At 42.9% G+C, this 258960-nt stretch overlaps 1 protein-coding gene across 1 annotated transcript; it reads left to right on the top strand.

Moving 5' to 3' along the window:
* Window positions 1-26865: 26865 nt before the first annotated feature.
* Window positions 26866-167220, top strand: LOC121009265 (protocadherin-10-like). The gene is made up of 4 exons (XM_040442300.1): window positions 26866-29370; window positions 121698-121756; window positions 124373-124458; window positions 166964-167220. The coding sequence occupies exons 1-4, from the start codon at window positions 26866-26868 to the stop codon at window positions 167218-167220; spliced, it is 2907 nt and encodes a 968-aa protein (XP_040298234.1).
* The last annotated feature ends 91740 nt before the right edge of the window (window positions 167221-258960 follow it).

The following is a 258960-nucleotide window of genomic DNA, read 5'->3' as shown; positions in this document are numbered from 1 at the left end:
TAATATCACATAGGTGGTTTTCCAATAGCAGCCATGGATGTCATGTCCCTATAGAGGCCAATTTGGCCAATTTAGAGAAATCATCACAGAGACAGACGAGGAGAGTGAAGGAGACCAGTGGCAGGGGTCAGGAATGAAAATTTCAGAAGGCAAATTTATTTCAAAGTTGTTTATAGGGACTCTAATTATGATGACCATTTTTAAGTGGTTGCCCAGGCTAACAATATTGATGACCTATTCTCAGAATGGGTCATCAATATCAGATCGTTGGAGGTCTGACACCCGACACCACCATCGATCAGCAGGGCCGTATTTACAGCAAGACACATGAGGGCACAGGCCTAGAGCATCAGGGGGGATGGAGCGACACTTCACAGAGAAAACTTAGGATTAATGTTAATTCTATCACCTTAGTCCTGCTTCTCATGTCTCCTTTTCACTAACTTTTGTTTATTGTAGCTAAAAGTCAGGAGATTTAACCCTCACACTGCTTTCCAGTAATAGTAATCTCTTCAAGAAGGCAGTGTAAAAGTTAAATCTCCTGACTTGGTGCAGTTAACAAAAGTAAATGATAAGGAGGCATCAGATCAGTCAGATGAGGAGAAAGGTGAAGCCAGTATATGACCCATATGTGCATTGCCAACTAGCAGAGAAGATTTCTCTACCTGTCACAGAGCAGTCCATTCCTTAATCCACTGTCATGGTCTCTCCCGTGACAGGGGTCAGAAGATCTAAGAGACTGGCTGCACGTGATGTGATCTGACAGCCTCTTTGGTTTCACTTGTTTCTGTGTGTAGCTTAAGTGGTCATTCTAACTCCTCTATTTAGTCTGGTCTCACCCATCATGCTATGCAGTTGATAGCTCCCTTCTGGTTGTGGAAGTGCTGGTGTTTGGTTCTCCACTGAGTTCCTGCTCGTCCGCGTACTTTGGAGTTAAGTGTCTTTTTCCTATTTCTAGTTTGTTGTATTCCCCTATCTTTTGGTATGTGGTCTGAAGGAGTCTCCTGTTCCTTTAGCTGGGAAGGAACAGGTCAATTTTTGTCCTGACACTATTTACAGGGAATAACTGAGACATGGCTGGATGATAGCTATGACTGGGCAGTTAATGTACAAGGTTACAGTCTGTTTAGAAAGGATCGTCAAAACCGGAGAGGGGGAGGGGTCTGCCTTTATATAAAGTCCTGTCTAAAGCCCACAGTCCGAGAAGATATAAGTGAGGGACATGAACACGTGGAGTCACTGTGGGTAGAGATACATGGAGCTAAAAACAACAATAAATTACTAATAGGAGTTTACTATAAACCACCAAATATACCAGAGTCCACAGAAAATCTACTACTAAACGAGATAGACGAGACGGCAAATCATAATGAGGTGGTTATTATGGGGGACTTCAACTACCCAGATATAGACTGGGAAACTGAAACTTGTATATCTCATAAAGGAAACAGGTTCGTGGCAATAACCAAAGACAATTACCTCTCCCAACTGGTTCAGGACCCGACTAGAGGGACGGCCATACTGGACTTAGTATTAACCAATAGACCTGACAGAACAACAGACGTGCAGGTTGGGGGACACCTGGGAAATAGTGACCATAAAGTAATAACCTTCCAATTATCATTCAAAAGAGCGTTTCTACAGGGAGGAACAAAAATACCAAACTTCAAAAAAGCTAAATTTAGCCAACTAAGAGAGGCCATAGGCCAAACTAACTGGGACAAAGTCCTCACAAATACAGACACAAAATGGGATATCTTTAAAAACATCCTAAAAACTCATTGTGAGAGGTACATACCGTATGGTAATAAAAGGTTAAGGAACAAAAAGAAACCAATGTGGATAAATAGAACTGTAAAGAAAGCAATAAATGACAAAAAAGAAAGCATATAAAACACTAAAACAGGAGGGTTGCACGGAAGCACTGAAAAACTATAAGGAAAAAAATAGAACATGTAAAAAACAAATAAAAGCGGCCAAACTAGAGACCGAGAGATTAATTGCCAAAGAGAGTAAAACTAACCCTAAAATGTTCTTCAATTATATAAATGTTAAAAAGTATAAATCTGAAGGTGTTGGCCCTTTAAAGAGTAATGAGGGGGGAGTCGCAGAGAGCGACGAGGAGAAAGCAAAGCTGTTAAATATTTTTTTCTCCAATGTATTCACTGAGGAAAATAAACTGTCAGATGACATGCAGAATGCAAAAATAAATTCCCCATTAAAAGTGTCCTGTCTGACCCAGGAAGAAGTACATCAGCGACTTAAAAAGATTAAAATAGACAAATCGCCAGGACCGGATGACATACACCCCCGTATCCTAAAGGAATTAAGTAATGTCATAGCCAGACCCTTATTTCTGATATTTGCAGACTCTATACTGACAGGGAATGTCCCACAGGATTGGCGCGTGGCATATGTGGTGCCAATATTCAAAAAGGGGCCAAAAACAGAGCCTGGAAACCAGGGCCGGTACAAGGCAGGGGCCGAAGGAGCGGGTGCCCTGGGCGCTACCATTTGCGGACAGGAGGGGGGCGCAGGTGAAGTGCCAGCAGTGTACAGCTTCACTGTACCACATTAGCCAAGCGCCACTTGCTGTGCTTGCTGTGCTGAGTGCGCTCCTGCACCCGCCTACACCGTCCACACCAGCCATGTCAGCGCTGCTCCTTCTCTCCCCCTATGAATTTTGTGCCGACTGCGCTCCTGGCTCGGGCTCCCTTTCCTCCTTTCTTCCCCGGGGGGGGGGGGGGGGGGGGATTGGACTGAGATGATCATAATTTTTTTAATAAAAAAAAGCAGTTTAAAGAAATGATTTTGTGTTATTTTAAGCTTGCCTTTTCTGTAAAAAAAAAAAAAACATTAATTGCAGCTTCACTGTGCCATCACATGCAGCCACTCTGTGCCCACCAACCGTAGCCACTGTGCCATCAATTGTCGCCACTATGCCCATCATGCAGCCACTGTGCCACCTAACGCAGCCACTGTGCCATCACATGCAGCCACTGTGCCAACACACTCAGCCACTGTGCCATCAATTGTCGCCACTGTGCCATCACATGCAGCCCCTGTGCCATCACATGCAGCCCCTGTGCCATCACACGCAGCCACTGTGCCATCACACACAGCCACTGTGCCAACACACGCAGCCACTGTGCCACTCGTCAATTTTCGCCACTTTGCCCATCAAACGCAGCCACTGTGCCGATCAAACGCAGCCACTCTGCTCATCAAACGCAGCCACTGTACCCATCAAACGCAGCCACTGTACCCATTAAACGCAGCCACTGTACCCATTAAACGCAGCCACTCTGCCCCTCAAACACAGCCACTGTGCCCATCAAACACAGCCACTGTGCCCATCAATTGTTGCCAGTTTGCCCCACTGTGCCCATCAATTGCCGCCAGCGTGCTGCCAGTTTGCCTGATCAATTGCCACCAGTATGCCGGGGGATGGGGGCCGGGCGCAGTTTGCCATCTTCGCCCTGGGCACCAAATGGCCTTGTCCCAGCCCTGCTGGAAACTATAGGCCGGTAAGTTTAACATCTGTTGTGGGTAAACTGTTTGAAGGTTTTCTGAGAGATGCTATATTAGAGCATCTCAACGGAAATAAGCAAATAACGCCATATCAGCATGGCTTCGTGAGGGATCGGTCATGTCAGACTAATTTAATCAGTTTCTATGAGGAGGTAAGTTCTAGACTTGACAGCGGCGAATCAATGGATGTCGTATATCTGGACTTCTCCAAAGCATTCGACACTGTACCACATAAAAGGTTAGTATATAAAATGAGAATGCTCGGACTGGGAGAAAACATCTGTATGTGGGTAAGTAACTGGCTGAGTGATAGAAAACAGAGGGTGGTTATTAACGGTGCACACTCAGATTGGGTCACTGTCACTAGTGGAGTACCTCAGGGGTCAGTATTGGGCCCTATTCTCTTCAATATATTTATTAATGATCTTGTAGAAGGCTTGCATAGTAAAGTATCAATTTTCGCAGATGACACTAAACTGTGTAAAGTAATTTACACTGATGAGGACAGTATACTACTACAGAGGGATCTGGATAGATTGGAGGCTTGGGCAGATAAGTGGCAGATGAGGTTTAACACTGACAAATGTAAAGTTATGCACATGGGAAGGAAAAATGCAAGTCACCCGTACATACTAAATGGTAAAACACTTGGTAACACTGACATGGAAAAGGATCTAGGAATTTTAATAAACAGCAAACTAAGCAGCAAAAACCAGTGTCAGGCAGCTGCTGCCAAGGCCAACAAGATAATGGGTTGCATCAGAAGGGGCATAGATTCCCGTGATAAGAACATAGTCCTACCACTTTACAAATCGCTAGTCAGACCACACATGGAGTACTGTGTATAGTTCTGGGCTCCTGTAAACAAGGCAGACATAGCAGAGCTAGAGAGGGTTCAGAGGAGGGCAACTAAAGTAATAACTGGAATGGGGCAACTACAGTACCCTGAAAGATTATCAAAATTAGGGTTATTCACTTTAGAAAAAAGACGACTGAGGGGAGATCTAATTAATATGTATAAATATATCAGGGGTCAGTACAGAGATCTATCCCATCAACTATTTATCCCCAGGACTGTGACTGTGACGAGGGGACATCCTCTGCGTCTGGAGGAAAGAAGGTTTGTACACAAACATAGAAGAGGATTCTTTACGGTAAGAGCATTGAGACTATGGAACTCTCTGCCTGAGGAGGTGGTGATGGTGAGTACAATAAAGGAATTCAAGAGGGGCCTGGACGTATTTCTGGAGCTTAATAATATTACAGGCTATAGCTACTAGAGATGGGTCGTTGATCCAGGGAGTTATTCTGATTGCCTGATTGGAGTCGGGAAGGAATTTTTTATTCCCCTAAAGTGGAGAAAATTGGCTTCTACCTCACAGGGTTTTTTGCCTTCCTCTGGATCAACTTGCAGGATAACAGGCCGAACTGGATGGACAAATGTCTTTTTTCGGCCTTATGTACTATGTTACTATGTTACTTTATGGTCAGATAGGGCTCTATGTTCTGGCATATGAACATTCCTACCATCGAGGTCTGTTCATACTGCTAGTAGTCAGGGCTCGGTTTAGGGATTTACTAGGTGGTGACCTTTCCCCTTTGCCTAGTACCTTTTCCCTTCCCTCCTGTGTTCGGTGTGGAGTTTTCTACCCACACCGCACCGTGACATCCACACACTGACAGCAAAGTAGTAAAGTTCTTCAGTATAACTAAAAAAAAAAAAAAAAGTAGGGTCCACAGAATAAAGGTAGCCATACACCTCGTATGAGTTACGGCTCATTTAGATAAGTCATGTTAAGGAGAATCTGTCACCAGTGTGCTCCCTATCCAGCTGTTTGCATAGACACGTAGCTGTGGTTCACGTGTTTTCACACTCTTTTTCTTTTGTTGATCTGAGGCTCTGTTCCTGAGTTATAATACATTTTCTTAATATGCAACAAGGGCGTCACTATTGCTCTTGCATCACCAAAGCTCCCCTCCTTTCTTTGACCAGACACTGTTTTGTCGCTGCCTGGCCCTGTCAATCAGAGCCAGGAAGGGACTGGCCACAGAAAGGAGTTAAGCTTGGGTGCAACAAGAGCAATTGTGATGCCCTCGTTGCACCAAAGGCCCAATTGGCTTATTAAGAAAATGCATCATAATTTGGGAACAGAACCTTGCATCAACAAAAAACTGTGTTTTAATCAGGTTAACTACAGCTATGTATTTATGCAAACAGTTGGACAGGGAGGTCACTGGTGACAGATTCCTTTTACCGTAAATTTGTTGTGTTAAAGCCTGTGAACAGGGACGACCACTCACAGATTATGTCCACGTCTGTTTTTCACTTCAGGGAAAGTATTTTAAGGGAAAATCATTTTATGTAGCTATTGTATATCCTTAAGTCAACAGGTAACTTTAGCTGAACTAATAGGGGGGGTGAGCATTAAATGTGCCTTGGGGAGATCAAATTCTAAATACAGTGCTGCCAATCAGCTGTTTGAAGTGGTCGCGGTGCTTGTGCGAGTGCTGCGTCCTCTTCAATGTTTAACTGCCATACCATAAAAAATGGTGCAAAAATACCACTAATCAAAATGTAAGGGTGCGAGTGAAATGTGCCCCAATTCTGGCTTCATTTTTTAAACTGTCACACATTCTCTGCATCATATTTATTATTTGTTTTAGACATGGTAAGTGGCTTGCTTGACAAAGGGGCGTGGTTTAATGTGAAAGGGGAGTGGCTTAACAGGAAAGGGACGTAGCTAAAGATGCCAAACGTTCAGGTAAGTTATGCTAACCAGTAAGTGGTGTGCACCAAATTTACCATCCAGCATCAACTGTCTAGGCAAAGTTTACAGTGTCTAAATATTAGCCAGGATTAGTAAATCTGTGCCAATGTGTGTAGTGCGGTTGAAACGGCACAATTGACTTTGAAGTAACATTATTCAAAATTGTGTTTGGAACCAGTGTAATAAGAACAATCTAATTTCCAACCTTTAGAGCAATATACATGTTTGTGTTCCCGTGTTTCTTGTGATTTTCCTCTGCTATGTATAGACTAAATATGATATTTCAATATGGAAAATCATCTTGTATGACGGCACATATCCTACCCTCCTTTCCCTTGCATTGTCCATTATTTTCTCAGATGAAAACACGTCACAGTTAATTTACTTTATTACAGTCACAGTAATTTTTTTTTGTGTGCATTGTATATCATCTGACTGGCCACTAGGGGGCTCTTGAAGCTCATGATATTCCTCAGCTGCTTTCCACATTCCTTCATCTTAGTTTCATATTGGTTTTACTCAATGAAACTTAATTGACCATTTAAAGTGAGAGCTGATGATAATTAAAAATTAAAACTTGAATTCAGCATTTTTTATGCAGAGCTAAAATGATTGAATGATAAAAAAATGAATTATGATTTATAATTGCACCAAAACTCTATAACATATTATTAAAACATTATTACTTTTTTTGGCTCTAGAAAAATCATTATGGCCATATCCTTACAGTCATAATAACTGTGATAGCATAATATTTTTGCACATAGCAGTTATACACCACTTCTTGTAATACAGTGGCTACTGAGGAGCAGTGTCGGACTGGGGTGCTTAGGGCCCGCCAGTAAAATTTATTTTGGGGGCCCACAGTACGAATTCATTCAAATATAATAAATAATCTAACAAGTTTTTTATATGAACATAGGCTGGTTCAGGTGCTGTACAATGAATATATGTATGTAGTCCAGTAAGTCTACTGTGTTATTTGCCAATTGTGCAGGGGGTGGATGACTAGAGGCCCACCTTGCTCAGAGGCCCACCGGGGGGATTCACCTATACCCCTGTGAGCCAGTCCAGGCCTGCTGAGGAGCCTATTACAACTACCCCCTTTGTAGGGTGATAGGAAATGAAGTGTGCACCCCAGAAGTTCCAAATGTATGACAGATATTGTGAATTCAGATTGTAGGGGTGATGGGGAGGAGAGCTCAGGTTAGACTGCTTACTCTGTCCCTCAGGCAAATGTACACTTCCATGCGCTTTATAATGTTAGTATCAGTTACGCAAGGAGGAACAGACCAAATGTAGAGGTAAGTGAAGGAGATGCGAATAGCAACTAATCCAGTTCCAACTTATTTTTTTCTCTAGAGGACTGCCTAAAAAGAAAGCAGCAATCAAACTAATGAAAATAAAGCTTAAATGGGTTTTCTGGGAATAAAATGTGGATAACCTATCCTCGGGATAGGTACTTAATATCTGCTTGCTGAGGGTCCGTCTCTTGGCAGCTGTCATCTGAGCACTGTGGCCTCCCCACAGCATACTCTATATAGCGGCTGTTTGGTATTGCAGGCCCATTCACTTGAATGGGACTGAGCTGTACATAGGCAATGGGACCAATGAATGCAACATCACTGGCATAGGAAGAGTCATCAACTTTCAAGGGATAGTTAGAGGTGTTGGGATTCGGACCCCTACCAAAACAGGGGTAAGGTGTATTCAACTCATAGAGGACTGCTTAAACTAAGGGTCCAATGTAGCCATATGTGCCGTATCTGCAACCGAATCCTATTATCTAATTACAACCGCATTGTTTCTTCAGTCTTCAGGGGTAATGGCCAAAGGGTTTTGTGGCAGTTACCAGTGAAGACAGAAGAAGGAATGCTGTTTTGAGGGTTACCACGAGGTTGTAATTAGTTAATAGAATGCATCTGCGGCTTGTATGGCCGCACGGTACTTGGCCGCAGCGGCTGCATCCCAAGCACAGTACAACTTCTGGTCACCCTTTCTCAAACATATTAGCTGTGTCCGCAGAACTATTTAAAGGGCCTATGAACCACATTTATTTCCTATCTACAGGACAGCTGATAAATGTATGAGCGCTGGGGTACTGACTGTTGGGACCCCCACCAATCATGAGAATATTGGTCTCCATGTTCCCTGTGTAAATATCTGCCTGACTGCATGACTTACAGGTACATGACCATATATGAGAACATAGCAGAAGCTGAATGGTCGGGTTCACACAGAAGATGAATAGAAGTATCATTCTGCATGTCTGTCTGAGGTTTATGACAGAGAATTCTGTTAATGCTATGGATCCTGATATATGCATGGTCTATCTGACTCAGAGCTGCAATTCATTTCTCTCTGCATGTCCATTGCTGATGTAGAAAAGCAGTGGCTTCTTGTATTAGTAACTCCTTGATGCCTCTGGGACCTCTCTAGTCATATATTTTCATATTCTTTTAATGTGGCTCGAGAATCTGACAGCATATTAAAGCAACTTGATGCAGAATCTGCCACGGATGCGAGTATAAACTCTTAAATGTATTCTGGATGTTACTGGTGTTTTTGTGGATTAAGGATTTAGGCAAGTCAGAATATGATCCATTACTAATATAAAAGTGAAGCAGTCTCTGTGTAAAGATGAATTATTGTTATTGAAGGGCATCTGTCAGCAGATGTGTCCCTATGAAACTGTCTGACCTGTTACATGTGAGCTTGGCAGCTGAAGGCATCTGTGTTGGTCCCATATGTGCCCACATTGCTGAGAAAAATCAAGTTATAATATATGCAAACGAGCCTCTTGGAGCAATGGTGGCATTACTGTTACACCTGGAGCCTTCAGGTTCTCTGTAACTGGTGCACCCTCTCCACCTTGATTGGCAGGGCCAGGCGTTATGACCTTTTCACTGCCTGGCCCTGTTAATCAAAAAGCACAGTAACTGCAGAGAGTAGAACCTCTAAGAGTAAAGGCAACGGCTCCTTTGCTCCTAGAGGCTTCTTTGCATATACTATTGGGGTTATTTATCAAACTGGTGTAAAGTAGAACTGGCCTAGTTGCCCATAGCAACCAATCATATTCCACCTTTCATTTTTGACAGATCCTCTGGAAAATGAAAAGTTGAATTTGATTGGTTGCTACGGGCAACTAAGCCAGTTCTACTTTACACCAGTTTGATAAATGACATATATATTTAAAATATACAAAGAAGGAGCATATATTAAAACATAATTTTTCTCACCAATGCAGGCACATATGAACATGGGACCAACACAGATTTCTTCAGCTGCCAAGTGATCATACAACAGGTCAGCCAATTTCATAGGTAAAAAAATCTGCTGACAGATGCCCTTGAAGGGTCCTTTTACCCTGGATCATTTTAATCATCCTCACCTAGCAGGTTCATGTTATATGGAGGTGTTACCCAAAGCCAATCTACCTATCTCCATTTTGATAGAGAGAATGCAATCTGCTTCCATCTATAAAAACATTTAAGAACTGCTTCTTCTACTGACCTTAAATTTGGGACTAGGAAGCTTTGTCATTCAGTTTTACACTTTGATGAACTTTCGTGACCCTCTCCAGAGGTAATGGTTCAGATAACTCCTTTTTAGTGTCATTGGTGCCATGTGGGCAGGGTTTGTTTGCCTCTCCTTGCACACAAATATGGTGCATGGAAATCTTGCAGCTAGATGAGTCCTCCTAAATCTTCTTAATATTTAGTGGTCTATGATGAAACACACATTGGGGAGATTTATGAATAATAGGTATATTGGAGAAGTTACCCATAGCAAGCAAGCACATGGAATGTACAGACTGCAATTGGCAACTACTCCTCTTTAACATTACAATACATTTCATACATTTCAAAATACTTTATATACAGTACAGACCAAAAGTTTGGACACACCTTCTCATTCAAAGAGTTTTCTTTATTTTCATGACTATGAAGGCATCAAAACTATGAATTAACACATGTGGAATTATATACATAACAAACAAGTGTGAAACAACTGAAAATATGTCATATTCTAGGTTCTTCAAAGTAGCCACCTTTTGCTTTGATTACTGCTTTGCACACTCTTGGCATTCTCTTGATGAGCTTCAAGAGGTAGTCCCCTGAAATGGTATTCCAACAGTCTTGAAGGAGTTCCCAGAGATGCTTAGCACTTGTTGGCCCTTTTGCCTTCACTCTGCGGTCCAGCTCACCCCAAACCATCTCGATTGGGTTCAGGTCCGGTGACTGTGGAGGCCAGGTCATCTGGCGCAGCACCCCATCACTCTCCTTCATGGTCAAATAGCCCTTACTTTCAACGTTTTCCCAATTTTTCGGCTGACTGACTGACCTTCATTTCTTAAAGTAACGATGGCCACTCGTATTTCTTTACTGAGCTGCTTTTTTCTTGCCATAATACAAATTCTAACAGTCTATTCAGTAGGACTATCAGCTGTGTATCCACCTGACTTCTCCTCAACGCAACTGATGGTCCCAACCCCATTTATAAGGCAAGAAATCCCACTTATTAAACCTGACAGGGCACACCTGTGAAGTGAAAACTATTTCAGGGGACTACCTCTTGAAGCTCATCAAGAGAATGCCAAGAGTGTGCAAAGCAGTAATCAAAGCAAAAGGTGGCTACTTTGAAAAACCTAGAATATGACATATTTTCAGTTGTTTCACACTTGTTTGTTATGTATATAATTCCACATGTGTTAATTCATAGATTTGATGCCTTCAGTGTGAATCTACAATTTTCATAGTCATGAAAATAAAGAAAACTCTTTGAATGAGAAGGTGTGTCCAAACTTTTGGTCTGTACTGTACATAGTTGTGAACACATCCAGGGACATTTAAGAACCCAGGTCCTCCAAGCCCCACCCTGAACTGCACAGTCCCATTCCCATCACAAACTGCCCACTTTGTGATAAATATGGTCAAACCCTATTTTTACTCTGCTCCATTCCTTCCCTATGTATATCTAGAAACTAAACAAAAAGTTAAAAATTAATCCTTTATGAAAATGAACAATGATAGTTGACCCTCCTCTTCCATTGAGTTCTGCATGATGATTGTATGTTCATCCAATCAGCATGCAGCTCTCACCATAGTGTTAGATTTTGACAAAGTTATGGACATATTATCAGGGATGGAGAAGTTGCACGTGGACCTCAGAGCCTCAGGTATGCCAAAGACACCAGTATTGCAGATGGTAGGGAAGCCCTGTTACAGATTTTGCATTGGGGTCCAGAAAGCTCATGTAACACTTCAGCTTAATGTCAACCTGCCCAGGTTAGGATGATGAAGATGACTTAGTAAGTGTCCCTTACCAACCATGTGGGCCAGTAAGAAGTTTAGAAACATTTCCCTTTAAACCAACCTCTAAAACATAAAATCCAAACTCCACAAACTTTCATAATCAAAGCACACAAAGAATGACAAATTTTATCTTGAAATGACGGGTGTTTTATGGTTCCACCTGCTTTCTGCTTGAAATCTGAAGATGTCAATAAATCCTCCATAACTCCCCCAGTCCTGTGAAGGCAACACAGGATGCATCTGTATTCAAAACAACTAGGCCGCAAATCACTTTTTATCGTACATTACACCACATGCAGATGAACTGGGTTTAATCTATTTTCCCTTGACTTCTTAAAGTACTGCTAAGCAGTGGTTCTCAGCTGAGGAAAGATGATGAAGGATTTTGGTTCTTGGATAGTTATTTCATTTTTCCCCCATACTTTTAACAAGTTATCTTCATTCGAATCATAGTGTCAGCACTTTACGCCTTCATGTGCAGATTAGCAACATCTGGACAAGACCCTCTGGTGCTTTCCCTATAAGCAGGCAAAGTTGACTGGAACATATGTCTGCTCTTCTGAGTAAGATGCCAAAGGATGAATTCCTTCCCCGGAGCTATATCAGAACAGCCTTTCATTTCTTCATCCCACCATTTTTCTTATTATAGGATGATTGCTATACACACAGGTAGTCAGGGGAACAAGACAGTATGTATTAAATTAGCTAATCCCTAGCACATACTGTCAAGAAGGGCCTCCATAAAAAATGTATTTCTCTAGCAATTGAAGCTCTAACTGAACACAAATGAAAACGCAGCATGCTAATAAGATATATTAAATGCCCACCTTCAGACTTAGCAACCAGGGAGGGAGAGAGGACATGGCACTCAGACTGATGCAAATGATTAGAGGCCTGTATCACTTATTATTGCATCTGTCAGCTACTATTTTAACACAATAAGACCCTTAGGATATCAATTAGGGTACATCAAACAGTAACCATGATTGATGGTGGTGGGGACAGCATATGTTCAATTTGTCAATTGTTGTGTCACATCAAGCTATTTTTTTTAATTCTCCATTTGTATCTCCTGTGCAAACAGGGCTCGTTTCCCATCAATTATGATAAAAATTGATACAGTGCCTATTAGAATTTGGTATATAGTCACTTCCTGATTTACACTGCATGTGTGCATGATATTATCAGCAGGAAAAAAAAATAGCAGCAAATTAAAATCCAAGCCAATAAAAGCCATTGTCAAAGGTCTTGGCTAGAAAGGCAACATATGCAGCATTCTGATAAGTTTGTGAAAATGAATGAAATTTGTATATAGTACCACATTTATATGTCAGGAGCCTGTAGGCACAGGTTGTCTGTTGCTTTTGACTTTGCCTATGAGGGCATCCTTCCCACAGACCACCAGACATAGACTCCCTGTGCCTATAGGTAAATCTGGCCCTAACTATATATGCATGGATTTAGGTACAAAATTATATGCCAAATATACAGTTACAGGGGTTTCTCGGATTTGTGTAAATGTAACGATGATATATGAAAGTGATCACAATATTAGAGAATGGATAAGTTTATTGGGGAAAACTGCCTTTTTCTGTTAGAGTGCAGACTGATTATTTGTTTGTTATTTTTACCGGATTTCCCCTTTGAAACGCTTTACAAAATATGTCGTATATGTCAGCTTGCACCATCTAGTATGTTTCACAAGGTCAAAATGAGTCGGAGCAAATAGATTTTTTCATCCAAATATCTTGTACGTTTTTGTAATAAGTCTATATCTGTCACTGATCTAGCAGGATTTATCAAATTTAGCCTGACAGTCCTGGGAAATTAGATAAGTTGGACTTTTGTATCATTACTGTAATGGCATATCCTTCAGTAGTAGCAAAGCTGGAAGTATATACACAGCGAGTCTGCAGGGGAAGTGCTGTGAGGAGGAGGGGATTGGTAGTAGATATGCTCCCTGGTGCCATGTAGTGACTGGATGGCATGGCACACCCTCGGGATAGGTCAATAGTATCTGATTGATCGGGATCTGAGAATCGGGACCCCCGCTGATCAATTGTTTGAGAAGGCAGCAGCACTCTGCTTTTCCTAGGCCAAGTGACGACACGCTCATTGGTCATGTGGACTAGGAGCAGATCAGCCTCATAGAAGTGATTGGGGCTGAGCTATGATACCAAGCACAGCCGCTATACAATGTACAGCGCTGTTCATGGTAAGCACAGGAGCACCGATGCCTTCTCAAAGAGCTGATTAGCGGGGTCCGGGGTGTCTGACCCCCAACGATTAGATACTAATGACCTATCCAGAGGATAGGTCATCAGTATTTAAGTCTCAGAAAACCTATTTAATGCTCTGTTTTACTTAATAACCATACCATAAGTTAGCTGTCACACTACGTTTTTCAGTTTGTGCTTTTTGGTAAAAAATAAAATAAAACATCAAAAACATCAGCCTTATGCCGCATTTGTTTTATTGTGGCTAATGTAACATAGAGAATGTTTTAGCACATTTTTTTTGCAAGCCATGCATTTTTGGCAAAAAAAAGTATGTAGCACCTCTGAAGTCACTTCCTCTCTAGATTAGTATTAAAAAAGCCATTATAGAAAAAACACAATGTAAAAACACCATAACAACCAACCACGCACAGATAAACACTATTAACTATAAAAATGAAAAGCAAGTGAAGAAAAGGGACACTTAAAAAAATGCATACTGCATTTACGGGTACTTTCACACTTGCGGCAGAGGATCCTGGCAGGCAGTTCCGTCGCTGGATCCGTCAAAACGCATGCAAACTGATGGCATTTGTCAGACGGATCAGGATCCTGATCTATATGACAAATGCATTGAAATGCCGGATCCGTCTCTCCGGTGTTATCCGGAAAAACTGATCTGGCATTTATTTTTTTCACATTTTTTGCGGTCTGAGCCTGCGCAGACCTCAATGACGGATCTGTTTTGCCGGAACACTCGGGGCCCGATCCAGCATTAATGCATTTCAATGGGAAAAAATGCCGGATCCGGCATTCCAGCAAGTGTTCTGGAATTTTGGACGGAGATAAAACCACAGCATGCTGCGGAATTATCTCCGTCCTGAAAAGGCAAAAAGACTGAACTGAAGACATCTTGATGCATCCTGAACGGATTGCTCTCCATTCAGAATGCATTAGGATAAAACTGATCAGTTCTTTTCCGGTATTGAGCCCTTAGGACGGAACTCAATGCCGGAAAAGAATAAGGCTAGTGTGAAAGTACCCTAATTCCTATAAACTGAAAACCAACATCTGGAGGCGTTTTTTTTTATACTGGCCAAAATACTGACATGTAAAAATGTTCAATGTTCCATTGATTTGAACTGAAAATCCGCTGCCATTTTGCAGCATGTGAATTCATCCTAACCTCCCTAGAATACCCTCAACTGATAAGTGATAACAGGCACCTTGTCACTACACCCCTACTAAGGTACAGTTACATGTTCAGGTGATCTGATGCCATTTTGGAAGCCAGGAGTGAAATAAAAAAGGAGAAGTTGTATTTGTCCTTTCTCTCCATTTATGATCCACTCCTGATTTTGGCTTCCAAAACTTCAAGGAACCTGAACGTGTTGCCATACCCTTATGTTTTACAACTGTGAATGACCAGGCTTTGGCCAATTTCCACAACCTACATAAATGTATGTAAGTTGTTTATAGTTGTTACGATGAAACTGATGTGTAGCCAGAGATGAGAGATGAAGATCAAGAGCTCAGCCCGCAGCACCAGGTAACAGACAAAAGACAAAGTCTCATACGTAGCCAAGATGCAGGATCAAAAGTCATAAGCTGAGATGCTTTGACTAGGGTCGAAAATGTAGGACAATAAACCAGAAATGGAGCAAAGTTAAGAGTCCGGACTGGAAGGAATAAGGGCTAGAGACATCCCAAAGCTGATCATATAATGACTTTATTTCCCATTGGTCATCTAACGTGAACATACTCTGCAAAGGGGTTGCCATCACATTAGTCCTTATCTCAAATGGGACTCACCATCTCATTTCCTCTATCTCAGCCCTACACACTAGTATTGGGAGAGGAGACATGAGTACCTTGAGTACCACACAAACATGGGGCACATACAAACTCTATGCAGATGTTGTCCTTGAATTCAAATCCAGAATCCCAGTGCTACAAGGCTAACAGTGCTAACTACAGAGCCACCATATTACCAATAATGATCCCCAAGCAAAGTGGTGATAGATATCTGTTCCATTCTTCAGGTAATTGGATTCAACATGCTTGAAATTCACCCATGTCTGTTGTTTTCGTCAGCCTTGCATTTGCCATTTCCGATAAATGCAATGTAAAGATTTTTTTTAATGATTTTCCATGAGGGACCATTTCCCCCATAGTAAATTGTTATTGCATGTATGTCCTTTCATAGTAACTGCTCCAATATCCAAAAATACTAGAATGCTCATATGATCTGACATAAAAGCAATGTGTTTTTGGCCAGCTTTATAAATACCCTGATTATAGGAACTAGTAGACGATCATCAGCAGGCGGGCAGACAGTGCCTATGGTGTGGACTATTTAGTTGCCTATAATTAGTCCCTTGTGGCTTTTTACAATGCACTAAAACAGGTGTGAGCGTAACTGGAGAATACATTCCTTTGTACTGTATGTATTACAGACCCATCAGGAAATCAAGGCTTGAAGTATTAACCTTGATTGAGAACATTAACCTTTACATAGACCTTGCCAAATCACACATCAAAGTTTCACTACTGAAGCTGGGGGATTATAGAAATTCTGCCACGGGTGGTTTGTTTCCCTAGCTTATTGTTTTAGTCCAAATAGCAGGGATTGGTGACACAGTCAACCAATAAACTGTGATGCTTATATAGTTACACATCCTGAATGTAAGTACTGTTGGGGGGGAGTAGGGAGAATATAAAGGGAGCTCTCAGCTTTATCAGTATTGCTATGGAATTAACGTTTATCCGGCTGCCTGGATTGTAATCCTGGGATATAATTAAAAAATCAGTATTAACAAGGAAAACGGTGTGCATCAAAATGTAATCAATTCTGCAGAAGCTTAACCATCTGCTAAAGGTTAAGTCTATGCATGGATACTGATGTCAGACTATTTATGTGCAGGATTTGGCTCTTGGTGAGTGCTTGGCCCCTTTAATCTACTGCGCTGATGAAGCGAACATCTGTGGACAGATATGCCTGACATGGGGCTCAGCTGTTACAGGGGGCAGCAGGTTTATCTTGGTTAGTAGAATAAAGTTCTAGCGTATCACCAGGCAATTTACTTCCATCTACGCTAATACCTAATTCGGCACTATTGCAAGATTAGATTGTGTTGTTTACGTAAAGAGCTGTTTTTCTAGGGGCTAAGCATCGGGAAGGGGTTGTGCCACAAAAAGTATTCGGCATTTTTCAAACCAGCACCTCTGAATACTTTTCCAATTGCATGTCATTAAAAATTTTGCATAGCCACTGAGCTATTCAATAAAAGTACGGTACCAAAGTACGGTAACTACATGTATGTACAGTACAGACCAAAAGTTTGGACACACCTTCTCATTCAAAGAGTTTTCTTTATTTTCATGACTATGAAGGCATCAAAATTATGAATTAACACATGTGGAATTATATACATAACAAACAAGTGTGAAACAACAGAAAATATGTCATATTCTAGGTTCTTCAAAGTAGCCACCTTTTGCTTTGATTACTGCTTTGCACACTCTTGGCATTCTCTTGATGAGCTTCAAGAGGTAGTCCCCTGAAATGGTCTTCCAACAGTCTTGAAGGAGTTCCCAGAGATGCTTAGCATTTGTTGGCCCTTTTGCCTTCACTCTGCTGTCCAGCTCACCCCAAACCATCTCGATTGGGTTCAGGTCCGGTGACTGTGGAGGCCAGGTCATCTGGCGCAGCACCCCATCACTCTCCTTCATGGTCAAATAGCCCTTACTTTCAAAGTTTTCCCAATTTTTCGGGTGACTGACTGACCTTCATTTCTTAAAGTAATGATGGACACTCGTTTTTCTTTACTTAGCTTCTTTTTTCTTGCCATAATACAAATTCTAACAGTCTATTCAGTAGGACTATCAGCTGTGTATCCACCTGACTTCTCCTCAACGCAACTGATGGTCCCAACCCCATTTATAAGGCAAGAAATCCCACTTATTAAACCTGACAGGGCACACCTGTGAAGTGAAAACCATTTCAGGGGACTACCTCTTGAAGCTCATCAAGAGAATGCCAAGAGTGTGCAAAGCAGTACTCAAAGCAAAAGGTGGCTACTTTGAAGAACCTAGAATATGACATATTTTCAGTTGTTTCACACTTGTTTGTTATGAATATAATTCCACATGTGTTAGTTCATAGTTTTGATGCCTTCAGTGTGAATCTACAATTTTCATAGTCATGAAAATAAAGAAAACTCTTTGAATGAGAAGGTGTGTCCAAACTTTTGGTCTGTACTGTATGTGTCAGCATAACATTAAAACCATCTGCCTAATATTATATAGGTCCCCTTGTGCTGCCAAAACAGCTTTGACCCTTCAAAGACTTTTAATGGTGTCATCTGGCACCAAAATGCTAGCAGCAGATCCATGAAGTCCTGCAAGTTACGAGGTGGGGACTTTATGGATTGGATTTGTTTTTCCGCCACATATCACAGGTGCTTGATCTGATTGAGATCTGTGAAATCTGGAGGCCAAGTCAAGACCTTAAACTATATGTAATGTTCCTCACTGTTTGCAGTGTGGCAAGGTGCATTGCCATCAGGGAATACTGTTGTTATGAAGGGGTGCACTCGGCGTGGAACAATGTTTAGGTAATTGGCATGTGTCAAACTAACATCCACATGAATGCCAGGTGCCAAGGTTTCACATCAGAACCTCTACTTGCCTTCAGTTCTAATTCTCATGTGCCCATTCCAGGCAATTGCAGCAGTGGATAGGGGGCAACATGCACATTCTTACTGGTCTGCACTCCAGTTATGTAGCCAGCTGTGATGTACTTGTGCTTTTACACATTTCTGTGATAGCCAGCATAAACTTTAAGCTTTGCGTCAGTTTGAATACATCAGAATACTTGAAGAGGTCATGCTGCCTTATGCTGAAGAGGAAATGCCCTTGAAATTGGTGTTCCAACAAGACAACGACCCCAAATACACCAGTAAACGTGCAACATCTTGGTTCCAGACCAATAAGATTGACATTATGGAGTGGGCAGCCCAATCCCCGGATCTTAATCCAATAGAAAACCTGTGGGGTGACATCAACAATGCAGTTTCTGAGGCAAAACCAAGAAATAGAGAAGAACTGTGGAATGTAGTCCAATCATCCTGGGCTGGAATACCTGCTCACAGGTGCCAGAAGTTGGTTGACTCCATGCAACACAGATGTACAGCAGTTCTCAGAAACAGAGGTTATACAACTAAATATTAGTTCAGTGATTCAAAGGAAAGCAAAATCAGTTTATATAGTGAATGTTTGAGTTTGTAATTAAGAAGAATACAAACACTGCTATTTTTTTGAACAGTCTAATATTCACTTTTCTTCAATTTCTTTAGAGGAATAACACGAATTTTATATATTTTTTCTTCATGGTTTGATTTGAAATAGAATGTGTAGTGTTCCCAATGCATTTGTGTGTATGGAAATAAAAGCTATTAGAAGGATTTTGAGCTTTATTCACTTTTTTCAACACACTGCTATTATTTTGAACACAACTGTAAGTAACACCTTTCAGAAAAAAATAACTTAAGAAGTTTTAAATGGGCTGTACACTAATTTCTAGACCTCTTAGACTAGAAGGACCCACATTGGTGATCATACTTATCTGATCCCTGGCACCGGTTCCTGGCTTGTTTGTTCCCTGGCCTCTGCTGCTTATATCGGGTCCCTCCATATAAACTTTTGGTTTGACGCTGCTGTAGCCAATCACTAGTCGCAGTGTTGATCTGTCTCCTTTGGGTCAGATGACCATTTGATTTGAAACAAGGGGGGCAGCAACCAGAGATCGGCTGCAGCGGTGTCAAACAGGAAGTTTAGGCCTCCTGCACACGACAGTATTTTTTCACGGTCCGCAAAACGGGGTTCTGTTGGTCCGTGATCCGTGACCGTTTTTTTGTCCGTGGGTCTTTCTTGATTTTTGGAGGATCCATGGACATGAAAAAAAAGTCGTTTTGGTGTCCGCCTAGCCGTGCGGAGCCAAACGGATCTGTCCTGACTTACAATGCAAGTCAATGGGGATGGATCCGTTTGACGTTGACACAATATGGTGCAATTGCAAACGGCTCCGTCCCCCATTGACTTTCAATGTAAAGTCTGGAGTCCCTTTTATACCATCGGATCGGAGTTTTCTCCAATCCGATGGTATATTTTAACTTGAAGCGTCCCCATCACCATGGGAACGCCTCTATGTTAGAATATACCATCGGATTTGAGTTAGATCGTGAAACTCATATCCGACAGTATATTCTAACACAGAGGCGTTCCCATGGTGATGGGGACGCTTCAAGTTAGAATATCCTACGAACTGTGTACATGACTGCCCCCTGCTGCCTGGCAGCAGCCGATCTCTTACAGGGGGCTGTGATCAGCACAATTAACCCCTCAGGTGCCGCACCTGAAGGGGTTAATTGTGCTTATCATAGCCCCCTGTAAGAGATCAGGGGCTGCCAGGCAGCAGGGGGCAGACCCCCCTCCCTCCCCAGTTTGAATATCATTGGTGGCCAGTGTGCGGCCCTCCCTCCCTCTATTGTATTATCATTGGTGGCCAGTGTGCGCCACCCCCCCCGGCCCCCCTCCCTCCATTGTATTATCATTGGTGGCCAGTGTGCGCCCCCCCCCGGCCCCCCTCTATTGTTTTAGAGTCAATACATTTTTATTGAGTTTTTCAGAATATATAAGTCACAAACAATTAGACAGTGGACGCAGCCACTATTAAACAATATGATATGTTAGATGAGTCATATATGGACAAGACTAAAATAAAAGCAGATTAAAGTCTCAGAGTGTCGGGGTATCCGCTCGGATACTGCCAACCCAACACCGTTGCGTGTAACATATCAAACTAATGGTGAGTTCCCCACTACTGATGGTTCGGGGGATACTACACCGTACCTCATAGTACAGAATGTAGTGCAAAACAATCAAACAAATAAGTGAACAAAACAAAATCAGATCTACTATGCTTTTAAGGTGGTTAGGGGAGATAAACCTACGAGCAGTGTGGGTGGTTATGGAAGATAAGAGGAATGGCGAAGCCAAGGAGCCCAAAGAGCATCCCGTTTTTTAGGTGTGACCATGGAAAAAGGGAGGCGATGCTCATATCTGCAGGTGGTATTAATAGAATGGACTACTTCTTGCATTAAAGGGGGTGTCGCAGATTTCCAGTGGCGTGTGATGACAATTTTGGCACTCAAAAGAATATGACCTACGAGGCCTCTGCATGACTGATCAATGCCATCCATTCCTAAGAACAAAAGAGCGAGCTCAGGGGCGGGAGGGATGGTATATTGAACAATTTGTGAAATCAAATCAAACACTCGGGACCAAAATGTAGTTAATTTCGTGCAACTCCACAATATATGGTATAGGGACCCGGTGCCACCACATTCCCTCCAGCAACAGGCCGGGGCATTAGGGTACATGCGATTTAACCTTTCAGGAGTAAAATACCAGCATAAAAGTGTTTTCACTCCCGCCTCGTAATGCGTAACGCATCTGAATGTGGATGTCAAAAAGGTGAGTGCTTGTGACCACTTTCCCTCTGGGTAGGAGTGTTTCAGAGCTGTCTCCCAGTACGTGATCGGGGCTGATTTAATAAAACTGGCCTTATCACGAATGAAATCATATATCATTCTGGTGAGGCGTTTTTAATATCTCAATGGGTTATCAAGAATTGTGATAAGATTATTATGGATTAGAACTGGGGCACGCAATCTCATCTCATAGCAATGTCTCACCCTTAGGTATTTATAAAAATCACTATTAGGTATGGGGTACCTTCCCCTCAGTTGTTCAAATGAAAGCAATGTACCCTCTGAGAAAAGTTGACTCAAATTTGAGATTCCAGCCTCCCGCCAGGAGGAAAGGTTGAGCCCTTCCGTATATTTTTCCAGCAAATGGGTGGATACATGAGTGAGCGAGATTGGGTTTTCACTCCCATTTTCCGTATGAAACTTACGCCATAGGGTACATACAGATTTGATTGTGAGTAATGTGTCAGGTGAGGCACCAGGGCTCCAAAGCGATTTGAGAAGGAGCTCCTTCAATGAGTGTGTCCCAGCAAACACCGTTTCAATTTTAGACCAAGATTTTGAAGGTGTGTCTAACCACCATTCGGTCGTGAATGATAGACATATCGCTGTATGGTAATCTTTAATAGCGGGGAGTCCTAAGCCTCCTCCCTCTATTGTTTTAATATCATTGGTGGCCAGTGTGCGCCTTCCCCCGGCCCCCCCTCTATTGTTTTAATATCATTGGTGGCCAGTGTGCGCCCCCCGACCCCCCCTCTATTGTTTTAATATTATTGGTGGCCAGTGTGCAGCCTCCCCCCCCCCCCCCCGATCATTGGTGGCAGCGGAGAGTTCCGATCAGAGTCCCAGTTTAATCGCTGGGGCTCCGATCGGTAACCATGGCAACCAGGACACTACTGTAGTCCTGGTTGCCATGGTTACTTAGCAATATTAGAAGCATCATACTTACCTGCTGCACTGTCTGTGACCGGCCGGGAGCTCCTCCTACTGGTAAGTGACAGGTCTGTGCGGCGCATTGCTTAATGGAGAGAGGAGGCCACACACTGGCCACCAATGATATTAAAACAATAGAGGGGGGGCCGGGGGGGCACACACTGGCCACCAATGATATTAAAACAATAGAGGGGGCACTGGCCACCAATGATAATACAATAGAGGGAGGGGGGCCGGGGGGGCCGCACACTGGCCACCAATGAAATTAATACAATAGAGGGAGGGGGGGCCGCACTGGCCACCAATGAAATTAAAACTGGGGAGGGAGGGGGGTCTGCCCCCTCCTGCCTGGCAGCCCCTGATCTCTTATAGGGGGCTATGATATGCACAATTAACCCCTCAGGTGCAGCACCTGAGGGGTTAATTGTGCGGATCACAGCCCCCTGTAAGAGATCGGCTGCTGCCAGGCAGCAGGGGGCAGTCATGTACACAGTTCGTAGTATATTCTAACTAGAAGCATCCCCATCACTATGGGAACGCCTCTGTGTTAGAATATACTGTCGGTTCTGAGTTTTCACGAAGTGAAAACTCAGCTCTGAAAAAGCTTTTATGCAGACGGATCTTTGGATCCATCTGTATGAAAGTAACCTACGGCCACGGATCACGGATGCGGATGCCAATCTTGTGTGCATCCGTGTTCTTTCATGGACCCATTGACTTGAATGGGTCCGTGAACCGCTGTCCGTCAAAAAAATAGGACAGGTCATATTTTTTTGACGGACAGGAAACACGGATCATGGATGCGGCTGCAAAACGGTGCATTTTCCAATTTTTCCACGGACCCATTGAAAGTCAATGGGTCCGCGAAAAAAAAACGGAAAACGGCACAACGGCCACGGGTGCACACAGCGGTCGTGTGCAGGAGGCCTTACATGGAGAGACCTGAGACAAACAATGGAGGCCGGGGAAAGAACTAGCTGGGACCCAGTACCGGGGTTCAGGTAAGTATGATCACCAACACGGGTCCCACAAGTCTGAGAGGTCTGGAAACTAGTGCACAACTTCTTTTAAGCTTCCCATGTACAGTAGGATTCCTAGCTTTTATCTGATACATTTATGTTATGGCTCTACAGATAGCTAGGCGCTACCAAACGATTTGTAAGATGCTAAAAAGGGGTAGTTTGGCCAATTACATTTTATTAAAACAAGGCTCCGAATGGTGTAAAATAATAAGTCATACTGACCTTACCGATTGCCTGCTGCTGTTCAGACACTTCCAGGGTCCCCTGCCAGTCTCTATTTCCTGACCCTTCTTGACATAGGAAATGTGGGTTCTCGGTCACTCACTGGCTGAAGCGGGGCACTGCTGCACCCAGTCATTGGCTAAGCGGTCACATTTCCTATGTCAAGTTGGACCAGGAACTAAAGACTGGCAGGGGACCTGGAAGTGTCTGAAGTGGGAATCGGTAGGGTGAGTATAACTTATTTTATTATCTTACACAATTGAGCCTTATTTTTTCATGGGAATTTTAATCAGCAGACATATTAAATACAATGTACTTATAATATTTCTTGTGGTCTGATGATGCAGAGTGCTGGGCATTGTTTCTTGAAATACCCTTGCCTAGGAATATAGTATATTTACACAGAACCCCACACAATCGCTCATTTATATATGATATCACGAGACTGAGTTTAAAGTTCATTTTGAGCCCCTGTTTACTGCTCACGCTTCCAAGGCGATGAGCTGATCATATGCTCTCCTATTGCTAAAAATTAAGCATTTCACAGCTGCCCCTGAAATCAATGACGCTTCCATGTAATGTATGGATGCGAGTACTTCGATGCAAAATAATGTATTTTTTTTTTTTAACAGTGAAGGCCATTGTGGCTAATGGGGCAAACAAAAAGGGGTTGTCTAAAACAGACAGCCCCATTAGTTACAATCATTCATCTACCCATAAGTCCCACATTTTCTATACATTGGAAGCATTATAGGATTGATTTTCCATCATCAAAGGCTACCCTGTTAATCTTGCTATTCGGATTATGGCACCATATCTATTGCTAATCTTCTAACTGATGAACTTAGCATCTAGGATGGGTTATGTGACCACTAAACCAGACCCTGGCCATATACATGAGCTATTCCATCTATATGTGTTATGAATGGGGAGAGGGGAGTAACCACTGCCTGACTTCTCTAGCAGCGGCGTATCTCCCTGAGAACAAAGGATCTAGCATGTTCACATGCAACTGCCCAATCCTTATAAAAATCTGTGGGTTTGGCCAATACATAGTACATCTAATGTATATGGCCAGCTTAAGGTTTAATATACTCTAGTCCGGCGATGGCCAACCTGAGGCTCTCCAGCTGTTGCAAAACTACAACTCCCAGCATGCAAAGACTGCCTATAGCTATCAGCCTGCAGCAGGGCATGGTGGGAATTGTAGTTTTACAACAGCTGAAGAGCCGCAGGTTGGCCATCCCTTCTCTAGTCAGTTCATGGTGTGTGGCTTCAAAATATCCAATAATGCAAAAATGGCATAAACATAGATCTAACACATTATTTTCATATTTGTAAAAGCTACACTATATATAGTATATAACAATTCTGCAATGTAAATTGGATGTGATCTTCCTTCAAGCAGAAGCAATGTGGAATTAATCAACAAAAAAATCACAGAAGAAACAAAGATAAATAAATATGCGGATGTCCCTGGCCACATTCACAAAACAAATCACTAGTAAAGTAGATGCAAGCATTATACATGGACCAAGCCCTGATTTAATAAAATCTGAGACTCTTAGCCAATATATTTTGATCAAAACACATTTGTGCCTATCTACCCGGCGCCAAGGTGGTCTCAGGTCAGGTGGGTCCTACGCTAAACCTACCTAAGCCATTGGGCTTCTATGTTCAGGAGCGCAGACGCCGCACATATGGTGTGCTGCTCCTAGTCACCTCCATGTGTATCAAGCAACCAATGGGAGGAGGAGCAAGCACACCCATATGTACCACCTAATCAAGGCGCTCTATTGGATAGGAAGGGCAAAAGTGCAGAGGAATGCTACTCCAATGTGGAATTAATAGCCTCAGTGGCTTTCCTACCATGGACAGTCAGTATGTACTTTGGTAGCATATGTAATGTCTTACAGATCAGCTTCTGTAAGATTCTGATAATTATATCAATTCCCTACTATGTTAGTACTAATTCATAGGCTACTTCATAAAGGGAGTGTCCCATCTGAATACCCCCTAAATACCTCCCCCCAGTGATTAGCTGATCTTCTCTGCAGTTATACACTGTCACGAAGGATGAGCATGTCACCACAGCTAAGACCACTTTGGCAAAGCCCCCCCCCCCCCCCCACCTAATGAAGTCCATATGTCCATAAACGGTATGCAGTGCAGCAATAGTAAGCCCTTGTGGCACCTTGCAATGACCAGCTGAAACATTTTGAATCATTAGTAAGATTTATTGGACACTTGTACATTTTGTTATTGATCAACTCATGTAAATGTGATGTATTTAGCCCTGAACAGTAATTACAGTGAGCTGTTTATGGATTTTAGTGCATGGTGAAGTATGGACAGGACACACCTATTTGCACGGTGAAGATACATCATTTCATTTGTGGGCTGTTTGGTCTCTTGCACTGATAGAAAATATAATTTATCATTGGTTTTAGCAAACATCATGCCAATAACGAAGTTGGCTTTACTATGTGTATTATGCTCCAGCCAACAATGAGTTAAAAGGAGTAAAGTCTAGACTCAGACACAATTACTATAATCATCCCGTTTATTAACACCTACATATACCATGGCAGTAAACACACAAACACTCTGCAGCATCGCCTATAGGTGTGCTCACAAAACCTGCTCCTCACAAGGAACTTGGACATATCTGGTCTTCTGCAGCCGTGATCAGCAAGAGGTGACTACTAATGTGCAGTTTGTGCACAGCCTGGTTGGAGACAGTGCTGCTATGGATGATAGGTGCTACACTACCCTTTGGTGTTCTGTAACCCATCAGCTGCCAAAGAGCATCACCAGTTCTATGAGAGCTCTCCTGCTGCCAGAGACAAGGGTTCCTAATGCAATTCTCATCCACAGCTTAAGTCAGCTATCCCACTAGGTGCAAAGGGTTAAGCCCAACAGCTGTAAACTGCATCTCTCACTTCACCATGTCTCTGTCCACCAATACAGAAGCTGTAATGTGAATTTGGATCCCTCCCTTCCCTCAGCCCTCTTCTAAAATGAAAATAGTTGGGGAGGGGTGGGTGGCTGACTAGGGAGCTGGGGAGGGAGGGGGGATTACTGAAAGTATATTGAAGAAACACAAGTCTATGTAGCAAGATCCTCACATGTAGCAAAGAGCTTCCGATTTTCTGCTATCAGATTGGATTAAAAGATCTTGGCTGGAGCCAGGTTCCCCAGTGACAGAGGATAGAGCTGAAGGAGGATTTTTTTGCCTGAGGATTTGTTGAGTTGCATTAGGTCTGACCGGTGCTCGGAGAACGTCCTCAGCCGCTGTAGTGGAGGAGATGTGGTGGTGGGATCTGAGGAGAGGACCATGGTCTGCACCGGTTCTCCTGCCTTTACTACTCACTTGTTGCCTGGTCCCTGCTTCCAGCCAGATCCGGTACACTGTCCCAGAGGAGCTGGACCATGGGGCTTTTGTTGGGAACATCGCAGAGGACCTGGGTTTGGATATCTCCAAGCTGTCATCTAGGCGCTTCAGGATCGTGTCTGGAAGCAGCAAACAGCACCTGGAGGTGAACCTGGAAAATGGCATTTTATTTGTGAATGAGAAGATAGACAGGGAAGAAGTTTGCGAGTTCCAGCCGGTATGTTCGTTGCACCTGCAGGTGGTGATGGAGAACCCCCTGGAGCTCTATAGGGTCGAGGTGGATATTTTGGATATCAATGACAACGCACCCAGCTTTCCATGGCAGGATTATGTGCTGGAGGTGACGGAGTCAGCCACTCCTGGTGCCCGCTTCCCCCTGGAGAGTGCCCAGGACCCAGATGTGGGCACTAACTCCCTGCGCACCTACAAGCTGAGTCCTAACGGGTTCTTCTCCTTGGAGGTGCAGAGCAGGAGCGACGGAAGCAAATTTGCTGAGCTGGTTTTGGAGAGACCCTTGGACAGGGAACAACAGAAGACACATCGAGTCCTGCTCACGGCCATGGATGGAGGGGTGCCGGAGCGATCTGGCACCGCTTTGATTATAGTGAGTGTTCTGGATGCCAATGACAATATTCCCACCTTTGACCAGACGTTTTACCGGGTCAGTCTACAGGAAAACGTGCCCCGGGGAACCCTTGTAATTAAGCTGAATGCCACCGATCTAGACGAGGGCACCAATGGGGAAATAGAATACTCCTTCAGCGGGCATGCACCCCAGAAGGTGAGGGACCTTTTTATGGTGGAGTCTCGCAGCGGCAATGTGAGGGTTAAAGGGATTTTAGACTATGAAAAGTCCAATCTGTATGAACTGTACGTCCAAGCCAAGGACAGGGGTCCCTCGGCTGTGGCCGTGCACTGCCGGGTGCTGGTCAACCTACTGGATGTGAATGACAATGCTCCAGAAGTCATCCTCACTTCGGTGTCTACACCAGTCATGGAGGATGCCCCTCCAGGGACAGTCATAGCCGTCATCAGCGTCATGGATCGGGACTCTGGAGACAACGGGGATGTCAACTGTGATATACCCCAAAATGTCCCCTTCCAACTGCACTCGTCCTACAAGAACTACTACACCCTGGTGACCACCGAGGTCCTGGACCGGGAGGCTGTGTCGGAGTACAACATCACCATCAGCGCCAGGGACTTCGGTTCTCCTCCGCTGATGACCAAGAAAGTCATCAACGTGCAAGTGACGGACATCAATGATAACGTGCCCACCTTCGTGCAGCCTTCCTACACTGTGTATGTGATCGAGAATAACCCCCCGGGGGCTTCTATCTGCTCAGTGACTGCCCTGGACCCGGACTCCAACCAGAATGCCTACCTCTCCTACTCCATCATGGAGGGGCAGATCCAGGGCATGCCGGTGTCCACCTATGTGTCCATCAACTCGGACAGTGGGAATATCTATGCCCTGCGCTCCTTTGACTATGAGCAGATCCGGAACTTCCAGATCAGGGTCCAAGCTCAAGATGCTGGCTTCCCTCCACTAAGCAGCAATGTCACCGTCAACGTCTTCATTCTGGACCAGAATGACAATGTCCCTGTGATCGTGTCCCCTTTACCTAAGAATGGCACTGTGGCCACCGAGATTCTGCCAAGGTATGCGGACCCCGGCTACCTGGTGGGCAAAGTCTCAGCCATGGATGCTGACTCTGGCCAGAACTCTCGCCTTTCCTACCAGATTCTCCAAGCTACTGATGCCACCTTATTCAGCATTGCCTTATATACTGGGGAGCTGAGGACTATACGAGCCTTGGGGGACAAGGATGCTACAAGGCACAGGCTCTTGATCCAAGTCAGAGACAATGGTCAACCTGCGCTGTCCACCTCTGTCTCCATAGTGTTGACTGTGGTGGACAGCATCCCTGAGACCCCATCAGAACTGAATGACCCCCCCCTAAATTCAGATCCCTCCACCACTTCCTCTCTAACTCTTTATTTAATAGTGTCCCTTGGCTCTGTGTCCTTTACATTCCTAGTGGCTATCATTGTCCTCACCATCATTAAATGTCACAAAGACAGACTGTCCCTGCAGGATTACAAGTGCTCCTCCATGCCTACCTGTTGCTGCTGCATGAGATCTGCATCCTCAGAAGATGTATTCAAGAATTCCAATATCAATCTGCAAATCTCATCTGGGAATAAAGTGCAAACCAACTGTATGGAGTCTTCAGGGAGTGGTTCCCAAAACTACTGTTATAAAGTGTGCCTGACCCCAGAGTCAGCCAAGAGTGACTTCATGTTCCTAAAACCCTATCATTCAACAACCACCCAAAACAATGAGAAAATCCCAGAAAAACCAGTCCCAGGAAAAGGTGGACACAACCCCCCAGCTGTAAACAATGCAGTCAATGAGGTAAATCACAGGTTAAACTGGAAATATACTCTGTTTTCCCTAGGCTCCAGGTTCAGTAATCCACTGTAGCTTCTAGCAGACTTGAACTCCTATCAGCTAGGGAGCCTTCAGCTCTTAAAGGGACAGTAAACCTAAAATCTTCATTTTCTGTGCAGCCTATTGTGTATAACATTCATTTAGGTTCAATGGGAGTATTGTCAGGAAGTCCACTAATATGTCTGCTCACATCAGCCCTGGTTAACCGGGTATCCCTCCAGAGCTGAACTCGTTCTATACATATGTGTGGATGATATTAGCTGATCTCCTAGTAAGCTACACTATGGCAAGAGGCAGACTTTAGGTTTAGTGTCCTTTTACGGATGCAGTAAACAAAGGGTTACTAGTGGGCTAGACGCACCAGCCATGTATCTAACATGCTGGTGAATTAATCGCCTGCCTGGAAAGAGAATCTCCAGTGGATGTTTTTTTTTTTTTTTTACTTAATGTAACTGCTGGAAATAATGATTTCATTAGGCAGCGTGTGCTTAATACAGCCTCCTGCCCATGTATTCCTCATCTGCATCCAAGGGCATTCATGGAACATCTTGTGTGTGTCCCCAGCTCCATCCTGAGTGTGTCATTTATGGCTCCCAATTATTCTCTTCTAACTCCAAGGGCGTCCTTCAGGGTGGACCGAATGGATCTGTTGTCATTGCTTTACGTGTGACACATGAAATCAGTGTCTGAGAGCTGTGAATCACTGATCAGTGAGCCCATAAATCCTGCCCGCTCCAACAATGCAGTGCTGTCTGCTAGGCTGGCGAGACTGGAGCACCAAGGCTGGGGGTACATATGTCTTCTATTATACAGACCCTCTCAAGATTAACAAAGCGCCAGTACCTGCTGCTCCTGCTGCTGGGAAGACATGCATTGTAATGTGGATTAGGAGAGGAGAAGCTCACAGGAGCTATTGTGCTCCAAGGTTACCGTGCCAAGTACACCGCGCTGACTGGCACATACCAATGTCTGGCTATCTATCTCATATCTATCTTATTATCTATCTATCTATCTATCTATCTATCTATCTATCTATCTATCTATCTATCTATTATCTATATATCTCATATCTATCTATCTATCTATATATATATATATAAAGAACAACGTATATATGTATGTGAGTATGTGTATGTATGTGTGTGTATGTAATGTATGTATATATGTATGTATGATCTGCAATCACTCAAAAACGCAACCATCGATTTCAACGAAACTTGGTATACACATCCCTTACTACCTGGAAAGAAATCTTGTGGGGGTCTCAGCTCTCTAGGACGTACCGTTCCTGAGATATTCCCAAAAAATAACCTGCATTAGCCAATAAAGGCCTGCAGGTCTTTCTCTTCCTATCCCAACTGCCATACACATGATCACATGTTTCTTATCAGCCAATAGAAGCTCACACGTCCTTAGTCTGCACATACACACAGTTTTACTCCAGGTTTCCATAACAACTCAGCCATTTTTCTTCACTGCTGTAGGTCAGCTTTAGGCTAGGGCTACACGACGACAATAAGTCGCACGACACATAGGGCCCAACTACACTGCTACATGTGTCGCACGACATTGATGTCCCACCAATGTCGCGCAACAGTTTTTATAATGATAGTCTATGGTGTTGCACTGCGACATGTGACATTCTGCGACTGCGACATGACAGTCTCAGAAAAATCCATCTTGGATGGATTTTTGCGACTGTCGTGTCGCAGTCGCAGCATGTCACATGTCGCAGAGCGACACCAAATCCTATCGTTATAAAAATTGTTGCGACAAATTGTTGCGCAACACATGTCGTCGTGTAGCCCTAGCATTAAAGGGGCAGGGCGCTGTGGAGGTCACTGTTAATGGGGCGGGCACTGTGAAGGTCACTGTTAAAGAGGCGTTCACTGTGGAGGTCACTGTTAAGGGGGCAGGCCCTGTGGAGGCCACTGTTAAAGGGGTGGACACTGTGGAGGTCACTGTTAAGGGGGCAGGGGCCACTATTGAAGGGGCAACTGCTGTGGAGGTCACTGTTCAGGCAGCAGGGTACTGTGAAGTCACTGTTCAGGCAGCAGGGTACTGTGGAGGTCACTGTTCAGGCAGCAGGGTACTGTGGAGGTCACTGTTCAGGCAGCAGGGCACTGTGGAGGTCACTGTTCAGGCAGCAGGGTACTGTGGAGGTCACTGTTCAGGCAGCAGGGTACTGTGAAGTCACTGTTCAGGCAGCAGGGTACTGTGAAGTCACTGTTCAGGCAGCAGGGTACTGTGAGGTCACTGTTCAGGCAGCAGGGTACTGTGAAGTCACTGTTCAGGCAGCAGGGTACTGTGAAGTCACTGTTCAGGCAGCAGGGTACTGTAAGGTCACTGTTCAGGCAGCAGGGTACTGTGGAGGTCACTGTTCAGGCAGCAGGATACTGTGGAGGTCACTGTTCAGGCAGCAGGGTACTGTGAAGTCACTGTTCAGGCAGCAGGGTACTGTGAAGTCAATGTTCAGGCAGCAGGGTACTGTGAGGTCACTGTTCAGGCAGCAGGGTACTGTGAAGTCACTGTTCAGGCAGCAGGGTACTGTGAAGTCACTGTTCAGGCAGCAGGGTACTGTAAGGTCACTGTTCAGGCAGCAGGGTACTGTGAGCTCACTGTTCAGGCAGCAGGGTACTGTGGAGGTCACTGTTCAGGCAGCAGGGTACTGTGAGCTCACTGTTCAGGCAGCAGGGTACTGTGGAGGTCACTGTTCAGGCAGCAGGGTACTGTGAAGTCACTGTTCAGGCAGCAGGGTACTGTGAAGTCACTGTTCAGGCAGCAGGGTACTGTGGAGGATGGAGGTCACTGTTAAGGGGGCGGGCCCCTGAGGAGGTCAATGTCAAGGGAGTGGGGTGCTGTGAAACTCACTGTTAAAGAGGGCGGGCTGCTGTGAAGGTCAAAGTTAAGGGAATGGGCTGCTGTGGAGGTCCCATTTTAAAGTGGCGGGGCACTGTGGGGGGTCAGTGTTAAGGGGTGAGGGGCTGTGGAGTTAACTGTTAAGGGGCGGGGTGCTGTAGAGGTCACTGTTATGGGGGATACTGTCGATATATTTTAACGACACACACAAACATTAAATGAAATAGATGAAATATACCCGTGCTAAGCCGGCTCCTTCTGCTAGTATATATATATATATCTCATATCTATGTTATTATCTATCTATTATTTATCTATCCGTCTATTACCTATCTATTATCTATCTATCTATCTATCTATCTATCTATCTATCTATCTATCTATCTATCTATTATCTATCTATCTATCCATCTCATATCTATCTATTATCTATCTATCTATCTATCCGCCTATTATCTATCTATCTATCTATCTATCTATCTATCTATCTATCTATCTATCATCTATTATCTATCTATCTATCTATCTATCTATCCATCTATCTCATATCTATCTATCTATCTATCTATCTATCTATCTATCTATCTATCTATCATCTATCTATCTATCTATCTTATTATCTATCTATTATTTATCTATCTATCTATCTATCTATCCGCCTATTATCTATCTATCTATCTATCTATCTATCTATCTATCTATCTATTATCTATCTATCTATCTATCTATCTATCTATCTATCTATCTATCTATTATCTATCTATCTCATATCTATCTATCCATTGATCTATTTATCTATCTATCTATCTATCTATCTATCTATCTATCTATCTATCTATCTATCATCTATCTATTAATCAATCTCATATCTATTTATCTATATCTATCTATCCACACCTCTCTCTCTCTCTCTGTATACTCACACATCTCCCATAACGTTATAGAATACACGCATCTATATCTATCTATCTATCTATCTATCTATCTATCTATCTGTCTGTCTGTCTGTCTGTCTGTCTATCTATCTATCTATCTATCTATCTATCTAATCTTATCTATCTGTCTATCTATCTATCTATCTATCTATCTATCTATCTATCTATCTATCTATCTATCTATCTATCTATCTATCTCACACTATTGTATAATATATCATAATTAGAGAGGCTAGAATCAATTCACCAGGCTCAAGATTTGCAGTGATTCACATATTGGAGAATAACACATCATTCTTTACCTATTTGCCCAAGCCGTGTTAGATGAGAGAATCAATCCACCAGGTCTGAGATTCACAGGCTGATGGAGAATCAATGGAAAAGAGAATTTTTAAAGATTCGCTGATCTCTAATCCCAATTGCTGAGCAGGAGAAGGATGTGCTGTCTCCTCTTATCTGTCACCTAGAAGTCCAGTGACACCCAACCTGTGGCTGAGGAGAGTCACACTACTCCCCGGGGCTCCCATTAGCACTAGAATAGATCTTTAAACCATGCGGTTGACAGTTCTGACAACAATGAATCCAAGCAGAAAATAACATTTAGTGTCTGTATGGAGCACACATATGGATGCTGGGCAGCCGCCATGGCCAGGCTGTGTAATCCTGGATACCACGGCCCCTGATCTCCAGCTATTATCTTATTTTCTCTGATCTACCTGCTCTCTGTGAATTTCATGCTGAATAAAAGCACAAAGGAAGGCATGATCTGAGGATAATGCAGTTCGCTAAGTCAGTCACCAGATGGCAACATGTCATAAGGAAACACCCAGATGCCAGGCAATGCATGTCTTAACAAGCTGGAAAGAGGAAAGATAGCATACTTTATTCACACAAATCGCTTTAACGCCCCCCCTCCCCCTGCAAACGTCCCTTCATTCACGTTAGAAATTTCTGACTTCACAAATTTTCTGCTTAATATGAAAGGGTTAAATGCTAAAGCTTAAAGTTGGTATCAGGTGACACTGTCAGGTTAGCGCGTTACCCAACTGAGCTTGGCTCTTGCCAGATCTGTACGTTAAAAATGCCTAATTAGACAGACTGTACACACGATTTATTATCTTTGACAATTAATTAAATCTAATTTTGATGTATTATTATAATGTACCTTTCCCGACAATGTCGCTTAAAATAAACTAATTAGCTGTCAGTACTGGATGAGGCTGGAACTTCTTTCCTCATACCGCCTGGCTGTAAATAGGGTCTGTGTCCGTGGCCTGCTCTCCCATGTGGCATTAGTTGTTTTTTTAATGATCTGAAAATGAATAGACAGCAATGTTAAATGGACTTTTAACCCTTTCTTTTTTAGCGGGCTTTCTCTGGCATTCCCCATGTTAAGGGGTTAAAAGGTTCCGTATTAATTGGGGCTAAAGAACAGTCAATGTCATGTTTGCACCGTCAAGGTCAGTCCCTGAGGACTCATCTCAGGAGCTATCTCTATGGATGAATGTCAAGCTTGGTGGGGCTCATCCACATGACTGTATGTATTTCAGTGGTCCGCAAAATCTGGATACCGGCCGTTTGCATACTGCAATTTTCTGCTGGCCTCATTGTTAAAATGCCTAATCTTGTCTGTAAAATGGTCTACTTTCTTTGCGGACCTATGGATGCAGACAGCACACATTTTTTGTGGCCTCATTAAAATGAAAGGGTCTGCTTCCATTCAGAAGATTCAGAAAATAAATATGGTGGTGTGCATGGGGTCTAAGGAGAATAACTGCCACATCTGCAGCTGAAAATGTCCCTGGGACTGAACACAGGACATTATAGGACATGCATGTGACGTGTTCTGATGCTTGAGCCTAATATGACGCCATTACTAACAAGTTGCTGGTAGCCTCGCCGGGATCTCAAGTTGCCCTAGTGGAGTTATTGACTGATACGTCACCCTCATCACTGTGAAGGTCCCATAGATGGCCTAATATTTGTGTCTGATCCACCAATTAGCCAGTGCACTAGGATATCTGGGTTGTTTTTTGTCACGAGAAATTTTCCAGATTGTAAAAAGATTTAACAACTGTTAACGGACTGGACCCCCACCAAGCTGATGGTGCTGATGGCACAGCGGGGGTCTGGAGAACCGGCAGATGTCTCACTGTCATAGTCAGCTTATCTAAAGCATTAACAATCTATTTCTAGCTGATTATAAAAAAAATCAAATATTTAAGAGGATGTTTTATTTATGGGGGATTTTTACAGATTGTAACGGATACATTTTCATACAATTTAGTGAATGGATTATAAGAGGATGCAAATAGTGTCAGTTTCAGGAGTTCAGTCAACATATGGGAAAAGGTCACATAGAAATTAGCACCTGGGACAGCTCCATTCCTGCTATCTGTACACAGTAGGTTAATGTCAGGATCCGCTACCAATCTGATGTTGGGGGAAACAAGGACTGGGCATGTTGGATTTCATCCTGTCTGATCCTTTGTTGTCCGAAGAGATACGCCATTTTTCAAGTGTCTGGCAGTAACTTGTTTGCTTATCCCCATTAAGAGGTATTCTGGTTATGTGAACTTATTTCCTATCGACAGGATAGGGGATAATTATTAGAAGGGTGGAGGTCCCAGCGGTAGGAACCCCCATGATCTGATAGGGGATAGGGGATAACTTCACATAACAGGAATACCCCTTTAGGTCAAGCATATTGGTAGGATGGAGGTTGGGGATGTCTGCCCAACAACCATCTTATCAGTGTGGGTGACTAAAGCATTGGGGTTGTGTCTTGTGTGTTCTTCTGCCTTGCCTCCAAATTACTTTACTTTGAAGGGTTAAGCCGCATGTCTGGTTTGGAGATATTTTTTATAAAATATTAGGGTAATGATTTGCATAACTAGCCATTACTAGTTATAATGAAGCAGGACATTTGGAGAGTTCCCGATCCCCCCTTGTTGCCTAAGCTGTAGACTGCAGTTATTGTATTACTGTGCTGACCGGTTTATAGGAGAGACGCATAGAATGCGAATTCTTCTGGGATCCCTGCACTATATTCTTATATCTCCACCTGCTAACAATCCATATTGGCTGTAAATTATACTATAAGCATCTGTTGGCGAGGCAGCTATGTACCATATAAAAGTGGTCTTGCCCCTATTAAGTCTCATTAGCATTATCCTTAAAAGAAGTGTTCTAATATGAATGTATCCCGGCCAACACATATCACTGTTATATCACTTTCCTAAAATACCACCATTTATCAAAACTGCCTTATCCTAAAATTATTAGCCTGCCATTGTGCCAGGTGGTGAATCTGTATCAATAGTCACTTGTAGGTTACGTCCTGCATTGGAGCCTTGTAATACAGGACGCACAAGCGTCATTGGTAAGAAAAGGGGCGTGGTTAGTGTCACATGATCTGCTGATGTCAGGACACATTTCACTGCCTTAAGGCATGATGGGACAGCAGACACATGACAAACCAGAAAGTAGGATTCAAGCATGGGGGATAAGAGAAAACTGAAAATAAGGTAAATCGGAGAGAAAAAACAATCCAAAGAGGAATGGGAGCTAGAGTCAAAATATGAAATTGTAACAGTGGCTACTGTGCACTGCTGTTCTGCTTACCGCCGCAGTCCCGGGCGCCGTGTTCTGCGGTGATCTGCTGCCAGTGTTTCTTTTCAGCCCTAGCCACAGCATGCTTGCTGCTTGTTTCCTGCAGCATTTCCTTAAGGGCCAGCGCGTGTCACTTCCTGTGCTTTATGGGTTGGATCATGTGACCTTGGTGACCAATCATAGCCATCCTGCACATATATAAGTGGCTCAGACCCCTTCCCAGATGCCTCAGTGTCAAGGTCCTTGTGTCCTGCTAAGGTTTCTGATATCTGCTTATGTTCCTGTGTTTCTGACTCGTACTTGTATTCCTGGACTCTGCTACCTGTTTGACCCCTGCCTGCTTGCCTTGACTCTCCTGTTGCTGACCCGGATTGCCTGACCTGTACCTGTGCCGCCTGCCCTGACTTATTGCCTGTTTTACTTTGCCTCTGCCTCATCCTTCGGTCCTGCACCATTGCTCCTGGTTATGACTCAGCCTGCTGACAACACCCGTACCTCTGGTATCTTGCTCAGGTACCTCCTGGTCCACCTGGACCATCTGCCTCATGTGCCAATCCTCAAGAGGTAGCGACCAGGTGTTCCTCTTGGGAAAGTCTATCCCCACCATCAGGGGTACTGCGAAGATCAAGGGTTTCACTTAGAGGTAGGACACGTGGCACAGTGGGTTCACAACCGCTGGTTCATGACAGAAATAAACTTTAGAATGAAATGCAGCTTATGATACAATCCCTTTAAATGTCTTTAAACTGCTAAAAAGAATTGAAGTTGTCACTTATAGGTTAGCAGACAGTAGCTTAGTTTGTAATTAAAGGGATTGCCTCACTTCAGCAAATGACATTTATCATGTAGACAGAGTAAAAGGCTAGGTACACCTTTGGGTGCAGTTTTTTTTTATATTATTGCATTGTACTCATTTTGAGCTAAAAATATTTTTTTTTCAATTGGTCTTTATTAAAAATATGGAGTCCTTTTTTTCTGTACATAGCTGAGATGCTCTAGTAGCAGGATCTGAATTTTCTCTCTGCTCCATCAGCTAGCTCACCTGATGGGCTCCTTATCTCTGCTCTCTGACCTTACAGACACTCATTAAAGCTCAATCCTTATCTTACTGATAACAATGTGGCTATTACACCAACAGATTATCTGCCAGATTTTCTGACCAATCATTGGTCAGATGGCCTATGGGACCACACCTAGGTTGGTCCTTTTTCCAATAGTGTGCAAGCACGACCACCAATCTGGAATGCAGGGTGGTCATTACCATGGAAACAAGCAGTGTATAATGCGATGAAAAATGTAATGATGCCAGCAAAGGAAGCAATATCGATAATAACACATAATACATTAGTAAATGCCTTATATTAACTTTCTCTACATGAAAATGCTATTTGCTGAAGTGAGACAACCTCTTTAATGATGTCAAAGGGTAAACATTTTAGCAACACCCTTTTTGGGCATCTCTTCAGATTTTTGAAAAACATAGACATGTTATAGCATTTCATAGAGCAATTCCAACCTAGAGCCACCTCAAAATGGAAGCAAATACATTGCTCCTGTTTTCATTCCTTCACCTTTATTGCTTAATAGGGTTGTGTCACTTTAGCAAATGGCATTTATTATGTAGGGAAAGGCACTTACTAATGTATTGTGATTCTCCACATTGCCTTCTTTGCTGGCTTGCTTCATTTTTCCATCACATTATACACTGCTTGTATCCAGGGGTTACAGCCATGCTGTGCACTCCCATGATCCTGGTCTCCATCAGAGGTGGCAAGCACGGCCACCTCTGATGGATTGCAGGGTGGTCGTAACACCTGGATATGAACAGTGTATAATGTGATGGAAAAATGAATCCAGTCAACAAAGGAGGCAATATGGATGATAACAATACATTAATAAGTGGCTTGTATTAATGTCATGGATGGTGTACAGGAAACAAGATAATACCATATAAACAATGTCTCTCTGGATCCACAACTAAGGAACAAAGGGAGACCCCTGCAATAGACCTGCCGCTCTCCCTCACTGCTCAGCCTATGCGAACACCCCAAAGGTGGATGGCCGCATATCCACGTTCCTCGGCTATCTATTACCTGAAGACCCTACAATAGTGAAGGGACACGACCACCGGCTCCCTACACTGACACGGAGGGAGTCAGGGTCACCTGGATCCAGAAAAGACAAAATCATAAATACATAAACAGCACTTATCTTGCAGACGAATGACGACTGACGACTGGGAACAAGGAACTGGGAACTGGGAACTGGGAACAGCATGCACACACACTCCAGGAAGTTGTATCAGCCACACACTACTGCATTATGGGGAGGAACTTAAAGGGTAGCGATCAGTCTAACTGCATGACAGCTGAGATAGACTAACGAGATGAGAAACTAAACCAAAACAAAGAAATTCAAGGAGGAGGATCTGAGAAGCTCCTGTGAGCGCTTCTCAGCTGTCTGGCTGTGACAGTACCCCTCCCTCTAGGAGTGGACTCCGGACACTCAGGGCCCACCTTCTCAGGATGGGACCTATGGAAAGCCCTGATGAGACGAGAGGCCTTAATGTCCGTCACTGGGACCCACATCCTCTCCTCAGGACCATAACCCTCCCAATGAACGAGGTACTGGAGGGAACCGCGGACAAGACGAGAATCCACAATCCTAGAGACCTGAAATTCAAGATTTCCATCAACCATAATCGGAGGAGGAGGCAAAGGCGAGGGTACAATAGGTTGAACATAAGGTTTCAATAAGGACTTATGAAAAACATTATGGATCTTCCAAGTCTGAGGAAGATCAAGACGGTAGGCAACAGGATTGATGACAGACAGGATCTTGTAAGGCCCAATAAACCTAGGACCCAACTTCCAGGAGGGAACCTTCAATTTGATATTCTTGATAGACAACCACACCAGATCACCAACATTCAGGTCGGGACCAGGCACACGTCTCTTATCCGCCACACGCTTATATCTCTCACTCATGCTCTTTAGATTATCCTGAATCTTTTGCCAAATAGATGACAAAGACGAGGAGAATCTGTCCTCATCAGGCAAACCAGAAGAGCCCTCTCCCGAGAAAGTCCCAAACTGCGGATGGAACCCATATGCACCAAAAAATGGTGACTTATCAGAGGACTCCTGACGACGGTTATTTAAAGCAAACTCAGCAAGGGACAAAAAAGAACACCAATCCTCCTGATTCTCCGCCACAAAACAGCGCAGATATGTCTCCAGATTCTGATTGACGCGCTCTGTCTGGCCATTCGACTGCGGATGGAAAGCAGAAGAGAATGACAACCGAACCCCCAAGCGAGAACAGAAAGCCTTCCAGAATCTGGAAACAAACTGCGTGCCCCTATTAGAGACTATGTCTGAAGGAATCCCATGCAATTTGACAATGTGGTCAATAAATGCCTGCGCCAGCATCTTAGCATTGGGCAAACCAGGAAAAGGGATAAAATGCACCATTTTGCTAAAATGGTCCACCACCACCAGAATCACAGACTTCCCCGAGGAACGAGGCAAGTCCATTATGAAGTCCATGGACAGATGTGTCCAAGGACGGGAAGGAATGGGCAAAGGAAGGAGAGGACCTGATGGCCGTGAATGAGGGACCTTGGCACGAGCGCAAGTCTCGCAAGCTGCCACAAAACCCTCAACCGACTTACGAAGCGCAGGCCACCAGAATCTCCGAGCGATGAGATCCAGTGTGGCTCTTGCCCCCGGGTGCCCAGCAAGGACCGTGTCGTGGTGTTCTTTAAAAATCTTGTGTCTCAAAGCGAGAGGCACAAACAACCTCCCAGGAGGACAAAGATCAGGAGCTTCTGACTGGGTTGCCTGCACCTCTGCCTCCAATTCAGGAAAAAGAGCAGAGACCACCACACCTTCAGCCAAAATGGGACCCGGGTCTTCAAAATTCCCACCTCCCGGAAAACAATGTGACAGGGCATCTGCCTTCACATTCTTAACCCCAGGGCGGAACGTAACAACAAAATTAAACCTTGAAAAGAACAAAGACCATCTGGCCTGTCTCGGGTTCAGACGCTTGGCTGACTCCAAGTAGGCCAGATTTTTATGGTCAGTAAACACGGTAATAGGGTGTCTGGCTCCCCTTAGCCAATGGCGCCATTCCTCAAAAGCCAACTTGATGGCCAACAATTCCCTATCTCCCACATCATAATTTCTCTCTGCGGAGGAGAGTTTCTTTGAGAAAAAGGCACACGGTTGCCATTTGCCAGGAGAGGAACCCTGAGACAAGACCGCACCCACCCCTACCTCAGAAGCATCAACCTCAACTATGAAGGGTAACGAAATATCAGGTTGTACTAGGATGGGAGCGGAAGCAAAACTCTCCTTGATATTAGAAAAGGCCTTACGCGCCTCTACCGACCAGGAAGAAAAATCTACCCCCTTTCTGGTCATATCAGTGAGTGGTTTAACAAAAGAGGAATAATTCAAAATAAATTTCCTGTAATAATTGGCAAAGCCCAAAAAACGCATCAGCGCCTTCTGATTCTCAGGAAGCTCCCACTCAAGCACAGCGCGGACCTTCTCGGGGTCCATGCGAAAACCAGAAGCGGAGACAAGAAACCCCAGAAATTGGATTTCTGGAACCGCAAACACACATTTTTCCAGTTTCGCGTATAATTTATTCTCCCGCAGGATGAGCAAGACCTGACGTAAGTGTTCCTTATGAGTCTTGAAATCAGGAGAAAAAATCTAAATGTCATCCAAATACACTAATACAAATTTTCCCATTAAATGATAAAAAATGCTGTTGACGAAATGCTGAAAAACGGCTGGGGCATTCATCAAACCAAAAGGCATAACCAAATTCTCAAAATGGCGCTCAGGGGTATTGAAAGCCGTCTTCCATTCGTCTCCTTCTCTGACCCTAACCAGGTTGTATGCCCCTCTTAGGTCTAATTTGGAAAAGACTTTAGCCCCAACAACCTGGTTAAACAGGTCCGGGATCAGAGGAAGCGGATAAGGATCACGAATAGTGATACTGTTCAGCTCCCTGAAATCCAGACAAGGTCTTAAAGAACCATCTTTTTTCTTAACAAAGAAAAAACCACCGGCAACAGGTGACTTCGAGGGTCGTATGTGTCCTTTTCTCAGACTCTCAGAGATATAAGCCCGCATAGCGACCCCCTCAGGTTGGGAGAGATTGTATAAACGAGATTTAGGCAGCTTGGCGCCTGGGATGAGATTAATAGGGCAATCATACTCCCTGTGCGGAGGTAAACCCTGAACTCCACTCTCAGAGAAGACATCCAAAAATTCAGAGAGGAAAGGTGGTACAGTCTTAGTAGAAACCTCAGAAACAGATGTTATGAGGCAATTCTCTCTGCAAAAGTTACTCCAACCATTTATTTGCCTCGCTTGCCAATCAATGGTGGGGTTATGTTTAGTGAGCCAGGGTAGCCCCAACACTAGAGGAGTAGGCAAACCGCTAAGGACGAAACATGAAACATCCTCAACATGAGCATCACTCACAATTAAACGGATATTGTGAACTATGCCCTTTAATGATTTCTGAGAAAGTAGAGCTGAATCAATAGCAAAAACAGGAATATCCTTTCCCAAAGTGCATACCTGGAAACCATGAGTTATTGCAAATTGATTATCAATGAGGTTGACAGCTGCTCCACTATCCACAAAAATCTCACAAAAAATGCTCTTGCTCTCTAGCGCCACCCTAGCAGGCAGGACAAAACGGGAACTACGAGCAAACGGAAAACCTTCAATTTCCGCATCAACCCTGCCAATAGTAACAGACGGAACATTTTTTAAAGATTTTTTCCTTTTTGTCTCTTTATTACTCCCAGAAAACTGCCTGAATCTCCTAGAGGGACAAACATTTGCCAGATGATTTATACCTCCACAACAAAAACAAACCCTCCCCTGCGGGCTGAATCTTCTATTGTCAGAGGCAATCAACCCCAGCTGCATGGACTCCTGCTCAGAAGGGGCTGACAGCGACTGAGACCCCTGTGCACAGAATGAGACCGCTGCACTGTCCCGGGACTGAGTATGACAGGAAGGAGAGATCTCTCCTCTCTCTCTAAGACGCCTGTCAATACGAACAGCCTGAGACATAGCAGAATCCAAGGAGGTAGGTCTTTCATGAAAGGCAAATGCATCTTTCAATCCCTCTGAAAGACCATAGCAAAATTGACTTCGGAGTGCAGCATCATTCCAACCCGTATCTGCTGCCCATCTCCGAAATTCTGAACAGTATATCTCTGCGGATTGTTTACCCTGGCATAACAGACGTAGTCTAGACTCAGCCAGAGCAATACGATCCGGATCATCATATATCTGACCCAGGGCTAAAAAGAATTCATCCACTGAACGAAGGGGCCGTGCCCCCTCCGGCAGCGAAAAGGCCCAGGACTGAGCGTTACCCCTGAGCAGCGATATAATGATCCCCACCCTCCGTTCTTCATCACCAGAAGAATGGGGAAGAAGGCGAAAATGGAGTTTGCAAGCCTCTCTAAAACGCACAAAATTCTCACTACCCCCAGAGAACGTATCCGGGAGCGAGATCTTAGGCTCAGCACAAACTCCATGAACGCAAGCTGAACCGGTCACTTGAAACTGAGAAAAAGTCTTACGGAGATCAGCTACCTCCAAAGAAAGACCCTGAAAGCATTCAGCCAAAAGTGAAACCGGTTCCATGCTTGAGACGGTTTTGGCGGCTGATAATGTCACGGATGGTGTACAGGAAACAAGACAATACCATATAAACAATGTCTCTCTGGATCCACAACTAAGGAACAAAGGGAGACCCCTGCAATAGACCTGCCGCTCTCCCTCACTGCTCAGCCTATGCGAACACCCCAAAGGTGGATGGCCGCATATCCACGTTCCTCGGCTATCTATTACCTGAAGACCCTACAATAGTGAAGGGACACGACCACCGGCTCCCTACACTGACACGGAGGGAGTCAGGGTCACCTGGATCCAGAAAAGACAAAATCATAAATACATAAACAGCACTTATCTTGCAGATGAATGACGACTGACGACTGGGAGCAGGGAACTGGGAACTGGGAACTGGGAACAGCATGCACACACACTCCAGGAAGTTGTATCAGCCGCACACTACTGCATTATGGGGAGGAACTTAAAGGGTAGCGATCAGTCTAACTGCATGACAGCTGAGATAGACTAACGAGATGAGAAACTAAACCAAAACAAAGAAATTCAAGGAGGAGGATCTGAGAAGCTCCTGTGAGCGCTTCTCAGCTGTCTGGCTGTGACAATTAACTTCTTTGTCTACATGACAATGCGACTTGCTGAAGTGAGACAACCCTTTAAGATCAAAGCAAACACACTTAAGGCCCCCATGGACTATAACAGAGTCTATTGGATTTCCGTCTTGGCGTCCGTCATTTTACTGGACAAAATATTGCTGCATGCTGCTAAAATCTGCAACACAGGCTACTCCAAGACAGACATGAAAAGAGCCTCAACCGGTTCTTCACTCAGGATAGGGATTGACAACCACTCAGACACTATAAAATTAAGAAGTTGTCATTTTTGAAGCATATACGACTGGAACCTGAAGTGGATAAACTCACAGTATAGATCATGTGGTGTAAATTCTACTGGAGGCTTGGGTTGATATTAAAGCTTAACATGTTGCCTGCAGTGAGGTCCCCTCTTTCATACCTCATATGATACTGAATCAGGTAGATGCCTTCTGCATGGGAGACCTTTGCCGAGGCGTATGAGTCACCCAATGACACTCACGGATCTTGGACATTCATTGATGCCATTTAACTTATACCCTCTAGTGATCGGCTCTCAGAACAATCAGACTCATCATTGATATCACTGTCTCTCAGTAGACGTCTTGTCAAACCACATAGAGATTTATTGAAGTGGGCAGGATGGCAGTAGTAAATGCCATGACCTACATAGATCTATTAGACATGACCTATATAAATCTAGTTTAAGTATGAATTGTCACAGAAAAGAAAAAATATTATCTGTATCCGCGTCCATTTTAAACCCAAGTTGGTGGATAATAGGCTGTAATATTGTCACTTCCCGTAGACATATATTAGGATTAATGGAGTGATTCTCATAGCTGATCTGTAATGTGCATATTGTCAATGGCATTGGAACACAAATAATGTGTACTAATGAACTTCCCCTGATTATTTAATCAGTGAAATCATTAGCATTTATATCTCCACTATTATACTCATTTTCTTCGGCGATGTTTATTTTTTGTTCCATGCCATCTCTATTTTTGGCATTTATTCTAGTTGTAAATGCACAGTTTTCTGTTCCTTGGAGAATTCAGCAATGTCTTGAGTTTCAATCAGTATGAGCCCTACTGATGTGATTTTTGCTGCCTTTCAACTTCACTGTTAGAAGGGCAGACAAGCTGCAAACTGGAGTTCAAATGTACCATTTAATATGGTCACAGTTAAGCTGGCAGACGGATTTTCCCATGTGGCCAATTCCAAAGACACAAGCAATTTGATGGGAAAATGCCACTTTCTAACTGTACTCTAGACTTTCTTCTAGTTTTTACTTATTTTTGGTCTTAATGAAAATGAGAAACTTTGGGCAACAGAATAAAAAGTTTCAGCACATTTAATAATGAAAATGTTTCAGGAACTTGCCGAAGCTGAATATATATAGGAAAGGCTACTGGGGAATGCAAGTCTCCTAATTGTTGCTGATACAATTTTCAATATACTTTATGTATCAATTCCTCACAGTTTATACAATCTCAGCTTACCTCTAATTGTTTAAAGGGGTACTCACATCTCAGACAATGTCTGATAGGTGCGGGTCCCACCTCTCAGACCCATACCTATACTTAGAACAGAGACCGCAAAGTGCTGGAGTGCACACCGCGCTTGCACGGACGCCCTCCGTTCATTTCTATGGGAGCACTGTAAATAGCTGTGCAGCGCGCTTGGCTATTTTCGGAAGCTCCATTGAAATTAATGGGAAGCACACTGCACAAGCGCGCCACCTTTCCATTCACTTCTATGGGACTTATGGAAATAGCCATGCCAGCACTCCGCTATTTTCGGTGCTCCCATAGAGATGAATGGAGAGGGGCCACTCAAGCGCGGTGTGCACTCCAGCACTTTGCGGGCTCCATTCTAAGTATAGGTATAGTGATATGCCACCAATGTCCAAGGTGGGAAATACCCCTTTGACCCCTTGAGGACCGGGCTCACTTTTTTACCTTAAGGACCAGGCCATTTTTTGCAAATCTGACATATGTCACTTTATGTGGTGATAACTTTAAAACGCTTTTTCTTATCCAGGCCATTCTGAGACTGTTTTCTCGTCACGTATTGTACTTCATAACAGTGGTAAAATAAATTTTTATTTATAAAAATATTCCAAATTTAACAAAAATTTGGAAAAATTTGCTAATTTTCAAATTTCAATTTCTAAACTTTTATAATAGATAGTAATACCTCCAAAAATTGTTATTACTTTACATTCCCCATATGTCTACTTAATGTTTGGATCATTTTTTGAATGTCATTTTATTTTTTGGGGACGTTAGAAGGCTTAGAAGTTTAGAAGCAAATCTTGAAATTTTTCTGAAAATTTCTAAAACCCACTTTTTTAGGACCAGTTCAGGTCAGAAGTCACTTTGTGAGGCTTACGTAATAGAAACCACCCAAAAATGACCCCAGTTTAGAAACTACACCCCTCAAGGTATTCAAAACTGATTTTACAAATGTTGTTAACCCTGTAGGTGTGTTCCACAAGAATTCATGGCAGATTTTTCATTTGAATAAATTTTTTCCAGTTACAAAGCAAGGGTTAACAGCCAAACAAAACTCAATATTTATGGCCCTGATTCTGTAGTTTACAGAAACACCCCATATGTGGTCGTAAACTGCTGTACGGGCACACGGCAGGGTGCAGAAGGAAAGGAATGCCATAAGGTTTTTGGAAGGCAGATTTTGCTGGACTGGTTTTTTGACACCATGTCCCATTTGAAGCCCCCCCCTGATGCACCCCTAGAGTAGAAACTCCAAAAAAGTGACCCCATTTTATAAACTACGGGATAGGGTGGCAGTTTTGTTGGTACTATTTTAGGGTACATATGATTTTTGGTTGCTCTATATTACACTTTTTGTGAGGCAAGGTAACAAGAAATAGCTGTTTTGGCACCGTTTTTATTTTTTGTTATTTACAACATTCATCTGACAGGTTAGATCATGTGGTATTTTTATAGAGCAGGTTGTCACGGACGCGACAATACTAAATATGACAACTTTTTTAAGTTGTTTGTTTCAGTTTTACATAACAAAGCATTTTAAAAAAAAAATTATTCTTTAGTGTCTCCACATTTTGAAAGCCATAGTTTTATTTATTTTTTGGGCGACTGTCTTGTGTAGGGGCTCATTTTTTTCGGGATGAGATGACGGTTTAAATGGCACTATTTTGGGGTGTGTATGACTTTTTGATCGCTTGCTATTACTTTTTTTGTGATGTAAGGTGACATTTTTTACGGTGTTCACCTGAGGGGTTAGGTCATGTGATATTTTTATAGAGCAGGTTCTTGCGGACACGGCGAAACCTAATATGTATACTTTTTTTTATTTAAAACAAAAAAAAATATGTTTTAGTGTCTCCATATTCTGAGCCAGAGTTTTTTTTATGTTTTGGGCGATTGTCTTAGGTAGGGGCTCATTTTTTGTAAGGTGACAAAAAAATTGTTTATTTAGCACAGTTTTTTTTTTTTTATGGTGTTCATCTGAGGGGTTAGGTCATGTGATATGTTTATAGAGCTGGTCGATACGGACGCGGAAATACCTAATATGTCTAATTTTCTTTTTTTCCCTATTTTTTACCATTTTTTTTTACTTTATTTGGGGAAAATGACATTTATTAATTTTTTTTACTTGAAACTTTTAATTTTTTGGGGGGGAAACTTTATTTTTTTCAACTTTTTTTTCACTTTATTTTTTGTCCCACTTTGGGACTTCAATTTTTGGGGGTCTGATCCCCTTTACAATGCATTCCTTTACTTCTGTATTGGAATGCATTGGCTGTATGAGTAATACAGTGTGTATTACTCATACAGCTTCCTGCCTGTGAGATCCAGGGGGCTGGATCTCACAAGTTCTTCACCGGAAGGTAACCCCGATGCCTAAGGAAGGCATCGCGCTGCCTTCCATGCCATCGGGTCCCCATTACAGCAGCACGGGGACCCGATGGCACTGCCGATCCCCGCCGGAATGACCAGTAAACACTGCAAACTGCAGGTCTGATTTGACCTGCGGTTTGCAGCGATCGCCTTGGCATTGTCGCAGAGTGCCTGCTGAATGATTTCAGCAGGCACTCTGTTCCGATCACTGTCCGCAGCGCAGCAGTGATCGGAAATACACAGGGTGTACCTGTATGCCCTGTGTCCTTAAGTACTGGGACATCAGGGCGTTCAGGTACACCCTGTGTCCCCAAGAGGTTAAAGCGGACCTGTTACCTCTTCTGATATGTCTAATAACTACGTGCAATCCCCATGTAATGACTATTAAGGAGCATCTCTTATGCGCCATTCTTTTACTATTCCTACTAGAAGTTAATGGATTGCCAGCAGTCTGCAATAAAGATCCATCTTAGTGTTACCAGTTTGCGGTGTGTCCCTGCACAGTCTGAAACTGGCACCACTGATTGGATAGTGTCACACTGTAATTCTATTCGATATGGGGATCATTCTTTTAAAAATGCAGGTTGAAGGGTTGGAATCATCACGACAATTCAACCCCTGTGCATATGTCCTTTAGAGGACCAGCTCAGAGAGTACACCTGATTACTGATCCTTCCCATTAATGAATTACATGATCAACCAATATTCTTGGAAAATTTTGGGGCAGTTAAGCCTGCCCCAGGAATGGCCAACCATGATGGGACTGCTCACTTATAGGTGAGGCTTACATTTGCTCTACCTATTTTTGGCCCGAAGCAGCCTGAATTTGCCGAAATGAAAAATAGGGACAGTCACTGCAAGTTCAGAACTGTTGGCAACCCTGCAGGTGTCAGCTGGGAGCACTGCATTTCATACTGTATTTTCTATGGTTGTTCTTTTCTTAAGGCCTTTTTCACCCAAGCATGTGCAGTATGGAAATCACGCTCCATATGTGAGCGTGATCCTCCATTCTGGACTTGCAGGAGCCCAAGGCATTATCATGATTTATAAAGCTATGTGCCTCAGCTGTCTTACTTCTACAGGATCATACTGACATAAAGCTGTCACCATGATTCTGTAGCAATAAGGTCAAGCAGAGGTACATAGCATTATAAATCAGTATAATGCCTTGTGCTCCTGCAAGTCCAGAACGGAGGATCGCGGTCACACACGGAGCATGATTCCCGCAATGAACAAGTTCATGTGAAACAGCCCTTATGCCTCTATCTTATTGTCTACAGTAAACTCCTGAACTCCCTCTAGTGGTAGCTGCAGGTAACCAAAATATTACAACAAAACACTACACTTTTGTGGTGTAAAAAAGTCATAGCTACCATAGATTTTCGTTTAGGTACAGGGGCTGCTGGAGGATGTGCCTAATATATGAAAAATCCTGCGCCTCGTCATAAATTAGGCACATCCTCCAGCAGCGCATGGGAGGTCATAGACTGGTGTAAAAAGCCAATCTTTGATAAATTCCCCCTTTGCCTATACTGGAGATTTGGAGCTCTGTATCAGAAAAATATGTATGTATTAAAAAATTATTCCACAGAAGATGTGGATCTAAAACAAGCATGTAACTGGTCATTCTATAGATGGATGCTATTTTATATATGCTTATATATGCATAAAAACCCACCATTATCGGCCCTCCTAGAAAGCCATTCTTCGTTGATATATAGCAGACCCCTTAGGTATTTTACTATTATAGTTGTTGATGTTACTTTATTAGTGGAAACCTTCTACTTTCAAGTGAATGTTAAAATGCCATGTTCTGTAATAATTGTAGTATGGATAATGACTGGATTTAGATAGGTGGGATGTTTTTCTTGCTGCGGCTGAGATCATTAATGTGAGTTATAAGCTTTACTGTTGAATGCGATTGATGTCCATATCTTGTATAGAGAGTCCATTATTATCCCTTCTCTGTCTTCTTATTGCCGTCTGTTGAGAAGGCTCCATTGTGAAAGCGTCACTGTTTGTCATCTCACTGGGGTTATATTTCTCTTTCCTCTTGATTGGTAGAAAAGACTGAACTTGATAAAGTCGCAGTACAGCACTATGTAACATGCCGTATAATGGAACACTAATGTTTTCTAAAGGCATAGCTGTTGTATGTGGCCATTCATTTATTCTTTGTGAAGGAGACGTAGGTGATGAAATCTGTACTGTATGCACCGTGCAGAAGTTATTAACTTGCTTTTTAATGCTTTTTGATCTATACTATGTGCAGGTGTACTGTATATTGTATGGTATTGAGACGGCAAAGTTAAAAATTAAAAAGATTGACATGGAAATAGCTCCTAATGAGCATGCTGGGAACATCGGAGCATGCGGCTTAAAGGGAGCCCTGTTTACCTCCTACTGGGCTTGGGTGTTAAAAGAATACGACTCCTATGGGAACCATTTTGTGGTCCCATTATGGGACGAATCCCCTAAAATGAAGTCTAGATGTAGAGCTCCTAGCCAAGGGCACAGACTGGCAAGCTGACAGGAGTTTGCATTTTTCACGAGAACATCTAGACCCTCAGCACTTGGTTTGAAGCACCTGTGAATAGGTGAGTTGGCTTCTTTTATTCTTTTAAATGCATTCGAGGTCTTAAAGGGGTTGTCCAGGCTACAGATATTGATGAGCTATCATCAGGAAAGGTCATTAATATCAGATGGGCGGTGGTCCGACTCCCGGCTCCTCCACCAATCAGTTATTTGATGGGGCCGTGGTGCTCAGGCAAACGCTATGTCCTCTTCAATGTTTTCCTGCACACTATCTCCATTGTAACGGCCATGCAGTGTAATTACAGCTACTTGTGAATGGGAGAGGACATTGTAATTATACAGCACCGCCACTATAAGGGAGAGGGCATGCAAGCAGACATTGAAAAGGATGTAATACACAATTGCCATAGCCCGTTAAAACAGATGATCGGTAGCGGTGCTAAAAATTGGACCTCTGCCGATCTGTTATTGATGATCCATTTTGAGGATTGGCCATCAATATATGTAGCTCAGACAACATCTTTAATTAATTTTAGTTTTGGGATTGGACCACCCCTTTTGGAAGGTTAGTGAAACCCAAAATAGAAAGTAAAATAGGGAGGCAGAAGCAGCATCTAAGTGTAGCAATAAAAAGCAACGTAAGCAGTATTAGAAGTAGTGCCTGCTGTCAGGTGTTGCTCTCACCAAAGTTAGTTATGTGGCATGTGGGCACAACTCCACTGATAGCTCTATGGTCAGCAGCCGGTATCCAGATCCTCAGCTTCAAGCTGTGCCATTGACCGGGAAGACTTTGGTCTTGGAATGGAAAATGCGTTTTGATCTTGCAGCAAGGTCTTTGTCAGGAATGTTCCAAGGTTGAAACGCATTGTACGTCTTGTTTAGTAATAGGCACATGCTGTAGTAGATACTGTCACCTGTGTTTTCATCCAGAGTATCCTAAGCAACGCGGTGGCAGGCTGTCAATCTTTGATCTTCTGACCTTTTCTTTTCTTAAAATGGGTTGTCTCATGAATAGAATCACTTATTGAAATTAAACCAGCCCAGTGATGAATGATGCAAGTCTGGCTTCTGAATCCTCTGACATGCATGCCCCATCATTTAAAGTGAACCTTTTACTACGAAAATGCGAATTAGTCCACAGGCAGCATGTTATAGAGCAGGAGGAGCTGAGCAGATGCATATATAGTTTTGTGTGGAAAGATTCAGTAAAAAATGTGTATTTTACCCATAGAAATTCTTGCTCATTCTGGGCTTTGAAGTCAAGGAGGCGGTCCTATCAGTGACGGACAGTCATTCCTTTATTACTGTACATACAGAGATAGCTGTCAATCACTGATCACCCCCTTGACTTCAAAGCCCAGAATGAGCAAGAATTTATATGGGTAAATTTATATGGGTAAAAAACATATTTTTTACTGAATCTTTCCACACAAAACTATTTATGAATCTGCTCAGACACCATGTTCAACATGACAGGTTCCCTTTAATTGCATACAACTACTGCTGCCATTTCCGGGGGAAGTTATGGCCAGTCCTACATGCTTACTGGCCACATTTATCTCCAGCGGAGAGATTTCTGAGCATGCTCCGTATGGAATTCATTCTGAGCGCGACCGCACCTGTTTGCTCTTGAGATTAGTTGGGGTCGCAGCTGCCAGACCCCAACAATTTGACATAAGTCATGAAGTAAATTGCATGAAAGCGCTTTTAAGCCACTGAGCAATTAGTCTAATTATCCTGGCTAATGAATACCCTCATTCTAGGAGACAAATACATTTCTGTGTGCCAGGCAATTTATTGTTGTAAATGTTATTCACTGTAGACGAAGACCGAAATGAAAGGCTTAAATACTGAACCGGGATTCCTATTTTTGCATATGAACTATTGTAATGGGTTCAGTGTCATTGTGTTACCCACTAGACTAATGCATGGTCGACAGGGTATATTAAGCAGGCAGGAGGAAGCGCACGTGACTGATCAACTTTTGAGGCTCTAGTTGTTGATTAAGTTTAACCTCTTTCCATCACATTTAGGTTAAGACGTAGATAATGCAATTTCATCCAGACAGTATCATTTATGTTACTTGTTTGTCTTCGGATTCCACTTTGATTGCAATCACTTGAGGGCTTTTTTTGCATGTTTTGCTGCTTTAAACGCAACATTATGATTTTAGAACAATTTCTGTTATCAGGATTTGGCATTGTGAATTTGTAAAAAAGATCTTATGCACGTAATCACTCCATCTTCCTCCCTGATACAATTAATTGCTCATGTATTGCTTTGGAGATACACAGGCTTTTCTCAGCCGTCTGCATAGGCTTGCTAGGGTCATTTAGAAAGTAGATGCACATATTTATGTGCCTGATTTATGCACATTTGCACAAATGATTGCATTAATATTGTTGTTTTATTGGTTTGTATATGGCTATAGTTAACTCTTGTGCTACCTTATTTATTTAATGCACTTATATAGCGCTACTATATTCCGCAGCGCTTTCCAGACATTAGCATCCAACTGTCCCCAATGGGGCTCACAATCTAAGGTCCCTATCAGTGTGTCTTTGGAGTGTGGGAGGAAACCCGAGCACCCGGAGAAAAGCCACGCAAACACAGGGAGAACATACAAACTCCATGCAGATGTTGCCCTTGGTCGGATTCAAACCTAGGACCCCAGCGCTGCCTAACCACTCAGCCACCGTGCTGCCCCTTCAAACCAGTATTGAATACTTTACACAGGGTAAAAGCCTGGAGCACACAAGGTCCTTACAACCTATTGGCACTTTGTCTGCCTATGTCTATACGAAGTGCCTGTGCATGAATTCAAAGCCACACGGGTACAGTATTGGTTGGTGTCCATAAGCGTACCGTAGATTGGGGTAAAACAGTGGGGGGAGGGCAGAAGTTGCCATTGCGTAATGACCTAGGTTCTTCAGCCTCATATCAAGGTGATATGTGAGGTGTCTTGTTATAAATTTTTCTTTTGGAGCAAAGGAGCTTAAAGGGAATGTGTCACCAGAAAATGACATATTGTTTAAATCATGTTTTTATGTTTAACATGTTCTTAATTTTTTTTTGGTGATGTTATTTTCCTTGTCACTATCAGTATTGAAACAAAAACCATAAAATCCAGCAGTTTTCGCACTGGACACTAAGCCTAATAATATGCACCACTTCTTGGTCTGTATAGATCACTTTACTGTTGTTATCTGCTTATCTGCCATTGTAACCCTGCCTGTAATGATATCACCTCTGTGCATAGATAAAACAGTATCCACCATTCGCCATAGGTGATTGTCAAATCTTATCTATTCTAGTCCTTGTACAGTGACTAGTGATGAGCAAATCGAAGTCCACAAAGTGGACTTCGATCCGAATTTCAGGATAAATCTGATTCGCTGCAAAGCCAAATTTCCTCATGCTTCGCGGTAGCGAATCGATTTAACCTCAAATACTGTAAAAAACAAAAAAAATAATACTTACCTGATGCATTTGCTCTCGACAGGCTGTACGCCACCATCTTGATTGAAGATCTCGGCTGAAATCGCGTCCGACCTTCAATCATGTATGAATGCTGCATCTGCGGGGTACAATGACGGTGGCGTCACAATCGCCGCTCCCTGTCATTGCACCCACTACTTACAAAAAAAAGTGCTTCACGACAAAGTAATTTGTAGTAGTGATTTTTGTTGTAATTCAGCAAAGCAGCCGAATCGAATTTTATTAAACTTCGCTCGTCTCTAACAATGACCTCTGGTCAGGTCACAGAGCATGCCTAGAAAACTCTCCCATAGAAGTCAATGAGGTCCCCTCCTGTCCATTGTGTCTATGGACCATGTGGCTGCCATAAAGCAATTTTCTTAATGCTTTCTAAATGCTGTTAAGAACAGCTCAGGGAAGATGGCTGCCCCCATAATAATGTTCAGATTAGTAAAAAAGGATATGTGTAGCTGTCTGGTTTTAATTGGCAGAAAAAATTAATAAATCAGGGACACATTTCTTTTAAAGGCAAAGCTCTACTGTACAGTAGGTTCCTGTCTGGTGAGTCAGGGGACATACATTTGGTGGAACCATACAGTAACTTTGTGGCAATCACTTCATGTATTTGTCCCTCATTTAACATATAAATTGGGAAAAAAAGGATGCGAATGCACTGTACACTACGCTTCTCCATCCTGGAGAGTGCATCATTAGTCAATGTATTGGGATATTTGATGTTTTACTAATTGCTATGTTGTGCCTGATCTTCCTAATTTCTTCCTTTAAATCATCTCATATTTTAAACTACTGGTTCCTATTCCAGCATTCATGGACATTGATTTCTTCAGTATTTCCTCTATACCCAGAGTCTATATCTAAGCATCTAGAAAAGGGTACAGTTCATACAGAATAAAATGAAAATGATGTAAAATAATAATAATAATAATAGTATTGTGTTTCAGTTCTTTACTATTGCTTGTTCTCTGCTTGCTGTCAGTGAATGGAAAAAATTGTGTTTAAGTCAGGAAGCTGCAAACCTTGACTAATCTGGCATATCCTTGCATGTCCTAGGTGAGAGCTGTCAGTCCGCAGTCTAGGTTGTAGCAAACTATAAACTAGTCTGAAGGCCTCCTTCAGACTAGGATGTCCAGTGCAGAAAACAGCATTATTTCCTGCCATGGACACCTTTCGTTTCACAGGATCACACGGCATTATAATGATTTGATGCATTATAATTTTTTTTGCCCTCATTCACATTTCCATGTCCGTTTGACGTCTGTGAAAAAAATCAGTCCAGGTTTTGATCCGTGAAGTATTGTGTTTGGTCCGTGTGTCCATTTTTTGCCCTATGTGTGTCATTAATATTCCATGGACACTGCTCAGCTGTAACTTCAAAAGCATCTCAATTCTCAGTGAAAAACGGAGCAAACACAGACGTAACATGGATGCTATCCATGTTGTGTCCGTGTTTTTTCATGGACCTATAGACTATAAGGCCACCTGCACACATTGCAGAATACGTGCAGTTTTCCAGTACGCATTCCCATGCAGAAAAAACGTAGTGTAGTATAGTGCCAGCAAAGTGTATGAGATTACACAAATCTTATGTACACTGTGGTTGTGGTTGTAGCTGCGGATTTCACCCCTTTCCAAAGAAGGGTGAGATTTGAGGCAAATCTGCACCAAAAACTGCTGTTAGAAATTGCAGATTCTGGTGCAGATATGGTGCAAAAACCACCCACACTCACGTACAGGCAGCCTAAGGTCTCCTTTGCATTTCCGTTTTTCACTGACAGTTGCTGGCCGCATCTTCCACACGCACCACACATACCCATTGATTTGAATGTGTTTGTTCACACATCAGTATTGTTTTTTACTGACTGTAGGTCAGTGAAGAAACCACAGAGACATGCACAACTTTGATCCATGATGTGGACCAAACACGCCCATTATAGTCTATGGGTCTGTGAAAAAATATTGATGGCATCCGTTTTTGGTCAGTTTTTCACTGACCGTTAAAGGGGTTCTGCAGTTTTTTTAAACTGATGATCTATCCTCTGGATAGATCATCAGCATCTGATCGGCGGGGGTCCGACACCCGGGACCCCTGCCCATCAGCTGTTTGAGAAGGCAGCGGTGCTGACAGTAGCGCCGTGGCCTTCTCACTGTTTACCGCTGGCCCAGTGACGTCACGACTAGTATCAATGGCCTGGGCGGGGCTAAGCTCTGTTCACTTGAATAGAGCTTAGCCGTGCCCAGGCCACCGATCAGATGCTGATGATCTATCCAGAAGATAGATCATCAGTTTAAAAAAACTTCAGAACCCCTTTATTAGTAGATTCTTTTAAAATTAATTTTCAGCTAAGCAGTGTCCGTGGAATATGGATGACACAAGTAAGACAAAAAACAGACACGTGGACCAAACACGATCTTTTATGGACATCTTTATGATTGAAACATGGACTCATTTTTTTCATGGACGTCAAACAGACACGGAAATGTGAACAAGGCCTATGGGCCATGTTTCGGCCGCATCACAGATCAAAGTATTGCATGTCTTCGTGATTTTTTCACTGACCCACAGTCAGTAAAAAAATACTATTATGTGAGCAAACACATTAAAATCAATGGGTACATGTGCTGTCCATGGAAAATGCTTACTGCACACAAGGGGTCCTGGGTGTCATACCCCCAACAATCTGATATTGATGATCTATCGTTAGGTCATCAATATCAGAGTCTCGGAAAAACCCCTTTAAGTATGCGGCAACTAAGGGATTCGTTTTTATTATGGTATATTGAAACCGTCATAGAGGTGGAGAACCCCACAATACGGAGGTGTAGGGGAGAGATTTGCAGGTAACAGCCAAGAACTTACTCAAGGAGGGTCTCATTTCAATTTCAAGATGTGGTGGTCCCTCTAATGTGTAGTCCACCTCCAAATCTGCTGATTCCCATAAATATACCATGCAGCTACGGTATATGGAAATCTCATGGCCCACATTAGAGACCTGTATAGTCTATGTAGGCTGCAGTCACTGACCTTTTTTGAGAAAATCTGTACATGAAATACACATAGTAAATACCGAACAGTAAATTTTCCTTGATGCAGAAACTCATCAATCTATAACATTCCCCATATAAAAATAATTAAACACTAGTAAAACAATGACAAAAGAATGAAAGATAATAATGTATTCAAAGGAGGATACAATACAACAGAGGGACCAGGCAGGAAGAGTTTTATGTTAGAAGTGAGCGGCGGTAAGGAACATTTAATTAGAGAATTCCTGAAAAGAAGTGGTCTCCTGCTCACCTATATTATACCGCCTTGCAGTCCCATGTGCATATTTTACAGTAGCCGAATATTACACACATCAATATGTTTTATAAACAAACCGCGGCCTGAACTGTTCTGATAACCCGAAACATAATTACCATGCCTCAAAAATTAATTACTGTGTTTTACGCTCAGTGCCTTGAATCTTGATGCTTTGCAGGAACTATTAGTAATAGATTGCCAGCGCTATGTTGGCAGCCATATATTACTAGATTAGTTTGTTGATGTTTTCTCGTGTTCTGTTGTCTGAGCTGTAAATGTGTTCGGGCTGTAAGAAATGACAAACATAATGTTCCGTTGCACATATAAAAATGATTTTACTAGGGCAAAAAAATGTCACAAGGCCACATAGGGAAGAGAGAGAGAATTAGACTCCAATTACACACTGCTGTGACAAAAATTAAAGACAGACGCACAAAAATCTAGATTAATTAGGTATTAATGCTGGAGAATTAGACTGGGAAGCAGCACATGAAAAAAAATAAACACAGACTAAATTCCATAAAATGAGTCGTACGTCTTCTGTAGTAAAGTCCATTTACAAGGTTATAAAAAGGCAAGAAGAATTTGATGCAGTGTGAGCCGGCGTACATATATAAAACCACTGGGAGACGCGTGCCCTGCTTCAGCTGTCTTAGGCTGTAAGTTTTGTTAGCCTATAAAATGAAGAATCTTAAAGGAGAGCTCTACATAAAGCTGGAAGTGGACTTTTACTTGGAATTTTTACTGGTAGAAATGCTCCAACCATTTTATTTACCTTGGGTCCTGCACTTAAAGGGGATAGTCCTGCTGTCAGCTGAAAAGTGGATACAATTGTGTATACCCTGGAATCCAGACTGATACATTGAAACAAACTATCAGAGAGTGTAGTGTGGCTTCTTGGGTGTGTATGTTTCCTTACTTACAGAGGTATAAGAATTTTTCTATGCAGTTGCAACTGCCACTTTCCAAAAGTGACAATAGAGAGTACAGCCATATTGTTTGTCACTTTTGAACTAGCTTTACAGAAACGGATAGTAAAACGGTCACTTTATTATTTCTATAATAATATAATTACAGTTGACCATAAGTTTCAAAGAAGCCAAACTTAACTCCTTAAGAACCACCCACTGTTTTTTGTCATCACTGTTTTGGGTAGAGCCTCATGGCTGGCCAGTGGAAGTTTTTGGGGATGTATTTTGTACTGCTGGCAGTATGTTGTGATCAACTATGGTTTTTGGCTCTGCTGGGTTGGTAAAATGTGCCACAACATGGTATTGCTGGCCCTGCCTTCTATCAATTTGGACCCATCTACAAAAGCGGGTCCACTTTTATATTTTTTTCCAGGACCACTTTAAGTTCCCAGTCCTCCCCTAGCTCTATGAATGAACTGTAATAGCTTTGGTTCATAGAGCAGCCTTTTGCACTACAGCCAGCATTGGAGGTAGCCCCAGTCTTAGCTGTTAATATTTGACCCTGCAGATAAGATCTTCCCTTCAAAGCAGATAAGATATTACCTTCAACTGACAATTGATTACCTATTGTGGGATTTCGCTCTGGTAGATAGGGTAAGCGGGCGCAGTACAGAGGCAAAATACAAGTTCTTAAATCAAAACATCAGTGTTTATTCACACCTGAGGCAATTGCACAAAACAGCACGTAACTTTGTAGTCTTGGTGTTAATTCACACACAATGGAAAGTTCATATAATACAAGTCACCTTGCTGGCAGTTCTGCCTCCAGTAGTCCACAGCAGGCTTTAGGGGGCCTGTTTCCCCAGAATGCATCTCTCAGCCCTCCAGCACGGCACAAAGCCTCAAAAACAGAGACATCTCTGCTGAGCCCAGCTGCCTATTTAAGGACAGCCAGGTTCTGCCAAAACCCAGACCGGCACTTAAACTCTGGTCCGGTATTTGACCTCACCAAGCTTGAAACCAGCCCAGCCGCACATGCTGGGAAGAAACTAACTGCCTTGCCAGACACAACCCCTCACTGTGTCACACTATCTATATAGGACGTCTTCATTGCTACAGAACAAAAATAGTTGGTGATTATTTTTCAATGCCAAAATGAAAAAGAAAAACTTAAAATAAAATAAAAAAATTATATGAATATTGAGTTTAAAAAAATACCCCTTTCTGATAGAAGTGGCTTTTAAATCAGTTAGATAAACAGTTGCATGAAATGTTTACTTGACCTTTTTAATAACTTTTGGGATGTGATATCAAAGTCAAATTAGAAACTCATGGTTTGCAGCCCTCGTTCTACTGGCAGCGACAATTGTGTGATCATCTGGGTTTCTGATGGGAGCACTGCACAGCGCTGAAATAAAGGTCATTCTCCCGCATGCTAACAGGAGCAGGTCAGGTCCCCCACTGTCACTAAACAGTCGTGTACCCGAGTAGAAGACAGAAGTGGTTTATTGACTTTTGTGCCTTCTCAGACAGGTGCATACTGCTCAATAAGCGCTATACAGTGAAAAGAAGAAGGCTAAGCCACTTCCTCTATGGGACCAAGCGATCACATGATCGCCAGGTGTCTCGGCGGCAGAAAAGAACTACAGGTTGTTAGCAGATCCTAATCAGCTCTGCCTTGTAGAAAGCCTTCACAGGGTGCTGTTTTCCTCTGTAACTAGGGCTCCTTTGGTTACAGTGCAAAATGCAAAGTGTCTCTATATCAAAATATAAGTAAAATAATAAATAATAAAAAAAATAAAAATGCCCACATCAACCAAAGCCATCGCGATTATTGCCACATTCACGTGAAACTATGAATATTACTGTATATACATTTTATATATCAAAATGACTGACACAAAAATTTATAATAATAATTTATTCTGTTGTCAGTTTGCAGATTAAAAGAATAAAAATCTATCGTTTGAAAAAAAAATGACTTTTTAAAAATGTTTTGCACAGAATTCAGGGAAACCCTAACCAGATTCTGTATGATGCTTTTCAGTTAGGATAGATGGGATCTTCCTGTTCCCAAACAGACTCCTACATCTGACTCTCTGATTAGACTGATTGCAATGTATGATTCCTCTAATAAGATACATGAAGATGGATACAGATCTTTCAGATGTCATCCTTGACCATCCCACTATCACTTATCACAAGAGTAGAAGTCATAGCCTTTATACCTTTCCTATTTCTCCTAGTACATGGTTGGATAGGCAACCTCTGTCTATGTACCATTGTGGTGAGAGTAAGGCATTTGGTTTTATCCATACTACCCAAGTGATCACCTCTTTTGTGACAGGCAATGTACACTCACCTAAATAATTATTAGGAACACCTGTTCTATTTCTCATTAATGCAATTATCTAGTCAACCAATCACATGGCAGTTGCTTCAATGCATTTAGGGGTGTGGTCCTGGTCAAGACAATCTCCTGAACTCCAAACTGAATGTCAGAATGGGAAAGAAAGGTGATTTAAGCAATTTTGCACGTGGCATGGTTGTTGGTGCCAGACGGGCAGGTCTGAGTATTTCACAATCTGCTCAGTTACTGGGATTTTCACGCACAACCATTTCTAGGGTTTACAAAGAATGGTGTGAAAAGGGAAAAACATCCAGTATGCGGCAGTCCTGTGGGCAAAAATGCCTTGTGGATGCTAGAGGTCAGAGGAGAATGGGCTGACTGATTCAAGCTGATAGAAGAGCAAAGTTGACTGAAATAACCACTCGTTACAACCGAGGTATGCAGCAAAGCATTTGTGAAGCCACAACACGCACAACCTTGAGGCGGATGGGCTACAACAGCAGAAGACCCCACCGGGTACCACTCATCTGCACTACAAATAGGAAAAAGAGGCTACAATTTGCACGAGCTCACCAAAATTGGACTGTTGAAGACTGGAAAAATGTTGCCTGGTCTGATGAGTCTCGATTTCTGTTAAGACATTCAAATGGTAGAGTCCGAATTTGGCGTAAACAGAATGAGAACATGTATCCATCCTCTGATGGCTACTTCCAGCAGGATAATGCACCATGTCACAAAGCTGGAATCATTTCAAATTGGTTTCTTGAACATGACAATGAGTTCACTGTACTAAAATGGCCCCCACAGTCACCAGATCTCAACCCAATAGAGCATCTTTGGGATGTGGTGGAACGGGAGCTTCGTGCCCTGGATGTGCATCCCTCAAATCTCCATCAACTGCAAGATGCTATCCTATCAATATGGGCCAACATTTCTAAAAATACTCTAGTATCCCATCATGTACATGCTTGTCACAAGGGTAACCTACAAGCGCTTACAGTAAATTCTGTGCTGTTGTGGTCATATGTCTCTTACCTCGTCAGGGGTAAGTGGATTTTACTAAAGGAAACAGAGCAAATTTACATATTTCGAACCCAAACACCTCTTTGTTTAAGGCTATGTTCACATCAGCGTTCAGCCTTTCCGCTCTCCTGCTCCGTTATAGGAGCAGGAGAACGGAAAGGACGGATTCGGCTCATAACTGAGCCGAGCGGAGCCTACGGACCTCATAGACCCCCATGGGGTCCGTTAGGTTTCCGCCCAGAAGATGATTTTGGAGCAGAGAGGACTTTTGTCTCCGCTCCAAAATCATCTCCTGAGCGGAAACCTAACGGACCCCATTATAGTCTATGGGGGTCTATGAGGTCCGTAGGCTCCGCATCCATATAATAAACTTATTTGGATAAATGGATCAAAAGCTCATAATAATAATTTAAAAAAATGAAATAGCAACGTGGAATTTGCAAATACTCCACCCATGATAATGTTGTACATGTAATACATAATAAAAGTGAAATTTAAAAATATATAAATGTGTGTTTATATATATATATATATATATATATATATATATAAAAAATAAAAACCACCTGAAACAATCCATGAATTTAAAGCCCCTAATAAATCATAAGATGTGATTAAAGACAAATATGTGTGAAGTAATAACCAACAATAGTAAAATGTGATGACTTAATACAAAAATGCACAGTGAGTGATTAAAGTGCTTGTGCAGTGCCAGTGACCATGCAAGTGATCCAGTGAAAGACAATGGTGCCCAAAATAAATGCAACACTCATCTAAGTTACTTAGATACTACCATGTCACAACCAAAATAAATTGAGGTACCATATATTAAACTACCCCCCCAGTTTTATCGGTCCGTAGATCAGGTCTAAATAATCATGTCCATTTTCCTATCCCAAGCCATCCCATTTTTTCATCCTGTCCCTTTTTTTCAACGAGGTCTTAATAATCATGTCCATTTTCCTATACCAATCCGTCCATTTTTTTCAACATCCAATTAGATGGAGGAGAATGAGATATATTTATTATCTCCTTCCCAACTAGGGAGTACCAGTCCATATCCATTTTCTTACCACACGATGTAGCCTTCATTTCCCTTTTTATTCATAGTCCCAGATGTCAATTTCCAATCAGTTCATTCTATGGGTAAACATAATATGGGGAAGTCACAGAACAAAATCAACATACAGTTAAAATAACATTATTCCATTAAAAACAACAGTTAAAATCCATAGTATTACCTAATGGCGATGACCCAGGTCAGGGGTGAAAAATCAGAGAGTTATAAGATTGGGGCAAAACTATTGCCTTCATTAAGTCTGCGTGGTGAGACAGTATTGAGGAGGAAAATCCATCTTGTCTCCTTCTGAGAGAGTACTTTTTTCCAATGACCTCCTCTAGATGAGATAATCACATGGTCAATACCTCTAAAACGGAGGAGAGTACCATCCGAATTATGTGGTTCTTTAAAATGTCTTGGGATGGTTTGTAGGTCCTGGGTATTTTCTGTCTCCCTGGTGGCTTCTATTGCCAGTACATGTCCGTCTTTTAAATTGGCGCGATGTCATCCCTACATAAATCAAATTTCATAGGCAAATTGACCAAGAGATTAAATGGTTGTACATGTTATTGTGTATGTTATTTTGTACCGTCTACTATGAGATGAGTCCCAAAAATATTCTGCCCTGTCCATGTTTGTACAAGCGACAAAATCGCGCCAATTTAAAAGGCGGATTAGAGAACATGTACTGGCAATAGAAGCAGCCACGGAGAAAAGGAAAATACCCAGGACCTACGAACTATCCCGAGCCATTTTAAAGAACTACGTAATTCGGATGGTTCTCTCCTCCGCTTTAGAGGTATTGACCATGTGATTATTTCATCTAGGAGGTATTTGGAAAAAAGTACTCTGTCAGGAGACAAGATGGATTTTCCTCCTCAATACTGTCTCACCACGCGGACTTAGGCTCCATTCACACGTCCGCAAAATGGGTCCGCATCCGTTCCGCAATTTTGCGGAACGGGTGCGGACCCATTCATTCTCTATGGGGACGGAATGGATGCGGATAGCACACAGTGTGCTGTCCGCATCCGCATTTGCGGAGCGCGGCCCCGATCTTTGGGTCCGCAGCTCCGCAAAAAGATAGAGCATGTCCTATTCTTGTCCGCAGCTGCGGACAAGAATAGGCATTTCTATAGGGGTGCCGGGCAGGTGTGTTGTGGATTCGCAATTTGCGGGTCCGCAACACAGCACGGACGTGTGAATGCAGCCTTAATGAAGGCAATAGTTTTGCCCCATTCTTATAACGCTCAGATTTTTCTCCCCTGACCTGGGTCATCTCCCCTGACCTGGAATAATGTTATTTTTAACAGTTTGTTGATATTTATCTCTGACCCATATTATGTTTACCCATAGAATGAACTGATTGGATATTGACATCTGGGACTATGAATAAAAAGAGAAATGAAGGCTACATCGTGTGGGGAGAAAATGGATATGGACTGGTACTCCCTACTTGGGAAGTAGATAATAAATATATTTCATTCTCCTCCATCTATTTGGATGTTGAAAAAAATGGACGGATTGGCATTTTTGTATTAAGTTATCACATTTTACCATTGTTTGTTTTTACTTTTCACACATACAGTATTTGTCTTTAATCACATCTAGTGGTTTATTAGGTGCTTCAAATTCATAGATTGTTTCAAGTGGTTTTTATTGTATGTGTGTGTATATATATATATATATATATTTTTTTTTATACATTTATATATTTATATATTTCACTTTTATTATGTATTACATGTACAACATTATCATGGGTGGAATATTTGCAAATTCCACCTTGCAATTTAAATTTGTTATTATTATTATTATTATGAGCTATTGATCCATTTAGCGATTTATCCCAATAAGTTTATTATATGGAGGCTGAAATTTATGATATACTGCAATTCTATAGTAGGGATGTATGGTTTATATACTAATGTGTCTATTTCCATTAAATTGGTCCTTCATATTATGATCAATTTCTAATTGATATAGCCTGTTAGTTTTTAATATATATAATATGGATGGAAGCCATTTTGCCAGATGTGGGCAACTTGCACCTTGCAAAGATGGTGTGGGTGACACGGAGATGGGCTGGTTGCGTCCTAGGCCCCCGCCCCCTGTTTTGGGCGGGGACTGGGTCTTGCAGAGGGTGGATTGACCCAGACATGGCTCGATCTCCAGGTCATGTGATTGGACCACATGATTGGAACTTCTGGCATGATCCCTTAGGCTATCGCGAGATCTCGCCTTCTATCCGAGGGACGTTGTGCGCAGCATGACATGTGGTTTACCGCCAAATCTGCTTACAGGTGAACGAATGATTGAACACTATGGAGAATGAGCTTCAGCTGTTCAGTGGGTATAAATAGTTGGGGTATAGTTCAGAGGGACATGCCCCTTTGAAAATGCAAGGTGAAACATATGTCGGGGTACTCTTGGTCCTCCCTGGTCCTGGGTTAGCAAGTTACTTGGTCTTGCCTTTATGTGTTTTTGATATTTTTGATTTGCTTATACCCTAGAGCAGTGATAGGCAAACTGCGGCTCTCCAGCTGTTGCAAAACTACAACTCCCACCATGCCCTGCTGTAGGCTGAAAGCTGTAGGCAGCCTTTGCATGCTGGGAGTTGTAGTTCTGCAACAGCTGGAGAGCCGCAGTTTGCCTATCACTGCCCTAGAGTAACACTTTGGTTGGTGTTTGAGCCGGATTTCCGGATTATATAGAAGTAATTACTGTACATCCCAACCACTGTTTGCAGTCTATGGGAGTATGCAACCATGCTTAGACCGTTACTTGGTCATCATATCATATGTTATATATAGCATTCGGCAAGATTATGAAACTTAGGGTACACCTCTTTTGATTTCTAGAGAACCTATATGAAGCTGATAGGTGTATAATATATTCAGTACATGCTACCCTAGATCTTGGGGAGATTATACTTCATAGCACTTATCTGCAACATTTTATCATGTCACATAGATGTTATGTATGTTATTTGGATTGATCATAATAAAGACGTTTTTTCATATTACATGTGTGGTTCATATATCTTCGGTTGGTTAGGCATCTTTTTTAATGTTAAACGAGCATTTTCCTAATTGGTGGTAGCAGCCTAGGCATTGATTCCAGTTGTGCCTACTGATTTAAAGGACATATTTTGGGGTATTGTTTCCATAATCCTTCACTGGTCTCCTGAAGAACCCAGATGGTGGAAACACGCTGGGGCAGCATGGGGTTAACTAGGGTACAATAGGGGTAGGTTCCTATTCAGGGTTAATCCATCAATATGGTTCCCTGCAGTAAGGGGTAGTTAGGGTTTAACAGAGTGCTAGTTTCCCTGGCTCTCATCTGCCCAACTACTTCAGAAAACTTCCTCTCTTTTGCATCCTCAACTCTGATTTATTTATATTGTTTTTAGACGTCTTTTCCTAACTCTTTGCGTTGGTGGTCTTCTATTGACCTAAATTTATTTGCAATATTAAAGGTTATATTTTAAATGTTGCATGAATACAGTGATATGGTTAAGAACAAGCATGGTTAAAAGTTTTTTTTTTTAGGCTTAAATTCTGATGACCGATCCTCTGTATCAGCCAAACAGCTGAAAAAGCATTGGCTCTTGAGGTAGCACTGCGGCCTTCTCTCAGCTTTCATAAATGAATGCGGCTGAGCCGTAATACCAAGTAGAGCCTTGCTTCTCAAACAGCTGATCGGCGGGGGTCCTGCTTGTTGTACCCCCACCGATCAGATACTGATGACTTATCCAGATGATTTACACTTCATTTATGATGGTGCTGGGTTAGCATACATCCCAACATTTGGCCGTGATAAATGCTCCTACGCATCTATAATTTAAATTACAATTTTCAAAATGGAGTTAGCATGTGATGAATTTTTAAAATATTAAAATATTTTATATGCTCATGTGAAACCCCCCGCAGAGTAGCACTAATTCTGTATTTTGACCTTTAGTTCAATTTAGAACGATAAATTATTAAAGAGATTTTAATGCAATTCCTTAATACTATAGGCAAAGTACTTCCACACTGGACAATATCACAGGCTGGTGGCAATCTATGCTCTCTTATACACCCCTCTAATTGCAACTCCTCTGACCTGTGCTGAGGTTCAATGACATCGAGGGAGATTGATCAAGACCTGTGCAAAGTAGAACTGGCTTAGTTTCCCATAGCAACCAATCAGCTTAATCCTTTCCTTTTCCAAAGGAGTTCAGAAAAATGAATCGGATTGGTTGCTATGGAAAACTAAACCAGTTTTGATAAATCTCCCTCACTGTGTCTCTAATGTTCTGTTCTCCTTAGATATAGCGTACAGAAATTCCTCTTTTATTAGTGCCTCGGTGCGGCACTATTGTTTCTCTCCCTTTGTTTCCTTCTATCTTCCCATCTCAGGCTGCTTCTTGCTTTGTGCTTGTTTTAGTATCTGCCTTTTCAGCTGTCATTCCTTTACAATCGCTTTCTATCTTATTTGTGCCTCTGTATTAGTAACTATCTGTTTCTTGAAAGTAATGCATCTCTCAGCTGGGGTTTCACATCACCCTGGGGTGCAGAAAATTGAGTAATGGGAAAACAAATGAGAAAAAAAGATTATTACCATAATATCATTGTAATTTGTCTTAACTACCGGTAAACCTTGCGTGTCCTTGAGGCTTTATATGGCATCTGTATGAGGAACAGATCTCTGTGGGGATACAAAATGCCACACGGCAGAAGATCAGTGCTGGCAATTTCAATGTTGTGCTTGTTCTGTTATGCAGAAAATGGCTGTGCTGGAGAGATTTAATGTCCCAGTTGTGTTCCTCTCCATTAAGAAGTATGAGTCACATTGCAGATGAATATCTTACTAGTACAGCTAATCATTACAAAGTTACTGCAGCCAAATGACCCATGCCACAAATACATCCTCCGGCACAGACATGCGCTGTCAGGGGGCATCAGGTGGCATATTAACTGTGGATTCAAACTCGCCATCATATTTATTGCAGAGGCACATAGAAGTTTTCTACTTGGTTTATGACTGTTCTTAAAGGAACAGCTTAAAAAATGTAGCTTGTGAAAATAAGCTGCTAAATCCTTCACATGTATATGGGTACACATTTTTCAGAACTGCAGTGATCATGGAAACGAGGATTTTTCTGGACTTTCCATTAACTCCCATCCTGACATCCTCTGTTGGGTCTTTAAAGATGGCGCCTGCTCCGCAGCAGAGTGAGCACCGTAGATACCGGATGCCTGCTGTTTCACTCAGCAGAGACCAAGGGATAAAATCTGCGATCGGTGGTAATGCCTAACGCAGATATTTAACTTTTTAGATGCCACAGCATTTGAAAGGGCAAAAACCCAGAAGCGAGTGGAATGCCTACCCCTGGCTGAGATTAGAGAAGGAGTTCCATTGAAGTAATAAGCCACAGCCTATATTAGGAATTTGGAATTTTTGCTCCAGCTTTTCACTACATTGTATGCAATATTAAATGATGGTATTAAAAGCACAACTTGTCCTGGAAAAATTAAAAGTTATGGTTCTGGGAAGGCAGGGAGTAAAAAAAGGAAATGTCCAAACAGAAAATCGCCCCGTCAGTAAGGGGTTAAACTTGTATTTATTTGTATAATCATTGTGGTTTATAGCTGGGTGCTAAAGAGCTTTGCAACTTTAGTCTCTGAATAGGAAAGATTGTAGTGCTTAAAAGGGTTGTGCAGGGGTTTTATATTGATGACCTGTCCTCAGGGTAATAACCAAAAAGAAAGCGATGGCAGCATCTCCAATCCAACAAGGTTTATTCACACATGATGCATGAGACAGTACAAACGATCCAGGTACAGCAACGTTTTGGCTACATAGTAGCCTTTTTCAAGCTACTTCTGAAATGTAAGACAGGAGTATATAAAGCACATTTAATCCCTCTTCCCATCCCAATATGCCAATAAAATTCCTAATTACATTCTACTAAAATCTGTGTTAAATGTGTCCACCAGTGAGCTCTAGGCAAATCATGAACATCGTTACCGATACCCAACCAGTAAAAGGATATTAACTTAAAAAGGATGGCTGCAGATGGACGCCCCATTGTGCTTGCAAATATGTCAGCTTGGCGTTCTCTCATTCCCAATGCGCACGTTTAGTATAAACCCCCGCCACTAACACTGGTTACCTGACAAGGTCCGGCCCACGTGTCTTCATACGCTATGACGTATTGCAATCATGTGACTACACACAGACCACATGATCGCACAACTCCGCTCACGTGATCTCACCCGAAACTTACTCAAACTGGAAGAGTCTCCATCCCCATAGAGACCAGACGCTTCACATAGTGTATCAGTTGATCCACACGGGTAATGGATATAATAATTATACTAAATGTCTATACAAAATATTCCCTATAAACAAACCATAAAGTCTATTGGAAACATATTAATTAATCCTTTTTCATATTTACTGGGTACCTGTCGCGCTTGATGGAGAAATCCAGATGCAATCCAACCTTCGCCTATAAAACACAAATATAGAAAAATAGAAAAGACATATTAAAACCAACTTAAAAAAACAAGACCCTTATCATACATTATTAAGACCGATAAAATCTATATTCAATCCATATGGTTGTAATGCCTTCAAGGTAAAGATCCACTTCAATTCCTTCTTCCTAAGTATTGCCTCTCTATAGGCCCCAAAAGAAATATCCCTCCCAGATGTACCTGGGACGATCAAAGGAGACATAAAGGAGGATGACGAGATGCAACCCGAAGAAGGGAGACTCCTAGTGGTCAATATTTCGTCCGTCAAACTAACTAAGGATCAGGTAACGGTTTTGAGCCGTGGATTGACCTTTTGTCCATCAGCTCCCACTAACTGGTTTGACATTGAACTGGACTTACAACATTTTTTAGGAGATTAAGATTAAAAGGTTTTTTTTGCTACTAGGGAAGTAAATAATAAAACAACCATTGATGATAAGGATGTTAATAAATTGCGGTTGAAGGATTTTGACCTTAGGAAGAAAATCTATTTTTCCCCACCGCAAAATAACCATGTTATTAAGTCATACATTGAAATAGTCAATAGACAGATTAATCAATTAATGGAAACTGGAAAGGTGTATTGTCCATACAAAATGTCTAGACAAGAAAAAATGGCCTTAACAGTACTTGAGCAGAATAAGGAAATAACGGTGAAACCTGCTGATAAGCGGGGTGCTGTTGTCTTTATGGACACATGTGAATATGTGGAAGAGATACGCAAGCAGTTGGCCGACAGAAATGTCTATGCGGTGCTTGAACGGGACCCGAAGGGTGACATAGCGAAGTGTATAAGTGACATCATTGTCAAAGCCCTTGAAAGGGGTTGTCATAGATGAGGAATTAGGGGAGTATTTGAGGGTAGAGCACCCCATTACTCACTAATTGTATACACTTCTGAAAATACATAAAAGTCTGAGTGACCCCCCGGGTAGACCAATTGGCTCGAGGAGGGGCTCAATATTCAGCACCATAGCCATCTTTCTTGACCAACTGCTGCAGATCTATGCCACTAATGCACCCTCCTACATCAGGCATACAGGTGATTTTCTCTTACAATTAAGAGATATTGTGTTACCGGAATGTTTTTATTTTGTGAGTTTTGATGTGGTTTCATTCTACACATCTATTGAGCATGATTTGGGTTTAAGAGCTGTCGATGTGGCGCTATCTAGTGCAGGGTTCTCTCCGACTGGTGCACAGTTTGTCCTCCAGCTCCTGGAGGTGGTCCTCAGGAGGAATTATTTCCTCCTTGGGAATACCTTTTACCAGCAGAAACTGGGGACGGCAATGGGGTCGAATGTGGCCCCCACTTATGCTAGCATGTACATGGCCGAGGTGAAGGACTGACTAGTGTACCAGTCATCATTTAAGGAGAGTGTCCTGTGCTAGTGGTGCTACATCGATGATATTTTTTTGATTTGGTTTGGTACTCTTGAAGAACTTGAAAGGTTTCATCACCATCTGAATACAGGGGTACCTGGTTTATAATTTACGAAGGTAGTGTCAGGGGAACAATTAAAATTTTTGGATTTTATGGTCTATATTGAAGATGGCCATATTAGAACTGACTTGTACCAAAACCTACAGACAGAAACAATCTACTTAGGTATGATAGTTGCCACCCACAACGAATGATAGAATCACTTCCATGGAGCCAATTACTTCAGGTTAGGAGCATAGTGTCTGAGAATGGATGAAATGTGCAGTAAGTTTAAAAACAGGGGTTATCCATATAGATTGCTACATACATCCTGAGAGAGGGTAATTAATACAGCGAGGGAAACCACTCTATTGGGGATTCCTAAAATGAGTGATACACAAAAAGATTTATTTTGTGTCCACTTAGTGGCCAAATAGCACGAAGCATAAAAAAAGAATGGCATATTCTGCAGAACGGTTTACCCTTAGTGAAAGAGTTTCAGTTACAACCATTGATGGCATATAAAAGTCAATCTAATCTACGGGATAGATTGGTGAAATCTGATGGGGATGTGCACAGGTGGAAAGACAATGATATCTAGCCCCACGTAAGCTAGGTAATTTTCTGTGTCTGAGTTGCTGCAATTGTGGCAATATAATTAAAGTGAATACCTTTGGGCATCCATATACTGTACAAGTATTTAAGATAAATGGTTACTACACTTGCAGATCAAGGGATGTGATATATATGATCCAGTGCCCATGTAGTTTAATCTATGTTGGGGAGACCACTATGGAGGTCAGGGAAAGAATTAATAAACATAAGAGTACCATCAGGAAGAAGAATATGGATAAACCGGTGGCTAAACATTTTGTGGAGAGTGGACATTGAATTAATCAACTCAGGTTCCAGGTGATTGATTCTGTAGGAATATTGAGGAGGGGTGGAGATAGAGAGGCAATACTTAGGAAGAAGGAATTGAAGTGGATCTTTACCTTGAAGGCGTTACAACCATATGGATTGAATATAGATTTTAAAGTGAGTGGTATTGAATAATGTGTATCGGTCTTAATTATGTATGATAAGGGTCTTGTTTTTTGAAGTTGGTTTTAATATGTCTTTTCTATTTTTCTATATTTGTGTTTTATAGGTGAAGGTTGGATTGCATCTGGATTTCCCCATCAAGCGCGACATGTACCCAGTAAATATAAAAAAGGATTAATTAATATGTTTCCAATAGACTTTATGGTTTGTTTATAGGGAATATTTCGTATAGACATTTAGCATAATTATTATATCCATTACCCGTGTGGATCAACTGATGGTCTCTATGGGGATGGAGACGCTTCCAGTTTGAGTAAGTTCCGGGTGAAATCACGTGAGCGGAGTTGTGCGATCATGTGGTCTGTGTGTAGTCACATGATTGCGATACGTTATAGCGTATGAAGACACGTGGGCTGGACCTTGTGTCAGTGGCGGGTTTTAGGACTACACTGAGAATGAGAGAACACCAAGCTGACATATTTGCAAGCGCGATGGGGCATCCAGCTGCAGCCATCCTTTTTAAGGTAATATGCTTTTACTGATTGGTTATCGGTAACGATGTTTATGATTTGCCTAGAGCTCACTGGTGGACACATTTAACACAGATTTTAGTAAGATGTAATTAGGAATTTTATTGGCATATTGGGATGGGAGGAGAGATTAAATGTGCTTTATATACTCCTGTCTTACACTCCAGAAGTAGCTTGAAAAAGGCTACTATGTAGTCGAAATGTTGCTGTACCTGGACCGTTTGTACTGTCTCATGCACTATGTGTGAATAAACCTTGTTGGATTGGAGATGCTGCCATCACTTTCTTTTTGGTTATTTTCATATATTGACCCCCATGGATCTGGGGCTTTGGATTGGCTGATGCATTCCTGAAATTGAACCTTAAGCTACAGTTGTGCTGCTCTATATAACACAGTATCTGTCCTCAGGGTAAGTCATCAATATCAGATCAGCACCTCAGCCGAATAGCTGTTTGAAGAGGAGGCGGCGCTCCATGCAAGTGCTGCTTCCTGTTTATTACACTGCCCGTAGTTTCGGAAGTGAGTGCAATTGAATGAAGCAAGTACTTATAATTACACTACACCACCACTTCAAGAGAGATGACATACAGTGCATTGAAGAGGAAGCAGCACATGGAGCACCACCTCCTCTTCAAACAACTGATCGGCATGGGTGTCGGGTGTCAGACCCCTGCCGATCTGACATTGATGACCTATCCTGTGGATAGGTTATCAATATAAAACCCCTGCACAACCACTTTAAGGTCTCATTTTCTGAATGTATTCCCCTCTGAAGGACCCGGCATGTCCATGTTTTCATAAGCATTTTCAGTGCTTAATTTTCCATGATTGGCACTTTGCAGAGGCACTTGGTTTCACTAGTTTACCTATTAATAGGGCATCACATTGATTAACTAAAGTAAAGGGAGACTGTATTAGTGATTAACCCCTTCCAGCAAAAGTCAGTTTGGACCAAATGCCGAAGCCCCATTTTTCAAATCTGACGTGTGACTTTATCTGGTAATAACTCTGGAATGCCTTTACTGATCCAAGCAATTTGAGACTGTTTTCTCTTGAAACATTGTACTTCATGTTAGCGGTGAATTTGAGTTGATATGTTTTACCTTTATACATAAAAAAAAAATCAAAAATTTACAGAAAATTTGGAAAAATGTGCAATTTTCTAAATTTGAATTTCTCTGCTTTTAAGACAGAGTGATTCCTCTGAAAATAGTTATTAATTAACATTCACCATATGTCTACTTTATGTTGGCATCATTTTGTAAATGTCATTTTATTTTTTAGGATGTTAGAGGGCTTAGAATTTTGGAAACAATTTTTCTAATTTTCAATAAATTTTTCAATGTGAATACCCCGTTTTAGAAACTACACCCCTCAATTTATTCAAAACTGATTTTACAAACTGTGTTAAACCTTTAGGTATTCCACAGGAAGTTAAGCAAAATAGAGGTAAAATTTTAAAAATGTTTGTGCCTATTTTGATAAAATTTTCCTGTAACACAGCAAGGGTTACCAGCAAAACAAACCTCAATATGTATTACCCTGATTCTGCAGTTTACAGAAACACCCAATATGTGGTTTCAAATAACTTAATGGGCACACGGCAGGGCTCAGAAGGAAAGGAGCGCAATATTGTTTTTGGAGAGCAGATTTTTCTGGAATGGTTTTCAGGTGCCATGTCACATTTGAAGACGTACCTGAGGTACCCCTAGAAAGGAAACCCAAAAAAAGTGATCCCATTTTGGAAACTACATCCCTTAAGGAATTGATCAAGGGGTGAAGTGAATGCTTTGACCAAACAAGCATTTCATAGAATTTAGAAACAATTGGCTGTGAAAATGAAAAACTACATTTTATTTCCAATAAAATGTTCTCTTAGCCCTAATTTTTTCATTTTTACAAGACATAACAGGAGGAAATGCATGCCACAATTTGTTAAGCGTTTCTCCTGAATATGGCAACACCCAATATGTGATTGTAAACTGCTGTTTAGGGGCACGGCAGCATTCTGAAAGGAAGGAGCGGCATGGAATTTGCTGAAATTGTTTTATCGGAGCCATAACATATTTATTTTTTGTTGACTGAGCTGTGGGAGGGCTTGTTTGTTGCAGGACAAGCTGCAGTTTTTTGTACCATTTTTGATCATTTTTTATGTCATTTTTTAGGATGTGAGATGGGAAAAACTTCAATTCTGTCAGTGTTTTATTTTTTATTTTTATGGGGTTCCTCACGTGGTATAATTTTATTCTGTGGGTTTATATAGTTAAAGTGATACCAACTTTATATAGTTTTTTATATTTTACTACTTTTTCAGCATAAAATCACTTTTTTATTAAACAATAAATTATATTTTGCATCACCATATACTAACACCCTTAACATTAAAAAAATTTCACCAATGTAACTATGTGAGGGCTTCTTTTTTTGTAGGATGGCCTGTAGTTTTTATTGGTACCATTTTGGGGTGCATATGTCTTTTTCATCACTTTATTTATGTCATTTTGATCACTTTATAATGTCTTTTTGATCACTTTATTTTTTGGCAGGCAAGGTGGGCAAAAATTGCAATTCTATGTTTTCTTATTTTTATTTTTTATGGGGTTCCTCGTGGTATACATGAGATGATACATTTGTTCTATGGGTTGATATGGTTATGATGATACCTAATTTATATAGTTTTTTTCATGTTTTACTACTTTTTCAGCATAAAATCACTTTTTTAATTAAGAATAAATGATATTTTGCATTGCCATATACTAACATCCATAACATTTTTATTTTTTCACCTGTGTAAACATGTGAGGGCTTCCTTTTTTTGCGTGGCAGCCTGTAGTTTTTATTGGTATCATTTTGGGATACATACAGTATGTCTTTTCGATCACTTTATATACCACTTTCTGTGAGGTGAGATGGGTAAAAAGTTGCAATTCCGTTGCTTTTAATTTTTTTATGGGGTTCCTCATGCAGTATATATGATATGATAACTTTGTTCTATGGGTCAATACGTTTATGGTGATACAAAATTTATATAGTTTTTCGTATTTTCCTACTTTTGCAGTATAAAATAACTTTTGTAAATTAAAAATAAGTTATATTTTGCATTGTCATATACTAAGATCCATAACAATTTTATTTTTCCACCAACGTAGCTGTGTTAGGGCTTGTTTTTTGCAGGACCATGCAGGTTTTTATTGGTACCATTTTGGGATACATACAGATACAACAGAGTTAGCAATTACAGTGATAAAGCTTTAACTCATAAAGTGTAACTGTTAACTCCGCTATATCCGTATGAGTTTTTGATCACTTTTCATTCAATTTTTTCAGAAGGTGAGATGACAAAAACAGCAATTTCGTCATTGTTTTTGAGTTTTATTTACAGAGTTTACCACGCAGGATTAGTAAGGCTACTTTCACACTTGCGGCAGGACGGATCCGACAGGCTGTTCACCATGTCGGATCCGTCCTGCGGCTATTTCGCCGTGCCGCCGGACCGCCGCTCCGTCCCCATTGACTATAATGGGGACGGGGTGGAGCTCCGGCGCAGCACGGCGGTTCACGGCGAAAGCCGCCGGACTAAAAAGCCTGACATGCAGTAATTTTAGTCCGGCGGCCTTGCGCAGTGCACCGCCGTGCTGCGCCGGAGCTCCGCCCCGTCCCCATTATAGTCAATGGGGACGGAGCGGCGGTCGAGCGGCACGGCGAAATAGCCGCAGGACGGATCCGACATGGTGAACAGCCTGTCGGATCCGTCCTGCCGCAAGTGTGAAAGTAGCCTAACATGGAACTTTTATAGATAAGGTCCTTAGGGACGTGGCAATACCAAATATGTGCACTTTATTTTATTTTTTCATTCTTTAATCAATTATACATTAGCAGATATGGGGAAAATCTATTTTTCATAGAAATTTTCATGAAATTTTTTAAAAACGTAAAAAAAAATGTTTTCCCCTTTTTTTTTATCAAGTCCCACTTGGATCTTCAATATTCAATGGGGCTGATTGCTGTACAGTTCGCTACAGTTTTACACTGACACTAAGCTTGACCTCTGGCTGAGCCTGGCAAACGTAGGTACATGGCAAATCTAGATGCTTTTGTAAGGAATCCGGCTGCCATAGCAACCATTGGGATACTGTGATGGTGGTTAAAGCTGTATGCACACATATGTCAACCCTCAGAAAGACATATAAGAAAATGTGGGGATTCGCTCTGGTAGGCAGGTTAGCAGACGCAGTTATAGAGGCAAGGAACCAGGTTGTAAATCAAACTTTAATGTTTTATTCACACTCAGCAAATCATAACAGTCTTGGTGCTTGTTCATACACAGCAAAAATTAGGCTGCTCCCAATAAGAGCCGGCCCGGATCAGCTCTACAGCCATACTAACTAGCAAATAGTGTCAGTCAGCACTAACTGCCGCTGACACTTAAAAATAACGGCTCTTACCTCACCGAGGCCAGGAACCTCAGTGACACATACCTTCCGTCAATGACGGACCCTTGCGCCTTCCTACAAAAATTATTTGCATATATCACACTGGCTTATAACTGCATGTCTGTTACTGTAATCTCTGAATACAAAATCCTTAAATGGGTTGTCCCAAAAAGAATATACTTTTGCATTTGCATTTAATTAAAAATGTTGTATAGCCACTGAGTTATTCAATAAAATGTATCTGTATAGTGCTACCTGCTGTTTGTATTTTTCCTTATTTTTCTGTCCACCTCAATAAGGAGGTTGCACATGCTCAGTTTAATCCTTCAACTTCCATGTTAGATGCTATGACATTTACAGGGAGAGAGCTGCAACAGAAAGGACACCCAGGAACGACACACCCCTGAGAAAGGACATGCCCCCTGACCAGCCAATCTTATGAAAATCTATCAGAGGAATTGGATCAATAAAGGAGTAGATCTCTTAATCTATGTGAGGTACAGGGCTGGTTCTAGGTTGGTTAGACTTTAATGTACTGAATGATATCTGATTTTTATTTTTTACTTTAACCATTAGATAACCCCTTTAAAGATTTCAGGGCTTAACTCACAAAGACCCATACACTGTATGTTATTATAAATCTACGTTAAATAGCCCAGATCTTCAGCCTGAAGGATCACTGTACAATGAGGTATGGACAAATCAGTCCATTAAAACTGAGTTGCTTACTGAGGTATCTCCGTATCAATCATACCTCTCATCATAATAAGGGCCACTTCATAGGTCAATGTGGCAATTGAATCTGGGCAGTATAGATTTTTCCTCCCAGAATCCTCTCTGCTCAGATAACTCACTGGCTTTCCATAGCTCTCTGGAAGACATGTCATGCTCCCTAAAGTGTAACTCTGTATTGATTGCAAGTTCTAAGAAAAATGATGTAGCCGTGTCATCTCAAGGTTCTCTTTTTAAACATGTACTGTTGTATGAGCCATCAAAATAAAGGTCAAGGTTGTTCCTCCCAATCTATCTGTGAACTACCTTTATGAGCTTCATTAACTTGCTTCATTAACTGACTTAGATCTTTCACACAATGTGAAGCCCATTTAGAGCAGCTTTAGCACATACTAATTTATGATGCTGGTAGAATCCAGCAAAGCCGGAGGATGATTTGTGAGAAGTAACCTATCTGTATGGGGACACAGCTATGGTCTATTACCATTTTTTTGATGGAGTTCAGATGTTAATACAAAGCCCCTGGACTTTGCAAAACATAAGGTGCTGGCGGTAACGAAAAGAAAAAATGAAATGCTATGAATACAGATTCTTCTTATCTTCACACCAGCTGCAAATTGCAAAACAAAAGTATGATATGATTTCGCTAAACATTTGGTACAAGGTCTTCATTTATTGAGGGCACATTCTAGTTGTGTTTCCGGGCGCTGAACAGCAAACTGTGCTGTTGACCATTGTCTGTAATGATGTGATGTGATGGGTTTGCAAAATAAAATTCCATAGCTCTTCTGAGTCAGAACCAGTATTGCTTTAACTACTGTATTTCTATTACTAAGTTATAGGAGGGCCAAAAAGGGCCAAAAGGGGCCTATCATGTGGCTTCAACTCCTTAGAACAGGCATCCTCAAACTGCGGCCCTCCAGCTGTTGTACAACTACAACTCCCACAATGCCCTGATGTAGGCTGATACCTGTAGGCTGTTCGGGCATCCTGGGAGTTGTAGTTTTGCAACAGCTGGAGGGCCACAGTTTGAGGATGCCTGCCTTAGAATGACACAGTCTTGGCTAATTGTAAGTCCTTTCTGCATCTGCATTTTATATAAGCACTGTCAGACACTGTTATTTGGAGGACAGATAGCAGTGTGTTTTTGGGTACAATGTAGTTGTGTTATTTGTGAACTAGATGATACCTTTATTTGTTTACTGTATAGCACAGTTTTTTGGGTAATGTATGGTTATGTTATTTTGGAAATCAGCGCCAACTTGATTTGAACGTTATACAGAAGAATTGTTTGGGCACTTTTTGGTGGTATTGGGGCACTGTAAGGCACTTTTATTTGAACAGTATATGAGTGTATATGGAAGTATTATTGGGGCATGACATGAGACTTTTATTGAACACTGTATGGTTGTATTATTTAGGCACTGTTTTGTGCTATTATTGAGGCACTGCAAAACACTTTCGTTGAACACTATAAATTGGTGTTATTAATATAATTTGTCCACTTTGAGAAGGGAAATATTTGTATTATTTGGCTTTATGTAGAACTTGTACTCTCTTGAGATATCTTGTAATATCATACGCTAACTCTCCTGGAATGTTCTGGAGGTTCCCAGAAAAAGGGGAGACCTCCCACACACCAAGAAGAGCTGGTAAATCTGTGCCATATGGAGGGCTTCTTCCTTTTCAAAAGCAGTCTCTCCCTGAACTTTACCTGTATGTGGCACCACAATGCTGCATCACCAGAGTCACCCTGGCACCCAACCATGAGTTAAGGTGGTGTTGCAACACAAAAGGGTTGTGTTGCCACATGAAAGGGGCATGACAAGTGCCAACAGGGGGCATGGTATGGTACAAAAGGCATGTGCCAAAAATGCATCATCCATTAGTAGATGATGTTCATCCAAGTCAGGTGGAGAATAGCTAGGAGGGCGCACGGCCCATTTGCTGGACTACAGCACAACATAATATTAGTTAGTACGCCTGGTACTAATAAGAGCCAGGCTATCCTTAAACATGTAAGCATATTCGGATGCTAATTACATTTTAACCTGAATATATAAATAAAGCTGAAGAGTTCAGTAGTGTGGTGCTGGACTACCGACTTGCACTAAAAAATAAAGATTTTATTTGTGTGGAAATTCTTTTTCTTAATTTCCATAGTTTCTATTTCAGGTTATTTACCATAATAATTCAATTTTTAGTCATACATTCTGGGTATTTATCATTTTATGTTATCTCATCCATTATGTTCCCCATTGACAATTGTGGAACTACTTCTTCCAATAAATCTCTTTTAAACATAAAGCCCTCATTATCACAGAATATTATTCTGTTTAACTTTGTGAGCTGAACCTTAATATATTTGGTCATTTGGACAGTCTTAGGTTTTAATACCTTCAGTAGTCATTCCAATATTGAACTGCTCCTCCACAGTTGATAGCTCAATATTAGGTCTTGCTCTGCAGCATGTAATTATAATAGAGGGCAGTGGGCCTGATTTAGACTCCTTGGACAGAATGGAAAAAAGATTTTTCTTTCCTCAGTCTGTTATTGGAAAATAGAAGTAAGCAATTACATGGTGCATTTATGGGATAAGGCGAGAGTTTCGATTCAATAACTGTTCTATCAGTATGATGAACAGCAGGAAGTTGGAATCAGAGCAAGTGGAGCACTAGATGGGATGGATTCAGGATGTGGTGTGGGATCTAAAGATACATTCATCAAATCTGTCTGAAAAGAACAACTTGACTTGTCCATTGCAACAAAGCAGAATGTAGCATTCGTGTCTTAAAGGGTTTTTGTCTTAATAAAGAGTAGCTATAAGATACAGTATTATATATGTTAAAATATTGTGATTCAGTGGGTGGGATTGCACTTCCATTCATGATGTCATTTAAAACGGTGTCTTCTTTGCTTATTACATCGCTGCCTGGTCTGATTGACCAAAATGTGCCTTGTGAACACCACTTAGTTCTGTTCCCTACAACGGTGATGTGGCCATAACCATGCATTGTCTATTATCCAATCAGGCTAGCAGGCATTGTAATTATTGTAGCCCTATTTGGGGAGGGGCGGTATGAGTAATATCCCTCCCACCACAGACTCAGGCACTGACCTGTGTGTATAATGGGACCTAAAGCATTTGCTGAATGGAAGAGTGGGAACATAGGTAAAGTATATCAGTGCCTCCACCCAGGTTAGAGCCTCTGTATTACAGGGAGGATCTCTTCCTGGGACTTACATATGAAGTATAGTTAGAAGCCTTAACAAAGATTACTGTACTAATCTCACAGTCTGAAGAATACATATAGATATCATATAAGGTTATAACAGTAACTTTATAAGGGTAAGAATAATAATAGTACATACATGCAGTGTACTGAGAACGCAGCAGTATTGCAATAACCAGAGATCCTGCAACAATCTTAAGTTATATACCCAGGTTTATATATATATATATATATAAAGACCTGTGCACGATACCTCCAGACAACAGAAGAGATGGTCTAGGTGCAGGGACCCCTGTGGATGACTGTAGATCCAGGACTCTCAGATGACAGACAGCCAATCAGAAGAAGACGATGAATGATGATGAAAGAATTTCCAGGCAGCAACCAGGGCAGCAGCAACAGTAGTAGATGCAGGCCTGACTACCCTAACACTGAGTCCTTAACCTGCCAACTAATTTACCAGTGCAACTGTGCCTCTAACTATCTAGTTGGCCGTCGGAAGCCTAACCTATCACTACCCTGAACTATATACTGATCCCTAACTACAATTACTAGCTAGATTCTGTGAATATATAAGTAACACAGAGCATAACTAACTAGGGTTGCCACCCATCCGGGATTGACCCGGACAGTCCGGGTTTGTAATCCTGTGCCCGGGTACAAGCCTTTCTTAGACCCGGGCACAGAATTATTCATTCAAACTGCAGTGTGGTCCGACCGAGACTCTGATCGCATATTTAAGCTGTCACTCACTGCGGCGGCCGGGTGATCAGCTGAGCGCAGCGCTCCCGAGCCTCCCCCCTCCTCCCTCCTCCAGTCTACACTACAGTGATGCCAGGCAGCGCAGCGGCTCACTCACTGTTCAGTCTCCGGACTCCTCACTCCTCCCCTGCCTCCCAGTCCCTCCCTCCTTCTCTCTGATAAGGAAGTCAGGTCCACAGGAAGTGACATCAGAGAGGGAGAGAGAGAGGCAGGGAGCTCCGTGGGAGAATTGAAATCATTCTTCTTCTCCTCTCCAGTCCAGCTCCAGCAGTCTGCCCATGTAGTGCCCAGCCCAGTACCCACTGTGCCCTGCCTGCAGACAGTGGTTTTTCAACCTGACCAAGACAGTCCTGACTCTGAGTCCTGACACCTGTCCTAGAGAGTCACTCACTTACTTCTAAAAAGGTATAAATATAAAACATTTGAATTGTGTAATTGTATGTAACAGTGTGGGCTTCTGTCACCCCACTAAACTCTTTTTTTTTTGCTTCTTATAATCCCTATACTGCGATATATATGAATACATAATGTTATTAGTCATTTTGGTTCAGTAGATAATGAATAAAACTGACTTTTATAATATGTAAATTACCTGTCTACCAGCAAGTAGGGCGGTTACTTGCTGGTAGCAGCCGCATCCTCCTATTATAATGACGCCCCCTCCGCATGTTGATTGACAGGGCCAGCGAACGCGATCGTCCTCTAGCTGGCCCTGTCTGCTATCAAGATCTCGCGCCTGCGCCGTAACGGTCTTCAGTCGGCGCAGGCGCACTTATAGGAGGACGCTCGCTCGGCCGCTCCATCCTCAGGGTGCCTGCGCCAGGTGTAGATGTGACGTCATCGACGCAGGAGCACTGAGGAAGGAGCGGCCGAGCGAGCGTCCTCCTATCAGTGCGCCTGCGCCGACTGAAGACCGGTACGGCGCAGGTGCGAGATCTTGATAGCAGACAGGGCCAGCCAGAGGACGATCGCGTTCGCTGGCCCTGTCAATCAACATGTGGAGGGGGCGTCATTATGAAAGGAGGATGCGGCTGCTACCAGCAAGTAACCGCCCTACTTGCTGGTAGACAGGTAATTTACATATTATAAAAGTCTGTTTTATTCATTATCTACTGAACCAAAATGACTAATAACATTATGTATTCATATATCGCAGTATAGGGATTATAAGAAGCCAAAAAAATAAAAAATGAGTTTAGTGGGGTGACAGAACGCCTTTAAACAGGTTTCTGAATCTGTCAATCATCAGAAAAAACTTTATGTTATGTAGCTGACTGACATAAGCGATGGGCTGATGTCAGCAGTACATAACAGTGTGTTTTATAACTCCCTGCCTGCCGCTGCCGCTGCCGCCGTTCTCTTAAAATAAAGACTTATAATATGCTAATGAGCCTCTAGGTGCTATGAGGGCGTTCCTGCAGCACCTAGAGGCTCCGTCTATTCACTCTTTGGCAGTGGCACGCCCATGTCCAGTTGATTGACGTCCGAGTTCTCCTCTTCGTCCCGTAAATCCCGCGCCTGCGCCGAATACTAAACGGGACGGCGCAGGCGTGGGATCAGGGGCGTAACGATCGCGGTGCGACAGCGACCAGGGGTGGAGGCAGGACATGGTTGGAGACGGGACATGGGTGTGGCTGGAGGCGGGGCCTAGAAGGGGGCCCTCCCTCCCTTCTGTTCGGGTTTGGCTTGAAGAAAAGGTGGCAACCCTAGAACTAACGTCTCTGTGTGAGGGAGACAGAAAGAAGCAGGTGGCAATCTATTCTTATATACTCCAGCCTCACTAGCTGATCTTAAGGATGTAGATACTCAAAGCCCTGCTTATCTATTCCTCCTAGTTATAAAGATTATACATGTTACTGGACTTAGACTTCTGGAGACATAAGATGTCTCCTTCCTGCAGCTCTGTCCCTCATGGCTCTGACTCACTGTGTTTACAAAACAAACCTTGTGCTGAATCTCTGTGTGGCTGGAGGCGGGGCCTAGAAGGGGGCCCTCCCTCCCTTCTGTTCGGGTTTGGCTTGAAGAAAAGGTGGCAACCCTAGAACTAACGTCTCTGTGTGAGGGAAACAGAAAGAAGCAGGTGGCAATCTATTCTTATATACTCCAGCCTCACTAGCTGATCTTAAGGATGTAGATACTCAAAGCCCTGCTTATCTATTCCTCCTAGTTATAAAGATTATACATGCTACTGGACTTAGACTTCTGGAGACATAAGATGTCTCCTTCCTGCAGCTCTGTCCCTCATGGCTCTGACTCACTGTGTTTACAAAACAAACCTTGTGCTGAATCTCTGTGTGGCTGGAGGCGGGGCCTAGAAGGGGGCCCTCCCTCCCTTCTGTTCGGGTTTGGCTTGAAGAAAAGGTGGCAACCCTAGAACTAACGTCTCTGTGTGAGGGAAACAGAAATAAGCAGGTGGCAATCTATTCTTATATACTCCAGCCTCACTAGCTGATCTTAAGGATGTAGATACTCAAAGCCCTGCTTATCTATTCCTCCTAGTTATAAAGATTATACATGCTACTGGACATAGACTTCTGGAGACATAAGATGTCTCCTTCCTGCAGCTCTGTCCCTCATGGCTCTGACTTACTGTGTTTACAAAACAAACCTTGTGCTGAATCTCTGGGGTTTCTGAAGCAAAGCAGCAGGGGCAAAGAGGCCAAACACACTACATCTCATCAGTATTAGCAGTTCCCAACACTAGCATATGATGCTTTTCATTGAAAGGTGCTGAATATTATATATTTTACATATATATATATATATATATATATATATATATATGTTGTGTGGCCCACAAAAAAAAGTAACCCAACTCCAAGATCTCCAAATCGAACTGCCTAATAGTAAATCTGTCTTAGTTGTCCATAGAAACCAATCAGAGCTCAGCTTTCATTTTTTCAAAGCCCTGTAGGAACTGAAAGCTGAGCTCTAAGCTCTAATTGGTTGCTATGGGCAACTAAGACTGATTTATTATTCAGTTTGATAAAAGTGGCCTATTGTGTCAGAAAGATGGTTTTCTCCCTGTAACAGTGAATAGTGATTGGGGAAGGCTATGTACGAAGCAGATAGATTAAAGAAACGCAAGAGACCTTTGCCGACAAGTACCCAGCAACAAAACCGCCAGGTAAACATTGTATTCAGAATCTGCTTGGGAAATGGCATCAAACTGGCTCTGTTGCAAACATAAAGAACCGAGGCCTCCATTGAGCAGGACGACTGAAGTTGCGCATGAAGTTCAGCAGCGGATAGCAAGAAGCCCCCAACAATCAAGTCGAAGACTGTCTCAGCAAGTTGGTGTATCACGGACGACATGTCAGCGAGTGCTCAAATCTCTCAACCTGAAACTGTACCGAATAACGTGTGCAGGAACTGAAAGTCTGACAAAGCTCAACGCATAAATTACTGGACTTGGTTGCTTACTATGATTACTGACAGACATTTGGACCCACTGCTGTACTGCATGACGGACGAAGCTTGGTTTCATTTATCAGGTCACGTAAATTCCCAGAATACGAGGTACTGGTCCGCTGAAAATCTCTATTTGACTCATGAAACGCCACTTCACAACCAGAAAATTGGCGTTTGGTGTGCAGTGTCAGGAACAAGAAATCAGCTGTTACCTGGACATCTTTGAACAGTTTTACAATCAACTAACACCAGTAGAAAAAAATGTCCTGCTTTTTCTAAAATAGGGCAACATGCCACATCTCACGGGATTCACTGCCACGGGTTTATGAATTGTTTACGGAGGAGTGAACTGTAAGCAAGGGGTTATGGCCACCATGTTTCCCAGACTCGTCCACATGCGATTTTTATCTATGGGGAAATGTAAAACTGAAATTGTACAATTCACAAACACAGCATCACAATCAGTATTAGCCAACATAATCCGACATGCCCAAATATGCATAGACATGAACGGGGACCACCATCTTGTGTGACTTGTGGGTAATTAACCGCCTCACGTCCGCCCATAGGATATAAACGTCCTATGGGTGGACGTCTATTTCTGACAGCACGTTTTAGAACGTCCTGTCAGAAATAGCAGCTGCACGCTAATCGTGCAGCTGCTGATCGGGTTGCCCGCTGTCAGTGACAGCAGGGCAACCCTTAGAGAAGGCAGGGACAGTGCCCAGGTGTCCCTGCCTTCACGATCGCTGCAGACACAGCGCTCACCGAGCGCTGTGTCTGCAGAGAAGGAAGCGCACAGCGCTTCCTGTTCCGGCCCGGCGGTCATGTGACCGCCGTGACCGGAGAGTGCAGGGGCTGTGTGAGGTCTCTCAGAGACCTCGATCAGCCCTGCTGTGAGGCTGTACAGCGCAGGATTGCTGCTGTACAGCCTCTATAGGGGTGCATTTCTTCTGTAACTGGGGCTACTATGTCAGCCCCAGTTACAGGAGAAATCAACTGTGAAAAAAAAAAGAAAAAGTGAAGCAAATGTCCCCCAGAGGTCTTGTATGACCTTATGGGGGACGAAAAGTGTAAAAAAAAATAAAAAAAATAAAGGGTTGAAAAAATAAAATAAAATAAAGTTTCACATGTAAAAAAAAAAAGTTCCCAAGTAAGGAATAAAAAAAAAAAATTAAAAATAGAAAAAATAAAATAAAATAGACATATTAGGTATCGCCGCGTCCGTAAAAACCAGCTCTAAAAAAGTATCACATGACCTAACCCCTCGGGTGAACACCGTAAAAAAAACAAAAAAAAAAACTGTCAAAACAAGCAATTTTTGTCACCTTGCATCACAAAAGGTGCAACACCAAGTGATCAAAAACGCGTATGTCCCACAAAATAGTACCAATAAAACCGTCACCTCATCCCGCAAAAAATGAGCCCCTACATAAGAAAATCTCTTAAAAAATAAAAAAACTATAGCTCTTAGAACATGGAGACACTAAAACATCATTTTTTTGGTTTCAAAAATGCTATTATTGTGTTAAAGTGAAACAAATAAAAAAAAGTATACATATTAGGTATTGAAGCGTCCGTAAAAACCAGCTCTATAAAAATATCAGATGACCTAACCCCTCGGGTGAACACCGTAAAAATAAAAAAATAAAAACTGTGTCAAAACAAGCAATTTTTGTCACCTTGCATCACAAAAGGTGCAACACCAAGTGATCAAAAATGCGTATGTCCCACAAAATAGTACCAATAAAACCGTCACCTCATCCCGCAAAAAATGAGCCCCTACATAAGAAAATCTCTCAAAAAATAAAAAAACTATAGCTCTCAGAACATGGACACATTAAAACATAATTTTTTTGTTTCAAAAATGCTATTATTGTGTAAAACTTTAATAAATGAGAAAAAGTATACATATTAGGTATCGCCACGTCCGTAACAATCTGCTCTATAAAAATGTCACTTGACTGAACCCCTCAGGTGAACGCTGTAAAAATAAATAAATAGAAACTGTGCTAAAACAACCAATTTTTTGGTCACCTTGCCCCATAAAGTGTTATAATGAATGATCAAAAAATCATATGTACCCAAAAATAGTACTAATAAAACTGGCACCTTATCCCCTAGTTTCCAAAATGGGGTCACTTCTTGGGAGTTTCTACTGTAAGGGTGCATCAGGGGGCTTCAAATGGGACATGGCATCTAAAAACCATGTGGAGTTCCTTTTCTTCTGCGCCCTGCCGTGTGCCCATACAGCAGTTTATGACCACATGTGGGGTGTTTCTGTAAACCGCAGAATCTGGGTAATAAATATTGAGTTTTGTTTGGCTGTTAACCATCGATGTGTTAAAGAAAAAAATTGATTAAAATGGAAAATCTGCCAAAAAAGTGAAATTTTAAAATTTGATCTCCATTTTCCTTTAATTCTTGTGGAACGCCTAAAGGGTTAACAAAGTTTGTAAAATCGGTTTTGAATACCTTGAGGGGTGTAGTTTCTACAATGGGGTCATTTATGGGGGTATCCACTATGTAGGCCCCACAAAGTGACTTCAGACCTGAACTGGTCCTTATAAAGTGGATTTTGGCAATTTTCTTAAAAATTTGAAGAATTCCTTCTAAACTTCTAAGCCTTCTAACGTCCTAAAAAAATAAAATGACATTTCCAAAATGATGCCAACATAAAGTAGACATATGGGGAATGTTAAATAATAAATATTTTATGAGGTATCACTTTCTGTTTTAAAAGCAGAGAAATTGAAATTTAGAAAATTGCGAATTTTTCAAATTTTTGGGTAAATTTGGGATTTTTTCATAAATAAAGGTGAAATATTTTGACTCAAATTTATGACTATCATGAAGTACAATGTGTCACGAGAAAACAATCTCTGAATGACTTGGATAAATAAAGGCGTTCCAAAGTTATTACCACATAAAGTGAGATATGTCAGTTTTGCAAAATTTGGCCTGGTCTGGAAGGGGGCAAAGGGCCCAGATGGGAAGTGGTTAAAAAAGAACAATACACTTGCTCGTTCATTTTGTCATACTATAGCTGGAGGCAGGCCACTTTTTTGTGGGGCACCCTGTAAATTTATATATAATATATGTATACATTAAATTACAGATACCCTTTAAAAAGAGATTGCATATTCATCTTAAAGGGGTTGAGCTCATGCTGCGATGCTCTCCTTTGCCCTGCGCTAAATCGCAAAGGGTAAAGGCATTTTTTGGAGATCCGGTGACATACCGGGGCTCTCCATGGGGCTGCCAGGAAGCCCGGTGATGTCACTGGCACTGATGGGTGGGATTTAGTGCTGCCCTAGCCAGTAAAACGTCTAGGACAGCACTAAAGCCCGCCCATCAGAGCCGGTGATGTAAACTTCCGCCCGGCAGTGTGTTATTGTAAACAAAAGAGCCCGTGCCCTGCGCAGGGAATGGGAGCCCATCGAAGCACGAGATGCTTCGATGCTAGCCTCAGGGGGGCTGCCTGGGTGAAAATAAGCTTATGTCTGGGTTCAGCTCTGAACCCGGACAACCCCTTTAAGGGGGTTGTTAGACAACTCATGCTCATACACCCTTTTAGAGTTTTCTGAGTTAATTTTCTGGGGTATTTTCTCTTTGCCAAAGAGGAGAGTGGTTACAAAGATTATTTCTCTCTGAGTAGGAGTTGTCCTGTCCTGAATTACACAGCCTATTAATATGAAATGATATTGTGTAATTCTTCATTTGTCCTGTGGTGGTGCTGCAGGGTAATTAAACACTTATTGCCAGGGTTCCACACAAATTTCAGGAGTTGGGGCTCCCTGCAAGGGGGCATTTTGTAATCAGTTTATTGTGAAATACCATTCTAAAAGATAGGGATTGTCTCAGTTTTTCCTGGAGAAACTACAGTTGCATTATGATATTCATAATGGACAGACATTTTCTTTTTAGACTGTCTTGATAAATGATGCCCCCTGGATTTATCAAAATTAGTTGTCCATAGCAACCAATCAGGTTGTTGCCTTCATTTTCCAAAGAGAATAATGAGATCTGGAGTCTGATTAGTACTTATTGACAGCTGCTCCACTTAGCCTTTGCTACAGTTTGAATATTTTTTTCTGCCATTAATACCTCTATGTAACTGGATGATAGGAGAAACATGCAAAGAACGATGTATAGTAGCCAAATGTTAGAGAAAAAGAGTTAGCAGAATTATCCGGCTTCGCATGAGTCTATTTCATTTGTTGTTTGTGTTTGTGTTTAAAAGACATCAACAGTGCTCCCATAACAGTGACGGGTACTCCAGTTTCCTCCCACACTCCAAAGACATAGTGATAGGGAGCTAAGATTGTGAGCTCCATTGGGGACAGTGTGATACTAATGTCTGTAAAGCGCTGCAGAATATAAAAGTGCTATATAAGTGAGTATAATAAATAAAATAAAAATAAACAGCGCCCCCATAACAGTGACATCTACAGCGTCCCCATAACTCTGACATCCACAGCGTCCCCATAACTGTGACATCCACAGTGCCCCCTTAAGGCCTCTTTTACACTAACGCGTCTCCCCTGTGGCCATGCTACAAACCGCAAATTGCGGTCTGCAATGCACGGGCTCTGACCGTGGGCCAGCCGCATGCGGATCTCGACCCCATTCACTTGAATGGGTTCCGCGATCCCTTTCTTCCGCAAAAAGATAGAACAAGTTATATCTTTTTGCGAAACGGAAACCCACAGAAGCACTCCATCGTGCTTCCGTTCCGTGGTTCCGTTACGTTCTGCACCGCATCTCCGGATTTGCGTACCCATTTAAGTGAATGGGTCTGTATTCGTGATGCGGAATGCACACGTCCAGTGTCCGTGTATTGCGGTCGTGTGAAAGAGGCCTAACAGTGACATCCACAGCGTCTCCATAACAGTGATGCGGAATGCACACGTCCGGTGTCCGTGTATTGCGGTCGTGTGAAAGAGGCCTAACAGTGACATCCACAGCGTCTCCATAACAGTGATGCGGAATGCACACGTCCTGTGTCCGTGTATTGCGGTCGTGTGAAAGAGGCCTAACAGTGACATCCACAGCGTCTCCATAACAGTGACAACCAACCTATGTAGCAAATTTGGTGCAGATTGGTCCAGTCGTTTGGCTGTGAAAAGACAGACAAGAGAAAATAAAAATTGTCTATACATATACTGTATATACACATATATATGTAGGGTATATATATATATATATATATATATATATATAGTGTATATAGTGTATATATACATATACTATACAAAAAACAATAAAGACTCCAGACATCGTTTGAGCACCTACCAGTATTGGTTGCCATGAACTGACACCAATGTTTTTATCCTCATTTTTCTGTGTGATTCGTAGTGTTCCTCTAGACATCCCATATCTCCAGTTTCCAAAGCAACCTAGTCCTAGCATTGATGTAAGACCAATGAACTTCCCTTTAGCTATGCAACTGATAGCTCCCAATGCTAATAAAGCCAGTTATTTTCTCTCGTGAGATGGTATCAGTCCAGAATGTGTTTTATTAGGAGGCTGACACACCAACTGTTGAGGCACTTTACACAGTTTGATTATTTAGCCCCCAGAAAAAATAACTTGCCATGAAATGATATTTATATAATTGAGCTTGTGTAGAACTGTTTGATTAGCTTAAGCCCCATAGTGAGTTAGTGTGAATCAAATGTTCAGATAAGAGATAATTAAGAACTTCAGTTCTTATCTCTTCTCTCCACTCCATACTTTAATTTATGAGGTTACGAAAGAAGCAGTGGCGTACATAGAGACGCAAGGGCCCCAAAGCAAGGATCAAACCAGGCCCCCCACACAGGACAGAAGGGTATCTGCCTAAACCTTTTTGAATGACCCTTGGGTCATTTTTCCACTACCTCATTTGCTAAAAGTAGTTTAGAGGGTAGAGTCCTGACCAAGTTTTCACCTCCAGTAGAAGAGGTGATAAACCCAACGAAGACTGGGCCCCCTCTTGCCCTGGCCCCCATAGTCTGCTGCTATGGTAGCTATGTCCCTGGAAAGAAGTATGGTAACACAACACCAAGTCTTCCACTAAGGAACAGCCTTTATTTTACCTACTACACCTGAGTCTGGAAGTGCTAGTGGTGCACCTTCTCCTGACTGATGAATCACAATGACAAATCTACACAGTTCTGACATATTGACTTCCCTATATTGAATTCCATATTTGCAATTTTCAAAATTTTAATTTCTCTGCTTTTAAAACAGATAGTGATATCTTCTAAAATAATTATTACTTTACATTTCCCATATGTCTACTTCATGTTTGGATAATTTTGTAAATGACATTTTCTTTTTTTGGAACGTTAGAAGGCTTAGAAGTTTAGAAGCAAATCTTGAAATTTTTCTGAAAATTTCCAAAACCCACTTTTTAAGGACCAGTTCAGGTCTAAAGTCACTTTCTGAGGCTTACATAATAGAAACCACCCATAAATGGCTCCATTTTCGAAACTATACCCCTCAAGGTATTCAAAACTGATTTTGCAAACTTTGGTGTTCCACAAGAATTAAAGGAAAATGTAGATGAAATTTCAGAATTTCACTTTTTTGGCAGATTTTAAATTTAAATCCATTTTTCCCATAACAAAGCATGGGTTAACAGCCAAATAAAACTCAATATTTATTACCCTAATTCTGTAGTTTACAGAAAAACCCCATATGTGGTCATAGACTGCTGTACGGTCACACGGCAGGGCGCAGAAGGAAAGGAACGCCATATGGTTTTTGGAAGGCACATTTCACTGGGATAATTTTAAGTTGCCATATCACATTTGAAGACTCCCTGATGCACCTCTAGAGTAGAAACTTCAAAAAAATTACCCCATTTTGGAAACTCTGGGATAAGGTGGCAGTTTTGTTGGTACTATTTTAGGGTACATATAATTTTTGGTTGCTCTATATTGCACTCGAGATACCTAATATGTCTGCTTTTTTATTGTATTTTTTACATTTAACACAATAAAAGCATTTTTGAAACTAAAATAATCATGTTTTAGTGTCTCCATAGTCTGAGAGCCATAGTTTTTTTTACTTTTTGGGTGATTGTTTTGGTAGGGGCTCATGCTTTTTTGGGATGAGGTGACAGTTAAATTGGTAATATTTTGGAGGGCATACGCCTTTTGATCGCTTGGTGTTGCACTTTTAGTGATGTAAGGTGACAAAAAATTTGTTTTTTAGCACAGTTTGTATTTTATTTGTTTGACGGTTTTCACCTGAGGGGTTAGGTCATGTGATATTTTTATAGAGCCGGTCGATAAGGACGTGGCAATACCTAACATGTCTACTTTTCTATTTTTCCCTATTTTAATTTTTTTTTAAACTTTAAGGCCTCCTGCACACGACCGTTGTGTGCACCCGTGGCCGTTGTGCCGTTTTCCGTTTTTTTTCGCGGACCCATTGACTTTCAATGGGTCCGTGGAAAAATCGGAAAATGCACCGTTTTGCAGCCGCATCCGTGATCCGTGTTTCCTGGCCGTGAAAAAAATATGACCTGTCCTATTTTTTTCACGGCCAACGGTTCACGGACCCATTCAAGTCAATGGGTCCGTGAAAAATCACGGATGCACACAAGATTGTCATCCGTGTCCGTGATCCGTGTCCGTGATCCGTGTCCGTTTTTTCCTATCATTTCAATGGCAAACTTGACTTCGATTTTTTTTTCATTTTTCATGTCTGTGGATCCTCCAAAAATCAAGGAAGACCCACGGACGAAAAAACGGTCACGGATCACGGACCAACGGAACCCCATTTTGCGGACCGTGAAAAAATACTGTCGTGTGCAGGAGGCCTAAGGAAAAAGGACAGTTTTTTTTAACTTTCATTTTTGTCCCACTCTGGGACTTCAACTTTTGGGTGTCTGATCCCATTTACAATGCATTACAATACTTCTGTATTGTAATTCATTGCCTGTAAGTGTATTACACACTGTAATACATTTACAGCCTGCTTCCTGTGAGATCTAGGGGGCTTGATCTCACAGGCTGTCATGGAAGGCAGCCACGATGCCTAAGGAAGACATCGGGCTGCCTTCCCTGCCATCGGGTCCCCGTCACACCAGCACGGGGACCCTATGGCCACCCCGCACCCGGCAGGATACCGCATGTGTCGCAGTCAGTGCAAGGGTTAATGCGCCGACATCAGTGTTTTCACCGATGCCAGCGTATGCAGCAGGGACCCGGCTGTCAGTGACTGTCGGGTCCGTGCCACTGATCAGGCGGGGGCGCAGCTCCTGCACCCACCCGATCACCATGCAGTACATGTATGTCACTTGTCCTTAAGTCACAGCCAGATATGACGTACATGTACGTCATGGGTCCTTAAGGGGTTGATGTTACACACTCAGATTTGGTCACTATCACTAGTGGGGTACCACAGGGGTTGGTATTGGGCCCTATTCTCTTCAATATATTTATTAATGATCTTTCAGAAGGCTTGCACAGTAAAATATACATTTTTTGCAGATGACACTAAACTGTGTAAATTAATAAACACAGAAGAGGACAGTATACTACTACAGATTGATCTGGATAGATTGGAGGCTTGGGCAGAGAAGTGGCAGATGAGGGTTAACACTGACAAATGTGAGGCTATGCACATGGAAAAGGAATTTTAGTGGACAGCAAACTAAACTGTAGGAAAACCCAGTGTCAGGCAGCTGCTGCCAAGGCAAATTTGATTATGTGGTGCATCAAAGGGGGCATAAATGCCCGTGATGAGAATATATTCCTGCCACTTTACAAATCACTAGTCACACATGGAATACTGGGGCACATTTACTATTGTGATCACACCCAGAATTTGTTAAATGTGCTAAAATGTGTGGTGCATGATGTTGCATCAAGTTTTAGACCTATTTATCAAGCAAATGTGCCAAACAGAATTGTGCCTAGCTATCCTCTTTTAGTTTTCTTTCATGGCAAGGGGGGTTTGGCTAGCAAAAAGTGGCATGGCTTATGGTTCAAATTTTGGGGCACAATAAGCCAAACACGGCTGGTGTAAATCTTGAAAAAAATGACTAACCACACACTGTCCCTGATTCACAAAATAGGGCTTTTGCAACTGTTTGCTTTTTTTTTACACCACTCACTCCAGTTTTGTAATATGCAGGGGAAAGTGGTAGTGGTTAGCTATGTTAATTAATTTCACTCCAGATTTATCACTACGACTTTTTTAAAAAGTTGCAAAAAAAGTAGCAATCTCACTCAAGGAGGAGGGTGGAGTAAGAAAACTGGAGTAGCTTCTCTAGACAGAAGTGTTAGGTTTAAGGACAAGCCAAATTTATCAAACAACCTGTGACATTTAATAAATGTGGCAAAAAGTACTCCAACACAGAATCATGCAAAACTGACTTCAAATATTATCCTCATGATAAATTTCCCCCACCAATTTCCCTCCTGCCTAAGTTTCCACTGTGTATATTTTAGACAATTACTGTAGTAAATCTTGTGTACAGTTTTGGGCTTAGGTTCACGAGAAAGTAATGCAACTGAATACCTACCCTTGAACCTCAAGCTCTACAATATCTGCAGCACCCAGAATAATAATCAAAATTGTGGTTATTTAACTTTGAAAATAGATGACGACTCCCATGGTCTACATAATTTATACCCAGGACTGTAACATTAAGAAGCAATCATTCTCTACCTCTAGAGAGAAGGTTTCTACATTGAGATAATGCAGCTGACTGTCGGAGCAAGTTGCTATGGTGAATTCAGTGGCAGAATTTTTGGCTTTATTAACAATATTGCATGTTACGTACAAGAACAACAGTAAAAAAAAATTCAATTTGTACAATAATACTTTACCCTTCTCAATCTCCTCAACCTTAGGGCTCATACACACGAACATATTTTCTTTCTGCTTCTGTTCTGGTTTTTTTGCAGGCCGTATGCGGAACCATTCACTTCAATAGGTCCGCAAAAACAACAGAAGTTACTCCGTGTGCATTCCGTTTCCGTATGTCCGTATTTCCGGTCCGCAAAAAAGTAGTGCATGTCCTAATATTGTCGGCCAATCATGGTCCGAGGCACTATTCAAGTCAATGGGTCCGCAAAAAATACAGAACGCACACGGAACACATCCGTATGTCATCCGTATTTCATCCGTATTTTGCGGATCCATACTGTAGAAATGCTATGCCCAGCCCATATTGCTCAGGTGTTTGGTGATTAATAAGTTACTACGGATCGCATACGGAAACCATACTGATATGTTTTGTGGAATAACTGAACGGAAGAGGACTTAAATTAGAAAAAAAAAAACTCAGATACGGAACAACGGATCCGTAAATAATGGACCGCAAAACAACAACGGTCGTGTACATATGCCCTTGAGCTCAATCTGGAGATGAAAAACAATAGTTTGACCCTATTCTACACTGAACAAAAATATAAACACAACACTTTCGGTTTTGCTCCCATTTTGCATGAGTTGAACTCAAAGATCTAAAACATTTTCTACATACACAAAAGACCCATTACTCTCAAATATTGTTCACAGCTCTGTCTACATCTGTGTTAGTGAGCACTTCTCCTTTGCCGAGATAATCCATCCCACCTCACAGGTGTGGCATATCAAGGTGTTGATTAGACAGCATGAATATTGCACAGATGTGCCTCAAGTGCAACACATCTCCATCGCATAGAGTTGATCAGGTTGTTGATTGTGGCCTGTGGAATGTTGGTCCACTCCTCTTCAATAGCTGTGCGAAGTTGCAGAATATTGGCAGGAACTGGAACACGCTGACGTATACGCCGATCCAGAGCATCCCAAACATGCTCAATGGGTGACATGTCCGGTGAGTATGCTGGCCATGCAAGAACTGGGATGTTTTCAGCTTCCAGGAATTGTGTACAGATCCTTGCAATACGGGGCCGTGCATTATCATGCTGCAACATGAGGTGATGGTCAGGGATGAATGGCACAACAATGGGCCTCAGGATCTCGTCACGGTATCTCTGTGCATTCAAAATGCCATCAATAAAATGCACCTGTGTTCGTTGTCCATACAGTAACATATGCCTGCCCATACAATAACCACGACGGGCCACCATGCGGTCAGGAAACCGCACACCAACACGATGCCACATATTCTGTCTGCCATCTGCCCTGAACAGTGAAAACCGGGACTCATTCGTGAACAGAACGCCTCTCCAAAGTGCCAGCCGCCATCGAATGTGAGCATTTGCCCACTCAAGTTGGTTACGACGACGAACTGTAGTCAGGTCCAGACCCCGATGAGGATGACGAGCATGCAGATGAGCTGGTTTCTGACAGTTTGGGCAGAAATTCTTTGGTTATGCACAGTGGCGTCGCTACAGGGGGGAAAGGGGGGGCAATTGCCCCCCCGGGTGCCCGCCCTGCTGAATCGCTATTTCTAATAGTAATTGTTCGCTGCAGCTGCTGCTGCGCCGGCACTACTGACCTCAGTGTCAGTGATTAAAGTTAAAGTGTACACACACAGATACATACAGACAGTCGTCTACTCTAGAATGAGAGTCACAGATGGGGGCGGCATTCGGACCCAGCGGACTCGCAGGCAGAGCGTGCAGGGCGGGCGCAGCCGCAGAGACGAGTTGATGACTTGACGTCACGGTCGTCAACAAGTAAAGCTGCGCTGCTGCGTGCCTTCCCGGTTCCCGCCCGCGCGAACAGACTTTGCAAACTGCTGTGCTGCCAAGTGCCACTAGTGAGTGAGTAGTGTGAGTGATAGACTAACTGAGTGCCTTCAATGTTCTCTCTGCTCCTGGACCTGTCTTGCGTGCTGCGTCACTCTGCTAGGCTAGCTACTAGTGACTTCTTCTTCTTAGACTGTGTTGTGAGCCAGCGGCTGTCTGAGCCTCAGGCCCTCAGCCTGGCCCTCACCTCACCTGGCTGTCTTCTACAGGTGCCCACTGTCTAGGGCTAGACGGCCTAGCCCCAGCTTGGACTGTCAGGAGAGGAGGAGGACAGCAGGACTGGAGAGTGGAGACAGGAGTGGACTCAGACTCAGTCGACTGTGGCTGCTGTGGCATTGCAACCTCTCAACTCTGCCTGGCCCTATAGAAAAGAAAAAGTAAGAATAAAAAGTAAAAAAAAAAGTATGTACCCTTATACCCCCACTACCTCGCCTTATGGCCTGCCCTGAGCCGTCCCTCCTGCATGGTTTGTGCCCAGCCCCTCCTCAACCTGTCCCTGATACGGTTACCCCTATAACTTAGGGTATCATGGTACATTATACAGGGGTAATATAACTAAGGACCCCTGTATAATGTCCCCACTCCCCTGATAGCACTGAGTCCTCCTCAGTTATATTACCCTTGTATAATGTACCCTGATGATACCCCTTAGTTATAATATTACCCATAATGTCCCCTGACTGATACCCCTCAGTTATATAACTGAGGGTAATCAGGGTACATTATACAGGGGGTAATATAACCAAGGGGTGTCAGGGTACATTATACAGGGGGTAATATAACTTATATTACCACCGTTCCACCGTATAATGCCTGATAGGCCTCCTGAGTTATATTACCCTTGTATAATTATGTACCCGGATACCCCTTCATTATATGATCTCGGCGGGGTCATATAACTAAGGGGTATCAGGGTACATTATTATACATGGGTAATATAACTCAGGAGCCCTATCGGGCATTATACGGTGGTAATATAGCTTACATTACCCCGTATAATGTCCCATGATAGCCCTCCTCAGTTATATTACCCTTGTATAATTATGTACCCGGATACCCCTTCATTATATGATCTCGGCGGGGTCATATAACTAAGGGGTATCAGGGTACATTATTATACAGGGGTAATATAACTCAGGAGGCCTATCAGGCATTATACGGTGGTAATATAGCTTACATTACCCCTGTATAATGTCCCATGATAGCCCTCCTCAGTTATATTACCCTTGTATAATGTACCCTGATACCCCTCAGTTATATTACCCCTGTGTAATGTACCCTGATATCCCTTAGTTATATAATATAATTAAGGGGTATCAGGGTGCATTATACAAGGGTAACATAACTGAGGAGTGCTATCCTATCAGGGACGTAATACAGGGGTAATGTAAGCTATATTACCCCTTTATAATGTCTGATAGCCCTCCTCAGTTATATTACACCCAATGTACCCTGATACCCCTTAATTATAATACCCCGGCGCCAGGGGCGTAGCTGCAGGGGAAGCGGCTGCTTTAGTATTTTTCAGTAGTATGATTAGCTGGTGAAAATTATTAGTGCCACCCCATTTTTGACTGTATCTTCTGTGCCCCCCCTATATATTGATCCTAGAGTCGCCACTGGTTATGCAAACCGATTGTTGCTGCAGCTGTCCGGGTGGCTGGTCTCAGACGATCATGGAGGTGAACATGCTGGATGTGGAGGTCCTGGGCTGGTGTGGTTACACGTGGTCTGCGGTTGTGAGGCAAGTTGGATGTACTGCCAAATTCTCTGAAACTCCTTTGGAGACGGCTTATGGTAGAGAAATGATCATTCATTGCATGGGCAACAGCTCTGGTAGACATTCCTGCAGTCAGCATGCCAATTGCATGCTCCCTCAAACGTTGCGACATCTGTGGCATTGTGCTGTGTGATCAAACTGCACATTTCAGAGTGGCCTTTTATTGTGGGAAGTCTAAGGCACACCTGGGCAATATTCATGCTGTCTAATCAGCACCTTGATATGCCACACCTGTGAGGTGGGATGGATTATCTCGGTAAAGGAGAAATCCTCACTAACACAGATTGAGACAGATTTGTGAACAATATTTGAGAGTAATGGGTCTTTTGTGTATGTAGAAAATGTTTCAGATCTTTGAGTTCAGCTCATGCAAAATGGGAGCAAAACCAAAAGTGTTGTGTTTATATTTTTGTTCAGTGTAGTTCGATCCCACATTTATTTCTGATCCCTTTTCCCAAGGATTGCAGTAGGATTGCTAGCTACATAGTTTATTATGCTTAACAAACTTCAATTATTATTGCAAATCTATTTAGAGATCTCTGGAGCTGCCAGGTTGACTCAGCTTCTGGCATTAAATAGTAACTTTTCACCCCTGGAGGGTTTTTCATTTTTGTGCTTTCATTTTTCATTTCCTGCCTTTCCAGGGAGATAACTTTTTTTATTTTTCTGTTCGAGGGCTTGTTTTCTGAGGGACAAGTTATATTTTCTAATGACACCATTTAATACTGCATATAATGTAGTGGGGAGCTGGAAAAAATTCCAAATGGAAATTCCAAATTATATTGCATATACAGTAATGTAGTGGGGAGCTGGAAAAAAATCCAAATGGGGTGGAATTGGAAAAAAACAAAACTATTCCTCCCCAGTTTTATGGGTTTTATTTTCATGGCATTCCCTATGTAGTAAAAAATTACCTGTTACTTTCATTCTCTGGGACAGTACAATCACGGGGATGCCACATTTGTATAGTTTTGGGTATTACGGTAATACTGAAAAAAATAAAAACTTTGAAAAAAATGAATTTCTACTTTTCATTGCCATATTATGACCCCCATAACTTTTCTGCAGTTATGTGTACGGAACGGTTTGCAAGCAGATTTTTTGTCTGGCAATCTATCCTTTTCATTGATACCATTTTGGAGTGTGTATGACTTTTTGATCACTTTATATTCAATTTTTTTGTTCAAGGTGAAACGAGCAGAAAATGGTGAATCGGGCCGTTTTGACTTTTTTTCTATTTCGCTGTTTGCCGCATGGAATAAATATTTTTATAATTTAATAGTACAGGCATTTTCACATGCAGCAATTCCAATTATGTTTATTTTTTAATGTTTAGCTATTTTTATTTTGTTTTTGGGGAAAAGGGGTGATTTGAATTTCTATATTTAAAATTTTCTTTAAAAAAAACTATTTTTTTTTGCATTTTTTTATAGTTCTAATAATATTAGTGTCTATTAGGGTCCATTCACACGTCCGCAATTCTGTTCCGCATTTTGTGGAACGGAATTGCAGACCCATTCATTTCTATGGGGCCGCATGATGTATTTCTGTTCCCGAAAAAATATAAAACCTGCCCTATTCTTGTCCGCAATTGCGGACAAGAATAGGAATATTCTATTAGTGCCGGCGATGTGCGGTCCGCAAAATGCGGAACGCACATTGCCGGTGTCCGTGTTTTGCGGATCCGTGGAGGTGTGAATGAACCCTAAGACTTAGACCTCTTGCACACTAATGTATTTTCATTCCGTGTCCGTTCTGTTTTTTTGCAGACCATATATGGTATTCATTTCAATGGGTCAGCAAAAAAAACGGAAGGTACTCTGTGTGCATTCTGTTTTTGTATTTCCATATATCTGTTCTGCTAAAAGATAGAACTTGTCCTATTATTATCCGCATAATGGACAAGGATAGTACTGCTCTATTAGGGGCCAGCTGTTCCGTTCCGCAAAATACGTAATGGACACGGACGTCATCCGTATCTTTTGCAGATCAGTTTTTTTTCGGACCACAAAATACATATGGTCGTGTGCAAGAGGCCTTACAATATGTTCCTATGGAGTCCTGCCACCGGTAGCATTTCCATAGGAACCTATGTGTGGCAACTTCAGATCATTCGGGAGGAGTGAGGCTGCTGTGCAGACTATCTGGCTCCCCTGATCCCCGTAGGTGTAGAAGGTGCACGCCCATGGTTCCAGGTTTTTGCACTCCCAGATGCTGTGGTCACATTTGACCATGGCATCTGAGGGGTTAAATGTGTGCAATATACATTATTGTTGATTGTTTATATCAGCCCCAGGCGATTGCTGTTTAAAACAGCAGGCACTCAGTGGCTATGGTGTCCATGCGCCATCTTTAAAGACCCACATGTATGGTGCTGGGGGGGAAGTGGTTAAAATGTCTCTCCCGACTCTCTCTACACTGAGAACACTTTCCAAAATATAGACCTTAAATAACTTAGGTTATGTTTATAAGTGTAGTATACCAATCCTTTTAATTTGGTTGCTCCAAAATGGCTATTATTCCTAACATCTCCACATCCATGTGAAATGTCTGTCCAGCATAGAGCACCTTAAGATTTTATACCTGACCTGATCCTTTTGTATATTTTTTGTACAACAGTAAAATCAACTTATTATGAGTCTTATGACACCTTCATCCAGGATTCCAGTCATCAGGCGCACCAAACCTGATGACTAGATGAAGGAACCATGGTGAGGTAACCTGTATGAAAGTGAAGCTGACCTGGTGATCACCTGATTGGGGTGGGTCTGGTTTCTCCACCCTTACAATTATCAGGGGAACAGGACCCACATTCTGTATAATCATCATGAATGTCTGTAAATATATTGCATGTCTATATGAAACAACCCTGTTAAAGGGATTGTTCCACAAAATGTAAACATTTTTACTCACATTTTGGAGGATTTTCTTTCCTTTCTGAGGGTGGGTAGCAGCTCGTCAAGCACCTACATCTCCCAGGATACACTGCAATTAGTTCTTGTTTACCCCTTTCTTTCTTGCATAAAAAATAATCACCAACATATAGTCCCAGAAGTACATATGCAATGCCCCCACAATTTCCATCTCCACTATCTAGAGAGAGATATAGCTATATTGTTCTATGAATTTACAAGTAGGGAGGAATCTGTCTGGGCTTCATTACGTCCTTCTCTCTGAGATGTCTATGCTGGCGCTCAGAGGAGGAAGGGAGCAGGGAATCTACTGAGCATGTTAGTAACTTCTAAATGCAGGAGAAGGTAGAAAAGGAGGATAAATAGAAGGGGGCACTACCGGAGAGGAAAAGTTATGTACATAAAAAAAAAAAAAAAAATTGTTGGTGACATGTACCGTATATTGCAAAGACACTTCATTTGAAATATCCTATTCATTGCATAGTAATACTTTTCATGGGATAACCCCTTTGAGAATCTTTAATGAAAAGAACACAATGTATAAATGGGAATTTGCTAAATCTATATTTACTAAGATTGCCATCAATTCACCTCTGTTCACCAGTAGAGAGTGAACAGAGGTGAATGTAACTAGTGTACATAGGTTTATGTGAAAGCTGGGTGAAACCTCTATGGACTCCGTAATGTCTACCATTAGTGCTAGAATGCATGAAATGACTGAAAGGGGTCTTAAGAGACTTCATACATGAAGATAACTCAAGAACTTTTTTCTGATATTTTTTGAACTTTAGGTTAAACTTAAAATGCTTTAATGGTTTGTGCATGTACTAGATAGTTGTAGCCTGTAGGGCCAATCACTAGAAGACTATTACACATTTTTAACATTTCATCGGTTCCCATAGCTGATATGAATGAGTCTGACAATAGTTCTTTAAAGGGTTTTCCATGTAATTATAAAGTGACAAGATATAAAAGATCCAAGACAAGCGTGAAAGTAACAGGCAGCTCAACTCCCATATATTATTCATACTGATGTTACTTGCAGTAACGTGGAGAAACCGTGAGATTTCTTCTACCCCTCATATATTAGCCACTCATAGATCTTCAAAGCTAGTTATGTTACATATGTAATAATGAGTATTTATATGTCTTCCATGAATTCCATATAAATGCCACAAAAGAGCCTGATATAGCAAGCAATGGATGTGTACTTGTATATTAGTGGATTCATATATTACACAGAGCAGAGTGGGTATAATATGGGTGACTGGAGAGGTATAGTGAGCTTTTTGTAATGGGGATTAATGCAATCAGAGTGGTTATCATGATCATGAAAAATTTGATATTGGTTTCCATTGCGTTGCCACTGGAATTATTGTTAGATATTGCATTATGGTCATATTTGGTTTGGCATATTGACGGACACATTGTATTTCTATGGGTCGATTATGACTGTGGCTTGAAACTTCTTGACACCATTACAAAATCTGCAACATGTCCCTCTATCACCTGCCATTTATGGTGGTCCGGGACTTACTAATTGAGGTCAAGACAAGTGAATGGGGGCAGTGCTGCAGTAACCATGCATGGCCACCACACAGTGGATGGAGCTATGTATTTTTTAGTGCCTGTATCTAGACCCAAAGTCGGTATGCAGCTCATTGGTAGGGGTGCCAGTAGTTGGACTCCTTTTAATCTGACATTGATGAGCTATCCTGAGGATTAATCATCAGTAATCAATGTCCCAGAAAACCTCTTTAGGAACTCTTAAAATGGTTCTCTGCTTTGAACAATCCCTTTTTTATTGAATGGGTCCCTTGCTAGCTAAGCACAGGTTAGTCCACTTGTCTGCCAGCAAGTATCTACACTACGGTGCAACCCCAGGACAAACAATCTCCTGCAAAATGCCCATTGAGAGAAGCTCTTTGTAGATGTAGTGGCTAATAGACGAGTCCAGATTGAAGGAGTATCCTTCATTAAGCTCAAACCCCAATAGAGTATTAGAAAATATATTTTCTGACTCAATAACACCTTTAAACAACCCTTTTGTAACTTTAATAACTAGTCAATAATACAGCATATATAAGTAAAATTAGTGCAGGGTCTGACCTCTTGGACCTCCTCAGTTATGGTGAATGTGGTGCCTCAAATCCTGGTTCTCAGCCAGAGAACTGGACAAGCATGCTCCATCCTTCTTCTTTAGGAATCCTGGAAATATTTGCTGCATCAAACAAACCCATTTATTGTTTACCGTATATGCCATCAGACAATCTGGAATTCTGACAGACACCATTAAAATCAATGAGATTTGTCAGAAAGTGTCAAAAAGGTGCCCATTTAGAGTGATCATGACCTTGTTATGAAGACCCTGTAATGTGAACAGAGCCTAAAAGTATGACATTGCTATTTTTGTTTGGTTGACTTAAATTATGTCTTGTGGCCAGCTTTACTGATCTTTTCATAGCAGACATTGTAAGGGATTGTTGCAATATTGTTGCCAATTGTAGAGAAGTTGATGCATATAAAAACATTTCCAATTCATGTATTTAACCATTTACCATTTAAGCATGTTCTGAATTACATATCAGCAGGAGATTAAACACACATTACTTTAAAAGTGTGGACGTCTAGATATAGAATATTGGCAGATTCTCAGAGAATCTTGTTTTGTACGTTACAAGCATATGGTCCCCGTACGGGTGACGGCAAATTATCTGCTAACATAATTAGCATGGATATTTTTGAAAGAGATGTGCAGAAGTTGCTAATTGGATTGTGTGGATATAATTAATTTAATTTCATACGATATAACTCCATATAAATTTTGCTGACCTTTTCTGAATTTTACAGAAGCCAGAAACTGCATCCACGTGTCATACACTATATAAATAAAGTAAACTATTGAGACACACTTCTTAATTACTGAATTACGGTATTTCAATCAGCCCCATTGCCACAAGTGTATAAGATCCAGCACCTGGTCATGCAGCCTGTCTTTATAAACATTTGTAAAAGATTTGGTTGTTCTAAAGAGGACATTGAACTCCAGCATGATACTGTAATAGGATGCCTCTGTGGTAACCAGTCAGTTTGTGAAATTTATTCCCTCCTTGATATTTCACCATCAAATGTGAGTGGTATTATTGTAAAATGGATGCGTTTACGAACCACAGCAACTCAGCCGCAAAGTGGCAAGACCAGGTAAAGTTATAGTGGGGTGTCCAAGTGCTGAGGTGTATAGTGCATAAGAGTTACCAATGGTCTGCTTTTGCCCCCAATATGCCCCCAATTATAGGTGTGGGACCTGAATCTACCTCTAGAACAGAGTCTGCAAAGTGAAGAGTGGTCTTTGCATATGTGGCCACCCTTCATTTATTTCTATGGGACTGCCGAAAATAGTATTTGCTCAGCTTTTTCCGTAGAAGAAAATGGAGTGGTGGCCACGCTTATGCAGTGTGCTTCCCATTCATTTCTATAAGACTTCATAAAATAGCTGAGCATGCTGGGATCTGCAACTATCCTAGCAAAATACCCCCAATGTATGAGACGGGCCAACCTCTTTAATAACTGCAGAGTGTCAAACCTCCCCTGGCATTAACATCAGCACAAAAACTGTGCACCAGGAGTTTCATGGCAGGGGGTTCCATGACCAAGCAACTTCATGCAAGCCTTATATCACCAGGCATCGGATGGAGTGGTGTAAAGCATGCTGCCACTGGAGCAGCGGGAACGTGTTCTGCGGAGTGATGAATAATGCTTCTCTGTCTGGCAGTCTGAAGGATAAGTCTGGATTTGGCAAATGCCAGGATAATGTTACTTGCCTAACTACATTTTGCCAACTGTAAAGTTTGGCGGAGGAGGGATAATGCTATGGGGTTGTTTTTCAGAGGCTGGCCTACGCCCCTTAGCTCCAGTGAAGGGAAATCTTTTTACTTCATCATGCTAAGACAATTTTATGATTCCAACTTTGTGGGAACTGTTTGGGGAAGACCCTTTTGTGTTTTAACATGACTGTGCACCAGAACACAAAGCAAGGTCCATAAAGGCATGGTTGGGTGACTTTAATGTGGAAGAACCACATAGAGTCCTGACTTCAACCCCTTCAAAAGTCTGTGAGATGAACTAGAACGGAGATTTGCGATCCAGACCCTCTCATCCAGCATTATCTGACCTGACAAATGATCTTCCAGGTGAATGGGCAGAATTCTAACTCAGATACTCCCCTGTACATGGGCGGACATACTGCCTGTGCAGCTTGTTTAGCTTTCCACTGCCAGCAGAGGTGTTTATTTTTTTATTTTATCATATTTTTCCCTCCCTTCCTCTGCTAACAAGGTAACCTGGGCACCTTGGGGTGGAGGTTGGGAGGAGGCGCAGATTGAGAGGCGGGCATGATTAGCACTTACTGCTGCCCGTTTGTGTCTACACTCCATAGCTGAAGGACCTGGATGACATCATAGTCATGTGATCTTTTCAACACTGGAAGTGATGGTAGGACCTATGATGAGGTCACCATCATGTGACCAGTGCAGAAAAAGGCAGCACTGAGCAGTGGAGAACTGTGATGCCATGGAATGAATGTAAGTGCCAGAGAAATGCTGGGAGATGTGGTTCTCCCCTGTTATACCTCCTCCCTGCTTAGTGGGAAGTGCAGTGCATCTTATAAAGAGAATACTAGTGAGCGCTTCCATTATGGAAGTGCTCACTAGTGTGCAGGAGGAGGGGGAGAAAAGCGCTGTGAGTGCTGCACAGTACTTACCCCTCCTCCTGCTCGCTCTTCGCGGGGCCTGCGCTGCTGTGCCCTGGCCACCTGCAGCGTCAGGACATACACAGCGTACTCTGACCTGACACTGCAGGAGGTCAGGTGACATCAGCGTGGGCCCTGGGAAGAGATGAGAGCTGGGAAGACAGCCTGACCGGAAGAGGAGCGGCAGAGCAGGAGAGGTAAGTTTGCTTATTTATTTTATAGTCTGATCTGAGGTCTGATTGGGGGTCTGAAGGGTCTGATTAGGGTCCTGATTGGGGGTTTGATTAGGGATCTGAAGGGTCTGAACGGTCTGATTTGGGGCCTGAAGGGTCTGATTGGGGGCCTGAAGGGTCTGATTGGGGGCTTGAAGGGTCTGGTTGAGGTCTGAAGGGTCTGACTGGGGGTCTAGAGAGGTCTAATGGGGGTCTGGAGATGTAATGGGGGTCTGATTGGGGGTCTGTAGGTCTAATGGGGGTCCGATTGGGGCTTTAGAGGTCTAATAGTGGTCTGACTGGGGGTATGGAGGTCTAATGGGGGTACGATTGGGCGTCTAGAGGTCTAATCGGGGTCTGATTGGGTGTCTGGAGGTCTAATGGGGGTCTGATTGGGGGTCTGGAGGTCTAATAGGGGTCTTATATGGAGGTCTGGAGGTCTAATGGGGGTCTTATATGGAGGTATGGAGGTTTAACGGGGGTCTTATCTGAGGTCTTATATTGGAGCGGGGTCTGACATGTAGGTCTAATGGAGGTTTGATATGGGGTCTGACAGAGGTCTAAATGAGGTCTGGTCTGAGATGTGGGGGGGTCTCATCTGGGGTTTGATATGGGAGTCTGATCTGAAAGGTAAGGGGGTATTTTTTGTACTGGCACACTATCTATGTGGTGCCAGTATTTTCAGGGGGACTGTTTCTGCCGTATAGTTTTGGGGGGGGGGGGGGGAAGGGGGTCAGGATAGAGTGTTGAGAAGGTGAGGATGATGGAAAAGTAGGAAAGTAAGATGTCTGTTTGTTAAACTCTGCAGAGACAAGACGCGGCTAAAAAAAAATCATCATGGCGGTCTAGTCTGAAAGGAGAAGATGAAGAAAGAGAATATCTACATCAGAGGAGACATCACTGGATGTAAGAGGTACATATGTGGCGCTGTATTACCCTGTATGTTCTGTAGCACTGTATGTAATGTCTTTAAAGGGGTTGTCCGCTATTTTTTCGCTGCCTTCTCTGCTCTGTTTACCTGCTCACCACTGCAATTTTAATGGCGAGCAGGTGAACAGAGCAGAGAAAGCAGCTCTCATATGAGCGTATCCCTCTCTTAAAAAAGCTGATCGGTGGGGGTGCCGGGAGATGCGAAACAGCAGGTCTGGAGGGAATGGGTTAGGTTGAGAATTTGGCATGGGGAGGGGGGGGAATGTTTAAATTTTTGCCTCAGGCAGCAGAAAGGCTAGGTGCACCACTTCCCCTTGTCATAAAGCACTGAGTTAAGGTGGGGAAGAAGTGCCTTATAGATTATAAGATGTGCCCTATAGGGGGTCTTATTAGTACTGAGGGCACTGTAGGGAGCCTTATTACCACTGGAGATACTATTTGGGGATGGCTTTTGCCTTGCAGTGAGCCTGGTGATGTCACTGGCACTAATGGACATGCTTTAGCGCTGCCTTAGCCTGTAAAATGGCTAGTGTAGCGCTAAAGCCACCCATCAGTGCCAGTCTGTGTTGGCCCCATGTTCATATATGCCCATATTATTGAGAAACAAATGAATATTTGAATATATGCAAATGATCGGGAGCTTTACCTTTACACCTAGAGGCTCTGCTGTCTCTGCAACTGCTGCTCCCTGTCTACTTTGACAGGGCCTGGCAGTGAAAATGTCATCACACCTGGCCATGTTAAAGTGCAGAGGGCGCGGCAGTTACAGAGAGAGCGGAGCCTCTAGGAGTAATGGTAACAACCCTGTGGCTCCTAAAGGCTCATTTGCATATTTTAAAACATAAAACATAAACATATTATTTTTATTCATAATTAGCAATGTGGGCATGTATGAACATGGGGCTAACACAGATGTCTTCAGCTGCCACGTGCACACGTAACAGGTCAGCCCTTTAATTGTCCAAGTGTATGATGGAGTCCGAAGGGATAGCTGAAGGCCTAGGGAGCATTTTACCATCAGCTATTTAAGGCTACTTTCAAACTAGTGTTTTTGCTGGGTTCATCAAAAACGCTTACATTACTGATAATACAACCATCTGCATCCGTTATGAATGGATCCAGTTGTATTATCTTTAACAGCAATGACGGATCTGTCATGAACTCCATTGAAAGTCAATGGGGGACGGATCCGTTTTCTATTGTGTCAGATTGTGTCCCCATTGACTTGCATTGTGGGTCATGATGGATCCATCTTGCTCCTCATCCCAGGACGGAAAGCAAACCGCAGCATTCTGCGATTTGCTCTCCGGTATGATAACGGAACGGATGCATTTTGGAGCATTCCGTTCTGTTCAGTTACGTTTTGTCCTCATTGACAATGAATTGGGACAAAACAGAAGCATTTTTTTCTGGTATTGAGACCCTATGATGGATCTCAATACCAGAAAATATTAACGCTAGTGTGAAAGTAGCCTAAAAAGTACGGACTTCATTGGGGGGAGGAAGCTGGCACTAAAGTGTCTAGGGCAGCATAAAATCTAAATAAGGACCTGGCTCCACAGCAGCAGCAGGATGTAGTGAATAAGCTGTGCTCCTCCTCCTACACAGACCAGCAGAACAATGTGTGACACTACATTGTGCTACTGCTGTGGAGTGCCAACGGATGAGGAACGTGAGGAACTAGGTGAGTATATATTTTTTACTTCCTGTGAAGGGGGCACATATCTGGGCATAACTACTGTTAAGGGGGCACATATATGGGCATGACTGCTGTGAGGAGGCACATATCTGGACATAGCTACTATGTAACATAGTAACATAGTATATAAGGCCAAAAAAAGACATTTGTCCATCCAGTTCGGCCTGTTATCCTGCAAGCTGATCCAGAGGAAGGCAAAAAAACCCCTGTGAGGTAGAAGCCAATTTTCCCCACTTAAGGGGGGAAATTTTTTTTCCCGACTCCAATCAGGCAATCAGATAACTCCCTGGTTCAACGACCCCTCTCTAGTAGCTATAGCCTGTAATATTATTACACTCCAGAAATACGTCCAGGCCCCTCTTGAATTCCTTTATTGTACTCACCATCACCACCTCCTCAGGCAGGGAGTTCCATAGTCTCACTGCTCTTACCGTAAAGAATCCTCTTCTATGTTTGTGTACAAACCTTCTTTCCTCCAGATGCAGAGGATGTCCCCTCGTCACAGTTACAGTCCTGGGGATAAATAGATGTACTGGCACAAAGGGGGAATAATTACTATGTAGGGGCTTTAAGGGGACTGAGTGTGTATAGTTATGCTTTGGGTAGAGTTAGAGGCAAGGTCTAGTATGAAAAAAATATATATATACATACCGTAAACTTATTCAGGAGATGTTTTTATTTGCACATATATGTTTATATTTGTATGTGTGGTTTGGGGGTGGGGGGCCCAGCTACATCCTTTGCACAGGGTTCCTCTGCTGTCTGTGTCCGCCCCTGCTCCTGTAGAAAGCCTTCCCAGAAGAGTGGAAGATGTTTTATCTGAAAAGGAGGGACCAACTCCATAATAATGCCTATGGCTTTAAAACGGGATGTCATAAACACTCCTGTACTGTTGGTGTAATGTGTAGGTGTCCTAATACTTTTGTCCATATAGGTATGTCCACTAGATGGCAGCATTGTAATATTTTTAGAAGGAAGTCTTTCATTACCCAGTTTTTAGTTTTTTTGTGCAGAATTAATGGTTGTAACACAGAAAACCATCCATTTTTTCCAGCACCCTGAAATAAATACTTGAATTAATTTACAAATACATTATTTGCCATAAAAGGCAATTTAGAACACCATGTTACTGCTTTGACTCATAATTTAGAGTAGAAAATAAATGCAATTACAGCAAGAGTATTGTGTATACAGTGTGCAGATTTCCAATGTACTTGGTGAACATGGAATGCTTATAATCATGTTAAAAGGGAATATAGTGTTGTGTCATTTTGGCTTTAATTTTCCTTGTCAGTTATTCTTTTCAAGGGAAATGTACCTTAAACCCAATGACATGTCAAACCAATGGAAGCTTACATCAAAGTGATGTGTACAATATATTAGCATATAGAGGGGAATTTATCATTCCTCCCATGCAAGTTTCCTGGCAAGTCACAAACCCAGTGTTTACTATTTATTAAATTCCACTGCAACAAAATGTTGTTGCAAGTGGTGTTTCTAGGCCGCCCTCAACACTTTCCGAAAGGGGACATGACGGGAAAGGAGCTTGGCATGAATGAAGACAGAAATCGATGACAGCTAGGAGGCTAACGTAGATTTCAGTCTAGCACATGGCCTGCTGGAGGTTGCGCCAAATCAATGACAAGGCCTACGTCTCGGCATAAATTAGGAGCGGGGGAAATCAGGACGGGCAAAGAAGATGTGGCCTTGATAAATGTCCCCCATGATTCATATATGGGTGATTGCAAATGGCAAATATAGAAATAGAAGTCTAGTGTAGGAAGTGTGCCAGGGATTTCTATTGTGAAGATGGATTTTAGGTTTATGCCTCCTTTAAATGCTCTAGATTATAAAAATAAATGGCAAAAACAGCTAGCCTAAGAAAGGAAGTAACAAACCCCATTCCATGGCATAGTAATTATTCAGCCTAATTTATTTATCAGTATAACTTGTTATTTTTATTAGCCATTCACTGGTTGCAACTAGGGATGAGCGAACCCGAACTGTATAGTTCGGGTTCGTACCGAATTTTGGGGTGTCCGTGACACGGACCCGAACCCGAACATTTTCGTAAAAGTCCGGGTTCGGGTTCAGTGTTCGGCGCTTTCTTGGCGCTTTTTGAAAGGCTGCAAAGCAGCCAATCAACAAGCGTCATACTACTTGCCCCAAGAGGCCATCACAGCCTTGCCTACTATTGGCATGGCTGTGATTGGCCAGTGCAGCATGTGACCCAGCCTCTATATAAGCTTGGGTCACGTAGCGCTGCACGTCACTCTGCTGATTCAAGCATAGGGAGAGGTTGCAGCTGCAACGTTAGGGCGAGATTAGGCAGATTAACTCCTCCAAAAGACTTCATTCTGTGATCGATCTGCAGCTGTGGATCATTGAAGTGCTATTATTGACTTGCTCACTTTTTTGAGGCTGCCCAGAGCGTTTTTAGATCACTTTTTTTCTGGGGTGATCGGCGGCCATTTTGTGACTTGTGGTGCGCCAGCACGAGCTATCACCAAGTGTATTTAACCATCGATAGTGTGGTTATTTTGTGCTATATCCTACATCAGCTGCAGGCTGAGCCTGTGTCACCGAAGTGCATTTAACCATCAACAGTCTGGTTATTTTTTGGCCATATACTACATCAGCTGCAGGCTGAGCCTGTTTCACCCAAGTGCATTTAACCATCAACAGTCTGATTATTTTTTGGCCATATACTACATCAGCTGCAGGCTGAGCCTGTGTCACCCAAGTGCATTTAACCATCAACAGTGTGGTTATTTTTTGGCCATATATTACATCAGGGGCAAGTTGAGCCTGTCACCCAGCGCCTAAAAAATAGACCTGACATTTCTATTCAACCAAATCTGCACAGTTTTAGCTGGTCAAGTTATTTGTAGTGACCGTCAAAGCAGACTTTTTGTTCTGGGTTGAAAAAGCATTCCCAAATTTGCCATTCTGAAAATAACTAGTTTGTGGTATTTCAGGCCTACTTGAAATCTATCCCAAAAAGAAAATCTTACATTGAAGTTATTGATAGTGTCATTCAGAAAAACCTAAGACACACGCTAGCGTGCTGATAGAAGTGTCATTCTGTGATTAAACCTATAACTGTCACACAGCGCAAAAAAAAAACAGGTCTCACATCTCTATTCAACCAAATCTGCACAGTTTTAGCTGGTCAAGTTATTTGTAGTGACCGTCAAAGCAGACTTTTTGTTCTGGGTTGAAAAAGCATTCCCAAATTTGCCATTCTGAAAATAACTAGTTTGTGGTATTTCAGGCCTACTTGAAATCTATCCCAAAAAGAAAATCTTACATTGAAGTTATTGATAGTGTCATTCAGAAAAACCTAAGACACACGCTAGCGTGCTGATAGAAGTGTCATTCTGTGATTAAACCTATAACTGTCACACAGCGCAAAAAAAACCAGGTCTCACATCTCTATTCAACCAAATCTGCACAGTTTTAGCTGGTCAAGTTATTTGTAGTGACCGTCAAAGCAGACTTTTTGTTCTGGGTTGAAAAAGCATTCCCAAATTTGCCATTCTGAAAATAACTAGTTTGTGGTATTTCAGGCCTACTTGAAATCTATCCCAAAAAGAAAATCTTACATTGAAGTTATTGATAGCGTCATTCAGAAAAACCTAAGACACACGCTAGCGTGCTGATAGAAGTGTCATTCTGTGATTAAACCTATAACTGTCACACAGCGCAAAAAAAAAACAGGTCTCACATCTCTATTCAACCAAATCTGCACAGTTTTAGCTGGTCAAGTTATTTGTAGTGACCGTCAAAGCAGACTTTTTGTTCTGGGTTGAAAAAGCATTCCCAAATTTGCCATTCTGAAAATAACTAGTTTGTGGTATTTCAGGCCTACTTGAAATCTATCCCAAAAAGAAAATCTTACATTGAAGTTATTGATAGTGTCATTCAGAAAAACCTAAGACACACGCTAGCGTGCTGATAGAAGTGTCATTCTGTGATTAAACCTATAACTGTCACACAGCGCAAAAAAAAACAGGTCTCACATCTCTAGTCAACCAAATCTGCAGTGTTTTAGCTGGTCAAGTTATTTGTAGTGACCGTAAAAGCAGACTTTTTGTTCTGGGTTGAAAAAGCATTCCCAAATTTGCCATTCTCAAAATTGTGGTGAACGGGAACAATGAGGAAAACATCTAATAAGGGACGCGGACGTGGACATGGTCGTGGTGGTGTTAGTGGACCCTCTGGTGCTGGGAGAGGACGTGGCCGTTTCCTGATGATGAGGACATGGGAATACCACCTCAGCACGTCTCTGATGATGACGAAACACAGGTGCCAACTGCTGCGTCTTTCTGCTGTGTGCAGACTGAACAGGAGGTCAGGGATCAAGACTGGGTGGAAGACGATGCAGGGGACGATGAGGTCCTAGACCCCACATGGAATGAAGGTCGTGCCACTGACTTTCACAGTTCGGAGGAAGAGGCAGTGGTGAGACCGAGCCAACAGCGTAGCAAAAGAGGGAGCAGTGGGCAAAATCAGAACACCCGCCGCCAAGAGACTCCGCCTGCTACTGACCGCCGCCATCTGGGACCGAGCACCCCAAAGGCAGCTTCAAGGAGTTCCCTGGCATGGCACTTCTTCAAACAATGTGCTGACGACAAGACCCGAGTGGTTTGCACGCTGTGCCATCAGAGCCTGAAGCTTAGCACAACCTGCATGACCAGGCACCTGCATGCAAAGCATGAACTGCAGTGGAGTAAACACCTTAAAAACAAGGAAGTCACTCAGGCTCCCCCTGCTACCTCTTCTGCTGCTGCCGCCTCGGCCTCTTCTGCTGCTGCCGCCGCCTCGGCCTCTTCTGCTGCTGCTGCCGCCGCCTCGGCCTCTTCCTCCGCCTCTGGAGGAACGTTGGCACCTGCCGCCCAGCAAACATGGGATGTACCACCAACACCACCACCTGCGTCACCAAGCATCTCAACCATGTCACACGGCAGCGTTCAGCTCTCCATCTCACAAACATTTGAGAGAAAGCGTAAATTCTCACCTAGCCACCCTCGATCCCTGGCCCTGAATGCCAGCATTTGTAAACTACTGGCCTATGAAATGCTGTAATTTAGGCTGGTGGACACACACAGCTTCAAACAGCTCATGTCACTTGCTGTCCCACAGTATGTTGTTCCCAGCCGCCACTACTTCTCCAAGAGAGCCGTGCCTTCCCTGCACAAACAAGTGTCCGATAAAATCAAGTGTGCACTGCGCAACGCCATCTGTGGCAAGGTCCACCTAACCACAGATACGTGGACCAGTAAGCATGGCCAGGGACGCTATATCTCCCTAACTGCACACTGGGTAAATGTAGTGGCGGCTGGGCCCCAGGTGGAGAGCTATTTGGCGCACGTCCTTCCGCCGCCAAGGATCGCAGGGCAACATTCTTTGCCTCCTGTCTCCTCCTCCTACTCAGCTTCCTCCTCCTCTTCTTCCACCTGCTCATCCAGTCAGCCACACACCTTCACCACCAACTTCAGCACAGCACGGGGTAAACGTCAGCAGGCCATTCTGAAACTCATATGTTTGGGGGACAGGCCCCACACCGCACAGGAGTTGTGGCGGGGTATAGAACAACAGACCGACGAGTGGTTGCTGCCGGTGAGCCTCAAGCCCGGCCTGGTGGTGTGCGATAATGGGCGAAATCTCGTTGCAGCTCTGGGACTAGCCGGTTTGACGCACATCCCTTGCCTGGCGCATGTGCTGAATTTGGTGGTGCAGAAGTTCATTCGCAACTACCCCGACATGTCAGAGCTGCTGCATAAAGTGCGGGCCGTCTGTTCGCGCTTCTGGCGTTCACACCCTGCCGCTGCTCGCCTGTCTGCGCTACAGCGTAACTTCGGCCTTCCCGCTCACCGCCTCATATGCGACGTGCCCACCAAGTGGAACTCCACCTTGCATATGCTGGACAGACTGTGCGAGCAGCAGCAGGCCATAGTGGAGTTTCAGCTGCAGCACGCACGGGTCAGTCGCACTGCGGATCAGACCCACTTCACCACCAATGACTGGGCCTCCATGCGAGACCTGTGTGCCCTGTTGCGCTGTTTCGAGTACTCCACCAACATGGCCAGTGGCGATGACGCCGTTATCAGCGTTACAATACCACTTCTATGTCTCCTTGAGAAAACACTTAGGGCGATGATGGAAGAGGAGGTGGCCCAGGAGGAAGAGGAGGAAGAGGGGTCATTTTTAGCACTTTCAGGCCAGTCGCTTCGAAGTGACTCAGAGGGAGGTTTTTTGCAACACCAGAGGCCAGGTACAAATGTGGCCAGACAGGGCCCACTACCGGAGGACGAGGAGGACGAGGAGGAGGAGGAGGATGAGGATGAAGCATGTTCACAGCGGGGTGGCACCCAAAGCAGCTCGGGCCCATCACTGGTGCGTGGCTGGGGGGAAACACAGGACGATGACGATACGCCTCCCACAGAGGACAGCTTGTCCTTACCTCTGGGCAGCCTGGCACACATGAGCGACTACATGCTGCAGTGCCTGCGCAACGACAGCAGAGTTGCCCACATTTTAACGTGTGCGGACTACTGGGTTGCCACCCTGCTGGATCCCCGGTACAAAGACAATGTGCCCACCTTACTTCCTACACTGGAGCGTGATAGGAAGATGCGCGAGTACAAGCGCACGTTGGTAGACGCGCTACTGAGAGCATTCCCAAATGTCACAGGGGAACCAGTGGAAGCCCAAGGTGAAGGCAGAGGAGGAGCAAGAGGTCGCCAACGCAGCTGTGTCACGCCCAGCTCCTCTGAGGGCAGGGTTAGCATGGCAGAGATGTGGAAAAGTTTTGTCAACACGCCACAGCTAAGTGCACCACCACCTGATACGGAACGTGTTAGCAGGAGGCAACATTTCACTAAGATGGTGGAACAGTACCTGTGCACACCCCTCCACGTACTGACTGATGGTTCGGCCCCATTCAACTTCTGGGTCTCCAAATTGTCCACGTGGCCAGAGCTAGCCTTTTATGCCTTGGAGGTGCTGGCCTGCCCGGCGGCCAGCGTTTTGTCTGAACGTGTATTCAGCACGGCAGGGGGCGTCATTACAGACAAACGCAGCCGCCTGTCTACAGCCAATGTGGACAAGCTGACGTTCATAAAAATGAACCAGGCATGGATCCCACAGGACCTGTCCATCCCTTGTGCAGATTAGATATTAACTACCTCCCCTTAACAATATATTATTCTACTCCAGGGCACTTCCTCATTCAATACTATTTTTAATTTCATTTTACCATTATATTGCGGGGCAACCCAAAGTTGAATGAACCTCTCCTCTGTCTGGGTGCCGGGGCCTAAATGTGTGACAGTGGCCTGTTCCAGTGGTGGGTGACGTGAAGCCTGATTCTCTGCTATGACATGAATACAGATTCTGCGCTGACATAAGGCCAGATTCTCTGTTACGGGACCTCTCTCCTCTGCCTGGGTGCCTGGGCCTAAATGTGTGACAGTGGCCTGTTCCAGTGGTGGGTGACGTGATGCCTGATTCTCTGCTATGACATGAAGACAGATTCTGCGCTGACATAAGGCCAGATTCTCTGTTACGGGACCGCTCTCCTCTGTCTGGGTGCCGGGGCCTAAATGTGTGACAGTGGCCTGTTCCAGTGGTGGGTGACGTGAAGCCTGATTCTCTGCTATGACATGAAGACAGATTCTGTGCTGACATAAGGCCAGATTCTCTGTTACGGGACCGCTCTCCTCTGTCTGGGTGCCGGGGCCTAAATGTGTGACAGTGGCCTGTTCCAGTGGTGGGTGACGTGAAGCCTGATTCTCTGCTATGACATGAAGACTGATTCTGCGCTGACATGAAGCGAGATTCTCTGCTATGGCATGAAGAGACTGATTCTCTGCTGACGTGAAGCCAGATTCTCTGCTATGGGACCTCTGTCCAATTGATATTGGTTCATTTTTATTTTTTTAATTTTTATTTTAATTCATTTCCCTATCCACATTTGTTTGCAGAGGATTTACCTACATGTTGCTGCCTTTTTCAGCCCTCTAGCTCTTTCCTGGGCTGTTTTACAGCCTTTTTAGTGCCCAAAAGTTCGGGTCCCCATTGACTTCAATGGGGTTCGGGTTCGGGACGAAGGTCGGATCGGGTTCGGATCCCGAACATTTCCGGGAAGTTCGGCCGAACTTCTCGAACCCGAACATCCAGGTGTTCGCTCAACTCTAGTTGCAACCAACTCTGTGTCCATACACTGAACGAAGCAGCTGCCTCTCTGTCACACAGCAGGAAATCCCAGTATAATCTGAATCATAAACGGAGTTATATTCTGCCAATCAGCTGTTTCTAAAGCCTATAGGCTTCAAAAAAATTCCACCCACGAGAATACCAGACAAGTGCATTTTGACAGATAGGGGCAAAATTTACAGGGCACACTAACTGAATTTTTGCTTATTCTTTATGTGGTTATGTTATATGTAGGGTTGTCCCGATACCACTTTTTTAGGACCGAGTACAAGTACCGATACTTTTTTTCAAGTAGTCACCGATACCGAATACCGATACTTTTTTTAAATGTCATGTGACCGTTTTGGGGGATCTGTGGATCTGTGGATGACGCACTGTCATGTGGGGGATCTGTGGATGGCACTGTTATGGGGGATCTGTGGATGGCACTGTTATGGGGGATCTGTGGATGGCGCTGTTATGGGGGATCTGTGGATGGCACTGTTATGGGGGATCTGTGGATGGCACTGTTATGGGGGATCTGTGGATGGCACTGTTATGGGGGATCTGTGGATGGCACTGTTATGGGGGATCTGTGGATGGCACTGTTATGGGGGATCTGTGGATGGCACTGTTATGGGGGATCTGTGGATGGCACTGTTATGGGGGATCTGTGGATGGCACTGTTATGGGGATCTGTGGATGGTGCTGTTATGGGGGATCTGTGGATGGCACTGTTATGGGGATCTGTGGATGGTACTGCTATGGGGTGGGATATCTGTGGATGGCATTGTTATGGGGTGGGGGGATCTGAGGATGGCATTGTTATGGGCTGGGGGGATCTGAGGATGGCATTGTTATTTGGTGGGGGATCTGTGGATGGTGCTGTTATAGGGGATCTGTGGATGGAACTGTTATGGGGAGGATCTGTGGATGACACTGCTATATGTCATCCACAGATCCCCCTCATAACAGTGTCCCCCAATACACCGGGCCCCGCCGCTCACCGAAGTATTTATAAACGTGAATCCTTATCCTGTTTACTAACGCTGCCCTCTCCCATGTTCCCATGTCCCCCCTGTATCCCCACAGCACTTACTTAAGCTTCCATAGCAGGCAGAGCGGACGGCACCAGTAACGTCACTCACGCGCGACGTCAGTGGGCGGAGCAGGCGCTCTACGTCAGTGAGTGACGTTACTGGTGCCGTCCGCTCTGCCTGCTATGGAAGCTTAAGTAAGTGCTGTGGGGATACAGGGGGGACATGGGAACATGGGAGAGGGCAGCGTTAGTAAACAGGATAAGGATTCACGTTTATAAATACTTCGGTGAGCGGCGGGGCCCGGTGTAAGAGTACAGTGACTGCACCGGGCCCCGCCCATAGTTACGCCCATAGTATTCTATTTATGTATCGGGGCGGGGTATCGGCGGCTGAGTACCGCCGAGAAAACTCGGAATCGGTCCCGATACCGATACTAGTATCGGTATCGGGACAACCCTAGTTATATGTGCTAACTTCCATATTCAGTAAGTATCTTAAAAATTGTAAAATAAATTATGTTTGCAATGATAGATATTCTTTAAAAACAAATCACTAGGATTTGACAATATGCACAATGCCTATAAATCCAAGTAATGCACCCTTTTAATAGTCCACCCTTGAAGAGTTGAGATGGAAGGAAATTATGCCTTGTAATTTCTTAAATAGATACCTCCTGATTTAAACTTTATGGGGAAAAATACAGTGACTGGGTTTGAGGTGGCCCCAACACTACACTGGATTCTCTGGACACAGTCCATCAAAGAGCAGTTATTTTTTGGGAGCAACTAAAGTAACTAAAGCCCAAAATAACAGATCCGTTTTTTTCTGTTCTTCTGGCGGATCAAAACCAGTAGTGAAGCCTACTCATCAATTTTTGAGATCTGGTGTAATGCAAGGCACCAACAAAACAGACCTGTGAAGAAGAAGTCAAGGGGTTTATTAACAAAATAAACAAAGTCCAGGCAAATCTTCACTGGAGCTAATATCAGGGAAACAAAACAAAGGGAAGCCAGGAGTAGTCCCGATCCGTGCATAAGTCCTTGTGTAACTTGCCAAGTGAATGGATGCGACACAGAAAATCCCGCGTCCTGGGTTCCACTGGAACGGACAAAGTCCAAGCAAACTTCAGGCAGCAGCAAGCAGTACTGACCTGCACCTGGATAAGGGAAGATAACAGTGCGCACTGACCGACCTGGGGGGCCACCTTTTATGTGCCTGCTACCAATTCCCAGGGCGCCAAGTGTCCACTCCCCATAGGTCATGATCCTGCCCTACACCTGTGTACAAGGCTTTGGTCGGTCATTATTCAATTAGAACAATGCCGGCCCCCTAATCTACTTTGACCTTGAGGCCAGGTGCTATTCCCATCTCCGGTCGGCGAAGCGGGTACGCGCGACCGCGTATCCCCTTTTGAACCCGTCTCCGAGCCTACACGCGCACACACGACATGCTCTGCGAGAGTGCGCGAGCGCGTCGACATGGACACCAGAATAGAATCCGCAATAGGCACCGGAGACAAGCTCGGCCGCAGAGTAGTGCCACTAGCCCGGCCAAGCTGTCCCTGAAACCCATGCGGTCTTCCCCTCCGGCGCACTTGCGAACGCATCCCCGCGTCGGTTCGCAAAGGGGTCAGAGCTGGTGTATCAGTGTATCAGTGGAGACACGTGTAACCTGTCCCGCACCTCGACGTGGACCCTTTTTGGTCAGACCGGAGTGCGAGACAGTTTCCAACAGCAGAGACCAGCAGCTAATGACCGTGACCAGCAATAATGCTGATTGCGGTCATTAAAGTCTTTAGATGCCATGATCAAGTGAGATCACGGCATCTAAAGGGTGAAAAACACGGAAGCGCTTCTGACTGGCATCCTCTGTGGCCAATGAGGATGCCGGTAATTGAATTCAATACCCTGCGTCTCTCTGAAGAGGGGCTGACTCAAGAAATTATCAATGCTGTACAAATAATGTTTCGTAGGCTCAAAAAGCAACTGTTAAAAAAATATATATAAAAAAAAAAAAATTAGTTTAAATCACCCCCTTTCCGTAAAATAAAAAAATAAATACATAAATAACAAAAAATATAAACATCATTGGCATCACCGCATCTGAAAATGACGGTACTATTAAAATATAAAAATATAACGGAAAAAATTGTCAAAATGGCCAATTTGCCATTTTTTCATCGCTTCTCTTACCCAATTAAATGTAATAAAATGTGATCAAAAAGTCAAACACTACAGATTTTCCAGCAAAAAAATAAGCCCTCACTCAGCTCAGTCAATATAATTCTAAAAAAGTTATGGGGGCCAGAATATAGTGATATATTTTTCAAAGTTTACATTTATTTTTACACTATTTAGACATAAAAAGCATATATATATATATATATATATATATATATATATATATATATATATATATATATACATGAATGTGGTATCGTTGTAATTGTACTGGCCCAGAGAATGAAGGGCACAGGTCAGTTTTGCCACAAAGGGAATGCTGTGGGAACAAAACCCGTAAAACTGTGTAGGAATTGTTATTTTTTTTCAAATTCCACCCCATTTGGAATTTTTTTCCTGCTTCCCACTACATTGTATGCCATATTAAATGGTGGCATTAGAAAGTACAACTTGTCTCACAAAAAATAATCCCTCATACAGCTTTGTGAACGGAAAAATAAAAAAGTTATGGCTCAAGGAAGGTAGGGAAGAAAAAGGAAAATGTAAAAATGAAAAACCCTCCAGTATTCTAAGGCCCCTTTCACACGAGCGAGTTTTCTGCGCGGGTGCAATGCATGAAGTAAACGCATAGCACCAGCCCTGGCCGCATAGAAGTGAATGGGGCTTCAGTGAAAAACACATTGCATCCGGAAGCAAGTGCGGATGCGATGCGTTTTTCACAGATGGTTGCTAAGAGATGTTGTTTGTAAACCTTCAGTTTTTTTATCACGCGTGTGAAAAACGCATCAAAACGCATTGCACCCGCGCGGAAACAACTGAACAACTGAACGCAATTGCAGACAAAACCGACTGAACTTACTTGCAAAATGGTGCGAGTTTCACTGAACGCATCCGGAGCCAATGCGTCACGCTCATGTAAAAGAGGCCTAAGGGCTAAGCTGACTGCGTATTAACCCTTTCCACCATGCAGTACAAATACAGTGCAAATGAACAGGCCATATTACAATAAACGTAAGTGCACCAAAGCAGTGAGTAGCAATACCAGCAAATGTCCACAAATGTTCCGACACAAAAGTACTCCAAGGCACTACCGGAATTATACCCAGGATTTCGTCTGTACAGTGACAGGTTCCCTTTTAATAGGTTGCTCACCCCAGGAATAGAAGTATTATAGGCTGTTAATAAAACTTGAGATTTCCTGTGTAGAGGACAGAATATTTGCAAACAGATGCTGACTCCTGGTCCTGATATGTGAAGACTGCTTTAAAAAAGAGAACGTCTTTTACATTTTCTTGTTATCCTCCTTCCTGTAACATATCAAATTTTCATTATAACCAAGCCACCTGCAAATCATCTCCATTTAAATGTAATTAAGGATGAGTGTATGCAAATTGGCCTCATGCAGCGATCTGCTAAAAATCTTGCCAGTTGGGGGTGACAATGAGATTGGAGCTGGGAAAACACTCTTCTAAGCAAAAATTCATTGCACATTCTTCAGACATGAACATATGGATGATGTGTATGATTTCATTGTTCCCCGTTTCTTTGTTTTATAGATAAAGCTTCCAAATACTGACTGGTCACCGCAGAAGATACAGAAACCAGGCCTTAAAAGGTACACTCGTCAATTCCATTAAACAATAGGTGATACGTTGTGTGAAGCAATGGAGATTACAGATGGTGACTAAATGATTTTGTAAATAATTGTGTCATTAAATTAATGGACATTATTTAAAGTCATCCTCCGACCCTTGAATGCCAGGGTGTGCCATTGCTTATTTACTATTCAGCTGTGTGGTAGCAATGGTGTATTTTCAATGGAGGCAGACCAGCTGACTGCTATGAGGGCTCAACACTGAACTCCTTCTGCATTTTCATGCCGCCGCCACTAGGTGGAGTTCAGTGCAAAAGAGATGATTACAGCTTTCATTGCAGACAAGGGTAACTGTATAAACTTCTGTGCACTGAGCTCCCCCTAGTGGTAGCTGCAGGCAGACAGCTTTGTATGTGAAGTGAAGAAGGAAAATGATCTATACCAGATGTATACCAGTTGCCTGGTGTAAATACATTGGGAAATGGTGCTCAGAATGAGTGCAATATTTTTTAAAAACCAGTTCGACTTTTTGGAACATAGAAGTCAGATAAAGTGAGTTACTGTACCTAGAAGTTTGAAGCACACTTGCTGGGAAATTGGTGGTGCAGGGGGCCCATACTAAATTTTGCTATGACGCCCTATGAAATCTGTGTAAGCTCCATGCAGTAAAGCAGGGTGACAACGCCTGTGAAATCTGTATGTCCCACCTGTACATGTTATCAGGTATTGCAGCGCTACTCCCTTATAGTGAATGCTGCTGAGCTGCAATACCATGCTCAGCCTGTGGACACATGTGACAACTACTTTAGATGTAACTAATAGAATTATGAGCAGGTTGACAGGGATGACTGGAAGACTTAGATTTACTGCAGGTTTTTTATGTTAAGTAGAAATGCTCTGTAATGTCCCATAAGGGAAAACAATATAAAACTATTTGGAAAAAGGCATAACTAGCTTTAGGTTTCCCAGTAGGATTCTCGCAGTGATAAGTGGCCTACTTACAATTCTAACACTATTTATGCTGTAAGTGAAGCAGTTGTTCCCCAAATCCATTATTTATGTCGCTTCAGTAAATGTTGGTAATATTATATTGCACATTATAAATTGTGAAACGAACGAGCGCTATGTGCATTGGGATGCACGCAACATAATTCTCCAGATTACATATGATTACTTAAAATATAGACCAAAGGACAGCTTTTCGATATAAAAAGCAAAAGTTATGATGCTCCATTTAGGCAAACTTTTACAGGGTTAGGGTTCATGTACACAAACGTATTTTCTTTCCGTGTCCGTTCGTTGTTTTTTTTTTTTGCGGACAGTATGCGGAACGATTCATTTTAATGGGTCCACAAAAAAACGGAAGTTACTCCGTGTGCATTCCGTTTCCATATGTCTGTATTTCTGTTCCGCAAAAAAATAGAACATGTCCTATTATTGTCTGCATTACGGATAAGGATAATACTGTTCCATTAGGGGCCTGCTGTCATCCGCATTTTTGGCGGACCGCAAAATACATACGGTCGTGTGCATGAGCCCTTAAAGGTGTTGATGGAGATTTTTTGTGTTTTTCCCACAAACTGCAGTGTATATGGTATTGTAGGCCAGCCCTATTTACCTGAAACCAGACACAACACGTGAGCATGGGGAAAAAAGAAGACCCGTTATTCTAATTTCAGAATACCCCTTTAATGACACACATGCACTTGTCCAGCTATAAAAGCACCAGTGCTATTACCTGACTGTTGTGATGAGGGTGTAGTTGGAGGGCTCTCATCTTGTCTGAGGGAGGAGATAATTATGTGAATTCATCTCTAGTATGTCCATCGATCAGGGTAAGGGCAATTGACAGATAAGGACTAATATGTGTGATGCTAAGTTCACATTTAATTCCTGCATGCAGCAAAATTTTGTCATGCTGCAAACCATGTGGACCCCATTATAGTGAATGGGATCTGTCGGGCACCTGCGGTGTTCGGTATGTGCTGGATACGGCAATTCTTGTACTTTGTTCCTGTGACGGAACTGAAGACTAGAATTCAAAATGGTGATGTGGACCTAACCTTACCTTCATAAAGCTAAGCCATTGATTGGTCAAATGAACCAAGTTGTAGACATGGCTTCAGCTGTCAGTAAAATGGATGTCTGCTTTGGACAAACCCTTTTTGTTTTTAGAGTCCCCTAGAAAACAAGCTGATCATAAATTGTCCATTTGCTGGGACCCAAGCAATTATCTGTAATCTGGAGAAGAACTTGACAACTGGTGCTCTATTCCCTGCAGTGCCACCACAGGAGAAATGAAGCATTGCACAGTTCCTATTTCATATTGAATGTTCTGGGTCCTCCAGATCTAAAAAATGATCTATCTAGCTTCTGTCTTCTGCAAGGAACTGACAAAGGGCGCAATCTAATAATATTCTATATGGAGTTTTCTAAATCAGACCACCCTTTTGTGAAGATTGAGATGAAATAAAATCTGCTATCATCATGATAGATAATTTAATAAAGACTAGAGATGTATTGGTTTCACTGGGGCCGTCATTGATAAAGCTTTAGTAATTAGATTTCATGAGATAGGACGTGTATATAATAATTAGAACGTAATCATTAATGTTTTTTTTTTATTTTTATTTCCAGCTCGCAGAGTCTTGAAGACCTTGGAACTCGAAAAGGTGTGAAAACAGATCACGACAGACTACGTTCACTAGTTTCCCCAGTGACTGGTCTGTATATACACATTACCACATTCAAGTGGTTTCAGCCCAACTCAAAACACTTTGCTTGTAAGGCCTCGTGCACACGAGCATGTACCGTCCGGGCGCGTGCTGTGGATTGCAAATTATGACCCCACTTGAATGAGGCCCGTGATCCGGGCATTTGCTACTTTTTTGTGGTGCGGAGGCACAGACAGAAAACCCATGGTGCACACTCCATAGGGTTTCCGTGGGCTTCCGTTTCCGTGCCTCTGTATCTTTCAGATTGCGGACCAATTCAAGTGACACGGTGAGCACACGGCCGATGCCCGTATATTGCAGACCTGCTGTTTGCAGGCCACAATACGGGCATGAACCTGCTATAGTCATGTGCATGAGGCTTAATTATAAAGATTTTCTACACTTCAGCTGCCATAACGCTTGTGGATAACACAGCCCAGTCTCTGATACATCTGAATCCTCATGAGAACAAGGGGCCATGTTCACATTGTTAGTATATGATCTTCTTGAAGTGTAGGTCCAGTCTCCTTGAGATTTTTCTGTTTGGCATTTAAAAATTTAGCAAAATGCAATAGCATTGTGGTGCGTACATAGTGTGCCCTAACTTTTTTATGTGCTGTAGACAATCTTTACGCTTCACTCCTCATAGCATTCATTATTGTGCTAAATTTGGTGCAGTTTCTGCTTGTCTGTAGAGATGTCGCGAACATAAAATTTTCCGTTCGCGAACGGCGAACGCGGATTTACGCAAATGTTCGCGAACGGGCGAACCGGGCGAACCGCCATAGACTTCAATAGACAGGCAAATTTTAAAACCCACAGGGACTCTTTCTGGCCACAATAGTGATGGAAAAGTTGTTTCAAGGGGACTAACGCCTGGACTGTGGCATGCCGGAGGGGGATCCATGGCAAAACTCCCATGGAAAATTACGTAGTTGACGCAGAGTGTGGTAAGTTGAATTCGCAATGCGATTAATATAACCTGCATTAATCGCATTGCGAATTCAACTTAGATCTGAGTTCCTAATGGTTGTATTGCTAGAATTGACGAATATAACGAATATAGCACTATATTCTCAATCTTCGTTATATTCTAGCAATACAACCATTAGGTCCCTTTCACATGAGCAAGTTTTCCGCGCGGGTGCAATGCGTGACGTGAACGCATAGCACCCGCACTGAATCCTGACCCATTAATTTCAATGGGTCTGTGTACATGAGCGTTGTTTTTCACGCATCAGTTCTGCGTTGCGTGAAAATCGCAGAATGTTCTATATTCTGCGTTTTTCACGCAGCCCTGGCCCCATAGAAGTGAATGGGGCTGCGTGAATAACGCATTGCATCCTCAAGCAAGTGAGGGTGTGATGCGTTTTTCACTGATGGTTGCTAAGAGATGTTGTTTGTAAACATTCCGTTTTTTATCACGCGCGTGAAAAACGCATCAAAATGCATTGCACCCGCGCGGAAAAAACTGAACAACTAAACGCAACCGCAGACAAAACTGACTGAACTTGCTTGCAAAATAGTGCGAGTTTCACTGAACGCACTCTGAACGCATCCGGCCTTAATCCGCAACGCCCGTGTGAAACCAGCCTTAGGAACCCAGCTCTAAGTTGAATTCGTAATGCGATTAATATAACCTGTATTAGGCTGAGTTCACACGAGCGTGTCCGGATAAGGTCCGGATGCGTTGCGGCAAACCCGCGCGAGTAGGTACCCAATTGCAGTCAGTTTTGACTGCGATTTTGTTCCGTTGTTCAGTTTTTATTGCGCGGGTGCAATGCGTTTTGCACGCGCGTGATAAAAAACTGACTGTGGTACCTAGACCCGAACTTCTTCACAGAAGTTCAGGTTTGGGTTCGGCAATGGACCATGTGATTGGACCATGTGATCTGACGTCACCACAGGTCCTTTAGCCGGCAGCTCATGATTAAAGGAGTAAGAAGAGACCGGCAGCTACGCGATCAAGAGGAGAAGGTGAGTTAATAATTATTATTTTTTTAACCCTCAATTGACCACCTACTAAGCATTCTGTATTAAAGAATGCTATTATTTTCCCTTATAACCATGTTATAAGGGAAAATAATACAGTGAATAGACTGTCATCTTAGCAACCATGCGTGAAAATCGCACCGCATCTGCACTTGATTGTGGATGCTTGCGATTTTCACTCAGCCCCATTCACTTCTATGGGGCCTGCGTTGCGTGATAAATGCACAATATAGAGCATGCTGCGATTTTCACGCAACGCATAAGTGATGCGTGAAAATCACAGCTCATGTGCACAGCCCCATAGAAATGAATGGGTCCAGATTCAGTGCGGGTGCAATGTGTTCACCTCACGCATTGCACCCGCGCGGAAATCTCGCCTGTGTGAACTCAGCCTCAATCGCATTTCGATTACAACTTAGATCTGAGTTCCTAATGGTTGTATTGCTAGAATTGACAAATATAACGAATATAGCACTATATTCTCAATATTCTAGCAATACAACAACCATTAGGAACCCAGCTCTAAGTTGAATTCGCAATGCGATTAATATAACCTGTATTAATCGCATTGCGATTACAACTTAGTCAAATTTGTGACACTGCAGCTTCAGAATGAATCTAAGATGGATGCTGTCCTTGCTTTTTGATAGGAGGTGGGAGGGTCTGGGAGGGAGGGTATGCTGATTGGCTGGAATGTGTCTGCTGACTGTGAGGTACAGGATCAAAGTTTGCTCAATGATGATGTATAGGGCGTGGACCGAACATCGCATATGTTCGCCCGCCGCGGCGAACGCGAACAAGCTATGTTCGCCGGCGAATAGTTCGGGACATCTCTACTTGTCTGGTCTAGTTGTACCGTGTCCTACTTAGGATTCATGCACACCAGCGTAGTGCTCAGTGCCCGTGCACCAGCTATGTGAAATCTACTTGCGGATGTGGACCCATTGACTTTAATGGGGCTGTGATCCGTAACTTACGCCCAAAGATAGAACATGTTCTATCTTGTTGTGGTGCAGAGACACGGACCCAAAAACCCAAAGAAGCGCTTTGTAGCGTTCTTACAATCCGTATCCCTGCACTGCAAAAAGGTGAAGCCCTGTCTTTGGTTGTATCTGGCAGATGCGGACCAATTCAAGTCAATCGCTCTCATCTTATTCAGCCCCACTGAGATGAATGGGTCCACATCCGACCCACAAAAACTGCGGATCGGATGTGGACCAAAACCACGTCATATGCATGAACCCTGAGGTTACCACTGTCTGCCTGCCTACTATCATGTTCTGTATTGTACAACTGCTGCCGCCATCATTTCACTGCCATTGTCGTCCTGCCTACCATCATCTTCAATTGCATATGGTTTCTGCAGTCATCATGCCACTACCGCTGTCGGCCTGCTGAACATCATATTATGCACGCGGATCAAAAAGTTCAAGAGGGGCCTGGATCTATTTCTGGAGTGTAATAATATTAGATTTTATAGTTGCTAGAGATGGTTCGTTGATCCAGGGAGTTATTCTGATTGCCTAATTGGAGTTAGGAAGGAATTTTCCCCCCTAAAATGAGGAAAATTGGCTTCAACCTCATGAGGGTTTTTTGCCTTCCCCTGCATCAGTGTTGCAGGATAACCGGCTGAACTGGATGGAAAGATGGCATTTTTCAGCTTTACAAACTATGGGGGAGATGTATCAAACTGGTGTAAAGTAGAACTGGCTTAGTTGCCCATAGCAACCAATCAGATTCCACCTTTCATTTTCCAAAGGAGCTGTGAAAAATGAAAGGTGCAATCTGATTGGTTGCTATGGGCAACTAAGCCAGTTCTACTTTACACCAGTTTGATACATCTCCCCCTATATTAGGGTGGGTTCACATCAGCGTTATGGATTACGTTTTTGTTTTCCATTATAACAGAAAATAACGGAATCCATAAGAAAGAAGTCAAAACGGAAGTCTTTAAGAGGCATTCCGTTTTGATCCGTCATAATAGAAGTCTATGGGAAACCAGGACGGATCCGTTATGCTGCCCATAGACTTGTATTATGAAGGATCAAAGCGGAATGCCTCTTAAAGGCTTCCGTTTTGACTTCCGTCTAACGGATTCCGTTTTTTTCTATAACGGAATACATAACGCTTATGTGAAACCCACCCTTACTTTGTCACTCTACTCTCCCAACTTGCGTATACACAGTACAGGTGAAAAGTGAGCTGCAGAAAACAGAAAAATGTTAGCAAGTCTCATTTTTTAACAGAGGGTCACAAAAACCCAATAAAAATGATTGAAAGATTTATAATAAAATTCTGATTTAAATAATGTCATTTTACGATGATATATTTTTGAATTTTTGTCGTATTGGAAGTAAATTCTAGCCTGGTATCATTAGTTCACCTGTCCCATAAAACCCAGAAAAATATTGATATAACCATGCTAATGAATACATTACATTACCATAAATTCTGATCTCCAGCAAGGCTGTCACCTTTGATGTGACAGGAAAAGCATGTGTCTCAACTCCCCAATGTGTGCCATTATAGAAAGCTGAGAGTGTTATAATTTGCTCGAATGACATTCCTGTTTCCACGGTCAGCGCTGGATAGACTCTTTTGGATTGACGTAGCACAGCCTGCAGATATTATTTGCATTTCGTTGCAGTTTTTCTTTTTGATATTGAGGAAGGGTAGAGAGGGCAATAGTGGAAAATTGACTTCTTGTTTCCTAAATAGGCAAATTGCTTTGCCATAACCACTTCAGCACTTGATAGATAAGCCTCTTAGGAAAGAAAACATTCCCTTTGAAAAAGAATCTGCTACAAACTCTGGTTTGTTGTATTAACCGTGCAGAAGAGCTGGTGAACGCCTCTTTCATTTTCTATACGTGCTGTCAAACGGTTTGTTTTTCCTTTGGCTGCTGGAATGCAAATGAGATTCAGAGTCAGTATTCACTAAGTCATCAAAGATATGTGACAGCTGCTGAATACAGAGGGCGCCAGCTACAGTAAGCCTGCTGTTTTATATACTGTAACAAAACTGTAGCAAGATCCTATTTATCTGGTTATCAGAAGACATTTTCTTACTTTGGTTTTCAGGGGATATATAACACAATTTGGGGAAAAGACGGGTTTATGTGCAGCTTCTGTTGATTCAATTGCTGAACGCATGGAAATATTTCTCTTGGCATTTTGTAGTGCTCTTGGATGTTTCAATTTCCTTGGCGATTGATATTTACTTGCATAATATGTTGACCAGACACTTGTCTGTGCTGTGAAACCCTGGCCCATCCATAATTTGTAAGGTAGTGGCTATTACCTCCATTCACTGAACTACAAAATTGCTCTCCGTCAAATACAATTATCCTTAGCTCCATCCTGACATGGCATTTTTTCCCGTTTTGCGTTTTAATTTTTTACTTTATTAGGGCAATAACTATTTTATTTTTCCATTGACATAGCAGGGCTTGTTTTTTGGAGAGCAAGTTGTACTTTCTATTGGCACCATTTAAAATGGCATACAATGCAGTAAAGCTGAACTGTTACATTCATTCTCCAGGTGAATAGGATTGCAGCTAAAGCGAATTTCCGCTTATGAAATTCGTTCACACTTCGTTTTTTTGGTGAAAGGTGAATTGCGTTATGGATTCCGTTACCACGGACCACGGAGTCCTCTCCTGCATAACGAAAACGGGACAGATCCATTTTGCAGCCCATAGACTTCTATTATGACAGAATGAATAGCGGAAGGCCTCTAAAGGCATTTCGTTATGCATTCCGTCATAGAATTGCGTTATGGTCCGTGGTAACAGAATCCATAACGCAATTCAACTTTTATCAACAAACGAAGTGTGAACGAATTTCAAAATATGAAATTCGCTTATCTCTAATTGCAGCAATACCACTTTTATTTAGTTTTTCGTGTGTTTTAATACAAAAAATATATAAAAAGGTTTGGAAAACATTTATTTTTTCTTTTCATCACTGTATTCTACCCCTATAACTTTTTTGTAGTTATATTTATGGAGCTGTGTGAGCTATAATTTTGGCTTGTATATGACTTTTCGATAATTTTTTCTTCCTTTTTTTTGGGAAGATGAAGTGACGAAAAAATTATGAATCTGCCATTTAGATTTTTTCTGTTACACCCTTTGCCATACAGGATAAATATTTTTATATTTTAATAGTATGGATAATTTTGGACATGGTAATGCCTATTATGTTTTATTTTGTCTTTTGTATATTATGTTTTATTTTGTCTTTGCATTTTATCTTGTTTATGTTTTTCTTTTTTAAATATTTTTCAGAACTTTTTTTTTTCCACTTTTTTTAGGCCCTTGAGGGGACCCAACATGCAATTATTAGATTGCCAATTGTTTTAAGTAATAGAATTTTATCCATTACGGAATATAAAAATCTGTATGTTCCAATGCAGTGCTGCCATCGGCAGGCCTGCCTTGGAATGTACCAGTAATAGGCCTAGAAGCCTTGTACAGGCTCTGGCCTATTAAGCTACTTTCACACTCGCGTTTGGTGCGGATCTGTCTTGTATCTGCACAGAAGGATCCGCACCAATAATGCAAACGCTTGTATCCGTTAAAAACGGATACATTTGCATTATACATAAAAAAAAAAAGTCTAAGTCAAACCGGATCCGTCTTGACTTACATTGAAACCAATTGTACCATATTGTGTCAGTGAAAAACAGATCTGTCTCCATTGACTTACATTGTAAGTCAGGACAGATCCGTTTGGCTCCGCATAGTCAGACGGTCACCAAAACGCTGCAAGCTTCCTTTTTAGTGACCGTCTAAAAAAAACAACGGAGGCCAAACGCAGCCAAATTGATGCGTTCTGAATGGATCCTTATCCATTCAGAATACATTGGGGCTTAACTGATCCGTTTTGGGCCGCTTGTGAGAGCCCTGAAACGGATCTAACAAGCGGACCCAGAAATGCTAGTGTGAAAGTAGCCTTACTGCTAAGGAATGTCTTCCCCAGTCTCAGCCATACAAATTTGTTCCTGCCTGTGAAGTGGATGCTTCAGTTTTTTTTACCTCATTATCGCTGATCACAGATATTAGCCCCAGGTGTCTGCTGTATGAAACAGAAGGCACCCGGTGGCTATGACTCTCGCTCTTCTCTGGAGCGGGCACCTTATTTAGAGACAGAACATCTGCTGGACAGGTACGTTGGATGTCAGAAAGGGGTTAAGGGGAGTCTATCACCTCCAGAATCAGTTTAAGCTGACAGCCATGTAAGGTAGGTCCCGTGAAACATAACTATTTTTTCTTTGACACTGATTTTGGAGGGATCAGACTTTCTTTCAAGGGTTGTCTGGGAGTAGAAAAACATCGTTATTTGGTCCTTTCTTTCAAAAACTGCACCATACCTGTCTACGGTTTGTTTAAGTTGTTGCACCTCAGCCCAATTAACTTTAATGGAGCTGGACACAGCCAATGGACAGGTGTGCTGCTGTTTTTAAAAGAAAACAACTAGCTGCTTCTAAGGCCAGCAGAATGCTGTCATATATTAAAAAAGGCATGGACTAGCAAGACACAAACGTAATATTGCCACTTTACAAATCAAAAAAATATGAAGAGAGACTAAACTCATATGAGGCATAATTGGTCTTAGTCATAAGAGCAGACTAAAAGAATTATATGTATATAGTCTAGAGAAGAGGCGTCAAAGGGGACATGAATTACCTCATATCTCTGCCTTATAAATCCTTAAAGGGGTTTTCCAAGACTTAAATGCTGATGATCTGTCCTGATCTGATCGGTGGGGGTTTGACATCCGGGTCACCCGCCAATCAGCTGTTTGAGAAGGCAGCGGCATTTGCCAAGTGACGACACATTCATGTGTCACCTGGCCTAGGCACAGCTCAGCCTCTTAGCAGTAAATGGGGCTGAGCGAGATACCAAGCACAGCTGCTATACAATGTACGGAACTGTGCTTGGTAAGCTGCAAAAAGGCAGCGGCGCTCACAGGACTGCTGGTGCCTTCTAAAACAGTTGATCAATGGGAGACCCAGGTGTTGGATCTCCACTGATCAGATACTGATGAACTATCCTGAGGATAGGTCATCAGTATTTAAGGCCTCTTTCACACGGGCGTTCTGAATTTGCTCCGGATGTGTCGCTTGTACATTGCGGTAAACCTGCGTGAGTAAGCATGCAATTGCAGTCAGTTTTGACTGCGATTGCATTCCGATGTTTAGTTTTTTGTGTTTTGCACGCCCGTGAGAAAAAACTGAATGTTGTACCCAGGCCCGAACCCGGACTTCTTCACTGAAGTTCAGGTTTGGGTTAGGTGTTCTATTCATTTTATTATTTTCCCTTATAACATGGTTATAAAGGAAAATAATAGCATGCCTAATACAGAATGCTTACTAAAATGTGGATTTAGGGGTTAAAAAAAAAAGTATTAACTCACCTTATCCAATTGATCGCGCAGCTGGCATCATCTTCTTGCTTCTTCTTTCAGGACCTACAAAAGGACCTTTGATGACGTAATCGCGCTCACCACGTGGTGAGTGCTGTGATGTCAGCGCAGGTCCTGCTGAATAAAGATAGAAGGTCCTTTTGCAGGTCCTGAAAGAAGAAGCAATAAGATGATGCCAGCTGCGCGATCAATTAGATAAGGTGAGTTAATTTTTTTAATTTTATTAACCCCTCAATCCACATTTTAGTAAGCAGTCTGTATTAAGAATGCTATTATTTTCCCTTATAACCATGTTATAAGGGAAAATAATACAGTGAATAGACTTTAATGGGGTCCGGGGTTGCTTTCATCCCTATCATCTCTTAGCAACCATGCGTGAAAATCGCACCGCATCCGCACTTTCTTGCGGATGCTTGCGATTTTCACGCATGCCCATTCATTTCTATGGGGCCTGCGTTGAGTGAAAAATGCTGAATATAGAACATGCTGCGATTTTCACGCAACGCACAAGTGATGCGTTAAAATCACCGCTCATGTGCACAGCCTCGTTGAAGTGAATGGGTCCGGATTCAGTGCGGGTGCAATACGTTCACCTCACGCATTGCACCCGCACAGAATTCTCGCCCGTGTGAAAGGGGCCTAAGTCTCGGAAAATCCTTTTAAGGCTGGGCTCACACGGGTGTCACGTTTTGGCTCAGGATGCGTCCCGGGTGCAATGAGTACCCAGACCCGAAAAACTGAATGTGGTACCCAGACCCGAACTTCTTCACTGAAGAACTGTTTGGGTTCAAGGGTTGTGTAGATGTAATTATTTTCCCTTATAACATGGTTATAAGGGAAAATAATAGCATTCTTTAATACAGAATGCTTAGTAGAAGGTCAATTGAGGGTTAAAAAAATAAATAAAAATTTACTCACCTCCTCCAATTGATCTCGTAGCTGTCGGTCTCCTGTTCTTTCTTCAGGACCTATCAAAGGACCTGTGGTGACATCACTGAGCTCATAACATGGTCCAATCACATGGCCCATCACCACGGTGATGGACCATGTGATTGGACCATGTGATGTGACATCACCACAGGTCCTTTAGCCGGCAGCTCATGATTAAAGAAGTAAGAAGAGATCGGCAACTAAGCGATCAAGAGGAGGAGGTGAGTTAATTTATTTATTTATTTTAACCCTCAATTTACCTTCTACTAAGCATTCTGTATTAAAGAATGCTATTATTTTCCCTTATAACCATGTTATAAGGGAAAATAATACAGTGAATAGACTGTCATCTTAGCAACCATGCGTGAAAATCGCACCGCATCCGCACTTGCTTGCAGATGCTTGTGATTTTCACGCAGCCCCATTCACTTCTATGGGGCATGTGTTGCGTGATAAACGCACAATATAGATCATGCTGCGATTCTCACGCAACGCACAAGTGATGCGTGAAAATCACAGCTCATGTGCACAACCCCATAGAAGTGAATGGGGCCGGATTCAGTGCGGGTGCAATGCGTTCACCTCACGCAGCCTGCATACGGCGGGTCTGCAATACACGGGACACCGGGCGTGTGTATTCCGCATTACGGATGCGAACTCATCTCATTCACTTGTGGGTTCTGTGCTTCCGTTCCGCAAAAAGATAGAACCTGTCCTATATTTTTGCGGAACGGGCGGATCGCGGACCTTTATTTAATTGAATGGGGTTGCGATCCGCATGTGGCTGGCCCATGGTCAGTGCCCGTGCATTGCGGACCGCAATCTGCAGCACGGGCAAGGGCAGCACACATTTGTGTGCAAGAGGCCTAAGTGTTATGAGTAATAGTGATTGTAGTAAGATTGTGGCACACCGATGGGTTGCTATGGCAGAAAATACATGTCTTAATCTGTCAATGTATTACTGACAGGCAATAATGCATGTTCCCTGTTGCGAATTTCGTATAGAGTGTGCATGGAGGGAGATGCCAAATGTGTTAGTTTTCAGGGGATTGAGTTGATTCCCCCTCTGAAACTTCAGCGTGATTGGGACAGGTTAATTAGAAGAATAGAGTTCTAATGGATTTATAGACTCCGAACCCTGAAGCCAATGGGGAGTAATGACCACATTTCCTTTGCATGCTTCATTCAGTAGGCTCCTTTGTGATATGTGTTTTAGGCTTGCGGTTAGACCACACTTCATAATTTCTTTTCTTGCATTGTTTGAGGATTTGGTAACTCCCACAATGCCAGTTTTTCCCTTCGTCCTATGACAGCACCAGGAGAGAGGATCCTCCGCCCAGGACAGGAAACCCACAGATATTTATTAAATGTTAGTGGTACTCTCACAACAGATGTTAGTGGCACAGTAATATGCTTTTATGCATTACTGTTATGGGGCCACCCCATTATAGGATTATCATACATATTATTGCGTCATACTTACCTTACTGTAAGAGTATACCCCTGCAGTGTGTAGCACTGAGTAAGTGCTGGATTGCGGTAGTATTTACCAGTACTTCATAGATATACTTTATTTGGTGTCAAGCATGTTGTCCTCTACCTTCTTTCTATCCTAATTGCACCAGAGGCACCCCTTGCTGGCTGTCACTGGAGCCACCATCAATATTGCTTAAGTGAGTGGCACTCTATGAGGATGAGGTAGTAGTGTCATGTGTTTCCTAATAGCAGGTTCTGGGTGGGATTCCATGCCCCACTGCAATCCAGCTAGCCCCACTGACCCCTGATGATGATGGAATAGTGTAGGCCCACTTTACAGTCTGTTGCTTTAGTGGGGTAGAAGTATTGGGGCTAATATATGCTATGGAGGATCCTTAATAGACTAGCTCTTTTCTACTACACCCGGGCATTTAGGGAGGGGGATAGAAGGTTCCCCAATGCCGTTAGTGTCATTCAAAGACTAGTTAACAGATACAGACGTTTGATCTGGCTACAGAAGGGTCACTGTATCTTGTCACCCCAGTATCTGTGATATCGGGGGTACAGGGTTCCTATACCAATAGACTGGATGTCTAGCAACTGGTCACACATAAAAAGACAGTACAGTGATTGCTCTGATAGTAATACCCTCTTACCATAACTCAGGCACAGGGTGATACAGTGTTACTTGCGACCATTTGTTAGTAACTGTAATAGCTTAATCCTTGAAAGGGTGGCTATATTTTTTGCTCTGATGAACTTTATAATGCATATCAATAATGTTTGGCTAATTTTTATTTTTCTAAACTCATTGTCATTCCAGGGAGTAAGTAATCTTCCAAAGTGTGCAGACCCGCTTTGAGTGAAGTTATTAGCTCGTATAATACAGTTAACGCATTTTAAAGGCACTAAGCAACTGCAGAAATGCTTTTTACATCCCACTCAAAAAAATATTAAAAACTATTCAATAAATTATATCTACCCCAAATGGTTGTATTAACCTGTTACCGATGTACACTGTTAATGTACCGTAGTTGTGAGTAAGTAACATGGTTTAGGGTCAGGACTTGAATCTGCAGCCGCATTATATACCTGACAACAATCTCCAGCAGCCAGGGTCAGAGATTCCTATGATCCTGGCCATTTAACCCCTCAGATGCCCTGGTCAGTGTTGTCTTAGTGTTTAGATAAAGGGGGGGGCCTTCATCTGCTCCCAATCTCACCTGCCCTAACACTATTGCATGGTGCCGAGCATTTTTCATGATGGTAAAAGAATAATACGCTGCATTTAGAGCTGCACGATTAATCAAATTAATTTGGTTAAATTGCTTTTTTCAGCCTGACAATGCTGATTTTGTTAAATATTGTGACATATTATTTTTTTCTTTTTTCTTCTGGAGTGCTAAATCAGCGCATCACTTGGGGGTCTTAAATCCCTACCGTCCCTGCACATGATATGCTGATGCAGCGTTCCAGATCACAGCAGTAGCCGGCACTGACTGTAGCCAGAATCTCATTGTAACAGCTGCTGGGGCAAGGGGTTGGGGGGTAGAGAGAACGCACTGCTGCAGAGTAAGGCTACCAGTTCCTTGAGCAGGACAGCTGCTAGGAGGACTGGTGGAGGGTATATAGTGTATATACAGGGAGGTCTGGAGGAGGATATATAGTGTATATAGAGGGAGGAGTGGAGGAGGATATATAGTGTATATAGAGGGAGGACTGGTGGAGGGTATATAATGTATATAGAGGGAGGACTGGTGGAGGGTATACAGTGTATATACAGTGAGGACTGGGGAAGGGTATATAGAGGGAGGACTGGAGGAGAGTATAATGTATATAGAGGGAGGACTGGAGGAGGGAATACAATGTATATAGAGGGAGGACTGGTGGAGGGTATATAGTGCATATACAGGGAGGACTGGAGGAGGATATATAATGTATATAGAGGGAAGACTGGTGAAGGGTATATAGTGTATATAGAGAGAGGAGTGGAGGAGGGAATATAATGTATATAGAGGGAGGACTGGAGAAGGTAATATAATGTATATAGAGGGAGGACTGGAGAACAATATATAATGTATATAGAGGGAGGACTGGAGAAGAATATATAATGTATATAAATAGAGGACTGGAGGAGGGTATATAGTGTATATACAGTGAGGACTGGTGAAGGGTATATAGAGGGAGGACTGGAGGAGAGTATAATGTATATAGAGGGAGGACTAGAGGAGGGTACATAATGTATATAGAGGGAAGACTGGTGGAGGGTATATAGTGTATATACAGGGAGGACTGGTGGAGGGTATATAGTGTATATAGAGGGAGGACTGGAGGAGGGAATATAATGTAGATAGAGGGAGGACTGTCACGGCGGACAGGATACAAGATACACAGAATATAAACAAACAAGTGTCTAGGCAAGAAGCTGGGGATGAAGGTCACCTCCTGACAAATCCCTACCAGCTCTCCCTAGACTTCTATGCCCACGTTCAGACCCTGAAGGTGGGAATGATCGTGTCCCCGTGCCTAGGCTGAAGATACCCTAATATCCCTAAGATGGTGAAAGGGGGAAGAGGCAGCCTGCTCCCTCAGGACCTGGAGGGGGCAGGCATCTCTCTAACAGCCTAGACAGACAACTACAAGGAGGCAAAACCAACTTATCTTTTACTGAACAGAAACAGCAAATCCTTCCTTCCTTCCTCTGAGCCAGACAGAAGCTATAACCCGCACAGGACACTGGAAATGGGCGTAATTTAACTCAAACCAACGACCCCACCCAGTGCACCTGAAGGGAGGTGGATATAGCTCAACACCAAAACAAAAACAAAAGGCTACACACGTGCTGCTAATCTGGCAGACCTCCGCACATAGCCTGAGCAGGGCATGACAGTACTCCCCCTTCTACGGGTGACCTCCGGACACCCCGGCCCAACTTTATCCGGGTAGGATCTGTGAAAAGTCCTCACCAGTCGGCTGGCACTAACATCCCCAGCCGGAACCCTCATCCTCTCCTCAGGGCCGTATCCCCTCCAGTGTACCAGGTACTGAAGGGAACCCCGAACCCTGAAGATCTCGAACTCTAAATTTCCATCAACCAGAACAGGGGGAGGAGGCAATGGCGATGGTTCCACCGGTTTCACATATTTCTTCAGTAAAGACTTGTGGAACACATCATGGATCCTCCAAGTCTGCGGAAGATCCAGACGAAACGCTAATGGATTGACCACCGCAGATATTTTGTAAGGTCCAATAAATCTTGGACCCAGTTTCCAAGAGGGTACTCTCAGTTTAATATTTTTAGTAGACAACCACACCAGATCACCCACAGGTCCGGACCAGTCACACGTCTCTTGTCAGCCATTCGCTTATACCTCTCACCCATCTTCTCCAAATTCACTTGGATCCTCCGCCAGATAGAAGACAAGGTAGAAGAAAATCTCTCCTCCTCTCGCATCCCAGAGGAACCAGCCCCAGAAAAGGTACCAAACTGAGGATGAAAACCGTATGCGCCAAAAAATGGCGACTTACCCGTGGACTCCTGCCTACGGTTATTCAAAGCAAACTCTGCTAGGGACAAGAATGAGGACCAGTCCTCCTGATTCTCAGCCACAAAGCACCTCAAGTAGGTCTCCAGGTTTTGATTAGTATGCTCTGTCTGCCCATTCAACTGTGGATGAAAAGCCGAAGAGAACGAAAGTTGAAACCTGGAGACATATTGCGTGCCCCTATCAGAAACCACATCCGAGAGAATGCCATGCAATTTCACAATATTGTCAACAAAAATCGGAGCAAGAGTCTTGGCATTGGGCAGACTGGCTAATGATACAAAGTGAGCCATTTTACTAAAACGGTCAACAACCACCAAAATTACTGTTTTCCCGGAGGAACTCGGCAGATCCGTAATAAAGTCCATAGACAAGTGCGTCCAAGGACGAGACGAAATAGATAAGGAAGAAGTGAACCAGCAGGTCGAGTGTGAGCAACCTTTGACCGTGCACAGGTTTCACAAGCTGCTACGTAATCCTCAACACCCTTACGTAACCAGAACCAGAACCTCTGGGACACAAGATCAAAGGTGGACTTACCACCAGGATGTCCAGCAAGGACAGTATCGTGATGTTCCTTGAATACCTTGTATCGCAGTCCATCAGGAACAAACAACCTTCCTGGGGGACAAGAACCAGGAGCCCCCTCCTGGGCTCCCAGCACCTCCATCTCCAATTCGGGGTACAGAGCGGAGACCACCACCCCATCAGCCAAAATCGGAGCAGGATCCTCTGAATCACATTCCCCAGGAAAACTGCGAGACAGCGCATCAGCCTTGACGTTTTTAATCCCCGGGCGAAAAGTAACCACAAAATTTAACCTGGTAAAGAACAGTGACCATCTGGCCTGTCTAGGATTCAGACGCTTGGCAGATTGTAGGTAAGCCAAATTCTTATGATCCGTATATACTGTAACGGGATGAGACGCCCCCTCCAACCAGTGACGTCATTCCTCAAAGGCCAATTTGATGGCCAGCAATTCCCTATCTCCTATATCATAATTCCTCTCGGCGACTGAGAGCTTCTTGGAAAAAAAAGCACATGGAACCCATTTGCCAGGAGATGAACCCTGCAACAGCACTGCTCCAACCCCCACTTCTGATGCATCAACCTCCACCACGAATGGTTGAGACACATCGGGCTGCACCAGAATGGGAGCAGACGCAAAACATTCCTTAATAGCCGAAAAGGCCTGCAATGTCTCATCCGACCAGACAGAGACGTCGGCACCCTTCTTAGTCATATCGGTCAGAGATTTTACAATGGTAGAATAGTTCAAGATAAATTTTCTATAATAATTAGTAAACCCCAAAAACCGCATCAAAGCTTTCTGATTCTCTGGTCGGTCCCATTCCAGAACGGCCCGGACCTTTTCGGGGTCCAAACGAAAACCAGAGTCAGAAAGCAGATAACCCAGAAACGGAAGCTCCTGCACAGAAAACACACATTTCTCCAATTTGGCATATAATTTATTCTCCCGAAGGATCGACAAAACCTGTCTCACGTGATCCTGATGGGTCTTCAGATCAGGAGAGTAAATTAGAATGTCATCCAAGTAAACTACCACAAACCTCCCCACGAAATGATGGAAAATGTCATTGACGAATCGCCGAAATACCGCTTGCGCGTTAGTTAACCCAAAAGGCATGACGAGATTCTCGAAATGACCCTCGTGTGTGTTGAAGGCCGTTTTCCACTCATCCCCCTCCTTGATTCTGATCAGATTGTAGGCCCCTCTTAAATCCATCTTGGAGAACACCTTGGCTCCAACAATCTGATCAAAAAGATCGGAGATCAAAGGAAACCGTAATACGGTTCAATTCCCGGAAATCCAAACAAGGTCTCAGCGATCCATCCTTTTTCTTTACAAAGAATAAACCCACTGCAACCGGAGACTTAGATGGCCTAATATGACCCTTTGCCAAACTCTCGGCAATATACTTCCGCATGGCCTCTCTTTCAGGTTGAGAAAGATTGTAGAGCCGAGACTTTGGCAACTTAGCCCCTGGGATGAGATTAACTGGACAATCATAGTCACGAGGGGGCAATTCCTGAGCCCCACCCTCCGAAAAGACATCCGCAAAATCTGAGAGATACTGAGGTAAAGCCGTAGTAGACACACCAGAGATAGATGTGCCAAGACAATTGTCCGAACAAAATTCACTCCACCAATCATCTGTCTTGCTTGCCAATCTATAATTGGGTTATGTTTTATCAACCATATGTTTTGTCAACCAAGACTATAGGAGCGGGCAAGTCCTTCATGACAAAACAAGACATGATCTCAACATGTGAATCACCCACCCTTAACAGAATACCGTGAGCAATATGAGTGAGACTCCTTTGAGAAAGAGGGGAAGAATCAATTGCAAAAACCGGAATCTCTCTTTCTAAAGCGCAAGTACTTAGACCAAGATTTTGAAGAAAAAGAAAATCAATAAGGTTTACCCCAGCACCACAGTCAATGAATACTTCAACAAAAAAAAATCTTGAGTCTAGCGCCACCATAGCTGGAAGGAGAAAACAAGTATTACAGGGAGCTTGCATACCTGCTTGCTCCACCACCGCATTCACACTACCAAGAGTCAGGGATGTTTTTTTTCTTTAAGTAAACCTCTTTGTGATTCTTTCTCATCAACATGTGGTTTAACAAAAGGACAAGCAAAAATAAAATAACCACTTTTTCCACAGTAATAACACAGTTTATGCAACCTCCTAAAGTTTCTACTACCAGAACGGATAGATACCTGACCCAGCTGCATGGGTTCCTCCCCTACCCCAGAGTGACATGTCATATCACCCTGGGGAGCAGGTGAGACAAAACCACTCACAGAAGGGATCCCTTGCGCGGAGGGAACCTTACACCTCTCTCTAATACGTCTATCTAACCGTACTGCCAAAGACATAGCATTCTCCAATGTATCCGGGTACTCATGAAAATCAAGGGCATCTTTCAATCTCTCAGATAACCCCTGACAAAACTGACTACGTAACGCGGGGTCATTCCACTCTGACTCGGTAGCCCATCTCCTAAACTCAACGCAGTAAGCCTCTGCAGTATTTTCACCTTGTAATAAATTACGCAATTTAGACTCCGCCATCGAGACCCGATCTGGATCATCATAAATGAATCCCAAGGCTTTAAAAAATTCTTCCACCGACCGGAGGGCCAGAGAACCGGACAGCAAAGAAAAGACCCAGGATTGCGCGTCCCCTTTAAGCAGGGAAATGATTATCCCCACCCTCTGACTCTCATCACCAGACGAAGATGGACGCAGCCGAAAATACAACTTGCATGACTCTTTAAAGCGGATAAAGTCATCCACACCCCCTGCAAATCTATCAGGGAGAGCGACCTTAGGCTCCCCATAAATTTGACTTCCTCCTATTGCACCTGATGCCAGCGCATTCTGACACCGTGTGACCGAATTACGCAGATCCGCAACCTCTAGGGATAATCCCTGCATGCGATCAACTAGCGCATCAATTGACTCCATCTCAAAACAGCTGAGAAATGGCAGTCAAAGTATTGGCGGGCTATAATGTCACGGCAGACAGGATACAAGATACACAGAATATAAACAAACAAGTGTCTAGGCAAGAAGCTGGGGATGAAGGTCACCTCCTGACAAATCCCTACCAGCTCTCCCTAGACTTCTATGCCCACGTTCAGACCCTGAAGGTGGGAATGATCGTGTCCCCATGCCTAGGCTGAAGATACCCTAAAATCCCTAAGATGGTGAAAGGGGGAAAGAGGCAGCCTGCTCCCTCAGGACCTGGAGGGGGCAGGCGTCTCTCTAACAGCCTAGACAGACAACCACAAGGAATTAAAACCAACTTATCTTTTACTGAGCAGGAACAGCAAATCCTTCCTTACTTCCTTCCTCTATAACCCGCACAGGACACTGGGAGTGGGCGTAATTTAACTCAAACCAATGACCCCACCCAGTGCACCTGAAGGGAGGCGGATATAGCTCAACACTACAATGTATATAGAGGGAGGACTGGTGGAGGGTATATAGTGTAAATACAGGGAGGACTGGTGGAGGGTTTATAGTGTATATAGAGGGATGACCGGAGGAGGGCATATAATGTATATAGAGGTGAACTGGTAAAGGGGATATAGTGTATATACAGGGAGGACTGGTGGAGGGTATATAGTATATACAGAGGGAGAACTGGAGGAGAGTATATAATGTATAAATTCACCATCTATATACTTTACATACCCTCCCTGTATATACATTATATGCCCTTCTCCAGTCCTCTATCTATATACATTATATACCCTACTCCAGTCCTCCCTCTATATACATGACATGCCCTTCTCCAGTCCTCCGTCTATATACATTATATACCCTCCTCTATTCCTCCCTCTATATACATTATATAGCCTTCTCCAGTCCTCCCTCTATATACATTGTATACCCTCCTCCAGTCCTCCCTTTATATACACTATATACCCTCCTCCAGTCCTCCCTCTATATACATTATATACCCTCCTCCAGTCCTCCCTCTATATACATTATATACCCTCCTCTAGTCCTCCCTCTATATACAATATATGGCCTCCTCCTGTCCTCCCTCTATATACATTATATACTCTCCTTCAGTCCTCCCTCTATGTCCTCCCTTTAGTATATATGTGCACCTCTCTATATACTGGATACTCACTCCTTCTATACAATTTACCCTCAACAGAAAAATATAATTTACTATCAGAAAAAAAAAGAAAACAAATAATAAAGATTATAATCGATAATTGTCAATTGAAATAATTTTGATTATTGTGGTGGATGTTATAAAGCGATCTCATAAAGGGCCTAGCACAGGGATGAGGATAAATAATAGAGGAAGGGCACAGCAAGAAATTAAGCTCTAGGATTGTTATTTCTCCACCAATGATGGTTATTACTTGAGTAGAAATATTCATTATTGAGAGTTGAAAATAGAATTTATATGGTTGTCCCATGAAAAATATTTTTCAAACCAGCACTTGGATCTGAATACTTTTGTAATTGTATATAATTAAAAATTTACCCACTGCATTATTCAATCAAATGTATCTGTATGGCGCCACCTGCTGTTTGTTCTTTTTCTTATTTCTTTGTCCTGCTCACTGAGAAGGCCGCACATGCTCGGTTTCGTCCTTCAATTGCCTCCTGAGTTGTGATAGGGAGAGCATGGACACGCCCCCTTAGATGCAGCAGAAAAGACACTCCCTTTGCGCTGTCAGCTTGATTTTAATCTAGCAAAGCAATGAATGGAGAGATCTCTGGATCCATGTGAGGTACAGGGCTGGTTCTAGCTTTGTTTGTTTTAGAAAGAGATTGTCATGTACTAGATTATGTATGATTTTTTTTTTTTTACATTAGTCATAAGATAACCCCTTTAAGGAACATATAGCTACATATATATTATATGTGCGTGGCTGCATGTTAAACATTTAGCCACCAATTTTGCCAGTCAAAAGATGAGACTGCTCTTTTATATAGAAGATATATTTACCAATTTCCTATATTTTGTAACATAGTAATGTGACTTTGAATGATCTCTTCATTGCTGGGAGGGATATGATTCACACTTCATTTGGCTGCTCTTGTTGCTTAGCCTCATCATTGTAGCACAAAGGCAAAGTGCTGTGGGTCTTCTGTCAGTCTAGGGTTAAGGCTGCCATTTTAGAATGTTGTCTGATCAGTAACTTTCAAAAATGCCAAATACAGCAAAATTAATAGAAGTCAACCAATCATATCCACATATAAAGCTGTCTGATTATGGTTCTGCACTAGTGTCTTGTGGTGCCCAAAAAAGGCCATGGTTAATTTTCGAACAATATTTCAACAAAATATTTATTTTCACAGAAAATCGCTTTGTCTGATCATAGGGGAAAAATAGGAAAACTAAAGTATTGACGTGAAGAAGAATTTTTTAATTAAAAGAGGAAACAGAAAGGATTCACGTAACAAGTTTACCAAATATGAGTCCGGTGTCTTCTCTCATCAATGCGTTCTCAATTTACACATTAGTACTTCCTCAGTAATAGCATATTCCCAAATACCTTTTTATTAGTTATAATGGCTTATTTTGTCTGGGGAGCAATCATTAGGAGAAATAAAATGGCTGCCATCCCATTAGTTCACACAAATCCTGTCCTACTCACACAGCAGGACAAGTTACTTCACAGCACTGAGCTAAAGAGCTGCCGCATCCTCCTCTCTGCTCTACTTGTCAGGGATTATAATCCTGAATACAGATGATAAAATCTTCAACTGAATCTCTGTGGTAATGGAGTTTATTAGGTGACATGAAGTACAGAGAGGATGGACAGGACAGACTGTGCTAATGTGGGGCTGTGGCAATGGAGACTGAATACAAGTGCTGCTGCTCATTAGCCAGCCCCCCACCCTCCTCTGTGTCTCCTCATGAACTCCATTCCTACAGTCCTGCTATGTGATAAGGACAGGTTTTCTGTGTACTAATAGGATGGCGACCATTTTATTTCTCCTAATGATTGCTTCCCAGATAAAATGATCCATTATAACTAGTGTTGAGCGAACAGTTCGAGCATAGTTCGGGTCCGTACCGAATTTTGGGGTGTTCGTGACACGGACCCGAACCCGAACTTTTTCGTAAAAGTTCGGGTTCGGGTTCGTCGTTCGGCATGTATTTTGGCGCATTTTGAAAGGCTGCAAAGCAGCCAATCAACATGCATCATACTACTTGCCCTAAGATGCCATCGCAGCCATGCCTACTATTGGCAAGGCTGTGATTGGCCAAGTGCAGCATGTGACACAGCCTCTTATAAGCTTGTGCGCACGTCGGGACGTGCTCACTCCCGATGTGAATAGAACAGGGTTAGACGCAGCTGATGCTAGGGCGAGAATAGGCAGGGATAATTGAATAACTGGAAGCAAATTTCTCTCCTCCACCTGTGATTCATCTGAACAACTGCAGCTGAGCTGCTTTTTTGATAGGGATTGGCTATTTTTAGAGTGGCCAGAGTGATTTTTCCATCCACATGTACCCGGGCTGACCGCCGGCCGCCATTTTGCGACTTGTAGTGCTGCAGCAGAAGCTGCCACAGTGTGCATTCCAAAGCTCCAAACAAGTCAGACATCTACACCTGGGATTCAGACCAATAGCGATTTAGCAGCACAGTCCAAGGCTATTTTTTTTAAAGGTTGTGCAGACCATTTTGTGGCACATGTTACTGGGCTGATAGGCGGCGGCCATCTTGGGACTAGTGCTGCAGCACAATCTCTCCCAACGTCCATTAATCACTTGTAATAGTGGTCTGTGCCATAGAAATCCTACATCAGGGACTTGGGTGTGCTTGTGTCACCCCTACTAATACCAGTCCACCTGTAATCCATACAGTGAAAAGCCATAAAGTATTCCAGTGAGGGAATTTTTTTTTTATTTAAAAAAGGCCAAGTTAGTTTATCTGGCGTTCAATATACTAGATACAGTTAGGCCTGCGTTTCATACATCTGGAATTAGCAAACTAATGTGCTGGGGTTGGGAAAACATATATGTACCCATACTAGAATCTGTCAAAGAAAGCGGTACTCACATATAACAGTCATTCCATCTGTAATCCATACAGTCAAAAGACTGAAAGTATTCCAGTGAGGGAATTTTTTTTATTTAAAAAAGGCCAAGTTAGTTTATCTGGCGTTCAATATACTAGATACAGTTAGGCCTGCGTTTCATACATCTGGAATTAGCAAACTAATTTGCTGGGGTTGGGAAAACATATATGTACCCATACTAGAATCTGTCAAAGAAAGCGGTACTCACATATAACAGTCATTCCATCTGTAATCCATACAGTCAAAAGACTGAAAGTATTCCAGTGAGGGAATTTTTTTTATTTAAAAAAGGCCAAGTTAGTTTATCTGGCGTTCAATATACTAGATACAGTTAGGCCTGCGTTTCATACATCTGGAATTAGCAAACTAATGTGCTGGGGTTGGGAAAACATATATGTACCCATACTAGAATCTGTCAAAGAAAGCGGTACTCACATATAACAGTCATTCCATCTGTAATCCATACAGTCAAAAGACTGAAAGTATTTTATGAAACCCACAGTTGAATGAAACTCTTCTCTGTCTGGGCGCCGGGGCCTAACCAGATGAAAGTGGCCGGTTAAACTAACGGGTGACATGAAGCCATAACCTCTGCCATGCTACCTCTGTCTTCTGTCTGGGTGCTGAGGCCTAAGTCAAATAAAGCGGTCTTCTGCTGTGCTGGGGGATATGAAGCTAATCTCTGACCTCTCTCCTCTGTCTGGGTCCAAAGGCCTAAATCACTGAAAGAGGCCTTCTCCTGTGGTGTGTGATATGATGCCAGAATATGTGCTGTGGGGCCTCTCTCCTCTTCCTGGGTGCAGGGGTCAAATAAACTAAATTGTGGCTTACTCCTGTGGTGGTTGATATGATGCCTGATTCTCTGATGTGGAACCTCTCTCCTCTGTTTGGGTGAAGGGGTCAAAGTAACTAAATGGTGGCTTCTCCTGTGGTGGCTGATATGATGCCAGAATATGTGCTGTGGGGCCTCTCTCCTCTTCCTGGGTGCAGGGGTCAAAGTAACTCAATGGTGGCTTCTCCTGTGGTGGCTGATATGATGCCAGAATATGTGCTGTGGTGCCTCTCTCCTCTTCCTGGGTGCAGGGGTCAAAGTAACTAAATGGTGGCTTCTCCTGTGGTGGCTGATATGATGCCAGAATATGTGCTGTGGGGCCTCTCTCCTCTTCCTGGGTGCAGGGGTCAAAGTAACTAAATGGTGGCTTCTCCTGTGGTGGCTGATATGATGCCAGAATATGTGCTGTGGGGCCTCTCTCCTCTTCCTGGGTGCAGGGGTCAAAGTAACTAAATGGTGGCTTCTCCTGTGGTGGCTGATATGATGCCAGAATATGTGCTGTGGTGCCTCTCTCCTCTTCCTGGGTGCAGGGGTCAAAGTAACTAAATGGTGGCTTCTCCTGTGGTGGCTGATATGATGCCAGAATATGTGCTGTGGTGCCTCTCTCCTCTTCCTGGGTGCAGGGGTCAAAGTAACTAAATGGTGGCTTCTCCTGTGGTGGCTGATATGATGCCAGAATATGTGCTGTGGTGCCTCTCTCCTCTTCCTGGGTGCAGGGGTCAAAGTAACTAAATGGTGGCTTCTCCTGTGGTGGCTGATATGATGCCAGAATATGTGCTGTGGGGCCTCTCTCCTCTTCCTGGGTGCAGGGGTCAAAGTAACTCAATGGTGGCTTCTCCTGTGGTGGTTAGTATGATGCCAGAATATGTGCTGTGGGGCCTCTCTCCTCTTCCTGGGTGCAGGGGTCAAAGTAACTAAATGGTGGCTTCTCCTGTGGTGGCTGATATGATGCCAGAATATGTGCTGTGGGGCCTCTCTCCTCTTCCTGGGTGCAGGGGTCAAAGTAACTCAATGGTGGCTTCTCCTGTGGTGGTTAGTATGATGCCAGAATATGTGCTGTGGGGCCTCTCTCCTCTTCCTGGGTGCAGGGGTCAAAGTAACTCAATGGTGGCTTCTCCTGTGCTGATTGATATAAAGCTGATGGTTGTGCCATCTGACATGGTTGCCAGGGTCTGATTCAATGGGGGCCTACTCCTGTGGTGGGTGATCTAAATGCCTGATTCTCTGCTGTGAAACCTCTCTCCTCCGTCTGGGTGTAGGGGTCAAAGTCTTTCAAAGTCGCCTTCTCCTGTGCTGATTGATATGAAGCTGATGGTTGTGCCATCTGACATGGTTGCCGGGGTCCCATTAAATTGTGGCCTACTCCTGTGGTGGTTGATATGATGCCTGATTCTCTGATGTGGAACCTCTCTCCTCTGTTTGGGTGAAGGGGTCAAAGTAACTAAATGGTGGCTTCTCCTGTGGTGGCTGATATGATGCCAGAATATGTGCTGTGGGGCCTCTCTCCTCTTCCTGGGTGCAGGGGTCAAAGTAACTCAATGGTGGCTTCTCCTGTGGTGGCTGATATGATGCCAGAATATGTGCTGTGGTGCCTCTCTCCTCTTCCTGGGTGCGGGGGTCAAAGTAACTCAATGGTGGCTTCTCCTGTGGTGGCTGATATGATGCCAGAATATGTGCTGTGGTGCCTCTCTCCTCTTCCTGGGTGCAGGGGTCAAAGTAACTAAATGGTGGCTTCTCCTGTGGTGGTTAGTATGATGCCAGAATATGGGCTGTGGGGCCTCTCTCCTCTTCCTGGGTGCAGGGGTCAAAGTAACTCAATGGTGGCTTCTCCTGTGCTGATTGATATAAAGCTGATGGTTGTGCCATCTGACATGGTTGCCAGGGTCTGATTCAATGGGGGCCTACTCCTGTGGTGGGTGATCTAAATGCCTGATTCTCTGCTGTGAAACCTCTCTCCTCCGTCTGGGTGTAGGGGTCAAAGTCTTTCAAAGTCGCCTTCTCCTGTGCTGATTGATATGAAGCTGATGGTTGTGCCATCTGACATGGTTGCCGGGGTCCCATTAAATTGTGGCCTACTCCTGTGGTGGTTGATATGATGCCTGATTCTCTGATGTGGAACCTCTCTCCTCTGTTTGGGTGAAGGGGTCAAAGTAACTAAATGGTGGCTTCTCCTGTGGTGGCTGATATGATGCCAGAATATGTGCTGTGGGGCCTCTCTCCTCTTCCTGGGTGCAGGGGTCAAAGTAACTCAATGGTGGCTTCTCCTGTGGTGGCTGATATGATGCCAAAATATGTGCTGTGGTGCCTCTCTCCTCTTCCTGGGTGCAGGGGTCAAAGTAACTAAATGGTGGCTTCTCCTGTGGTGGTTAGTATGATGCCAGAATATGTGCTGTGGGGCCTCTCTCCTCTTCCTGGGTGCAGGGGTCAAAGTAACTAAATGGTGGCTTCTCCTGTGGTGGCTGATATGATGCCAGAATATGTGCTGTGGTGCCTCTCTCCTCTTCCTGGGTGCGGGGGTCAAAGTAACTCAATGGTGGCTTCTCCTGTGGTGGCTGATATGATGCCAGAATATGTGCTGTGGTGCCTCTCTCCTCTTCCTGGGTGCGGGGGTCAAAGTAACTCAATGGTGGCTTCTCCTGTGGTGGCTGATATGATGCCAGAATATGTGCTGTGGTGCCTCTCTCCTCTTCCTGGGTGCAGGGGTCAAAGTAACTAAATGGTGGCTTCTCCTGTGGTGGTTAGTATGATGCCAGAATATGTGCTGTGGGGCCTCTCTCCTCTTCCTGGGTGCAGGGGTCAAAGTAACTAAATGGTGGCTTCTCCTGTGGTGGCTGATATGATGCCAGAATATGTGCTGTGGTGCCTCTCTCCTCTTCCTGGGTGCAGGGGTCAAAGTAACTCAATGGTGGCTTCTCCTGTGGTGGCTGATATGATGCCAGAATATGTGCTGTGGTGCCTCTCTCCTCTTCCTGGGTGCAGGGGTCAAAGTAACTAAATGGTGGCTTCTCCTGTGGTGGCTGATATGATGCCTGATTCTCTGCTGTGAAACCTCTCTCCTCCATCTGGGTGTAGGGGTCAAAGTCTTTCAAAGTCGCCTTCTCCTGTGCTGATTGATATAAAGCTGATGGTTGTGCCATCTGACATGGTTGCCAGGGTCTGATTCAATGGGGGCCTACTCCTGTGGTGGGTGATCTAAATGCCTGATTCTCTGCTGTGAAACCTCTCTCCTCCGTCTGGGTGTAGGGGTCAAAGTCTTTCAAAGTCGCCTTCTCCTGTGCTGATTGATATAAAGCTGATGGTTGTGCCATCTGACATGGTTGCCAGGGTCTGATTCAATGGGGGCCTACTCCTGTGGTGGGTGATCTAAATGCCTGATTCTCTGCTGTGAAACCTCTCTCCTCCGTCTGGGTGTAGGGGTCAAAGTCTTTCAAAGTCGCCTTCTCCTGTGCTGATTGATATAAAGCTGATGGTTGTGCCATCTGACATGGTTGCCAGGGTCTGATTCAATGGTGGCCTACTCCTGTGGTGGGTGATCTAAATGCCTGATTCTCTGCTGTGTAACCTCTCTCCTCCGTCTGGGTGTAGGGGTCAAAGTAACTAAATGGTGGCCTACTCCTGTGGTGGGTGATATGATGCCTGGTTCTCTGCTGTGGGACCTCTCTCCTTTGTCTGGGTGCTGTGGTCAAAATAATAGTAAGTGACCTTCTCCATTGGTGGGTGACTTGAAGCCTGATTCTGTGCTATGGGACCTCACTCCAATTAATATTGTTTCATTTTTATTTATTTTATGTTAACTCATCATTTCCCTATCTACATTTGTTTGCAGGGGATTTAACTACATTTTGCTGCCTTTTGCAGCCCTCTAGCCCTTTCCGGGTGTGTTTTACAGCCTTTTTAGTGCCCAAAAGTTCGGGTCCCCATTGACTTCTATGGGGTTCGGGTTCGGGATGAAGTTCGGGTCGAGTTCGGATCCCGAACCCGAACATTTTTCGAAAGTTCGGCCGAACTCGTCGAACCCGAACATCCAGGTGTTCGCTCAACTCTAATTATAACTAATGAAAAGGTATTTGGGAATATATTTATTATAAAGTAATTTTTAATCATTTTCCTTTTCTTAATTCCCGGAGAACCCCTTTCAGAAGTAAGGATCAGGATTTAGGTGTGTATTCCGTGCTGAATTTTTGGACATTTCACATCCAATCCAAATAATTGAATTCCACTCAGAAAAGCCACTGATCAGCTACACTGAAAGATAATGGGAATATTTCTTGCATTGGTCTGTTCTGAGTGTAACCTGGGATTTCTATTGTGGATTTTTTGATAAATACATGACGGATTTGTCATAGGCAAATCCAACATGTGTGAGCTTACCATACCCATGTCTCCATTCACTCACATATAAAGTTTTTGACAATGGTGAGTAATTGACAAAGATAGTAGAAAGTTGTAAGCTATTTGATATTATACAATGACCAAAGTTTATTTACATAACACTGTTGACAACCTAGTTTAATATGTTCTAACAAGACATGTGGGAAGTTGTCAGTGATATACTTTAGCTTGCAAGTATAGTTTCTTTTTATGGCTGACTAATACATATCCGGTAAATCTAAAATAAACATTTTAATGTAGTTATTAACTTTTGGCTTATTCTAATGTTCCCTGTAGAGTCTTCTCTTGCTCAGAACTGAAATAAAAAATAATCAAATGATTTCTGCACAGCAGTCTGCCTGTCTATTTGTGAATTTTAGATGATATTAGTACCCTCTGAGCTAGAATACATGGGGAAGCTTACAGATACGTTTATTTTCTCATTTAAAATTGATTTAAATTACCTTTAAATAATAAAAATAAGAAAATAATAATTAAAATTACCAAAAAAGCCTTGAAAAGGTATAGAAAATTGTATCAAAATATAAATTCAGCAATTCTGATCTCAATAATCAAGGGAGGTCAAATAATTGTCAGCAGGTATGTGTAACTAATGCCCATGTAACCAGCCTCAGAAGGATTTTCTGATGTTTGGCTTAAAGGCCTAGACACAGTTATCTGGACTTTGTATAGTACTATTAAGCAGTGCATGGCAGTATTATGCCAACTCATCTCTGATATGTAGCTGTGGTGCATGGGACCTGTTCTAGTTATCTTGGTTTTAGTATAGTATATTATAAAGCATACAGTGGATGTTTCAATAATAATAAAAAAAAAGTATAGACAGTGTCTTTAATTAAAGCCCTTTTCCCTGTCAGTGTTACCCAGTGTTTTACCATTTAGTCTTGTTCTGGTGACTTGCATTACAGTATTCCTTCCCATGTGCATAACCTTACATTTGTCAGTGTTAAACCACATCTGGCTCTTTTCTGCCCAAGCCTCCAACATTGCCAGATCCATCTGTAGCAGTATACTGTCCTCTTCCGTGTAAATTACTTTACACAGTTTAGTGTCATCTGCAAAAATTTATATTTTACTGTGCAAGCCTTCTACAAGATCCCTAATAAATATATTGAAGAGAATAGGGTCCAATACTGACCGCTGTGGTACCCCATTAGGGACAGTGACCCAATCCGAGTGTGTGCCGTAAATAACCACCCTATGTTTTCTATCACTGAACCAGTTACTTACCCACATACAGAAATTTTCCCCCAGTCCAAGCATTCTCATTTTATATACTAATCTTTTATGTGGCACAGTATCAAATGCTTTGGAGAAGTCAAGATATATGACATCCAATGACTTACCCTGGTCTAGTTTAGAACTTACCTCCTTATAGAAACTAAATAAAATAGTTTGACATGACCTATCCTTCATGAAGCCAAACTGATACAGCGTTATTCGCTTATTTTTATTGAAGTACTCAAAGATAGCATCTCTTGCCATCTTGTCCCAGCTATTTGTCTATTTTAATATTTTTAAGACGCTGCTGAACTTCTTCCTGGGTCAGACAGGCCACTTTTAATGGGGAAAAGGGCTGTGAAGGGCTGACACCTTCAGATTTATAATTTTTACCATTTATATCATTAAAGAATATTTTAGGGTTAGTTTTACTCTCTTTGGCAATGAATCTCTCAGTCTCTAGTTTGGCTGATTTTATATGTCTTTTACATATTCTATTTGTTCCTTATAGTTTTTCAATGCTTCCCCGCTACCCTCCTATTTTAGTGATTTAAATGCTTTCTTTTTGTTCTTTATTGCTTCCTTTACAATTCTATTTATCCACATAGTTTTTTTTCTTGTTCCTCACCCTTTTATTCCCATGAGATATGTACCTCTCACAATTAGAGTTTAGGATGCTTTTAAAAATATCCCATTTTGTGGCTGCATTTTTTATTTTTGAGTACAGTCTCCCAGTTAGTTAGGCCATCTTCATGGAGTTTGTATGTTCACCCTGTGTTTGCGTGTATTTCCTTAATTAAAGAAGGTGTTCTGATTTGGTAATGTGTAAAGCTTCGAGAATTTTATTTTAAGAACCCTACTTACTTTGTTCAGCACAGTGGCTCAGTGGTTAGCACTTGCAGCTCTGCGGTCGTAGGTTCAAATCTAACTAAAGTTAACATCTGCTTGGAGTTTGTGTGGGTTTCCTTTGGGTACTCCAGTTTCCTCCCACTCCAAAGACATACTGATAGGGAATCTAGATTGTTGGCTCCACTGGGGACAGCAAGTAATGATAATGTCTGTAAAGTTGCTGCGGAATATGCCAGCGCTATATAAGTGAGTATAATAAATAAATTGTCCCGTGTGCCACTATAAAGATTGATTAGGATGTAGAGAACACATAAAAACACCAGTTGGCAAACTTTGTATTCACATTGAGATTTATTTATTATATCTCCAGATAAACCCTTTAAGTAAAGTATTGTTTTTATTTATTTCTTTGATAAATGTTGAATTACCTTTTCGATGCTGCATATTTTCTGTACCGTTCCACTTGCCTGCATCTTCTTTTGCACCGAGCTGTATAATTGTACCTTTTAAAAAATAGATGATCATATCAGCTGAGCTTGCGATCGCTGCATATACAAAAAGTACATTTCACAGATGACTGCTTCTGTTGTGCACAGAATGCAGTGGCTTTAATTTTGCAGTGGCTTAAATGTTCTTTGTTTAATCCCAAGAACTGACCCTCACATATGCAATATTATTGGTCATGTTCTAGTGAAAGTCCATTAGATTAGTCCTGCATGCACTGTATTCGCAATTAGTAATTATATCCCCTCCCTGGTCCCTATCCTAATGTAAACTGTTTTCATTTGGATAGCCTTTCTTAATTTAGATCGACTTCCTTTAGAAAATTAAATCAGTCTCAGAGTAAACATGTTACCTATTACATTCCAGCGGATAATTAATGATTGTATTATCACTGGGCTTTCTGTTTTTCTAATCATATCTTGTAATAATTGCCTCATAATTGCTTAACTAACACATGTAAATTTCCAATTCCCTTCCTGTGACTTACAAACAACCTTTCAGCTAGAAATAGTAAGTAGCTTGCTTTAGAGAATATCTACTTACACTTAAAATAAAATTAAGATTAGAATGTTAATTTCAGCAATACACAGAGTATATATATATATTTATATATATATATATATATATCATAGATAGATATAGAATCCTATACAAGGACTTTGCACCTGTCATCTCAAAGTGCTGCTAACTCCATATACAGTGTGTATATATATATATATATATATATATATATAAGCAATGCAAATTTATTTTGCTACATTTCATCCAATGATATTTCATTCTGATCATGTCTCTTTATTTGGCTTGCAATTTATTAAAGGAGACCATCAAGAATAAATTAAGAAAGGTCCTTTGGTGTTTATTAAAAATTAAAAACTTGTGGCTGTGTGTACCGCAGAAGAAGACTATGTGGCTCCTATGGAGCCCTGGTTCTCTTGAGAGTATCCCTACTTTTAGACACCATCCATTGGTCGCCTGGTGATAATAGGTTTTTATCCAGTTTCCGTGGGGGGGAGCACAGCACATAAAGAAATTGGCCATTATCCGCTGGATTATTCCAGTAGATAGCAGCCTATATACTTACTTACACCTAGTTCCTGGCTTTCCTAAACCTGCTTGCAATGGTGGAGTAAGGTTGCGATTAGAGATGAGCGAATTGAAGCTGACAAAGTGGAATTCCATCAGAATTTCAGTACAAATTAGATTTGCAATGAATGCGAATTTCTTCGCGCTTCGTGGTAACGAATCACAATTTTCCTAAAATGGCGGCTACATGTATAAGGACTGAGGACATGGGGCAAGGAACTCTGGGAAGGCTGGATCACCCAGTATGACATGCCTGCATGCAGCCAATCAGCAGCCAGCCAGCCCTGTGTTGTCACAGCCCTTTAAATACGGCAGCCATTTTAGATTTAGCAATTTTACAGCGTTCAGAGTGCAGGGACAGATGTGTGAAGACGCTAGGTACAGCAATTGGAAAAACCTCTATGTTTTAAAAAAAAAAAAAATGAAAAAAGGATTTATAAGTGCAGGGAAAGGATAGTGAGGAAACATTTCACAGCATCTTAGTGCAGGGAGGGACATCAGAAGGCGCTAGGAACATTGATAGGAAAGTGATTTACAAGTGCAGGGAAAGTTTATTTGGTGATCCAAATAGTCATTAGACAGCTCTGTCATTCCAGCTTTTTGTTATTGGGCTGCAAGTGTTACGTTGAAAAGCCTTTAGTGGCTTACATCTTAGTATCTTATTCAGTATGACAAGAAAAATATATACGCATTTCACTTCTGCAGTTATTTCTGTTGAAAGCGTATAGGGGCGTACTTCATAAAAAAAAAAATAATATATACGCACTGCACTGTTGCAGTTATTTCTGGTGAAAGCGTATAGGGGCGTATTTCAGCACTACAAGAAAAATATATACACACTTCACTCTTTGATTGTTTTCTAGTCAAAGCGTATAGTGGCCTATTTCAGTCCAAAAATAAAAATATGTACGCACTGCACTGTTGCAGTTATTTCTGTTTAAAGCGTATAGGGGCGTATTACAGTAAAAAAAGAAAAATATGTACGCACTTCACTGGTGCATTTATTTATTTCTGCTGAAAGCGTTTACTGGCCTATTTCAGTACAATAAGAAAAATGTATTCTCAGTTCACGTCGGTGGTTATATGTGTTGAAAGCATGGCTGTGAGTCAGCAGGGTGGCAGCAGTGGGAGGTCGGGAGCCAAATGTGCCCGGGGTAGAGCACCTGCTTCGCAGCAGCCTACCTACCCGGGAAGTGGTGGTGCAGGGATTCACGGAAGTAGAGGCAGTAGCAGTCAGTCAGTGCGGCGGTTATATGTGTTAATTTTCTATTTCAGTACAAAAATAAATATACATTCTCAGTTCACGTCTTCAGCGGTTATATGTGTTGAAAGCGTTTAGTGGCCTATTTCAGTACAAGCAGAAAAATACATTTTCGGTTCACGTCGGCGGCAGTTATATGTGTTGAAAGTGTTTAGTGGCCTATTTCAGTACAAACAGAAAAATGCATTCTCAGTTGACGTCGGCGGCGGTTATATGTGTTGAAAGCATTTAGTGGCCTATTTCAGTACAAAAAAAAATACATTCTCAGTTCATGTCGGCGGCGGTTATATGTGTTGAAAGCGTTTAGTGCCCTAATTCAGTACAAAAAGAAAAATACATTCTCAGTTTACGTCGGCCGCGGTTATATGTGTTGAAAGCGTTTAGTGGCCTATTTCAGTAAAAACAGAAAAATACATTCTCAGTTCACGTTGGCGGTTATATGTGTTGAAAGCAGGGCTGGGATTCAGCAGGGTGGCAGCAGTGGGAGGTCAGGAGCCAAACATGCCCGGGGTGAAGCACCTGCTTCGCAGCAGCCTACCTACCTGGTCGAAAAACTAAATTTATTCAGCAGTCAGCGCTACGGTTATATGCAGTAAAATCTCCATGATGTCTCCATGATAAATATGCTGCGTGGGGGCCCGATGTGGCTTCTACAGACTTTCAAAATAATTCTTCAGTGGAGCGAATAGATGCCGGATGACAGGGACGCTCCATGACCTTCCCAGGAGCTGCTGTAGGGAGCAGCGGTTCATTTATGAGACGTTAGTATAGTACGGGGGGAATCTGAAGACCCTTTCCATCTCCGTGCTCCGTTATATGTGGTAAAATCTTCATTGAAGTATTTTGGTGAAAAAAGAAATTTTATTCAGCGTTCAGCGCTGCACTTATATGCAGTAAAATATTTTGTGAATTATTTCAATGGAAAAATAAATTGTATTCAGTGTTCAGCGCTGCAGTTATATGTGGTAAAATCATTTGTGACTTATTTTGGTGGACAAAAAAATTGTATTCAGCGTTCAGCGCTGCACTTATATGCGGTCAAATCTTTAGTGACTTATTTTGGTGTAAAAAAAATTGTATTCAGCGTTCGGCGCTGCACTTATATGCGCTCAAATCTTTTGTGAATTATTCCGGTGGAAAAACTAATTTCATTCAGCGTTCAGCGCTGCGGTTATATGTGGTAAAATCTTTTGTGACTTATTTCGGTAGAAAAATAAATTGTATTGAACGTTAAGCGCTGCACTTACATGCGGTAAAATCTTTTGTAAATTATTTCGGTGGAAAAACTTATTTCCACCTCCTCCATTAACTTCCTCCTCTCTTCATTCTCATCCTCAACACACATACTGACTTGACACCCCCCCAGCTATATATATAAGTGGTGCCAGCACCACCGAGGGGCGAATAAAGGTAAATGACACTGCCAGCCTGTTAAAGGGAATTACAGCATACAATACATTTGATATGACATTTAGCAAGAGTTTAAAGTGCCCACATATAGCACATAGTGGGACACTGCATCAAGATGAATCAGGCGTGGATCAGCCAGGATTTCCACACACCAATGACTAATGCATCAGACTAGATCATCCATGGTGCCACACCAATAATTTGACAAAAGAGACCAGTTTCTTCTGGCTACCTACCTTAGCTACTATTCTGATGCTGTTACCCGCCTGATGCCACGTGCTCCTTCTTTCACCCACCATCTTCAGTGGGTACTGGTATTGCCACCCACCTCCACAGTATGTCACCTTGCCACTCTGTGGCCTCCTAATGCTGTCGCCACCTCCAGACTCTGTCTTTGTGCCTCTCTGTGGTCTCCTCATGCTGCTGCCACCTCCAGACTCTGTCATTGTGCCACTCTGTGGCCTCCTCCTGATGCTGCTGCCGCCATCTCCAGACTCTGTCATTGTGCCACTCTGTGGCCTACTCATGCTGCCGCCACCTCCAGACTCTGTCATTGTGCCACTCTGTGGCCTCCTCCGGATGCTGCTGCTGCTGCCGCCACCTCCAGACTCTGTCATTGTGCCACTCGGTGGCCTCATCAAACTGCTTCCGCCTCCAGACCCTGTCATTGGGCCACTCTGTGGTCTCCTCATGCTGCTTTCACCTCACTACTATGTCATAGGTCCACTCTGTGGACTTCTCATGCTGTTCCCACCCTCCCCACTTCATGACTGGTCCACTATTTTGGCTTTCGGCCTGGCCGACATCATCATTTATTTGACACTTCTTCTGATCTGTCAGAAGGAAGGAAAAATGAGACGCAAAACGGATCCTGTCTGTGTAGCAGCTGTAAGGCCTGTATGGTCCCATCAGAATTGGCTTATGATTTGGTAGCCAAAAGCAGGAGTGGGTTCAAAACACAGAAGACATGCAAATATTCCATTAACGTGTCATCTCTGTTTTAGATCCTCTCCAGTATTTTTTGCCTTTAGCAATACTGATGGATTATTGAGCAAATGCTGACCGAGTAAAGTCATATGCTCCACAGACAGGATCCGTTTTTTCTGGGTAATTGTTCTGACGGATCAGAGAATGGGGAAAATGAATCAGTGGCGTCAACACAAACTTAGTGCTGATACCCTCTCCACTTTGTAGGGGGGCTCTATTTGTATTTGCGTTTAATAGAACAGGTTTTGTAGAAATCTATGTGGAATGAGCTGACGACTGTGTAAAAGGAGTGCGCTTCTTCTTGGCGCTAACGTCTACCTGTAAGGCTGAGTTCATACTTGAGTTATTTGGTTGGTTTTGGCCCCGTGAGTGCCCAAATAAGTGAAGTGTGCAGTGATTCTAAGAGCGACGCCTGTCATCTGCATGTCATATTGACTCGCAGTATTATTTCACTACCACAGCAGATTCCCTATGCGTGTTACTGCAAGGCACAGTGTTCTACACCACTCTAAAGGCCTCAGCAGCCAGGAATTAGCAATTTTTTAATGAGATTCACCGCTAATAAATTCAGATCGAAGTGAATTGTTCCGAAAAATTTGGCGAACCAGCCAAATTGCATTTTTTTAAAATTTTTTAAAAAATTCACTCATCTCTAGTTGTGATGTTGGGGAATCTGTGTACATAGTACTATAGGGATGGGTGGCAGCCATGGGTGTCATACTGGGTACAAGAACTGAATTGCACTGGTGAATGTTTCACCACATGAAACTAGGGTCGCAGGAGCTTGTCTCTGTCTGTAGTAGCTGGCACTGGTTTTTTAGCTTGCATATTGCAAGTTTTATACATAAGACACTTTGCACTCCTAAAATGATCTTTTTTCATATGTGGTCTTTATTGAAATAGCAATCCAGACATTAATCATGCATGTTTCTGGTCAATTTTGACTTTCAGCAGATAATATTATTGGCTTGTCACAAGGAAAACATTCAGCGCTCTATAAAAATATAGAAAAATGTCCCCTTATAATGTGCGCCAGTACATAAAAATGCCCTGTTGTGTGGCAGTATAAAAAATACCTCCTCTTAGTGCCCCCTGTAGAGTCAATGTCCCCATAGTGCCCTCATAATGTGTGCCAATGCCCCCTACTGTGTGCCCAAAAAACCCTCTTAGTGCCCCCAGTTGAGCCAAGGTCCCCATAGTGCCCTATAATTTGCGCCAGTATAAAATACTCCTATATCGTGCCCCAATAGTATGCCTCCCCTTGTCCCCATGGTGCTTGACAATGTGCCAGTATAAAATGCCCCCATAATGTGTGCCAGTATAATTACCCTATATAATTACCCAATAGTGCTCCTATTCTCCCATTCTCCATAGTGGCCCCCATGTGTGCCAGTATATAAGATAGGGTCCCCAGTAGATGCACCCATAGTGCTCTCTCCTTCTTCATAGTGCCCCCCATGTGTGCTAGTATATAAGATAGGGCCCCCATAGTGCTGATCCCCCTCCATAGGGACCCCAATGTTTGCCAGTATATAAGATAGGGCCCCAGAAGATGCCCCCATAGTGCTCCTCTCCTCCCTTCTCCATAGTGCCCCCCATGTGTGCCAGTATATAAGATAGAGCCCCCATAGTGATCCTCCCCCTCCATAGTGCCCCCCCATGTGTGCTAGTATATAAGATAGGGCCCCCATAGTGCTCCTCCCCCTCCATAGTGTCCCCCATGTGTGCTAGTATTTAAAATAGGGCCCCCATAGTGCTCCTCCTCCTAAGGACGGCGATACAGATGAATATAGAGAGATGAGCGCTTCCACAATGGAAGTGCTCATCTCCCCCTGCCGCCGGTAAGAAGGGGCCCCCTCCCACACTGGGCCCCTGTGCAGCTGAACAAGCTGCACAGGCGGTACATCCGCCCCTGATTCCTACCCTGCTTCATGGTAGCGGGAGGCTCTCTGAAAGGTGAGACAGAGGATTGGGAGCTGGAAGGACACTATCTCTGTCTGCAATCCTGCCCATTTTGCCTGTGTTTTAACGCTGCTGGAAATCTGTGGCTAATTTAGGTAGTAGTAATATATGCAGACTACTATTACCTATTTACCGTTTGCTAGCAGCTATGAAACACACATATGTTGGCAAATATTGCTGTATATATTGAATATTGACCTGTACACACATTAAAGCTGTATACTGATCCGCCTCTGGATCTTCCATAAATGTTTCATCATTTGAATACTCCTTTGAAGATGTTTTCCAGCTACACTAAAGATATTTATGGCAGATCAGAAGAATTTGTTATTACCTCATGGTAAAATGGAGGTCCTATGTTACCGTGTGTGCATTAGAAAGTGACTTTCTAATACACTCCTCAGCTACTGCAGAATCTCCTAATACACACCTCACCTGCTGCAGAATCTCCTAATACACACCTCAGCTGCTGGAGAATTTTGCCGCCTCCCAGGCTCCATGATGGAAATCCGTCAGATCTCGTCATAGTCAGTGGGATCTATAATGTGTTGTCGTCCATGATGTGCCAGATCTGGCACTACTGTGATGTTAGTAGTTGTGCTCCTATCTCCTATGACAGAGCAGAACAGCAAAAGTTACTAGCATGCTCCTATCTCCTATGACAGAGCAGAACAGCAAAAGTTACTAGCACACATGCGAATAAAGCCTAATACACACCTGAGATGCAGAGCATCATAACAGTGAAAAGAGAACTACAATTCTCATCATGACTGGGTTGGAAATGAGAGGGCTATACATGGAGGGGTAAAAGAGGAGGGAACTACATCTTTCAACATGTCCAAGCTGTTATTATTGAACACAATTGGACATTACAGGGAAACTGTAGAAAAGAAGGGAACTACAGCTTCCAGGATGTTCAGATTGTTATTATAGGGCATCAGATGACATTACTCGGTGAGGGTTTTAAGCGGAGAGAGCTCCAACCCCCAGCATGTCCAGACTGTAATAATTGGTAATCAATATACTGTACATTACAGAGGGAGGGGTATAAGAGGAGAGAACTACAAGTCCCAGCATGTCCAAACTGTTATTAGAAGCCTCAGTAGAAATTATAGAGAGAGGGGTATAAGAGCAGAGACTACAACTCCCAGCATTACCAGAATGTTGTTGTAGCATCCACCACCCACTCTCCTTGCCCTGGCCAGATGATGTGGGTTTCAGAGTTTCCTAGTTACACCACTGGCGTTTAATATTTATACGAGTAGGGTATATACTGCACACTTCTTAGGAAAAATGGATCCCTTGATGACTGCTCAATGTTCCCATTTAAAAATAAACTGTCACTGAAATGCAGTAATCTATGAGCAGCAGGAGGAACTGAGCCGATGAATATATACACTGAACAAAATATAAACACAACACTTCCGGTTTTGCTCCCATTTTGCCTGAGCTGAACTCAAAGATCTGAAACATTTTCTACATACACAAAAGACCCATTACTCTCAAATATTGTTCACAAATCTGTCTCAATCTGTGTTAGTGAGCACTTCTCCTTTGCCGTGATAATCCAGCCCACCTCATTTTATAGATGGCATTTTGAGGTGTATTTTATAGATGGCATTTTGAATGCACAGAGATAGCGTGACGAGATCCTGAGGCCCGTTGTTGTACCATTCATCCCTGACCATCACCTCATGTTGCAGCATGATAATGCACGGCCTCATATTGCAAGGATCTGTACACAATTCCTGGAAGCTGAAAACATCCCAGTTCTTGCATGGCCAGCATACTCACCGGACATCACCCATTGAGCATGTTTGGGATGCTCTGGATCGGCGTATACGACAGCATGCTCCAGTTCCTGCCAATATTCTGCAACTTCGCACAGCTATTGAAGAGGAGTGGACCAACATTCCACAGGCCACAATCAACAACCTGATCCGTAAGGCAAAACTGTGCACATTTCAGAGTGACCTTTTATTGTGGGATTCATGCTGTCTAATCAGCACCTTGATATGCCACACATGTGAGGTGGGATGGATTATCTCAGCAAAGGAGAAATCCTCACTAACACAGATTTAGACAGATTTTTGAACAAGATTTAAGAGTAATGGGTCTTTTGTGTATGTAGAAAATGTTTCAGATCTTTGAGTTCAGCTCATGCAAAATGGGAGCAAAACCGAAAGTGTTGCGTTTATATTTTTGTTCAGTGTAGTTTTGTGTTGTCATAGATTTAAGTCTCTGCTTTTTCTGGGTTCAGTTGTACACGGGGCAGTCTAATGATTACCAGCTATCTCTGTATACACACTTACACAGGGAATGCTATCAATCACTGAAAAAAGCCTAATGGGACATCTTGAGCTCAGAAAGAGCAGAAATTCTAATTGTTTAAGATAACAAGTTTTAGTAAATCTTTTCTCATAAAACTATATATCAATCTGCTCAGCTCCTCCTGCTCTATAACATGCTGCCTGCAGACTGCATTGCACAGCTTCTCTTTTACTAAAAATAAGTGAAGTGGTCATGCATACACTATGCACTGCAGTAGAGAGGGCCACACACATCATAGGCCTCCTTCTTTTTGTGACTCTTATTGGGGATCATGTGGGGTTTCCATTCCCCACCAGCTCTAATTTCTAAGCCTTGCCTGACCCCAAGGCTAGAATCAGATACATTAGTTCATGCTCAGCTTATGTAAAAGAAAGCAATCTGCACTGAACTATCTGCAATCTGCATAGATGTGTATTCAATCACAGTTTGAAACATTTGCAGTATTCAAAATATCATAGTAGCTAATTTATAAACTGCTCTCTTTCAGGCTTTGCTCCCGTCAGTTCCAGGGTTTCTGTCAACTGATGCAATTATCGACTGATCAAACTGTGTACCCGGTTCTGCAGCCTTGTGACTGCAAATTGCCGGTTGCTCATTTATAGCTATTTGTGGAATCCAGAATTACATAGAGAAAATCAGAATGCCCCTAGTGCTTTACAAAGAAAATATAGAGAACCCTCTAAGGTGCTAATCCCATAGCTCTCGCCTTAGGGAACATGATCGCTGTAACTGCAGTTTTCCATTTACGGATTATCTAATACTGTAGGGCTCTGCACTAAATTGTACATTATGGATATCTTATTCTTTACATGCATATTAATAACATACTTGTATAAAATATATGATGTTAACATTTTATTATAGTTAGGTGTTTTTATTGAAGAGTAGAGATTATACAGGAAGAGATTTTAATGGAAGACAATAATAATGCTGAGAGTTTGGGACAAAATGGAAACCTTTAAATCTCAAAAATTAATCCCAACAATGCAAATTTACCCCAAAGAAATAACAAGTATAATAATACGAATATAATATATTATTGCTTCATTTAGCATTCTGTAGATTAAATGGATTGTCTGCTTTAGTGGGTCATCTCCAGGCAGCATCTCCCTTTAATTACATCTCCTAATCTACTCTGGGATTTGGAAACCAGACATATTTACTGACAACAATAAAGGTTTATTAATTTAATGGCCATTCTAATTTAAAATGCTCATTTAGTGCATGACTGCCCAGCAAAATAGGATCTAGTAGTGGCGGCTCACAGCTCCCCTTGTGATCAACTTGGCTGGGAGTTGCACAGTATGAGAAGTAACTGGCTGGGGACATTTATCAAACAGAAAAATGTCTAAATTAGGTCCTTTGCGCTGCAATCTGCGATTTTTCCCCGTTCACGCCAGGTCTAAAAAAGGGGGTGTGGCAGGGAAAGGATTGGGCTAGCATAAAATGGTTTAAATGTAAAACAGCTTTAGAAGTGGCGGAGGATCCGCCAAAGTTATGTACAGACTGGCGCCAGCAGTTATAGGGGTTATTAAGACCGGCGTCTAAAACGCCAGTCTTAATAAATGTGCCCCTAAGTGTATATATTACATTATTTAATATCCAATATTACTTTACATTATTTTATTGATATTTCCATCTCATATAGTGATATATTACTAGGATTTGACATTGTGTTACAGTCGATGGGGGTTCCGACTGTAAGAATATAGGGGCTCCTACGCTGCTTCAGAGCTGTGGCTCCTTCATAGTCTTTCCCTGTGCAGCAGTCATCCACTGTGCAGGGAACTGTAGATGGACCAATTTACTTGAATAAAGCTGTTCGGTGGGTGATGGGGTGATATTGTGCAGGAAAAAATACCAAGGGGATAATCAGAGGGAATGGGAATTGAATAGAAAAAGAACTTTGTCTTAAGAGAGGCTTAAAAATCCAAAAAGGTGCAAAATTGGGTCACTCTGTCTCTTATCACTTCAAATCTTCCTCTGTCTATAGGTATGTTAATATGATGGATTTTGAAAATCCATGTTCCATGTGGAACAACAAAGCAAGTGCTGCTTTCCACTAAAATGAATGGGAGGCTATTTGAGGAATTCTTGGAGGGGATTTTGAGGCTGAAATGTGCCAAAATCAGTACCAAAAACACAGTGTGAATTGACCCCTTTTCTCTCAAAGCATTGCTTACTTATATTAAAATGGTTTTGTTTCATTTAAGGGGTATTCCCGGATCAGCAAATAAAGCTTACTGATTGTATAATGAAACATTTTGAGTCTATCAGTTCCTTGTATTTTTTAAAGATCTCTGCTGAATTTCATTGAATGAAACCCACTGCTTACTTCAAGAGCATGGCAATCTGTGCAGGTGTGTGGCTCGTCACAAGAGGCAGCTCTGATAACTGCACTGTGAAGACCTAGTCAATGACTGGAGGTAGAGATCTTCAAAATCAATAGGGAATTGATGAGCAGAGACTATTGTACAATTGTGGAAGTTTTCATTATAAATCACAGACCACCAGACCAATCAAAGACTTAGGCCTCTTTCACGCGAGCGTGTCCGGATAAGGTCCGGATGCGTCCCAGTGCATTGCGGCAAACCCGCTCGAGTAGGTACGCAATTGCAGTCAGTTTTGACTGCGATTGTGTTCCGAAGTTCAGTTTTTATCGCGCGGGTGCAATGTGTTTTTCACGAGCGTGATAAAAAACCGACTGTGGTACCCAGACCCGAACTTCTTCACAGAAGTTCAGGTTTGGGTTAGTTGTAGTGTAGATTGTATTATTTCCCCTTATAACATGGTTAAAAGGGAAAATAATAGCATTCTGAATACAGAATGCATAGTACAATAGGACTGGAGGGGTTAAAAAAATGTAAAAAATAATTTAACTCACCTTAATCCACCTGTTCGCACAGCCGGCATCTCTTCTGTCTTCATCTGTGAGGAATAGGACCTTTGATGACGTCACTACGTTCATCACATGGTCCGTCACATGATCCATCACCATGGTAAAAGATCATGTGACGGACCATGTGATGAGCGTAGTGACGTCATCAAAGGTCCTATTCCTCACAGATGAAGACAGAAGAGATGCCGGCTGCGTGAACAAGTGGATTAAGGTGAGTTAAATTATTATTATAATTTTTTTAACCCCTCCAGCCCTATTGTACTATGCATTCTGTATTCAGAATGCTATTATTTTCCCTTATAACCATGTTATAAGTGAAAATAATACAATCTACACAATCTTGAACCCAAACCTGAACTTCTGTGAAGAAGTTCGGGTCTGTTTACCACATTCAGTTTTTTATCACGCGTGTGCAAAGCGCATTGCACCCGCGCGATAAAAACTGAACAGCGGAACGCAATCGCAGTCAAAACTGACTGCAATTGCGTACCTACTCGCGCGGGTTTGCTGCAATGCATCGGGACGCATCCGGACCTAATCTGGACACGCTTGTGTGAAAGAGGCCTTAATGTATTAAAATTACCAAAAGTGCCCTCTAAAATGCAAGTTCCGGGCAGTCAGAAATGAAGGGGAGGAAATAACTAGACCCTGATCTTTCCCTACTCTAGTAATGCCCTGCCTAGAATGGAATGGCTGCCCCAAAGTTTTCATTATGCAGTGAATAAGATTTATTTTATTTTTATTTATCCCATACAGTGCTATAGTTACATAATCAATTTGTGTGGCCACTAACCTGAATTTTTATTTTTTTCTAAAGATATAAAGAAGACACCTCCATCATCAAATGGTGTATGGAGCCCCAAGTATGGTGTACCGTTTCAGCAACACGTGCCAGCGTTGGACTATCAACATAATGTTTATATTCCGGGGACACCCACATTACTGGCTAACAAGCATGGACACTATATAGAGCTCGAGGAGAAAAACAGTTTTTCCACTTTTGGAAAGAAGAGGAAAATGACATCTTGTTGCGATGTACATGATGATATGATCATTAACAATGACCTAAAATGAAGGAGTGTGCAGATACAGGACCAAAGCCACGATCTGAGCAGTCTGGAACCTCAGCAGTTAACAAACTGTGTCATTACTATGTAAAGAACACTGTCTCAACTCAGCTACCTGACGTCTGTTTGTGTGTGATAATTCTGGAAACACAATTTGTGACAGGTCCCGATCAATAAAGTGCAACGGGACAAGGAGATCTAAAATTAATCTGTGACACTTGAAATGAAAGTGCATTCGGAGAGGTAATGAAGGCGCAAAATATACGTACACAAAGACAATGAAAATAAATGACAGTGAAGCTGTGTTGAGTAAATGGACAGGATGCAATTTCATTTGGTAAAACAGATTCAATGTGGGTGAGAATGAAAGTCGCTTGTGTGTAAAAAGCAATTTTCTCTATCTGCAGTCAAGCGAAAGACTTCCTTGAGGACTGGAGTGAATAAGAGGACATCCTTTCTGAAATGTCATTTTGAGTTTCAGCCTTTGGCGATTTCCATTTAGTGCCAGTTCTGTCTTTCATTGTTAATATGTGAAAGTACACAGTGGATATATACATTTTTGCTGGACCTGTATATCTGCGTGTGTTGTATAAATGGAAGGGTGTGTGAAGTCATTTCATCCTATAGGGCATAATCAGCGGAATACAGTCATTGTCCCTAAATATGGAAGATAAAATACATGTAAATATATGTATATGCTATTTTTCAACTACCAGTTGTATTAAAGAGTGCTGGACTCACTTTGGAGGTTTATATTATTATGCGAAAATGAGTATTTTAAATACAAAGCTTATCTCCTGGGAGATGGTGGAGCGAAGGACTGAAATTAAATTGAAATAAAAAAGGTCAGCATAGTAATTGGTCAGTTAAATGCATGTGATATTTTCTGCCTGTGCGCTTTGTCATCTCAAATCACTTCACGGTTTTAATCAGCTTTTTAAAAGCAGAAACATATTCAGGTTTTAAACACTTTCTTATAATGTGAAGGGTGACTGTCAATAATGTAAAATCGTCTCTCAAGGCAACACTTGCTCCACGAATGGAATAGAGCTCAGGGGCAAAGTAAGTTTCAACCTTTTATTATCACGTGGTTTTAAGATTCTAAATTCTGTGCTTATGAATCTTTTAAATTGGAATCTCTTTTTCTGAATTAGAGCTGCAACTCTCCAGCAAAAACATGTATTTAAAAGATAACATGATGGCTGCCTTCAGCTGCCACTAGAGAAAGCTTATCACACAATTTTTTTAATTCAGTAAATTGTTATGCTACAAGTAGTGGTAACTACTATAGACTGCCAGAATGTTGTCTTTTAACCACTTCCCATCTGGGCAATTTGACCCCGTCCTGACCAGGCCTAATTTTGCAAATCTGACATATCTCACTTTATGTGGTAATAACTTTGGAACGCCTTTACTTATCCAAGTCATTCAGAGATTGTTTTCTCGTGACACATTGTACTTCATGATAGTCATAAATTTGAGTTAATATATTTCACCTCTATTTATGAAAAAATCCCAAATTTACAAAAGTTTAGAAAAATTCGTAATTTTTGAAATTTCAATTTCTCTGCTTTTAAAACAGAAAGTGATACCTCATAAAATATTTATTACTTAACATTCCTCATATGTCTACTTTATGTTGGCATCATTTTGGAAAAGTCATTTTATTTGTTTAGGACGTTAGAAAGCTTAGAAGTTTAGAAGCAATTTTTCAAATTTTTAAGAAAATTGCCAAAACCCACTTTTTAAGGACCAGTTCAGGTCTGAAGTCACTTTGTGGGGCCTACATAGTGGATACCCCCATAAATGACCCCATTGTAGAAACTACACCCCTCAAGTTACTTAAAACCGATTTTGCAAACTTTGTTAACCCTTTAGGCGTTTCCACAAGAATTAAAGGAAATCAGATTTTAAAATTTCACTTTTTTGGCAGATTTTCCATTTTAATCCAATTTTTTCTTTAACACATCGATGGTTAACAGCCAAACAAAAATCTATATTTATTACCCAGATTCTGCGGTTTACAGAAACACCCCACATGTGGTCATAAACTGCTGTATGGGCACACGGCAGAGCGCAGAAGAAAAGGAACTCCACATGGTTTTTAGATGCCATGTCCCATTTGAAGCCCCCTGATGCACCCTTACAGTAGAAACTCCCAAGAAGTGACCCCATTTTGGAAACTAGGGGATAAGTTTTATTCGTACTATTTTTGGGTACATATGATTTTTTGATCATTCATTATAACACTTTATGGGGCAAGGTGACCAAAAAATTGGTTGTTTTAGCACAGTTTCTATTTATTTATTTTTACAGCGTTCACCTGAGGGGTTCGGTCGAGAGACATTTTTATAGAGCAGATCATTACGGATGTGGCGATACCTAATATGTATGCTTTTTCTTATTTATTTATATTTTACACAATAATAGCATTTTTGAAACCAAAAAATTATGTTTTAATGTGTCCATGTTTTGAGAGCTATAGTTTTTTTTATTTTTTGAGAGATTTTCTTATGTAGGGGCTCATTTTTTGTGGGATTAGGTGACGGTTTTATTGGTACCATTTTGTGGGACATACGTCTTTTTGATCACTTGGTGTTGCACTTTTTGTGATGTAAGGTGACCAAAATTGCTTGTTTTGACACAGTTTTTTTTTTTACGGTGTTCACCTGAGGGGTTAGGTCATGTGATATTTTTATAGAGCTGGTTGTTACGGACGCGGCAATACCTAATATGTATACTTTTAAAAATGTATTTCATTTTAACACAATAATAGCATTTTTGAAACCCCAAAAAATATGTTTTAATGTGTCCATGTTCTGAGAGCTATAGTTTTTTGTTTTTTTTTAGAGATTTTCTTATGTAGGGGCTAATTTTTTGCAGGATGAGGTGACAGTTTTATTCGTACCATTTTGTGGGACCTTTTTGATCACTTGGTGTTGCACTTTTTGTGATGTAAGGTGACAAAAATGGCTTTTTTTGACAGTTATTTATTTATTTATTTTTATGGTGTTTATCGGACTGGGTCGATCATGTGATAAATTTATAGAGCCGACCGTCACGGACGCGGCAATACTGAATATGTCTATTTTATTTAATTTTTTCTATTTTTAAATGTTTTTTTTTATTCTTTACTGAAGGAAAGGTGTAGGGTAAAAAATATACATAGACCTCTCAAATGTATGTATACTAATGCCAGAAGCCTGACTAATAAAACTGGTGAACTGGAATTAGTGATGTGTGAGGAGGACTATGACATAGTGGGAATAACTGAGACATGGCTGGATGATAGCTATGACTGGGCAGTTAATGTACAAGGTTACAGTCTGTTTAGAAAGGATCGTCAAAACCGGAGAGGGGGAGGGGTATGCCTGTATGTAAAGTCTTGTCTAAAGCCCACACTCCGTGAAGATATAAGTGAGGGACATGAACATGTGGAGTCACTGTGGGTAGAGATACATGGAGCTAAAAACAATAATAAATTACTAATAGGAGTTTACTATAAACCACCTAATATACCAGAGTCCACAGAAAATCTACTACTAAATGAGATAGACAAGGCGGCAAATCATAATGAGGTGGTTACTATGGGGGACTTCAACTACCCAGATATAGACTGGGAAGCTGAAACTTGTATATCTCATAAGGGAAACAGGTTCTTGAGAATAACCAAAGACAATTACCTCTCCCAACTGGTTCAGGACCCGACTAGAGGGACGGCCATACTGGACTTAGTATTAGCCAATAGGCCTGACAGAACAACAGATGTGCAGGTTGGGGGACACCTGGGAAATAGTGACCATAAAGTAATAACCTTCCAATTATCATTCAAAAGAGCGTTTCTACAGGGAGGAACAAAAATACCAAACTTCAAAAAAGCTAAATTTAGCCAACTAAGAGAGGCCATAGGCCTAACTAAATGGGATAAAGTCCTCACAAATAAAAATACAGCCACAAAATGGGATATCTTTAAAAGCATCCTAAAATCTCATTGTGAGAGGTACATACCGTATGGGAATAAAAGGTTAAGGAACAAAAAGAAACCAATGTGGATAAACAGAACTGTAAAGAAAGCAATAAATGACAAAAAGAAAGCATATAAAACACTAAAACAGGAGGGTGGGAGAAAAAACTGGAACTGCAAATAGCATTTGCTTTTGGGCGCTGCTCGGCTGAATATATAACGCAGGAGGTGAATAAAAAAGGTATTTATTTGTCTACGCGTTTCGAGGGAATTGGACCCTCTTCCTCAGGACAATCAATGATACAATACAGGACAGTATACATTTATTTATACACTTGTTTTTGGCGCCTTACCTCGATTTAGGTGGCGGGGCTATGGGCGGAGTTGATATACATATAAACAAACTTGAGTTAACATAATCGGTACTATATAAGTAAAAGCAAACTTAGAGACATTTCACACGGACGTCCGGTAGTCACTGGAGTGAAAAATATGCACCAGTGATGGATATAAAACAGAGAGCGGCAGGGGGAGGTGATGCGTCAGGACGGGTCTCTAGGCCACGCCCACATTTGTGACGTAACACTAAAGGGGAAGTTGGGTTTTGCTCAGTAATAGAAGTGCTGGGGGGCGGGGCTATGGGCGGAGTTAATATACATATAAACAAACATGAGTTAAAATAATCGGTACTATATAGGTACAGGTGCCATTCCAAAAAACCACCAACAAATAACCAAATATTTCAGACCAACACCAACAAAAAGAAAATTAGACGGAGAGGTAAGAGAGGAGGAGTCCAAAAAAGGAAAATTAAAGTAACCAAAAAGAAGAACCCTACACCGCTTTCAAACACATCCATCAAAATATTCAATTTATCCACATACCAACTGAATAAGCAAGAGACCGGCTTACTGCAAAAAGGACTTTCCTTTTGTCCACACAATAAGGTTAACCCCTTTGAGCTTTTTATCGATATTCAGAAATTCAGAAGGATTCTAACAATAAAAGACACTTCTCAAGGGAAAATCCCATACCACAGAAGCATGACACCAATTCAACAGACCAGGAGTACAGACATATCGATGTACGCCCGAAATCCAATTTTTTTCCGTCATATAGTCAAGGGCACTGCATACCCACTTTTTTTGACTTGATTTCAGTTGACCTTAAGATCTTAACCAAAAAAATCAGTTATTCATAATTATAATGGTAATTTGACAAAATCCGAACAAGTAGCTTTGAACACGCTCAAAAACAACCGTTATATAGTTATCCGCCCTGCCGACAAGGGGGGGGGGGGGCAATAGTCATTCAGAATTACACTGAGTACGAAAACGAGGCCCAAAGGATTCTAAGCGATACCGAATATTATTCAAAAATATACCATAACCCCTTCATAAATGTAAATACCAGTCTAACCAACCTAGTGAAAGAGGCTCATAGTAACGGTTACATAAATAAAAAATAAAAAAAATTCCTTCTAACAAAAATCCCGTGCAACCCCTATTTCTATCACCTTCCAAAAATTCATAAGAATAAAGATAACCCCCCAGGCAGGCCCATCGTCTCCAATACCAAATGTGCGACAAGCAATCTATCCCAATATATGGATCTTCATTTACAGCCATATGTCAAAAACCTGCCCACGTATCTACATGACTCCAGTCAGCTCATCCGGGAATTAAAAACTATAAACTGGGAAGAATCATATGCTTTTCTCACTTTAGATGTCACATCACTATATACCAACATTAAACACGAACTAGGCCTCCGGTGCATCCAATCAGTGCTGGAAAGGGACATCAGCTTAAAATCATCCCAAGTTTCTTTTTTACTACAAAGCTTACAGTTTATTTTAGAGAACAACTATTTCATATATAATGGAAACATCTACCACCAGTGTAAGGGGACCGCTATGGGGACACGAGTAGCGCCGTCCTTCGCTAATTTATTTATGGGGGAGTTCGAAGAACTACACATAACCAAGCATTCAACCTATAAAAACAAAATCATTTTTTTCAGGAGGTATATCGATGATATATTCATTATATGGGATGGGGACGAACTCTCCGCCAAAACCTTTTGCCAATCCCTTAACGAAACAGATTGGGGTATTACTTTCACTCTCAACTTTAATAAAACGGAAATCGAATTCTTAGATATTATCATCCAGAGTCACAATAGCACCATATCCACCAAAACATACTTCAAACCGGTAGATAGCAACAGTTATATCCATTATTCCAGTTTTCACCACAAAAAATGGCTACAAAACATACCATACAGCCAATTTAAACGAATAAGACGCAACTGTACATAAAAAGAAGACTTCATACAACAAACAGACACCATCCGTAAACAATTTTCGGCAAAAAAATACCCAGCTAAACTGATAAAAACGCCTTGAAAAAAAGTTTCATTGTGTCCCAGGAGGAATGTCTTACAAAAACCTCCAAAAAACAAGAAAAACAAGATCGTCTTAATTTTATCACCCAGTACAGCACGTCAAATGGGCATATTAAGAATGTTCTAGCCAAACACTGGCATATATTACTCCAAGATCCATACCTCTTAAAACACCTAGCGCATAAACCAATCATTACATATAGACGAGCCCCTACGATAAAAAGCATTTTGGCCCCCAGCAAACCTAGACAACACAATGAACCACAAAACAAATCTAGTAAAATTACGGCACAGAATGTGGGCAGCTATAAATGCCGGTCTAGGCGATGCCTATGCTGTAAAACAATTACCCACAACCAAACCACATTCATGTCAAACCGTAATAAAACGTCCTTCCCCATAAAACAATACATGACGTGCCAGTATTCCTACGTCATATATCTAATCGAGTGCAGTTGCGGCCTGCAGTATGTGGGGCGCACGACACAGGAGTTACACTGTCGACTTAATCAACATAGATACAATATACGAAGCTTATATCAGAAACACGGTCTGTCAAGACACTGTGCGACAACCACAGAAAAACAAAAACACCCAATAAAAATCACTCCTATAGAATACATACCTGAAAACCCATTTAATCGGTTTGATATCCTACAAAAACGTGAAGTCTTCTGGATATATCAACTTGATACGCTAACACCCCATGGTCTTAATGAACTGAGTGAAACAGTACTCTAATCAAATAACATATGCCACTACCTATGTCTCATATAATTTTATACATGATATATCCTTTTTATGATAGTATTTTTTATCTATATTTGCCTGCTATGTTAATTTCCTTTTACTGTGTGCATTTTATATTTTCTTACCATTCATTTGTTATCCTTTCCCCATAACGTCTGTATTGCGCTCTATTCACTGTCATACAGGACCGAACGGCATCTCCGAGGGCCCGCCCGTCAGCTTACGTGCCAAGGTAGTGGGGGCGTGTCCTACCACTTTGAATAGTATAGTATAGTATAGCGCTTCCCAGCGCTTCTATTACTGAGCAAAACCCAACCTCCCCTTTAGTGTTACATCACTAATGTGGGCGTGGCATAGCGACCCGTCCTAAGCATCACCTCCCCCTGCCGCTCTCTGTTTATATCCATCACTGGTGCTTATTTTTTCACTCCAGTGACTACCGGACGTCCATATGAAGTGTCTCTAAGTTTGTTTTTACATATATAGTACCGATTATTTTAACTCATGTTTGTTTATATGTATATTAACTCCGCCCATAGCCCCGCCCCCCCAGCACTTCTATTACTGAGCAAAACCCAACTTCCCCTTTAGTGTTACGTCACAAATGTGGGCGTGGCCTAGCGACTTGTCCTGACGCATCACCTCCCCCTGCCGCTCTCTGTTTTATATCCATCACTGGTGCATATTTTTCACTCCAGTGACTACCGGACATCCGTGTGAAATGTCTCTAAGTTTGCTTTTACTTATATAGTACCGATTATGTTAACTCAAGTTTGTTTATATGTATATTAACTCCGCCCATAGCCCCGCCCCCTAAATCGAGGTAAGGCGCCAAAAACAAGTGTATAAATAAATGTATACTGTCCTGTATTGTATCATTGATTGTCCTGAGGAAGAGGGTCCAATTCCCTCGAAACACGTAGACAAATAAATACCTTTTTTATTCACCTCCTGCGTTGTATATTCAGCCGAGCAGCGCCCAAAAGCAAATGCTATTTGCAGTTCCAGTTTTTTCTCCTTTTTGGTTTATCTTACTTCGTTTTCGCATTTAATTCTTAAATGCGCCCTGGAATCTAGGCTGCAGCAAGGCACCCTTGGCCGCTGGTCCATTTACCAGTCAGGCTCGTCAAAGGCGTTGTGACTCTTCACAACAGACTCTGGTAAGCGCATTACTTTTTCATTACTGTAATCATTTTATACTGTACTATACATTTGGCGCTGCCTCTCTCTTCTCCCCTCCCCTAAAGCAGGAGGGTAGCACGGAAGCACTGAAAAACTATAAGGAAAAAAATAGAACATGTAAAAAACAAATAAAAGCGGCCAAACTAGAGACCGAGAGATTAATTGCCAAAGAGAGTAATACTAACCCTAAAATGTTCTTTAATTCTATAAATGTTAAAAAGTATAAATCTGAAGGTGTCGGCCCTTTAAAGAGTAATGAGGGGGCAGTCGCAGAGAGCGACGAGGAGAAAGCAAAGCTGTTAAATATTTTTTTCTCCAATGTATTCACTGAGGAAAATAAACTGTCAGATGAAATGCTGAATGTTGAAATAAATTCCCCATTAAAAGTGTCCTGTCTGACCCAGGAAGAAGTACAACAGCGACTTAAAAAGATCAAAATAGACAAATCGCCAGGACCGGATGGCATACACCCCCGTATCCTAAGGGAATTAAGTAATGTCATAGCCAGACCCTTATTTCTGATATTTGCAGATTCTATACTGACAGGGAATGTCCCACAGGATTGGCGCATGGCAAATGTTGTGCCAATATTCAAAAAGGGTCCAAAAACAGAGCCTGGAAACTATAGGCCGGTAAGTTTAACATCTGTTGTGGGTAAACTGTTTGAAGGTTTTCTGAGAGATGCTATGTTAGAGCATCTTAACGGAAATAAGCAAATAACGCCATATCAGCATGGCTTCGTGAGGGATCGGTCATGTCAAACTAATGTAATCAGTTTCTATGAGGAGGTAAGTTCTAGACTTGACAGCGGCGAATCAATGGATGTCGTGTATCTGGACTTCTCCAAAGCATTTGACACTGTACCACACAAAAGGTTAGTATATAAAATGAGAATGCTCGGACTGGGAGAAAACGTCTGTAAGTGGGTAAGTAACTGGCTCAATGATAGAAAACAGAGGGTGGTTATTAACGGTACATACTCAGATTGGGTCACTTTCACTAGTGGAGTACCTCAGGGGTCAGTATTGGGCCCTATTCTCTTCAATATATTTATTAATGATCTCGTAGAAGGCTTGCATAGTACAATATCAATTTTCGCAGATGACACTAAACTGTGTAAAGTAATTAACACTGAAGAGGACAGTATACTACTACAGAGGGATCTGGATAGATTGCAGGCTTGGGCAGATAAGTGGCAGATGAGGTTTAACACTGACAAATGTAAAGTTATGCACATGGGAAGGAAAAATGCAAGTCATCCGTACATACTAAATGGTAAAACACTCGGTAACACTGACATGGAAAAGGATCTAGGAATTTTAATAAACAGCAAACTAAGCTGCAAAAAACAGTGTCAGGCAGCGGCTGCCAATGCCAATAAGATAATGGGTTGCATCAAAAGGGGCATAGATGCCCGTGATGAGAACATATTCCTACTACTTTACAAATCATTAGTCAGACCACACATGGAGTACTGTGTACAGTTCTGGGCTCCAGTGAACAAGGCAGACATAGCAGAGCTGGAGAGGGTCCAGAGGAGGGCAACTAAAGTAATAACTGGAATGGGGCAACTACAGTACCCTGAAAGATTATCAAAATTAGGGTTATTCACGTTAGAAAAAAGACGACTGAGAGGAGATCTAATTACTATGTATAAATATATCAGGGGTCAGTACAAAGATCTATCCCATCATCTATTTATCACCAGGACTGTGACTGTGACGAGGGGACATCCTCTGCGTCTGGAGGAAAGAAGGTTTGTACACAAACATAGAAAAGGATTCTTTACGGTAAGAGCAGTGAGACTATGGAACTCTCTGCCTGAGGAGGTGGTGATGGTGAGTACAATAAAGGAATTCAAGAGGGGCCTGGATGTATTTCTGGAGCGTAATTATATTACAGGCTACAGCTACTAGAGATGGTCGTTGATCCAGGGAGTTATTCTGATTGCCTGATTGGAGTCGGGAAGGAATTTTTTATTCCCCTAAAGTGAGGAAAATTGGCTTCTACCTCACAGTTTTTTTTTTGCCTTCCTCTGGATCAACTTGCAGGATGACAGGCCGAACTGGATGGACAAATTTATTTTTTCGGCCTTATGTACTATGTTACTATGTTACTATGTTACTTACTTGGGGAATTTTTTTTTTACATGTGAAACTTTATTTTTATTTTTATTTTTTTTACACTTTTCGTCCCCCATAAGGTCATACAAGACCTCTGGGGGACATTTACTTCACTTTTTTTTTTTCACTGTTGATTTCTCCTGTAACTGGGGCTGACATAGTAGCTCCAGTTACAGGAGAAATACACCCCCCCAGAGAGGCTATACAGCGCTGTACAGCCTCAGTGCAGGGCTGATCAAGGTCTCTAAAAGACCTCACACAGCTCCTGCACTCTCCGGTCCCGGCGATCACATGACCGCCGGGCCGGAACAGGAAGCGCTTCCTGCTCTGTATGCACAGCGATCTAGAAGGCAGGGACACCTGGGCACTGTCCCTGCCTTCTCTAAGGGTTGCCCTGCTGTCACTGACAGCGGGCAACCTGATCAGCAGCTGCACGATTAGCGTGCAGCTGCAGTTTCTGAATGGACGTTCAGGAACGTCCATTCAGAAATAGAGAACCACCTCCCGGACGTTTTTAGTCTATGGGCAGATGGGAGGTGGTTAACATTATGGGGAAATGTATTAATCAAATTGTGTTAGTTCTCTGGACTAGAAAAGTTGCAAAGTATGGTCTGTGGCTCAAGGGGGGGGGGGTGGGGGGGTTGATAACATGGACAGAGGTCTATGTTACCTATCCTCCTAGGCTCATTTACAGTTATACTGGGAGAAAAGGATCTATGCTTTTTCCCTCCCTGAAGCCTCAGCATGCCCCCCAATAACCCACTTCCCTTCTCGTTTTCTAGGCTGGCTGAGATAATAGCCGGCTGAAGGGATGGGGATACTTCAAACTTTATTTCAGGCTACATAGCAGTGCTAGCCTCCATATAGCCTGGAGTAATATCTACAGGTAATACCTGCAGTTCTCATTTCCAATCTAATTTCTAAAGATTTGTATCCCTTGTGGTTCTATCCCTAGTCTTATATTGTCAGCTTTGAAACAAGACCTGGCTAATAAATAGCTGCTATACAGCCTGAGATACAGCATGAAGTATCTAATACCGACTTGGCTAGAGAAGGTAAAATTACCAGCAATTAATTGAGTTGGTGCAAATTAAATATCAGTAGTACCTGGTACTGATATTAATGACTAGAGTGGTGGTTCACCAGTCAGGTAACAACCCTATATGTACACGAGGCTTCAAAACATCTTAAATTGAAGCTTGTCCTGGTTTCCCTATAGCATTCAATTATAGCTCTGCTGTGCATTAGGCCTTATTTTAGTGAACTACTCACAATGGAGCCTATGCTGAAATTTTTTTGATACAGATGTAGTGTATCACAAATAAGTGTCTTTTAAATTTCCAAGGAAACTCAGTTGATCTTGACTTACAGTACTACAAACAAACATCTTTATCCTTTATTATTCCTCTCATGACGCCTACTTGTAATTCCCTATGTAAGGGGTTACACTCTCAGGCAGTGCGGCGATGACAGATTCTCTTGCAGACCACAGGGCTAAAGTCCAAACGTTGCTTTATTTATAACACTCCGGCAATACAGGTAACCCCAGTTATAATTCACTGGGTAAGGTGAAGGTCCAGCACCACAAAACATAAACCAAACCAAAATTAACACCTGCCCGTCTGGGCTCTGGCTAATACAGTGAAGGATCCTAGCTCACCTATTGAACACAGGTCACACAGAGAATTTGGCTTCTCTAGCCAGCAGCGCAGCCATCTTCCCAGACTTTCTCCAGGCATTACTCTCCCCAGACTGACAGCCTGGACTCAGTGGCGGATCCAGAGCCTGGTCTTGGGAGGGGCACTTCCAGATTATTTTCTGTCCGCCGCCACAAAACAATGGTGCTTATAGAACAGACTACACAGTGTAGAGGTATACTGAACATTGTGTGGCGCAGTGTATGCTATATGTGTATAACAAACATATTCCACATGAAAACTTACAATTACTTGGCTTGGCCCTTGGGGATCTCGGACACCACTTCAACACTTTGACCTGGGGGGCTCGGCGGAGCTGATGTGTTTTATCCTAATGAGAAAGATTTCATAATAAGGATTTGGAAAAGGGGCAGAGGGATAGCAGAGTAGGGAGAGGCTGGTGCTGCTACTAGGGGGTCATACCATGGGGGAGTAATAAAGCCCACCATAATGCCCCCCCAGTAGAAATAATTCTCCTTATAATGTGCAAAAAATACCCCCTTGTAATGCCCCAGGTGAGCTAATGTCCCCATAGTGCCCCCATAATGTGCCAGTATAAAATACTCCTATATAGTGCCCCCAGTAAATGCCCCTATAGTGCTCCACACCCTCCTTCCTCCTAGTGCCCCCCATAATGTACCAGTATAAAATGCCCCAGTAGATGCCCTCAGTGTCCCCCATAATTTGCAAGTATAAAATACCCCTTCTTTGTGCCCCCGTAGATGACCCCATAGTACTCCTCTCCCCTCTTCCCCATAGTACCCACCATAATGTGTCCCAGTATAAAATTGTACTGTACAGAGCCCCCCATATAAAATACCCCTTCTTTGTGGCCTCAGTAGATGCCCCTATAGTGCCCCCAATAATGTTCCAGTAACAAGAGCAACCCCCCAATCATGTGCCAGTAATAACAGCCCCCCCATGTACCAATAATAACAGCCCCCCCAAGTGCCAGTAATAACAGCCCCCCCATGTGCCAGTAATAACAGCCCCCCATGTGTCAGTAATAACAGCCCCCCATGTGCCAGTAATAACAGCCCCCCATGTGCCAGTAATAACAGCCCCCCATGTGTCAGTACTAACAGCCCCCCATGCGCCAATGATAACAGCCCCCCCATGTGCCAGTATTAATAACAGCTCCCCATGTGCCAGTATTAATAACAACTCCCCATGTGCCAGTATTAATAACAGCCCCCCATGTGCCAGTATTAATAACAGCCCCCCATGTGCCAGTATTAATAACAGCCCCCCATGTGCCAGTATTAATAACAGCCCCCCCATGTGCCAGTATTGATAACAGCCCCCCCATGTGACAGTATTGATAACAGCCCCCATGTGCCAGTATTAATAACAGCCCCCTGTGTGCCAGTATTAATAACAGCCCCCATGTGCCAGTATTAATAACAGCCCCCCCATGTGCCAGTATTAATAACAGCCCCCCCATGTTCCAGTATTAATAACAGCCCCCCATGTGCAAGCAATAACAGCCCCTCCCCATGTGCCAGCAATAACAGCCCCTCCCCATGTGCCAGCAATAACAGCCCCCCATGTGCCAGCAATAACAGCCCCCGCCCATGTGCCAGCAATAACAGCCCCCCATGTGCCAGCAATAACAGCCCCCCCATGTGCCAGTAAAAGTATTGTATATATATAAAAAAAAAACAAAAAAACACATACTTACCTCCATGTCAGCGATGTGATGCAGGCCTCTTCTGGCCTGTGTCCTGCGCTGTACGGCTCAGGCGGCGCGATGATGTCATCGCGCCGCCTGCGCCAGCCTCTGATTGGCTGCAGGCACTAGTGCCTGCAGCCTATCAGAGGAAGGGAAAGGGACACGCCTCTCCCTCCCCTGCCTCAGCACAGTCATCTGTATCGCTGTCCTGAGGACGGCGATACAGATGACTATGGAGATGAACGCTTCCACAATGGAAGCACTCATCTCCCTGTGCCCCGCCGCCGCGGCCAGCTCGGGGGGGGGGGGGGAAATTGCCCCGTTGCCCCCCCCCCCCTGGATCCGCCACTGCCTGGACTGTGCTTTATTTCCCCTTGACGATCCCAGCTGGCTTCAGCTGGGGATCCCTCAGGCTAGGGAAAAACCTGCCCTGGAATGGGGTGGACTGGGGAGGTCCCTCTACCAAGCCTACCTTCTCACAGTCAAATAAAATCCAGCCCATAAATTTAACAACACTGTCTCAACCTACACATTGCTGAGACCATTTTAACCTTCTGGATTTTATTTACCTCACCCAGTTGAGGAAGCTGGGTGGGGTATACACCCCTTCGAGGACTTTACCATACACTTTTCTGTTCACCTTACCACATATACCCCCCTTCTTCTCCAGACCAGAGGTCTGGATATTTTTAGCCAACAAACTGTTTATCCTGGACAAAGCATCTGCGTTCCCCTGTAATTTCCACGGCCTATGTTCAACCTTGAAATTAAAATTTTGCAGGGAAAGAAACCACCTGGTCACCCTTTTTTTTGTCCCTGTTTTGTTTCATCCAAGTTAAAGGAGCGTGATCTGTTACCAACAGAAATTTCCTACCCAGCAGGTAATATTTAAGTGACTCCAGAGCGCATTTAATGGCTAGACACTCTCGTTCCACTATGGCATAATTTTTCTTTGCCGGGGTCAACTTCCTACTTAGGTACATCACTGGGTGCTCCTCCCTATTTATCACTTGTGACAGTACCGCTCCCAAGCCTGTCTCAGACGCATCAGTCTGGACCAGAAACTCTTTTCTGAAATCCGTGGAAATGAGCACTGGCCGTTGACAGAGAGCGGACTTGCGGCTTTGAAAGGCCTTTTCTGCCTCTGGGGTCCATTTCACCATTACTGACTTAGGGCCTTTCGTTGTCAGTCAATGGTGCTGCCATTGAGGCAAAATTCGGTACGAACCAGCGGTAGTACCCTGTTATGCCAAGGAAGGCCCTGAATTGTTTTTTTGTTAAGAACCTAGGCCAGTCTTGTATCGCCTCTACTTTATTGATCTGGGGTTTAATGAGCACTTTACCAATAATGTAGCCCAGATATTTTGCTTCCTCTAGACCCACTGCATATTTCTCAGGGTTTATGGTTAGGCCAGCATCACTAATGGAGTCTTATAATGGCCTGTACCTTCCAGAGGTGACTTCTCCAATCAAGAGAAGTGGCTTCAAGATTAGGTCCATCAATCTCTGAAATGTAGCAGGGGCTCCATGTAACCCGAAAGACATCACTGTGTACTGGAATAGCCCTCTGGAGTGGAGAATGCTGTCTTTTATTTTGCATCATCTGATAATGGTATCTGCCAATACCCTTTTGTAAGGTTAAGGGTCGTGATGTACCTTGCTTTCCCAAGCCTCGCAATTAGTTAATCTACTCTGGGCATGGGGTATGCATCGAATTTTGACTCCTCATTTAGCTTCCGGAAATCATTACAAAATCTCCAAGTCCAATTAGGCTTCGGGATTAAGACAATAGGGCTTGAACACTCGCTGGTAGATTCCTCAATGACCCCTAACTCAAGCATGTGCCTGACCTCAGTGGATACCGCTTTTCTACGTGCTTCTGGTATTCTGTAGGGTTTTAGATTCACCTTACTGTGGGGCTCAGTTCTCATGGAATGTCTTATCAGGTGGGTACGGCCTGGTAGGTCAGAAAACCTTCCTCTATTTTTCTGTAAAAACTCCTTTACTTCTTGTTTCTGGAGTACGGACAGTGCCTCACAAATTTTTACCGGAGGAATTGGTGGTGACACCTCCTTAATCATGGTCTGTGTGGCCACCAATAACTCCCAATCTTTCCACGGCTTGATCAGATTTACGTGGTTTTGTGCGAGATCTAGTACCATATGTCTATAGGGTTTTGGCACCAGAAGCTGCTCCACAATTTCATTGTTGCATTTATTAACTCGATGCAGCAGATTTTCATTCATGGCAAAATGAGGAAATTTTTAGTCAGCTTCTGGTACCTGGGGTACACCATCGATCACAGTAACATTTCCGTGAGCACTCATGAGAGTGGGGTCAATTGCTCTGTACCAAAGTTACCCCGAGACACCCCGGAGTCCAACACATTTTCCCCAGTTGGGGAAGCTTCATCTTCGCCAGCTAACACCTGCAATGAAAAAGTGTCATTATCAGGTATGTCACATAACCCCACATTTTCATCAGACACTTCAGTTAACATGACATCTTCATTTTGCAACTTATCAGCACCATTGTTTTCAATAGTCTCTTCCTTTAAACCATTGGATTCAATGGGCCCCTCATAGCAATGATTATTTAAAGGAGAAGGCACAGATTCTGCAGGAATGTTTCTCTTCTCCCAGATTTACCCAAACAAGGGGAAGTTCCAGCCCAATATCATATCACGCATAAGTCTTTTTACGACCCCGACTTCATAGAACACAGTCCCAGCCGGAGTCTCCAGCTTAACGCAAGCCACCGGGTATGATTTTGAATCCCCATGAATGCACAGCACATTTACTCTTTTTTCCGGGCACATTAATTCCCAGCCACGAAGCTGGCATGCACTAAGGTGACCAGACTACCGGAGTCCAATAGAGCCCTGACGGAGCAGTCATTTGTCACCAGGGAAGACATGTGCGGCTCAGTCTCTAGTCCTGGTGAGGCCGCACACACTGGCACCGCATACAGCGACTGTCTCCAGCTACCTGCACACTCCATGGGCTCTGAGGTCAGAGAGCAATAGGCAGCAATGTGTTCCTACTAACGGCACCTCCAGCACTGGGGCGCCCTGGGTCTCCTAGGTGAAAAGACCTCTCCGGGTCCTGATTATGGGTCGGGTACTCTGGGGAAGTGTTGTTGCGGTAGGGATATCACGGAGGAAGTCCTCAGTCACCAGGAACCTTTCCACCAGGTTCACGAGCTGATCCGCAGTTTTAGGGTCTCAATGTCTGACCCACCATTGCAGCTCCGTCGGGAGGGCTCTGAAGTAGTGATCCACCACTACTTTCTCCACGATCTGGTTCGGTGTAGAAGACTCAGGTTCCAGCCACTTCCGTGCAAGATGGAGGAGGTCAAACATCTGAGATCGGTCAGGCTTGTCCATGGTGTAGCTCCACGTGTGGACCCTCCGGGCACGAACCGCCGGTGTAAAGCCCAAATGAGCCAGGATCTCCATTTTTTATTTGACATAGTCCCGGACATCCTGCTCCCTGAGGTCATAGTAGGCCTTTTGTGGTTCGCCAGACAAAAAGGGCGCAAGGACCTCTGCCCACTCTGCTATTGGCAGTCTTTCTCTTTCCGCCACCCTCTCAAATACAGTCAGGTCACAATATCATCATCAAGTGTCAGTTTTTTCAAGGCCTGCTGCACAGCCCTCATCACATTCAAAGTTGTGGGGCTGGAGTTACAGCAGTCTCTCTTATTTCCGCAATATGCTCCATCAACAAACGATTTGTTTCCTGTTGCCGAGCCTGGGCCTCTGCCTGAGCCTGCTGTTGGGCATATAAGGCCTCTTCATGCCTCTTCTGTTGCTGTGCCATGGCCTGTTATTGGACACGTCCTCCATACTAGCTTTCAAAAACATCTTCATCATTTCCTCCATGGTATCCGACAGGGGCGTAGCTAGAAATGCATGGGCCCCATAGCAAAAAAAAATTATGGGCCCCCCCCCCCCTGTGCCATCCACAGATCCCCCTCCCCTAAATAGTGCCATCCACAGATCCCCCTCCCCTAAATAGTGCCATCCACAGATCCCCCTCCCCTAAATAGTGCCATACACAGATCCCCCTCCCCTAAATAGTGCCATCCACAGATCCCCCTCCCCTAAATAGTGCCATCAACAGATCCCTCTCCCCTAAATAGTGCCATCCACAGATCCCCCCTCCCCTAAATAGTGCCATCCACAGATCCCCCTCCCCTAAATAGTGCCATCCACAGATCCCCCTCCCCTAAATAGTGCCATCCACAGATCCCCCTCCCCTAAACAGTGCCATCCACAGATCCCTCTCCCCTAAATAGTGCCATCCACAGATCCCCCCTCCCCTAAATAGTGCCATCCACAGATCCCTCTCCCCTAAATAGTGCCATCCACAGATCCCCCCTCCCCTAAATAGTGCCATCCACAGATCCCCCTCCCCTAAATAGTGCCATCCACAGATCCCCCTCCCCTAAATAGTGCCATCCACAGATCCCCCTCCCCTAAACAGTGCCATCCACAGATCCCCTTCCCCTAAACAGTGCCATCTACAGATCCCTCTCCCCTAAATAGTGCCATCCACAGATCCCCCCTCCCCTAAATAGTGCCATCCACAGATCCCTCTCCCCTAAATAGTGCCATCCACAGATCCCCCTCCCCTAAATAGTGCCATCAACAGATCCCCCTCCCCTAAATAGTGCCATCCACAGATCCCCCCTCCCCTAAATAGTGCCATCCACAGATCCCTCTCCCCTAAATAGTGCCATCCACAGATCCCCCCTCCCCTAAATAGTGCCATCCACAGATCCCCCTCCCCTAAATAGTGCCATACACAGATCCCCCTCCCCTAAACAGTGCCATCCACAGTATCAGGTGCCTCCCCCCCCCCTTCCCCATGTGCCAGTATCAGGTCAGGTGCCAACCCCCCTCCCCCCATGTGCCAGTATCAAGTGCCCCCCGCTCCCCCCATGGCAGTAACAGTCGGGTATTAAAAAAAATAAAATAAACACTTCTACTTACCTCCATGTCAGCGATGCGATGCAGCCTCTTCCTGTATTGTGTCCCGCCCTGTATGTCCATATATGGAGTCACTGCTTGTATTTCAGAAAAGGTTTCTGCTGGGATTCGAACCCACGACCTTCTGTATCAGAGGCAGAGCACCTAACCTCAAGACCATAACAGCTGCCTTGCTGCTGACTGAAAAATTATGAGACTTCTACTGTTATAGCTGGCTAATTGTACATCTATACACATGACAGCTGCTCATATATAGAGATATAGCAGAGCTGAGTGTGCTGGGATAGCTGTCATATAGAGATATAGCAGTGCTGGGTGTGTTGGAGCAGCTGTCATGTGTATAGATGTACACTTAGCCAGCTATAACAGTAGAAGTGTCAAATTTTTTCAGTCAGTTGCAATGCCTCCTTTATGGCTGTGAGGGTTAATGCTTTGCCACTGATACATTGGAGGTTGTGGGTTCGAATCCCAGACACATCAGGAGACTTTAGAATACAGTAAGATTAGAGCACATTAGCGAGGGGGCCTGAACATTAAGACCGCTGCTGTGAAGGGGCCCTGAACAGTAAGACATCGATATTTAACTAACTTGAAAATAAACTGTCGGGCCCCAAAGCAGCTGCTTCCCCGGTAGTTACGCCACCTTCTGGCTGCCTGTGTGTCTGTGTGTGTTAATAAAAAAAAATGAATGTGGTCGGACGGGCCCCCTAGTGGCGTAGGGCCCCATAGCCACTGCTATGGTTGCTATGGCGATCCCTACGCCACTGGTATCCGATGAACTTTGTAACGCTGCAGCAGCTTTCACCCAGGACATTAAATCCTGGGTGAAAGCTGGGATTGGCCCTATTCTCCACCAATTGTAAGGGGTTACACTCTCAGGCAGGGAGGCGATGACAGATTCTCTTGCAGACCACAGGGTTAAAGTACAAACGTTGCTTTATTTATATAACACTCCGGCAATACAGGCAACCCCAGTTATAATTCACCAGCACCACAAAACATAAACCAAACCAAAATTAACACCTGCCCGTCTGGGCTAATACAGTTAAGGATCCTAGCTCACCTATTGAACACAGGTCACACAGAGAATTTGGCTTCTCTAGCCAGCAGCGCAGCCATCTTCCCAGACTTTCTCCAGGCATTACTCTCCCCAGACTGACAGCCTGGACTGTGCTTTATTTTCCCTTGATGATCCCAGCTGGCTTCAGCTGGGGATCCCTCAGGCTAGGGGAAAACCTTCCCTGGAATGGGGTGGACTGGGGAGGTCCCTCTATCAAGCCTACCTTCTCCCAGTCCAATAAAATCCAGCCCATAAACTTAACAACACTGTCTCCGCAACCTACATATTGCTGAGACCATTTTAACCTTCTGGATTTTATTTACCGCACCCAGTTGAGGAAGCTGGGTGGGATATACACCCCTTCCAGGACTCAACCATACACTTTTCTGTTCACCTTACCACACCTAATATATCATTTTAAATGGCCCCAAATCTAACTCCTCACAGTCTCTATAGTGTCAACCAAGGACAAAGAGGTTCTCCATATTGTTGAATGATGCAAATTTTACTCTTTCCTAAATTGTTAATTTATTATAGTTGTCATCCATTTATGTTTACTTACTGTAAAGAAAAAAAACTGTCAGTCTCCTTTGGGTCTATTGGGGTCTGACCACTTGGTCTCCCATTGGTCCCTGGATTGGGGGTCCTATGTCCTGTATTTTAATAGAACTGTTGTCAACAATGTGCAATACCACTCCTTTCAATCTTTATAGAAGTGATAGAGATAGCTGATTACAGTGCTCGGCTGTCTCTGTCAGTTCCTAAGACTTTGTATGTAAGAGTAATCTTCATGCATGACCTCTTTTCCACTCAAGTGGGGAACATGGGACCCCTGTTTTCCTGATCAGTGGGTGACCCAGAAGTTGAACCCCCATCTATCGCACATGTAGCACCTATCCTGTGAATAGGATATAATTGTTGTTTATATGAAAATCCCATTAATTACACGTATATAGAGGAGGACTTCTATTAACTAAATTGTCTCTCGTTGGCCTGATTACTTTTCTTTTGAGAAAAAAAATCTCCTTATCCTGTACTGATGTAGCAACAGTTAGTTTTTTACAGGCGTAACACTTTAATGCAGCAAAAACACATTACAGTAATACAACAAAGCACATTAAAGTGACCACCCTGGTGCACCTGGTATCAAAATAATGCTGACTGCATCTGTACATATAGAAGGATTCATTTAGGTCAGTAGATGTTAGCACAATAGGTTACAAAATAAAATAAATGATAGTTTAATGGGAATTCAAATACTGCGACTAGTGTTGAACAAAGCAAAGCATTTGAAGGGGACTTTTATTCAAAATTAATCAGAATTTTCTTGTGCTTTGTGGTAACAAATCAGGTTTTCCTAAAAAGTGAAACTAAGTGTAGAGGAGACAAGCCTGCGAAAGCAAGATCACCCAAAATGCATAAAGTCAACCAATCTGCAGATAGCCATCCCTATGATGTCACAGCCTTATAAAACCCTCATCCTGTGTGGTCTCCACCATTGTCCTGTGAGCTGAGCATAGAGAAATGTTGAAAGCACTCATGCACTTGGGACAGTGTTGCTGAAAATAATTAATAGAAGAATATTGGAGAGGGAGAGTGCAGGGAGACTTATTCTGCATCAGTTTTATTTTTTCCTACATTTACTTATTCCTACATCAGCCGTAAACTAAGATATGTAATTCAATACCAATAATATGGAAGCCTTTATTATTCCACTGCCAGTGTGCCAACCAATACCATCTAGTCTGCACCCCTTAGGGCTGAGGACCATCCTCATCTTTTGCTGGCTTTACTTCTTCCAAATCATCCTTCAAAGTCTCCATGTCCTAGAAAATTCAGCGAGATGCAGAGAGAGGAGGAGCTGGATGTTACTAATGACATATTTTCATCAATATTAGATGATGTGGAAAAGGAGGCAAAGCAGGTGGCATAAGAAGTGCTCCTACCTGTAGGACAGGAGAGCGCTGGGGATGGAGAAGTGGATATGCCAGAGCTGATTAAAATTCTTTATTTACTGTCAAATAACCGACAGGAGATTGCAGGCCAGAACAGTAATAATATACATATTGTCCCCCCCACCAAACCAGGCAAACCTCATACCAGCAACAGCCCATGTTTTAAGGTGCAGCGCGGACATTAACAATGAAGTACAACTATACAGTGCGTTCTTCATCATAATATGAAAGGCAACTGAGGTATAGATAGCCACACGGTTCTTCCCTGCAGCATGTCCACAATCTGCCTGCAGCACGCCCGCTCCATGTGGTCGTAATCTAAGGCAGAGGTATAGAGGGTATACCTGATTTACAAACAGGGCCGTCTTTAACAAGGGGTAAAAGGGGCAGCTGCCAGGACCCAGTTGCTCCTGAGGGGGCTAAGGCAGCTCCTCTTGAGCCCTGCTAGCCACTGCCCCGGGTGTCAGGCTGTCAGCTACACAGGGGAGTGCTGCCATGCCATGCCTGGTCATCAAAGGTCCTTTCTTTCTACCAGAAGTGTTGCTGCAGGAGACATTTGCCTTAACTGTGGAGCTTTTTTTGTGAAGATTACATCAGGAAAAGGTGACATAGGCTGTTATGCTAATATACTGTAAGCTACTGTATACTGTGGGGGCTGTATACTGTGGGGTGCTATACTGTTCTACTATATACTATGGGGTGCTGTATACTGTGGGGTTCTATGCTTCTCTACTGTATACTGTGCAGTGCTGTATACTGTGAGGGCTGTATACTGTGGGGTGCTGTATACTGTGGGGTGCTGTATACTGTGGGGTGCTATACTGCTCTTATGTATACTATGGAGTGCTGTATACTGTGGGGGGCTGTATACTGTGGGGTGTTATACTGCTCTACTGTATACTATGGAGTGCTGTATATTTTGGGGTGCTGTATACTGTGGGGTGCTGTATACTGTGGGGGTGCTATACTGCTCTACTGTATACTGTGGGGTGCTGTATATTGTGGTCTGCTATACTGCTCTACTGTATACTGTGGGGTGCTGTATACTGTGGGGTGTTGTATACTGTGGGGTGCTGTATACTGTGGGGGCTGTATACTGTATATTGTGGGGTGCTTTATACTTTATATTGTGGAGTGTTTTATACTGTGGGGGGCTGTATACTGTGGGGTGCTATACTGCTCTACTGTATACTGTGGGGTGCTATACTGCTCTACTGTATACTGTGGGGTACTGTATACTGTGGGGTGCTATGCTGCTCTACTGTATACTGTGGGGTGCTGTATACTGTGAGGTGCTGTATTCTGTATAGTTTGGGGTGCTGTATACTGTATACTGTGGTGTACTGTATACTGTGAGGTGCTGTATTCTGCATAGTTTGGGGTGCTGTATACTGTATACCACGAGATGCTGTATACCATGATGTGCTGTATATTGTGGGGTGCTATACTGCTCTACTGAATACTGTGGGGTGCTGTATACTGTATACTGTGAGGTGTGGTATTCTGTATAGTTTGGGGTGCTGTATACTGTATACTGTGAGGTGCTGTATACTGTGGGTGCTGTATATTGTGGAATGCTATACTGCTGTAGTGTATACTGTGGGGTGCTGTATATTGTGGGGTGCTGTATACTGTGGGGGCTGTATAGTTTGGGGTGCTGTATAGTGTGGGGTGCTGTATACTGTATACTGTGAGGTGCTGTATATTGTGGGGTGCTATACTGCTCTACTGTATACTGTGAGGTGCTGTATACTGTGGGGTGCTGTATATTGTGGTGTGCTATACTGCTCTACTATATACTCTGGGGTGCTGTATACTGTATAGTGTGGGGTACTGTATACTGTGGGGTGCAGTATACTGTATAGTGTGGGGTGCTATACTGCATACTGTGGGGTGCTGGGGTGCACTGTAACTCTAGGGTGAGTCGAGCCTCGGTCGCCTTCCTGCAGAGCGGTGCTATCACGGTCGGCGTGACTATCACATACGTGACACAGAGGGAGGGAACGAGGAAGGCCCTGCCCAAGTGAGAGGGAAGGTAGTGACCCCTGACTCACCTTGCGGCTGGCACCTGGCTGCCCTGACGTCCCTAGACGGGTTCCTCACCCGTACGCCGATCACGTGCCTAAAGCCCTGGCTTTCCCTGAGCTGAGCCCTAGATAGTGAACAGGGCGGTGGGAACACTAGTCCGCACCACTAGCTCTAAGGGAAAACACCAAGGGGAGGACAGACAACACAGACTCAACATATAATCCCAGGATGGCGACAACAGGAGACAACAATAAGCCCAACAGGGATCCGGAGGGTAGCACTCTGGAACGACAACCAGGATTCACAACTCCAGTGGGTCAGTATAGATGTCCAGGCAGGAAGCTCTATAACTGGCAACTAGAGAAGTGTGAGGGGAGAATATAAGGAGGTTGGGAGTGGCAGACAAGAAACAGCTGAGGAGGAGAAGCTACGGATCCCTGAGTGAGACAAAAAGGATAGCAAGGCAAACACAGAAAACAATCACTAAGAAACAACGTGATCTTTAGATATAGAGCGCGCAGCCACCCGCTGCGACTTCCTGACCCCGGGTATAACGGAGTCAGACGTGGCTCTTGATACCCTCGTGACAGTACCCCCCCTTTCACGAGGGGCCTCCGGACACTCAGGACCAGGTCTCTCCGGATGAGAGGCATGGAAAGCCTGAATTAACCTGTTGGCGTTTACCTCTGACGCTGGAACCCACATTCTTTCCTCGGGACCGTAACCCCTCCAATGCACCAGATACTGAAGAGAGCGGCGGACCCGACGAGAATCAACAATTCTGGCTATTTGAAACTCCAGATTACCTACTGTCACGAGGGTATCAAGAGCCACGTCTGACTCCGTTATACCCGGGGTCAGGAAGTCGCAGCGGGTGGCTGCGCGCTCTATATCTAAAGATCACGTTGTTTCTTAGTGATTGTTTTCTGTGTTTGCCTTGCTATCCTTTTTGTCTCACTCAGGGATCCGTAGCTTCTCCTCCTCAGCTGTTTCTTGTCTGCCACTCCCAACCTCCTTATATTCTCCCCTCACACTTCTCTAGTTGCCAGTTATAGAGCTTCCTGCCTGGACATCTATACTGACCCACTGGAGTTGTGAATCCTGGTTGTCGTTCCAGAGTGCTACCCTCCGGATCCCTGTTGGGCTTATTGTTGTCTCCTGTTGTCGCCATCCTGGGATTATATGTTGAGTCTGTGTTGTCTGTCCTCCCCTTGGTGTTTTCCCTTAGAGCTAGTGGTGCGGACTAGTGTTCCCACCGCCCTGTTCACTATCTAGGGCTCAGCTCAGGGAAAGCCAGGGCTTTAGGCACGTGATCGGCGTACGGGTGAGGAACCCGTCTAGGGACGTCAGGGCAGCCAGGTGCCAGCCGCAAGGTGAGTCAGGGGTCACCACCTTCCCTCTCACTTGGGCAGGGCCTTCCTCGTTCCCTCCCTCTGTGTCACGTATGTGATAGTCACGCCGACCGTGATATTACGGGTGAGGAACCCGTCTAGGGACGTCAGGGCAGCCAGGTGCCAGCCGCAAGGTGAGTCAGGGGTCACCACCTTCCCTCTCACTTGGGCAGGGCCAGTTATAATATCACGGTCGGCGTGACTATCACATACGTGACACAGAGGGAGGGAACGAGGAAGGCCCTGCCCAAGTGAGAGGGAAGGTGGTGACCCCTGACTCACCTTGCGGCTGGCACCTGGCTGCCCTGACATCCCTAGACGGGTTCCTCACCCGTACGCCGATCACGTGCCTAAAGCCCTGGCTTTCCCTGAGCTGAGCCCTAGATAGTGAACAGGGCGGTGGGAACACTAGTCCGCACCACTAGCTCTAAGGGAAAACACCAAGGGGCGGACAGACAACACAGACTCAACATATAATCCCAGGAGGGCGACAACAGGAGACAACAATAAGCCCAACAGGGATCCGGAGGGTAGCACTCTGGAACGACAACCAGGATTCACAACTCCAGTGGGTCAGTTTAGATGTCCAGGCAGGAAGCTCTATAACTGGCAACTAGAGAAGTGTGAGGGGAGAATATAAGGAGGTTGGGAGTGGCAGACAAGAAACAGCTGAGGAGGAGAAGCTACGGATCCCTGAGTGAGACAAAAAGGATAGCAAGGCAAACACAGAAAACAATCACTAAGAAACAACGTGATCTTTAGATATAGAGCGCGCAGCCACCCGCTGCGACTTCCTGACCCCGGGTATAACGGAGTCAGACGTGGCTCTTGATACCCTCGTGACAGGTGCCCACTTCCAGCCCTGAGCCCAGCTGCCCACAGCACTGATCCTGACCCGTTGGAGTCTTCAGAATTGGAAATATTTGCAGTCATTCACTGTACTCTACCAGGTGTGTGGATTTTTTGTGTGTGTGTTGTGGTGGAGGGCGTGATTGCATGCTAGGGTGTGGGAAGGCGGGATCCAGGGGGCCCAAGTATATTTTTGCCCAATCAATATTAAAGATGGCCCTGGTGACAAATTAATTCAGAATCAAATTTTTCTAAATTTTGCTCATCTCTAACTGGGACCCTAATGATCAGTAGAATGGGGAGGATGGGCATTGATTCCACTAGATCTCACTTGCACAACAGCACCAAATAGATTCAGTTGAGCATGCGCTGTTCCATTCAGTAGTACCGACCCTGAGACATGCACCCCAGTGGATACTTGATGTTTTTTTTTTTTGCTGGAATACATGTTTAAGGAATAAAAAAAAAGCCACTCAAGCTCCAGAAAAGTAGAGTACAGCTCACAATAGATTTAAAATTATATGAGCAGGTTCAATAAGACTGGCATTGCATACATGAGTCTTAGTGAAAAGTCCTTTCAAAGTGAGATGTGACAAATGTATTAAGCTGTGGAGGCCTTAATTAATGTGGCACATTTTCTGCCAGTCCATTCACCAGAAAATCAAATCTACACCAGATATAGTCTGCTTTAAACTTGAACTATAATTTATGCCAATTTCTGACATAAATTATATTGAATCTATTGCTTATTTAAAAGTTCACACTAAAAATTATTATTGGCATTAGAAATAATCGAATCGAAGTTGACGAAGTTGAATTCTATCCGAATTTCAGGAAAAATTTGATTCGCACCAAAGTCGAATTTCCTCAAGCTTCGTGGTAACGAATTACATTTTTCCCTAAACTAGCTGCTGCTGCTCATGTTAGAGAACTCTGGGAACGAGGAATCACCCACAATGCCATGCATGCAGCCAATCAGCAGCCAGCCAGCCTCTGTGATGTCACAGCCCCATAAATAGCCTCAGCCATCTTGGATTCAGACATTTTCCAGTGTACTTAGTGCAGGGACAGATGTGACAGGCAGTGAAGTTACATTGTTTTACATTTTTTGGGGGGTGTATTAACAGGAAAAAAAATACGTCTTATTTGCTGTTCTGCGATGAAGTTACATTATACTACAGCCATTTACGGGGCATATTAATAGGAAATATATGTACGTCTTATTAGCCGTTCTGCGGTGAATTTTCATTGTTATACTTTTTTTGGGGGTGTATTAATAGGATAAAAAATACGTCTTAATTGCTGTTCTGCGGAGAAGTTACCTTGTACTACAGCCATTTATGGGGTGCATTAATAGGAAATATATGTACATCCTATTAGTCGTTCTGCGGTGAATTTACATTGTTATACTTTTTTGGGGGTGTATTAATAGGATAAAAAATACATCTTAATTGCTGTTCTGCGGAGAAGTTACCTTGTACTACAGCCATTTATGGGGTGTATTAATAGGAAATATATGTACGTCCTATTAGCCATTCTGTGGTAAATTTACATTGTTATACTTTTTTTGGGGTGTATTAATAGGAAAAAAAATACCTCTTAATTGACGTTCTGCGGTGAAGTTACATTGTACTACAGCAATTTACATGGTGTATTAATAGGAAATATATATACGTCCTACAAGCCGCTCTGTGGTAAATTTACATTGTTATACTTTTTTTGGGGGTGTATTAATAGGAAAAAAAATACCTCTTAATTGACGTTCTGCGGTGAAGTTACATTGTACTACAGCAATTTACATGGTGTATTAATAGGAAATATATGTACTTCCTATTAGCCGTTCTGTGGTAAATTTACATTGTTATACATTTTTTTGGGGGGTGTATTAATAGGAAAAAAATATTTCTTATTTGCCGTTCTGCTGTGAAGTTACATTATACTACAGCCATTTACGAGGTGCATTAATAGGAAATATACATACGTCCTATTAGCTGTTCTGCGGTGAATTTACATTGTCATGCATTTTTTTGCGGGTGTATTAATAGGAAAAAAACATATGTCTTTATTGCCATTCTGCTGTGAAGTTACATTGTACTACAGCTATTTACGGGGTGTATTAATAGGAAATATATGTACGTCCTATTAGCCGTTCTGTGGTGAATTTATATTGTTATACATTTTTTGGGGGGTGTATTAATAGTGAAAAAAAATATGCCATATTTGCCGTTCAAATATGCCATATTTGTATTCAAGCCATTCATGGGGTGTATTAATAGAAAATATACGTATGTCCTATTAACCGTTCTGAGGTGAATTTACATTGTTATACATTTTTTTGGGGGGTGATCTTAATAGGAAAAAATATGTCTTATTTGCCGTTCTGCGGTGAAGATACATTGTACTACAGCCATTTACGGGGTGTATTAATAGGAAATATATGTACGTCCTATTAGCCATTCTGTGGTGAAGTTACATTGTTATACATTTTTTGGGGTGTATTAATAGGAATAAAAATGTCTTGATTGCCGTTCTGTGGTAAAGTTACATTGTACTACAGCCATTCACGGGTGTATTAATAGGAAATATACGTACGTCCTATTAGCCGTTCTGCTGTGAATTTACATTGTTATAAATTTTTTTGGGGGGTGCATTATTTGGAATAAAAATGTCTTGATTGCCGTTCTGTGGTGAAGTTACATTGTACTACAGCCTTTTATAGGGTGTATTAATAGGAAATATACGTACGACCTATTAGCCGTTCTGCGGTGAAGTTACATTGTATACCATTTTTTTGGGCTGTATTAACCACCTCAGCTCCCCTAGCTTAAACACCCTTAATGACCAGACCACTTTTTACAATTCTGCACTACACTACTTTCACGGTTTATTGCTCGGTCATACAACTTACCACCCAAATGAATTTTACCTCCTTTTCTTCTCACTAATAGAGCTTTCATTTGGTGGTATTTCATTGCTGCTGACATTTTTACTTTTTTTTGATATTTGCTATTTGATATTTTTTGATATTTGCAAAAAAATGAAATTTTTCCCTTTCAGTTGTAAAATTTTTCTAATAAAACTACATGTATATATAAATTTTTCTCTAAATTTATTGTTCCACATGTCTTTGATAAAAAAAAATCTATAAGTGTATATTTATTGGTTTGCGCAAAAGTTATAGCGTTTACAAACTATGGTACAAAAATGTGAATTTCCTCATTTTGAAGCAGCTCTGACTTTCTGAGCACCTGTCATTTTTCCTGAGGTTCTACAATGGCCAGACAGTAGAAACATCCCACAAATGACCCCATTTCGGAAAGTAGACACCCTAAGGTATTCGCTGATGGGCATAGTGAGTTCATAGAACTTTTTATTTTTTGTCACAAGTTAGCGGAAAATGATGATTTTTTTTTTTTTCTTACAAAGTCTCATATTCCACTAACTTGTGACAAAAAATAAAAACTTCCATGAACTCACTATGCCCATCACGAAATACCTTGGGGTGTCTTCTTTCCAAAATGGGGTCACTTGTGGGGTAGTTATACTGCCCTGGCATTTTAGGGGCCCTAATGCGTGAGAAGTAGTTTGAAATCCAAATGTGTTAAAAATGCCCTGTGAAATCTTAAAGGTGCTCTTTAGAATTTGGGCCCCTTTGCCCACCTAGCCTGCAAAAAAGTGTCACACATGTGGTATTGACGTACTCAGGAGAAGTAGGGCAATGTGTTTTGGGGTGTATTTTTACATATACCCATGCTGGGTGAGATAAATATCTCTGTCAAATGACAACTTTGTATAAAAAAATGGGAAAAGTTGTCTTTTAGAGAGATATTTCTCTCACCAAGCATGGGTATATGTAAAAATACACCCCAAAACACATTGCCCTACGTCTCCTGAGTATGGCAATACCACATGTGTGACACTTTTTTGCAGCCTAGGTGGGCAAAGGGGCCCAAGTTCTAAAGAGCACCTTTAGGATTTCACAGGACATTTTTAACACATTTTGATTTCAAACTACTTCTCACGCATTAGGGCCCCTAAAATGCCAGGGCAGTATAAATACCCCACAAGTGACCCTATTTTGGAAAGAAGACACCACAAGGTATTCCGTGAGGGGCATGGCGAGTTCCTAGAATTATTTTTTTGGGAGCAAGTTAGCGGAAAATTATGATTTTTTTTTCTTACAAAGTCATATATTCCACTAACTTGTGACAAAAAATAAAAACTTCAATGAACTCACTATGCCCATCACGAATTACCTTGGGGTGTCTTCTTTCCAAAATGGGGTCACTTGTGGGGTATTTATACTGCCCTGGCATTTTAGGGGCCCTAATGCTTGAGAAGTAGTTTGAATTTCAAATGTGTAAAAAATGCCCTGTGAAATCCTAAAGGTGCTCTTTAGAATTTGGGCCCCTTTGCCAACCTAGGCTGCAAAAAAGTGTCAAACATGTAGTATTGCCGTACTCAGGAGAAGTTGGGGAATGTGTTTTGGGCTGTATTTTTACATATACCCATGCTGGGTGAGAGAAATATCTCTCTAAAAGACAACTTTTCCCATTTTTTTTATACAAAGTTGTCATTTGACAGAGATATTTATCTCACCCAACATGTGTATATGTAAAAATAAACCCCAAAACACATTGCCCTACTTCTCCTGAGTACGTCAATACCACATGTGTGACACTTTTTTGCAGCCTAGGTGGGTAAAGGGGCCCAAATTCTAAAGAGCACCTTTAGGATTTCACAGGGCATTTTTAACACATTTGGATTTCAAACTACTTCTCACGCATTAGGGCCCTTAAAATGCCAGGGCAGTATAAATACCCCACAAGTGACCCCATTTTGGAAAGAAGACACCCCCAAGGTATTCCGTGAGGGGCATGGTGAGTTCATGGAAGTTTTTATTTTTTGTCACCAGTTAGTGGAATATGAGACTTTGTAAAAAAAAACAAAAAAAAACAACATAATTTTCCGCTAACTTGTGCCAAAAAAAATAAAAAATTCTAGGAACTCGCCATGCCCCTCACGGAATACCTTGGGGTGTCTTATTTCCAAAATGGGGTCACTTGTGGGGTATTTATACTACCCTGGCATTTTAGGGGCCCTACCGCGTGAGAAGTAGTTTGAAATCCAAATGTGTTAAAAATGCCCTGTGAAATTCTAAGGGTGCTCTTTAGAATTTGGGCCCCTTTGCCCACCTAGGCTGCAAAAAAGTGTCACACATGTGGTATCTCCGTACTCAGAAGAAGTAGGGCAATGTGTTTTGGGGTGTATTTTTACATATACCCATGCTGGGTGAGAGAAATATCTCTCTAAAAGACAACTTTTCCCATTTTTTTTATACAAAGTTGTCATTTGACAGAGATATTTATCTCATCCAGCATGGGTATATGTAAAAATACACCGCAAAACACATTGCCCTACTTCTCCTGAGTACGGTGATACCACATGTGTGACACTTTTTTGTAGCCTAGGTGGGCAAAGGGGCCCAAATTCCTTTTAGGAGGGCATTTTTAGACATTTGGATTCCAGACTTCTTCTCACGCTTTAGGGCCCCTAAAATGCCAGGGCAGTATAATTACCCCACATGTGACCCCATTTTGGAAAGAAGACACCATGAGGGGTATGGCGAGTTCATAGAAGATTTTTTTTTTTGGCACAAGTTAGCGGAATTTTTTTTAGTTTTTTTATCACAAAGTCTCCCTTTCCGCTAACTTGGCACAAAAATTTCAATCTTTCATGGACTCAATTTGCCCCTCAGAGAATACCTTGGGGTGTCTTCTTTCCAAAATGGGGTCATTTGTGGGGTTTTTGCACTGCCCTGGCATTTGAGGGTCTCCACAATGATTACATGTATGGCCAGCATTAGGAGTTTCTACTATTCTCCTTATATTGAGCATACGGGTAATGATATTTTTTTTTTCCGTTCAGCCTCTGGGCTGAAAGAAAAAATGAACGGCACAGATTTCTTCATTCGTATCGATCAATGTGGATGAAAAAATCTCTGCCAAAAAAAAAAAAGGAGGGAAATGGCGTCTGCCAGGACATAGGAGCTCCGCCCAACATCCAAACCCACTTAGCTCGTATGCCCTGGCAAACCCGATTTCTCCATTCACATCAATCGATTTATTTATTTTTTATATACAAAGTGTTTGCCAAAGCATATGTACACCGCCCCTCAGCTCATATGCCTCGGCAAACGTATCTTTTTTACTGCAGAGGAGAAATCTCGTCTTGCAGCGCCGCAAACACCGACTTTTGTGTAATCTGACAGCAGCGCAATGCTTCTATCAGAATGCACATCAGTGCTGCAGCTCGTTCATCGGTTGGTCCACCTAGAAGGTAAAAAAAACAAAACAAGAAAGAAAAAACCAGGCCGCAACGCAATAAATTTATTAACATTAAGTTTATACAACATTTGAACGTAACATTAACTTTTATAAACTTTAACTTTTTGAACAGAACATAAACTTTTTTGCTTACCGGTGATTTTTATTTTTTTACCTTTATAGGACAAACCTCTCCTTCCCCATAGGACAATGTGCAAAGCGCAAATCGCCCAGAGATGTGGCGAAGTACATTATACACTTTGTCCCAGGTGAAAGGAGAGGTTTGCAGCAGCTGTGAGTGAAAGGGCCCTAATAGCCCTGTGTGCCTGTCCTGTGAAACGGAATCCCTATGCTAAGTGTACCTGTGTGTGGTACTTCCGGAAACACTCCCCTAAGCATAGGGCAGGGTGGTCAGGGCAGTCAGGACAGAAATAGCGGGTGTCACGCCTTATTCCACTCCTGCTACTGGTTTGAGGTACCAGCAACGACACTGGGAAGATGTCGCTCGTGTAGACGGCTCACTACACTGGTGGTTGGGGCCATGGAACCTCCTGGATACAGGAGGTTCTCGATGATCTCTTCCTGAAATTTGAGGAAGGATCCTCTTCTCCCAGCCTTACTGTAGAGAACAAAACTATTATATACAGCCAATTGAATCAAATATACAGACACCTTCTTATACCAGCGTCTGGTGCGTCGGGAAAGTAAATAAGAAGCCAACATCTGGTCATTGAAGTCCACCTCTCCCATGAGCAAATTATAGTCGTGGACCGAGAGGGGCTTTTCAATGACACGAGTTGCTCGTTCAATTTGGATTGTCGTGTCTGCGTGAATGGAGGAGAGCATGTAAACGTCACGCTTGTCTCTCCATTTCACCGCGAGCAGTTCTTCGTTACACAAGGCAGCCCTCTCCCCCCTTGCCACGGGTGGTAACGAGCCGTTGGGGGAAGCCCCGGCGACTAGGTCGTGCGGTGCAACAGCAGCCTATCTGTTCTAAAAACAAATGCCTGAAGAGGGGCACACTTGTGTAAAAATTGTCCACATAAAGATGGTACCCCTTGCCAAATAAGGGTGACACCAAGTCCCAGACTGTCTTCCCACTGCTCCCCAGGTAGCCAGGGCAACCGACCGGCTCCAGGGTCTGATCTTTACCCTCATAGACACGAAATTTGTGGGTATAGCCTGTGGCCCTTTCACAGAGCTTATACAATTTGACCCCATACCAGGCGCGCTTGCTTGGGATGTATTGTTTGAAGCCAAGGCGCCCGGTAAAATGTATAAGGGACTCGTCTACGCAGATGTTTTGCTCAGGGGTATACAAATCTGCAAATTTGGTGTTAAGGTGGTCTATGAGGGGCTGAATTTTGTGGAGCCGGTCAAAAGCTGGGTGGCCTCTGGGACGAGAGGTGCTGTTGTCGCTAAAGTGCAGGAAACGCAGGATGGTCTCAAATTGTGTCCTGGACATGGCAGCAGAGAACATGGGCATGTGATGAATTGGGTTTGTGGACCAATATGACCGCAATTCATGCTTTTTTGTTAGGCCCATGTTGAGGAGAAGGCCCAGAAAAAATTTAAATTCGGAAACTTGGAAGGGTTTCCACCGGAAAGACTGGGCATAAAAGCTTCCCGGGTTGGCGGCTATAAATTCTGTGTCATATCGGTTTGTTTCTGCCACAACTAAGTCCAAGAGCTCCGCAGTCAAGAACAGCTCAAAAAACTCCAGTGCCGAACCGATCTGAGCTGTCTCAACCCGAACTCCAGACTGGGTGGTGAAAGGGGGAACTACAGGTGCGGCTGAAGTTGGGGGCTGCCAATCAGGGTTTGCCAGCACCTCAGGGACTCTAGGGGCTCTACGGGCCTGTCTGTGCGGTGGCTGCGACGGGGGAACTAATGCACGTGCCACCGTACCAGCTTCAACTGCCCTTCTGGTGCTCGCCACTTCACCATGTTGTACGGCAGTGCTGGTACTAGGTCCAGGATGGGCTGCGCTGCTGGTGTATGCCTCACCACGTAATCCGACAGCGCCAGCCCCACTCTGCTGCCCTTGAAGCGGATCCTGCGCAACCTGTGGTCTAGCAACACGGGGCCGGGTACGCCTGGTGGTATCAGGAACCTCAACCTCCTCGTCCGAACTTTGGGTCAGACTGCCACTGCTTTCTACATGTTAATATTCTGATCCGCTGGATACGTCAGATGAGGGTTCCCATTCCTCATCCGACTGGGTCAGAATCCTGTAGGCCTCTTCAGAAGAATACCCCTTATTTGCCATTTGGTCAACTAAATTTAGGGGGTATTCCCTGGGACTACCCAAGAAAAAAAGCAAGCCTGTCTTACAAATGGGAGGCTAGCGAAGTACCGGAAGCCGCTGCGATTGATAAAAAATATCAAAACTGATTTCTTTATCGCCGCAGCGCTTGTGAAGTGATTGTGCAGTGATAAAAATAAAAAAAAGGCCTGATCGGGCAAACACTGCGTTTTGGGTGGAGGGCGAACTAAGGTGACACTAATACTATTATAGATTTGACTGTGATCAGTTCTGATCACTTACAGATACTATAGAAGTACCAATGCTGATTAGCGATACGCTAATCAGCGAATCAGTGACTGCGGTGCGGTGGGCTGGGCGCTAACCGACGCTAACTACCTAACAAAGGGGCCTAAACTATCCTAAAACCTAACCGTCAATACTCACTTTTCCCTTTCACTAGGTCATTGACAGGGGTGATCAAGGGGTGATCAAGGGGTTAATTGGGGTGATGGGGGGGGGTGATCTGGGGGCTAAGTGTACTGTTTGGTGTACTCACTGTGATATGTGCTCCTCTGCTGGGACCAACCGACGAAAAGGACCAGCAGAGGAGCACAGAAGCCATTTAACACCTTATATTTATAAATATAAGGTGTTAGATGGCTTCTGATTAGATTTTTTGAAAATCACCAGCTTGCCAGCGATGATCATTGGCTGGCAGGCTGGTGACGAAACGCTCCTTTAACTTTAGCATGCGCGGGCCGGCTCTGCCCGCGTCGGCGCGTCCAGGAGGAATAACAGGGCCGCTGCAAAGACGCAATCCTGCGTACGGCGGTCCTGTAGTGGTTAATAGGAAAAAAAAAAGCCTTATTTGCCGTTCTGTGGTGAAGTTACATTGTACTACGGCCATTTACGGGGGGTATTAATAGGAAATATATGTACGTCCTATTAGCCATTCTGCAGTGAAGTTACATTTTTATGCTTTTTTTTTGGGGTGTATTACCGTATTTTTCGCCCTATAAGACGCACCGGCCCATAAGACGCACCTAGGTTTTTGGGGAGGAAAATAAGAAAAAAATTTTTTTTAACCAAAAGGTGTGCTTTTGGTGGGTTTGGAACTAATGGTGGTCTGTGGATGACGGACACTGTTATGGGGGCGATCTGTGGATGACGGACACTGTTATGGGGGGATCTGTGGATGACGGACACTGTTATGGGGGGGATCTGTGGATGACGGACACTGTTATGGGGGGATCTGTGGATGACGGACACTGTTATGGGGGGGATCTGTGTATTACGGACACTGTTATGGGGGGATCTGTGGATGACGGACACTGTTATGGGGGGATCTGTGGATGATGGACACTGTTATGGGGGGATCTGTGGATGACGGACACTGTTATGGGGGGATCTGTGGATGACGGACACTGTTATGGGGGATCTGTGGATGACAGACACTTATGGGGGGATCTGTGGATGACGGACACTTATGGGGGGATCTGTGGATGACGGACACTTATGGGGGGATCTGTGGATGACGGACACTTATGGGGGGATCTGTGGATGACAGACACTTATGGGGGGATCTGTGGATGACAGACACTTATGGGGGGATCTGTGGATGACAGACACTGTTACAGGGGGGCGGGGATCTGTGGCTGGCACTGTTACAGGGGGGGGATCTGTGGATGACAGTGTTATATATGTGCCATCCACAGACCCCCCACCCCATAACAGTGCCATCCACAGACCCCCCACCCCATAACAGTGCCATCCACAGACCCCCACCCCTTAACTGTGCCGCCAACGGATTACGTGTATACCCCCCCCCCCGCCGCCGCAGTATACAAATATAAAATGTATTATTGAATTAAAAGTTATTAAACATGCCCCCCTCACTCCTAATTGTACCGTATATCCTAATTGCTTGTGTATAATGCCGGCAGGCAGGACGGGCGGCCGGCGCGTCACTCATTGACTCTGCCTGCGCCGCCTGCTTCATTCATAAAGGAGGCGGTGCAGGCACGTGACATCAGGGAGTTACGCTGCCGCCCTGCCTGCCTGCCGGCATTATACACAAACAATTAGGATATACGGTACAATTAGGAGTGAGGGGGGCATGTTTAATAACGTTTAATTCAATAATACATTTTATATTACAATACCGGAGCGGTGGGGCGCGGCTATAGTACAGTGACCGCACCGCCCCACCGCTATTGCCGGCCCCCAGCTCCTCCTCCCAGTCCCTCCCCCGGCCCCCGCTCCATACATCGCATCCAGCGATGTAAAACTGCCAGCATTCGCCCCATTAGACGCAGGGGCATTTTCCTCCCATTTTTGGGGAGGAAAAAGTGCGTCTTATGGGGCGAAAAATAAGGTTAATAGGAAAAAAACATCTTAATTGCCGTTTTGCGGTAAAGTTACATTTTAGTACAGTCATTTATGGGGTGTATAAATAGGAAAAATACGTACGTCCTATTAGCAGTTCTGAGGTGAATTTGCATTGTTATAAAATTTTTTGGGGGTGATCTTAATAAGATAAAAATATGTCTTATTTGCCGTTCTGCGGTGAAGATACATTGTACTACAGCCATTTATGAGGTGTATTAATAGGAAATATACGTACATCCTATTAGCTGTTCTGCCTTGAATTTACATTGTTATGCTTTTTCTTTGGGGTGTAATAATGGAGAAAAAAATTACGTCTTAATTGCCGTTCTGCAGTTAAGTTACATTGTAATATAGCCATTTATGGGGTGTATTAATAGGAAATATACGTATGTCCTATTAGCTGTTCTGCGGAGAATTTAATTTTTTTGGGGGGTGTATTAATAGTAAAAAAAAGACATCTTATTTGCAGTTCTGCTGTGAATTTACATTGTACTACAGCCATTTACGGGGTGTATTAATAGGAAATATACATACGTCCTATTAGCCGTTTTGCGGTGAATTTACATTGTTATACTTTTTTGGGGGGAATTAAAAGGAAAAAAAAAAGTCTTAATTGCCGTTCTGCGGTAAAGTTACATTGTACTACAGCCATTTACGGGGTGTATTAATAGGAAATTTATGTACGTCCTATTAGCCGTTCTGTGGTGAATTTACATTGTTATGCGTTTTTTGGGGGATGTATTAATAGGAAAAAAAATACCTCTTAATTAACGTTCTGCGTTGAAGTGACATTGTATTACAGCCATTTATGGGGGGTATTAATAGGAACTACAGTATATGTACATCCTATTAGCCATTCTGCGGTGAATTTACATTTTTAAACGTATTTTTGGGGGTGTATTAATAGGAAACAAAATACGTCTTATTTGCCGTTTTGCAGTGAAGTTACATTGTACTACAGCCATTTACAGGGTGCATTAATAGGAAATATATGTACGTCCTATTAGCCATTCTGAGGTGAATTTACATTGTTATACATTTTTTGGGGGGGTGATCTTAATAGGAAAAAATATGTCTTATTTGCCATTCTGCGGTGAAGATACATTGTACTACAGCCATTTACGGGGTGTATTAATAGGAAATATATGTACGTCCTATTAGCTGTTCTGCGGAGAATTTTTTATTTTTTTTGGGGGGTGTATTAATAGTAAAAAAAAATACATCTTATTTGCAGTTCTGCTGTGAATTTACATTGTACTACAGCCATTTACGGGGTGTATTAATAGGAAATATACATACGTCCTATTAGCCGTTTTGCGGTGAATTTACATTGTTATACTTTTTGGGGGGGAATTAAAAGGAAGAAAAAATAAGTCTTAATTGCCGTTCTGCGGTAAAGTTACATTGTACTACAGCCATTTACGGGGTGTATTAATAGGAAATCTATGTACGTCCTATTAGCCGTTCTGTGGTGAATTTACATTGTTATGCATTTTTTGGGGATGTATTAATAGGAAAAAAAAATACCTCTTAATTGCCGTTCTGTGTTGAAGTGACATTGTATTACAGCCATTTATGGGAGGTATTAATAGGAACTATATGTACATCGTATTAGCCATTCTGCGGTGAATTTACATTGTTAAACATATTTTTGGGGGTGTATTAATAGGAAACAAAATACGTCTTATTTGCCGTTTTGCAGTGAAGTTACATTGTACTACAGCCATTTACAGGGTGCATTAATAGGAAATATATGTACGTCCTATTAGCCGTTCTGAGGTGAATTTACATTGTACTATAGACTTTTTTGGGCTGTATTACTTTGCTTTCGTTTACTTACCGGTAGTGTCTTGACTAGCAACCCAGCGGTGCTTGAATGGTTGACTCAGTGAGCAACTTCATCGCAAGTGACATCAGACACCCGGTGAGATCCTCTGATACAACGCTTAGTTGGCATGGCCCAGAAGCAGGCCCTGTGCCCCCAACTGTCTTCAACCTGTCTCTGTAATTTTCTGTTTCCTCAGTGCGAGAAATATTATATGCTGTAGGCTCGGTTCCACTTTTCAGTGAGGAAGAACTACTAGAGAACAGATAGCAGCTACTGCCCAGCCAAGATTTGGAGGAGACATCTGCCTTTTATTCTGGTAAGCGGGCAAGTAGTGATGATGAGAGTCACGTTGGAGCTTGTGTTGTGAGCGGTCAGGCTCCTGACCCAGAGACCGTTGAGGAGGACATCAGTGACATGCAGACAGTAGCAGATAATGAGGATGTAGCCGATCGAACTTGAGAGCCGGGTGAAAAAGGGTCTTCATCATATCAGGAGAAGAGGGTGGAAGCTTGCACATGAGGCAGCAGCTGAGCCAGCAAGGTGGTAGCGTGGCCATGAGTCAGCAGGGTGGCAGCAGTGGGAGGTCGGGAGTCAAACGTGCCCAGGGTAGACCACCTGCTTTGCAGGAGCCTACCTGCTTTGATAGTAGCGGTGAAGGGGTTCACAGAGGCAGCAGTAGCAGGCAATCAGTGTGGAGAGTTGGGGGCACAATGGCAGTGTGGCAGTTTTTTGTTAAGCCGCTGAAGGAGGTGAACATGGCTATTTGCCAAATTTGTGGGTAGTAGGTGAAGCGTGGCCAGGGTGCCAATGTTGGCACCACGATCCTGCGTCAACACATGCAGCATCACCATAAAGTGGCCTGGGAGAACCGTGGCTCCGATGTGGTGGTCCAGCCTGCCGCAGCAACCTGCATCATCCAGTGGCACGCACCTGATTTCATGCAGTCAAGGCTCCACCACTAGTGATGTCGCGAACATAAAATTTTCCGTTCGCGAACGGCGAACGCGAATTTCTGCAAATGTTCGCGAACGGGCGAACCGGGCGAACCGCCATAGACTTCAATAGGCAGGCGAATTTTAAAACCCACAGGGACTCTTTCTAGCCACAGTAGTGATGGAAAAGTTGTTTCAAGGGGACTAACACCTGGACTGTGGCATGCCGGAGGGGGATCCATGGAAAAACTCCCATGGAAAATTACATAGTTGACGCAGAGTTGGATTTTAATCCATAAAGGGCATAAATCACCTAACAATCCAATTTTTTTTTGAACAACGTGGTTTAAAACATCCAGTGTGTGTATACGATCAGGTATGATGTTGTATCGATCAGGTAGTGTAAGGGTTACGCCCGCTTCACAGACAATGACAGACCAAACTCCCCTTTTAATGCACCGCAAACAACCGCAAACAGTCCATTTGCCCAACCGCAAACTCCCCATTTGTACAAGGTTGGATACCAAGCTAGTCATGTCCCGTCGATGTCATTAAAGGTTTCTTCCTCCACCCAGCCACGTACAACACCAAGGGTCCCGGAAAGGTGAATTGAATTGATTTTTCGAACCGGGAGATGGTTAAAAAAACGCTGGCTCCCTCCCCTTTGTTTGAATCCACGGTCACTGCGTCTGTGCCGTGCAATTTACTGTCCCACCCGATATGAGTGGTATTTTCTGTAGTTCTCTCTTCTCATCAGTTTAATCCCTGTTACGTCCCCAATCTGGGGTCCATTTATTAAATAGATTTTTCGAACGGGGAGATGGTTAAAAAAAGGCTGGCTCCCTCCCCTTTGTTTGAATCCACGCCACGGTCACAGCGTCTGCGCCGTGCAATTTACTGTCCCACCCGATATGAGTGCTATTTTCTGTAGTTCTCTCTTCTCATCAGTTTAATCCCTGTTACGTCCCCAATCTGGGGTCCATTTAGTAAATTGATTTTTCGAACGGGGAGATGGTTAAAAAAATGCTGTCTCCCTCCCCTTTGTTTGAATTCACGCCACGGGCTTGCAAATGTGATTATATCACAGAAAAATATTAAATAGAATTTTTATTTATCTGCGAGGTATTTGTGAGTGAGTGACACCCTGTAATGGTATAAGTGGAGGCCTAGCCACTAGCCAGTGGCCACAATACAGTCTGTGTGGGCCTGACACACACTGGCTTGCAAATGTGATTAGATCACAGAAAAATTTTAAATATAATTTTTTTTATCTGAAAGGTATTTCAGTGAGTGACACCCTGTAACGGTATAAGTGGAGGCCTAGCCAGTGGCCACAATACAGTCTGTGTGGGCCTGACACACACTGGCTTGCAAATGTGATTAGATCACAGAAAAATTTTAAATATAATTTTTTTTATCTGAAAGGTATTTCAGTGAGTGACACCCTGTAACGGTATAAGTGGAGGCCTAGCCAGTGGCCACAATACAGTCTGTGTGGGCCTGACACACACGGGCTTGCAACTGTGATTATATCACAGAAAAATATTAAATCTAATTTTTTTTTATCTGCGAGGTATTTGTGAGTGAGTTACACCCTGTAACGGTATAAATGGAGGCCTAGCCACTAGCCAGTGGCCACAATACAGTCTGTGTGGGCCTGACACACACAGGCTTGCAAATGTGATTAGATCACAGAAAAATATTAAATAGAATTTTTTTTAATCTGCAAGGTATTTTCTGTCACACCCTGTATGAATGGTGTGCACACAGTACTGTCTGTGACTGAGCCTGCAGCCTCTCACACACGGGCAGGCAACTGCAATATATATATATATATATATATATTTAAAAAAAATATAAAAAAAGGGCTTTTTGGGGTGCTGTCTGGACGCTGTCCTTACAGCAGATGAGTCTGTGGACACAGAACACTGCCCTAGCTAACGCTTTCCCTATTGAATCAGCAGCAGCAGCACTGTCCCTCCTCTCACTGAGAATGCAGATTCCGAATGAATCTAAAATGGATGCTGTCCAGGAGGTGGGAGGGTCTGGGAGGGAGGGTCTGCTGCTGATTGGCTGGAATGTGTCTGCTGACTGTGAGGTACAGGGTCAAAGTTCACTCAATGATGATGTATAGGGGGCGGACCGAACATCGCATATGTTCGCCCGCCGCGGCGAACGCGAACAAGCTATGTTCGCCGGGAACTATTCACCGGCGAACTATTCGGGCCATCACTATCCACCACCTCAGCCGAAGGGAACTGTCTGTCCTTTCCATCATCTACTGTTCCTGATGCTCCTGCTCCTCATCCTCCTACACCTCATCAGTTATTTCGTCGGAAATCGATCACCGAAGCGATTGCCAAGAGACAATAGTATGCGCGCACTCATCCAACGGAGTAAAAGCTGAACGTGCTCCTGTCCAAGTTGCTGGAGCTGCAGTTCCTCCCTTTACAAGTGGTGGACTCTGCACCTTTCAGAGAACTGATGGCTTGTGCTGAGCTGAGGTGGAGAGTCACAAGCTGTCATTTCTTTGAGAAAAAGGCAGTACCAGCCCTGCACACATATGTAGTACAGAAGGTGGGCGAGTCTTGAGCCTGTCGGTGTCTGCCAAAGTGCACGGCAGCGCCAACATGTGCAGCTGTAACTACGGTCTAAGACGGGGTACTTAACTAGTTTTATTAAAGGTCCACATACCTGGGTCTGCAGTCAGGTGAAGGTCCGAGCTGAATGCCAAAAGTAAAGATGAATGCCCCCATTAGTGCCCCCAGTAAGAATAATGCCCCTTTCTTTTTTTTTTATAATGAGCGTGCAGCAATAGAAGTGCTCATTAGTAACAGTCCTCACAGTACACACTGTGCTCACTGCATCTTTAGCGGCCCCATTAAAAAAAAGGGGTTCACATCCAATCCACCAATAATGGGGATTGGCTGTGGAACAAAAATACCATGGTGTGAATGGAGCCTTATCTTTATTTAATCATTACAGAGAGAGGCACGGGAAACATGGGAACACGCCACTGACACTGAGGAGTCCTTTCCCTTTCAGTCAATGATGCGTTCCCGCCCTGTCTGTATCCCTCAGTCCCACCCCTCCACCCCAAACTGTGGACTTTATTTCATTGGTGGCAGTAGTGATGTCCAGCCTCATCTCCAGCAGCACGTAAGTGTCCTTTGGAGCTTGAAGCTCCCTTATGTGCTTCTGCTGCAGGAGAGGAGGGATTGAGCGCGCAGAGAAAGACATCTTCCTCCATGTTAAGGCGCCGGATGAAAGCTCTGAGAAAGACAAGTCCCAGTGTCTGCATGTGGAGGTACCAGTCTCTCTCAGTGCAATCCTCCCCTTCTGTCCAGCACCTGCATGCGGAGGAGCTTGTGCCCCAGCTCTTTCCGGCACACTGGCAGATTAGGAAGCAGCCTAAAGTGCCGCTTCCTATGGAAGGGATGCCAGGGGTCCGTACAGCTGGCATCTGCGGCCCGTATTTGGACCGCGGTCCGCCAGTTGAGTACCCCTGGTCTAGGACAATATATGTCCTTTGCGGCCCACTGGGTAAATGTGATTCCTGCCCAGCCACACCAGCAACTTGGCCAGGTGACGCCGCTCCTGCCTCCACGTTCTCACGCTGTTGGATACTGTGAAATCAAATCCTGGCTTTCTCCTCTACAAGTTGTCGTGGAAATTTTTATTAGCATAGGATGACTATAGTGGACTTTCTCGTCAGCTTAGGAATGTTATGTAGGTTTATTTTGTATATGCCTCCATGTGTAAAGTCTCAGCGGATATACTATGGATCAACCTATGTCTTTAATGGAAAGGATGTCCAACTAAACGTCCATCGCCACGCCACACCTCCCCACATCAGGACCTCCCTTAGAGTCAACTCCCCAAAGAATTGAGATGACGAATGGAGCATTATCATGGAGTCAATGACACCCAAGGAGCACCACAATTGATGAGGGCAAGCTGAGGAAACCGAAGATTCAGCAAAACAGATTCAAAGAACACAGGGGACATATTACAAAGAGTAGGGATTGGGAACTGTCGTATAAATTTTTATTAGCATAGGATGACTATAATGGACTTTCTCTTTAGCTTAGGAATGTTATGTAGGTTTATTTTGTATATGCCTCCCTGTATAAAGTCTGACCGGATTACGGTTATAAGATAGCGTGATCGGGTCAGGACCGTACCAGGGAAATTCTATAGATCAGCACTCGGGTTCCTACTCCCCCATGTGAAAGCCGGGTCCTCATCAGCAACGGTGGGGTATACTGTAGCACACTGATGCTAGTCTCACTGAACCATGGGGGCCCCAACATGCTGCTAAACATTGGTTGGTGGGACTGGTGTCCATGTGAATGCTATATCACCTTTCTTGGTCGACCCTGTTTTAAAAAACCTTCCTCAGGGACTGATCCCCCCTTTCGGAACCATGTCTAACAGAGGTTCACTTTGGGTCAATAGGAGATTTGTACTGGATTAAATGGATGTTGTCCGATTAAGGCAATATCTGTTTAAGTAAAGGTTGATTCATTTGGAAGCATTTGCACATGTCCTGGGTGTGGTGGTGGATTGTGACCATGTTTGAGCTCCACCCACCGGCACTCTCAGGTGGTGTCCAAATGTGTCCCTTCCAGTTCTGAAATGTATTCCTATTGGTCAAGGCATGAGGTGGATTGTACCTGCCTATCTGTAATATTATTGGGCGGCCATGTGCCATCGAGGACGGGGTTAGGCCAGTAAATGTCTGAGACATGTTAAGTGATGGTGGTTTCTCATCTTTCTGTATCATCACTTCATGTATATCATCACTTCCTGTATATTTGTTGCATGAAGGAAGTGGTCGGGTGACAGGCCTGCCCCTTTCTATTGTCACACCTTTTGTAGATATAGAAATAAAAGGGAAGAGACTGCGCAGGAGGAAGGGGTGTGCTCAACAGAAGTCTACAATGAAACACCACCTTGTCTGACGTTTGAAGAGGGGTACTTTTCCTTGCACAAAAGAGCTTGATACATGTGCTTTTAAGCACAGGGGAAATTCTTTGTGGTTGGCGTACTTCGGCGCACTTTTAGCGCAACTTGGATATGTGCTTCTGATGCAAGCGAATTTCTACAAGGTAAAAATCGGAACCATAGTGACCGACAATGTTGGCGCATTGGCGCTGCATCATGGAGGACTGAGCCATGCCCCCTGCATGGTGCACGTGTTCAATCTGGTTGTAAAGTGATTCCGGAAGTCTTCACCCCATCTGCAAGACATCCTGAAAATGGCCAGGAAACTTTGCATGCACGTCAGCCATTCGTACACCGCAAAGCACTCTGTCCTTGATCGTCAAAGGGATATTTGACGTTTCCACCTGTTGGAATTCGACTCCCCATATGTTGGACCGATTATATGAACAGACATAAATGATTTCTTGATGATACAGGTGAACAGAGGTACTCCCCTGTGTAAATTCGATGTTAGCCAGTGGCAGCTCATTCGTGACACCTGCCGTTTGCTCGGGCCCTTTGAAGAGGCCACTTTATTTTTCGCCAGGACTAAGGGATGAGCAACGTCATTCCATTGATTCATGTCCTGGAACAGATGCTGCTAAATCTAGCTGGCCAGGGGACAGGAGACGTGGCAACTACACCTTACGGCCACATGAGCCCTGTAGGGGCTGAACTAGAGGAGGAGGAGGAGGACATTCGAGCACAAGCAATGCGTAAAGAAATGGGTGGTTATTCTTCAAAGGTGACAGGAGAGGAGAAGCAGGAGCAGCTGGAGAAGCTACAGGGTGATGAGGAAGATGAGGCAGATGACCCAGACACACTGTGGCAGTATGTAGTGGAGATGGAGGCAGGGAGTTTCTCTGAGTCACTTGGGCAAATGGCCTGATGCATGCTCAGTTGCTTGCGTAGTGACACCATTTGGCAGAGAGATGACTACAGGCTCTCCACCATGTTAGACTCTTGCTATCAGTCCAAAATGGGGCTTTTCTTTTGAGAGGGAGAACAACTGAACTACTATCAAGACATCCTATGTAGTCAGTTGGTCGCTGCCTATGTGTGCCATCGCCCATCTTCAATCAGGTCTGACCAGGGGGCCCTCTGCACTCACTTTCCACTGCCATGGCTGCTAGGGGTAGGGTGGGGGGCTCCATCAGAAGCAACTTAATTCGCTGATGAGCAGTTTTCTTCACCCGCCTACTGAAAAAAATATTCACTAGCAGCAGCAGGTAGACATAGAGCATAACCTGAACCAGCAGGTTTTGGCATACTTTGACTGCACCCTGTCACCCCACATGGAAGATCCCATGGACTTCTGGGCAGCTAAACTCGATTTGTGGCCTCAACTGGCTGAGTTTGCCCTGGACAAGCTTTCCTGCCCGGCCAGCAGTGTGGCATCAGAGCTGATCTTTAGTGTGACGGGGGCCATAATGTGTAGAAACTGACCTTTGTGAAGATGAATGAGGCATAGATCAGCCAGGATTTCCACACTCCAATGCCTCATGCATCAGACTAGATCATTCATGGTGCCACACCTAAACTTTGTCAAAAGAGATCTGTTTCTTCTGGCTACCTGCTTCAGCTACTATTCTGATGCTGCCACCCGCTTGATGCCGCACACCTGCTGCCAGGTAGAGATGGCCTTGCGGTTCGCGGTGAACTTTGCTAGTTCGCGATTTGCGGAACATGCGAACATATGGTGATATTCGCGCCCGCCATATTCTTTTACATTGTGAAGAACTTTGACCCATGACACATCCATCAGGTGGTACAGGACAGCCAATTGAAAAGTTTCAGCACATGGACATACCCCCCATCTTATAAATAGACCTGATCTGGCTGCCATTTTACATTCTGTCTTTTGTCAGTGTAAGGAGAGGTTGCTGTGTGGAGCAGGGACAGACTGTTAGGGACACAAATCTCTAGCTAATAGGTCCACAAAAGTCCTTTTAAGGACTGGTATAGGTGTACTATTGATAGGTGTGCAGTACATAGGGGTGTAATACACTTATAATATACTTTCTAACATATAAAGCATATTATAGTGGATTTTTATTGTGCAGCATTGTGACTGATGAGCTGTTCTGCAGCGATACTACAACTACAAAGAGTGACAAACGCAATTAGAAAAAAAGAATTATATATGGTGTGATATACCAGTCGCCCCCCAAAACGAGAGATTGAAACAAGTGTTATATACCAATATACTTTCATAATAGTGTATTTGGGTACTGCAGCATTTGTTTGCTGTTTTGCTGCGTTCCCTCTGCTACACACAGAGGCAGGCCCTTCAGCAGGGGTGGTAGGGGTCAGGCAGGAGCACCAGGTCGGAGCCTAAGTGGGAAGTTGCAGAAGGTGTGTTCGATTACGTCAAAGGATGCACCAGACTTGTTTAAGTGGCTCACTAAGCGTTCCGCTTCTGCACCCTCCTCATCATCTCTATCTGCACCCTGTTCACTCTCTGCTGTGTGCACCCCCAAAGACACCACCACCAACACCACCACCACCATATACCCTCCGCCTGAGTCACAGGAATTCTTGGCATTGGATCAGGAAGAGGAGGTAGCAATGGCCGCCACTCAGCAGTCTGACGACAGTACCCAGATCAGCCCAAGGAGGTTGGTCCCCGCTGTTGCTGCCTACTCTGAGATCTCTAATTTTAGTGGTGGGCAAGGTGATGTCGATGATGATGTGTCTATGGACGTCATGTGGGTGCACACAAGAGAGGAAGAGGAGGGGAGTTCAGAGGGAGAGATGGACCAGCAGATAGGGAGGAGAAGCAGGCAGAACTTACATTGCACAGGAGGCAAAAAGAAGACTGCTAATGTATCAGGAGCGAGCCATCTACCATGCACGGTCACATCTGGCGCTCCCAGGACACCGGCACATGGCTCCGCAGTGTTTTTTTTTTTAACGTGTCCGCTGCTGACAATAGTGTTGCCATCTGCAGCCTTTGCTGTCAATGCATAAGTCGCAGTAAGACCAACACTCACCTAGGCATAACCGCCTTAAGAAGGCACCTGGCCTCCCATCACCGAGCCAGTGGGAGCAACGCCGTCAGAACCCACAAAGCCACACTCCAGGCGCTCACCATCCAGCCTCTTCTCCTTCTCCTCTCTCCTCCCAATTGTCCTCCACTCCACCTTCCATCGTGCCGTCCTCACGTTTATCTGGAAAAAGGCAGGCTTCCGTGGCCCAAATGTTCGAGTATAAAAAGATGGTGACGCCGGATAACCCTCTTGCCCAACGTTGACCGCTGGCTTGTCGGAACTGCTAGCCTGCCAACTACTGCCATATAAACTGGTGGACTCGGAGGTCTTTAGAAAATTTGTGGCCATTGGAACACCGCAATGGAAGGTCCCAAGAAGGAAATATTTCTCCCAGAAGGGCATCCCAGAGCTAAATGGTCACGTTCAGCGGCAAATGAATGTATCTCTGGCACACAGTGTCGGTGCCAAGATATATCTGACCACAGACACGTTGTCTAGCAAACACGGGCAGGGAAGGTACATAACTTTTACTGTCCACTGGGTGAACCTTTTGACGGCCGTCAAGCATGCAACCCGTGGCACCCATGTAGATTTGGTGTTACCGCCACGGATTGCATGCAGGCCTGCTTCTTCTTCTCATCCTCCCTCTCCTCCTCGGCTGACTCCTCCTTTTCCGCTGCTACCGTCTCTTCCGCTGCGGCCCCCAAGATCCCCAGAACCTATTTGACATGCCAGGTGAGACGTTGCCATGCTGTGCTGCGTCTGTTGTGCCTGGAAGCCAAGAGCCACACCGGTCCTGCACTCCTTTCAGCTTTGCGTTCACAGGCAGATTAGTGGCTAACCCCGCTCAATTTGACAGTTGGTAAAGTGGTGTGTGACAACTGTGCCAATCTGCTGAGCGCGCGGAAACAGGGCAAAAGGACACATGTGCCGTGCATGGCACACGTCCTGAACTTGGTCGTGCAGCGATTTGTTGCCAAATACCCCGTCTTGCGGCAGGCCAGGAAAATCTCTTGCCATTTCAGAAGATCTTACACATCCATGGCTCGCCTTACTGACATTCAGCGGCGACATAACCTGCCCGTCAGACGTCTGATTTGTGACTGCCCGATGCAATGGAACTCCACCTTGTATATGCTTGATAGGCTGCTCCAGCAGAAACGTGCAGTTAATGACTACCTGTACGAACTCTGTGGCAGGACAGGTTCTGGGGAGCTTGTTTTTTCTCACCGCGCCAGTGGCTGCTCATGCGCGATGCATGCAGACTTCTGCGGCCATTTAATGAGATCACCAAACTGGTCAATCGCAGCCAGGGCGCCATCAGTGACATTGTACCTTACGCCTTCTTTCTGGAGCATGCATTGCATCGTGTCATTGATCAAGCTGTCGAGGAGCAGGAGCAGGAAGATGAGGAAGTTGCAATGCTGGATGAATTCCAAGTGGGGGCTACTTCATCTGAGACAAGTCAACAACAGGAGTCTGAAGAGGAGTCAGAGGAGGACGGTGTTGGGGCGGATTAGGAGGAGCAAGAAGAGCATGCTTTAAACCTTTCTGGGATCCCTGGTGTTGTCCGTGGATGGGGGGAGGAAAAACAAGGACGACATTATCCTGGATGATGAGCAGGAGCCAGGCCACTACACCGCTTCTAGTTTAGTGCAAATGGGGGCCTTCATGCTCCAGTGTTTTAAGAGGGACCCCCATATAAAAAGCATAAAGGGCAAGGACCAGTACTGGGTGGCAACGTACTTAGACCCCCGGTACAAAAAAAAATTGCGGAAATGTTACCACCATCACAGAGAACTATCAGAATGCAGTACTTCCAAGCCTTGCTTCGAGAAATGCTGCATTCTGCTTTTGCAGGCGCTGGCAGAGGAATTTCCACTCACAGAGAAACAGTTGCGGGTACCAATCCAACAGCGCCTGCAAGAAGAGGGCAGTTTGAAGATGTGTTGGTCACTTCTGATATGAGATCATTCTTGTCCTCCGGATCCAGCCTCAGGGAACACCTAGACCAACAGGTGTCCGACTTCATCGGGTTAACGGCCGATGTGGACGCTCTGAGAAGCGTTGAACCCCTGGACTACTGGGTGGGCAGGCTTGACCTCTGGCCAGAGCTGGCACAATTTGCCATGGAACTATTGGCTTGCCCCTCATCCAGTGTCCTGTCCGAAAGGACGTTTAGCGCAGCAGGGGGGATCGTGACCGATAAGCGCACTCGCCTAGCTCACGACAGTGTTGACTACCTCACATTTCTAAAAATGAATGAGGCATGGATCTCGGAGGAATTCAACACATGTGACCAGTAGTGACATGTTTGATTCAAATTCCTCATGACAGCCCACAAATATCCGCCACCACTCATAATTCATGGTCCCTGTCTTAGGCAAATACAGCGGCATAAAAGGCCTTTTATGTCCGTTGAATGCCTAATTTTTGGGGCCTGTACTAGTGGCCGACACTTATTTATTTATCCTGTGAAAGGCTAATGTACCTCCAGCCACAGAATACAAAGTTCTTTGCTGTCAGGTGAACGCCTGTTGACAAATTTTTGGGGCGTGTACTGGCCGACACTAACTTCTTTATCCTGTGAATGCCTAATGTACCTCCAGCCACAGAATACAAAGTTCTTTCCTGTCAGGTGAACGCCTGTTGGCTAAATTTTGGGGCCTGTACTGTCCGACACTTTGACATGTATTTACCGGCTGCTGCCAGTTCTGGCTGATTTAGGCCGAGCTATTACACTAAAACAGAGCAATATTACAAAAACCAAAATACACGTTATAACTGTATAAACGATTTTTATAACTTATTAGAAATGTTTTTGTTTTTTTTAAGGCAACTTTTCCAATAGCAGGAGCATCTCCTGCACCCCCTTCATGGCCTGGGTGGTGAATACAAAGTCAAGGGGGTGAATACTTTTGCTTAGCACTGTATACATTACAGAGTGTTGGCAAAACATACAAAAGTTATTTACGCATCTACCTGGGCATTTTTCGTCCCGGATTCTTTTTATAAACTGGGGGTTCATGTCTGACCATTTTTTAATGATGGCCAGACGTCGGTGTTTAAGACCCGTTTTGCGCCAGATCTCAATTGCCAGCTCCGTTCTCGGCGTGGGACCGGGTGCGGTCGTATCCCCGCCCCAACATCCTCTGCAAGATAAAAATGCAAGCATATAATCCCAATTTTTAACAATAATAGTATTGAAAATAATTTACTTAAGTAAACTGCAAAAAGTATTTAAGTCTTTGAAGTGGAAATATTAGATTTAGGCCGCCTGCACACGGGCGTGTTTTTTCACAACTACGGACCGTACAAGCCCGTCCTGCCATCCTGCAGAGTGGACGAGCGCATGGCGTCATTGGTTTCTATACAAGTGTATTACTGTACAGCGGTGGCGGCAAGAAGAGCACGGCGTCATAGCGAGTTAGCAACCAATGATGCTGTGTGCTCGTCCACTCTGCAGGACAGCAGCCTGGGTTTTTAGGGTCCGTAGTTGTGAAAAAAAACGCGCGTGTGCATGCGGCATTACTGTTACGGTTAGAAGATGGGATTGTATTACGACTCTATGTGGGTGGGGTCGGAGCTATCAGATATTGTCCCGCTAAGCAGAGATGTGCCTGTCTAATGAAGTGACGGTACAGTATGGGGTGTACAGCTGGTTCGCCTCCCCGGGATGCACCCTGGGTAACTCTAAATGAACCATTAAATACTGGCGGTCTGACAAAGAAAGCTTCTCCTGAGTCCTGACCAATAGAACACAAATTATAATCTATAGACTCTGTGTGTGTGTGTGCGGTATATAGTGTGTGTCTGTGTGTGTGCGGTATATAGTGTGTGTGTGTGGTATATAGTGTGCGGCATGACAATGGATGTGCAATGTGCATGTGAAATATATTTCTCTGCTTTCCATACAAATATGCTACTAACATAGTGGGTGTGATGTCACAGGAATACTTAGTGCAACAATCACTAATATCTAGTGAGACCTTATAAAATGTGAAGTTGAGTGAGTGCTTAAGAAAAATTTGAATCGCATAATTTTTTTTTCATAACACTCTTTATGCATATAAAGCGGTTGTTCAGACATGTACCAAATACATTATGTAATCAAATACACTACTTTAATGTAAGATTACTTACAGTCACCAGGAGTTCTTCCTCTTCATCGCTGAACTTGGTTCCAACCATCGCATCCATTTAATTTCTAGCCGGTGCAAACCAGTTGCTGTAGGCCACGCCTTCCTAGCGCATGTGCTCTTGTGATTAATACTTTGCCGAAATTTTGCATATAAAAAAATAATGCTTGTAGATCGCAGATTCGCTTAATACTTATGGTATGTCAGTGTCCATGTTGTGGGAATATGTGTACGCATCTAGTAAGTATTTTGTGGCTGCAAATACAATGCCACAGTGTGCAAATAACAATATCATACAGAACCCAAATAACATAAGGTTCCAAAAAACCTGGTCAGTTTCCAAACAAACAATGCCCAGTCAATAGACTAGCGTATATAGATGGATTCCAGTGTAGCTGCTGTTTCATACCTTCTGGCACCAAATAATGGACCAGTGGGAAGGAGGGGGGGGGGGGGGGGCGACTTCAGTAAAGACAAGAAATGTGTGACTGCACACATTGTACACCCTGGCCCTAAAAATAGTAGTGCCGTAGGAACAGAAGGAGTGCCACTGGCAGTAGTGTGAGAATATAAGTAGTTTGTAGGTACACAGTTGCCATAAGCTGCACTATCCTGGTAGCACATTAGGAGCAATTGAATAATTTCCCCATTTTCCAGGGAGACTGGCTTAGAGTGATTTTATCAGTTTTTTTTGGACTTAAACATATTTAATATAGCAAGCTAATGATTAATTTACTGCTACATCAGCTTAAACAGCTGCTATTTATACATAGAAACACCAGCTCATTCATTGTAACAGAGTGGGTGTCGTTTCTATCACATCAGTGTGCGTCAGTGGCTTCTATGTTCTTCTGTATGAGCCAGCAGAGCACTTTACATAGCAGCTTATTCACTGTAACATTTTAAGACAAACAATATTTTAGTAGAAAACGTATAACTATTAATTCAGATTGTAATGTAACAGGAGCTTGATTTTCAGTAGACTATTTTCTGCCCTTTGACCCCTCCGATTTGTGTGCTAACTAGTCTTGGTCTACCATTACAGGCAAAAATATTGTAATGTGCCCAGTGGAAAAAAAGATAAATGTCTGTCAAGTTCAACTTTTTCAGGTTTCAGGAAAATTTGAAAAAACAAACCCCTATGAGGCAATTGCAAGTTTGTCTTTATGTAAAGGGAAATGACCCTGTTAATTGGGTTTTCCAGGAGAAGAATATTGATGACCTATCCTTTGGATCGGAACAGATCAACATACAGGAACTAAGCAGGTATCCTTCATACTCTGAGGACCTAACCATCAACTTGTCAAATAAAGTCCTCTCGACGGATGAAGTTTCCGCCCTAAATTTGGGACTAGGCTTTGTCCCGACTAATTTTACCAATCCTTATCTACTGGATAAAGAAATGTCACATTTTTTTCGTTCTATTAGATTAAGGGCATATTTAGACATTGAGAAACCCTCCTAGATGAATGACCAACAACCCATGTCCTCACCATTTCAAGAACGGACCAAGGGATGCAGACCACCGAGCAAGTACATGCCACCAAAGAAATACAATATGGTTGATAAATATATCTCGAAGGTCCAACACGATGTGAGCAGTCCTGGCAAAAAGTCATCTTCGAAAAAGGTGAGATCTAACTTGTCTAAGGGACATGACCCCACCAGGGAGTTCCTGACAGAGTTTCTGAGATTGTGGGGAATGCCTATAAAAATGGAATTCTTACCTCTAAGATGGTACAATATCTGATTCCTCAACATCCTCGCATACCCATAATTTATACTTTACCTAAGGTCCACAAAAATAGGGAAAACCCCCCTCGTAGGCCCATTGTGTCTGGTTGTGACTCTGTGTTCCAGTCAGCAGCCAAAATGCTTGATAATCTTCTTAGACCCTATGCCCAAAACGGTAGATCCTTCATCCAGGACAACATTAGATTTTCTTAATAAAATCCAAAAGGTTCAATTAGGAGACAATGCCCCTATTTTAGTAACCATGGATGTTACGAGCCTGTACAGGGAGTGCAGAATTATTAAGCAAGTTGTATTTTTGAGGATTAATTTTATTATTGAACAACAACCATGTTCTCAATGAACCCAAAAAACTCATTAATATCAAAGCTGAATATTTTTGGAAGTAGTTTTTAGTTTGTTTTTAGTTTTAGCTATTTTAGGGGGATATCTGTGTGTGCAGGTGACTATTACTGTGCATAATTATTAGGCAACTTAACAAAAAACAAATATATACCCATTTCAATTATTTATTTTTACCAGTGAAACCAATATAACATCTCAACATTCACAAATATACATTTCTGACATTCAAAAACAAAACAAAAACAAATCAGTGACCAATATAGCCACCTTTCTTTGCAAGGACACTCAAAAGCCTGCCATCCATGGATTCTGTCAGTGTTTTGATCTGTTCACCATCAACATTGCGTGCAGCAGCAACCACAGCCTCCCAGACACTGTTCAGAGAGGTGTACTGTTTTCCCTCCTTGTAAATCTCACATTTGATGATGGACCACAGGTTCTCAATGGGGTTCAGATCAGGTGAACAAGGAGGCCATGTCATTAGATTTTCTTCTTTTATACCCTTTCTTGCCAGCCACGCTGTGGAGTACTTGGACGCGTGTGATGGAGCATTGTCCTGCATGAAAATCATGTTTTTCTTGAAGGATGCAGACTTCTTCCTGTACCACTGCTTGAAGAAGGTGTCTTCCAGAAACTGGCAGTAGGACTGGGAGTTGAGCTTGACTCCATCCTCAACCCGAAAAGGCCCCACAAGCTCATCTTTGATGATACCAGCCCAAACCATTACTCCACCTCCACCTTGCTGGCGTCTGAGTCGGACTGGAGCTCTCTGCCCTTTACCAATCCAGCCACGGGCCCATCCATCTGGCCCATCAAGACTCACTCTCATTTCATCAGTCCATAAAACCTCAGTCTTGAGATATTTCTTGGCCCAGTCTTGACGTTTCAGCTTGTGTGTCTTGTTCAGTGGTGGTCGTCTTTCAGCCTTTCTTACCTTGGCCATGTCTCTGAGTATTGCACACCTTGTGCTTTTGGGCACTCCAGTGATGTTGCAGCTCTGAAATATGGCCAAACTGGTGGCAAGTGGCATCTTGGCAGCTGCACGCTTGACTTTTCTCAGTTCATGGGCAGTTATTTTGCGCCTTGGTTTTTCTACACGCTTCATGCGATCCTGTTGACTATTTTGAATGAAACGCTTGATTGTTCGATGATCACGCTTCAGAAGCTTTGCAATTTTAAGAGTGCTGCATCCCTCTGCAAGATATCTCACTATTTTTGACTTTTCTGAGCCTGTCAAGTCCTTCTTTTGACCCATTTTGCCAAAGGAAAGGAAGTTGCCTAATAATTATGCACACCTAATATAGGGTGTTGATGTCATTAGACCACACCCCTTCTCATTACAGAGATGCACATCACCTAATATGCTTAATTGGTAGTAGGCTTTCGAGCCTATACAGCTTGGAGTAAGACAACATGCATAAAGAGGATGATGTGGTCAAAATACTCATTTGCCTAATAATTCTGCACGCAGTGTATAATAATATTCCTATGGATGCAGGCATCGAGTGCGTCATGATCTGTCTGTTACAACAGGCGGAAATTTCTCCTAGTGAACAAGAATTCATATTGTCCCTGTTGTCATTTGTCCTCAAACGAAATTACTTTTTGTTTGAGGACCAATTCTATCTACAAACATCCGGGAGAGCGATGGGTTGTAATGTAGCGCCCACGTTTGCCGTTATTTACATGAACTCTTTTGAATAAAAAGTTGTTTATTCCAATGTCATGTTTAATGAATATGTTTACTGCTGTGTTCGATATATCGATGATGTTTTTTGCATCTGGCACACAGGAAGATCTCCTCACCTTCCACCAGGCCATCAATTCCAGCGTCTCCTCCATCTCTCTGTCTCTGAACTTCAGTCGGTCGGAAATCTCCTTCCTGGAAGTCTGTCTCAAGGTAAGAGACAATATTATCACCACTGACCTATATACTAAACCGACGGACAAAAATAGCCTGCTTAGGTTTAATAGCTTTCATCCTCCAGGCCTCATTCGGTCGCTACCACGATCACAGTTGATGAGAGTTAAGCGTATTGTTTCGGATCCGTCTATTGTTGAAGCGAGTATGAATGAAATGTCAACAAAATTCATTGCAAGGGTTTTCCGGCCCATATTCTTCACACACACACCCTGAAAGTAGCAGATATCCCAAGAGGTAATTTTCTGATGCCTAAATCACGAACAAAAAAACCTACTCAGAAACGTATCCCATGTGTGACAACATTCTCGCACCAGAGTATGGACATTAAAAAGATTGTGCACAAATATTGGCACATTCTTACTAATAATTTACCCAATATTTTTCATGAAATGCCACTGATGTCCTACAAGAGGGCTAAAAATATCAGGGATATGCTTGTGAGATCGGACCTTGGGAGTGGTAAGGGCAACACCATCCAGACCACCATTACAGGCTCCTCTATTAATGGCACGTATCCATGTCTCACATGTGCCCAATGTAACAATGTCACCAAGGGCCTGACTTTCACCCACCCCACGTCAGGGAAAACATATAACATCCAGGGTCACTTTTCATGTCAAACTAACTATGTAATCTACCTAATTAAATGCCCTTGTGGCCTTGGTTATGTATGTCAGACTATTTAAAAAAATCAAGGAACGTATTTGTCAGCACAAGTCAAATATTCGTACAAAAAAGACAGACGCTCCACTAGTTGAATATTTTATTGTACATAAACATGCAATTAGAAAACTACGATTTCAGGTGATTGACTGGATTCCTCCCCTGAGAAGAGGAGGTGACCGTCAAGCGCTGTTACGAGAGAGAGAGATGACATGGATTCGCCGCCTGTGTACCTTGCAACCTATTGGACTCAATAGGGATTATCTTTTGGATGAGTAATGTAGCCTATACTATGTTTTGAGTGTTTCTAATGTTGGCTTCTTTTCTATTTATATTTTTACTTTGTAGGACCAGAACTGTCCAGTAGCGGGTGGAGACATCCGCCAAGCACATTCTACAGTCCAAGCATCTTCTACGGTCCATTATAACCTCAAGCACCTCATGCGTCTTTTATAAGTGACCTATTGTGTATTATTGATGGAGAATACAACACAAGTGTTGTGCGATGGTTTTTGTTCCATTGATTTAAATGTACCAATGGCCTTTTTGCAATTGGGGTTGGCCCTGGAATTATATATGGTTATATATATAGCTATGTATAATTTTATGGCTATATTGTCATGCTCTTCGACATTTTCCATATTTACTTCGCTTTATACAGCGATATGATGAGTCTCCCCTGATGCCCTTACTTTGCCATCTCCCAAGATGGCTGCTGGTGGACCATCCTGGTTTGGCGCATGCGCTACGGTATGTGGCCTTTGTCCCCTCCTTTTCTTCTATATAGATGGCGTTGTAACGCCCTTTTCTCTTGCCTAGTGCTTGTCTATAGTTAATTACGTCCGCTGGTACGTATTATACTTTCCTGTTGGGCCCTTTCTGCAGCGGAGTAGGATGGTGCGATCATGTGACGTGCACGTCATTTGCCTTATTTGCATGTGAATCCACATGCCCACCCTTAATTGTATTCCTCCTACCCTATTCTAATAGACCGGACGGCGTGATCATGTGACGGGCGCGTCACGTCATGCACACGTAATACCTTCCACGCTCTATCCTCCCTGCATTCCAAGCCTCGTTTGGGAGCAGTACTGCCCACGAGGCTGACATGTGATGCTCAGCCACCAATGAGCATCCTTTGAGTGCCGGCTATACACAAGCTTTGGTCCTACTAGTGGTGAGTGTTTTGAGCCTGTGGTTCCAACTTTATGGCATCTTTGTAGCATCACTTTTCTGTCCAGTTGTAGTATTTTCCTCATTGCCTCCTTTTTTGCTCTAGAAGTTTGCGCTCCCTCTTCTCCGCACCGATCTAGGTGAATTTCTTTTCAGCCTGTCTGCAGTGATGTAGCGTGGTACTTGGATCAGATCTATGGTGATTTCCACCGCATGTCTGGTCTGACAATCATGCTACAACCATCCATTCTTTGCATGGGGCGTTATTTGGATATATATCTTTATAGTCTGACCCCATGTATATGTTTTGTCTATATGCCATTAAGCATATCATCATGTTTATAGCTCATACAATTGAATTGTGTCTTGTTTTACCAATCATGTCCATTTGAACAGATCTTTGTAATGCTGTAAAATCATGTTAAAAGAATATTCTATGAACAATATTATATTACTATTTCTTGTATATTATGTTTTGTCAGCCTGATGAAGGGTGTATATGTTAGCCCGAAACGTTGCAAGCAACTGATGTACCACTGTTTCCGGCTGAAATAATATGAAATAAATTACCACTTATTATCATCATCATCATCACCATGGAGTGCTGTCTAAATATTTGTGTGATATCTACAGTTCTTGAGGTGGAGCTACAGAACACAACTCGGACGTGCACCCACCCTTGCCTTTTTTTGAAAGAGTGCTGTGGCATATTGTTCTGAAACTATTGAACAGTGATGGTCTGACACCTAGCACAAACACTAATTAGTGTCTTACATTATATAGCATCTGTGCTTTGGTATTGCAGCACAGACCCATTAACTTGAATGAGGCTGAGCACAACGAGGCCATGTAACCAATGCACGTGACATCACTAGCCTAGGAAGAAGGGCACCGTGTTCAGCATAGAACCATGGCCTCTTTAAACAGCTGATCAACAGGGGTGCTAGGAGTTGGACCCCTACTGATCAAATATTGATGACCTATCCTGAGGATAGGTCTTCAATATTCTACTCCTGGAAACACTTTTAACATACAATATCATAAAAAATAAATAAAAAAGGTAAGTTCAGAGGAGGATGTTTTTGCAACCTTCAATAAAATCTGGAAAAAATATATATATTACTTAGTTATCATAGATAGTGCTGAAACTGGAGGATAATATAACAAAAACAAAGACAGGTGCACTCTGCTGTCTTACTAACCCTTGTACTGGTGTAAAATTGATAATTAGCCAACATATTCTGCTTGGAGGACATGTCTGAGCCCGAACAACGCGCCAAGGTTTCTCATGGTCACATGCTGGAGGTTACTAGGAGATTGCTTTGAGTCGGACCTTGCGCTCCTGTAATTTGCCCACTGGCTCCTGGTATTGCCCATACGGCCCAGGTAGGTTTAGTGTTAGGTCCCGAGCTACTTGAGAAACGTTGGCGCGGTGCTCGGGCTCAGACATGTCCTCTAAGCAGGATATGTTGGCTAATTCTCAATTTTACACCAGTACGAGGGTTAGTAAGACCGCAGAGTGCACCAGTTTTTTTTATTTTGTTGTATTATTTTTACTGTTTATTACATCCACACATTTGCCATCCTGTATAGGATGTCCATTGCGGTACTTGTGGTCTGCTGCAGGCATCCTCCATTGTATGCATTTTTGCTGGGGATTGCCATTAGCAGCGGGCCACAAGTGCAGGATCTGCCCCCGCCCTGTATAGATGCACCACTGCATATGGGGTTGAGCACTTCCTGCTTTTTAATACCACCCCAATTTGTAGTTTGAAACTAGAGGAGCAGCTTGAGCACACATAAAACTGTCCATATACTACATACAAATCCTACTGTACACCAGTAAGAGATACTAGATGGTTTTAGTAAGGTCCTTAGGTTCCCATCCTCGAGGGCCCATTAGGAAATTGCAGTAGCATAATTTGCCACCCAGTAAAATTGGCCCTGGAGAGTTAGGGACAATGAGGGTCATTGATGGGAAGGTGAAGACATATAACAGTATAGTAAGCATCCAATTAAAACAAACATCTCAAAGGTTGATGCTGTATACTCCTCTTTTGTCAGTGACAACTGTGATAACTTTGGGATGTCTGAAAATGATCTAAGGCTCTCTGGTGCATTACACAAGACTACCCTTATTATTTACTGTTTTTCCCAACGGTTTGACACTTGGCGAATGACAAGATAATACATGCTAATAGAACTTCATTAAACTAACTTTGAAATTTCAATATGCCTCTGTCATTTCTTCTTTCAGCTGGCATGAACATTTCCTGTAAAAGTTTCACATGAAGAACGAGACGTTGAATTAATTTATACCTTTCAAATTCTTGACAATTGTAGTTTTGCTTTGTTCTCAATTCTTGCTGTCAGCATTTTTTTTTTTTGCTGACTTTAACATTAAAATATTAGCAAAGTTGTACATTGTGGGGTTTGGTGATATTTATTAAAATAACACAGTAAATTGTTGTGCTAACTGTATTGTCTTAATGTCTTAATCAGGTCAAATTGATATGCACAGCTTCCCGTGGAATAACTCAGATAGATTTTACCAAGTCAGAGATCAACTATGAAGACAGCGTCATGAACATTTTCTTGTTCTCTTGGTGCTTGTCAAGCCTTTTGGCATTTTACATTTTCAAGATATGCAGAAAGTATAATGCAAGCTTTTAATTCAGCAAGTATGGAGCAAGCTGCTTGTCTGTGCTAATCTTATAGCAGGTCAAAAAGGGTATACTCTTATATTGGTGAGGGTCCAACTGCTGCAACAAAATGGATTGCTATAACCAGTCACTCTAATCGCTTCTTACAAAAAAGGCTGCGGTAAGGAGCTGATGAATGAGTAGTGGCAGACTGTGGCAACTGCTGTAACTTTATTAGAGATGTGGAACTAATTGTAGGGGTATGCTCAGTTGTCTTATACTTTATGGAGTACTGGGCATGCTTTGCCACTGAGGAGGTTCCTCCTTACTTTTTAACATATATCTGGAAAAGGGCAGCCTTCCCATCTTTATACAGTGAAAACTGGGTCCTTTATTCACCCATACAGTATATGCATTATTTTTTGCTTTACTACAAAGAGTATCTATCTATCTATCTATCTATCTATCTATCTATCTATCTATCTATCTATCGATCATCATTACACAGGACACTTGAAGAGTCCTTGCACAGACTTTGTGTCAGGGATAGAAAAATTCAAGCTACACCTCTAAAAATGTTGATTTTTTTTTATCATAGCTTGGCGACTACATATCTTTATGTAAACAGTAAATTCCACTATATGGTGCTACTATTAGATTGCAAATTGTGTAGTTTGCCTAGAAGTTGCAGCAAGCAGACAATGAAAAATGCCCAAATTGATATAATGAAAATTCCTTCACAAAATGCCCTTCATTAAAGAGCTTGCATAGCTTGGGGTACAAATAATGTTGGACTGGCTATGTCATTAGGACACTGCAGAAGGCTAATGTCCAGAAAGCACCCACAGCTCTAGGTAGATATATTAAAGTTTAAAAGCAAGGTCAGTAAAAAGCACATAGAGGATAAAATACTGCTCATTAACACTGTGGCACCATGGCTCGAATGTACTATAACAATGGTGACTGATGAAGAGCCTTTGACCATTATCGACTGGAGGCCTGGGTAGTGGCATACCAAGGGGGTTGGGGGGGGGGCCGGTGCCAGCTCTCAGGGGGGTGCTGAATGCAATACAGATGGAAGCACTCTATGCTACAATGGGGGAGCTGGCAGTCCTTTCACTTACTGATTGCTGAGCTCCCCATGTTCCTTCCCTCCTCCAGGAGCCGTCTGCTCCCTGCTTCACCATTCAGCCCTGCAGGCACAGATCACGCTGTTGGACTGTGTAGGAGTAGCCTGGGAATCTGTTTGTGCACTCCTCCCACACAGCGCTGCAGCACTATCTGATCATCAGGAATGGGACAAAGTGAGTAGTTACTATTTTTATTTTATTTTATTAACACTGGGAGGAATAGAGAGGACATTAATACTGTGAAGAGGTCACAGAAATGGCATAACTACTGTGAAAGGGGTACAGAAAGTGCATTACTACTGTGAAGGGGAATAACTGGCAAAAGAGAACGAGAAGCTCTTGTGATATTAGAAGATTTGTCCAGAGAAAGTAGGGTAGAAAGTCAAACACCTCAAGCACTATTCACGGATCTACATCCAAAATCCAAGTATACACCTCCCTTCTCAGGGTACGCCAGCGTGGAAACATTTGTTAATCTAGTAACAAAAGATCTGGAAGCAATAAAAACTAAAAAAAGTGAGGTGGGCAACAACTTAAGCTCACAAGGAAGCTCTGGCTGACCTTGTGAAAAGGGAGGATTTGGTGGTGAAACCCTCTGATAAAGGGGGGAACATCGTTTTATTAAAGCAAGAATATTATACTGATATGGTGAAGAGACTCTTGAAGGATGAAAAAACATATAAAAAATTAGAGTCCAACCCTACGGACAAATTCAAAAAAGATACACTAGTATAGAACACGAAGCAGGAATAGAAGCGGTCAAACAATACTTATACACTAAGGGTACACAGTTTTACAGTCACAATGACTTTGTAATACAATTGTTTTGATTTCTTCTTACTCACAATTATTTTATTTTTGATGGCACTTATTATTTACAGACACATGGGACTGCAATGGGCACGGTTTGTGCACCAAGTTTTGCAAATTTGTTTTTAGGGAGGTGGGAGGATCAACACGTTTTCACAGAGGCTAACACACAATACACGGATTTAATATTATTTTGGGGTAGGTTTATAGACGATATCCTTATTTTCTGGGATGGGACAAGAACCGAGTTTATCCAGTTTACTGAGAGATTAAACAATAACAACTTGGGTCTCAAATTCACCACTGAGATTCAAGAACAGAGTATTAGTTTCTTGGATCTAAAAATCTGAATGGATGAGAGTGGAAAGATTCAAACTGAGGTATACAGAAAGCCAACATCCACAAACAGTTTCCTGCATTGGCAGAGTTTCCATCCACACCCCCTAAAGAAAGGGATTCCCATAGGCCAGTATCTGAGGGCGAGACGCAACTGTACTGATGCTGAAGCTTTCAACAGAGAAAGTGAAATACTCTATTCTAGGTTTCGGATGAAGGGTTACCCCAAAAAAGTACTGCACCGGGCATATAACAGGGCTAAAAATATGGACAGGGATGACCTTCTAACAGAAAAAAGAACAGAAGGAGAGAAAATGATCAGGTGTATAGGAACCTTTGATGTTCAGAATAAACGAGTGCATAACATTCTGAAGAAACACTGGCACGTTCTAAAGGCTGATAAGGATCTGGCAGAGATCCTTCCCAAGAGCCCTAGTATCACATATAGGCGAGGAACGAATCTGAAGGAAATGATGGTAAGGAGCGATTTTCAAAGATCCTTCAGGAAAAAAGAAACGTGACTCAAAACAACAGGCTCCTACCCATGTGGAGCATGCAGTTTCTGCAAATATATGACTCCCAAGAAAGAATTTGTTAACCCAGTAGACGGAAAAGTGTATAAGATCAGAGAGTACATGAACTGCAGAAGTACGGGCTTGGTATATGGAATACAATGCGAGTGCAACATGTTATATATAGGCAAGACGATTCAAGAACTTAGAAGGAGGATTTCCAAACATTTTAGTGTCTTGAACACAAATGAGGAAACACCTCTATCTAGACACTTGCAGAGGTTTCACAACGGCCAAACCACAGGCCTGAAAATTTGGGGGTTACAAAAAATACAGGCAAGCCCTAGACAAGGCAGCATAGATAAGAAGCTGCAACAAGAGGAGACGAGGTGGATATACCGCCTCCATTCATTAGCACCTAATGGTTTAAATCAGTGGTTCTCAACCTTTCTAAAGCCGTGACCCCTTAATACAGTTCCTCATGTTGTGGTGACCCCCAACCATTAAATTTTTTTCATTGCTACGTCATAATTAATTTTGCTACTGTTATGATGACCCACCAAAAACACGCACAGACACCAATACACCAAATGTTAATTCAAATACACAAGTATTCATTCATAACCACAGAACTTTAGCATAAATACAAAATATTTGTAAACCAAATAAATAACTTTAAAATAAATAATAAACAACAAATACCCCCTAAAAAATAAATCAGTGGTGCGCACAGTACCCCTCAAATAAATAACTCAGTGGTGCTCACAGTAACCCCCCCCCAAAAAATAAAAATAAATCAGTGGTGCTCAGGGTACCCCTCAAATAAATAAATCAGTGGTGCTTCAAGTCCCCCCCAAATAAATAAATCAGAAGTGCTCAGGGTCCACCAAATAAATAAATCAGCGGGGCTTCAGGTCTCCCCCAAATAAATAAATCAGCGGTGCTCAGGGTACCCCCAAATAAATAAATCAGTGGTGCATCAGGTTTCCCCAAATAAATAAATCAGAAGTGCTCAGGGTCCCCCAAATAAATAAATCAGCGGTGCTTCATGTCCCCCCAAATAAATTAAGCCTTGCTCAGCCAAATAATTTAAATAAAATTAGCCAGGCTCAGCCAGGCTCAATTAAATCATTGGTGGCAGTGGTGCTCAGCGGCGGTGTCATTAACGAAAAAACTCGGACCTCAGCAGACAGGCGGCCCGACTTACCCGTCCAGACGTCAGGCTCCTTCAAGCACAGGCAGTGATAGGACATCACTTCCTGTGCGCGAGGATAAGGGGCCGCTGCCGTTGTACGGGCGAGCCACAATAGGAAGCCTCAGGCGACCCCCCGGAAAGGGCCGATCGACCCCCAAAGGGGTCGCGACCCCTAGGTTGAGAACCGCTGGTTTAAATGAAGGCTTTACTTTTGCTCCTTTCTTGTAACCTGAAGATAATGGCACTGTACAAGTTTAGAAATAAAATGTAGAATCATGAAATATAGAAAAAAGGAACTCTAGAAGAGATGTCTGAACAATATACAGCAGTCAAGATGGCAAAATAAAAACAAAAACCGAAATGAAATCAGAAATAAGAACCACAACACACTAGTGTAAAAATATCCATAGTACTGCTGGGAATGATGATCCAGGCTAGAGAGGGACCCACAAAAGGTGCTATTGGGAGGAAAGGGGAGAAATGTTTGTAGTGGATCAAAGAACATCAGGTCCGAAATACAATAAACAAAATAAATTACAACATATGAAAATAAAATACAATTAATTGCTCCCTGATAAACACTGTTTAAGCACTGGAGGAGAATATAGAAATCTCTCTGAGTGGGAATGCATGCGCACCAGAAAAATCTAAATCTGGGTATATACCCGCGTAGGCGCAGCATCGGTAGAAGCGCTGAAATGTTTATAAGTCCCGGCACAAGCGCAATACAGAGAGGGGATGAGGACAAAATGTTCCTAAGTCCCGGCGCAGGCGCAATACGGAGACGTGGTGACATCATCACTAGGGGCCGGATGTCATCGTAGGAAGCCTGGGACGCAGGAGAGGGACGTCACAGGAGAATGATTGAGCATCATCAATCCCAGACAGGTGACGTAACTAGCAGGCGCCGGCATTCTGAATCGCTTGGCCAGTGGAGCTATCACTCACCAGTATCCATGCGCTGATTCGATGTGAGTACCCCCGCCCACACAAACCGAAGGCTTAAAGCCCAGGGACCGCCCCCACATGCCACAACCTGCACGTCATCCCCTGAAGACGCCGATCACACGGCGAAACATGAAGGGATGCAGGCATAAGTTTTTAGTTCAGATTCGGAGAGGCAGGGATCCCAGAAGGGAAAACAATACACGGCTAAATATACAGCTGGTGTATAGATAGAAACAATTGAGAGGGAAAGGGGGAATGACCTGAGGAAATATCAGGCACCCCGCCAGGATATAGTGTATCTGAAAGATTGATACAACTACAATAAAAGATTGCACAGCCCTACCTCTCCAATTCTGAGGAATTTTCTGTTAAGAGTTCGTAGAGATTTTGAAGAGTAACTAATAAAGATTTATATTTATAATTTTTACAAAATATCAGTCAGAGAGGTGGATAGAAGCCACGCTTATGTCCTAGAGACCTTTGAACCTTACACTAACTGTTATGGGGGCACAGAGAGGGCATATCGACTGTGAAGGAAGGCAAAGTGATGGTATTACTCTGAAGGGGGCACAGGGAGGACATAACTACCAAGAGGGGGCATGATGAGGGCATAACTACTCTGAAGGGGCACAGAGGGCACAAATACTGTGAGAGGGGCACAATGAGGGCATAACTACTGCGAGGGGGCACAATGAGGGCATAATTACTGTGAACTGGCACAGAGAAGGCATAACTACTATGAGTGGGGCACAATGAGAGCTTAACTACTGTGAGGGGGCACAGAGAGAGCATAACTATTGTAAGGGGGGCACATTGGGGGCAAAACTACTGTAAGGGGGCCATAATGAGGGCATCACTACTGTAAGGGGAGCACAATGAGGGCATAACTACTGTGAAGGGGGCACAATGAAGGGATTACTGTGATGGGCACTATGAGGGCATTACTGTGAGAGGGCACAATGTGAGCATAAATACTGTGAGGGGGCACAATGTGGGCATAGCTACTCTGAGGGGGGGAACAATGTGGGCATAAGTAATGTGAAGGGGTGCAATGAGGGTATTACTATTGTGAAAGGGGCCCAATGGGGGCATAACTACTGTGAGAGTACACAATGTTTTAAAATATGGGTGGGTGCAGAGAAAGGACCCGCCCCAGGTGCCAAACATCTTCGGTACGCCACTGGTCCTGGGTAGAAATGATCAAACAAATGGGCCTCATCTCCTGAACTTTAGAGGGACTCAGAGATAACGTGCTGATCAGTGGCCCTGCCTCCCCAAGCAGCTGCTACAGAAAATAATTCCTGAATACCAGCATTGAGTCATTGGAGGACTGACCGTTTTTTGTCCAATCAGCAGTCCTGGTCATTAAGGCTGTGTCTACATGGTCTGATTTTTACAATATCTCTGCAGAAAAATACCACATTTTGCCACAATTTTCTGGAAAATTAGACCATGTGGACTAAAAGCTGTCAGTCAAAAGCACTGATGGCCTCTCCTCCAATGAGCCAGCTCTGCTAATCAGTAAGGAAGGAAGGACTGCTGCCTGTGTGGAGTCAGAGCCGGTTGCTGCTGTGAGGGGATGGAGCCTGGCTCAGGACAACTAGAAGCTGCAACCTCCGAAACTAGCGATTCAGAGGGCCATGAGGTGAGGAAGGAATCTATATGCATTATAATGTGGTGTATTGTGCATGTATACAAATGTATGTATGTAAGAGTGCCTGCATGTATGAAAGTTTGTATGATAGAGTGCCTGCATGTGTACAGGTGTGTATCATGTATACAAGTGTGTGTATTTAAGAGTGTCTGCATGTGTGCAAGTGTGTGTATATAAGAGTGCCTGTGTGTGTATGTAATTGAGCCTGCATGTGTGCAAATGTGTGTATGTAACAGTGCCTGCGTGTATGAAAGTGTGTATGTTAGAGTGCCTGCATGTGTACAAGTATATATCTAAGAGTTAAAATTTGAATATTTAGAGAGGGCTCACCTGCTACTCAACAGTGGTATGGGTGCACCTGCAAGGAGGATTCACCCAATCCTCTAAAATAATTAAGGATAAAATTCAAAGTAGTAGGGCACACCACCACTTGATACCACACGGAGAATTGATGTAAAAATATTTATTAAATCGATATAAATATATAGTGAGACATATAATATAAAAATTTACTAAAACACATAAATTGTTACTATAAAATTCCTAAAACACAGTCATCAATAATATAATCTGCTGGGTTATAAACGATATTTTATATGCAACAGTCTCTCCTAAGGGTTAATAGACCCAAATGGTATCCCAGGAGGGGATAATGTACATGGGAGACTCGGTCCGATGCTCGGATATAGTATTGGAGATAGTAACTTGTATATATTTGTGGTTTAATTGCCACTTCTCCTAATCGCAGTGATACCGCACATAAGTCGCTGCCTAGTTATAGAACTAGACCGGAATAGTCTTTACTCACTGTTTTTGGGTAATGCTGGTTTTGTTATGTCACTCGTGGCGTCCCACGTGTGGTGAAGATCTTTAATAGGTTGCGGTATGGTGCGGATTTAACTTGCTGCAGAAAGGTCTTTTGTAGGTTGCGGTATGATGTGGTTGCAGAAATGATGAGAAAACTTTCGGGATCCTCTGTGATTATATGTAGCTGTGCTGTCTTGGAGATCACCTGGAAACAGGTACCTTCTGCGCTGTTTGTTGTAGTACGCAGGGTTAGTTTTCACCAGGGAAATAGATCTCAACGAAGAATGACAGGTATCCAGCTTTTTTTTATAATGAAACACAGATTCACCGATTCCTTTCTTGAAGCGCTTATTCTCCTCCGGTTCTGTACTCTTGTCTCATGGGATTAGTTACCATACGCGTTTCGGAGTGGGCTACGACTCCTTCTTCAGTGGCTGAATTTCCCATGGGAATGGTCTGTCTTTATATACCTATACAGGTGTGGTTTTAATTAATTGATTCGTGCTGTGCATAGGAAGTGACGTGGATTTCCTTTTAAAGTTCACGATGACAGGCTGTATATTTTCGGTCATTTAAAAGCATTTATTTCTTATATTAAAAAGTATTAAATCACTATGAATATATATATATGTCACCTTATATTACAAATATATTATAAAATATTTGAATTAAATCTAAAAACAGATTTCAAAAATATATTGATCAAAATCGCATTTATATACAGTTGCTTGATATAAACTAACTCAGAGTCTATACCATATACATGTTTTATAGTATTTGTCATATAAATTCCATACTTTATAGCAGTAATAATACAAAACTATGGGTAGAGGGTGGAAATACATATGACGCCCGCTATGCGGTAAATCTGCGGTTTTGGTGCGGTAAATGTTCATATTGCGTTTTTACTATATTAATACTGTTAGGTATTTATTAAAACCCACAGATTCATTATACACAATAAATATATACAATATATAAAAATATTTTAAAAAAATATATATAAGTTATAAAAATTTGTAAAAAGTTATTATTACAAAAACACCTATATTTATTCTATTAATTGATTGAATTGGGCTTTACAAATTTGGAGAATGGGTGGTTTGGTTCTGTTACTGTATCTATGTACACAGCTTTATTCTGGTACTGTATCTATGGATGAAGCTTGGTTCTGTTACTGTATCTATACACAGAGCTTGGTTCTGTTACTGTATTCTGGTATTGTATCTATGCACATAGCTTGATTCTGGTTCTGTATCTATGTACACAGCTTGATTCTGGTACTGCATCTATGTAAACAGCTTGGTTTTGGTAATGTATCTATACATGCAGCTTGGTTCTGTTACTGTATCTATACACACAGCTTGGTTCTGTTACTGTATCTATGCATGGAGCTTGGTTCTGTTATTGTATCTATACATGCAGCTTGGTTCTGTTCCCGTATCTATTTACACAGCTTGGTTCTGGTACTGTATCTATGCACGCAGCTTGGTTCTGGTACTGTATCTATGCACGCAGCTTGGTTCTGTTACTGTATCTATATGCCCATCTTGGTTCTGTTACTGTATCTATGTACATAGCTTGGTTCTGTTACTGTATCTATGCATGCAGCTTTGTTCTGGTACTGTATCTATACATGCAGCTTGGTTCTGTTACTGTATCTATGTACATAGCTTGGTTCTGTTACTGTGTCTGTGCATGCAGCTTTGTTCTGGTACTGTATATATACATGCAGCTTGGTTCTGGTACTGTATCTATACATGCAGCATGGTTGTGTTACTGTATCTATTGACATAGCTTGGTTCTGTTACCGTATCTATACACACAGCTTGGTTCTGGTACTGTATCTATGCAAACAACTTAGTTCTGTTATTGTATCTATGCACATGGCTTGGTTCTGTTACTGTATCTATGTACACAGCTTGGTTTTGGTACTGTATCTATACATGCAGCTTGGTTCTGTTACTGTATCTATAAATGCAGCTTGATTCTGGTACTGTATCTATACATGCAGCTTATAGAAACATAGAATGTGTCGGCAGATAAGAACCATTTGGCCCATCTAGTCTGCCCAATATACTGAATTCTATGAATAGCCCCTGGCCCTATCTTATATGAAGGATGGCCTTATGCCTATCCCATGCATGCTTAAACTTCTTCACTGTATTTGCAGCTACCACTTCTGCAGGAAGGCTATTCCATGCATTCACTACTCTCTCAGTAAAGTAATACTTCCTGATATTACTTTTAAACCTTTGCCCTCTAATTTAAAACTCTGTCCTCTTGTATCAGTTTTCTTCTTTTAAATATTCTCTCCTCTTTTACTTTGTTGATACCCTTTATGTATTTAAAAGTTTCTATCATATCCCCTCTGGATCGTCTTTCTTCCAAGCTACAGTCAGGTCCATAAATATTGGGACATCAACACAATTCTAAAATTTTTGGCCCTATACACCACCACAATAGATTTGAAATGAAACAAACAAGATGTGCTTTAACTGCAGACTGTCAGCTTTAATTTGAGGGTATTTACATCCAAATCAGATGAACGGTGTAGGAATTACAACAGTTTGCATATGTGTCTCCTACTTGTTAAGGAACCAAAAGTAATGGGACAGAATAATAATCATAAATCAAACTTTCACTTTTTAATACTTGGTTGCAAATCCTTTGTAGTCAATTACAGCCTGAAGTCTGGAGGCATAGACATCACCAGATGCTGGGTTTCATCCCTGGTAATGCTCTGTCAGCCCTCTACTGCAACTGTCTTCAGTTCCTGCTTGTTCTCGGGGCATTTTCCCTTCAGTTTTGTCTTCAGCAAGTAAAATGCATGCTTAATTGGATTCAGGTCAGGTGATTGACTTGGCCATTGCATAACATTTTACTTCTTTCCCTTAAAAAACTCTTTGGTTGCTTTTGCAGTATGCTTTGGGTCATTGTCCATCTGCACTGTGAAGCGCCGTCCAATGAGTTCTGAAGTATTTAGCTGAATATGAGCAGATAATATTGCCCGAAACACTTCAGAATTCATCCTGCTGCTTTTGTCAGCAGTCACATCATCAATAAATACAAGAGAACCAGTTCCATTGGCAGCCATACATGCCCACGCCATGACACTACCACTACCATGCTTCACTGATGAGGTGGTATGCTTAGGATCATGAGCAGTTCCTTTCCTTCTCCATACTTTTCTCTTCCCATCACTCTGGTACAAGTTGATCATGGTCTCATCTGTCCATAGGATGTTGTTCCAGAAGTGTGAAGGCTTGTTTAGATGTCATTTGGCAAACTCTAATCTGGCCTTCCTGTTTTTGAGGCTCACCAATGGTTTACGTCTTGTGGTGAACCCTCTGTATTCACTCTGGTGAAGTCTTCTCTTGATTGTTGACTTTGACACACATACACCTACCTCCTGGAGAGTGTTCTTGATCTGGCCAACTGTTGTGAAGGGTGTTTTTTTTACCAGGGAAATAATTCTTCCACCACAGTTGTTTTCCGTGGTCTTCCAGGTCTTTTGGTGTTGCTGAGCTCACTGATGCGTTCCTTCTTTTTAAGAATGTTCCAAACAGTTGTTTTGGCAACGCCTAATGTTTTTGCTATCTCTCTGATGGGTTTGTTTTGTTTTTTCAGCCTAGTGATGGCTTGCTTCACTGATAGTTACAGCTCTGTGGATCTCATCTTCAGAGTTGACAGCAACAGATTCCAAATGCAAATAGCAGACTTGAAATGAACTCTGGACCTTTTATCTGCTCATTGTAATTGGAATAATGAGGGAATAACACACACCTGGCCATGGAACAGCTGAGAAGCCAATTTTCCTATTACTTTTGGTTCCTTAACAAGTGGGAGGCACATATGCAAACTGTTGTAATTCCTACACCGTTCACCTGATTTGGATGTAAATACCCTCAAATTAAAGCTGACAGTCTGCAGTTGAAGCACATCTTGTTCGTTTCATTTCAAATCCATTGTGGTGGTTTATAGACCCAAAAATGTTACAATTGTGTAGATGTCCCAATATTTATGGACCTGACTGTATACATGTTAAGGTCCTTTAACCTTTCCTGGTACGTTTTATCCTGCAATCCATGTACCAGTTTAGTAGCTCTTCTCTGAACTCTCTCCAAAGTATCAATATCCTTCTGGAGATATGGTCTCCAGTACTGAGCACAATACTCCAAATGAGGTCTCACTAGTGCTCTGTAGAGAGGCATGAGCACCTCCCTCTTTCTACTGGTAATGCCTCTCCCTATACACCCAAGCATTCTGCTAGTATTTCCTGCTGCTCTATGACATTGTCTGCCTACCTTTAAGTCTTCTGAAATAATGACCCCTAAATCCCTTTCCTCAGATACTGAGGTTAGGACTGTATCACTGATTTTATATTCTGCTCTTGGGTTTTTAAGCCCCAGGTGCATTATCTTGCACTTATCAACATTAAATTTTAGTTGCCAGATTTCTGACCATTCCTCTAGTTTTCCTAAATCCTTTTCCATTTGGTGTATCCCTCCAGGAACATCAACCCTGTTACAAATCTTTGTGTCATCAGCAAAAAGACACACCTTACCATCAAGGCCTTCTACAATTTCACTGATAAAGATATTAAACAATATGGGTCCCTGAACAGATCCCTGAGGTACCCCACTGGTAACAAGACCATGGTCTGAATGTACTCCATTGACTACAACCCTCTGTTGTCTGTCCCTCAGCCACTGCCTAATCCATTCAACAATATGGGAGTCCAAGCCCAAAGACTGCAATTTATTGATAAGCCTTCTATGCAGTGGCGTAGCGTGGTTTGCCAGCACCCAGGGCGAGCCATGTATTGCACCTCCCAACCTGTGGACATGCCCCTTTTACAGATAATGTAGCAGTCCTATATAACACCACAGATAACATGGTGGTAACTCTCTAAGTACAGATGATTTAGTAGATGGGTATAAGGCCCCAGAATTCAGAACACGCACAGTGCGACCTGAAGTCTGGGGCCAGGATGCTGCAGGGTGGGGCAAATTCTCAATCCACCCTCCAACCCTACCGTGAAACAAATATGTGTTTGGACATTACATACAGTACAGACCAAAAGTTTGGACACACCTTCTCATTCAAAGAGTTTTCTTTATTTTCATGACTAAGAAGGCATCAAATCTATGAATTAACACATGTGGAATTATATACATAACAAACAAGTGTGAAACAACTGAAAATATGTAATATTCTAGGTTCTTCAAAATAGCCACCTTTTGCTTTAATTACTGCTTTGCACACTCTTGGCATTCTCTTGATGAGCTTCAAGAGGTAGTCCCCTGAAATGGTCTTCCAACAGTCTTGAAGGAGTTCCCAGAGATGCTTAGCACTTGTTGGCCCTTTTGCCTTCACTCTGCGGTCCAGCTCACCCCAAACCATCTCAATTGGGTTCAGGTCCGGTGACTGTGGAGGCCAGGTCATCTGGCGCAGCACCCCATCACTCTCCTTCATGGTCAAATAGCCCTTACTTTCAAAGTTTTCCCAATTTTTCGGCTGAGTGACTGACCTTCATTTCTTAAAGTAATGATGGCCACTCGTTTTTCTTTACTTAGCTGCATTTTTCTTGCCATAATACAAATTCTAACAGTCTATTCAGTAGGACTATCAGCTGTGTATCCACCTGACTTCTCCTCAACACAACTGATGGTCCCAACCCCGTTTATAAGGCAAGAAATCCCATTTATTAAACCTGACAGGGCACACCTGTGAAGTGAAAACCATTTCAGGGGACTACCTCTTGAAGCTCATCAAGAGAATGCCAAGAGTATGCAAAGCAGTAATCAAAGCAAAAGGTGGCTACTTTGAAGAACCTAGAATATGACATATTTTCAGTTGTTTCACACTTGTTTGTTATGTATATAATTCCACATGTGTTAATTCATAGTTTTGATGCCTTCAGTGTGAATCTACAATTTTCATAGTCATGAAAATAAAGAAAACTCTTTGAATGAGAAGGTGTGTCCAAACTTTTGGTCTGTACTGTACATCACTACAAAATATACAGGAGAATACAGCAGCACATACCTCATCCATCCAGTGACATCTCCTGTGATGTAGACTTTCCTCAACGTCTTCATTCGGAGATAAAACCGCCATGACACCTTCTTTCAGCCACGTCACATCTCTGCAGAGTTTTATTATTATTAGTTATTATTATATATAATGGCCCCTCTGTAATATTAGGATATATAATGGGCCATTATATATCCTAATAATACAGAGGGGGCCATTATATATTATAATAATACAGGGGGGGTCATTATATATAGTAATTAAACAGAGGGTCCATTATATACCCTAATATTACAGAGGGGTCATTATATATAATAATTATACAGAGGGGCCATTATATATATAATAATAATAATACAGAGGGTGCCATTATATATCCCAATATTACAGATGGGTCACTATGTACAATATACAGAGGGGCCATTATATATTATAGTTATACAGAGGGGCCATAATATATAATCATTATACAAAGGAGCCATTATATATTATAGTCATACTGAGGGGCCATAATAAATAATAATTATACAAAGGGGCCATTATATATTATACATAGGGGCCATTATACACTGCTCATAGGGAACACAAAAATAACACATCCTAGATCTGACGTAATTAAATATTCTTCTGAAATACTTTGTTCTTTACATAGTTGAATGTGCTGACAACAAAATCACACAAAAATTAAAAAATGAAAATCAAATTTTTCAACCCATGGAGGTCTGGATTTGGAGTCACACTCAAAATTAAAGTGGAAAAACACACTACAGGCTGATCCAACTTTGATGTAATGTCCTTAAAACAAGTCAAAATGAGGCTCAGTAGTGTGTGTGGCCTCCACGTGCCTTTATGACCTCCCTACAACGCCTGTGCATGCTCCTGATGAGGTGGCAGACGGTCTCCTGAGGGATCTCCTCCCAGACCTGGACTAAAGCATCTGTCAACTCCTGGACAGTCTGTGGTGCAACGTGACGTTGGTGGATAGAGTGAGACATGATGTCCCAGATGTGCTCAATTGGATTCAGGTCTGGGGAACGGGCGGGCCAGTTCATAGCATAAATGCCTTCGTCTTGCAGGAACTGCTGACACACTCCAGCCACATGAGGTCTAGCATTGTCTTGCATTAGGAGGAACCCAGGGCCAACCGCACCAGCATATGGTCTCACAAGGGGTCTGAGGATCTCATCTTGGTACCTAATGGCAGTCAGGTTACCTCTGGCGAGCACATGGAGGGCTGTGCGGCCTCCAAAGAAATGCCACCCCACACCATTACTGACCCAATGCCAAACCGGTCATGCTGGAGGATGTTGCAGGCAGCAGAACGTTCTCCACGGCGTCTCAAGACTCTGTCACGTCTGTCACATGTGCTCAGTGTGAACCTGCTTTCATCTGTGAAGAGCACAGGGCGCCAGTGGCGAATTTGCCAATCTTGGTGTTCTCTGGCAAATGCCAAACGTCCTGCACGGTGTTGGGCTGTAAGCACAACCCCCACCTGTGGACGTCGGGCCCTCATATCACCCTCATGGAGTCTGTTTCTGACCGTTTGAGCAGACACATGCACATTTGTGGCCTGCTGGAGGTAATTTTGCAGGGTTCTGGCAGTGCTTCTCCTGTTTCTCCTTGCACAAAGGCGGAGGTAGCGGTCCTGCTGCTGGGTTGTTGCCCTCCTACGGCCTCCTCCACGTCTCCTGATGTACTGGCCTGTCTCCTGGTAGTGCCTCCATGCTCTGGACACTACGCTGACAGACACAGCAAACCTTCTTGCCACAGCTCGCATTGATGTGCCATCCTGGATAAGCTGCACTACCTGAGCCACTTGTGTGGGTTGTAGACTCCGTCTCATGCTACCACTAGAGCGAAAGCACCGCCAGCAAAAGTGATCAAAACATCAGCCAGGAAGCATAGGAACTGAGAAAGGATCTGTGGTCACCACCTGCAGAACCACTCCTTTATTGGAGGTGTCTTGCTAATTGCCTATAATTTCCACCTGTTGTCTATCTCATTTGCACAACAGCATGTGAAATTGATTGTCACTCAGTGTTGCTTCCTAAGTGGACAGTTTGATTTCACAGAAGTGTGATTGACTTGGAGTTACATTGTGTTGTTTAAGTGTTCCCTTTATTTTTTTGAGCAGTGTATATTATAATTATACAGAGAGGCTATTAATAATGGGCCCTCTGTATAATTCTAATATATAATGCCCCCCCTTGTATAATTATTATATATTATGGCCCCCCTGTATAATTATTATATATTATGGCCCCACTGTATAACTATAAATTATAGTTATACAGTGGGGCCATAATATATTATAATTATACAGGGGGGCCATTATATATTAGAATTATACAGAGACAGAGGGCCCATTATTAATAGTTTCTCTGTATAATTATAATATATAATGGCCCCTATGTATAATATATGATGGCCCCCTTGTATAATTATTATATATTATGGCCCCCTTGTATAATTATTATATATTATGGCCCCACTGTATAACTATAATATATAATGGCCCCCTGTATAATATATCATGGCCCCTCTGTATAATATAAAACGGTGCCCATTCTTTCTAAATATACTGGCCTCCTTTGTATCTCTTCTGCCCACCTCCATAGTGCCCCCAGTATTGCCCCCAGTACTTACATAAAATAATAATAATAATACTCACCTCTCTTCATCACCTCTTGTAGTCTTTGCTTGGGCGTCCCAGCGCAGGCGGTCAGGAACACATCACCCTGCCCTCCTGCGCCGCGTCATCACGTCATTGCATCATCTCGAAGACCCGGCGCAGGAGGTCTCGGTGATATAATCGCGATCTCCTGGACTCCTGCGCCGCTCTGCTGCTTCTTAAAGCTTCAGGCCAGGCAGAACGGAGGGGATGGGAGCCATAGGCTTCCATCACCCTCATTTTACTGCCTTCTGCCTGGCGCCCCCTACAATTTGGTGCCCGGGGCAACGCCCCTTCCCCCCCCCCACGCTACACCCCTACTTCTATGTGGGACAGTATCAAAAGCCTTACTAAAGTCTAGATAAGCGATGTCTACTGCACCTCCGTCCATCTATTATTTTAGTCACCCGATCAAAAAAATCTATAAGATTAGTTTGACATGATCTCCCTGAAGTAAACCCATGCTGTTTTTCATCTTTCAATCCATGGGATTTTAGATGTTCCACAATCCTCTCCTTAAGTATGGTTTCCATTAATTTCCCCACTATTGATGTCAGGCTTACCGGCCTATAGTTGCCCGATTCCTCCCTACTACCTTTCTTGTGAATGGGTACAACATTTGCTAATTTCCAATCTTCTGGGACGACTCCTGTTGCCAGTGATTGGTTAAATAAATCTGTTAATTGTTTTGCTTTGGGTGAATCCCATCAGGCCCCTGTGACATATTTGTATTAATTTTAGACAGCTGACTTAGAACTTCTTCCTCTGTAAAGACACATGCATCAAAAGATTCATTAGTCTTCTTTCCTGAGGTCATTTTCCTTTGTAAAAACTGAACAGAAGTATTCATTGAGGCAGTCAGCTAGTTCTTTTTCTTCTTCCATATACCTTCCTTCTTGTCTCCTTATGCCTTATCACCTTTTTTCCCTGACTGAGCTCATTTCTCTTCTGCCTATGCTTTAGAAGCTCTTATAACTTGTTTGGCCTCTCTCTGCCTAATCTTATAAATTTGCCTGTCATCCTCGTTTTTTTTTATTTTTTATAATTCCTAAATGCTATCTTTTTGTTTTTAATGATTTTGGCCACTTCTGCTGAGTACCACAGTGGTCTCTTCCTTTTTTTGCTGTTACTGACAAGCCTAATGCAATTTTCTGCTGCCTTCAATAGTGCCACTTTTAAGTAGTCCCATTTCTCCTGGACTCCAATGAAACTGTTCTAATCTGATAGGGACTCGTATACCACTAATCTAATTTTAGAAAAGTCAGTTTTTCTAAAATCTAAAACTTTTGTTTTTGTGTGGTGTGACTCAGTCACTGTACTTATAGTAAACCACACTGACTGGTGATCACTAGATCCCAAGCTTTCCCCTACAGTAATATCAGATACCAAATTCGCATTTGTGAATACTAAATCTAAAATGACCTCCTTCCGGGTTGGCTCCTCAACTACTTGCTGTAGATTTCCCAGTAGGGAATTTAGAATATCTGTACTCCTGGAAGAACTAGCTATTTTGGTTTTCCAGTTTACATCAGGAATATTGAAGTCTCCCATAATGATAACTTCCCCCTTCAATGTCATTTTAGCTATTTCCTCAACTAGTAGATCATCAAATTCTTTGCCTTGGCTAGGTGGTCTATATATCACACCTACACGAGTTACCTTATGATTATCAAGCTGCAAGGTAACCCAAACTGACTCTAAATTGTTCTCGCTAACTTGTATCAAATTAGATTTTATGCTATCTTTCACATACAGGGCCACCCCTTCTTGCCTTCTCTGTCTTTCCTGTATAGAGAGAACCTTGGTATTGTTATATCCCAGTCATTACTCCCATTGAACCACATCTCAGTAACAGCCACTACATCTATATTCTCAGATGCCATTATAGCCTCAAGTTCATTGATCTTATTCCCTAAACTGTGAGCATTTGTAGACAAGACTCTGAGCTTGTAATTTCTTAACCTTTGTGCTACTGGCATCTTCTGGCATTGTTCCGGGGGGCAGTTGGACTGCTGGATTATCACTCTTTTGCCCCCCTTTCCTAGTTTAAATGCTCCTTAGCAAATACTTGGAACTGTTCACCGAGGACATTCGTTCCCTTGAGAGAAAGATGCAAAAAATCTTTCTTGTACAGTTCTTTTCCATTCCAAAAAGAGCTAACATGAGACACAAGTCCAAACCCTTGGTTCAGACACCATTCACCAAGCCATACATTGAATTCCTTAATGCGCATCTTCCTGTCATGCTGAAGGTTATTCACAGGCAAAACTGCAAAGAATGAAACAGCTGATGCAACCTCCTGTATATCCTTTCCAAGTGTGTGAAAAGCTTCTTTCACCTTTGAAACCTCATTGCAAGCCAGATCATTTGTCCCAAGATGGACAATAACATCCACCTCCCTTTCCTGCTTTGCTTGCCTAACAATATTAAGGATCCGTCGTCTATCCCTGCTAGCGGTAGCACCAGGGAGACATCTCACAAGACCATTCTCCTCAAACTTCACACCTCTTATGATGGAATCGCCCACCAACAGCTGCTTACTATCAGTCCTCACCTTCTCCTTTTTGTCTTTGGCTGCAGTCTTGCATACTTTAGGCATGGGAGATGATTGTTCCTCACCCACTGTGCTTGAGCCATCCTCCATGTTGCTCTTGCACTCTGAAAGTGCTGCAAATGAATTATGGAGAGCCACAGACTGTGGGACATGTCTTCTATCCACAACTCTCAGTCTAACAGAACCTGCAGTAACCCATCTTCCATTTCTAGGGGGTCTCTGTGGCAGTGGCATTGCAATGTTCTCAGCCTGAGTTTGTTTAACGGTTAATTTACAAATCTCATATTTCAAAAAGGCTATTTCCTGCTGCATTATGGAGAGCTGTCTACAGATAAGACAGTATCCAAACCTCCGAAGAGTGGAACCTGAAATAAAAGCACAACAATTCCTGCACAGAACCAGGTCTGCCATTTAAACAAAGATAGATTGTATCCACCTCCAGATTACCTCCTGAGTATCTCCTGAATATCTCCAATGCACTTATAAAATCAGCACTTGGAAAATTCAGCAAGCTTGGTTCTGTTACTATATCTATACACACAGCTTGGTTCTGGTATTATATCTATACACACAGCTTGATTCTGATACTGTATCTAAGGAAACAGATTGATTCTGATACTGTATGCACATAGCTTGGTTCTGGTACTGTATGTATGAAAACAGCTTGGTTCTGTTACTTTATCTATGTATGCAGCTTGGTTCTGTTACTGTATCCATAAACTCAGCTTGGTTCTGGTACTGTTTATATATATGCAGCATGGTTGTGTTACTGTATCTATACATACAGCTTGGTTCTGTTACTGTATCTATACACACATCTTGGTTCTGGTACTGTATCTATATCTAGACAGGCAGGTTAGTTCTGGTACTGTATCTAAGCACACAGCTTGGTTCTGTTACTGTATCTAAACATGCATATTGGTTCTGTTACTGTATCTATACATGCAGCTTCATTCTGTTACTGTATCTATTCACGCAGCTTGGTTCCATTACTGTATCCATACATGCAGCTTGGTGCTGTTACTGTACAGTATCTATGCAAGCAGCTTGGTTCTGGTACTGAATTCATACATGCAGCATGTTTGTGTTACTGTATCTATGCACACAGCTTGGTTCTATTACTTTATCTATACACACAGCTTGGTTCTGTTACTGTATCTATACACACAGCTTGGTTCTGGTACTGAATTCATACATGCAGCATGTTTGTGTTACTATATCTATACACACATCTTGGTTCTATTACTGTATCTATACACACAGCTTGGTTCTGTTACTGTATCTATACACAGCTTGGTGCCTGTATATCATTACTGTAACCAATAACTGGTCTGAGTGGCGTACAGCACTAAGGCCAGTAGTAAGCTGCAACGGTCATATGCCCTATTACACTATTCTATATAAAGCATTATTTGAAAGGATGTTGAGGCAAACCAGAAAACCCCTTTAAGTCAATATTTGAATGAATCTATAGGGTGGGCCCCTGGAGTCACTTCTATTGGTGGGTCCTTTGCACTTCAGTTCAACACTGGATGTGTCTTTCCTTAAAGAGGACCTTTCACTTGTAAAAACAATGTGAACTAAGTATGCTGACATATAGAGCGGCGCCCGGGGATCTCACTGCACTTACTATTATCCCCGGGCGCTGCTCCGTTCTCCCGTTATGCCCTCCGGTACCTTTGCTCTGTAAGTTATAGTAGGCGGTGTCTTCCCTTGTCCTGTGGGCGTCTCCTTCTCCTAGGCTGTAGCGCTGGCCAATCGCAGCGCACAGCTCACAGCCTGGGAGAAAAAAAACTCCCGGGATAATAGTAAGTGCAGTGAGATCCCCGGGTGCCGCTCTATATGTCAGCATACTTAGTTCACATTGTTTTTACAAGTGAAAGGTCCTCTTTAAATTTTCTCTTCACTTGAGATATCACTAAATGAGTTGTGAGATGACCAGCTTTTGGGTTAAGCTATTTTCCGACTAGCGCTTTTCGATCCCGCAGGCTGTTCTGGCAGGAAACAGCCTGCCGGATCTCTCTCTGTATTTCATCATTGCCGGAAGCTACAGCATCGCCGTCGGGCTCCATTCACTATAATGGGGACAGGTGGAGATCTGGCCACAACCCAGCAAATATGCAGAAAATCGGCCAGTTGAGAACCAATGCGCACATTGTTTTTTGTTCGGCCAATTGTTGCCATGTTTGCCTGGTTGCCAATGAAACTAGCCTTACTTACTATTCCCGAAAAAGAAAATATCATCATCTTATTCTATTTTTACCAAGGGAAAAGGTAAGGAAGAATACATATACAGTATATGCTAATGAAAAGCAAGCCATATTGTAGTTTACAATTATATTGTATCCTACTGTAAACATAAAAAAGGTATAACTGTATGTGATGTGCCTCCAATTATCGGTTTCTAATATACCATATACATTGTTAAAAAAGTCTTTATCTTTGTTCTAGCCCACAGAATATCTGATTAATACCCCACTTACACCTAATTATAATTAGTTCTATGAAAATAATATGCATGGGTACATATACAATACTACACATGATGCCATGTGTCAGGTATGATCTAAGGCTACATATAAATGAATGATTATTCAGGCATGATATTGTCTCCTAATATCAACCTGTGCTGTGCATTTCTCTAAGGCTGGTGCATTGCTCAGTGAGATAGAGTATTTCAGAGTTCACCATTCATCAGAGCTATAGAATACCATGAGGTTTGGCAATTTCAGGAGAGAATATTATTCCATTGGACACATATACTGTAACTTCATCTGTCATCTGTCAGCAAAGACTCATATGGCGTGCGAACGTCCCCAAGATATATAATGCTGTAGGCAAGACAATCAGACAGATATTGATCTTTGATATGGTACTTTTACAGATAATGTAGCAGTCCTATATAACACCACAGATAACATGGTGGTAACTCTCTAAGTACAGATGATTTAGTAGATGGGTATAAGGCCCCAGAATTCAGAACACGCACAGTGCGACCTGAAGTCTGGGGCCAGGATGCTGCAGGGTGGGGCAAATTCTCAATCCACCCTCCAACCCTACCGTGAAACAAATATGTGTTTGGACATTACATACAGTACAGACCAAAAGTTTGGACACACCTTCTCATTCAAAGAGTTTTCTTTATTTTCATGACTAAGAAGGCATCAAATCTATGAATTAACACATGTGGAATTATATACATAACAAACAAGTGTGAAACAACTGAAAATATGTAATATTCTAGGTTCTTCAAAATAGCCACCTTTTGCTTTAATTACTGCTTTGCACACTCTTGGCATTCTCTTGATGAGCTTCAAGAGGTAGTCCCCTGAAATGGTCTTCCAACAGTCTTGAAGGAGTTCCCAGAGATGCTTAGCACTTGTTGGCCCTTTTGCCTTCACTCTGCGGTCCAGCTCACCCCAAACCATCTCAATTGGGTTCAGGTCCGGTGACTGTGGAGGCCAGGTCATCTGGCGCAGCACCCCATCACTCTCCTTCATGGTCAAATAGCCCTTACTTTCAAAGTTTTCCCAATTTTTCGGCTGAGTGACTGACCTTCATTTCTTAAAGTAATGATGGCCACTCGTTTTTCTTTACTTAGCTGCATTTTTCTTGCCATAATACAAATTCTAACAGTCTATTCAGTAGGACTATCAGCTGTGTATCCACCTGACTTCTCCTCAACACAACTGATGGTCCCAACCCCGTTTATAAGGCAAGAAATCCCATTTATTAAACCTGACAGGGCACACCTGTGAAGTGAAAACCATTTCAGGGGACTACCTCTTGAAGCTCATCAAGAGAATGCCAAGAGTATGCAAAGCAGTAATCAAAGCAAAAGGTGGCTACTTTGAAGAACCTAGAATATGACATATTTTCAGTTGTTTCACACTTGTTTGTTATGTATATAATTCCACATGTGTTAATTCATAGTTTTGATGCCTTCAGTGTGAATCTACAATTTTCATAGTCATGAAAATAAAGAAAACTCTTTGAATGAGAAGGTGTGTCCAAACTTTTGGTCTGTACTGTACATCACTACAAAATATACAGGAGAATACAGCAGCACATACCTCATCCATCCAGTGACATCTCCTGTGATGTAGACTTTCCTCAACGTCTTCATTCGGAGATAAAACCGCCATGACACCTTCTTTCAGCCACGTCACATCTCTGCAGAGTTTTATTATTATTAGTTATTATTATATATAATGGCCCCTCTGTAATATTAGGATATATAATGGGCCATTATATATCCTAATAATACAGAGGGGGCCATTATATATTATAATAATACAGGGGGGGTCATTATATATAGTAATTAAACAGAGGGTCCATTATATACCCTAATATTACAGAGGGGTCATTATATATAATAATTATACAGAGGGGCCATTATATATATAATAATAATAATACAGAGGGTGCCATTATATATCCCAATATTACAGATGGGTCACTATGTACAATATACAGAGGGGCCATTATATATTATAGTTATACAGAGGGGCCATAATATATAATCATTATACAAAGGAGCCATTATATATTATAGTCATACTGAGGGGCCATAATAAATAATAATTATACAAAGGGGCCATTATATATTATACATAGGGGCCATTATACACTGCTCATAGGGAACACAAAAATAACACATCCTAGATCTGACGTAATTAAATATTCTTCTGAAATACTTTGTTCTTTACATAGTTGAATGTGCTGACAACAAAATCACACAAAAATTAAAAAATGAAAATCAAATTTTTCAACCCATGGAGGTCTGGATTTGGAGTCACACTCAAAATTAAAGTGGAAAAACACACTACAGGCTGATCCAACTTTGATGTAATGTCCTTAAAACAAGTCAAAATGAGGCTCAGTAGTGTGTGTGGCCTCCACGTGCCTTTATGACCTCCCTACAACGCCTGTGCATGCTCCTGATGAGGTGGCAGACGGTCTCCTGAGGGATCTCCTCCCAGACCTGGACTAAAGCATCTGTCAACTCCTGGACAGTCTGTGGTGCAACGTGACGTTGGTGGATAGAGTGAGACATGATGTCCCAGATGTGCTCAATTGGATTCAGGTCTGGGGAACGGGCGGGCCAGTTCATAGCATAAATGCCTTCGTCTTGCAGGAACTGCTGACACACTCCAGCCACATGAGGTCTAGCATTGTCTTGCATTAGGAGGAACCCAGGGCCAACCGCACCAGCATATGGTCTCACAAGGGGTCTGAGGATCTCATCTTGGTACCTAATGGCAGTCAGGTTACCTCTGGCGAGCACATGGAGGGCTGTGCGGCCTCCAAAGAAATGCCACCCCACACCATTACTGACCCAATGCCAAACCGGTCATGCTGGAGGATGTTGCAGGCAGCAGAACGTTCTCCACGGCGTCTCAAGACTCTGTCACGTCTGTCACATGTGCTCAGTGTGAACCTGCTTTCATCTGTGAAGAGCACAGGGCGCCAGTGGCGAATTTGCCAATCTTGGTGTTCTCTGGCAAATGCCAAACGTCCTGCACGGTGTTGGGCTGTAAGCACAACCCCCACCTGTGGACGTCGGGCCCTCATATCACCCTCATGGAGTCTGTTTCTGACCGTTTGAGCAGACACATGCACATTTGTGGCCTGCTGGAGGTAATTTTGCAGGGTTCTGGCAGTGCTTCTCCTGTTTCTCCTTGCACAAAGGCGGAGGTAGCGGTCCTGCTGCTGGGTTGTTGCCCTCCTACGGCCTCCTCCACGTCTCCTGATGTACTGGCCTGTCTCCTGGTAGTGCCTCCATGCTCTGGACACTACGCTGACAGACACAGCAAACCTTCTTGCCACAGCTCGCATTGATGTGCCATCCTGGATAAGCTGCACTACCTGAGCCACTTGTGTGGGTTGTAGACTCCGTCTCATGCTACCACTAGAGCGAAAGCACCGCCAGCAAAAGTGATCAAAACATCAGCCAGGAAGCATAGGAACTGAGAAAGGATCTGTGGTCACCACCTGCAGAACCACTCCTTTATTGGAGGTGTCTTGCTAATTGCCTATAATTTCCACCTGTTGTCTATCTCATTTGCACAACAGCATGTGAAATTGATTGTCACTCAGTGTTGCTTCCTAAGTGGACAGTTTGATTTCACAGAAGTGTGATTGACTTGGAGTTACATTGTGTTGTTTAAGTGTTCCCTTTATTTTTTTGAGCAGTGTATATTATAATTATACAGAGAGGCTATTAATAATGGGCCCTCTGTATAATTCTAATATATAATGCCCCCCCTTGTATAATTATTATATATTATGGCCCCCCTGTATAATTATTATATATTATGGCCCCACTGTATAACTATAAATTATAGTTATACAGTGGGGCCATAATATATTATAATTATACAGGGGGGCCATTATATATTAGAATTATACAGAGACAGAGGGCCCATTATTAATAGTTTCTCTGTATAATTATAATATATAATGGCCCCTATGTATAATATATGATGGCCCCCTTGTATAATTATTATATATTATGGCCCCCTTGTATAATTATTATATATTATGGCCCCACTGTATAACTATAATATATAATGGCCCCCTGTATAATATATCATGGCCCCTCTGTATAATATAAAACGGTGCCCATTCTTTCTAAATATACTGGCCTCCTTTGTATCTCTTCTGCCCACCTCCATAGTGCCCCCAGTATTGCCCCCAGTACTTACATAAAATAATAATAATAATACTCACCTCTCTTCATCACCTCTTGTAGTCTTTGCTTGGGCGTCCCAGCGCAGGCGGTCAGGAACACATCACCCTGCCCTCCTGCGCCGCGTCATCACGTCATTGCATCATCTCGAAGACCCGGCGCAGGAGGTCTCGGTGATATAATCGCGATCTCCTGGACTCCTGCGCCGCTCTGCTGCTTCTTAAAGCTTCAGGCCAGGCAGAACGGAGGGGATGGGAGCCATAGGCTTCCATCACCCTCATTTTACTGCCTTCTGCCTGGCGCCCCCTACAATTTGGTGCCCGGGGCAACGCCCCTTCCCCCCCCCCCCGCTACACCCCTACTTCTATGTGGGACAGTATCAAAAGCCTTACTAAAGTCTAGATAAGCGATGTCTACTGCACCTCCGTCCATCTATTATTTTAGTCACCCGATCAAAAAAATCTATAAGATTAGTTTGACATGATCTCCCTGAAGTAAACCCATGCTGTTTTTCATCTTTCAATCCATGGGATTTTAGATGTTCCACAATCCTCTCCTTAAGTATGGTTTCCATTAATTTCCCCACTATTGATGTCAGGCTTACCGGCCTATAGTTGCCCGATTCCTCCCTACTACCTTTCTTGTGAATGGGTACAACATTTGCTAATTTCCAATCTTCTGGGACGACTCCTGTTGCCAGTGATTGGTTAAATAAATCTGTTAATTGTTTTGCTTTGGGTGAATCCCATCAGGCCCCTGTGACATATTTGTATTAATTTTAGACAGCTGACTTAGAACTTCTTCCTCTGTAAAGACACATGCATCAAAAGATTCATTAGTCTTCTTTCCTGAGGTCATTTTCCTTTGTAAAAACTGAACAGAAGTATTCATTGAGGCAGTCAGCTAGTTCTTTTTCTTCTTCCATATACCTTCCTTCTTGTCTCCTTATGCCTTATCACCTTTTTTCCCTGACTGAGCTCATTTCTCTTCTGCCTATGCTTTAGAAGCTCTTATAACTTGTTTGGCCTCTCTCTGCCTAATCTTATAAATTTGCCTGTCATCCTCGTTTTTTTTTATTTTTTATAATTCCTAAATGCTATCTTTTTGTTTTTAATGATTTTGGCCACTTCTGCTGAGTACCACAGTGGTCTCTTCCTTTTTTTGCTGTTACTGACAAGCCTAATGCAATTTTCTGCTGCCTTCAATAGTGCCACTTTTAAGTAGTCCCATTTCTCCTGGACTCCAATGAAACTGTTCTAATCTGATAGGGACTCGTATACCACTAATCTAATTTTAGAAAAGTCAGTTTTTCTAAAATCTAAAACTTTTGTTTTTGTGTGGTGTGACTCAGTCACTGTACTTATAGTAAACCACACTGACTGGTGATCACTAGATCCCAAGCTTTCCCCTACAGTAATATCAGATACCAAATTCGCATTTGTGAATACTAAATCTAAAATGACCTCCTTCCGGGTTGGCTCCTCAACTACTTGCTGTAGATTTCCCAGTAGGGAATTTAGAATATCTGTACTCCTGGAAGAACTAGCTATTTTGGTTTTCCAGTTTACATCAGGAATATTGAAGTCTCCCATAATGATAACTTCCCCCTTCAATGTCATTTTAGCTATTTCCTCAACTAGTAGATCATCAAATTCTTTGCCTTGGCTAGGTGGTCTATATATCACACCTACACGAGTTACCTTATGATTATCAAGCTGCAAGGTAACCCAAACTGACTCTAAATTGTTCTCGCTAACTTGTATCAAATTAGATTTTATGCTATCTTTCACATACAGGGCCACCCCTTCTTGCCTTCTCTGTCTTTCCTGTATAGAGAGAACCTTGGTATTGTTATATCCCAGTCATTACTCCCATTGAACCACATCTCAGTAACAGCCACTACATCTATATTCTCAGATGCCATTATAGCCTCAAGTTCATTGATCTTATTCCCTAAACTGTGAGCATTTGTAGACAAGACTCTGAGCTTGTAATTTCTTAACCTTTGTGCTACTGGCATCTTCTGGCATTGTTCCGGGGGGCAGTTGGACTGCTGGATTATCACTCTTTTGCCCCCCTTTCCTAGTTTAAATGCTCCTTAGCAAATACTTGGAACTGTTCACCGAGGACATTCGTTCCCTTGAGAGAAAGATGCAAAAAATCTTTCTTGTACAGTTCTTTTCCATTCCAAAAAGAGCTAACATGAGACACAAGTCCAAACCCTTGGTTCAGACACCATTCACCAAGCCATACATTGAATTCCTTAATGCGCATCTTCCTGTCATGCTGAAGGTTATTCACAGGCAAAACTGCAAAGAATGAAACAGCTGATGCAACCTCCTGTATATCCTTTCCAAGTGTGTGAAAAGCTTCTTTCACCTTTGAAACCTCATTGCAAGCCAGATCATTTGTCCCAAGATGGACAATAACATCCACCTCCCTTTCCTGCTTTGCTTGCCTAACAATATTAAGGATCCGTCGTCTATCCCTGCTAGCGGTAGCACCAGGGAGACATCTCACAAGACCATTCTCCTCAAACTTCACACCTCTTATGATGGAATCGCCCACCAACAGCTGCTTACTATCAGTCCTCACCTTCTCCTTTTTGTCTTTGGCTGCAGTCTTGCATACTTTAGGCATGGGAGATGATTGTTCCTCACCCACTGTGCTTGAGCCATCCTCCATGTTGCTCTTGCACTCTGAAAGTGCTGCAAATGAATTATGGAGAGCCACAGACTGTGGGACATGTCTTCTATCCACAACTCTCAGTCTAACAGAACCTGCAGTAACCCATCTTCCATTTCTAGGGGGTCTCTGTGGCAGTGGCATTGCAATGTTCTCAGCCTGAGTTTGTTTAACGGTTAATTTACAAATCTCATATTTCAAAAAGGCTATTTCCTGCTGCATTATGGAGAGCTGTCTACAGATAAGACAGTATCCAAACCTCCGAAGAGTGGAACCTGAAATAAAAGCACAACAATTCCTGCACAGAACCAGGTCTGCCATTTAAACAAAGATAGATTGTATCCACCTCCAGATTACCTCCTGAGTATCTCCTGAATATCTCCAATGCACTTATAAAATCAGCACTTGGAAAATTCAGCAAGCTTGGTTCTGTTACTATATCTATACACACAGCTTGGTTCTGGTATTATATCTATACACACAGCTTGATTCTGATACTGTATCTAAGGAAACAGATTGATTCTGATACTGTATGCACATAGCTTGGTTCTGGTACTGTATGTATGAAAACAGCTTGGTTCTGTTACTTTATCTATGTATGCAGCTTGGTTCTGTTACTGTATCCATAAACTCAGCTTGGTTCTGGTACTGTTTATATATATGCAGCATGGTTGTGTTACTGTATCTATACATACAGCTTGGTTCTGTTACTGTATCTATACACACATCTTGGTTCTGGTACTGTATCTATATCTAGACAGGCAGGTTAGTTCTGGTACTGTATCTAAGCACACAGCTTGGTTCTGTTACTGTATCTAAACATGCATATTGGTTCTGTTACTGTATCTATACATGCAGCTTCATTCTGTTACTGTATCTATTCACGCAGCTTGGTTCCATTACTGTATCCATACATGCAGCTTGGTGCTGTTACTGTACAGTATCTATGCAAGCAGCTTGGTTCTGGTACTGAATTCATACATGCAGCATGTTTGTGTTACTGTATCTATGCACACAGCTTGGTTCTATTACTTTATCTATACACACAGCTTGGTTCTGTTACTGTATCTATACACACAGCTTGGTTCTGGTACTGAATTCATACATGCAGCATGTTTGTGTTACTATATCTATACACACATCTTGGTTCTATTACTGTATCTATACACACAGCTTGGTTCTGTTACTGTATCTATACACAGCTTGGTGCCTGTATATCATTACTGTAACCAATAACTGGTCTGAGTGGCGTACAGCACTAAGGCCAGTAGTAAGCTGCAACGGTCATATGCCCTATTACACTATTCTATATAAAGCATTATTTGAAAGGATGTTGAGGCAAACCAGAAAACCCCTTTAAGTCAATATTTGAATGAATCTATAGGGTGGGCCCCTGGAGTCACTTCTATTGGTGGGTCCTTTGCACTTCAGTTCAACACTGGATGTGTCTTTCCTTAAAGAGGACCTTTCACTTGTAAAAACAATGTGAACTAAGTATGCTGACATATAGAGCGGCGCCCGGGGATCTCACTGCACTTACTATTATCCCCGGGCGCTGCTCCGTTCTCCCGTTATGCCCTCCGGTACCTTTGCTCTGTAAGTTATAGTAGGCGGTGTCTTCCCTTGTCCTGTGGGCGTCTCCTTCTCCTAGGCTGTAGCGCTGGCCAATCGCAGCGCACAGCTCACAGCCTGGGAGAAAAAAAACTCCCGGGATAATAGTAAGTGCAGTGAGATCCCCGGGTGCCGCTCTATATGTCAGCATACTTAGTTCACATTGTTTTTACAAGTGAAAGGTCCTCTTTAAATTTTCTCTTCACTTGAGATATCACTAAATGAGTTGTGAGATGACCAGCTTTTGGGTTAAGCTATTTTCCGACTAGCGCTTTTCGATCCCGCAGGCTGTTCTGGCAGGAAACAGCCTGCCGGATCTCTCTCTGTATTTCATCATTGCCGGAAGCTACAGCATCGCCGTCGGGCTCCATTCACTATAATGGGGACAGGTGGAGATCTGGCCACAACCCAGCAAATATGCAGAAAATCGGCCAGTTGAGAACCAATGCGCACATTGTTTTTTGTTCGGCCAATTGTTGCCATGTTTGCCTGGTTGCCAATGAAACTAGCCTTACTTACTATTCCCGAAAAAGAAAATATCATCATCTTATTCTATTTTTACCAAGGGAAAAGGTAAGGAAGAATACATATACAGTATATGCTAATGAAAAGCAAGCCATATTGTAGTTTACAATTATATTGTATCCTACTGTAAACATAAAAAAGGTATAACTGTATGTGATGTGCCTCCAATTATCGGTTTCTAATATACCATATACATTGTTAAAAAAGTCTTTATCTTTGTTCTAGCCCACAGAATATCTGATTAATACCCCACTTACACCTAATTATAATTAGTTCTATGAAAATAATATGCATGGGTACATATACAATACTACACATGATGCCATGTGTCAGGTATGATCTAAGGCTACATATAAATGAATGATTATTCAGGCATGATATTGTCTCCTAATATCAACCTGTGCTGTGCATTTCTCTAAGGCTGGTGCATTGCTCAGTGAGATAGAGTATTTCAGAGTTCACCATTCATCAGAGCTATAGAATACCATGAGGTTTGGCAATTTCAGGAGAGAATATTATTCCATTGGACACATATACTGTAACTTCATCTGTCATCTGTCAGCAAAGACTCATATGGCGTGCGAACGTCCCCAAGATATATAATGCTGTAGGCAAGACAATCAGACAGATATTGATCTTTGAGGAATAATAGCAGAACCATTCTGAAAATGGATTCTCTACATTTGCCTCCTTATACTGTGGCAAAAATGTCTGTGTAATATGGAGGTGATGCTTAAAGAAATTTATAGTGTATGGTATGATCTCCCAGACCTCCCAGTTCAGCAAAGGAGGAAAATCACATATCCCCATAGGACAACAATGTTTACTGTACAGTAAGTCAGTACAATAGACACCGTATGAGACTAGGGTGGCTAAGGCAGGGGCGTAGCGTAGGGGGGGGGCGTGGGGGCCGTTGCCCCGGGCGCAAAATTTCAGGGGGCGCCAGGCAGCTGAAATTTCAATGAGGGCCATGGGAGCCTATGGCTCCCGTCCCCTCCGTTCTTCCTCATACGCTTCAGGCTAGTGGCCTGAAGCCTATGAGGCAGTAGAGCGACCGTAGTGTCTAGAATGGAGTTGATCCTAGGTAGTATGATGTCAGGGGAAAAGGCAGATTCTTGTCATCCAAGGGGCGGGCCTAAAGATGAGCGGGAGATTCTACAGAGCAGGATGTTG

This window comes from Bufo bufo, chromosome 1 (assembly GCF_905171765.1).
Source record: "Bufo bufo chromosome 1, aBufBuf1.1, whole genome shotgun sequence".
In the NCBI taxonomy this organism is placed as follows: domain Eukaryota; kingdom Metazoa; phylum Chordata; class Amphibia; order Anura; family Bufonidae; genus Bufo; species Bufo bufo.
Note: the sequence above shows the minus strand (reverse complement) of the source record. Positions and strands in the feature narration are given on the sequence as shown.

What these genes read in the sequence shown, in the direction of transcription:
- LOC121009265 (XM_040442300.1), top strand. Translation starts at nt 26,866, where the DNA reads ATGTGGTGGTGGGATCTGAGGAGAGGACCATGGTCTGCACCGGTTCTC. An exon ending in TAAACAATGCAGTCAATGAG is followed by an intron (nt 29,371 to 121,697) that starts GTAAATCACAGG and finishes TTTGTTTTATAG; the next exon opens with ATAAAGCTTCCAAATACTGA. An exon ending in CAGAAACCAGGCCTTAAAAG is followed by an intron (nt 121,757 to 124,372) that starts GTACACTCGTCA and finishes TTTTATTTCCAG; the next exon opens with CTCGCAGAGTCTTGAAGACC.